At 36.4% G+C, this 288,358-nt stretch overlaps 1 protein-coding gene across 1 annotated transcript; it reads left to right on the top strand.

The window, feature by feature from the left end:
• Window positions 1–105,598: 105,598 nt before the first annotated feature.
• On the top strand, window positions 105,599–212,248 carry SEMA3E (semaphorin 3E). Its single transcript, XM_064289933.1, has 16 exons — window positions 105,599–106,076; window positions 120,299–120,358; window positions 123,311–123,430; window positions 155,233–155,326; window positions 167,206–167,325; window positions 171,043–171,185; window positions 172,986–173,100; window positions 173,536–173,605; window positions 176,780–176,924; window positions 179,148–179,370; window positions 184,870–184,961; window positions 186,314–186,355; window positions 187,380–187,546; window positions 193,673–193,740; window positions 195,252–195,391; window positions 211,127–212,248. The coding sequence occupies exons 1-16, from the start codon at window positions 105,981–105,983 to the stop codon at window positions 211,577–211,579; spliced, it is 2,148 nt and encodes a 715-aa protein (XP_064146003.1). The 5' UTR covers window positions 105,599–105,980; the 3' UTR covers window positions 211,580–212,248.
• The last annotated feature ends 76,110 nt before the right edge of the window (window positions 212,249–288,358 follow it).

Genomic DNA, 288,358 nt, shown 5'->3' with positions numbered 1-288,358 from the left:
CTGACTCATAGCGATCCTACAGGACAGAGTAGAACTGCCCCATAGAGTTTTCAAGGAGCACCTGGTGGATTAGAACTGCCTACCTTTTTGGTTGACAGCCATTGCACTCACCCACTATGCCACCAGGGTTTCCAGGTACTTAACAGCTCTTTCTAAACATCTCTTTAGGAGCCCTGGTGGTGCAGTGGTTAAGAGCTCAGCGGCTAACCAAAAGGTCAGCAGTTCGAAACCACCAGCTGCATCTTGGAAACCCTATGGGGTAGTTCTTCCCTGTCCTTAGGGTCACTATGAGTTGGAATTGACTCGACGACAAGGGAAAAAAGTCTAGAAGAGTACACAGTAAACCATGAGTAACTCTAGCGAACAGAATAGGAAGGAGGGGGGAGAATACTTCTACTTTTAATTTATATGCTTCTATAGGAGTCCTGGAAGCCTTGGTGGCGTAGTGGTTAAGTGCTACAGCTGCTAACCAAAGGGCTGGCAGTTTGAATCTGCCAGACGCTCCTTGGAAACTCAATGGGGCAGTTCCACTCTGTCCTATAGTGTCGCTGTGAGTCAGAATCGACTTGACCGCACTGGGTTTTTTTTTTTTTTTTTTGGTTATAGGAGTCCTGGTGGTGCATTGGTTAAGCACTTCAAACTAGTGAGCAGCAGTAAATGAGAGAAGTAAGAAAAGCATCATCTTTGAAAGGTCCAGAGGATATCACCACAGACATTCACGAGCCTTTCAGCCTCTATTGGGAGCATTTGAGGAGCGGGAGGCTGTAGTTGAAAGAGCCCCGAGGAGCTTCAGGAAGTAGCTGTAGGGATTTGGGGACCAGATTTCCAGAGATCACAGTACTGGGGCTGTTGCTAAGATTCTGTATTTTGTTATTTATTATTATGACTATTATTTACTTTTTATGCTAAGGTGATCTAATGCAAATGTGGACTACAATTTAGAACATTCAGGAACAAAAAAAAAAAATGCCATTTTAGGATGATTATGATAGAGGAAAAGGAGTCTAACAATTTTAAACTTTGTAAACTATTGGCAAATACATCTATGATAATGTATGACCTATGTGATCTGTTTCATTGGTTTGGCATACTGATCGGTGACACTGATTTAATATTAAAATTAGTCACTGGAAACTGTTCACATTAGGACGGCATCTGCTCTCTGTCCAAGCCTAAGATCACGAGCTGTCTCCATCCAGAGAGAGAAAAACGTCTGGCTGCTTTTAAATGGCAGTTTCTTAATGTCCACCTGCTTGGGCCTTCAACTACAGGGGTTTTCATGTCTTTTTATTTTTTAAGAAAGAGCTTTTTAATTTCTTTAAGCAAACAGGAGTCAGATATAATATATCTTGTATAGAAGCTGAGAGACTTTTAACATTAAAAATAAGCAAGTAAGGGACTATTAGGGCAAATAATCTAATTAAACTATATATAAAAAAACTAGTGACAACTGAAGTTTTAAAAGGTTATGAAAATATGGAAGTTATTGCTTAAGAGCAACATTTAAATATTGTACTTACACAAATAATTCTTGAATATCTATTTGGGATTAAAAAAAATCACTCAATACAAATGCACATTTTGTCTTTCAAATTTTTCCTCACTCTTTTAATATAGTCATTACTGTTATAGGTATACTCTGAAACATTTTTCTAAACAATTTCACATATTTATATGTATTCTATTTAAAATTATGTATACATTTACATATATTTATATAAGCATAAATGCATATTTTTTATATACAAAATGCCTTGCATTCTTCCCATGTCAGTGCACATAGATACACTTCATTCTTTTAAAGAGATGCTTAGGTTTTCATAGTATGGATAATCCATTGCTGTTGATTCGATTCTGATTCAGACTCATCGCGACCTTATAGAATGGAGTAGAACTGCCCCATAGGGTTTTCAAGAAGTGGCTTGTGGATTTGAACTGCTGCCTTTTTGGTTAGCAGCCAAGTTCTTAACCATTGTGCCACCAGGGTTCCAGTATGGATAAAACATAGTAAATATGTTTGAATAAAGTTGAGAAGAAAGATACTTCTGAGATAATACACTATATTTTGTCGTCTAGGGCGTTTTAGGGCATGCGAGGAAACCCTGGTGGTGTAGTGGTTAAGTGCTACAGCTGCTAACCAAAGGGTCGGCAGTTCGAATCCTCCAGGCGATCCTTGGAAACTCTATGGGGCAGTTCTACTCTGTCCTATAGGGTCGCTATAAGTCGGAATCGACTCGACGGTGCTGGGTTTGGTTTTGGTTTTGGTTAGAGCATGTGAGCTTCCATGGCTTTCAGATTGAAAGAGTGACCTGAATTATCATGTCCACATAACCTGTAGGAACACTGTGTCCAGAAAATATATAAATCTTACCTTTAGTTACACAGCAAGGTGCATGCAGTGTCTGACTGTATTTGGCAGCCTCCCATTTATGTCAGCAAGGTCAGTGTGAATATTACAGAATTAAAGATAGAAGGAAAGAACAAATTTTTAAATTGAATATGTAGTTCTGATAAAGCAGTATTTCAAATTGAGGAAAAAACACAAAGTAAATACCCGATAGATAGTATAGAATATAGATTTGTGATTGCTATTAAAATGAAACTGAGTCACAGACCCCTAGGTGACTATGACAGTGTGGCAGCAATTATCAAATGTACACACAGGGATACATTGCTTGGACTGATCGCCATTTTACTGGTACAAAATATATATGTTAAAAAATTTATTTACGTGATCTGGTTTCCATTTGCAAAGCTTTGAATGAAAAACTAAAGTATCTTTCCACTTAAATTTATTTATCTTATACAAATTTCTACTGAAAATGATAGAGTTCTCAATTCACCAGGATTAATATCCAAACACAGGAGCTATGAAGCCTAAAAAAAGAAGTAACATATATATATATTTACAGCCTCTCTGCCTCCTTGCCCACTGAAGAGAATTCTGCGCCTGCCAGCTTGGCTCCTGGTCCTTTGTTAAGCTTAATCGGGGCAATGGGTAGAAAAAAGCAGATGCCAGGAGTGCTTGCTTGCATTGGAAAGCACAGCGTTATTTCTGGAAAAGAAAAGTAATGAGCCCATAAAGGAAGGAAAAGGAAGACAGGTTTTAGACATTTGGAGAAAAGACAGATTTTGTGGGCAGCTTCTGTGGAAATGGGGTGAGAGGCCAAGGTGGAATTTTTGCTGTACATTATGAATGTAATGTCTTCTGTGCATTTAAACAGACTTCAGTAGAATTGGCAGTTCTGTTATGATGTTTTCAATAGAAAATTAAAGTGTTAGAAAAATAATTTGAAAAAATAGATTCAATTAAACAATATAATTAGCATTTATATAAAGGGCATTTTTAGGTGTATAGAATGGAATAAAACAACGCGACTGAATACGAAAAAAATTGGAAGGACAGAGATGGAAAGTACTGGAAAGAGAAACACATGTATATTGTATGGTAGTTCAGGAATCCTTGAAGTAAATACCTGCCTATGCCTGTAAAAGCAGCCCTGATGGCACAGTGGTCAAGAGCTTGGCTGCTAACCAAAAAGTCTGCAATTCGAATCTACCAGTCACTCCTTGGAAACCCTCTGAGGCAGTTCTACTCTGTCCCTTATGGTCGCTATGAGTCAGAATCAACTAGACAGCAAGGGGTTTGGGTTTTTTTTTTTTTTTTTGGTTTGCCTGTAAGTAAATTAGAAACAAAGTTTGCTTTAACTTTCAAGAGGCACTAGCCGATACTCCATAATAGATTTCTTACAAGTCTAAAATAACTTAAAATTCTATTAACTTGAAAATATTGGAGAACATACACGATTTCCTTACAAGAATACTTGACATACAGTTTATTTTATTGTACTGCTGGCATTTGTTGTATAAGATGTTATTCTGCAGAAACTCGTTAAGTTTATATTTGGTAAACTTGAGAAAGGGATAAAAGACAGTGAATTTTAAGAAGTTCATGTTATTCAACTCTTCTCAGCTATATCCACTCTTTGTTTGTTGTTGGTAGGTACTATCAAGTTGGTTCCAATGCATAGTGACCCTATTTACAATAGAACAAAACACGCCAATAGAAAAAAACATGTCCGGTCCTGTGCCATCCTCACAGTCGTGGCTAAGTTTGAGCCCATTGTTGCAGCCACTGTGCCAATCCTGAGGATGCTCCTCTTTTTCACCGACCCTCTGCAAGCATGATGTTCTCCTCCAGGGACTGGTCCCTCCAGATAACATGTCCAAGGTCCATGAGGCAAAGTCTCATCATCTTTGCTTCCGAAGGGTATCCTGGCTGTAATTCTTCCAAGACAGATTTGTTTGTATTCTGGCAGCCTATTTTTTTATGGTATATTCAGTATTCTTTGTCAACACCATAATTCAAAGGCATCAGTTCTTCTTCAATATACCTTATTCATTGTCCAGTTTTTGCATGTATATGAGACGACTGAAAATACCATGACTAGGGTCAGGAACACCTTAGTCCTCAAAGCGACATCTTTGCTTTTTAATACTTTGAAGAGGTCTTTTGCAGCCGATTTGCCCAATGCAGTGCATCATTTGATTTCTTGACTGCTACTTCCGTGTTGATTGTGGATCCAAGTAAAATGAAATCCTTGACAACTTCAGTATTTTCTCTGTTTATCATGATGTTGCTTGACTTCTTCCTTCAGTACCATCAGTTCTTGACCATATTTCCAGTTGCGAGGATTTTTGTTTTCTTTATGCTGACGTGTAATCTATAGTAAAGGCGGTAGTCTTAGATCTTCATCAGTAAGTGCTTCAAGTCCTTTTTGATTTCAGGAAGCAAGATTGTATCACCTGCATATTGCAGGCTGTCGATGAGTCTTCCTCCAATCCTGATGCCCCATTCTTCTTCATATAGTCCAGCTTCTTGGATTATTTGCTCAGCATACAGGTTGAAAGGTATGGTGAAAGAATACAACTCTGACACACACGTTGCTGATTTTGAACCTTGCAGTATCCCCTTGTTCTGTTCCAGTGACTGCCTCTTGGTCTATATAAAGGTTTCTCATTAGCACAATTAAGTGTTCTGGAATGCCCATTCTTCACAGTGTTATCCATAATTTGTTATGATCCACACAGTCGGATACCTTTGCAAGGTCAATAAAACACGGGTAAATCTCTTCCTGGTATTCTTTGCTTTCAGCCAAAATCCTCTGACATCAGCAGTGATAGCCCTCATTCTGAAGCTGGCTTGAATTACTGGCAGTTCCCTGTCAATGTACTGCTGTAACTGCTTTTGAATTATCTTCAACAAAATTTTACTCGTGTGATATTAATGATTCTGTCCAATAATTTCCACATTCTGTTGGATCACCTTTTTTGGAATGGGCACAAATATGGATCTCTTCCAGTTGGCTGGCCAGGTAGTTGTTTTCCAAATTTCTTGGCATAGACAAGGGAGCACTTCCAGTATTGTGTGTGTTTGCTGAAACATCTTAATTGATATTCTCTCAATTCTTGGAGCCTTGTTTTTCGCCAATGCGGTCAGTGCAGCTTGGATTTCTTCTTGCAGTGCCATCAGTTTTTGATCATATGCTACCTCCTAAAATGGTTGAAAGTTGACCACTTCTTTTTGGTACAGCAACTCTGTATTCATTCCTTCTGTTGATGTTTCCTGCATCATTCAATATTTTGCCAATAGAATCCTCCAATACTGCAACTTCAGGAGTGAATTTTTTTTTTTTTCAGTTCTTTCAGTTTGAGAAATGCTGAATGTGTTCTTCCCTTTTGGTTTTCTAACTCCAGGTCTTTGCACATGTCATTATAATGCTTTACTTTTTCTCCTCCAGCTGCCATTTCAATCTTCTGTTGAGCTTTTTTATATCATCATTTCTTTTGTTCGCTTTAGGCACTCGTTGTTCAAGGGCAAGTTTCAGAGTCTCTTCTGACACCCATTTTGATGTTTTCTTTCTTTCGTTTCTTCTTAATGACCACTTGCTTTCTCATGTATGATGTCCTTTCATAACTCATCTGGTCTTTGGTCGTTACTGTTCAATGTGTCAAATCTATTCTTGAGATAGCCTCTAAATTCAGGTGGCATATACCCAAGGTTGTACTTTGGCTCTCATAAACTTGCTCTAATTTTCTTCAGCTTCTACTTGAACTTGCATATGAGCCATTGATGGGCTGTTGTGCAGTCATCCCCTGGATTTGTTCTGACTGATGATATGGAGCTTCTCCTTCACCAATCCACAGATACAGTCGATTTGATTCCTGTGTGTTCCATCTGGTAAGGTCTACGTGTCTAGTCACCATTTATGTTGTTGAAAAAGGTATTTGCAGTAAATAAGTAGTTGGTTTGCAAAATTCTATCATTCAGTCTCTCATGTTGTTTCTTTCACCAAGGCCACATTTTAAAGGTACCCATCCTTGTTCTTTGTTTCCAACTTCCTCATTCCATTCCAGTCACCAGTAATTATCAATGCATCTTGATTTCATATTTGATCAAATTCAGACTGCAGAAGCTGGTAAAAATCTTCAATTACTTCATCTTTGGCATTAGTGGTTGGTACATAAATTTGAATAATAGTTGTATGTCATGGATTGATTTATGTCCCCCCAAAAATGTTATGTATCAATTTGGCTGGGCCATGATTCCCGGTATTGTGTGATTTTCCTATATGTTGTAAATCCTGCCTCTATGATGTTAATAAGGGAGGGTGGGCGGTAGTTGTGTTACTGAGGCAGGACTCAATCTACAAGATTGGATTGTGTCTTGAGGCCATCCCTTGAGATATAAAAGAAAGAAGCAAGCAGAGAGACAGGGGGACCTCATATCACCAAGAAAGCAGCACCAGGAGCAGAGCATGTCCTTTGGACCCAGGGTCCCTGCACCTGAGAAGCTCCTCAGCCAGGGGAAGATTGAGGACAAGGACCTTCCCCCAGAGCCAACAGAGAGAGAAAGCCTTCACCTGGAGATGATGCCCTGAATTTGGACTTCTAGGCTACTTTACTGTGAAGAAATAAACTTCTCTTTGTTAAAGCCATCCACTTGTGGTATTTCTCTTATAGCAGCACTAGATGACTAAGACATTGTATTAACAGGTCTTCCTTGTGTGAATGTTATCCTATCACTGACAGCACTGTACTTCAGGATAGACCTTGAAATGTTCTTTTTGAGGATGAACGTAACACCATTCCTTTTCAATTTGTCATTCCCAGCATATTAGAAAGGATTGTGTGATTCAAAATGACCAACACCAGTCATTTCAGCTTACTAATGCCTAGGGTATCGATCTTCACGTGTTCCATTTCATTTATGATGACTTCCAATTTTCCTAGATTCATACTTAGTACATTCCAGGTTTCGATTAATAATGGATGTTTGCAGCTGTCTCTTTTTTTTCAGTCATGCCACATCAGCAAATGAAGGTCCCGATAGCTTGACTCCATCCACATCATTAAGGTCGACTCTACTTGAGGAGACAGTACCTTCCAATCTGAAAGGCTCATCTTCCAGCACTGTATTAGATCATATTCCACTGCTATTCATAAGTTTTTCAGTGGCCAGTTTTTTTTAGTAGACTGCCAGGTACTTCTTCCTAGTTTATCTTAGTCTAGAAGTTCAGCTGAAACCTGTCCACCATGGGTGACCCTACTGTTTTTTTAAATACTGGTGGCATAGCTTCCAGCATCACAGCAACTTACAATCTTACCATAGCACAACAAACTGGCAAATGAGTGGTGGATATCCATTCTAACCTTTATTTTATAGACTTTGATATAGACAAAAAAAAAAATTTTTTTTTTATATAGAATGTACAGAAATAGGGTTGTTTCTATAAGCATGGCCTTGAAATCTTCTATGCTGAAATAACTAAACTATGTATTTATTTGCTTTCTTTTCTCTATCTTCATTCATTCTACGACCCTTTAACTTGAATGTAGCAATTTCCAAGCTCAAGGAAACCTGGAGTCTGTATTTATATTGTTGACTATAGAGATTATTTGCTTTGCTGGAGGATGGTGGGTAATGACAGACTGCACATAAGGAAACGGAAACCTGTAGATTTTTATTATAATGTTTGGAGGAAGACAAGTTTACTTAACAACCTCTATTATAGTCTCTTCTTTTGCTTGTTCTTGGTCTTCAAAGAAATGATCTTACTGTTTAAAATAGCATGCCAAATTTCTTTGGCTGCTTTAAACTGATACAAACCTGAAACACTGTATCAATATAAAAATTAGAAAGGACCTTTGAGATTCCCCACTCCTTTGGGGGTCCTAAATCCATTTGAAATCTGATGAAAGTTATGAATTCTGTCCCTAGAAAAGTTACATTTGATTTAGGTACAATATTTGCTTGATTGAAGGGGTTCAGGATACCATCAAGCGGCCTACAAGATCTACTAAAATAAGATTTACAATTCCTAATGTGGCTCAATGTTATTGTTTTGTGGATTAAAAAAAGAATAAAGATGGAGAGATGACATGGGGGTGTATGTCCAAATTACATGAAAACATTTATCCCTCTATTTGCATATACATGTGCAGTGATGTATTTATGCTTTATGTTGTTGCTGTTAGGTGCCATTGAGTCAATTCATGAGAGTGATCTCATGTGGCAGATTAGAATTGCCCCTTAGGGTTTTCTTAGCTGTAATCTTTATGGAAGGAAATCATCAGGTCTTTCCTCCTACAGCACACCTGGGTGGTTTCAACCACCAACTTTTCTGTTAACAGCCAAGCACTTAACTGTTGTAACACCAGGGCCCCTTTTTTTAAATCACCTGAAAGTGTAATGAAATATATAAAAACTTTGTTTCAGGAAGGATTGACACTATTTACTTGATTATTCTACCATATTTATATAATTATTAATATAATCATATTCCTAAGAGGGAATATTTTATTTTCTGCTGGGTAATTCTTAGAAAAGGAATGAGAGAGATTCTCTTATATGCTGAGAGGTAAAAGCACTTCATTTATAATTACGGTGGTAACTGTATTTCCTATGTCTGCCATAACAAATTATCACAAACCAAGTGGCTTAAAACAATAGAAATTTATGATCTCACAGTTTGGGAGGTCAGAACGATGAAATCAAGGTGTTAGCAGGGATGTGCTCCCTCTTGGAGAGAATCTTCCTTGCCCATTCCAGCTTCTGGTGGTTCTGGGCATTCCTTGATTTGTGCCTGCATAATACCAATCTGCCTCTTTCTTCACATGGCCTTCTCTTCTTCTTTTTGTGTGTCTCTTATGAGGACACTTGTCATTGGATTTAGGGCCCACCTGGATAAGCCTTCAGTTCTTTTCATCTTTAGATTTCTTAACCTAAGTACATCTCTTAAGGCTCTTTTTCTGAGTAGGTCATATTCACAGGTCCTAGGAGGTGGACATCTCTTTTTTGGGGTCACTATTCAACCCACTACAGTTATGATTTATTGATCATTTATCAGATGCAAGGCACAGGATATACTGTCTATATTGATCTTACCAAAATTCTGCAAAGCTGGTAGCATGTCCCCTTTTTAGATGAGGGATCTGAAACCCACAGAGGTTAGGTAACATCCCAGACTTCATGAAGTTTAGTCAGGGGTGGTGTTCTTGCTTAGCCTGTATTCTCGCTGTTGAGGTCTAATTTAGTATCACAAAATAAAACAAAGTTTTTAAAGTCTTCTTGGATTTTACAAAGTAGATTCTATATGAGCACAAATACCTGAGCTACAAGGTACAAACAGCAAAGAGAAATGCATGTAAATTGTTGAGGTAATTCAGAGGGAGATGAGTTATCTAACCAATTTTCAATCTATGGTGGCTTAATGCCCTAATAAAATGAGGCTGATTATAACTGCCTAATGTAACATTCTGTCTCATCACTTTAATATTCATATATGCAAACCTAGTGTCTGGCCTAATAGCCATTCAATCATTCACTTATTCAGCATTCATGGACTACCAGACAATTGTCGTACACACCAGGATATAATGGTAAAAAAAAAAAAAAAAAAGACTGATGCTTGCCCCATACTCATGGAATATACGTGCTAGTGGGAGAGACAGAAGACAAAGACAACAATATGTAAAATGATTGCTAATTTTAGTAAGTGCAATGAAAACAATGGAGCATTTGGTAGGAAATAGTGGAGGGGATCCCAATGTAGGGGGGATGGTCAGGAAATGCTTCTCCGGGAGTGGTGCACTGTTGCTGAGGTGTAAGCATAGAAAAGGACTTATCCTTGAGAAGAGCAGAGGAAGGGCATTGCAGAATGTGGGAACAGCATATGCAAAGTCCCTAAGGCCAGAGAAAATTTAGCATCTTCAGAGAATGGAGAACAGTGATTAGTATGGTAGGGTCACCCACTGTGAGATAGATAGGGGCAAAATGATGTAGACTCTTCACAACAAGAAAGTGAGGGTATTTCCCAGGTGTAATGGGAAAACACTCTAGGGCTTAAGCAGGGAAATGACATTAACTGAGTTCCTTTGTAGGACAGTTGCTTTTGCTGCTCTGTGGAGAATGGATTGCAGGATGAAAACAGGGAAGAGAACTTAAGTGTGAGCATGTGGCACTTTCTGGCCGATGAGATGTAAAGAAGATTCTACTTGTGACTTCTGTGAAAAGTTTTCTTGTTATTAAAATGAGCCAGACGACAAGAAATACATGTATTTTTGTGGTTTTTGAGAACTTAAAAAGCTTCCATCAATATTTAGACTTCATTTAAATGATGGCCTATCTCGGATATGTGTAGAGGGTACACTGAGCTTTTTAAAAATATGTAAACAAACAAAGTCAACAAATATTTATACACATACTTACTTTTTACTTTCATAAGAAGCTTTGCTTAGGACCTGATATTTTTCTGTATTGATAAATCGTACTTTTACATAATGGTGGAAATTTATCCTTTTCTGCTGTCTACCATCTGGTTTCTCTGTTCCCTATGGGTGAATCTTCCCAGTGGTGGACCAATACCCTTCCGGGACACAGCGGCTGGGAGAATCTTTTCTCCCCTTTCTCTGATAGAGCTGAAGCACATGACATAGACTGACAATCAAATACTTATCTGTGACTTTGAAATTGGGCTGAATGAAAGTAATGTTTCTTGAAGTTTGGCTCAGTGGTTTGAGCTGTGGAGCAGAATGGTGTTTTTTTTTTTTTTTTCTTTCTCCTTTTCTTTTCATGTTTGGAGAGGCAGAGATGATATGGCTCACTTCCTGGCATTTAAGTCTCCAGAGGCAACTATCTCCTGAGTCAATATCCAATCACTACTTCTAAAATTCCTTAGTATACAAACTTCTAGTCAAGATTGCTAGTATTCACTATTCATACATTCATATATGCTAGTGATATATTATCTTATTGTCTAGATTTTCATTTTTTTGGACCTGGGCAGTCTAAAAATAGAGTTGTAATTTTTACTCTCATGCAGCAAGTTTCAAATCCCATTGTTCATTATGAGTACAGCCTTCTAATCATGATTTTATCTTTTAAAACTGGGGTTATATTTTTTCTTCCTTTTATATATGAGAAAAATACTTGAATTTGTGAGCAATAGAAAGCAATGCTCTCTCCATGACTTGGCAATTCAAGGTTAGTGTGGAGTTATGACTCTGCATTAGACCTGTCTTAAACACTTTAGTATTCGTAAGATGTGTAGTGCTGGTAATGGGGAACCCAGAGTTGAGAAGGGAGAGTGTTGACATGTCGTAGTGCTATTAACCAATGTCATGGAGCAATGTGTATACTAACTGTTTGATGAGAAACTAGTTTGTTTTGTAAACCTTCAGCTAAAATACAATTAAAAAATTAAAATAATGTAGACCTTGGACAGCAAGTTTTTTTTTTTTTTCCCCTCAAAGCAAGAAGCAGAGAATTATGTAATTGGCAATTTCACTTCAGTGGCATAAATACTAGATAGAGAGGATTAAGGAAGAATAGAAAAGGAATTTATCAGATTTAAAGTTTGGTAAGAAGGCTTCCCAGAGAAAATTCATGAACTACTTTTGATGAACGAGTTGAAATTAGCTATATGAGGAAGAGCTTGGAAATGCAGTCCAGAGAAGTGGAATATCATCCAACTAGTAAAATATAACCAAGAAAAGAACAGAGCCTTCATGAAGGAAGGGACAGTGAGTATAATTAGGAAGAGATGCACATGATAGATATTGAGTGAATACAGCATACAGGATTTGATAAGAAATTGGAAATGAGGAAGATGATTGCAAAGAAGACATCTAGACTGCTTCTATTTGATTCTGGCATTTTAGTTAGGATGAAGGTGGTGATGAGGATAAATTCAGTTTAGGGTATGTTACTTAGCCTGCAAGGATTTTTATTGTATATCTGTGTGTGTGTTTAATGAAATTAGCTCAAAAAACTAAATCATTTGGCTGTTTAGGAAGAATGGAGTGTGCTTTGGTTAACTAAACTGAGCAAAGGCAAGAAGAACCTTCATCGGGTTCCTAAGAATGACTCACTTTGTCACTGAGTTTATTCATTGTCACTTAACAAGCTAGAATAATTGTTTAGTGCTAGCTAGTTTCCCACCTAGCCAGTCTTTAATTCACTATGGTAAACATGAATGAAGAAAGGAAAAGAACAGTTGTGGAAGATGGACCTTGATCCTAGAGTTTTCATTCAAGTCTACATGATCTCAATTAACTAAGAAATGGTACAAAATATTTTGTATTGACCCAGCAATTCTATTAATCCTGTTTTATTTTAATTTTTTTCATGTTGTTTTCCATTTATCCGTGGTAGTATTGCTACAAGTAATATGCAAAAATATCTGCAAATATCTATAACCAAAAAAACCAAACCCAGGGCCATTGAGTCTATTCTGACTCATAGCAACCCTGTAGGCCAGAGTAGAACTGCCCCATAGAGTTTCCAAGGAGCGCCTGGAGGATTTGAACTGCCAACCCTTTGGCTAGTAGCTATAGCACTTAACCACTATGCCACGGGGGTTTCTGCAAATACCTATAGGCCAAATTTAGTCATAATTTGATTTTGTCTATGTCAAAAATGTACTGGGCAGTTATGTGACCCTAAGTTTTATTTATATTACAAATAATAGACTAAACTTTCTTTAAAAATAACTTTTTATAAGATTTTCTAAAAAATTTCAGTATTTATGAGTTTAAAAATTGGGTTGTAATTTTTTTAAAGAATGCCCAAAATGGTTTTGCTAATCCAAACTGAGATTATTGTCCTAACTCAACTAAAATAGTCAAGTAGATTGCATTTTAAATAGTTTATTAAAAAATACATAGCTTCTGCATTATAAACAACCAATAGCTTGCAGTTAAAAAAATGTTCTCTATCCCAATAGGTTTAAGTACATTTAGATAGCATGTCATGCAACTATGAAAATTAAAATAAAAAATCTATCCAACATAGCTCTGCAAATAGTTAAATTTTATAATAGGATAAATTGTTTTTACCTTTTAGAATCTGTATATCTTAATAAAGGATTGCCAAACTTAATTCTTCATATATTAAAGGCTACAATATGAAAAGTTGTTAATTGATTTTCTATATATTTCTGCTTAATTCAAATAATGGTAGTAACTGATTCCACAACTTCTGTAACTTTTGTTACTTAAGGACTACAAAGCTCTGAAAGTCTGAATGGCCAATGTTTGAATAAGCTGTCTTTTGTTAGATCTACATTTAATCAAATTTAGACATGATATATTTCTATTCTGAACCCATCTGCTTTTTATTATAGTAAGCCCTTCATTTTTAGGGTTTCTCTTCTTAGTTACAACTGATTCTACTGAGGGGGTTTGTTTTAAAATAGCTGTGGAAGAAAATAAATATTCTTTACCTTCAATTTAATAACTAAGCTTTAATTTGTTTTATAAATGTCTATGAATGTTGAAAGCATTTTTTTTGTATTGATTGAGTCTTTTAATGTACCAAACTATGGGTTCTACTTTTAATTAGTACAACAGTAAAAAAGACATTGGCATAGCAATGTGAACACAATATAGTTATTAAACCAAATTAGATATTAGAAACCTAAGACAACCCCTTAGGGGTAAGTAAAATATTTTTATTATTTAATTTCAGTATTTTTTATCAGAAAACTGTCCAGTTATAACTGGATGCAATCAATTTTCTTTAACAACATCTTAGCAAGGTAAAAATTGTGAGGCAATATCTTTTTACTTATCTATGCAATCACTGTGACGTTTAGATATTTTTCAGAGTCTGGCAGCTATTTAGGTTATGCATGATTTTCAGAGTCAGTGTATTCTAGGTGTCTTTTTTTTATTTAAAAACAAAAAGTGATAAAGTGATAAAGTTGAGATAAAAATTATTTTTTCTATTACATTATGATTTATTAAAATATGAATGTTATAAAATTATTTATAGTTATGAATATAAAAGAATAACACAAATCATTGCATTGTTTTTGTCTGAATTGGGATATATTCCTATGACATATAATAATAATAAAAACATTCCATATTCTCTGCCTTAGAGCTGGTTTTCTTCTTGCTTTAAAACCTCTTTTATGTATCGCATACTTTATCTACAATTAAAATAAGTAGACAATTCGCCAACCCTCTATTCTCTCGTTGAATTTCATCTAGTTCATGTAGATTAGAAGATTATTAAGGTATTACTCATTTAGGGAAAGCATTGCATGCCTGTATGTGTACAGTGATTTCTGTTACCCATAAAAGTATTTGCAGTACTGAACAAACGGCTACTTGTAAGACATAGGTAACTTCCATGACTACTGGAGTATACCTTGGACATTGCATTATTCTCTACTATATTTAGAGTCCCCCATGCGTCTGTCAATTTGTCATAATGTGGGCGCTTGTGTGTTGCTGTGATGTTGGGAGTTATGCCACTGGTATTCAAATACCAGCAGGGTCACCCACACAGGTTTCAGCTGAGCTCCCAGACTAAGACAGACTAGGAAGAAGGACCCGGCGGGCTACTTCTGAGAAGAATTAGCCACTGAAAACCTTATGAATAGCAATGGAACATTGTCTGATATAGTGCCAGAAGATGAGCCTCTCAGGTTGGAAGGCACTCAGAATAAGACTGGGAAAGAGCTGCCTCCTCAAAGTAGAGTTGACCTTAATGATGTGGATGGAGTAAAGCTTTTGGAACCTTCATTTGCAGATTGGCATGACTCAAAATGAGAGACCACAGCTGCAAACATCCATTAATAATCAAAACCTGGAATGTATGAAGTGTGAATCTAGGAAAATTAGAAATTGTCCAGAATGAACTGGAATGCATAAACATCGATAGCCTAGGCCTTAGTGAGCTGAAATGGACTGGTATTGGTCATTTTGAATCAGACAATCCTATGGCCTACTATGCCGGGAATGACAACTTGAAGAGGAATGTCATTGCATTCATTATCAAAAAGAACATTTCAAAATCTATCCTCGAGTACAATGCTGTTAGTGATAGGATAATATCCATATGCCTACAAGGAAGACCAGTTAATACAGCCATTACTCAATTTTGCACACCAACTGCTACGGCCACAGATGAAGAAGTTAAAGATTTTTACCAACTTCTGCAGTCTGAAATTGATTGAACATGCCATCAGAATACGCTGACAATTACTGGTGATTGGAATGCAAAAGCTGGAAACAAAGAAGAAGGATCAGTCTCTGGAAAACATGGCTTTGTTGATAGAAATGATGCTGGAGATTGCATGATTGAATTTTACAAGACCAACAACTTCTTCACTGCAAATACCTTTTTCCATCAACGTAAACAGCAGCTATACACATGGACCTCTCCAGATGGAATGCACAAGAACCAAATCAACTACATCTGTGGAAAGACATGATGGAAAAGCTCAATATCATCAGCCAGGACAAGGCCAGGGGCCAAACTGTGGATCAGACCATCAATTACTCATATGCAAGTTCAAACTGAAACTGAAGAAAATTAGAACAACTCCACAAGAGCCGAAGTATGACCTTGATTATATCCCACCTGAATTTAGAGACCATCTCAAAAATAGACTTGATACATTGAACACTAATGACTGAAGACCAGATGAGTTCTGGAATGACATCAAGGACATCATACATGAAGAAAGCAAGAGGTCATTAAAAAGACAGGTGAGAAAGAAAAGACCTCAGTAAATGTCAGAAGAGACTCTGAAATTTGCTCTTGAACATCTAAAGTGAAAGGAAAAATGATGACGTAAAAGAGTTGAACAGAAGATTTCAAAGGGTGGCTCGAGAAGACAAAGTAAAGTATTATAATAACATGTGCAAAGACCTAGAACTGGAAAGCTAAAAGGGAAGAATACACTTGGCGTTTCTCAAGCTTAAAGAACTGAAGAAAATATTGAAGCTTTGAGTTGTAATACTGAAGGATTCTATGGGGAAAATATTTAACAACACAACCAAAAAGAATTGGTTGATGCTCAACCATTTCAGGAGGTGACATATGATCAGGAACCAATGGTACTGAAGGAAGAAGTCCAGGCTGCACTGAGGGCATTGGCCAAGAATGAGGCTTCAGGAATTGACAGAATATCAATTGAGATGTTTCAACAAACAGATGCAGTGCTGGAAGTGCTCACTTGCCTATGCCAAGAAATTTGGAAGACAGCTACCTGGTCAACTGACTGGAAGAGATCCATATTTAATGCCTATTCCCAAGAAAGGTGATTCAACTGAATGCAGAAATTATTGAACAATATCGTTAGTATCACATGCAAGCAAAATTTTGCTGAAAATCATTCAAAAGTGACTGCAGCAATATATCCACAGGGAACTGCCAGAAATTCACACCAGATTTAGAAGAGGACGTGGAACCAGAGATATCATTGCTGATGTCAGATGGATCCTGGCTGAAAGCAAAAAATACCAGAAAGATGTTTACCTATTTTTTAGTGACCATGCTAAGGCATTCGACTGTGTGGACCATAACAAATTATGGATAACATTGCAGTGAATGGGAATTCTGGAACACTTAATTGTGCTTATGAGGAATCTGTACATGGATCAAAAGGCAGCTGCTTGAACAGAACAAGGGGAAACTGCATGGTTTAAAGTAAGGAAAGGTGTGTGTCAGGGTTGTATCATTTCACCATACCTATTCAATCTGTATGCTGAACAATAATATGAGAAGCTGGACTATATGAAGAGGAACGGGCATCAGGATTGGAGGAAGACTCATTAACAACCTGCATTATGCTTGCAAAAAATGAAGAGGACTCGAAGCCCCTATTAATAAAGATCAAAGGCCATGGGCTTCAGTATGGATTATACCTCAACGTAAAGAAAACAAAAATCCTCACAACTGGACCAATAAGCAACATCATGATAAATGGAGAGAAGACTGATGTTGTCAAGGATTTCATTAATTGGATCCACAAGGAAACACCCTTTGAAGCAGCAGTCAGGAAATCAAACAATGCATTGCATTGCGCAAATCTGCTGCAAAAGACCTCTTAAAAGTGTTGAAAAGCAAAGGATGTCACCTTGCGGACTAAGGTGCTCCTGACTCGGTGTTTCAATCGCCTCATATGCTTGTGAAAGCTGAACAAGGAATAAGGAGTGAAGGAGAATCTATTCCTTTGAATTGTGGTGTTGGAGAAGAATATTGAATATACCAGGGACTGCCAAAAGAATGAACAAATTTGCCTTGGAAGAAGTACAACCAGAATGTTCCTTAGAAGAAAGGATGGCAAGACTGAGTCTCACATACATTGGACATGTTATCAGGAGGGATCAGTCCCTGGAGAAGGGCATCATGCTCGGTAAAGTAGAGGGTCAGCGAAAAAGAGGAAGACCCTCAATGAGATGGATTGACACAGTGGCTGCAACTGTGGACTCAAGCATAACAACGATTGTGAGGATGGCACAGGACCGGGCAGTGTTTGTTTCTGTTGTGCTTAGGGTCACAATGAGTTGGAACTGACTGGACGGAACCTAACAACAACAACAACAAACAACAACAACAACAACAGCATATTTAGAGTAATGTCTTGAGTCTACTTGTCATCCTATTGTGCAAATTCTAACTTAAGTTAAAATAAAAATGAGTAGGAAAAGGACAAACTAATCTACTAATCTATTGCATTTATTTTTGAAACATTCTTTGAAGTTTTAGTCCCGTTGGATAAAAAGAGCTGTATATTCCTCCAATGTTCATTAATAGATTTTGTTATCCTTCAGTTTTTTCGAGTTTTACATAAAATAAATCCCAGCCTTCTTATTACAGCTTAAGAGTGTAGTGCCATCTTTCTTTCTGTTATAATGTGATGATACATGTGTTTATATATAAATTCTAATATGAAATATTTATATTTAAATTAAGATTTAATTATTGAGTGGATCGGATAGTGATTAGGATAGTGATTATATGTGAGATGAATATAAAACATTGTGTGAGAAAAGGTAAAATCCAATTTATGGATCTAGAAATGATATAAAACAAACTTTATAAGTATCATGGAAATCAGTTGGAATTTTAGCTAATGATAAGAAATGATAAATCAGTCATGTTTTCTCAGCATAACGCATCTGGAATATTGAAAATTACACATTTTCGTAGAAAACTGACTTATAGAAAAAGACCACTTATTTAGAAATTCCTTTTTAAGTTGTAGCCTTTTCACATTGACCTATGGTGTGGCATTTTCCTTTTCCTTTTTAGGAACAGAACTCTAGCTTTTAGCTGAGCTTATTTTTTCACATCTTACCTCGTCTCTTATAGGTAGTATACCATTTGCTCAAATTTGCATATGTTTGAAATCTTCCATTAAAAAGCTTAAAAATATTAAATGGCATAACTCAATCAATAGATATTTTTGTAAAGAGCACTCAGGCATATTAAAGAATAAATGAACAAGGTATCTAGGTATGCAAATGAAATTTTTAAATTATTTTCACAAGATGCTAGCTATGAGAAGCAAATCATCAGTTGATTATCGTTTGTGTAATAATTCTTAAAGTTAAATGAGCTTTTATGCATATCTTTCCAATAGATTTGTATCCCCATATGTCACGATGTATTTTCCTTGATAGTAATATGACATTCTCCTGAAATTCTCTTTGCTTTGTAAACTAATGTAACTTATACATTGTTTGAAAACTGGAAACTATGCAATTGAATACATGCTTAATCAACCCAGTGTGTGAACTACATGGGGAAGAAAATGCACAGTGCTATAAATAGCTCAATTTGACTAGTTCTTTATGAGTTTGATAAAATTATACTTAAAGGTCATGACATATAACCCTGTTCTTCCATTAAGAAATTATAAATTGTTATTTTCTTCCTTAAAAGCAGGAAAAAGTAACAAAGTATACCTCTTTCTTGAACAATTCAAAGTTATCCGTTTATCCACTTATCTATCCGTAGAGTAGATAGGTAGAAAAATCAAGGGAAAGACATAGTAGAGAGTCTGACCTTCAGAAAGTGGTCCACAGCTACAATAACAGCATCAGCGAGAACAGACTTCGTTGCAGCTGTTCCAGCTAATTAGGAGCCCAAGGTCTGACATAAAAATAGAAGAAACCAAATAGTTTTGCCTGAGAGCTTCGCATCTTAAAACTCAAAAGTGGTAGAAAACATAAATATCATGAGGACAATGTTAGGCACACTGGAAATGACTTTTGATTCATATTTTATCAAATTTATCGTGAAACCAGGTAAAACTTGTATTAAATAGCATACTTAAAATTAATAAATAACACTTATATGATAAAAAATTAGTGCTTTTTATTTTGCCTCTGAAAGATATATTGTGCTTAAGCTATTATGGCCCATGTAACATAATGGCTTAATTCCATCTTAGGCACAGGTGATAATACTGCTTTTACCCAAAGAATAATTTTAAGAGGCTTCAACAACTGCCTCCCTCTCTTCTCCAACAAGTAGGGGGAAAGGGAGGCTAATATTTCTAGCCTCAAGGATATTTTTCAGAGTAAAAACTGACAGACCTATTCTATGATGAATTAGAATTATTAACAAATAAACATTTTGAAGGGAATTGAATGATACATTTATTAATCTATTTTTCACATTAGTTGTTGCCTTCAAAATGGGTTTGGTTTTAACTTACCTATTTATTTATTTATTATTTTGAAGGCAACAACTAATGTGAAAAATAGATAAATAAATGCATCTTGTTTTATTTCTGGTCGCAGTCAAGTGTCCCTCCATTGTGTTTATTGCTCCCTGTATCAGTTAGCTTTTGCTGTATATCAAAATACCCGAAAACTTTGTTACTTAAAACACCCCAGTTTCTTTAGGCCATGGTTCTGTGGGTTGGCTCGATGGTACTTCTAGTTTGTGGCAGCTCAGCTGGTCTCCTCTGAGCTCTCTCCGTTTCTGTGAGTAGCTGGCAGGTTGGCTGACTGCTGGCTCATCGAGAATGGCCTGTCACATGTCTGGCTGTTGGCCAGCAGTTAGTTGGTGAGAGGGCTGAGGCACCTCAATTCTCCATATGGCCCTCGTTCTCCAGCAGGTTAGCACAGGCTTGTTCATGGAGTATGTTCTAACGTTTAAAGCACACCAAGGGAGAGGAAGTCTCAATGAGCAAACATTTTTCAGGCTTCCACTTGTATATTGTTTGCTTTTGTGCCATTGCCCAAATAAAATCATATGGCTAACCCCAAAATTCATGGGGAGGGGGTCATCCAAAGTTTGGATATAGGGAAGAAAATTACTGTGGCCATTTTGCAAGCAATCTACCTCACTTGTTTTTTTGTTTATTTATTTTGTTTTTGTTTTTTAACCTCTGCTTGTTCCTCTTCCTCCATTTTTTCTGAGTTTGGCCAATCTTCTGATTGGCTTATCTTTCTCATGCATTTGTGTTTGAAATCTTATTTTCATGTTAGGGATTTCTTTCCTATGACCCTACAACTTTCTATTTTCTTTTACTCTTCCCTTTCTTAAGGGGGAATTTAAACTCAAATTTATTTTCCACTTCTAGTAAAGGCTTTTGACTAAAAAAAAAAAAAAAAAAACGGAACTATTTTCCTTTCTATAGCTTTGTTCTTAAATTCTAAATAGTGCTGGGAACAAATTTGAGGTGTCCTTCAGGCAGAAGCATACTTGAGTAATGAAAATTCTGCACTATAATTTTTTAGTGCAAACACTTGAGAATTTGGTTTTACACTTTTACTAAGTGAAGAACTGGGAGAAGTCAAGGTTAATTTTTGCAGATCAAGCTGCATTCTTGGTATTTGCATATAAAAATATTGAGCATTGATCAAAGAAAGGCTTTTAGCTTCAAAATTAATAATTTCAGTACTTATTTTAAAGCCTTTATCAAACCTTTACAATTCTTTTTTACCAGTTCATGGTAGCTAGTAATAAAGTTGATTAGAGCAATATATTTTTTTATTCTTTTACTTTGTAAAATGCTAATGGAAACAGAATCTTTATTTAACTTTATATTGATTCCTTAAATATCAAGCATGGCCATAATTAAAATATTTTTCTGAATAAAATAGGAACCCGAGAAGAGTGAAGTGTGTACTATATAATATGAATAATATAAGTTATTATTTTTATTATAATAAAACTAAAAAGGACACAGGATACCATGAATAATTTATATGTATACAATCTTCTATTTAGAAGCCAACACAATGGTTATTAAATAAGCTAAAACTTACTTGTTTTGATGATTATATTTATTTCCAAAGAGCAAATATAATTACAAATATGCTCATTATTTATACTTTAGTTAAAATGTTTTTATCCACCTGCTCATTTTATAACTTACTAGACAGTTTCAAAATAATGATAGAGACAAACTAGCCAGACAAAATCAATATTTCCTATGACAAATTTTTGTAAGAGAAATTAAACATTTGTGTATGCATACATTGATACAGGAAATCCTGGTGGTATAGTGGTTAAGTGCTATGGCTGCAAACCAAGAGGTTGGCAGTTCAAATCCGCCAGGCACTCCTTGGAAACTCTGTCGAACAGTTCTACTCTGCCCTATAGGGTCGCTATGAGTTGGAATCGACTCGACGGCACTGGGTTTTGGTGTTGGGTTAGCTGTTAATATGCTGAAAAACCAAAATAACATATAACATGATGTTTATGGAATGGGAGAAAAAGTAGTTCCTCAAAACATACTAAAATTTAGAAAGGGTAAGTATGTTGGGACAAACAGCCAACACAACTACTATAGACCTGGGTGTGTGTGTGTGAGAGGGGGGCATCAAGGCATAAGGATAAGGGCATGGAATTACCTTGGACCTGCAGGCTAAAAACAAAACAGTAATTCATTGCTCTTGGAAGCAAACAGGCTAATGCCACATTAAAAAATTAGGTCATATTAAAACTTGCATAAGATGATGGACCTAAGAGTTAATGGGTGTCAAGTACTCTGAAATAATAATTCCATATATGAAACAGAATTTGAAAACAAAAAAAGAGGCAGTCCAAAGAAGAGCAAATCATTGACTATCAAGCTACAAGTATAGCATATAAAAAAAATTAAATGAGTTCTGTGTTTTTACAACAAAAGAGTGAATACACTGGGTACGAAATGTATAAAGCATATACAATTTAAGATGTGTTAAAGAACGGAATGCTGGTAAGATTTAAAATTCTATGAAAAAGACTTTTAAAAGAAAATTAATTAATTCAAAGAAGCTATCTTGTGGGAGCAAAAGGAGGGACTTCCTGACTGTAATGGTAAAAGTTGGAAGTATTCCAAAGACGATCATAAAATTTCCACCTGTGGAAATTGAAGCACTGACAGTGGTTTCCTCTTGTTGATTTAGATAGTGTTTAGGCAAGGAACCTAGAGCAGATAATATCTCAAAGTCTTTTTTTTTTGAAAACTATATTAAAGTTTGAGTATCAAATGTGTATTTCTGATACTTATACATTTGCAAATCGATCATCATAAAGCACATTAAATCTTTGTGTCCTTGTGATTTACTCCCAAGCAAATAATTTGAGTTCATAATTTCCAAGCTCATCTTTACTTAATAGTTTTATTCCTTCTTGCCAATCATGTAATTGTCATCTTTCAGTTGCCTAATTCATACAAATATATATTGAGTGACGGATGTGAGCCAGGTACTAAGTCAGTTGCTGAGGTTACAACACGTACAAAGAAACTAGTTTCTACCTTTATGGGGCTGATAGTTAATTGAGGGTAAAGAGGATTCATTAAATTCAAAATTATGAAAAACAATAGTAATTAGAGGACAAAACCTTTTAATAAAAATGGATGATATATTAGTGGGAAACTTTGGAAAATATCCTATTAAAAAAAAAGTTTTTTTTTTCTTTTTTTAAAGTACAGTGAAGAGAATACTGACCCAGGGAGACCTGAATGTGGCATTCCAGGAATGAATGCAATTTTATGAATTCTTTTCTGTAGCATTTAAAGTTTTAAAAAAAGATGCCTTGCAAAAGAATTTTTCTCTTTTGCAAAATTATGGTTCTTTTAGAAAATAATATTATTTGCAAAATATATTTTGAAAAGCTATATAAAGCAATGATTTTTCCAAAATGTAGGCTCACTGCCCACTGAGAGAGAACAATTTTATGCTGTATTTTATTACCTGCTGCCATTGAGTAGTTTATGATTTATAGTGACCTTTTAGGACGGAGCAGACCCGCCCCATAGGGTTTCCAAGGAGCTGCTAGTGAATTCAAACTGCTGACCTTTTGGTTGGCAGCCACAGCTCACCATAGCTCTTAACCACTGTGCCACCAGGACTTCATTACTGGCTTCTAAGTAGAATTCTAGGAAATTTGGCAGCTCTTATTTGGTACTGTTTTTATACATGGTAAGTTGGACAATCAGATATAGCACCAGCTGCTTTTTAAGATGGAATTTCAGGTGATAGAATGCTTTTGCTTTTATTTTCTGCTAATACTAATATATGTATGTATGTGTATATGTGTATGAATATATATATGTATATATGAGCATATATACACAGATACATATATACACTCTTACATGTACACACACATATATTCTTTTTGCCAATATAGAGATGAGCGTAACATGAGGGGAGATATGGTCAAATTAGTTGAATTTTGGTCATCTAAATATAAAAATGATTGATTGCATTTCTTTTTGGTGATTTGAATTTCAGGCATCATTTCAGATTCCAAGTAGGAGTTGATTAAATGCTCTGACTCCTGTGGGCAAGAGGAAGAATAATTTGGAAGGATTTTGTTTAGCTTAGAGAAAAAAAGTGCCAAATGGGGGATAGAAGATTAATTTTAAACAGTTATATGTTTATATTTAGTATGACTCAAGCACTGTAGGCTAAATTAGAAAGAAAACTCACTGAAGTTACTCTGTAGCTGATAGAGTAAAGGTTCATTGTTATGTTTGGATTGAAGGCATAGAGCAGTGTGGCTCTTAAACTGTGCATCGCTACCACTGGAGGGCTTGTTGAAAAACAGCTTGCTGGGCCCCACCCCAAGTTTCTGATTCTGTAGCTCTGGGGTAGGACCCCAGAATTTTCTTTCCTAGTAGTCCCCAGGTAATGCTGATGGTGCTGGTTTGATGCACTGTGAGAACCACTGCCATAGATTATGTCTGGTTAAGAGTAGTAGTATTTCTGGTATAAAAAGGTAACAGCAAAAATAAAAGTAGCAACACAACAATAGTGGCAGAGGAAGAGCAATGAAAAAGTCAAAAGCTACAGGGAAGGTATGTTGTTGTTAGTTGCCCTTGCATTTGCTTTGACTCATGGTGACATTATTTATAACAGAACGAAATATTGCCAGGTCCTTTACCATCTTCATGATGGTTGGTACATTTGGGTCCATTGTTTTGGCTATTGTATAGTGCCTTCCAACCTACGAAACTCATCTTCCAGCATTGCATCAAACAACACTCTGTTGTGATCCATAAATTTTTCACTGGCTAATTTTTGGAAGTACATTGCCAGGCTTTCTTCCCAGTCTTAGTCTAGAAGCTCCACTGAAACCTGTCCACCATGGGTGACCTTGCTAGTATTTGAAATGCTGGTAGCTTCTAGCACCATAACAACGTGCAAGCCATCACAGAATGACAAACTGACAGATGTGTGGTGGTACAGGAACGTATACTAGAGATTTTTTTTTATTGCATGCTTTGTCTACAGTCAAAAATTGTCTTTCCTACAGCCCTGCTGCCTTTAAATGAATAGGTCCTATTACAAGTGATAATCATGAAAGTATAGCTCCATGAGGAGAAGGACTTTGCCTTCCTTGTTTGCCCCTTTATCTATAATATTGTATTTGACTACACAGCTTACTCAATCCACAGGCTGGCCGGTGACTGGAATCTGAATTCAGAAACAGAGTACCCACCCACAGTGGAGACACAGAAACTATAAAATCATGAGAGAGTAGAAGTCATGAATAAATAAGGAAGTAAGTTGGTAGAGAGGAGACTAGAGCTGAGAATACCGTCTTTGAGGGTAACTGGTCTGTTTCAGATGTCTTTTCCCTTCCACTGGTGTTGTACAGGAGTCTGATCCAACTCGTGGCCTATACGCCCCCTCCCTACCAGGGCTCCAAGTCAATAGTTAGCTTAGTGGAGATTTTCGTGTTATGTTTTTCTTTGAAAAGAAGTTCTATGGCTAAAAACTGTTTGGAAACCTAATCCTTAGATAGTAATTAGTATGCTTCCCCACTTATCTGAACAATACTATACCTGAGAATCTCACAATTTTGTTAGTATATTGATAAAATACTTATCCCAAATGAATACAGTAACTTTTAAAAGTCAGTTTGTTATAATGCAGCTACAGTAAGACTGACACACACTTTTCAGGGTAAATTGGAAATGCTGTCAGTTACTGTGAGAGCTCATGAGACTGTGTAATAGGGCTGTCTTAAAAAGGGCAAATTGAAAAAGTAAAGCAGCTTAATTTAAAGCATCAACTGATTCCTTGAGGGGCAAGGTGTTAAGAACAAAGTTGCCTGCTGGAAGAAAGAATATGATCAGGGATAAGAGGCAGGCAAAATTGCAAAACAGGAAAGAGAAAATTGAAATATTTGCAAAACCTAAAATTTCTACTGTGAAATTGTTTTAGAAGCTGAACAGGGAGTGAGAAATCTATGGGAGAACCCCACGCAAAATACTTTGTCACACATGAAAAATAAAGCCACGAGTAATTTTTTTTTTTTGTATAAACTCTTGGATTATTTTGTGGAAGATTAAAGATCACTTAAAATTAATTGTTATTTTGGAAATTAAGGTGAATTCTGTCACCAGTCATGTTGAAAAAATATGGATAATTCATTGTTTCCTATATTTTCACACTGGTAATCTTGCATACAGATTGAAGATATCAGATTCCTTAATAAGTTGTTGATTTTGGTTTTTGTGAGAAAATATGTACTTTCTTAGCACTATTAAGCACTTAAAAGGCTTAACCCTGGAAACCCTGGTGGCATAGTGGTCAAGAGCTACACCTGCTAACCAAAAGGGCAGCAGTTTGAATCCACCAGTCGCTCCTTGGAAACTCTATGGGGGCAGGTCAACTCTGTCCTACAGGGTTGCTATGAGTCAGAATCGACTTGACAGCAGCGGGTTTGCATTTGGTTTTATAACTCCTTTAGATAAACGATGGATAGATTGATAGATGCATACATACGTACATACACGAGTACATAGGTACCTAAATAGCTGCCATCAGGTCGACTCTGACTTGTGGTGACCGCATGTATGACAGAACAAACAGTGCCCAGCCCTGCATCATCCTCATGATCCCTGGCACTTCAAGTCCATTGTTGCAGTCATTGGTCAATCCATCTCACTGAGGGGCTCCCTTGCCCTTGCTGGCACTCTTCATCTCACCAAACATGATGCCTTCCTCCAGCAACTGATCCCTTCTGATGATGTGTCCAAAGTAAGTGAGTCAGACAATGTTCTGTTGTGAGTTTTGATCCATAAGGTTTTTATTGCCTAATTTTTTTTGGAAGTAGATCACCAGGCCTCTCTGTCTAGTCTGTCTTAGTCTGGAAACTACTGAAACTTGTCCACTACTCAGAAATACTGGTGGCATAGCTTTCAGCATCATAGCAACATGTAAACCACCACAGTTCACCAAACTGACAGAAGGGTGGTGGTATAACTCCCTTACCCAAAACCCAGTGCCGTCGAGTCGATTCCAACTCATAGTGACCCTATAGGACAGAGTAGAACTGCCCCGTAGAGTTTCCAAGGAGCGCCTGGCAGATTTGAACTGCTAAGCCTTGGGATTTCTAAATTAGAAAATCCTAGTAAATTAGATCACTTTTAAAACTATACTTTGGAAAGCGGTGTGATATAATTGGTAGGATTAGTTTACCTCGATCCATATATTTGAAACTCTGTACGTACTTCAAAAAGGATGATTTAGTGTGAAAGTTAAAAAGGTATATTAGGAACAAAAAACATGTTCGTAGCAGTCTTCTGAAAAGTTATTTCCTGATGCACAGATTCCATTGGTACAGAGATTATGCAATTCATTAAAAATGGAGAGTAGTTATAAAGAAAAAAAATTTTAAAGAGGTAAGTTCATGACTCTCATACAGACATTAAATGAACATGTGTCTAAGATTTATTTAACTCATTAATGAGAGAACTAGTAAGATGTTATAATCATAATGAGGAAATTCTAAGAACCATACATGAATAGGTCATAAGGAACTTTGAAATGAATTTGCAAATAGATGCAACAAAACATATCTATCCACAAGACAATTGTGAACGGCATTATGTCACATGCGATTAATTTGTATTTCCGTAAGAATGATTTGCACTGTTATCCGTTTTCTACAATTTTCAAAGTTTTAAAAACAGCTCAAAGACAGAGATAACCCAGTTAGGTGAACTGGATGAAAACACTATTTTTTCCCTCTAATTTTAAAGCCTTTCACATTTTTTTCTGAGAGCAATAGTACTTTGAATATTAAAACAAATACAGATATAACTACGTAATTAAAACTGAGTTTCCATTAATGAGTGCCTTTTACCTTGGCACAATGCTAGAAATATATATAAATATCATAAATATATATGATACATACTTATTGCCATCGATTCTGACTCATAGTGACCCTATAGGACAGAGTCAAACTTCCCCATACGGTTCCCAAGGAGCAGCTAGTGGATTTGAACTGCTGACCTTTTAGTGAGCAGTTGTAGCTCTTAACCACTGCACCATCAGGGTTCCTTGATTGCTATGAGTCAGAATTGACTCAACGGCAATGTGTTATATCTGTACCTACACATACAGTCAACTTCACAGCAACTAACAACAACAATGCGCACACACACATATATGTTCTATACATATATCATCTTCTCATAACCTTCCTGAAGTCCTACAGCTAGCAACTATCAGAAGATTTTGACTCTTTATCTTGCTCCAAGTTCAGTACTCTTTCAGCTACATCGAAATGGAAAATTAATCCAGTTAAAAAGAAGCAGTAATTATTGGTGCTTTAGCTATGACTATAACATCAAAGCCAGCTTCAATCATCAACTAACCGTGTAGCTGGATAAAGTCATACTTATTCAAAACTGTGACCTGAAAGAAGGTAGAATAAACATTACTTACAACTTCTGAGTTAACTGGAGTTAACTATTCAAGGAAAGCAAAAGGGGTACCGACTTTGGAAGCTTGCCTTCGATTTATGTTAGATTTCCTTTTTTTTTTTTTTTGATTTAAGAAAAATATTTTGTGCTCATTGAAAATTTGATTTTTTTTAGTGCTATGACATGTTATTAATCATTCTTAATAACAATGAAGATAAGAGTTTTAACCCTCCATTTTTAGTTTCTTAAAGTAGAAGGGTTATTATCTCATTTTATTGTGGTATGTCGTTGTAGGATTCATTCTCAACCATATTTTTATTAAAATTTATTAAAAATGTTTGGTTCAATTCTGAAATACAACCATCATTTAAAAACCTCATCTGGATTGCGTTTTTGTTCATGTCAGTGGCTTTACCTTTTTCCTGCTTCATAATTTGACGAGTGCACTTTTTAAAAAGTAGATAAAAATGTATTTCTATAACTTTCTCCTTCACCTCAAATGTCACATTTTAAATTTTAAGGGGAAATTACTAAAGAAATGCACTTTAAACCACCTCATATTTGTCTTTTGAAACCAAATACCGGTAGCACAGAAGACCACAAAATTATTCAGTAAAGTCTTGGTACCAGTCCCTGTAAATTAAAACACTATGAAAAAAAATACGTCATTTTGAAAAACCAAAGCTGGTGTTTTTCCACATCCATAATTATCTGAATTGTTATTGATGGTAGAATGGGGTACCTTAGGTGATTTCTTTGAATACTTGCCAATTTTTTTTTAGATGTCTGTAGTTATTTCAAGGGTTTTCTCCACCATTTATTGAAATTGTTTACTATCTATTTTTCCAGGTTTTTAAGTTACAAATATCATGAAGGCTCTTACAAGAATAAATTAAAAAAAAAAGTTAAATGGAGAACATAATTGGACAAGGACCTTAATTTAATTCCCTTCTATAACATAAAAAATGTTTATCCCTCTACACCAGGTTCAAGTGGAGAAACCACATTACTGGGTTTTACACCTTTGTTGGGCATCTGTGCAAATATGAAGCTAATTATTTCTGAAGCATATTGTGCACCTCTTGAACAATCTGTCTAGCTCTCCCTCCCAGAGTAAGTCTTAGTTGGGAACAATGGGGAATAGAGAAATGCCCATTTGAAACTCGCTAATGTTCCAGCCATACTAATTTCCTTTTTCAGATAAAGAGGAAGAAAATAACAACATGTTTCTTTTCTTTGTGTACCTTATCTTTATTGATACAAAGTATGGAATCAAAATCATTGCTTTAATTTATAAGAACTGGTAAGGGAATTTGAAAATATGTCCTTTTATGGATTAATATGAATACACTTATTTTTACATGTACAATTAAATACTAGTTAGGGTTTATTTTAACTTTCAAATGCACTTAATTGAAGAAACATTATAAATATGTTTGTTACATAAATGGAGTGTTAAAAACCAGATTGATTTTCAAATATATTGATATAAGACTTTATTGATCTTTAAATATTTATTTCTTATCTTTTCTTTATATTTACTCTGCAGTGTCTAAAATTTGTAATCTAATTCATAAATCAAGTTATAAATTTGCATCATATGATAACCCTTCCTAAGATCCCAGATGGTGTTCTATGCCATTATAATGCGCCTGTTACTTCTACCTAGAAATGTCTCCACTGCAAATACTTTCATTAAACAGTTATTAAAATTTACATTTTGTTCCTTGCTCCCTCAATGTCTAGGTCCTTTTCTAAACACAATTTTCTCATAAAATAGGGATAAAATATAAGCTCCGTGAGAGCAGGAATCATTGTCTTCTTTGTTCATTGATGTATCATAATGCTTAAAACATTTAGTAGATGACCCAATAACCGGTTGCCCTTGAGTTAATTCTGACTCGTGGCAACCCGTCATGTGCAGAGTAGAACTGCTCTCAAGGGTTTTCAAGGCTCTGGCCTTTTGGAAGTGGATCACCAGGCCTTTCTTTCCAGGCACCTTTGGGTAGGTTCAAACCACCAACCTTTTGGTTAGTAGTTGAGCACTTAGCATCCTGGAAAGCCCATTTCTCTGCAGATATATACAAAATTATTATCAGTAGTTAATTCAGGAAGAGAAGAGGATGTGAAAGGGAGGGAAAGGAAGTACAATCCCCCTCCCCTCCTTTTTAGTTTGTGTGTACTTAGTTATTTATTCATTTATTTTATTTTTATAAAAAGTTCTTGTTACCTAAGTGAACATTTTCTGTCATACTGGGAAAAGAACGAAGTGCACTTAGAGCTGCTTTACTCATTTATTAGAGTTTTGGTTGAGGGCAATCATAGAAAGCAAAACAGAAATGAAAAAGTCTATAGTTTAAAAGACAAAATGTCAAAGAAAATGTCAGATGCATGGTATTGACCCTCTTGGGGTAGCAATTCCTTGGCAAGGTCTCCACACTCGTAATTTCAGTCTATCCGTGGATACCTTGTCTATAATGAGCTGACCCATGCTACCAAACAAGGATTTGAAACAAGGATTAAAACAAATAGGATCTGATAATACTAAAGTAGGGGAAGTTAGTATATTCAAAACAGAGAGAGAGAGAAAGCAAGATGAAGGTGCAAAAAAGGAGTCCCAATTTTCTCATGCATACAAAAAGGTTAGGCCAAAGTATCTCTAGGGAACTTTACATTTCTAAATTCTATGTTATTTGATTCAGGTGTTTGCAGTGAGAAGTGGGCAAATCACAACTGTACCGTGCCTCAGTTTTCTTAGGTCTCATTTTACACACGGGAATCGTATTTTTCTGTAGTGGGAGAAAGGAGAAGGTGAATAGCAAAGATAATATGAATAATTCAGGATTTAGGCAATTTTAACCAATAAAACACATAATTTTATCCGTATAGTGAGAAAAATGCTGTAACATCCCCCATGTCCTTTGCTTATTTAAAACCATTTAAGTGGCAGAAAGAAAAAAGGCAAAAACAACATACTCATCCCTTCAACTTTTTGAAGCAAAAAGCCAACTCACAATAAATAGATTTACTTTCTGTACTTTATGTCAGAGAAAATATTATTCTGATAAAATATATTTTTGGTCTATAATAAATGACAATACAAAAAATAGTGCTTGTTTAACAAAATTAAAGGCTGCATCTCTTCTGTAGAAGCGTTATTCCTGCACCTACATTTAGATGGTTTCTGTTGAGTTGTCTCTATGAGAAGCCAAAGTCTTTAATGTGTCCTTAATCTTGTTAGAAAGTGAACGATCTGAAATTAAAGAATAATGCATGAGAGCTTTTCCCTTCTTTTCTCTTACTTGGCAACGTAATTGCACTTACATTACTGGATTTGTATACTTATGTATAGTTGGAAGTATTGGATTTGGAGATCATTGTCATACTAAGTTTGGTAGACTGGGTTAAAAAAAAAAAGAAAAAGGCCCCAATACCTTTATTTCCTCTTCAATTTTCTTGGCTATATCTACATTTCTAAAATGGCCAGCAAGATTGGCTCAGCTCTGTGTAGATTTGGGAAGCCTTATTAGTTGCACATATCTGTAGTCAACACCTAGAGAAGAATGGGGACTACCTTGTGTCGAGCAATTTGGTTTCATCTTTTCTATGTTCATTCATCTTTCCATTTCTTGCTAATTGGATGGCCTTGATTTTAGATTATGGCTAAATATTTTAATAATATGTATTTTCACTTCTATTTTAAAGTGAATAATAATTATATCATCATAAAATGTGAAAAATTGCTTTACATATACAATGTATATGATTTGAGTAAATTCATGCTGTTAAGAGGTTCACTATTTTTATTTCTCAATTTCTTTTTTGAAAATGTGACTATGAGAATAAATTATCGACACATTCAAGTGTTTTAGAGTTCCATTCTTCGTTAAGCAGAGGTGAAATATTTCTGCTATAAGGGAGTTTAAAATCATAACCCAACAAGGAAAAAATAAAAACAAAGAGGATTAGACATACCAAACAGAGCAAAATCATAGTAATCTTTAGATCTGATGATAGGTATATGGGCATTGTTGAGAAAATAGTATTACGAATTTCCGTACCCAACCCAAACCCGTTGCTGTTGAGTCGATTCCGACACATAGGGTTGCTATGAATCGAAATTGACTCAATGGTAACGGGTTTGGATATGGAAATTCATAATACTATTCCCTCAACACTTATGTATATTTGCAAATTTGCATAACAAAATTGAAAAATGCCTTATCCTAAAAAGAAATTATATAGTTCTTCAAAGATGATTCACCAGAGATTTTCTATTTGATTTATGGATTAGGATTGATAACTTTCTATGTAACTATACACTTACAAAAATATAAACAAAAAATTAAATAAAATGTTTAGAATTTTGATCAGAAATATTTCCAAAACTGCTTTGATTTATATTTTTAGTATTGAATTAGTGACAGAACTGATTGATTTAGTCAGCTGTTTTGAAGTAAACTGTTGCCCTCGCGTTGATTCCAACTGATAGTGACCCTATAGGACAGAGTAGAACTGCCCCATAGGGTTTCCAGGGAGCAGCTGGTAGATTCAAACCGCTGACCTTTTGGTTAACAGCAGATCTCTTAACCACTGAACCACCAGGGCTCCTGTTTTGGAGTAAGAAGGTCAAAAATTTAATTTATCATTCATATATATTTGACAGGTATATATTAATTACCTACTGAGTCCAGATATTAAGCTAAGTTTTGGTAACATAAAGATGAATAAAGCATGGTGCCAGACTTGAGGAAACTGTCTGGAGGAAGCTAAACTGACATATTTATAAATATAATAGTATGGATGAGTTTTACAATGGAAGTGATAGTTATGTGGACATGTGAAGGAGGAGACTAAGTCTGTTTTCTTGGGTCAGGATAGCAGTTACTTGGGCAGAGATGGAAAAGATATTTCCGGCAGATCAGATTAATATGGGCAAGTTCATAAAGGGGTAAAAAAGTACATATGTCCTTCAGGGTCAGAACTATGGTAGGGTATCAAAGTGCATGTGCTTTGCAGACTCTTTGAGACATTCTTCATTATATAATACAAGGATATTGCAACAATTTTAAAATAGTATGCCTAACAAAATATAATGTGTGTGTGTGAGAGAGAGAGAGAGTGTGTGTAATAGTGACAGCACCCGGGTTTTTAGTGTTCAACATTTGGTTGCAAGCAAATCTGGTCACTATAAGATAGTAGGTCTCAACTAGGATAAGTTTGCCCCCAGGGGGCATTTGGCAATGTCTGGAGACATTTTTGGTTGTCACAGCTGGGTGTTTGGTACTACCATCTAGTGAGTAGAGGCCATGGGTGCTGCTAAACAGTTAACAATGAGTAAGACAGCCCCCACAACAAATTACCCATCCCGATTGTCAATAGTGTTAAGGATGAAAAACCCTGCTCTGAGATTTCTGTCTACCGTGTTTTATAAGAAATCCAAGGACTACAAAACTGTGAGTACTCTGGTATTTATTCATGTATTTAAATGTTTTATAAGTTATATTATAAATTATTTAAAAAAATGTGTACCTATGAACCTACCACCCACTTCGGGAGTTAGAATACTCCCTGTTCTTTGGCATCTACTTGTGTACTCTTTTCCTATCTCATTCCTTTAATTCCTCTAGGATGTAACCACACTCCTAATTTTATTTTTACCTATAATTCCTATCCTTAAAAAAAAAAAAAAAATTATTCTTAAAAATAGTCCAGTTTTGCTTGGTCCTCCACTTTATAAAAACAATATCATAATCTACCTATTTGTTCTGGATTGAATTGTGTCCCCCCGCAAAAATGTGTGTCACCTTGGCTAGTCCATGATTCCCATTATTGTGTGATTGTCCGCCATTTTGTCATCTAATGTGATTTTCCTATGTGTTGTAAATCCTTCTTCTATGATGTTAATGAGGTGGGATTAGTGGCAGTTATGTCAATGAGGCAGGACTCAATCTACAAGATTAGATTGTGTTTTAAGTCAATGTCTTTTAAGATATAAAAAAGAGAACTGAGCAGAGAAACATGGGGACCTGGTACCACCAAGAAACAAGAACCAGAAGAATAGCGCATCCATCGGACTCAGGAGCACCGAAAAGCTCCTCAAGCAGGAAGATTGAGGACAAGGACCTTCCCCCAGAACTGACAGAGAGAGAAAGCCTTCCCCTGGAACTGGCACCCTGAATTTGGACCTCTAGCCTCCTAGACTGTGAGAGAGTAAACTCCTGTTTGTTAAAGCCATTCACTTGTAGTATTTCTATGATAGTAGCACTAGATAGCTAAGACATTTCTTCTGCTATGTGTTTTTATTTCACTCGATATTATGTTTCTAAGATTCATTGAATAAAAATACAACAAAATCTTTACAAGTGGACCAATAAGCAACATCATGATAAATGGAGAAAATATTGAAGTTGTCAAGAATTTCCTTTTACTTGGATCCACAATCAATGCCCATGGAAGCAGCAGTCAAGAAATCAAATGATGTATTGCATTGGACAAATTTGCTGCAAAAGACCTCTTTAAAGTGTTAAAAAAGCAAAGATGTCACCTTGAGGACTAAAGTTCACCTGACTCAAGCCATGGTCTTTTCAATTGCCTGATATGCATGGGAAAGCTGGAAAAAGAATAAGGAAGACAGGAATTGATGCATTTGAATTATGGTGTTGGCAAAGAATATTGACTGTACCATGGATTGCCAAAAGAATGAACAAATCTGTCTTAGAAAAAGTATAGCCAGAATACTCCTTGGAAGTGAGGATGGCGAGACTTCATCTCATTTACTAAGGACATATTATTAGGAGGAGCCAGAATCTGGAGATGTACATCATGCTTGGTAAAGTAAAGGATCAGCAAAAAAGCGGAAGACTGTCAACGAGATAGATTGACACAGTGGCTGGAAGGATGAGCTCACACATAGAAATGACTGTGAGAATGGTGTAGGACCTGGCTGTGTTTTCTTCTGTTGTACATAGGGTCACTATGAGTTGGAACTGACTCGACAGCATTTAACAACCTAACAAGATTCATTCACATTGTTGAGAGTTGCCATATTTCATCCATTTTCACTACTTCATGTTACGTCATGGTGAGTATACATTAAATTTATTTAGCCATTCTTCTTTCAATGGGCATTTGGGCTTTTTCCTGTATTTTTTGATATTATGGCCATGATGTTATAAACGGTATTTTATGTCCTCTGGTTGGAATTTCTTTAGGGTACCTACTTTAGAAGTAGAATTGCTGGGCCATACAGTATGTGAATGTTTAGATAAAGTTAGATTTTTCTAAAGGTTATGCCAATTTATAGTTCTACAGCCAGTTAGTGTATAAGTGTTTCCATTGATCTACATCTTCACCAACACTTAGTATTATCTGCCTTTAACTTTTCCAACCTAGGGCTAAAATGACATCGCATTGCAATGACAACAGGTATAATGAAATTGATAATTTTTTATGTCTATTACTTTTTATTTCTCCTTTTATGAAATGGCTAATTTTATCTCATGCCTATTTTTCTATTGGGATGTTTTTATTTTTCTTGCTGATTTGTAGGATTTTATATATATTCCAGTTTTCCTGTAAACTGTCAAAGATTAATGACCCTGGGAAATGGTTGAAATTTTTACTAGTCAGCTCATCAGAGTTACTTGATCTAGCAGTGAATTCCTTGATGGATAGAGGATAAAAGAATGTTAAACAAGGGAAGCCCATTTTAATATATTTCATTTCTACAGTCTTTAAGGTTTTACCTTTACTCTGTCACCATGTAATAATAGAGTGAACTACTGAAACTGGTAGTTATTCTATAACATGCAACATGAAAAAAATACATGAAAAAGCCATGTGTTTCCCTGGGCAATAAATAGAATGCAGATAGTAACTTCTCATTGACATTTAGAATATATTACTATGTTTACCTTTTGAAGATCATGTGGCACATTCTTTAAAATGTCCACAAAGGTGAAAAAGGGAGAGCAACAACTCTACTTTGCCCTGTTTGGGGAGGATAAGTATAAAATGCTGAAATGAAGTAATGCCCGATCATGCCTTTTTATGTGTGCAAGCATTCCACTGATATCGTTGGATATCATTCACATGCACAGGAATTCAGAAGTTAGCTTAGGGGGATTGAGTAGAAAAATCATTTTAAGATAAAAACAATTTGATATGTTCTTCAAATTAGGAATTTTGAACCAACACAAAATATCATCTGTCTTATATGATTGTGAATGTATTACTGCTTCTCCAAATGGTAGGTGAACTACATGTCCAATTCTATGTGTGTTTAACATTGAGAGAGGATTAGATGAATGAAAGCAGTTGATTTTTTTGGCTCTGAATATTTCTTTAACATAGTTTCTGTGATTGATTTGTGCAACCTCAAGCAGTGTAAATAAAACTGTGGTCTTTACTTTGAAAAAATAATGGGGTAGAGTAAACTTACTGTAGAATATGGGAAGAGTGTTCTGACATGCCAGTGTTAATAATGTAGATGATTGAGCTTGTTTGCTTTTCAACTAGAAAATCTCCTTCATTCTGAAAGTGAAAACCTCTAATTGCTGAGGTGAAATTGGTAAGTCAATGAAAATAGAGCATGAAAGGTAGAAGAGAATTTGGCCTCACATTGTTCATATTCTGGGAAAATGAGAAAACACTCATGTTGCTGAACTAAGGGGGACACATAGAATTTGGGGTCTAGCAGAAGATAGGAAAAAAGTAGGTAAACTTATTTTTTAATAATGGTTTATCTTTAATGGTGATTTTGGAGATATCTTGTGGATATAGGATTAAAGAAAGATTAGACATGAGATGTACATACTGAGAAAACGATTCAGTGGGAATTGATGAAATATTTAAATGAAAGCAGGACTTCCATTCATTTTTAACAGTAGGGGTGGGATAAAAATAAAACAAACTTAAAAAATTAATACAAATAAATCATTAAAGAATCTGTGGTAGAGTATCAAGGAATATAAATAGTGACAAATGTCAAATATAGAAAAATATTCATTCAATTTGATTATCAGAACACAAACCTCCTTAAAGCTGTGAATTACAAGGAGTCAGGTCACATTTGAAGATTTAAGCATTAAATAGAAGAATGAGGGAAGGAAGCTAGAAGGCTAGTACTAATCTAAAATTATAGTATTTATATCATTTCAGAAATATTAAAACATCAACAGTACAGGTAGAAGAAAGGGGAAAACTGGTGATTTAGCAGAGGAAGCCAATACTTGTTTTCAATCTGTGAAACATTAATACAGACTACCACTTTAATTGTCCATTACACATCAGCATAATTCCCACAAAACTCAAGAATATCATTATCATGTTTCCCACTTACAGATATACTTGTTGAGATTCAAAGTGGTTACACATTTTGTCTAAAGTAGCATGGCTCATAAGTGGTAGAGCCAGGATCTTAAGTCAGGTCCACTGACGGGCTAATTCCCTTTATACTAAACTGTACCTATCAGAGGATGTACTTGACTATTTAGTGATATTGAGAGTGTTACTGGTTTGTTGAGTGTTTAAATGATAAAACATATATTAAAATACTTTGTAAAGATATTTACAAGTATAAATTAGCATACAATGTTGATAAGAATATTTTCATTTGACATGAAAATTGAGTTTTATGTGGTAAGAGATAAATTTCTATTTGACAGGAAAAAATTGCAATATTTCTATTTTGTTCTTTCTATTTTCTTCCAAATTTTCAGAAAGTTCCAAGGTTTTCGAGTTCCTTTGTTTTGGGGCTTTTGTTTAGCTTGCTGAATCCGCAGGGGAAAGATGTAGCAGCCTACTTCCGTACAGATTACAGCCTTGGAACAGTTCTACTCTGTCCTACAGGGTCACTATGATTTAGAATTGACTGTATGGAAAAGGTTTTTTCTTTTGTCTTAGGGCATGCGTGTTGTTGGGCTGAAAGGAGAAGTTGCCCAAAGATGAGGCTTTTCCTGGCTTTTGTTTTCTCAAACCTGCAATGTTGAAGATTTATGCCTAGAAGGGGAGAGGTAGAAGTTGAACTGGTGTGTAAGAAAAGTCCTTAGATCAGAAGTGGCAAGAGATTCAGGGCATCCTGTAAATAATGGGAACCCTTACTTTCCTAATTTGCCTGCCTCAGAGAAATTATCAGATTTAATAGAAAAATGCTTAATGGTATACTTTGGTTGGATGGGCACTATTCACTAGGACTTTAAGTTTCAGAAAGAATCTCAGTGCCCAAAACCAAATCAAAGTTGTTTTGACTCATAGTGACCCTGTAGGACAGAGTAGAACTGCCCCATGGGATTTCCAGGGAGCAACTGGTGGATTCGAACTGCCAACCTTTTGGTTAGCAGCCAAGTTCTTAACCACTCTGCTACGAGGGCTCCTCTCAGTGCCCAACTTTGGGAAATGAGCCTGAAAAGGCACCAAAGCTGTCACTCATCAAGGGACTATGCAACCTGGAACCATAAACATTTTAGAGTTGATTAGTGTGGATAAAAGACTGGGGGATCAGTCCCCCAAATATTCTTCTGGGTATCAAAGAGCCTTAGAATCTTCTCAAGGTTCTGTAGGGAGGAAGGGAGCCTCAATAATGCACTAAATTGAAACTCTTTCTTTGTGATTAGTTGAGTCTCAGTGTCATGTACAACTTGATTTAGAAAAGAGATTTTTTTTTTTTTATCCATCTAGACTACTGTAATATTCATAACTCCTAAAGAAAAAGGTGAATCCTGGAGAAGAATCAAATCATAGCTACCTTGACTTGTTTGTAGGGAGCAAGGAAAGTGTCGAAGAAGTAAGGCTCTAAGGTGGCAAATACTTGAAGTCATTAAGGATTCTCAAATACCTGTAGAATTACAGCATCAATGTGGGTGTCAGAAGTGATCAAGTTCATTCCAGTTTTCTGTTCTCTTAAATCTCTTAAACATAGGTGTGAAGATGGAGAAAGGAAAAGCCTGGGGATAGACACAGTGAGCTAATAAAAGGAGAGCAGAGGAAGAGTAATCCTGGAACAAAGACAGGACATAAAGGAGACTAAAGCTCAGGTTTTCGCCTTGGACTCACTGGAGCCAGATATGGAAGAGGATAGTCTATTGATGGTAGCAAAGTTCACCCCTCTGGATCTGGCAGCCTGATCCAGACTGGGAAATGCTACCAATTCTTAATTCTTGTGTATTTTATTTTTCTAATGAAAGACTGATGATTACCATCACAGTGGGTGAACTTTTTCATATGTCTGCCTTGGTGAGCTTACTGGAGTCTGGCGGTTTGCCTCACCTGGCAGCTGAAAGGCAGGATATACCCCTCTGAAACTCTGTGGGTGGAAGAGAATTTGCCTTGCCTGTGTTTGCATTAGACAAGCCTATTAACCACCACCTCTAGCAGCAACCAAGAGGTTTTGGCAAGCAGCCAGTTTTCTAAGGTAAACAACTCTTTAAATGTGATGTGATAAGAATATAATCATATCATACATTTTTCATTTTGGGGGTATTTAAAGCAAGTGTGCCTGACCACAGCAGACCAGCCAAACCATACTACCATGAGTTGCCTTCCTTATTCAGGCAGTGCAAGTGGCAGATGAGTGATTCCATTGTGAAGAGAAATCATACTCATATTAAAAAAAAATTGGGGTTGATAGTATTTTTTACATGAAGTCTGGGCTTTCTGCTAAAATTTTAATAGCAGTTTTGCAAACTGGAGAAAAATGAAGGACAGGTTATAGAGCAGTGATTCTGCTGGTGGGTCATCTTGATGAACCGGTCTCAGAATGTAGTCTCTTATGTAGCGCTTATGGGTGAAAAACGTGCAGTTTCATAGATGGATTTTTAGCTCTGAGCCCTGGTGGTGCAGTGATTAAAAGCTTGGCTACTAACCAAAAGGTCAGCAGCTCAAATCCACCAGCTGCTCCTTGGAAACTGTATGGGGCAGTTCTACACTGTCCTATAGGGTCGCTAGAGTCGGGATTGACTCGAGGGCAAGGGGTTAAAGACTAGTTAATAATAATCTAAAGTTTGACTCATTAAATATTAGAAAAAGACGTTCTCATAATAAAATTATAATGTCCATTAAAATATACTTGGGATACTAATTCAATGTTCTATGAAAGAAAATCTGGCTACCAGTTAATATTTGGTAGTTTTCTAGAGTGCATATAAAAATTTCAATTTTTAGTTTTAGGAAGGACACTTTATGAGTTCATTCTTAACCTTGTTTTGAGTTGGTTGTAATTTTCAATTGCTGTTCTTGTTTTTTAATGAGACATTTATTTTGCTTGCTAAATTTTATTTTCAATTTATTTTGTCATGCACTTTTTGTTTAAACAGCTTGGAGTAAGATGAATATCACCATCAATAGTCTTAGAGGTTGAGAACATTTATTACAAGTATCTTGCTTTATATTTTTAACACAAGTCAGCCATGTGTTTATTGCTAAACAGAGATAGACACACATAACTTAAATGCACACTTCATTATTTCTCACTGATTTGTTCTTCTTTGGAATGTGAGAATTGGTAGGGTAGTGAACGTGAGATTTTTTTTGCTTGACCTTTGTGGGTAGCATCAAAAAGTTTGAGAGACACTGATGAAAAGTGATTTCAGAGCGTGTAACTGGATAAATCTAATCTTGACTTTGAGATGAAATCTGGATGAGTAAAGGAGAAAAAAAAAAATATAAGACTTGTCTTAAGTAAAATTGTAGGATAGGAAATGTTGGTCTTTAGCCCCTTTCTTAGTCTCCCCCATCCTTTGTAATTCTCCCTCTCCTGCTGCCAAGAGACTGGAGCCTGTTCCCTTGGCAGGCACTCCTTCCCCTAAACTCTCCACTGGCTCTAGAGCTTGTCCCAGCACTGATGACATTTCCCTTCCTTCCCAACATTCATTCATTCTCTCTCTCTCATGCACACACTCACACACACACACAGTTTTAGCCCAGAATGGCTGAAAAGGTTATGTCAAGGAAGAGTAGTACACTGGATATAAAACTACACGGTTATTAGAGGATAGAAGAGCTTTCAAGAAAAATCAGTAGGTGATTGAAGAAAGCCTTTTGTTGTTATGAGCCATGATCAACATTACTGCAGTCTGGGAGAACTGACTCAAAGTGAATGGGAATGGGAGCTGGGTGAAGCCATGGCTCTTGGAGTTTATCTTGGCTTCAGAGGTTTTGAAGACAAAGGAAAGAGGAATATTTGCCAGTTTAGCAAATGAACAGTTCCAGAAGACCATGCCAGAGTAGAGTTTTATTCAGTTATGGCTTCCATTTCTAAACATTCCTAGCACTGAATGGGGTATACAATGTACAATAAATTCACTTCATCAGATATTCATGTCAGGAGCAACAAGTGATAAGTAAGTTGTTGGATTTAGCAAGGTCAGCAGATACTGGGTTTCCTATTAATGTATTTATGCTGCTAGTTCATTAATTTTGTTAGCTGTTAACATTTATTAGCTGGCACCAAAGGTTTATTTGAGAATACTTTCATCCAGTAACCTAATGTTTTCTATGAATTTGGAGAAAAACATGTAACATTCTATTTTATCAGTAATCATCTGTTATCTAAGTCAAGGAAATGGTTAAATCATAACTTTAACAACACATAATATATCCCAAGGGGCTATAAAACAGACTGATGAAGTGTCCCACTCAGTGAGATACAAATGTTGTGTAACTTCAGGCTGAGAACTCTACTGGCTTAGTGGTTAAGAAAGCTACCTTCAAGATTTAGATTCAGAGACACTTGTCTTGAAATCCCAGATCTATCTGTTTGTAGGAAATATGTCCTTAGGGAAACTACTTCCACCTTGTATTTTCCCGTGAATAAAATGAAGAAAATTAATACCTACCCTATTGAGTTGTTGTGATGATTAAATCAGACAATGAATATAGAGTATTTAGGATAAAGTACAGCACACATAGGCACTTAGGACCTGGCATTATAAACTGGGACTTCTGAACACAGTACAGCAGAAAGCTTTCTCTTTCATTAATGGAACTCCCCTACACCCCTCCTACTGCAGGTGGGGCTCTGTAGTCTCTTACAAATCATGCTAGTAAATAATCATAACTTGGAGCTTAGAGCTGATTATTATTTATATGTGTAGTTGCTCAAATGAAAAATTAATACCACTTTTAAACAATATTATTATTTAATATAATACAAACTAGATTTGTTCAAGAACTACAGTGTGCAATTATCTGTAATTAGGGTTTTAAATAGTGAAGTAAGAAAGGAAACAGTATAAAGAATTTATAGACTCCGCTTAAACATATTTTAAGCAGCCTGCCATTAAGGGCCTGTAAAGCATTAGTATTGTCTACTAGGCAATTATGCAAGTGCCTATTTCTACGATGTCTTACAACGTCTTAGGAAATGATTTAATTGTTACTTTATAGAATTTTTTGTTAATACCTTCATTCTAATAGGAATCTGAAGGAGCCCTGGTTAAGTGCTTGAAACCACCTTCTGCTCCACAGGAGAAGGATGTGACAGTCTGCTTCTGTCTTACAGCCTTGGAAACCCTATGGGGCAGTTCTACCCTCTCCTTTAGGGTTGCTGTATGAGTTGGAATTGACTCAATGGCAAAAGAATAGGAATCCTCTACATGGAAGAAAAGAGAGAAAACAACAATTTAAAGAGAGTTATTAAAAAAGCAATAAAAGGGATGGTTTAGATGGAAAATATAATAACTAAAGAATATTAACCCAAATAATGTAATAAATGGAAACCCTGGTGGTGTAATAGTTAAGAGCTACAGCTGCTAACCGAAAGGTCAGCAGTTTGAATCTACCACAAGCGCTCCTTGGAAACTCTATGGGGCAGTTCTACTCTGTCCTACAGGGTTGCTATGAGTCGAAATGGACTTGACAGCAACGGGTTTGGTTTTATTTTGGGTGTGGGGTGGGCACTGTTTCAATGTTAAGGTAAATTGATTAGGAAGTGTGAAACTAGAGTGGTACAAGCATCAGACTGACACTGAGGTTCAGCTAATGTTTCCTCTTTTCCCTTTATCTTAGCAAAATGGGAGTGTGTTCTCAATTCTAAAGTCAACATTGTTTAGTGCATCATTTCTAGGCCTGCAGGACAAGTCCAGGGAAACAGGGTTATTCATCTGCTTAGGAAAAGAGCCATATTTAACCAATACCCCCACCTCTTTCCATCTATGTCTTCTGCCAGGAGAGACTCACTTTCCTGTTTTAGTTAAAACCGTACTGTCTTAGCTTGTTGGTTCCGTACAAGCATTTTTACATACATATATCAACTTAAATCTCTAAAGTCGTTAAATCACAAACTTCTCATTACAAAGGAGCTTGTTAAGAGTAACCAGAATCACAAGCTTGAGTTTACATGAGCCTGGACACATACGCAGTTTCTCTGGAATCACAGAAGAGGCATTTTAGTGCTTGCAACCCCTAAAGATTTGGCTTTTTTTTTTAAGAAACAAAGAGAAATTCATTGTTTTACTTTGTTGCTGCCTTTGGAGCAGTACATTCAGTAGTCGAGAGTGTCTGTGGAAATTAATTGCTTTTTCTGAGACTGAGGTTTGTGATTTTTTTTCCCCCTGACTTATCCTAACCACTTTACATCTGTTTGTCTGTTTCCCCAAGACTAAAAGTCAGTACATCCATGTGTTTTATAAGTACAAAACTATCAATAATACTAATCAAAAAAACCCAGAACCAAACCTGTTGCTGTTGAGTCCATTCTAACTCATAGAAACTCTACAGGACATAGTAGAACTACCCCATAGGGTTTCCAGCGGGTGGCTGGTAGATTCAAACTGATGACCTTTTGGTTAGTAGCCAAACTCTTAACCACCGAGCCACAAGGGCTCCAATAATAATAAGAACCACCATTTATTAAGTAAAGGAGCCTGTTGGCATCCTGGTTAAGTACTTGGTTGCCCACTGAAAGGTTGGCAGTTTGAATATATTAGCTACTCTGTAGGAGAAAACTGTGGTGGCCTTGGAAAGGTAAAGATTTACAGTTTGGGAAATTGTATAGGGCAGTTCTACTCTGTCCTGTAGGATCACAATGAGTCAGAATCGACTGGAAGGCAACAGGAATTTATTAAACACAGATTGTGTACAAGGAATTTATAGTCTCTTATACAAATCCTAGTTACATATAATTTTTTTGGTGCATAAAACTGCGGTCCATGGTAAGTACGACACAACCTTCCCAAAGTCACAGAACTAGTATTTTATAGTCTATACTTACATATAGTATGACTTTTTTCAAAAAAGATGTATAAGCTACAAAAAGGCTTTTATTCAAAATTCTCCACTATTTCTCTGATTATAATATGAATTTGTAACTTAATAACTTATTAAACATTTTTTAACATCTACTGTGTACCCAGTTTTGCTGGATTAGTGACAGAAATACACAAGAAAACCAGTAAATTATTTAATTATCAATTAAAGCCAGCCCTTTAAGAGTTTACAATCTAGTGAAAGAGTCAGGCATTTAATCTGATAAATGACAAGACCAACTAAGTATAATGAAAAGATAGGAGCACAGGCTACGACAGTAACAAAATTTCTCTACCTTTTGTCTGCTTTCTATGGTGAATTATGATACATTATTTGAAGTTATGATTTTGAAAACATCAGAATTTTCTCTATGCGTTTTATTTTGCTCATTCAGCTATTCAAACACTAAAGTCCTATCAAATAAAATTATATATAAAACAAAACACATTTTTGTGTTTTAAAATATTTTTAAATTTAAATTTTAAGACTTCGCTAATATAAAATGAGTTAAATTAAACAAAAATTAAATCTCAATGAATATGAACTCTAAAAATCTTCTAGATTCTCTGTTGGTTTATCTGACTGTGCTAATTAAGAGCTTTGCCTCACTTGGTTTTTGCTTGGCTGTTGCCAAGTTACTATACTTCAGGAGTTCTTAAAATCAAGGCCCTTCAGGGATGTGGCTGACTATAACAGCAAGTGAGGTTATGCCAGGCTCTTCAAACCTGCTCTCCACAGATTCTGTTTCCTTAAATCTGGCTTTTCTAGGGCTTCTCCTGGATTCTGTTTTCCCATGAAGTGGCCTATTGAGAGTACTCCGGGGAAGCATGAGGAAAGGTTATAGGTTACTTCTGACTCATAGAAATTTACCTTACTAGTCTGGGTGTTTCTACCACCATAACTGGAGAACTCACTCTCAGGTCTTACATGTTTAACATAATCCATAAACCAGTTATCAAATTCAAACAGGTAAGTTATCAAATCATCCAGTAAGCCTATGATTGTTCGGGTTTCAGAGACTGACAAATGTTGGTGCATTTGTGGAGCAACAAAAGATACTCTATAGTATATTCTGTCAGCTGAACATTGAACTTTTCTAACAAGACATGTATGTATTCAAGAAAATAAAATTTGTTTAATGTAGCAATAGGAGTCTGATACAACTGAGGAGTTCTAGAATATATTACTGGGGAAAAAAATATATTACTGGGAAGGACATAGAAAACCAAGGAAACAACAACAAAAAGACAACAATCCATAAAGAAAAGAATTTATCAAGAAATCACAATATGTTATATGCTCCAGCTGTCAATAATATTTACATAGTTATAATAATATTATAGTAATATAAATGCCAAATCTTGATCTAACAAAATTGAAATTGAAATATATTGGGAGAAGGCAAATGGGATGTGTGCATGTGGCTGATGGAAGTTGGTGGGACAGAATAGAGACAGATAAAACCTCATATTCTGTAGTAGGAGTCAATAGAAAATGCATAATATTGAAAAATTATGAAGTAGGAAAACAACCATGTTATTTAGAGGTTTGAGGGTAAACACTAAAAATATATGAAGTTAAAGTGGTTGCTTCTAGGGCAAGGGATCTAAACCTTGGCAGTGTTGACATTTTGGACTGGATCATTCTTTGTTATGGTCAGCTTTCCTGTGCATTATAGGATGTTTAGAAGGAACCCTGGCTTGTGCTCACTAGATGCTGATGGCACCTAATTCCTCCTCCCTCAGTTGTGACAACCAAAAATATGTCTATACATTGCCAAATGGCCCCTGGGGGAGAGAAATAAATTTCCGCCACTTGAGAACTACTGCTCTAGGGATTGGAAGATGGAGTGGAGAACAGCCGAGGTTAGAGACACAGATATTTTCCCATATTAAACACTGAGAAAGTATTTGACTATTTAAACTATGAACATGTTTAACTTTGAATAAAATAAAAATGAAATAGTGGATATTTTTATGGAAAACCTATGATTAAATTAGCCACAGAAATTATTCTTCTAAATCATTTAGGTGAAGGGAAGGACAGCACACAGTACAGGGGAAGTCAGCACAACTGGACTAAAGCAAAAGCTAAGAAGTTTCCTGAACACAACCAAATACTTTGAGGGACAGAGTAGCTGGGGCTGGTGTCTAGGGACCGTGGTTTCGGGGGACATCTAGGTCAACTGGCATAGCAAAGTTTATTAAGAAAATATTCTGCATCCCACTTTAGTGAGTGGCATCTGGGGTCTCAAAAGCTTGTGAGTCGCCATCTCAGATGCATCAATTGGTCCCAACCCACTTGAAGTAAAAGAGAGTGAAGAACACTAAAGACGCAAGAAAATATTAGCCCAAGAGGCAAAAGGGCCATATAAACCAGGGACTCCATTAGCCTGAGACCAGAAGACTAGATGGTGTCCGGCTACCATCAATGACCGCCCTAACAGTAACACAACAGAAAGTCCCTGATGGAATGAGAGAAAAGTGTGGATCAGAACTCAAATTCGCATAAAAAGACCAGGCTTAATGGTCCGACTGAGACTGGATGAACCCCCGAAGGCATGGCCCCTGGATTCTTTGTTAACCCAGAACTAAAACCCATTCCCAGATCCCACTCTTCAGACAAAGGTTAGACTAGACTATAAAACATAAAATAATACTCATGAAGAGTGTGTTTCTTAGTTCAAGCAGATACACGAGACCAGATGGGTGGCTCTGGTCGGGAGGCAGAACGAGAAGGCAAGAAGTGACAGGAACTGGTTGAGTGGACACAAGAAACCCGGGGTGAAAAGGGAGAGTATGCTGTCACATAGGGATTGCAATTAATGTCACATGACAATATGTGTATACATTTTTGTATGAGAAATTAACTTGAGCTGTAAGCTTTCACCTAAAGCACCACGAAAAAAAAAAAAATTATTCTTCTGACCAGGTTGCCAAGGTCACTGTCACTAGGGATGTAATTAACAGTATGGTGAATACAGTACGGTTAGTGCTTGCTTTTATTGCTCTTTTGTTTTGAACATTCACATTAATTGTACAATAATCCTCCAGAGTTTGTGGTGGGTCTAGATTTTTGTAACTATCTCAGTTTACCTGATTTTTAAAAAATCAAACAAGGCCGTGTTTATAGGCAAGAATTTTATGATTGTTCTTTACTTGTTTTGCCTTAGGTGGATACGGAGATGCGACTTTATTGTATTTTTCAAGTGATTCCAGGAAAAATATACCCTATATATGGAACACGAACCTAATCGTTTTTCAAGCCCTTTCATATCAAACATGAAATGTATAGACAATTACCCTATTAAGGGTTATCAACTATTCAAAATTCTAACATATAATATTGGTAAAGGACAATTGTTTTTAACAGTCTAAGATCTTCTCCTGGTAAGGAAAAATCACTGAGTTTTGAGGTTTTCCCTTGCATGTTCCACCTTGTAAACAGAGATTCAGTTTAAATCTTGTGTTTGGTCAATTCATTTATCAATAAATAAATAAATAAATAAAACTTCTTTGGCCAAAGTGATCAAAGCTTTATTTAGATTTTCAGCAGTTAATCTTAGTTTTACTACATACATTAATCAACATATAAAAGAAATAATAGAGTAGGTACTTTTGAAAGAAATACCCCATTTATCAAACTGACACTTTGGCTGCTTCACAAAAAAAGCAGAGATTCCATCATTGGTGTGTATAGTGGCAAATTCAAATCAAGTAATTTGTGCCACCTGGGGATGTTTGATTAATGAGACCATATTTGCTTGTATTAATCTTTCTACATTCTTCATTCTCAGTCTTGACACATAACCATTGTCTTTGGAGACCTTTATTTTCTTTATGCTTTAATGCAGATTTAATCATAATTTAAGTTTGGAATATCTTCCTTTGGCAACTTTTTTATAAATTTTTTATAGGACTTTTAATTTCTAAGCTAGATACATTTATCAATTCTAGTTCATATTGTGAAGAGTTTAATATTTTTCTAACTTTCTGGCAGATAAAACATTACAATAATTAATGGAGACCTTTTGCCTTATATTTTTCTTGCTATACTCTTTGGAATATAAAAGATAAAAATCTAACTTTAGATTGTAACATCAGAGCAATAATGGCTTCAGTTATAACTCTTTAGGTAAAAGGCAGGTTCAGTAATGTCTTTGAAGCAAGTGTGGATAGACTCTAAATTGCCATTAAGAACTCTGTCGCTGCCGTGGTTACTTAAAGCACAACATATTTGTAGATGAATAGTGCAAATGTTTGCCATGTCTACTTAATGAATGAATGAAGCATTACTCACTTTAAGGGGGAAAAAAGGGGGAGGGGAGTCCCTGGGTGGCATAAACAGTTAAGTGCCGTGGCTGTTAACCAAGTTTGGCTGTTCTAGTCCACTCAGAGAAGCCTTGAAAGAAGTCCTGACAATGTACTTCTGAAAAACCAGCCACTGACAACCCTGTGGAGCAAGCTGTACTCTGACACACATGGCGTTACCATACGTTAAAATCATCTCAACAGCGTTTTTTTTTTTGGAAAAAAAGTTGTAGCCTTATTTTTGCTGGTCTCTCTGGCCATCTTTAATTTAATGGTTTTTTCCTTATTTTATGTCAAAACCACAAGTTTAGACAGGAAGCCTGGCGAATCCCAAACACTGTCTATCCTTAGGTAGTAACGTGGAAAAGCCACCTATAGCTGAAGCCAGAGAATACATTGAATATAGTCCAAAGAGTTATGAAACCCTTATATAAGATTCAGGCAAGAGTCCTTATCTAAAATTAGGAAACCTCTTTGCCTTCGAGTTGATTCTGACTCATAGCCACCCTGTACGACAGAGGAACCACAGGGTTTCTAAGGAGCGGATGGTGGATTCCAACTGCTGTCCTTTTGGTTAGCAGCCAAGCTATTATTAATCACTGTACCACCAAGGCTCCAAAAATAGGAAGGAGGTTATAAATTCCAGAAGTTTCATGGTCAAAGACAGGGAAAGGCTAAGTTCACTTTTAGTGGATTCACAAGGAAAATCAGCCATTGGAGAGTGTGGAAGGCAGGACAATTTCATCCCCACCTAACAAGCTGTGTTTTCAGGGTTTCACAGACCAGCTGGAGACTGTTGATCAGAACAGCGCTTCACTCCTACCTGGGAATAGCCCATTATTGATCCCAGAATAAAATGCCAACCCAGCTTGGGATATAAAACCAGTCAAGATCTGGATCCTGATTCCTTTCTCCTGCCTCATTGCTTCTTACCTCAACCTTGTCCTTCCCAAAGTCGAATATGTATTTTAAACCAGGGGATCAGCAAACATTTTCTGTGAGGCCAGCTAATATGTAGTCTAGGCTTTGTGGGCCATACAGTCTCTGTCACTACTACTCAGCTCTGCCATTGTTGCAGGGAGGCAGCCATAGATAATACTTTAATGAATGGGCGTAGTTGTGCTCTGATACAACTTTACTTACAAAGTCAGGTGGCAGGCTTGATTTGGCCCATGGGCTATAGTCCTTTGCTGACCCCTGCTCTGCGTCAGTGATTTACAAACTGTGAGTTGTGTTAAAGAACTTATATAAAATTCAGTTGCTATAGCTTCACCTCACTGTAAAACTGCTCAGAGATTGGTGAATATCCTAATGATAATAATTATAACAAATATTTACTATTTGTAGGCAATGAGCACATGTAATTTCTAACCTTCACAATAATCTTTTCAATGGGTTTATTATCTCTGTTTCACAGATGAGAAAATTGGGGCTCAGAGATGTAAGTACATTGTTAAAAAAAAAAGAAAATATTCTTCTGCAGAATCACCAGGATTTCCTGGGTTCTAATCTCATCTCTGTCACTTCTCAGCTCTGTAAACTTAGGCAAGTTACCTTACCTCTCTGTGCCTTTGTTTCCTCATTTGTAAAATAGGAGTATTGAGAGTACCAATCTCATAAATTGTTGTAAAGAGTAAAAAGTTAATAATACATAAACCAAAAAAAACCAAACCCACTGCCGTCGAGTCGATCCCAACTCATAGTGACCCTATATACATACAAAACCCTTAAATTGTGCCCGACAAAGAGCAAGCTTTTACTACCTGTTAACCATCATCGTCATCATCATCATTATTCAAGATCATGCAAGTTGCAAAGGAGAGAGCCAGAATTTCACGTCAGGCCTTTGTGATTCTAGTGTCAGTGGTCTCCCACTGAGCTGATTTGATTTGTCATGGGCTAGGACATCGATGATTGGGGAATTAGAGTCACAGATTAGAAGTAAGTACCTAAGTGTGCCTTGGAATGGCTGAATCATTCCCCACCTGCATCACAGTAAAAAAAAAAAAAAAAAATTGCCATCGAGTCAATTCCGACTGATAGCAACCCTACAGGACAGAGGAAAACCACCCCATAGGGTTTCCAAGGAGTGACTGGTGGATTCAAAATACTGACCTTGTGGATAGCAGTCAAACGCTTAACCACTAAATAGTGTCCTTTGCTCCTTCATGGGTGGCTGAGCTGACTTTAACTAGTTCTGTCTCTAGGACACGATGAGTTTAAACTGCTAGTAGGAAAGAATTCAACAATACTAAAGTTTTTCTTTGCCACCTTCCCAATCAGGGACAGACTCTGAGAAAGAGATTAGAAGGAACAGCACACCCAGTGCCACCTGAAGAATATAAGACTAAGTGAAACTTTCGCCCTGCCAGAGACAGAAAAAAAAAAAAAAAACATTAGAAACCTCATTACGAGAATGCCGGTTGGGTAAAGAGGATAACCTGAGAGGCAAGAAGCCCTTCCAGTACAACCGTGGGTGTTAATAAGGAGAGAGAGCTCCTCTTCAGAACTGTGACCTGAAGCACAGCTGAAAAGGCAGTCAGGAAAGAACCTTCTCCATTAGCCCACAGATCTTGGTTCCTGCTCCTCCTCCTCCATTACTCAAATCTTGATTAAGCAGAGTAACAAAAAGAAAGGAAGTTTCAAATGGTGTTGTTAGGTACTGTCCAGTCAGTTTTCGACTCATCATGCCCCATAGGGTTTTCTCCGAAGGAGCCGCAAGGTGGGTTCAAACCAGCAACTTTCTGGTTAGCAGCTACACACTCTTAAGCACTGCACCACCAGAGCTCCCTTTTTCAGAGTCAAGTTCCCCTGCTTATAGGGTGGAATAACCCCGGTAGAGGCACAGGAGGGATCTGAACCCCTAAAGCTCCCTGTCTTATGTCCATGAAGGGTCTTTGGGGCGTTTAATTCTGTTTGTCTCTCTTTTCCTGCCTCAAGACCTTGTTGTTTTCTTTTCACGTGTGACTCAACGTAGATTGAGATGAGAATCTGGAGTTTCCCTTTTATGTTGTAAATTCTCGGACTCTACTTGATGACCTAAGGAAAACTTGTATTGTCAACTGGAAAGGTGGTGGAGGAAAAGGGAAAGATACAAAAGGAAGGGTTACAAAATGGCCTATTGAGATAGTTAAGTACTTCTATTTGGGGAACAGAAGAATCCTAGAGATTTGTAAGGAGTAAATGGAAAAACTACCTAATGATATGTTCAGGAGGTAGTGCTCAACTTCATTAAAGACACAGAACAGAAGCTCTTGTGAGAATTTCTTTCATTACAGATGACATGTTACTTCTTTAACAAATGAACAAAACAAGGCTGTATTCTCTTTTATTGTTTTTTTTTAAACAGGAAATAATTTCAACTAGCTTATACCTTAAAACTGGAAAAGACTTTAACATCATCTAAAATCATGTGTCCCACTTTTTGTTTATTTTTTTGCTAAGATAACCTATAGAGGGAGTAAGCCAGAGAGAATAAGGGTGGAGAAGAAACTAGATCCCAGCTTTCAAGATTCCTGATTTGATTGTTTCCACCGTACCAATACATTTGTCTTTTTTTTTTTATATAAAGAAAAGGTTATATCTTGTTTTATGTTATAATACAATCCATTTATTCATTTATTCATCCTCTCAACAACTATTTGTTAAATTCCTATTACATGACAATCGTGCTATTAATTGCTCATCTCTAAAAGTAGAACAAGACAGACTTGGTCTCTGCCCTCATGAAGTTTACGCTCCAGTTGTAGAAAGAGGCATTAAATCACTCTGAGAATATTCAGTTCTGGAAAGGAATGGTAGTTGAGCACAGGTTTCCTAAAGTCTTATATCTGTTGGTCTTATTCTCCAGAATGTGAGAACATCTTTTATCTCCATTTTAGATTCTCAAATTCCGAGAAAATAATAAGTGAATATAACAAGAAAAATAAAGATGTGATGAAATGAATAACCTTAAATTCTAAAGAGATTGCTGATTTGTTATTTTTGTCTTAAATTTTCATGGAAATATCTGCTTCAGATTCTTTAATTTGTACATGCTTTTATCCTGAAGAAATAACAGTCAGCAATACATGCTAATTTTAAAAAGTCACGTTTATCACGTGTTGGTTTCAGAGCCAAAAGCCAAATGTCCCATCTCCTGAGAATCCCCATATGGAGTAGTGAAATACAAATATTTATACTGAAACTATTTTCCTAGGTGCCAATCTTATGCCTTAAGGTGGTTCAAATTAATCAAAAAGAAAATATATAAATCTTTCCCCAATAATTTTTGTAATGAAAAAATGAAGTGAGATTTTTTTAAGTAAAATATTTTGATACTTAAAAATTTTGCATTTTTACACTTAGTAACTGTTCTAACTTAGAAAATAAATTTTAAATAACTTTAATAAATAAAATATCATGCAGATATGAAAAGAAAAATAAATATTTGAAGATGTCTGTATTAAGAATTTTCTAAGCAAGAGTACATTCAGAATAAAATGACATTATTTAAAAAAAAAACAAAAACGAAGATTTGGGAAGTTTCCTAAAGTGTCAGCTTATTTTTTTGTTTTCTTATAAAGTAGAAATAAATATTTATACTTAAACAGACAAAATTTTAACCTTAGGTACTTAGTTATAGGAGTTACAATATTCGGCAGATATTAGGGTAAGGTAATTTTATTTTATTAATGTATCTTATTAATAGTGTATGCCAAGGTAAAGATTTTTACACGATTGCAAATACCATACTTGCTGTCTTAAGAAAAGCCTCGGTATTTCAGGGGAGAACGTATGTGTGTGTATTTAGCTGTATAAATGTTTGTGTTTTGGTGTGTAATGTATATATACAGTTCATTTGTTTTTTCATGAGCACATTGGATTCATGCTGTATTGATGGTCTGTAGCTCTGGATTTTTTAAAAGAACGTAACTTGGAAATTGTTCTATGTCCATAGAATTTTCTCTTACTTTCGAACAGCTATGTAGTGTCCCATTGTATGACTATTCCATGATTTATTTAGCCAGGACCTTATTGAAAGATGGAGCCTTGTGGGGCAGTGGTTAAGAGCTCTACTGCTAACCAGAAGGTCAGCAGTTCCAATCCAACATCTACTGCTTGAAATCCCTGTGAGGCAGTTCTATTCTGTCCTATGAGCTCTCTGTGAGTTGGAATCAACTCGAAGGCCACGGGCTATTGAAAGATATAGCATCCACTTTAGAGACACAGGAAAGAAATAAGAACTAGAGTAGTTCATGTATAGCCAAGTACACCATGTCAATGAACTGGCAAAATGTAATGACCTATAGAAATTATGTTATTTCCCTGTTTGATGTCATAAAAACAAACTATTAAAGCAATGAAACTAAGGGAGCCTTTAAAGGAGGCAGATTTGAGCATCATCAGGCACACTCCCAAGTTCATTATGATATAATCTATATGATGTCAAATAATTTCTAGATGCATTTAAAATATTAGACTACTGGATAGCTCAGTTTTGTATGATATAGCCACCACATGACCCATCTTTCTCCTTTTCAATGGATGTTAATAGTAGTACATTGTAGTTACACGATGTTTTTTTAGTTTTTAATGGATTTTTGCATATTATTTGAATCCTCATAAAAATCCTGTGAGTTAGATAAAGAAGATTTCTGATGTCGCTGAAGAGATACTGAGGCTCGAAATGATGTGCCTAAGGCCACACAGATAAAAAGTGGTAGGACAAGGGCTAAATACCAAAGTTCACAAAGAAAACTTCAGCTCCCGTTGCCATACACTGCCTCTCTACCAATCAGTAAATTCTTTTAATTTAATTTATAGATATATTATACAACACTAATTTCTTCCACATTTATATCATGATCAATCTGAAAATTGGAAAAAGCACAAAAGAAATAAGGTAATATAAAATGATATTTTGATCTCTTTGAAAAATCATAATGCTCATTTAGTTTTTTAATAATGTTCATTTAGTTTTAGACTTAAATAGCAATATTTTTGTGGAAGCTCTAACCAAAACCAAATATCAAAAAATTATTATTTTTCTGATTACAGAAGTTGGTAACTATTAAAAACATTTATATTTAAAGCATTTTAAAGCACTTCTTAGATTATCTTGGGCGTTTCATTTGATGAAAACAGATAAGCTTAACGGTATGTTTCTTTGCTCATCTCTTGGGGAGAATTAAGAGAAAAAAATGGGGGTGGGGACAACTCCTATTCGTAAAACTATATTATAGAATAACTTTAGTGAAAAAAAAAATATAGAGATATGGAAAATCAATACTATAAAATTTAAAGTAATCTAAATAACTAGTATCTTTTTTTTTTTTTATTTTGTCATTAAAAAAAGAATGTGAATGCAGTTCTATGATGAAATATAGGACTGGACTCCACAGAATAAAAGAATGAGTCTTTACTTCTTTTAATCTCCCCGGTTGAGGTTTTATCCCATTTACCTTTGTCAAAGCCATAAATAGCCTATTTCTATTGCGTTTTTTTCCTTGACAGTGATCCATAATCCTACATGTTTTATGTCACCTGTAGGGGTTTCTTGACAAATGGAAATTTGACACCTTCAAACTAATGTTGGGGAGTGTTGCAGGTTGGGTTCCTGAAAAGCAGACACTAAGAAAGAGGTTAGCACATAGGAAGACCTTTGTGGAAGGAATGGGGAGAAAGTACGATTGGGCAGTAAGAAAAGGTAGAATTGGAATGCAGTCTGAACCGTGGCCTCAGATAATTGTAGGGGGATCTCTAAAGCTGGGATGATCCTTCAGAGTTGCCTCCACATTGGGCTTTTTACCCCCACGTGGATCAGGTATTGGCTATGGGCCTCCCTGTGAAGGAGCTTGACCTTAGGCAAGGTGCCTGTCTTTAGTTAAGACATTCCCTGAATGGGTTGATAGCTACACACTATTGGCAGCACTTTAAACGCCTGTGGGAATAAATTCCTTTATTCCTAAAGGAGAGTGTACACTGCACACCACAGTGCCTACCATCAGGACTGAAACAAAGAAGGAAGGAATAAGCTTAGGGGTTAACTTTGTTAAGCATGCTGCTGAACTTGATAATGGGGACGCCAGGCAGGAGAGGAGAGACATTTTCACAGAGCGCTGAAATTCAGTATTTATCTGCTCTAAACGGTGATACATACTTTTTGAAGAAACAAGAGTTATTATTTTTTTATGAGTAAGAGATTAATTATCTTCTATGTAAAAGATAACATTAAAAAAAGTTATTTCTGATATTCATTCATGGTGAGAGGCAGTACTGTATAGTGGTTAAGACTATAGGTTCTGAGTCAAAAATCCAGCTCTAACTCTGCTACTGTTTTCTAATCTATAAAATGGAGAAAATAATACCTATGCCATACAACTATTGTAAAGAATAAAAAAGTTGCTGCTTGTAAAGCACTGAAAATGGTGGCAGGGGCCATATAGTAAGCAATCAACAAGCATGAACTCTAGGACTTTGACCCTGTGTAAATCCATTAGAATAGGGATTTAATTTCATCTCTTTAGATTACTGCATTATTCCCAGGGCCCTTGAGTCGGTTCAGACTCATAGCAACCCTATAGGACAGGGTAGAATTGTCTCATAGGGTTTCTAAACCTGTAAATTTTTGTGGAAGGAGATTGCCACATCTTTCTCCCTCAGAGAGGTTGGTGGGTTTGAACCGCCAACCTTTTGATTAGCAGTCAAGTGTTTTCACCACTGCACCACCATGGCACATAATAGGTATGGATAATTAAAACCTGAAATCAAACCTAATAATGAGTTTATACCTATTGAAAAAAATACATATATTTAATGATATGAGTAATAATTTTGGGGGTATAAATAAGTATACTGACTCTATTTGAAAAATACATGACTGACACTTGAACATGATATCTTATTCCATCTTTTACAATCTCTTTAAAAAATTAAATAATGAAATTGGATACTAAAAATATATTCAAAGTGGCAAGTATTACAAATTATGCTAATTTATTTGAATTTTTTCACATGTTTTTATTCTGTTTAACGTGAAAAAAAATGTTAGAAAAGCATATGTAACATTTTATCTACACGATGCCTTTCTCCATTAAATCTGGTTTGCTGTTTTGGTTTTCATTCATTCTTACAATATAATTTATTGAGAACCAATTTGGAATTATCTCTCTTCCCTTACTTCTTGAAAACGTCTACCCAAAATAGAACACCTGATTATTTTATTTGCCAGATATCTACTGGGCTCCCCTTTCCACCAGGTATAAAATGTGGGGAATACAAAATACATATCTAACCCTGGCGGCTAGTGGTTAAGAGCTACGACTGCTAACCAAAAGGCCGGAAGTTCCCACCAACCAGGCGCTCCTTGGAAACCCTATGGGGCAGTTCTTCTCTGTCCTGTAGGGTTGCTATGACTCCAAATCAACTCCACGGCATTGAGTTTTGTTTTTTTTTTAAATCTGTTTAAGGGAGGTGGCAGACACTTAAGCAGACCAGTTAATTAATGAAGAAACTAGGGCTGGGTGTGCTAAGAGAGAGCTATTAAGTGTGGACTAATTTTTAATCATAAATTAGCCAACCTCAAGATTTTAAATTGCCACAGTGGAGCTAATGTGTAGTCACCTTGGAAAGTTGTTTCCCAGAGACAGCAAATTGATGGTAGAGGCTTCTACTGTAGTCACTAGTGGTAGGAAAACATTCTGGATATAAAGATCAAATCTTATCTTTTCCAAACCCCCTTTACTCAAGAATTTTCAAGCAGAATCACCTCCATCCAGCCCTTGGCCCAATCTGTAGTTGAGCAGATACCATAATAGTACCTTGAAATCACCAATTGGAAAATGTGGAATTCATCTTTCTTGTTATAGAGTCAAAAAAAGACTTGAGTATCTAAGTAATATCTAAATAACAACCTTTTCATTTTGCCCATTTTGTTTACCTGATTTCATAGTCTGAGCATATGAGAAGGTGGTAGTTGTTTTCCATTTCCCTTTTCTGTTAAGAATATCTCCTTTTCTTTGGAGAGCTACTCCCCAGTTCATGTAATTTTAGTGATGCTGAAAATCAAGATATCCAAAAATCACCCCCTTATTCTTTACATAGTGGAAAATCACATTACTGTATACCCCTGGACATAATAATAGACTCAAAGAGTGGACATGAAGCTCATGTCAGGATAATCAGTTATAACCCTTAATTCTCTGAATGAAAGTGGAGAAATAGTTGTTCCCAGACATTGAGTTGCAAGGAGTCTGTCCAGATACAGACCTGGCCTGTTCTTCTCCATTATATTAATGGGTCTGACTGCAGATGGAGAGAAAAAGAAATATTATCAAATATAAGGGGGAAAGGAGAGAGAAAGAGCCAGAATTGAGTCCCTAAACCCTGATTGCTTTGACTCCAAGAAACACCCCAATATATTTATCAGATACATGAATCCTCAAATTATTCTTTTTAAAATGCTTAGTCCGATTAGAGTTGAATTTCCATCATTTGCACTGAAATAATAATGATTTATACTTAATTTCTACTTCAGTATTCCTGTTTGCCACTTTTGTGGGGTCTCCATCTTCCTGCTTAGGTTTTGCTAGCCCTCTTTTCAAGTAAGAGAAGATACAGCTGGATTTACTAGCTAGAGGTTAGCAGTGCAAACGGCCTGATCGCCTGTAACTACAGTACAGCCATTCCATGTAACCAGCCTATTCAAGGATTTAAAAACCCTTTGTATGCCTAGACTACCTGGGTTTGTCACCCTTTAGAACTGATAAATACTGAATTATTGAAGGTAGGATTTATTTCTGTCGTGAGAAATTGAATCCCTTTACCATATATCCTTTTTTATTACTTCATAAAACATATTGCCTGCTTTTGACAGAGACAACTCAATTTTCCACTAATTACCTGGAGTCAAGTAGCGCTCGTGGCACAGTGGTTAACCATTCAGCTGCTAACCAAAAGGTCGGCAGTTCGAATCTACCAGCTGCTCTTTGGAAACCCTATGGGGCAGTACAGGTACAACTATGTTAATTTAGGTTCCATAACACGGTTACTGTCTTTCTGATCAGTCATCATTAGCCAGAAAGCAAGGTCATGGGCAAATGAAAGCAAATATATTGACACAGTTGTTAGAGCACAGAGTTTTAGGCCACGATGATATCCCTAAGGAGCATGTGAAATTACAGTGCTCTGTGGTAGAAGAGAAACAGCCTTTCTTCTCTTTATCAAGCATGTAATTTTCTAGTCATTTGGCCGTTTGAAGAGCTGCTTCTCTGGTAGCTACAAAATTTTCTAGTTACTATTTAAAATCCTTATGTTACATTCCAATGACTACTATGTGAATGATTTTAAATGCTCTACCAAAAAGATAACCCTTAATGAGGGTAGAATAGGCAACTTGAATAGTCTTCTAATCTCAGTTTTGTCTGGAAGAGTTTTGTAAAGGCATAAAACTTTATCTAAAAAGTATTTATTTCTCCACTTGAGCATATTTTTTCATGTATTTAAATTGTAGTATAGGTTACAAAAAAATCTGAAAGAAACTGTGCTAAAGAAGACTCATAAATTACTGTATTTTCATTTGAATATTATATTTTATAGTATAATAACACTATAATATTTTTCTAAAATATATTTCTTTTAGAATTTTTTTTTTTAAAGAAATCACTAATGATCAATGGTATGGAAAAAATCTCATTAAAAGTCCTCTGTTAATATTGAGAATATATCTGGTTCTGAGAAAAATTTATAATGAAAATGCTATCCTAGCTCAAGAAGTCATTGAAATTATTGACTTTTGCTATCAACCAAGATTGAACTGTCTCAAATTTGCGATGAAATATTTAAACCAAAAAGCAGCGATTACATCTCTGCCACCTGTAGCTTTTCAGTGTTTAAGTACATATATATTTGAATGTATATTTCTGACATTTTTGCACTAGAGTGCAGTTGTAAGGTAAATTCTTTAATAGATGCTGTAATTGGGAAGGTGTGGGCCTGTTTTAGGCTGGGTTCTCTAGAGGAGTAAAACCAGTGAAGCATATATAGAGAGAGGGGGAGCAGGCTAATAAGTCCCACATCTGCTGCTGGCTCACAGGGTTGCGGGAGTTGGTGAATTCAAAATCTGCAGCTCAGATGGCAGGCTGCAGACTTCTCACGTCCCAGGAACCGGAGGAAAAATGGGGCGAGTGCAGGATACAGAGACAGAGAGAGATTGACTCCAAACGAGAAATTCCAACTGATTGGCTGTTCAGATCAGATCACAAAATGGATGATATATAGTGTCTGCCAAACCACTGAGGTCTAGCCAAGTTACACATAATATAAATTAACACAAGGCAGAAGCGGGGACCTAAATATTTTACATTTTAATAAATATTTTATATACATTATACATATATTTTTGTAAATATAAAAATTTGTATATCTAGGATGACGGCTTAGTGATGACACTGTTAGATTAGTTCTGACCGCCCAGTCTTCCCTTGTCTCTCTTCTCCCGCCCCATACCAAAGGAAGAGCAAAGTGCAAGTCTTGGCAGTAGGTCATTGAGAACTTGGGGCTACCAGAGCTGATTCACTGGCAGGCGTGACATGAGGCAACACAGGATCCTGCCGTGCTTTACCTCTGAAAGGTTAATTAAAAGACCAGTTGAATAAAGATGGCTTTCTTATAAAGATGGCAGATTAAGTACATTAATTTAATTTCATAGTCTTCTAAATCTTTCTAAAACAACATAAAGGGACTTATAAAAGTCACAAACAACTACAAAAGAAGGAGGCAGAAAACAATAGCAACTTAATCGTGGTACCTGGATAACACATAGGTGAGGGTAAGTGATTTAACTGAAACACAGGGCCCAAACCCTAAGCCCACGAGGGGAAAACCAAGGAACAATCTGATTTATTCCATAGGAATCGCACCCCCCCCCAAAAAAAAACCAAAAAAATACTCTTCAGAAAGTGAAGAAATCAAATACGTATGGAAGTGAGGATGAATTAGTGAGTGAGCTGGTGTATTAGCTTCCTAAGGCTCCTGTAGTAAATTACTACAAACTGGGTGGTTTAAACAAGAGAAATTTATTCTATCAGAGTTCTGGAGGCAAAAGGTCCAAAACTGAGGTGTTGGAAGGGTTGATTCCTTTATAGGTTCTGAGGGAGGAGCAGCTCCACGCCTCTCTCCCAGATTCTGGTGATCGTTGACAATCCTTAATGTTTCTTGGCTTATAGATATATCACTTCAATCTCTGCCTTGTCTTCACATGGCCTCCCCTTCTGTGTGTCTCTGTGTGTCACATAACCTTCTCCTTTCTTGTATGAAGAGGAGCCTTGATGGTACAGTGGCTAAAGTGTTTGCCTGCTAACCAAAAGGTCAGTGGTTCAAACCCACTAGATGTGGCAGTTTGCTTCGGTAGAGATTTCAGCCTTGGAAACCCTATGGGGCAGTTCTGCTTTGTCCTATAGGTTCCTATAAGTCTGAATCAGCTCCACGGCAATGCATTTGGTTTTTTTTCTTTTCTTGTATGAAGACACCAATCATTTAATTTAGGTCTCACCCTAAATCCAAGATGATTTCATCTCAAGATCTATAACTTAATTACATCGGCAAAGACCCAGTTTCCAAATAAGGTCACATTCACAGGTACCACAGGTTAAGACTTAGACATATCTGTTCAATCCACTTCAGGTGGATACAAAACTTTGGTTAAAAGTCTGTTTAAGAAGATGGCCCAAATCTCCTACCTCATCCAGAATAATTCTGGTACTTCCCCTCCTTCACTCCTATAGAAGACTGAATTTGTTTGTTTTCCGGAATGAGTGAAACAGAGCATCTCTGGACTGACAGGGCTGGACTAAACACAGGACAATCCGGTGAAAGATTAAATATTGAGACTAGTGGTATGCTGACTTGGGAAGGTGAAGGGAGGTTGTGATTTGTAGCATTTGCTGATTTCTGAGGTACAAACGGCACCAATGTAGCTGATTGCAAGCTACCACTGTGATGTTTCTGAATGCAGAGTTAAGGAGAGAGACACACAATCAGGTCTTATGATTGTGTACAAACCAGCTCAGCCCATTACTGTTGAGAACCACCCAGCCTTCTTCCCCTAAACCTTCGGAATGTTGGCAGCCCTCCAGTGACACAATTGGAATAGTCTTCTCAGGAGTATCTGTCTAATCTAAAGAATTCTGCTGATGTTTGGCTTCCTCAAAGAAACAACGGACCAGCCCTCTGTCTAGCAAACCTCACCGTTGACAGGCCCTACCCATATGCTACCGCTTCCATTCTTACGCCCCCTCTTAAACAAACATATAACCAACGATCACAAGACAACCGATCATAAGCTTCTAATATGAAAAATAAAGACCAAATGAGGAAAAATACTTTAGGTACAGACCTTGGAGGAAATAGAAACTATTCCTTTATGACATGAATAGAAACTACTCCTTTATGAAAAATCTTCATAAAGACTAAAGGAGAAAGATATTACATCCGTGGAAGCAAGAAGAGGTTGTTATTTAAAAATAAGCAGAAAATAAAATAGCTCCTAGAATTTAAAAATAAAAGAACAGGAATAAAAATCACAAAAGAAGTTTTGAAAGTTAAAGTTGGGGAAATATTCCACAAGTAGAGTGAAAAAAAGGAAAAAAGGTGGAAAATTTGGGAGTCAACCAGAAGTTCAAAACATAAGCATTGCAGAAAGAGAGAAAGGAGAAAACGGAAGAGAAGTTATCGATAAAGCCTTTGAAGAACTTTCTTGGAATTAAAACAACTAATTTATTTCCAGATTGAACAGGCAAGGTACAATGGATTGAAACAAATCCATACCAAAACAGATCATCACAGCATTTTAAAACACTGAGAGGAAAGAGAAGTGTCTATTAGGTTCCAGAGAAAATAAACAGGTTACATGTTTTTCAGGGATTACATTGCTTTGTTCTCTGTAGTTTCAACCCTAAAAACCAGGAGGCCACAGAGAAATGCCTTCAAAGTTCAGAGGGACAATAATTTCCAATGCAGAATTCCACGGACAGTCAAAATATCAATTAACGTAGAGGGCTGAATAAACACATTTCAGACTTGCACACTTTCAAAAAGTTAGCCTCGATGCATCACTCCTTAGGAAGCTGCTAGAGAATGTCCAGCAAAACAAGAGAGTAAACTAAGAAAGAGATCCAGGAAGAAAGGATTGAAATAATGCCTAGAATGATTGGGAGTGATGGGAGGTTTCGGGATGAGAGTAAGCGCCAACAAAGGGCGACCCATCCATGATGCTGCTCGGCAGAGGCTCCAGGAGAGATTCCTCCAGGATAATGAAACTGAAGCACTACCTGATGCATCTGAAAATATTGAGAAGGGGTTTAGACATCTAGTGCTAATCTGGGAGCTGTATTATTGATAAGCACATAGAAAGCTAAGCCAATGGAAAAATAATAAAAGAGGGAAAGAGCTATTAAACCCAAGGATTACAAGGACAGCAAGAAAGAAAGCATTCACATTATGTTCGACTTTGCTCAAAGATAAGCTTTAAAAAAAATTCATGATATGTTAAAAACCCAAGAGCCCACAGTTCCATACAAGATACAGTGACTGGTTAAATTCATAAAACACACCACCTGCTTCTAGGAATGTGGTGTGGTCCCTGCAGGATTGTGCTCTTTGCATTCCTGAAAGTGCTAATTTAGAGAGTAGTGAAACAACTTAGAATTCTTTGTTGTTTGACTAAGATCTCAAAGATATATGAAAAATTTCTCAGCTTTTAAAACTTTAAATACAAGCTTCTTAGAGATAAGTTTGGTGCTTTCATTTTATTCTGCTGTGAAAATTTGGGGAATATGATGTCGTCTAATATACCTCAGGCAGATTCACAGAATATTACTGCATTCGGGATTTTGCAAAATTTTCTTTGATATTACTTCTCTATTAAAGGGGAAAGAGTACTATTCTTGCAAGTACTAAAAGGCAAACTTACTAGCAAAGCGTCAATCAAAAATGTAATTTTTGCTCCAAGCTGCACCCTATTTGTACTAGGATAATTTTGTTGATTTATACAGTTTATAAAGTATAGGGTCACTATGAGTTGGAATCGACTCAATGACACTGGGTTTGGGTTTTTTTTTTTTTTTTTAACTTTCAGATAATATTATTTTAATTAATACAGAAAATAAAATAGTTTCATCGTTCATTGTCATGATTAAGCAAATATAATGGTTCTCTTTTATGGAATTTTTTTGGATGAACTGTTATTTTCCCAAAAACTGTTCTTTTTTATTGTACTTATTATTTATTCATTCAATAATCAGTTACTAGTTGCCTTCTAGGTCTCAAGCAATGGGAATGCAAAGACAGAAATGGCCTTGTCCTGGTAATTAAGTACATAGTCTTAAAAAAGAAGTCCTGTTACCATAGTGGGTAAGTGCTGAGCTGGAAACTAAAAGGTTGGCAGTTCAAACCCACCAGCCACTGTGTGGGAGAAAGATGTGGCAGTCTGCTTCTTAAATATTACAGCATTGGGAACCCAATGAGGCAGTTCTACTCTGTCCTGTAGGGTTACTATAAGTTGGAATCAACTCACAGCAACAGGTTTGGTTTGGTTAGTCTTAAAAAATAAAAATATTATTATTTTTTCTAATTTGCTAAAATCATGGATATAATGTGGGGCCACAAAAAGAAACTACAACAAATGGAAAAGGCCTTAATAATACCATAATTTATGGGAAGCCTGAGGAAGAAAAATCTACAAAAGAGAGTGATTGGCCAGAGAGAGAGAAGAACACACAAGAAAATATCAGGAAATCCAAGGGAGGATAGAGTTCAAGATGGCAGAATGGCTAACAGCATCAAAAGATAAAAGACAATGACAGGAGAATTAGCAATGGATTTGACAGCAGAGAGTTGTTGGAGTACCTTCCTGAATGCAGCTTCCATGGGTTTGTGGGGTTGAAAGACAACTATGATGAATTTACCTTTTCATAATGGACCTTGTTACTTTAATATTACAGTAATACCTCAGACCACTTCCTTAAATACTATCTTCTTCACCTTGATTTAACTGAAAGTTGATTCTCCCTTAGGATCACTCCCTTGTTGGTGACAATCATAGGTAGAAACTGTTCAGCCTCTGAGTCAATGTAGAGGTGGGGCAGATGGAGGGCAGAGCTCTTAGTCTTAAACTACAAGGAATAATAAAGAACAAGAGGCAGAGCCACCACTAATGGAGTGAATAATGTGTCCTGGCACTGCACTGGAAAATTTGGGGCTCCTTCCCTCTGGCATACTGCCTCTCACCCTTTTTGTCACTACCATCTGCCAAACTTCTGTATATTTCCTTGAATTTGTCGTCTCTTTATGCTGGTGTTGCTTTACCCTGTGCTGTTCAAGTCTCTGTAGGAGTTCATAAAAATTTTATCACCTTCTGTACTTTCCCAAATGTATTTCTGTTGATCTTGAGAATTGCGCTTACAAACTCATTAAGGGTAACAGTAGCGCTAGAAAGAGTGGGAAGCCAGATGAGACTAAGTGTCTCAGGTAAGCTGAGCAAAGTGTAAGGGAAAAAAACAGCCCTGGGTGTGACAGTGAACCAAAGAGCGGGGGACTTCAAAAGTGGGAGCACTGTATTAAATTAAGAACAGAAGGATATCTAGAAGAATGTCATATTAAAGGATAATCACGTTTAACGTATGCTTATAAGTTTTTTTTTTTTTTTTTTATGTAAGGTTGCTATGAGTCGGAATCCACTCAACCGCAACAGGTTTTGTTTATTTATCCAAGTTTTATCTCCTCAATAATGTCAGACGTGTTACCTCAAGTGTAGTTTTAGGTTGGGTTCCCCTGAAGATTCTGAAACAAGTATGTTTGCAAATGATTTATTAAGTCTCCCATGGGAGACTGGCAAGGTTGGGGGCACGGAGAAGGGGAGAAGAAGGGTGGAGACAGGGAGGAAGCCAAACAAGGGAGTGATCTCAGTCTCATAGAGGGTAGTTTCAGCCTGATCCCACAGGTGACTCTGGATAAGTCGCCTTAAAAATAAGCCTTAGTGGTGCCCTGACTGAGACAAGGGATCTGGACTGTTAGGTATTGGCCAACAGCTGCCTTAAGACCAATTCCCAGGTACTTCTCATTTTCTGTTGTGTTGGCAAAACAGCTCCAGTAGCTGAGGGCAGTGGTCTGAAGCCAGCCACAGATATAAGCTGTTTTATGATAGAAATAAAAGCCTACCAAGTTGGAGGAACACACAGAAACAAACAAAAAAATGGAAAATGGGATTAGAGGGGATCTAAGTGGAAGACTGACAAGTCTCTTTGGCTAAAATTATTACTTTGAGTATCATTGAAATTTAGGAGAAACCTGATTTATAATCATCAAGACTCAACCATAATATACCTGTATGAAATATCTGTATAACCAACTTGAGTAGCACACCTTTATAGCGCTTTTGTACAAACATTTTTATAATACTCTCATGGAACATATTTGTCCAATTTTTTCTCTGCCCTGAGTACCCTCATAGCATTACTATATTTTATAACATATGGCTTCATTATAGTAAAGGGACCACGTGTTTGCACTCCTCTTTAAACAAGTCTTGTTTTCTTAGGTAAAAATAAAACTTAAAATTCCAGAAAGAGTGATTTTTTTTTTCCTTTTTAATGCTATCATATTCCCTAGCTAATGAACAATAATGTAATTTCTTAGTCATTGTATAAGTAATTTTCTTATATTCACTGTTATAGATTGTCCAGGATTGGAATAGGATCGTGTCCAAATTTGCTCTCTGACCATTCCAGGTTGAACCTAAATGTTGCCAATTTGTCTTGATAAAAGCGTACTTTCTATGCTTCCTAAGTTAGAAACTGCATCTTGGCAGAGACTGATTCCCAAGACACTGCAGGAAGGACTGCAATTTGAAAAGAAAATATTCATTGGCAAGAACTGCTGCAGAGCTCCTTATAAAACTTCCACTGACATTTTGTGCATCTATACTTGGGATCTTAAAAAAAAAAATCCTTAAAAGGTCCAGTTGCTCCCCAGATCAGGGACCAAAGTGTCTATTAACTGCAATGAAAACATTGTATTTACAGGCATACTGCAGAAACGGGAGTTAGCAGTGTGGCTGACATCTCCTTCACCTCACAACCCAGTGCCCTATGCCCATAGAGCCTGAGACTGCAAGGTGGGTTGGTATTGGGAGCCAGCCAGCAAGAGCTGGCCACATGCCACCTGATTCTCTAGGGTGGGTGTCTTTAATTGGTCAGCCACAAAGAATTCTAACCTGCCAATTTGTTGTAATTAACAGGGTAGCATTACGTTTGCCTTAAAATAGTCTTTGAGTGGTTGTGTCTTTAAATAGACTCAAAAATAATTTTTATCCTGTTTCTATAAGAAGTATCTGAATTGCTAAATTTGCATCTTTTTCTTGAATGAAATGGAGGTTGGACAATCTAATGCTGATGTTAGAAGTGAATTTTGTTCTTCACGCAGCTTTTTTACCCGACTGCTCAGACCCAGTTTTGAGTATGCCGTCACTGATCTTTGCCACCCTTCCTCTCTCCTCCACCCAAGCTCACCCTTCTAATTTCCCACGGATGGGATGGTAGTGGTGGTAGAGGTGTGAGGCATTGGGTAAATTGGGTGAACTTTTGAGCTGGAGAGAGGAAAGTATGGGGGAGAAAACGCACATTGATCCTGCTGCCAAACTATTCTTTCCAAGGTACTTTCATTGGTGAAGAAGCTTGGCAGTTGAGACAAGAGCAGCTGTCCAGCCAGACAGGTTCCTGAGATTCCCGTCTCCTTATGAATGTGCTCTTTAAGACATAACTTGAAAGAAGAGCTGTAAATTGTACTCATAAATACTCAAATGAATGTTTAAGTCTCTGGTGCACAATGGTTCCGGAGCTTACAGAGAAAGAGAGACCAAGAAATCACCTGAGAGAAGATAGCACTCTAGCAGTGCCAATAACAAATGAATATTGTAAACCTTCTTAAAATATAGCTTACACATTCCTTCATCATCACATATTTATTGAGCGTTGGTAGTGCAAACAGTTAATGTGCTTTGCTGCTAACCAAAAGGTTCGAGTCCGTCCAAAGGAAGAAAGACCTGGTGATCTGCTTCAAAAAAACCAGCCATTGAAAATCCTGTGGAGCACACTTCTACTCTGACACATATGGGGCTGCTAGGAGTCAGACTAGACTTCATGACAACTGGTTTCTTTGTGACAGGGTTTGGGATTGAGGGGCTAGTCTAACGCTTAGGAGGATTGACAAATCAGACAGCCTAGTTCATATCCTGGTCTAAACATTAATAGGCGTGAGGTCTTGGGCAAATTACTTTACCTTTTATACCTGATTTCTTCTTCTACAAAATAGTAATGATAAGAATGGTATCTAGCCCTTGGTGGTGGTGTGTGGAGTGTGTCTGCTAAATGATAGTAGGCCCTCAGTGTAAAAGCTGTTATTATTATTTGTGCCACGTTCTATGCACACAGAAATCAATAAGACAGAGCCTTCAAGAATCTGATAGGTTCTCATACCCAGTGTGATAAATGCTATTACAGGAGGTATGCAGAGCTATTGCTTTCAGAGCAGGCTGCTAATTCAGTCTGGGGAAAAGAGCACAGTGTTAGAGTGTGACAGGGGTCTCAAACAATTTTGCCAAAGAGAAAAGAAGAGGATGAGGACTCTAGAAAAGACACAGAGGCCCAAGAAATGTGGTGCTTTCTAGGAATGAATGTGAAATAATTTAGGATCTGGAGTACTAGAGGACCTCCCAGGAGTATGCTATAGCATGAAGTTGGAGTGACAGAGCTTCACTCCATTATGTAAAATGTGAACATTTTTGCGATCTAGTGAGGAGGATGTATTTGAACTGATAGGCCCTAGCAAGAGAGAAATTTATGATAAAATAATGAAGGGTTTCATTATGCTATGAAGCAGAGAAATAGACATATTCCAGTGGAAATAATGGCGAAATTTGGAGGGTGTGAAATAATAGAAAGAGGAAGTAAGGAACTTACCCAAGGGGGAGGGCTGTGCTAGGTTCTGGACCTATTGGAGGATCTCTGAGCATCACCAAGGAAAGGAAAGGAATGGAGCAGGACAGAGACGGGCTCACCATTGGAGTTCTCTGAGCTCTTATGTTGTATCTTTATCCCCTAATTTTCTAACGAAAGTAATATCTGACTATATTGTAGGTTTTATATACATCACTGAATTTAATTGTTTCAATAATCCTATCAGTTAAGCACTATTATTCTTATTTTATGGATAAGGAAATAGAAAAGAATGAGGATAAGCAATTTGCCTAAGATCAAATAACTAGTAAGAAGATGGGGTTAGACTTAAACCAAGGTCAGACAGAAACCAAACTCCATTTTTATGCAATCTAACAGCCTCTTTCTTGCTTTTATGTTCCTTTACCTCCCTCCAACCTCCAGTTTCAACCACCAGTTCTTCCCATCACTGTAAATTGCCTTATGCCTTTTCCTTTCATCTTCCATGCTTTATAAATACTCACCCATCTGCCATCTTTCTTACGTCTGGGATTGAGCACAACCAGTGAAAATCGCATTGTTAAGTTCGTGATCTCCAACTGTGGCTGAATCCTTAGTGTTCTCCAGCCAATTTTCCGCATTCGTCTTGTCCATTATTTGCTCTATTCCCCATAAATGCCAATGTCAAATTGAGACTCTGGCTGTTAAGTACAAAGCACAAATCTGCTCCCAATTTACGGCTGTCATCTTTTCCTCCTTTCTTGAAGAAAACCTAGGTCAACAGTGTATACTTGTTCAAATTTCTGTTCCTTTTGAAGACTCTGTCTGCCTCTTCCTTACAAATTCCACACATTTAATATTTGCCTCTGGAGAAAGCAATAGCTTTGGGGTTTCCAAGCCTCTAATGGAATCAACTCTGGTCATTTTCTCATGCTAATCCCCAAGTCATTCTTCTCTGCCATAGTCTTTATTCACTACCACTGAATAGACTCATCCTCACTTACTTCGGAAACCCTGGTGGCGCAGTGGTTAAGAGCTACGGCTGCTAACCAAAAGATCGGCAGTTTGAACCCACCGGGCGCTCCTTGGAAACTCTATGGGACAATTTTACTCTGTCATATAAGGTCAATGTGAGTTGGAATCGACTTGAGGGCAATGGGTTTGGTTTGCTTTTGGTTTTCATTTACCTCAGCCCCCCTAAAATCTTCCTGGAGTCTCTCCGTTCTCAAATTACTACTCCTGCCTCAGACTCCAATATTTTTTAAAAGCTGGGAAATCTCATTTTACATGCCTCAGAGCTGTAGGAGATATGATGCTAGCCTCTCAAGCTCGATCTCTGAAAGCACTTTTGCCTATTGTTGTAGTCAGGTTCTGTGCTTTAAGTTCTACAGGCTTTAAGGAGTTGCCATCACTGGCAATCTCTCATTTATAATGTTTCAATAGAAGAATGTACTCTTAAAAAAGAAAAAAAAATAAACTTTTAATCACAAGTTATTTGTATGCCGTTCATTTTTAGATTGTTTATATGCACATGTCATCTCCAGACTTGATTTGCTTCTATAAAATTTACATCCAAGAAAACCCCATGGGGCAGTTCTACTCTGTCACATGGGGTTGCTATGAGTTGAAAATTGACGAGATGACACCTTACAATAACAGCAACATGAATTATTCAGGATCTCTGTTTTCACCACTGTGTCTAGGTCCCCAAGACTAATCTCTGAATCTATGATTCATTAGGACTCACAGTACTCAGAAAAGCTATTATACTCACAGTTACAGTTTATTACATCAAAAGAATACTTATTAAATTCAGCAAAGGAAAAATGTAGATGGGACTAAGCCCAGGAGAAATCAAGCACAAGCTTCCAAATGTCCTCTCCTAGAGGAGTGACATGGACACACTTAATTCTCCTAGCAACAACGTGTGATAATACTTGTAAAATGTTGTCAGCCAGGGAAACTCACTCAAGGCTTTGTATACAGGGTTTTATTGGGGGTCAGTCATGTAGGCATGCAGTGCCTATATAATTGACCTCAGCTATTTTTTTTTTTTTTTTTTTACTCAGACTCCAGCCCTAAGACCAAAACAGGTGTCTACCATAAATCACATTGTTAGCCTAAACTGTCTGATGATACTGGTACCTCATGGCCCAAGGCCTCGGACATACAAAAACACTTTTATTAGACGGAATATTCCAAGGGATCGGAGTTCATCTCCCAGGAGCTATACAAGGGCTGAAGACAGTTCTTTCCGAGGAATGGGCAGAGTTTCAACAACCCAAGCCTGCTGAGTTAACCCTTTTCTACACAACTTCAAAATACCTATTTAAGTTTTAAGATCTTTCCCCCTTTTCCGTGCAGTCATATATTCAACTACTTTACTTATCCCATGTATATGTGAGAAAGGTTTTACCTTAAGGAAAAATCTAGCAAGAATCGATATTAGAGTTTTATTACACTAGTAATTTGAAAGTTAATCAATTTCCCTAAATAACATTTTACATATTTAATCAATAGATCAATGTTCTGTGACATTTTTCAAAAAGGTGAGTACCTGAGTAAATTTAGCCCAAGGATATGTAGGTGTTCTCTTAATCTCTATGCCATGCACAGCAGTGTGTATTTTAATAATAAAATTATATCTACTTGTTATACAAATATATTTGGCAGCCATGAGGCTGATCTCACTAGTATGAAAAAAAAATACTTACAACCATTGTTGTGGAGCGCATTCCGACTCATAGCAACCCTAGAGGACAGAATAGAGCTGCCTCATAGGGTTTCCAAGGCTGTAATCTTTACAGAAGCAGACTGCCACATCTTTCTCCCACAAAGCAGGTGGTGGGTTCGAACTGCCAACTTTTCAGTTAGCAGCCAAGCACTTAACTACTGTGCCTCTGGGGCTTCTGTCTCACTAGTATATGAAATCAGAAAGAGCCTCCACCAATCCAACCCTAAAGCACACAGAATAGTGATACAGATAAATTCTTGAGAGGTAGCAAAGGGGTATAGCATTGCATACACAGACAGGAAGAAAGATACCCTGAAAAACATCCTCTTTAAGTATCTTATTCACCAAAAGCCCACTGCTGCCTTTTTCAGCTTCTGCTTTCTTTTCCTTGAGAAATTCTAACTCAATTTCCTGATTCCCACCCCTTAATGGTACCCCACCACACTGTTGATTCTCTCTGTCTTTTTTTATATCCCCTCCCTTTCTTTTTCCTGTTTTCTATTTATGATAATTTTGCTGCTGTAGACTTCTGCTATCCCTCTCCTTAGCCCTCACTCCATTTTACACAAGAAAGGTAAGGTAAATAGCCAGGCAAGAAAATGTTCAGCTTCCCTAGTAGAGGATGAGGTGATGATAAAGAAGCTGATAGAGAGTGCACTGCAGATTCTTAGTAATTAATGAATTTTTTCCTTTATCCCTGTCACAATTCACAGGGAATATAGCGAAAAGTAGTATTTCTTAGAGCACACCTGCAATTCTATTCCAAAATATGAATACTTTTTCATTTCCTAGCCTTCGGAGTAAATAAAGAGTGCAAAGATGTCCACATTTATAGTACAGGTTCTTGAAAGTCACAGGGTCTCTTTCATTGCTTTCACTTCTGTAAAGCCAACTTGTTATTTAGGGAAAGACCATGGAGCGAAGTCTTTCATACTCCATCTAACATATGCAGCTACAAAAACACATGGCTTGGGGCGTCAAGGCCATTGCTGAAGTCTTTCCCCAGGAGTGCAGACGATCAACAACTTTAATGTATGTGTTGGTAGACTGAAAGTAATAAGGTTGATCTGTTACAGGAACACTAAAGGTGTGTAGTATTTCTTTCATTTTTTCGTCACAAGGGTATACTAACTTTAAAGCTGTATGCAAGGAAGTAAACAATTCTCAGAATGGATGATTACATTTATCATAGTAACCAATTCCCTTTATATAAAGTATATGCGCTATATATACTCTAGAGATGCATCTATGGTGTCTATGATTGGATGTCCTTATTTTATTACTAAAACTTATTATGGTTTCACTGGAAAGTACTGGTAAAAACCATACTCTCTCAAGCGTTCCTGGCTCCTGTGACGCATTTAAAAACATAATGTGGCAGGTGAAGAAGACACATGAATTCTCTACTGCCCCTTAAACGCCATATTTTGTGCCCACTGATGTTGAATGCTAAAATCACATTCCGGCTTTGGTAGTTGTAATAAATGTATTCTGTCTGTTCACTCTGCTCATATAATTTGTGATTATTAAGAGTCTATATAATATTGACTTATCTTCTTCAGTTACTTAAGCAAATATTATACCTGAGAAATGTCAAAATTACGTGATAGAAAATCCTCTTTGTATCAAGATTTGCACAGTATTATTTACATTCGGAAAGATTTCAAATTTGCATTATCCTTATTTGTAAATTAGGTATATTTTTTTCTATAATTAATTCAGCCTTACTGTGACTTTTTTCCCAGGTAAAATTAATAAGTTGAAGATATTAGGTCAAAATATCTCTGTCTATTTTGTGTCTTTGTCAAACAATATTTTAAAATCACTGCAGTTGTCTAAATGCCTGGTTAGAAAGAAAATATTTTCTCTTTAAAACAGAATAAAGGAGAAAATATGTTTCTCCTTAAAGGAGGAAGCCTCTCTGAAGTCAGGATCCATGATTGTTTTATACATTAGTATACCCAGAAATCAGTCCAGTGTTTAAAAACATTTGTCAAATTAATGAATGAAACTAAGTTTAAACAGAATTTAATTTATGTTTGATTGTGATGTGTTATATTAAAAAAATCAAACTGATAACGTAAAAGAATCACAGCCAACTTATTTTTCTCCATATATAATTAGTATTTGGGAAAAAATATATCAAATCCGTTTTTTTGTTTTTGTCTGGGGGCCTTGCCCAGTGCTAAGGAGAGCAGTCTATCCTAGAGGTCCCTGGCAGTAACTATTTCTGTAGTAAACTCTAAGGATTAACCAGAAGGCTTAACAATCATGTTGTTGTTAGGTTATTAGGTGGCCGTCCAGTCAGTTCGACTCATAGTGACCCTATGCACAACAGAACGAAACACTGCCCAGTTCTGCACCATCCCTACCATCATTGCTATGCTTGAGCCCATTGTTGCACCCTCTATGTCAGTCCATCTCATTGAGGGCCTTCCTCTTTTTTGCTGACCCTCTACTTTACCAAACATGATGTCCTTCTCCAGGGACTGATCCCTCCTGACAACATGTAGAAAGTATGTGAGATGCAGTCTTGCCATCCTTGCTTCCAAGGAGCATTCTGGTTGTACTTCTTCTGAGACAGATTTGTTCGTTGTTTGCAGTCCATGGTGTATTCAGTATTCTTCTCCAACACCGCAATTCAAAGTCATCAATTATTCTTTGCTCTTCTTTATTCGTTGTCCATCTTTTGCATGCATATGAGGTGATTAAAAACACCATGGCTTGGGTCAGGCACACCTTAGTTCTCAAGGTGACATCCTTGCTTTTTAACACTTTAAAGAGATCTTTCACAGCTGATTTGTTCAAAGCAATGCATCTTTTGATTTCTTGACTGCTGCTTTCATGGGGTTGATTGTGGACCCAAGTAAAATGAAATCCTTGACAACCCCAAGCTTTTGTCCATTTATCATGATGTTGCTTATTGGTCCAGTTGTGAGGATTTTTGTTTTCTTTTTTTGAGGTGTAACCCATAGTGAAGCCTGTGATCTTTGATCTTCCTCAGTAAGTGCTTCAAGTCCTCTTCACTTTCAGCAAGCAAGGTTGTGTTATCTGCATAACGCAGGTTGTTAATGAGTCTTCCCTCAATCCTGATGCCCCGTTCTTCTTCATATAGTCCAGCTTCTCAGAGTATTTGTTCAGCATACAGATTGAACAAGTATGGTGAAAGGATACAACCCTAACACACATCTGTCCTGACTTTAAACTACGCAGTATCCCCTTGTTCTTTTCAAACAACTGCCTCTTGATCCATGTACAGATTCCTCAGGTGCACAATTAAGTGTTCTGGAATTCCCATTCTCTGCAATGTTGTCCATAATTTGTTATGATCCGCACAGTCAAATGCCTGAGCATAGTCAGTAAAACACAGGTAAACATCTTTCTGGTATTTTCTGCTTTTAGCCAGGATCCATTTGACATCAGCGATAATATCCCTTGTTCCATGTCCTGTTCCAAACCCAGCTTGAATTTCTGGCAGCTCCTTGTTGATATACTGCTGCAGCTGCTTTTGAATCATCTTCAGCAAAATTTTACTTGCATGTGATATTAATGATATTGTTCGATAATTTCCACATTCAGTTTTATCACTTTTCTTGGGAATAGGCATAAATATGAATCTCTTCCAGTTAGTTGGCCAGGTAGCTATCTTCCAAATTTCTTGTCAGAGATGAGTGAGCACTTCCATTGCTACATCCATTTGTTGAAACATCTCAGGCATTTCATCAATTCCTGGAGCCTTGTTTTTCACCAATGCCTTCAGTGCAGCTTGGACTTCTTCCTTCAGTACCGCCGGTTCCTGATCATATGTTACCTCCTGAAATGGTTGAACATTGATCAGTTCTTTTGGTATAGTGACTCTGTGTATTCCTTCCATCTTCTTTGATGCTTCCTGTGTCGTTTAATGTTTTCCCTTTAGAATCCTTCTGTATTGCAACTCGAGGCTTGAATTTTTTTCAGCTTTAGAATTGCTAAGTGTGTTGTTCCCTTTTGGTTTTCTATCTCCAGGTCTCTGCACATGCCATCATAATACTTACTTTGTCTTCTTGAGCTGCCCTTGGAAATCTTCTATTCAGCTCTTTTACTTCCTCATTTTTTCCTTTTGCTTTAGCTATTCGACGTTCAAGAGCAAGTTTCAGAGTCTCTTCTGACATCCAGTTAGGTCTTTGCTTTCTCTCCTGTCTTTTTAATGACCTCTTGCTTTCTTCATGTGTGATGTCCTTGATGTCATTCCACAGCTCATCTGGTCTTCAGTCATTAGTGTTCAACGTATCGAATCTCTTCTTGAGATGGTCTCTAAGTTCAGGTGGGATATACTCAAGGTTGTACTTTGGCTCTCATAGACTTGTTCTAATTTTCTTCGGTTTCAATTTGAACTTGTATACGAATAACTGTGGTCTGATCTGCATTCGGCCCCTGGCCTTGTTCTGACTGATGATATTAAGCTTTTCCATTGTCTCTTTCCACAGATGTAGTCGATTTGATTCCTGGGTATTCCATCTGGTGAGGTCCATGCATATAGTCACTGTTTATGTTTTTGAACAAAGGTATTTGCAATGAAGAAGTTGTCGGTCTTGCAAAATTTAATTATTCCAGCTCCGGCATCGATTCTAACACCAAGACCATGTTTTCCAACTACACATTCTTCTTCTTTGTTTCCAACTTTCGCGTTCCAATCACCAGTAATTATCAGTGCTCTCTGATTGCATGTTCAGTCAATTTCAGACTGCAGAAGTTGGTAAAATCTTCAATTTCCTCATCTTTAGCATTAGTGGTTGGTGTGTAAATTTGAATAATAGTCATGTTAACTGGTCTTCCTTGTAGGCATATGGATATTATCTTATCACTGAGCCTTGTACTTCAGGATAGATGTTGAAATATCTTTTTGATGATGAATGCAATGCCATTCCTCTTCAAGTTGTCATTTCAGGAATAGTAGACCATATGATTGTCTAATTCAAAATGACCAATACTGGTCCAGTTCAGCTCACTGATGCCTAGGATATCGATCTTTATGGGTTCCATTTCATTTTTGACTGTTTCCAATTTTCCTAAATTCGTAATTCATACATTCCACGTTCTGATTATTAATGGATGTTTGCAGCTATTTCTTTGTATTTTGAGTCATGCCACGTCAGCAAATGAAGCTCCTGAAAGCTTGACTCCATCCATGTCATTAAGGTCAACTCTACTTTAAGGAGGCAGTTCTTCCCCAGTCATATCTTGAGTGTCTTCCTACCTGAAGGGCTCATCTTCTGCACTATATCAGACAGTGTTCTGCTGCTATTCATAAAGTTTTCACAGGCTAATTCTTTTCAGAAGTAGACTGCCAGCTCCTGCTTCCTAGTCTGTCTTAGTCTGGAAGCTCAGCTGAAACCTGTCTGCTATAGGTGACCCTGCTGGTATTTGAATAGCAGGGGCATAGCTCCCAGCATCACAGCAATACACAAGCCCCAACAGTATAACAAACTGACAGATGTGTGGGGGTACATACAATCATGGTACAGGCTAAACTTGGGCTTCTGGGAGTCTTTTGTGACTGGAAGATGGCACACATTAGGATTGTCTCAAACTCTGCCTTCCTCAGTATCATTTTCTCCTCGTTTCTTTGTAATTGGTACTAAAACTTCATATCATCCTTAATACAAAAGGAGAACAATTCATGCTTAACTACCCAAGCAATATTGACTTGGAATCAAGGGCATTTCTTCTTTTTAGAAGTCAGTTCCTTTATTGAGTTTAAAAAGGGCTTCACAAAGTAAAACAGCTCCAGGGCTGGAGGTTCCCTGGGAGGCGTCAGCTCCCCTGCCTGGAGTAGTGAATGGGAACAGAAAATGAGGCAGAATGGTGGGAGGAGGCACTGGGTGGTGGTCCTGTGGTGTGACCTGACTGAGTTTCCCAACTCTCCCCTGACCAAAGCTGTTGCTTAGTTTAATTTAATCTCTTATTTGCCCTGGCAGAGGCAAAGGACATTCAATTAGTTAAGCTTCTACTGGCAACAGTGGTTGCTGTTTCAAAAGGGAAAGAGAGAATAATCTGTAGGAAAATTCATTTTTCTTCATTTTTCCCTTACAATGTATATGCATATAGAAAAAAGTGTATGCCTTTAGGCAGGTGAAAGTCTGTAAGTAAATAGAATACGAAATTATTATCCAAAATAACATTCAATTTTTCTCTGTTCCTCTTTCTAGCTGTCCTGACTCTAAAAAAGAAAACTTAATAGATGCAGATGAAAGCAGCATGTTTCCATTCGATCATTTGCACTTTGTTACAGAATGTCTCGTTAATATTGGCCATGTAAATCTAACTTTAATGTATTAATTCCTCCCCCCTTAGAATATAAGAATAAGCATGTTTTTCTCCTTCTGCAGCTGGGTAGTTACCAATGAAAAAGGGAAACGGTATCCTAACTGCATTAAGGGTGATACTCCATCAACCAATGAAATGTATACTTTATATTTAAAGTAAAATTTGGTATGCAGTCATATTGAACAAAAAACAAAGTTTCCTTTTTCTTCATTTTAAAGAAAACAAAATCTTTAAAAAAAATTATAGGGATATTGGAAGCTTGTTGACATGATCCTAAATATGAACCCTTAGTACTTTTATACCAAAAAAGATTTTGACAGCTTGGCCTAAATTGTGTGGCATTTATTTAAAACATATGTAACTGGTTAATAATACTTGAAACCCCAATTTTTTCAGTTCTAAATTTACAATGAAATACTGGATTTCTAAAAGTCCATTCACCCAGCAAAATCGTTTCTCTTCTATTTGAACCTCTGTGCATGTGTGTTTGTCTATTTTTAAAGAAGATCCATAGATGATTTCACCAGTAATGATAAAAGATAAACTAAATATAGTCTCGTAGGCTTAATTTTGTGGCAAGTTTTTTTTTTTTTTTTTTTACCTCTGTACAATAATGGTGCGATTTATAAGATTTTAAAATATGTTTGTACAATCTGTGTAGGCATGATATAGCAACTACAATTATATTCATGAATATTCTGTTCTTAGAAGGTGTCTTTTTTTTTTTTTTTTTTTTTTGCTTCTGACTTAAAACATTTATGGGAGCACTGGCTGATTCCCCTGGGAACTCTGCACAGAGCCTTTGGAAGTGTTATGGGAAGGAGTAATTACCCTGTCCAGGGAATTTGTCAGGGTACAGAGCTGGGGGAGATTAAAGTGGACGTGATGGTCGCAGAGGTCACAGCTTTGATTTTGAGCCAAGACTCACTATCATTTTTTTAATTGAGTCTGAAGACTAGAAAGTTGTGATGTGGTAGCCGCCCATTACCGGGGAGGACACTTCTAATTGCGAATGAGTGAACACAGGGCTTAATGCCTCAAAAAACAAAGAACTAGAGCAACCAAATAGGAATGGCAATTCATCAAAACAAATACGCAGATACTTTCATATTATAATTGATGTGGCGCCCTCCCTTTTATGTTTCAAAAACATAAACTCCTTGCTATCCCTGTTGAAAAAATATGCATATTATTAGCCTCTAACCTACCATTACTCTTTATGTAAGAAATGGACAGACATGCTTTCCATTAGTAAAGAAGAAGCTGTGAAATCAGAGCATTTTGTTGTTACACATTAAATGAAATTCAGCTTTAAAAATCGATAGCATTAACACGTCATATTGTCTTTATTGCTGTATTGCACCAAGATTAAAAGACACAACTAATGTCATATTGTCATATTCAAAGTACAAAAATAGTTTGTCTTAGGATATTTAAACACAAATATTTATTTACCTCACTTAGGATAATTACTTTTATTACGGTCCAATTTGTTTTCAGCACACCCTCCCCCCCATATCCAAACCTCAGAATATAAGGTACTAATTTTGAATACCTTTTATTTTAATAAGATTTTGTTTTATAACTATAAAATAATTTGTACATGTGAAGAAATTTGACTTATATTTTAGGCCTTCTGTTTAGTTAAATTAAAATTTAAGCACAACTATCTCTAAAACATACTTCCCTGATTTTTCTGTTTCTTTCTTGGAGAAGTTACAGAGTATTGGAGCAAAACATTATAAGGTCTTTTTGGAAAGCAGCGCCCATTCCTTTGCCTTGTTTCTTCCAATATGTATGCACCCAGTCAAATAAACACAGCTAATGTGTTCTGTTGTCTTAATCTACAGCCTGTGTTTTAGCAGTTCTCTGGTGTGTGAATCCCTGTAGATAGAGACTAAGATCAAAAGTTTCAGTCATAAGTAATTTGACAGTGTACATACAGCATCTTCAGGTTGCTAGCCTGAAAATGCTGCTAATTATATATCCCCCTACAAAGACTCTTCCGACTTTATGTGAGACATGTTTGCTTCTTCCAAGAATGAAATTTCAAGAGGGTAATGTACGGACAGATTTGGGAGGGTGGAAGAAATCAGCCACCTGGATGACCATTTCAGCTAAATTAACCACGGGAAATAAAGGACGAAAATGTCAGTCCTATAGCAGATTTTTTAAAACAATTTGCCTCTATGGTCCTAAAATCCCTAGTATTCACTTTCCAGGAAACCCTGGTGGCACAGTGGTTAAGAGCTAGAGCTGCTAACCATAAGGTCGGCAGTTTGAATCCACCAGGTGCTCCTTGGAAACCCTATGGGGCAGTTCTGCTCTGTCCTATAGGGTCGCTATGAGTTGGAATCAACTCAGTGGCAACAGGTTTTATTCATGTTCCAATAAATCATACATACGTGTTTTCTTTTCATTAGGGTAAACAAATGAAATTGGCAAATTGTGCTGTGTATCTCTTGTACAGAGGTAACGTATCTGTGTGGTCCTTTCTCAGAAAATACTTCTCATATATTGTAACAATGAAACATGCAACAGTCTCTTGTTTTAATGTTGCTGTTAGAATAGAGAGGGACCTTCACCTTGAGCCCAGACTCAACTGAGAAATGGAAACCCTTACCCACTTAGAAGCATTCAGCTGCTGGTTGGCAGGGGCTAGATCTGCTCAGACCTTTTGAAAAAACTCATTCTCAGCACAGAACTGCAACCCTTGAGATTAACCCTGAATGTCATTTAATACTGTTTTGAGTAGTGAATTCAGGACATTAGAACCCTTTAACAGGTCTCTGTCTCTTGGTGTCCTAAAATGTCTGCTTTATTTCTCATTTTAAAATAAACATATTTAAGCTTAACCAAAGAAAGAATTCGCCTCTAATATGGGCTAGCACTTGAAATCAGACCACAATTAAATAAATTCTGAAGTCTTTTAGACTAGTTAGATTTTTTCATTCAATGCCTTAAGAAACTTACAGACAACAGGAGACATACACAGCTCATTAAGAAATTTGGAAAGTTAGCAGCCTTTCAAAATCAAACTTGCAGAACTCAAATCAGACATTTACTTGTAAGTTTATTCCTCTTTTAATTGTTATAACTCTAAATGAAGAAATGCCATCTTTTAAAAATAAACTTCTTGCCAGCTAGAACATTCAAGTTGCCGTTATAAAAAATATGTGATAATGAAATAAAATTATTTTCTTGAGCATAGTACAAAATATCTTCATCGTATGAGGGGTGTCTTATGGGGCAGATGAGGGACATTCCACAAAATGTCAACTAACCACAAATGGAAGATGTAGGTGAATACCTGAGAAAAGCTACATTTGTTTTGTAGCTTCTAGAGCTCAGTAGTACACATGCTGCAAAGAGCTGTATTGTTTCAATGAGTAAAGCAGAATAATGTTGATAATTTTGTATCTCTGCTTTTCTCACGTCAGAACCCTAGCTGTTAATGTGTAATAATTCTATTGGAAACATTTTCCTCTGAGGCAGGGAGAGATACACAAGAACTTTCCTTTGTGAGATGAGGAATACATTAATAACATCAGAAATCTTTTAGCATTTTTTCAGTTCAGTGTTTGAAGGAAAAGGTTTGGAAACTTACAAGTACATTATGTTGATGTCTGTATACTAGAATTACAAAGTGCTAGGTTGTTTGCCTCTTACTTTAAAGATGATATATCAAAACCCAATATGTGTGTAAAACCTCTACCTATATGAGGAATTTAAAATGTATAATTAAGTTAGAGTCCTCTTGTGAAAAGATGTTGTTGTTGTTAGGTAACGTTGAGCCGACTCCAACTCATAGTGACCCCATGTGACAGAGTAGAACTTCCCCATAGGGTTTTCTTAGCTGTAATATTTATAGAAGCAGAAAGCCAGGTCTTTCTCTCTCAGAACTTCTGGGTGGGTTCAAACTGCCAACTTTTCGGCTAGCAGCCAAGCGCGTGAAAAGGCAGAGACCTAAATGAATTGGTGAATACTAGATGTATTTGTCAGAATTGAACTTTTATTCCTGTATAAATTGAAGAAAATACCTATGTAAGAAATGTTCTGGTAATATTTTCTAATTTTGCTAACAAACATTTATGAGTGTGCTAAGTTAAACATGGGATGGGTTGGGCAGGATTGGATCTCATGAGTGACCTATCATCTATTTGTATTTTTATTAGGTGGCTTGATAGACATCCAGAGTACAGATATAGATAAGAATTGCTCATGAATCTCTCTCTCTTTTTTTTTTTTTGCTTCCATTATTACTATCTTGATATGCTATTCAATGGGGCCCTGGTGGCACAGTGGTTAAATGTTCAGCTGCTAACCAAAAAGTCGCCAAGTTGAATCTATCAGCTGCCCCTTAGAAGCCCTATGGGGCAATTGTACTCTGACCTATAGGGTCGCTATGACTCAGAATCAACTGGATGGCAACAGGTATGCTATTAAATAAAGATTTTTTTTTTCTCCCTGCTTCATGAAGTCCCTGGGTAGTACATATAGTTAACACTTGACTAGTAACTGAAAGAATGGAGGCTTGAGTCCTCTGGAGACACCTCAGAAGAAAGGCCTGGCAATCTACTTCCAAAAAAGCAGCCATTGAAAACTCTGTGGAGCACAGTTCTGCTCTGACACACATGAGGTCAACATGAGTTGGAGTTGACTTAATGGCAACTAGTTTTTTTTCTTGCTCTTTTCTGTAATGTGAGTGATTAGTTTTATTTTCCCCTATTATTGACCCAGAATTAGATAACGTCTGGAACATTTTGGCAAATTTGGCATCCTGGCAATTCTTTGTAACTGATCCATAAGATTATAAAGCTAATAATTATGTAGATACATTATTTGTGCTTTATTCAATAGTGGAACTTCAGCAGAATAATTCTACAGCAGAAGTTCTCAATCTTTGCTTTGTATTAGAATTATTTTGGGAGATTTTTAAGGTTCCCACTCTCAGACCAAATATACCACACTGTCTAGGTGAGGGACCCAGGCATTATTATTCTTAGAGCTTCTAGGGAATTCTACCATGGTAGGGCTAATCACTGTTGTAGGGGAAACAGAAACAATCATATTCAGCATGAGGAAAATCCCCCACAGAACATTGCATTTATCATTAAAAAAAAAAAAGTTTTTCTGCCAGGAAAACAGGTGCCAAAGTAAATTTTTGACCAAATTACTTAGAGTTTTGTGACACCTTATAAACACACTCTTATCTGTCATTGAGTGTGTCTGATTGCCTCCAGAAAACTGGGGCAGGATTGAATGATTTCGTTTGCTCTGGCATCCATATTTTGGCAACACGGCAAAGCTGTGTGCTGGGACTTAGCCCATTAGGGCAACTGTGAGGTTTATATTTATGTCAGCCTCTACCCCACCCCCCAACCTTGACTATTATCCCCTTCTGCCCACATGAAACCCCTCTTCTAGGTTCATCTAAAATTATACTAGACCCTGTTCAGTTGTTCAGACAAAGCTATTAGTGGATAAAGGTTTAAGGTATAATCTGTCCCAAGAGTGTGAAAATTTTAATAGGGTCTCTTGGAAGTCAGAAATATCAAGCTTGTAAAACTTTAATGATAGAAGTAACTGGCAGGGATTAGATAATTGGACTCAAGGGGGTCTCTACATTGCCCCTTTTCAAATTATACTATATAGGCTGCCTGGCTCATTAGATTAGCCACTCCTGAAAACATTAAGCTTCTGTTCAGAGTATGTTTAAGAATTCGCTATTACTTGATCAAAAATATATATGTATTTTTGTTCTTTCGGTACGTATGGTGTTTCTTTGGTCACATAAATAAGGTCATCAATTACACTGGAACTTAACTTATTATTATTTTATCCATGGTAATTTGCCTTTAATATATTTTTTAAAAATCTTTATTTACTAGGGGAAGTATGCTAATTGTCTTCCTAACAGCTTAATTTATTGTCGATAATTTATTATCATAAAATGCCTTAAAAGATGTTACACATACTATGTTACGTCAATAAGTATTAAAGACAAGAAAGAGATAACTACAGAATTATAAATATTGCTATTTACTTTATAGAAGTTATAGCTTCTGTTTGTAACCTTTCCTATGCCAAAGAAAATTATTTTACTACTCAAAAATTTTGTTATATTTTTAGTTATTTTTTTATTTTCTTGAATGTGCTCATTATGAATACCTTAGCAATTACAAAACATTGTCTATTCCATCTCATAGAGACCCTATAGGACAGAGTTGAACTGTCGCATAGTGTTTCCAAGGAATGGCTGGTGGTTTCAAACTGCCAGCCTTTTTTGGTTAATAGCCAATCTCTTAACCACTGTGCCACCAGGGGATCAGGAGGCTTTCTGAGAGCTGGAATTGATAAGCTTTATAAAAGCAGATTGGGATTTGATAGCTTTAAACACCTCAATATCATGTCTGATAATTTATATTATTTTTAGTAATAAAAAATTTTATATTATTTATATTATATTTTATATTATATTATATTAATTATATAGTATATAGTATATTATATTAATTTATATTATTTTTGGTAATATGAGCATAATGAAATGACAATTTTTCATATTATGTGCATTAGTTTTAATTACTGCCCTTCTTTCTTCCTCTTCCCAAGTGAGAGAAAATGTTTCTTCCTGTCCCTCCTTGCCCCCACCCCCATCATATTCTTCAATTGTTTGCACTCTCTCTCATACCCCCCCCATACATACACATTGTTCTAATTTTAGACTATAAATCCTGGCAAACATCCAAAGGAATTGTATCATCGCTTTGAAGGGTGGCTGCCAATCAAGGAGGTTAATACATTTGCTCACTTCCAGTGGCCCAGGCTCCCTATTCTTGGTCATGGCGGGAAAAGAATGACTTTGTGTTCCCAATTTCATATGGAATTCTTTTCCAGATAAAGGTCAATGACCTTGCCATAAGGATCCAAGTATTTGTAAAATCATATTTGATTTGACTATGGATGGCCAGTTACCTGGGTACAAGCATTTGTTCTGATAAAGTTGGGACTGGGGATAAGATAGCTACACATTAATGCATTTTACCTCCAGCTGGCAGGAATGATATTTCCAAAAATTCAGTTATTTCTCAAAGGAGATGATTGGCAGGCCTATCGTATGATATAGAATGTAAGAACCTAGTCTTGAATTTCATGACAGAAGTTAGGCTTCAGTCTATAAAATTGCTTTACAATAAAATACATGTCTAGAGCTAATTTTATAGTTTGAAATTTATCCAGTGAGTTCTACAGTGGATAGTTTAATTTGACCTATAAAAATGCCTTCCAAAGGGGAAAAATATGTCTTCCAAGTTTTCCGTGCTTTTTCTTCTTTGTCATCCATGCTCTTGTTCTAACATGTAGAAGGACATTCACATTTGCCTACTGACTTGTTTCCTGAGTAATAAGGTTTGGGTTTAGTTGAGCATTATGATTCATAAAGGTTTTGTAAATCTTTCTCATTTTTTTAATAATTGTGATATACAGGTATGGAGTTAGAATGTATTTGATTAATAGCTCATCTGCTATCTATAAAGCCTATCAAAATTATGGGAAAACAGACAAGTGGTATTTTTAATATCCATAGTGATGTACTTTTTCTGACAGCTTCACAAGAACTTAACAGATGGAAATTTGCAACTTCTGCACTAATTTTTTTTTTAATTGTGATTTAGGTGAAAGTTTAGAGAGCAAAATAGTTTCTCATTAAACATTTAATGCACAAACTGTTTTGTGACATTGGTTGCCAACCTCGTGATGTGTCAACACTCTCTCCTTTCTCACCTCAGTTTCCCTGTTTCCATTTGTCCAGTGTTCCTGTCCCTTCCTGCCTTCTCCTCTTTGCTTTTGGGCTGGTGTGCCCGTTAGTCTTGTACACATGATTGAACTCTGAAGCATGCCCCTCATGTGTGTTATTGTTGGTCCTATAGACCTGTCTGATCTTTGGCCGAAGGGTGAAATTATTATTATTATTTTTTAAGTACAATTTCCATTTTATTTTCTTTGATTAGCTTTTCTTCAGTCTTTAAGCTCTCGAATCCTTACATGGGCTTTGGTGGAGGTCGTGGGGTAGTAGCTACAGGCTTAATCGGGGTGGGGTGTTCGGTCCTTCGGGGCTTCACCAGAGCAGTTCCTGACACCTTGCTTTAAATGGCGCAGTTCTCACAAAAGGTAGTTTCATGTACAGCCTGAGAAGCACATATGCGTCTAAGGCATGACAGCTGCGGTCTCTGCTATGTTTCAAATGACGAACTTCTTCATGGTCTTGTCCTTGGGCACTCACCAGGCACAGTTCTTGCAGCAATAGGCTACCTGTAGCTATGGGCCTTTTTGGCATGACCTTTGTACCTCCTTTTCTTTGTCATCTTGGAAGCAAGGACCTGAGAAAGGTCTGCATTCATTCTTGCCCTTTCATAGAGCCAGCAATAAATCTACAAATCTCATGGTTTTCAAAAATTAACAAATAAAAAATAGTCTAGAGTGCATCCTTCGGACAATCGTCGTTTATTTTTTTCTGAGCTTGAGAGGATATAGTTCCTGATGGGATATGGTTTGTGAAGCCAGAAGGAAGGTTAGTAATGATCCATCTACTCTAATCCTACAAATAGGGAAGTTAGTACCTAAGAACAATAGTCCTCCTGGAAGTGGTATATTCAGTGACAAAGATGGGCACAAGACACAGGTCTCTTACTTAAAATTTTAAATTAACTTATTTTTAAGGTCACTACTTCTCTCTCTCTCTCTTTTTTTTTTTTTGATCTTCTCTTAGTGGAGAATAGCAAGAACAGATTTTTTATTTAATTTGTGGCTGATCCCTGTTTTTCCTGTTTGTTTTGATTGGATTATGCAGCATAAGCATGGCTTCCACGAAATAAACTTTAGGGTGAATGAGGCAAATTACAAGAAATAGACTGAGGTATAGAATGATTTTTTTTTTATAGACTGAGAAAATGCCTGCCTCCAAAGATATCTATGACCATTTATTAAGGGTAAATGTTATATGATAATTACATGAGACCTGGGAAACACCTAGGTAATGTAATTCCAAGAGATTTACCTTATTGGAAACCTATGCCTAATTTTAGTCCATGAAGAAATTATTATATCATTTATACAAACTCCTCTGTTACGGTCACTGGTGATAAGCAAAATAAAGTACTAGATCCAGAAATACTGACATTCAAAACATGTCTCCATTACTTACGTGTGTGACCTTTGGAAGTTTTTAAGTTTCTCTGTGAGCTTCAATTTCCTAATCTGTAAAATGGGAATCTTTATACCTCCATTGTTTGGGTGATATAAAAAGTAATGAAAATTGTATATACTGGATGTTTCTCACAGTACCTACTACCACACAAGAGCCTTTCTGTGAATGTGAATTCTCCTCCTTTCACAGTTTCCAGAGAAAACACGGGTGGTCTTTGTAGGTACTACTTGCCTTGTGACAGGTTATAAACAAAGGGTTTTCTGGGAAGTGAATCAATGTTAATTGAGGATTGCCAGAAAAGGAAAACAGAAGAACTTGTTAGTAGCTTAGTCACTAAGGCGACTGTTCTTGAAAGAAAGTCATCAGTCAATTGTACACATAGCATCGGGTTGTCTCCTCTCTTCACGTTATTCTTAGTTAACCACATCTGAAGACAGCCCTTCTACCTAGGGGGCCTATTACCTATTAAGAGGCATCCGGTCCACATGGCAGCAGCTACAGTAATTGAGGCATGTAATTTAAGAGCAAATGAGCTTTTAGTGGTTGTCTTTGCATTTCCAAACCTACCAGATGATGGTAAATAACCCACAACCTCATTTCTCTATCCAGATATACAGCTACCAAAGGTATAATTTTCTTTATCAACAAACGTGAATGAATAGGTTCCGTTTCCATTTAATCAATGGGATGTGAAAAGATTATAAAGTTGCCTTTCATTCCGCCTGGATTTAAAATTTAGTTATTATCCCATCAATTTTGGAACTATGAGAACAATTTGATGTTAACAGAGAAATTATCCAGTAGCCTTTACTTAATGGTAATATGCCAGTCTGGAAACAACACACTTTTTAAAGGTGCAAATGCCTGTTGTGTCAGATTGTCAGATTTCAAACTCGTGGTACATCTGGAAATCATTTTTCTTCGAAGAATGTTTTATGGGATTAAGTTATATGGGTTGAGGAAAGGTTTTATTTTTATAAAGATGAGACTGACGATTTTTATTAGAGGTCAAGAGGAGAGAATGCAAATGTTTAGCTGTGAGGGTATACCACTACCTCGTCAGACCATGCACCTGTCTAGAAGTTGACAACTCTGTTCCTACCCTTACAAAAACAGCTAGCAAATTAAATGCTGGCAAAGTCCCAAAAATCTAAGGTTTAATAATAATAAATAAAGTATGGTTAAAGATTTTTTTGCCCACTATTCTAGTACTTAGAATTCAAATTTGAAGGCTAGAATAGAGATAGTTTTGTGTAATTTATTTCAGGGTGAACTTATAAATAAATAGATGATAAAGAAACAGAGAAAATTTCCTGGGGAAATAAAGACAAATTTTCTTTTGCAAACTGGGATGAGAATGAATTAAAGCAAGGAAGAGAAAATCAATGTAATCTACTCTGTTCTGTAGGGTCGCTATGAGTCAGAATCAACTCAATGGCAATGGGTTTTTGTTTTTTTTCAGTAGTCCAGATGAAAGCTAAAGTTACTGGGATTAGGTGGTTGTCATGGAAATGTTGAGCATGGGTAATATAATATTCAGTGAAAAAGAATCAGGATAAATTCTAGACTTTTTTTTAAAGAACCACTGGAGCCAATAACTGAGGATGGAAGACTGAGAGAAGTGGGTGTGTGGGTGAGAATCAAGAGTTTATTCTTGCTTGCTAAATGTAAAAAGCCTATTAAGCTCTGAGAAGTCTTTGGTGGTGCAAATGGTTAAATGTTCATCTATTCACCGAAAGGTTCATGTCTCGCATCTACCCAGAGGCACCTTGGAAGAAAGTCCTGGCAGTCTTCTTCCTAAAGATTATAGCCATTGAAAACCCTCTGGAGTGCAGTTCTACTCTGAAACACATGGAGTCGCTATGAGTCGGAATTGACTGTATGGCAACTGGCTTGGCTTTGCATTAGGCTCGAACAGGAGATCCCAAGTAGGCACTTGACTAAAGTATGGATTTGACGATAAAGATTGGGGATAAAAAATTGAGAATCATATTACCTTTCAAAACTTCAGATATCAAAGAGTTGTCCCAGTATGTGATGAAGGAAAAAAATGTGATTCTAATTTTAGTTAGTTTGCTTCATTGTTATGTCATGGGTTATTTATTCGAGAAAACATTACACTATATATAGACCAAAGTTCAATAAAGTTGTTGTTAAAGGTACAGAATTTCAAGCAAAATGTAAAAATGTATACTGTGTATTAACAAGTTATATTACCCCCACACTAAAATAATCTAATAAAAAAATAGATACTAAAATGATTCAACTTGTTAATATGCTTTAAATTTAAAGTATAGATTGTAGAGAATATATTAGTTATAACATAGAACATCTCAGAGTTAAGAAAATATTGAAATTCATATATGATTTAATATCTAATTATTGCAATTATATATACATTAGCCAACTTTATTCATAAATCAGAAAGCATCTTAAAAAATGTGTTGTGTTTGATGAGTCACTGTCACATGTAGCTATGGAATTAGAAACTGATACAACCCTTGTGGAGGAAAATGTGGCAAAATCTATGAAGATGACAAATTCATATATATTTTGACATAGTAATTTTACCTCAAAAGCTTACCTTACAAATATACTTGCACATACGTGAATTAACTTGTGTTTCAGCATATCCATTATAGAGTACTTTTTGCAATAGCAAAAAAATTCAAACACCTTAAACTCAAATCTGATCATACGATTGCTTTTAAAACCTTTGAACCCTTTACCATTGCATTTACAATAGCATCCAGACCCCACCTCCTGGTTAACAAGGCCCTAAAGGAGTATTGAACAAAGACTCCCGGTGATCACAGTTCAACGTGCCCCTCAGCATGCAGATTCAGTTCAGGAAGCTACTCTTACTGGACTTGCACCATTCAGTACCAATGAAATAACATGGTAAAATAAATAATAAAGTAATTAATAATGTATTTAAATATTTAGGTGGCAATCAAAAGTAAAATTTTAAAGCATTGGATATTAGACAGTAGCACTTTATACCCGCCACACGTCTATCAACTACTGTGGTGGCTTGCATGTTACTGCAATGCTGGAAGCTATGCTGCTGGTATTTCCAATATCAGCAGAGTCACTCATGATGGACAGGTTTCAGCTGAGCTTCCAGATTAGGACAAACTAGAAAGAAGGACCTGGCGTTCTACTTTTGAAGAAATTGACCAGTGAAAACCTTCTGAATAGCAGCAGAACATCGTCTGATGTAGTGCCAGAAGATGAGCTTTTTGGGTTGGAAGGCATTAAAATAATACTGGGAAAGAACTGCCTCCTCAAAGTAGAGTCTACCTTAATGACGTGGATAGAGTCAAGCTTTTGGGACCTTCATCTGCTGATGTGGCACTACTCAAAATGAGAAGAAATAGCTTGAAATATCCATTAATAATCAGAATGTGAAATGTCCTAAGTATGAATCTAGGAAAATTGAAAGTAATCAATAATGAAAAGGAACATGTCAAAATCAATATCCTGCATTAGTGAGCTGAAATGGACTGGTATTGGTCGTTTTGAATCAATCATATGGTCTACTCTGCTGGGAGTGACAAATTGAAGAGGACTGGCATCCCATTCATTGTCAAAAAGAACATTTCAAGGTTTATCCTGAAGTACAGCACTGTCAGTGATAGGATAATATCTATACATCTACAAAGAAAATAAGTTAATATAACTATTGTTCAAATTTACACAACAACCACTAATGCCAAAGATGAGGAAATTGAAGATTTTTACCAACTTCTGTAGTCTGAATTAGATCAAACATGCAATCAAAATACATTGATAATTATTGGTGATTGAAATGTGAACATTGGAAATGAAGAAGGAGGATTGATAGTTGGAAAATATGGCCTTGGGATAAAAATGATGCAGTTCATATGATAGAATTTTGCAAGACCACAACTTATTCACTGTGCACGAATATCTTTTTTCAAGAACATAAATGGTGCAACAGTTAACGTGGAACTTACCGAATGGAAAACACAGGAATCACATTGACTACATCTGTGGAAAGAAACTATGGAAAAGCTCAATATCATCAGTCAGAACAAGGCCATGGGACAACTGTGGAACAGACCATCAGTTGCTCAAATGCAACTTCAGGTTGAAACTGAAGAAAATTGAAACAAGTCTACAAGAGCCAACATACAAACTTGAGTATATCCCACCTGAATTTGGAGACCATCTCAAGAATAGACTTGACTCATTGAACACTAATGACAGAAGACCAGACGAGTTGTGGGATGATTTCAAGGACATCATACATGAAAAAAGCAAGAGGTCATTAAAAAGAAAGGAAAGAAAGAGAAGACCAAAATGGATGTGAGAAAAGACTCTGAAACTTTCTCTTGAACGTAGAGTAGCTAAAGTGAATGGAAGAAATGACGAAGTAAAAGAACTGAACAGAAGATTTCAAAGGGTGGCTCAAGAAGACAAGTTAAGTATTAAAATGAAATGTGCAAAGACCTGGAGTTAGAAAACAAAAAGGGAAGAACACACCTGCCACTTCTGAAGCTGAAAGAGCTAAAGAAAAAAAATTCAAGCCTCCAGTTGCAATTTTGAAGGATTCTACAGGGGAAATATTAAAAAACACAGTAAGCATCAAAAGAAGATAGAAGGAATACACAGTCATTACACCAAAGAAGAGCTGGTCTACGTTCAGCCATTTCAGGAGTAGCATATAATCAAAAACTGATGATAATGAAGGAAGAAGTCCAAGCTGCACTGAAGGCATTGGCAAAAAACAAGGTGCCAGGATTTGAAGGAATACCAATCGATATTTTTCAACAAAAGGATGTAGGGCTGGAGATGCTCACTTGTCTATGCCAAGAAATTTGGAAGACAGCTACCAGCCAACTGGAAGAGATCCATATTTGTGTCCATTCCAAAGAAAGATGACACAAAAGAATGTGGAAATTATCAAACAATATCATTGATATCACACATAAGTAAAATTTTGCTGAAGATAGTTCAAAAACTGTTGCAGCAGTACATCAACAGGGAACTGCAAGGAATTCAAGCCAGATTTAGGATAGGACGTGAAACTAGGAATATCACTGCTGATGTCAGATGGATCTTGGCTGAAAGCAGAGAGTACCAGAAAGATCTTTACCTGTGTTTTATTGACTGTGCAGAGGCATTTGACTGTATAAAAAAAAAATTTTTTTATAGATCATAATAAATCATGGATAACATTTTGAAGAATGGGAATTCCAGAACACTTAATTATGCTTATAAGGAACCTGTACATAGACCAAGAGGCAATTGTTTGAACAGAACAAGGGGATATTGCATGATTTAAAATCAGGAAAAGTGTGCATCAGAGTTGTATTATTTCACTATGCATATTCAATCTGTATGCTGAGCAAATAATCTGAGAAAATGGATTATATGAAGAACAGGGCATCAGGATTGGAGGAAGACTCATTAACAACCTGTGATATGCAGGTGATGACACAACCTTGCTTACTGAAAGTGAGGAGGACTTGAAGCATTTACTGATGAAGATCAAAGACTACAACCTTCAGGATGGGTTACACCTCAAAATAAAGAAAATAAAAATCTTCACAACTGAACCAATAAGCAGCACCATGATAAACCGAAAAAATATTGAATTTGTCGAGAATTTCATTTTACTTGGATCCACAATCAATGCTCATGGAAACAGCAGTCAAGAAACAGAATGACATATTGCATTGGGCAAATTTGCTGCAAAAGACCTCTTTAAAATGTTAAAAAGCAAAGATGTCACTTTGAGTACTAAGGTGTGCCTAACCCAAGCCATGGTATTTTCAATCGTCTCATATGCATGGGAAAGCTGGACAATGAATAAGGAAGACTGAAGAATTGACACCTTTGAATTAAGGTGTTGGTGAAGAATATTGAACATACCATCTACTGTCAGAAGAATAAACAAGTCTGTCTTGGAAGAGGAAACCCTGCTGGCGTAGTGGTTAAGTGCTATGGCTGCTAACCGAAGCGTCGGCAATTGAAATCCACCAGGCGCTCCTTGGAAACTCTATGGGCCAGTTCTACTCTGTCCTATAAGGTTGCTATAGGGTCGCTATGAGTCAGAATCGACTCGACCGCACTGGGTTTTTGTTTTTTTTTTTTGTCTTGGAAGAAGTACAGCCAGAGTTTTCCTTGGAAGCGAGGATGGTGAGACTTGGTTGTACATACTTTGAACCTGTCATCAGAAGGGATCAGTCCCTGTAGAAGGATGTCACGCTTGGTAAGGCAGAGGGTTATCGAGAAAGAGGAAGACGCTTGACGAGGTAGATTGACAGTGGCTGCAGCAATGGGCTCAGACATAGCGATGATTGTGAGAATGGCACAGGACCGGGCAGTGTTTTGTTCTGTTGTACATAAGGTCGCTATGAATTGGAATGGACTCAATGGAACCCAACAACCACACTTTATATTCTCTGATTTTGTTCACAGTTAAAAATATACGTGCATATATAAAAACACATATATAGTACATGGATAGACAGTGATTCTATGCCGACTTGCCTCAAAGTGACCTCTTGTCTTGAGTTCAGAGACCTATACACCAGAATATCATGTATAATATTCAGTAATGCTCATTTAGATAAGATGGGAACACAAGGAATTTTGAAGTTCTAAAACGTACTATTTTTTCCTTGCTCTAGGGTTGCTATGAGTAGGAATTGATTTTGGTTTAGGTTTTAATGAAATAAAAGACTAAGTATAGTCTGTTCATGTGTATATTTGGACTCTTGTTTTCAAAGGAAGTGGTTTGTGATTGAAAAACTTGGAGCAGTACAATGCCTGTTGTGTGCTTTTGTGAGGGAGATAGAATGTAAAGCTTAAGAGGATGCGTGAAAATCAGCTGCTTCCTATTGCTAGAAAGGGCAATTAACCAATTAATGATCCATCCCCTGTATACACTTAAAAAAAAAAAAAAGCAATTGTTGATTTCTTTTCTGATCTGGTTCAGCATTACTACAAACCGTTAGTGACCATCAGTCATATCTATCAAAATCATCAAAGCATGCCCTAAGAGGTTGAAGAAATCTTCTAATGGTTATTTCTGTATTTCATAAGCAATGCTTACTATGTGTGCAGTTCAATGTTTTATTGTTGAATTATTTTTTTTTTTTCAGGACACACATTGAATAAATCAAAATAAAGAAAAGTTTCACTAAAGACCTGAGTCTCAGGAAGTCCCTACTTCGCAGGTGGCAGGGAACAAGAAGTGTACACTCAGGGAGAGAACACCCCTTCCTTGGAAATTTTTGTTTGGGAGCAGGAAAAAAAGTGTCCTTTCTCTGATCTTACACATGGGAGTGTGGAATTTAAATATATTCAGACAAAGTGATGAGAACTCTATAATATATTGATGTCAACGAGTTATTAAACTATTTCCCTTGCAGGTTAAAAAGAAAGACTGTGAGAGGAAATGACTAAATCCTCAACGTATATCTTCATTGACAGCTGATAATTAGCATGCAGCTTAGCCATAATAATTCGTTCCCTCTTTACAAGATTTCCGGATGAACTCAGTGTTGCTGCACATGAGTTTAGTCTTGTTTCTTTGTCCGCTTCTTCCTCAAGCAGTTCATGTTATTTTTAGGGTTAGGAAGAACTCAAGATGAGGCTGTACCTTTTAACTGAGTCAGCACCGTATTATCTGCACTGTGCTTTCTGGAGATTACCTGAGATTACAATTTCTTTTGTCCCCCTTTCCTGTATATTTTCTACTTCTTTCATCTAGCCAGCTTGAAGCAGTATAAAGGGTTAAAGAAGTTCACCAGTGCTCCCCGAGTCCCTGGTTTAGGATTTTGAGCTAAAGCTGTTAGTTTGTCTTAAAGTGCTAGTTCTAAAACAAAAAGGAGAAAAAATTCTTAAGATGTGAGGAAAGCTTTTTACTTGAGTTTCTTTTGCTTCTAATATATACCAAAAAAAACTTTCATACATTCGGAAACTCTATGGCAAATTACATAAAAATATTGCGATTTTCTTAAAAGGAAAAGACATATGAAACTAAAAATGTCATGTAATGATAAATCAAAGGAACATGAACAGTTCTGTAGTTATTTGAGACAGTTTCTTTGAGACAGTTCAGAACTGATGCCTTGGAATTATGGAGTTGGTGAAGAATATTGACAGACTGCCAGAAGAACAAACAAATCTATCTTGGAAGACGTACAGCCAGAATGCTCCTTAAAAGTGAGAATGGCGAGCCTTTGTCTCACTCATTTTGGACATGTTACCAGGAGAGACCAGCCCCTAGAGAAGGACATCATGCTTGGTAAAGTAGAGGATTAGCGAAGGAGAGGAAGACCCTCAATGAGATGGACTGACACTGTGGCTGCAACAATGGTTGTGAGTCTTGTGCTGTGATTGTGAGGATGGCACAGGATTGGGTAGTGCTTTGTTCTGTTGTACGTAGCGTCACTATGAGTCGGAACTGACTCAATGGCACCTAACAACAATAAAACCAGACTAAAGGTAATTAAAGTGAAAAACTGGTATTAACCTGAATTTTCCTGTTGATGTTGTACTCTTGTTTGTTGGCAAGACCCAAATTATTAAATATTATAGCAAAACCTTCAAATTCTATTAAATTAGGTTCTGCAAAAATGCATTTGGTTTCTGACACATTATAATTCTTTAATAAACTAGACTTTTCTTAGTTATTTTTGTAGGGAGTTTTATCTATAAAGGACTATGGGGCCCTTGAGGAGACTGGGTAGCACAATGGTTTGCAGACAGTGGTTAACCTAAAGGTTGGAGGTTTGGACTCATCCAGCAGCTCTGCAGAAAAAAGGCCTGGTGAAGTATTTCCCTGCTTTTGTAAAGATTCCAAAAAAATCCCAAACCTGTTACCATCAAGTTGATTTTGACTCATAGTGATCCTATATGACAGAACAGAGCTACCCCATAAAGTTTCCAAGGAGCAGCTTGTGAATTCAAACTGCTGACCTTTTGGTTAACAGCCAGGCTCTTAACCACTGTACCACCAAGGCTCCAACAGCCAAAAAACCCTCTGGGGCATTTCTACTCTGTAACACAGAGGGTCACCATGAGTTGGAATCAACTCAATGACAATGTTTGTGTGTTCGTTTAATGGAGCCATTACCAATAAGGAAATAAGCTTCTAGTAGTCTAACAATCTTTGCCCTTTGACTCTGGGGACCAGAACAGGGGAAAACTAAGCTGTGTGAGTTGACAGTGGAGATAGAAACTCTCATTCCATTTGCACTGTTAACAGCAAAGTTTTCAAGTCAATTTCTCTAGTTTAAATTTAGGCATCAAAAATAACCAAATAACTTTGGCTATATACCAAATCTCTGAAAATCTTTTTTTTTTTTTTTTTTTGCATTTAAAAGAGGGATAATAGTAGTTTCTACCTCATGGAGGTGTCACACTGATTAAATGAGTTGGTAAATAAAAAGCCCTAAACATACTGTGCAACATATAATAATTGTACAATAAATTGGCTTATTTATAATTTATAGTTATAAGAATTCTTAACTGTTGTTGCTACCGTGATAGCCAGGGCTGGGAGGAACATATGAGGAAATTTGGTCTGCATAAAACAAGGAGGCATTTCCCCACTTCTTTTATCTATAATATAAAATTTTATTTTTAATAAAGTAATATATGTTCACTGGAGAAAAAGTGGGTAATATGGGAATGTCACATAAGCCTTGAGAAGAGTCCCAATAATGATATCCTGAACCTCATTTTCACTGGCTATTGTAATTTTTAAAAATATCCTTTAGAAATATTTTCATGCTCATTTTTTAAATATTTAATGAAGTTGAATTATTTTTGTATTAGTTTTTTTGTGTCTCCTCTTATGACTTGTCTGTTTACAGAACAAAAATGATCATTTTTTTCTTCTTTCTTTATAATATTTTTAACATACTGAGAGTAATAATTTGTTTCCCAAGTAAATTAGTACTTTTTCAAGTTTTTTCCCTAACAATTATATTTCTGCTTTTTTTTTTTTTTTTCCTAAGCTCTGGAGTTCCATGATTTATCAAGCTGCTGTTGTGATCTTACTAATTGCTTTTGCGTTTACGATGTTCTTTAAAAAAAAAAAAAAAGTGTACTTCAATTCCTAGAAATTTCTTTTGAGCGAGAAAAATGCATGTTTCCCCACTCCCAAAGAGAACAGAAATGGAAATATTCTGTATGCAAACCATAAGGTTTATTCTCCAGTATTATGAGTGTTTATGGTAATCCAATTATTATTAGGAAGGATGGCTCAAGATTAATGAAAATCCCGAACTGTCATTTTTGGAAGATGCTGTCCAACACTTAACAGGATTATGGTGAACATATAAACAACAGGTTATTTTATTCAGTCTACTAGAAATACAGATTTTAACGTATTGAGTTATTGTAAATTTATTCATAAATATTTTTTTTTATAGACTGAATAGCTTTGGTTATAGAATTGATACATATGCTTCATGGTCACTACTCTAACCCGTATGATAATAGGGGCCTTCACATTTAACTGTGATTAGGCATTTGACTTAAAAGAAGCCAATCTAGAGATACAGGCAATATATGAATTGTGAATACTGTCTGAGCCAATTATTTTCTTTTCCTTGCGAATTTAAGTTTGAGAGATGTACAAACTATTGTTATGCAGTGATGGGGTTGTTGCCGTTGTTAGGCTCCCTCAAGTTAGTTGGCGATTCATAGCGACCCTATGTACTACAGAACAAGATACTGCCTGGTACTGCACCACGCTCACATTCGTTGTTATGCTTGAGCCCATTGTTGCAGCCACTGTGTCAATCCATCTTGTTGAGAGTCTTCCTCCTTTTTATCGACCTTGTACTTTACCAAGCATGATGTCCTTCTCCAGGGACTGATCTCTACTGATAACATGTCCAAAGTATATAAGACGTAGTCTCGCCATCCTGGCTTCTTAGGAGCATTCTGGTTGTATTTCTTCCAAGACAGATTTGTTCATTCTTTTGGCAGTTCATGGTATATTCAATATTCTTTGCCAACATCACGATGCAAAGACATCAATTCTTCTTTAGTCTTCCTTATTCATTGTCTAGCTTTTGCATGCGTATGATATGATTGAAAATACCATGGCTTGGGTCAGGTAACGTTCTTGCTTTTCAAGACTTTAAAGAGTCTTTTGCAACTGATTTGCCCAATGCAACGGGTCTTTTGATTTCTTGACTGCTGCTTCCATGGGTGTTGATTGTGGATCCAAGTAGAATGAAATCCTTGACAACTTCAGTCTTTTCTCCATTTATCAAGACACTGCCTATTGGTCCAGTTGTGAGGATTTTTGTTTTCTTTATGTTGAGGTGTAATCCAAAAGGCTGTGTTCTTTGATCTTAGTAAGTACTTCAAATCCTCTTCATTTTCAGCAAGCAAGGTTGTGTCATCTGCATTACACAGGTTGTTAATGAATCTTCCTCCAATCCTGATGCTCCATTCTTCTTCATATAGTCCAGGTTCTCAGATTATTTGCTCAGCATACAGATTGAATAGGTATGGTGAAAGGATACAATCCTGATGCACACCTTTCCTGACTTTTAACCGCACAGTATCCCCTTGTTCTATTCCAACAACTGCCTCTTGATCTATGTACAGGTTTCTGATGAGCACAATTAAGTGTTCTGGAATTCCCATTCTTTGCAGTGTATTCCATAATTTGGAATGATCCACACAGTCGAATGCCTTTGCATAGTCAATAAAACACAGGTAAATATCTTTCTGGTATTCTCTGCTTTCAGCCAGGATCCATCTGACATTAGCAATGATATCCCTGGTTCCACATCCGTTTCTGAATCCAGCCTGAATTTCTGGCAGTTCCCTGTCGATATACTGCTGCAGCTGGTTTTGAATGATCGTCAGTAAAATTTTACTTGCTTCTGATATTAATGATATTGCTTGATAATTTCTGTATTCGGTTGGATCACTTTTCTTGGGAATAGGCATAAATATGTATCTCTTCCACTCAGTTGGCCAGGTAGCTGTCTTTCCAATTTCTTGTCATAAGACGATTGAGTGCTTCCAGTGATGCATCCGTTTATTGAAACATCTCAATCGATAGTCCGTCAATTCCTTGGGTCTTGTTTTTCGCCAATGCCTTCTGTGCACCTGGAACCTCTTCCTCAGTACCATCAGTTCCTGATCATACGCTACCTCTTGAAATGGTTGAATGTAGACTAATTCTTTTTGGTATAATGACTCTGTGTATTTCTTCCATCTTCTTTTGATGCTTCCTCCATTGTTTAATATTTTACCCATGGAATCCTTCACTATTACAACTTGAGGCTTGAACTTTTTCTTCAGTTATTTCAGGTTGAGAAATTCTGAGCGTGTTCTTCCTTTTTGGTTTTCTATCTCCAGCTCTTTGCACATGTCATTATAATACTTTGTTAGTTCTTTTACGTTATCATTTCTTCTGTTTCCTTTAGCTACTCAACGTTCAAAAGCAAATTTCAGAGTCAGTAGTGGGATGGGAGATGGAATAGCATACAGAATTGGAGCTTGTATTGAGAGAAGTAATTATATTATATGGTATGGAATTTAATACCTTTATTCTTAATGATGTTGACTGTTTTTCATCATTCCCATTAATAGGACACAGGAGAAATTTCTCTTAGCCCTTAATGTAATGGTCCAAAGCAACTGGTATAGTTTTTTCTTATGAATATAGTGTCTTTTACTTTGGATTGTAGAAAGTTTTTTTTTTTTTTCTGATATTTATTTTTTTACTGAGCTTTAGGTGAAAGTTTAAAACTCATTATTTTCTCATACAAAAAATTTATACACGTATTGTTATATGACACTAGTTGCAATCCATATAATGTGACAGTATACTCCTTCTTTCCACCCTGGGTTTCCTATGCCCATCCAACCAGCTCCTCTACCTTTCTGCCTTCCTATCCTGCCTCCAGACAGGAGCTGCCCATTTAGCCTCGCATATTTTTTTTATCTGCTTGATCTGAGAAGCACACTCTTCATTGAGTATTCTTTTGTTTTATAGTGAAGTCTAATCTTTGTCTAAAGAGTTGCCTGCAAGAATGGTTATAGTTCAGGATTAACAGAGCGTCCGGGGGCCATGGCTTCGAGGGTTCCTCCAGCCTCACTCAGACCATTAAGTCTGGGCTTTTTACGTGAATTTAAGTTCTGCATCCCACTTTCCTCCTGCTCCATCAGGGACTCTCTATTATATCCCCTGTCAGAACCGTCATTAGTGGTAGCCAGACACCATCTAGTTCTTTTAGTCTCAGGCTGATGGAGTCTCTGGTTTATGTAGCCCTTTAGTCTCTTGGGCTAGTATTTTCCTTTTGTTTTTGGTGTTCTTCATTCTCCTTTGCTCCAACTGGTTTGGAACTAACTGACGTATCTTAAATGGCAGCTAGCAAGCTTATATGATCCCAGAAGCTGCTCACCAAAGTGGGATGCAGAACATTTTCTTAGTAAACTTTGTTATGCCAGCTGACGTAGATGTCACCTGAAACCATGGTTCCCAGACCCCATCCCCTGCTACTCTGTCCCTTGAAGTGTTTGGCTGTGTTCAGGCAACTTAGCTTTTGGTTTGTTCCAGTTGTGCTGACTTCCCCTGTATTGTGTGTTGTCCTTCCCTTCACCTATGATTCTTGTCTACTGTCTAGTTAGTCTGAGGTTAATTTTGGGATTCATCTTTAACAATATGTATGGTATTTTTTTTTTATGGTATCAAAAAGATGACTTTCAGTGAATCGTTTATTCCAGCCTTCTCATCTTTTTTTTCTTTCACCCTCACTTCTCTAGCAATGTATTTGTTTATTTAATTGAATATATTTGTATAAACCATCTCTGTTTTTGAAAAGAGAAGCATTAGATATAATCTAATAAATATAAGTAGAAAAATAGAATTAATATTAAAGCCTAAATATGCACAGCCTTTTTTTAAAATTATACAATGGCCTGTGTCCATTATTTGAGATCTATTTCTAAATCACAAGTATGTACCCATAATGGGTAAGTTTCACCTTCCCTCACTTAAAATCAAGGATAAAGAGAATTATAGCTAGTTAGGAGGGACAGTTTGTGTTCTAGGAAAATTAAGGACCACAATCAGGATTTATGCCTGTGGCAGGTAGACAAAAAAAAAAAAAAAAAAAAAATTGCAATGCTATGTTTTAATTAGTGCCATGATTCCAAAATAATATATTTACTGACAAGTCTGAACTTCTTAGGAATTCAGCCATTGGCACTGTTCCACTGTATGGTAATGATTAGGGTCACGAGTTGCAGAAACATTGAATGCATCTACCTTTTTCTTGTATTGCAAAAATGTTCAAAGAAAACCACTGTCTATTCCTTGGATTTTATAAGTTTAAAAAAAAATGACTCTAGAAATTGTTCTAGGAAATATCTTCATAAATGAAATGAAAACTTCTTGACATATTGTCTAAAGCATGTACACGATATTGAATTTTATATATCCAAACATACCTTGGTGTCAGTTTACTCTGAGGCAATATGAATGAGTCATGCTAAATAATATTCAAAATTCTGTATAACTTAAGGAAAATTCTGTTGTGACCCTATAATCATTTAAATATATGAAATTCATTTGCAAATTAATTTTTAATTTCCTTTAGGCAAGCTTCAATATGGAACATGTGATATCTAGGCTTGCTTATCAACCACTCCCTGTACTTTTTAAGCTTCCAAAATGTAGATACACACAAGGATCCTATAAAATATGTGTATTTTTGATTTACCTTTTTTTTTTTTTTTTTATGTTTTATCACCTGCATTTCAGAAACACAATCTAGTTAAAGACCTAAGAATTTTAAAGGTGGAAGGATAATTATCATAAGAAGAATCCAATCTAAAGATTAAAGAGGTTAAATGGTGGTTCGAGGCTGTTGTGTGCTGACAAATTGATTCCAGCGCCTCCGGGCCATATATGACAGGGTAGAACTTCCCCCCCAGGGTTCCCTAGGATGTCATCTTTACACCAACAGATTGCCAAGTCATTTTTTCCCGTGCAGCCAGTGGTGTGTTCAAACCGCCTACCTTTTGGTTAGCAGCAGAGGCTTAACCATTGTACCACCAAGGCTCTTTAGTTCAAGGTTATGTAGGTATTAACGTTAAAGCTAAGCCTTGAACCTGGCTCTCCAGATTTTCAATCTATGGGATATTCTGTATCCATACACATCTATTGTATTTTAATTCTCATGTTTTTCGTGGGTAATTTGAGTGATTTTTCATTGTAATAGTATGTTGATAGGATAGTCATTTAATCACATCTTTGCTTTTTAACACTTGAAAGAGGTCTTTTGCAACAGATTTGCCCAGTGCAATATGTTGTTTGATTTCTTGACTGCTGCTTCCATGGGCATTGATTGTGGATCCAAGCACAGTCATGCGTCCCTTAACGTCCACAATATGTTCTGTGAAATAGGATGTTACACGATCTGGATGTTGTGCGAGCAAGCTTCGTGCCTTAGTACCTGTTGCTGTCAAGTGGATTCTGATTCATCGCGACCCTAGAGGACAGACTAGAACTACCCCATAGAGTTTCCAAGGAGCAGCTGGGGGATTCAAACTGCCATCCTTTTGGTTAGCAGCCGAACGCTTGACCACTGTGCCACCAGCACTCCTTGTGCCTTAGTGATTGTCAAAGTGCTGAGAGATTCGCTTTTGTGTTTGGTCCTCAATCCATGTCATTAGCAATTTCTCCATACCTGATACAGGTCCCTCTCACATTTTCATTATCCTTGTAACTTTCAGTGCAGCCCATCCTTTAACAGCTTGGAAACTTTTTCTTTGTTTATGCAGATTATAGTGATTGTCGAGTGTGACATGCCTAAATCAGGAACAATAGCAATTCATTGATTTTCTACCTTCATGTTGATAAACTTTTGTTTCACTTCCAAGTTGATGCTTCTCCTTTGCCTCTTGCTGCTGCTATCACTAGCCCTGGTTTTGCTGCATTTGGGAGCCATGATGCACTTCACCTTAATATTTTCTAGAAAAAATTAAACAGAGAAATAACGATACAACAGTCAAGAGATGCGGGGACCACAGACATATATGTGGTGGGATGTTGCCTGAATGAACATTATGCGGTGCATGACTGTAAAATGAAATTCTTGATGACTTCAGTCTTTTCTCTATTTATCATCATGTTGCTTTATTGGTCCAGTTGTGAGGATTTTTATTTTCTTTATGTTGAGGTGTAATCCGTACTGAAGTCTGTAGTCTTTGATCTTCATCAGTGCTTCAAGTCCTCCTTACTTTAGCAGGCAAAGTTGTGTCATCTGCATATCATCTGCAGATTATTAATGAGTCTTCCTTCCTCCAATCCTGATATGGAGTTCATCTGCATATACTCCAGTTTCTCGTATTACTTGCTCTGTGTACAGATTGAATAACTGTGGTGAAAGGAATCAGCCCTGACAAACACCTTTCCTGATTTTAAACCAAGCAGTGTCCCCTTTGTTCTGTTTGAACAACTACTTCTTGGTCTGTATAAAGGTTCTTCATGAGCACAATTAAGTGTTCTGTAAAACTTGTTCTTTCAACATTATTCATAATTTTGTCATGATCCACACAGTTGAATGCCTTTGCATAGTCAATAAAACACAAGTAAACATTTTTCTGGTATTCTCTACTTTCAGCCAGGATCCATTTGATATCAGCAATGATTTCCCTCGTTCCATGTCCTCTTCTGAATCTGGCTTGAATTTCTGGCTGTTCCCTGTCATGTACTGGTGCAGCTGTTTTTTGAATTATCTTCGGGATAATTTTACTTGAATGTGATATTAATGATATTGTTAGACAATTTCCACATTCTGTTGGATCACTTTTCTTTGGAATAGGCACGTATATGGTTCTCTTCCTATTGGTTGGCCCGGTAGCTGTCTTCCAGATTTCTTGGCATAGACTAATGAGCACTTCCAGTATTGCATCAGTTTGCTGAAACATCTCCATTGGTATTCTGTCATTTCCTGGAAACTTTTTTTTTTTTTTGGCCAATGCCTTCAGTGCAGCTTGGGCTTCTTTCTTCAATACTGTCGCTTCTTGACCATATGCTACCTCCTAAAATGGATAAATGCCGACCGATACTTTTTGGTACAGTGAAGCTTTGTATTCCTTCCATCTTCTTTTGATGCTTCCTGCATTGTTCAATTTTTTGTCCATAGAGCCCTTCAATATTTCAACTCAAGACCTGAATTTTTCCTTCAGTTCTTTCAGCTTGAGAAATGCTGAGTGTGTTCTCCCTTTTTTGTTTTTCTAACTCCAGGTCTTTGCACATGTTGTTATAATACTTTGTCTTCTCAAGCTGCCCACTGAAATGTAGCCCTACTGTACAAAAATTTTGAGCATCAACAGTTTTAGAGTGGAGATACAGAGAAGGAATACACTGTTAAAAGAGGGGAACAGATACTTTATCTCTCTTTTTCTCAGAAATGGAGAGTCTGAGTGTTTATAAATATTCTAGATTTGTCATCCTTTATTTTGCTACCTGGGTTTTAGTGTCCTAATTACTGAGATTCTATATTCTCTGTCAAATGCATTAGACGTTGACCTTTGGACAATAAAGCTATCTTTTATCTTGTTTATATTTCTCATGGGGCCCATTTAGAAATTCTTCAGCCTTCAGGATTTAGACTTGGAAGTAATATTCTCTCTCAGAATCAAAATCTCTCATATATGATATTACCAATCTTAAGTACTAAAATGTATACAGTGAAATACATCAAACAAATTAACACACACACACACACACATATACACACACGAGGTTTGCCAAATTCTGACTTTTTAAAATGAAATGTGTGAACCCTAGCCCAAATCATCCTTTTTATCGGTGATCTCCCACTGTACTGAATGTTACCACGTGTTACCTCATTGTGTTATCAACAACCCTAATAGTTTCCAGACTTGGACAATTTGATTTTGGATGTGACTTTCAAAACCAATTGAAAGTAGAAACAGCTTTTTCTGACTCGGTGTTTATCTGGAATTAAATGGGCACACTTTTGGAGAATTCCATGTAGATTTAGGAGAGCTGTAAACTTACTTTTCCAAATAGAACTTTACATTAAAAATTGTGACTGGTATGTCATTTTCATCTGTAAAACATATCTCTAAAATCATAGAACAGCTATCTTACATACTTAAATACAGGATATTTCTTACATATAGATAGATACCACATCATCTTACATATCATATTTATCCTACATATCTTACATTCACAAGATAAATTACACATGTATCTTACATAAGTGAAGTGTTTAATTCTACAAACTTCTAAAAGATTTTAAATTGGAAACCCTGGTGGTCTAGTGGTTAAGTGCTACAGCTGCTAACCAAAGGGTCGGCAGTTTGAATCTGCCAGGCACTCCTTGGAAACTCTGTGGGGCAGTTCTACTCTGTCCAATAGGGCCGCTATGAGCTGGAATCAACTCGATGGCACTGGGTTTTTTGGGGGGGGGTTTACACTAAAATTTATTCCCAGTTGTACCTAAATTTTTAATCTTTTTGAAAAATAAATTTTAAAGTGTTTATATTCATGATAAGATGAATGTTTAATTATATAATTCCAATAAGAGTAAAAATTTAACTATAAAAATGTTATAAAGATATTTGCATTGTGTCTTGTGTTTAGTTTACGTTTCTCTTTGAATTTCAGAGCTCTTGGATCTAAACAGAACGTCAGTCTTTCATAGCCCTTTCGGATTTCTTAATCTCCATACAATGTTGCTGGATGAATATCAAGAGCGACTCTTCCTGGGAGGCAGGGACCTTGTATATTCTCTCAATTTGGAAAGAATCGCTGATGGCTACAGAGAGGTATGGAAACACCAAACTGTATTGTGGGGAAAGAAAAGGAAGATTTCTTTTTGCATGAGTGTAACTTGGCTTATTTTTTTCATTGTGTCGCCACTATAAAATTCTGAACTTGAATATTTTATTGAAGTAAAATATTCATTAAAAATGAAATCATTTTGAGAAAAGCTTGTAAATCATTGTGTATGAACTTTTCTGCCACACAACTGATCGCTGTATCTCCAGAAGACTTTTGACTGGTGCATCTGGCATTCCTCTTGCCTGATGGTCCTTGTCACCACACCCACTGTCCTGAGACCAGGGTTTGGAGCATGTTGAATCACCAGCAGACCCTCTGGGCTTTATTGACTCCAAAATCCAAGCTTGAAGAAATATGGATATGTGACCTTGACATAACTTAACTCATGTAGTTTTATGGGTAATATCACTAATTCAGGTGGATGCTCCATAAACTTGGCAGATTAAAGTATGATGTAGAATAGGCAAGTAACCAAAATCTTGGGGAAATGGTTAAATATAGACAGGTGAAAAATGGTTCTTATAGTCTATACTTACGCAGAGTTGAATTGAGCTAAAAATGTTTCAGGCCCATATCAGTTTTACACAGAATTTGCTGAAATATTTAGACCAAAGTATTTTTGGCATAAATGTATGTGTTATGTAGTTACTTCCTTTATAATTTATTATTATTATTGTCAAAATAATCATGTCTATATTTTTTAAAGACATTTTAAAAAAATATTTTGATGAAAAACAACATTCTTTTATCCTTGCCAGCTCCTAATTTCTGGAAAAAATCATTTTAAACTCTTATTGCGATTTCTTGTGGCTCTTTACTCTGTATTTTAACATAACGTTCATGCTGTTTTCTTCCTTGATATCTTTGATTTTAGACAATGTCTGTTGACTTTTTGTAAAAGGAATGAAGATTTCAACTTTCTTCTCTTGCAGTGCTACAGCCAAGACATCTGTGTACCATACTTATCTAGCAGTCCCCCAACCATGTCCCCCATGTGCGCAATATCATTAGACCACAATTCCTGGTTAAATAATAATTAAACATTTACATTTTTAATAGTTAGGAAAATAGTATTCACTGATGACCCACATAAGGTACATTTATCATATTTTTTCTCTTTAAAATTTTCTTTTTTTTCTTGAGATTACAAATCTCTAGATTTTTCCATTTATTTGCTTATTAGATTTTTATGTTACTTTCACTGATTTTTCACTAAACTCTACTGGAGTTCTGCTACTCCTCTCAATATAGTAAAACTCATTAGTTTCTAGTAGTTCCATGTTTTTTGGTTTTTAGTAAGAGATATTGTTCCTGGTCTTCTTGTCTTGGAGTTTAGCTTCACCATCATCCTGGAGCATTCGCTTGAGCACCCACTTGTATAGAATTTCAGCTTCCCAGGTCCCATAGCTTCTTCTCTTTCTGAGTTTAGTCTGCCATTTTGCTGAATTGTATCTTCTACTAGCTTATTGAAGACAGGTTCAAAGTAAAATTTCGAGTTTTGTAAATTTGAAAATATTATTAGCCAAACTTCATGCATAGTTGATGGGTGGTTATAATATTCTTGGTTGAAAATAATTTGCTTCAGAAATTTGAAGATGTTGCTTCGTTGTTTGCCAACTCCCAAAATAGATGCTGAGAAGTCTGGGGCCATTCTCATTTTAGTTTTGTACACAACCTGTTTTCCTAACACCCCACACCCTTACACCTGACCCCATGAATTTAGAATCCTCTCTTTAATTCCTGTGTTCAAAAATTTTCTCATATTTCTTTTAGCATGCATCTTTTTTTTTTTTTTTCATACACTGTGCTAGGAAACAACAGGCCTTTCAGTTCTAGAAAATGTTTTTGTATTATTTCTTTCATATTTTTTCTTCCCTTGTCTTTCTGGGACTCCTGTTATTCAAATTTGTACCATCAGGATTGATCTTCTGATGTTCTTGTTTGCTCTCTGGTTTTTGCTTCTCTTTGTCTTTTTGTTCCATATTTGGGAAGATTTTTTAACAAATGAATTCCATTGCCCAATGATTCTATCGTTTACTTTATATATCCAGTTTCCTTTAAGCTTTAACAAGAAATTTTCTTTCTTGTCTTTTTGTTCCATATTTGGGAAGATTTTTTAACAAATGAATTCCATTGCCCAATGATTCTATCATTTACTTTATATATCCAGTTTCCTTTAAGCTTTGAATTTTGTATAGCAGCTTGTGTTTTTTTCACCCATAAATATAGTACCATCCCTTATCATGTTTAGTATATTTATCACAGTTGTATTAGACTTTTTCTCTAATCCTTGTGATTTCTTTATTCTTGTTTGTTTTTTGCTTTGCATTATTTGTTGTTGCTATTTTTTGGACACTGTTTTACATTTTATAGGGTTTTTCTCAAGTTGTCTGGCCAAACTGCTAATTATACAGACCTTGAACCACTCCTCTTGATTTCACCCACACCCATGCTCATAGGTACCCTTAGCCTCTAATTCCCTGGAAATTTTGAAGTTCTACTGCCATGCTCATAGGTACCCTTAGCCTCTAATTCCCTGGAAATTTTGAAGTTCTGGTTCATGAATCAGCTTGTTTATTGACTCCCCTCACCTTGCAGGCAATTACTGATTTTATCTTTTTCTAGTGTGCAAAGCCAGTCAACAATTGTCCCTGTGATTTAAAACCTCTAAAATGTTGCTGATATTACTTTGGCGTCTCCACTCAAGTTCTACTTGTGCTTTTTGGATTATGCCTTTTTAATTCTTTTACTATCACTTTAGTAGTTGCAGGATGGAGTGGAAGAAAATATTATATTTCACCCTAAGTCTTCCCTTTCTAGCATCTTTAATTTTACTTTTCTCTATAGTTAGTTCTCTTTTGACTTTAAATATATGCAAATTGATCTCTCTTTTTATATATGTGTATATATGTATGCGGCATTGGGTTTTTTTATACACACATATGTATATATATGCAAACGCATATATAACATGCAAATGCATATTAATATATATGCATATGTATACATACGTGTGTGTAGGTATATATATACACACACACGTACACAAACACATAGTAATGTATATGTGTGCATTTGTATGTGTGTATTTATAAATCCTATCTGTCCCCACTCCTGATAAATGCCAGGACCCATTTAATGATTGTGATAATTGATGCTTCAACTGAAGGGCTATTTCTAAGACAGTCAATGAGTTTCTCTTTCATTTCTTGACTGATCTTTTTCCAACTTTAGCCCTAACTTTGGGTGTTCCACATGACTCTCTTTTTCTCTCAGTGAGCTTAATTCTGATTTTTCTGTGAAGAACTATCTAAGCTATGGGCTGTAAGTATGGGGGCCCTATATCGACCTCTTGGAGCCCAAGTGAATTCATAAATGCCAAGAAATTATATAAAAATTTTGAGTATATTGATATTAATAGATCCCCCAAAGGATCTGGCACCCAGAAAGATTAAGTGTCTTTGCACAAAGAAAATAGTTCTTAAATTTTCTTCCTTCGGCCAGGATCCCATGACTCTAATGGAGTAAAAAAAAAAAAAAAACCAAACCCAGTGCAGTCGAGTCGATCCCGACTCATAGTGACCCAATAGGACAGAGTAGAACTGCCCCATAGAGTTTCCAAGGAGCGCCTGGCGGATTCGAACTGCTGACCCTTTGGTTATCAGCTGTAGCACTTAACCACTATGCCACCAGGGTTTCCTCTAATGGAGTAAAAAAGGCCCAGGAATTCACATTTGTAACAAGCTTCCTAGGTGACTCTTATACACACCAAATCATAACAGTTTTCCTGAGCTCTTGATTCCTATGTGGAACTTGGAGCAGACAGCAGCTTCCCACTCTAACGTTGACTCCCTTTCAGAGCAGGGAAAATTGAATTTCTTACTTATTCTCATTTATTGTTTTGGCTTAATTGTACCCTCAGGCCTTTAATACTAGAAAAACTGGCTTTTATGGAGGAAATGACCTGTGAAAACTATATAAGGGCAGGAGACCTGGGGTGTGATGCTGTTTTATGAACTGCATCTTAGGGAACAAAATATAGTAGTATATGGCCATTGGAGCTTCAGGGTACCATCTAGCAAGGATGTCAAGGAAAGTAGCTATAAAAACTATTAAATTTAATAACTTTCCTGCACTCAAGGGTAAATCCTCATTTTTTGGGATCTGAAACTTATATTATTTGGGGGACCACCTCAAGAAATATAATTAATTCAAATTCATAAATTTCAAAATTGCTAAGGCACCTCCCAGGGCTATAGAAGGAAAAAAAAAAAAAAATAGAAGGGGCAGGTGCTAATGAAGAGCCCTGAGGCTTAAGCTTCATTAGCTCTGAGGCAACTTCACTCCACCTGCGTTTGTTATTTTGTACTTTTCTTGCCTGTTTCCACAGAATGGTTAGCAATAAAACTCTAAATAGTCCCTTTGTGTTTGTTTTCAGTAGCAGCAAGATTTAGAATGAGGTCTATTTCATAGACATTCTGTTTAAGAATGAAGGTCAATTCTCTCATACTAAGTTTTGAAAAGTGTTGTGTCTTCTCGTGGGCCAGGCTCTCCTTCTGTCTCATCTTGTACCTTGCTCCCTCAATTGTTTGCTCCCTCTTATATTTTTAATCTTTCCTGATTTGCTTTCCCTAACCCCAGGCTTCTTGATAGCTGCTATATTGAAATTTTGGATGATTCTTTGTTGGGAGTGGGGCTGTCCTGTGAATCGTAGGATATTTGGCAGCATTTTTGGTCTCTACTCAGTAGATGCCAGTAGCATCCCGCCTCTGACACTCCAATCATGACATCAAAAATGTCTCCAGACATTGGCAGATATCCCATTAGGGCAAAACCATCCCCTGTTGAACCACTAAGTCTAGTCCATAATTCCATAAATAGGATCCAGACCCTTCCATAATCAATGAATCCATGAATCCTCCCTTAACCATCTATCCACCTGGTGATACCACGTCCCTCTTGCCTTCTCATGGGATGAAATACCTTGAAAGAATAGCCAAAGCCTATTTTCTCCACTTTCTCATTTCCTATTTATTTCTTAGTTTTTAACATAATTTGAAATGTACTATCTTATACATAAAAGAATATAAAAATTAAAACATAAAGCATGATAATAAAAATAAAGACCTTTGAACCCACTACCCAACTTAACAATGAGAATATCACCAGTGAGGCTACTTTTGTCTCCTTTCTTTTTCTTTCCGCATGCCATCTCTTGCCCAGAGGCGATTTCTACCCTATTTTCCATGTTTATCCTTTCTTTGTTTTTATTTTCTAAAATTATTTGATCATATATGAATTTGTCCCTATAAAGCATATTGTTTAGTATTGCTTGTTTTGAGCTATGTAAAAGTGATATCCTATTTTATGCAGTCTTGTGAGACATGCCTTTTGAAAATTGTTCTATTCAATATTATTTCTTTAATTCAATCATTGTAACTACAGTTCATTTACTATAGAGATAAAATCGTGAATTAGGAGCATAAATCAGCCCTAGGTTCAAATCCTGGCTCTGCACTTATAACATTGGACAAGTTCCTTAACCTCTTTTTGCCTCCGTTTCCTCATTTGTAAGAGAGGATAATATTAGTTTTCCCTGAGAATAAAAATGTATAAATATATGTAAAGTGCCAAGAATAAGTAAGCACTATATATTCGCTCTTATTACTTTGACTTGTGTGTAATATGTTCCATGAATATAGCACAATTTACTTATCCATTTGCTGTTCATGGGTCAGTTAGATGGTTTTCAGTATTTTGCTTTGTCTGTGTTGCTGTGGTCATTTTAGTAAATATCTCTTGCTCTACATATGCAGGAATACCTTGAGGGCGTATATTCAGGAGTGGAATTACTGCTTATAGGCTGTGCTAATGTTCACCTGTGCAAGGTAATAACCAAATAGTGTTCTAACAGTGATTATACAAAGTTAGACTCCTTCCAGCAGTGTATGTGGAGAGTGGATACTCTCCAACAATTCTTCCATTGGCCTACTTGATCCACTTTCCTCACAGTCTTCCCTGATCTATTTGTTTATCCCTGTGCCAGTATCTCACTACCAGAGCAACTGTATTTATATTCATTTATTTTTAATTTTATTTATTTGATTATAATTTTAATAACATTATTATTTCACAATAGGACATATGCAATTATATAACATTAACAAATACTGCCAAAAATTCAATAATATGTATTCCTGGTGAAGTCACTTGGTGACACAAACAGTTTATATTTACTCTGGACTGCTAACCTAAAGGTTGGCAGTTAGAATCCACCCAGCAGAAGAAAAGGCCTGGTGATCTGCTTCTCAGAAACCCTGGTGGCCTAGTGGTTAAGTGCTACAGCTGCTAACCAAAGGGTCAGCAGTTTGAATCCACCAGGCGCTCCTTGGAAAGTCTATGGGGCAGTTCTACTCAGTCCTACAGGGTCACTATGAGTCGGAATCGACTTGATGACACTGGGTTTGGTTTTGGGTTTGGATCTGCTTCTATTAAGATTATAGCAAAGAAAACCTTATGGAGCAGTTCTACTCTGTAACACATGGGGTCACCATGAGTTGAAATTGACTCAGTGGCTACTAACAACAACATAATACCAAGTGGTGAAAAGTATTGTGAGGAAAAATAAAGCAGCATAAGAAGAGAGTAAAGAGGTTGCCGTACTAGTTAGAAAAAGCTATTATGTGAAGGTGATATTAGAGAAAACTTCCAAATAAAATGCTCCATTAGCCATGTTTCAAAGCTCAATAACCAACTGTGTCTCATGACCAACGTACTGGATAATGCAGGGCTAAAGCAGTAACATAAAGTGTGTGGCTGAGATTGATCTGAAGGACCAGATCACTGAAAGACAGGAGAACAGGGCATCGATTGGCCAGGGTGATGATGGATGAATCATCTTTGTGAAGAGAAAGACAGTAATCTAAGTGAAAAAAAAAAAAAAATCTTGAATTAGTGAGAAGGGAGTAGTAAAGGATGATGGTAGGTGGCTGCAAAAAGGAAGGGTAGCAGATATGATCACATGAGATTCAAAATAGCTAGGTTTTTATTTTTATTCTTTTGTCTTAAACCTTTATTAGATAAAGGAGTTCACAGAGAGGAAATTAGTTGGGAAGAGGCAAGAAGGATCCATAAAACATTTGCCTTACATGTGAGTTTAGAGAAAAATAGCCATCACCATTTGGGAAGGTTGTTAGGGAAACGGTAGTCTCAGGGGACAATCTGGTTTTAATTAGAGCAAGGAGGTAAAGGAACATTCAAAAAAGAGGTTGAAGTTACAGGGGATTTTCCTAATGAGAGATCAGTTGATCCAGAGGATTTAACGGAAGGATTTGAGAAGTTTGCGAAGGGTTGGGTCAGATTAGGGGCTGTACAGAGACTTACGGGGATATGAGTCCTGGTATAGATTGTTGACCTGGGGGACTGGGGCTTACCATGGGGACTATAGTAAACAGGGATATGTCGTGATGGATTAGTCCTGATGATCTCTCTAGGGAAGATGAATAACCTTGATATTTAACTTTATTTAGAAAATAGAAGCCATTGGACAGGTTGATCCTCACTCTCCCATTACCAAGTCCACTGTTTCTGCATGGGCTTTTTCTACCTCCCTCCTTGTTACAGTGGGGGCACTCTTTTTCCTTTTGTGGAAAGCTCCTTCTTCCACATGATTTGATATATGTTCTCTCTTCTATACTATCATTTGCCCTCTCTCTACAAAGTTAGCAACAAATGCAGTTTATCATAAGGTTTCTTAAATTTTTTGTGTATCATAGACATCTTTGGCAGTCTGGTGAAGCCTACAGGTCAGAGATTAGTTTATCTATGTTCTCTCTCTAAGTAGCACTTAGCCACTATGCCACCAGGGTTCCACCAGGGTTCTCTCTATAGCTAATTGCAATCTGCGTATTTGAGAATTACTAAGACATCCTGAAAAATATCAGTTTGATTCTTTGGAAAATACTAAATAGTATTTAGTATTTTAGGCATAACATTTTCTTTTTTCCATACTGTAAGAAATAAAAAATGGATATATTTAGTTATTTAAATTATATTTGATGGGAATTTTTAGAAAATTCAATATTTAGTGATAAACTTTCAGTTTAATCAGCTTTGTTTCATAGCTTCTAAGTTTCTGATTTCAGCTGTTTTTTCCCTAAAATTATTCTTATCATTCTTATTTTAAGTTAAAATTATACAACTTAATTTGGATGTCTGTAGATAATGATAACTCTGTTAGGTCACTCTGCTTATAAAAATATTTATACTTTTCACTATTAAACTATATTCTGTTAAAGGTGAAAAAATTCTTGATTTTAAAAATGAATTTAATTTTTTATTGAGCAGGAAAAAATCATTAAAATATAATTTGCATAAAATGTCAGATGACATCTCACATTAACGATAGCATTTGAGTAAATTTCACCCATAAAAAGAACATGCATCAAACCAATAAAGTTTATGTAGTTATAATATTGTTCTAGTTCAGACGCTTTGGGTCATAAGCCTTTCAAATATAAATCTTGTCTATAGGCCAAAAGATTATAATTCTAGCATATAAACTGTTTGAATAATGACAGTCATTATAATTAAGTATAAAGGCTTAAACACTAAGACAGACAACATATGTCAGGTTAAAGACTACCATTTACAGGCCATTAGGACTCCTTTAATGTGTTATATTCAAAATATATTTTCTTGCTTCTAATGATATTTATAGGATATATAATTGAAATAAACATTAATGGATACTGGTACTGGCTACAGGTATAAAATGTAAAAAAGAAAAGCCAAAATTTAAACAAACATTTGTCATTAGAATAATAGAATTAGGAAATGTATATTGGATGGAATTATAATAATGAGTCTTAGTCACATATCTCATGAAGATAGAATATTAACTGGATCCTTCCTTTTAATTTTTCAAAAAATTAAAAGGAATTGATCTTTTTTTTAGACAGTTAAATTACTCCATCTTCGTTCATTTGTTCTTGCTCCTTTAAATTTCTGAGTGTCATAATGTCTTGTAATAATAAGCTGTTAAATCCTTAATCCTGGTATAATTACGAGACTCAATAGGGAGTCCAGAAAAAATTGCTATGTAATTTATTTTTTATTTTATTTTTCTCCATTGAGATATGCAAGAATAGTAAATGGCCTGTTAATGTGCAGTGGGATGATTAAATTATATTGTAAGGGGTGTTGTGATGAATTGATGTGTATTTAGCCTCTTGCTTTTTGTCCCTTTTTTGATTCCAAGAATTTGGAGGTAACATTACACCCTGTTGTTTAACTGCTTTTAAAAATGTTTTGTGCAGAATAAGTAGCTTAATTTTATGGGTTTTAGTTGATACTGAACTCTGGAACAGAACCAAAAGATATCCTGACTGCCAAAACAAATGAGGAAAATCATTTCCCTTACTAGCTTGGCAGAACATTTATGCATTTGGCTTTAACAAAAAACTTTCCATTTCCATTTGGTTCTTTCTTTGTCATCTTTTCTCACCTAAGTGAAAATTTGGATGCAGTCCTGAACCTGTTAAACCATGTTTAAAAAAAAAAAAAAAAAAAAAACAGCAAAACGTTGTAAAACCTATAATTATTTTGTTCCCCTTGAAGCATTCCCATGTGTTGGACTTTACTATGGTGAGCATTTATAATTTAATCCTCTGCCTCTCTCCCTTGTATATCCCCAGAGTGATATGAGTAAGATCCTTTTCTCTCCCCTCAGAAATCCTCCCAGTCTTTCAAAGGCTATTGCTTTGGTTATTGCCAATATCCTTAAAGATTTCTTCCCTGATTAAACCAGAAATTATTACTTGTCTCATTTGCTTGACACTTGATGCAACATTTTCATGTGAATAAATCTTATCCCTTAAACTTTAGCATAAGCCCCTTTAGTTCATCAACTTACAAAGAATGTGATAAGTGTATGTTGATTAATACAAGTCAATCAACAGATATTGAATAAACAGGGACTGTGGTTAAGGCATGGTGCCAGGCAGGCATTGTTAGAGATGAAATAAGTCACTGCTTTGGCCTCTAATAAGAGCTCTAAAATTAAGTACACGGATCATTATAATCTTAGGTAGAGAAAGCGAGACGAACACTATGGAGAATCAAAGGAGGGAAAAATATTTTCTATTGAAAAAGATATCAGAGAAAGTTTTGTTGTGGAATACTTTGTGAAATGTATCTGAAAGAATAGTTTCAGTAATCCTAAACAATTGCCGTTATTAGGAATATACAATATTAGGAACAATGTATATTCCAAGAATCCTAGAAAAGCTTTTTCTTGTCTTCATCATCACAGACATATTTTTTTGTGTATCAAGAACTGTGAAGGTTCTAAGATTTTTACCTTGCATTCAAGTTAGTCTGGTAGAAGATATGAGACTCCTGGGTCAGAGACAAAGGTCTTATAACTCACATCACAGCAGACAGCTTGAGCTTCCTGTTTCCATCAGTTCCCTTGCCACCCAAGTTTCGTAGAGGGGCAATACAGAGTAGCCCAGGTAGATGCTGTGCACATAATGGATATGGGTCACAACTGAGAAACCCTGGGCTCAGGAACTAACCCCCTCTTCAATTTTATAAGGTGGCTGCTAGCAAGCCTCCCTAATCTTTGCCCCGGGGGAGACATTATTTTCCTGGACAGGAAACCATTGTGCCCTTTACCCTGGAAGGAAAGTCTATCTCTACCTTTCAAGCTTATTTGAAAAGATACGCACTGCCATCAAGTTGATTCTGACTAATAGTGACCCTATAAGACAGAGTAGAACTGTCCCATATGATTTCCAAGGCTGTAATCCTTATGGAAGCAGATTACCACATCTTTCTCCCACAGAGCAGCTGGTGAATTTGAATCACCAACCTCTTAGTTAGCAGCCAAGCGCTTTAACCACTGCACCACCAGGGCTGCCTTTTGAAAAGATAGCCTGGGACAAAAAGCTGTCACAAGATGTTTAGAAACACTATGGAGAATTTCCTCCCAAACCAACCAAACAAACAAAAAAAAAACCCAAACCCATTGCCGTTGAGTCGATTCTGACTCACAGTGACCCTATAAGGACAGAGTAGAACTGCCCCATATGGTTTCCAAGGAGAGCCTGGTGGATTTGAACTGCCGACCTTTTGGTTAGCAGCCATAGCTCTTAACCACTATGCTACCAGGGTTTCCTCCTCCCAAACAGGGTGTTTAAATAGTCCTGGAAATAAATGTTATGAAACAATGATTTAGAGGAATACAGGATAATATGTTGAGGTTTTTTTTCAATGACCTGGATACTATTTCAACATTAAAAAGCCGAACTTGGTAAATTTTTTCAAAGAACTAATTGAGTTGTGTAGTACTTAGGAACTATGGAAAGACAGTTTCAATAAGTCATCATTTTATATAAGGAAAAAAAACGAGTAAGGAAGGATACTAAGATTTGAAAAAAAGAGCCCTGCATGTCATAAGTTTGCTGAGAACATAAAGCATTATCCCGAATTATGGATGATGCGTCCTCTGATTTATTCATGTTGATAAGTGAATTAACCATGAAAATCTTTGCAAATGATAGATGATCCTTTATTTAATTTGTATTTTTGTGATGTCTTTCCTGCATTATACGTGATTCACTGGTGGATTTAGTGCTAAAATCAAGACCATCAGTTCTAGGATATTATGTACATGATTTTGGCCTTTGGGTTTGTTTTCTTTGATATTCCTACCTTTTTTTTTTTCTTTCTTTCTTCATCTTTTTTCTTGTGTTGCTACATACAAAAACTCACATGTTTCTATTCAAAAGTTTATATGCTACCCTATGAAAGCAAATGGACACCGAATGCTGAATATTATTAGTGAGAAACTCTTTGGGGGTCCATTAAACTAATAAGAAAATCAAAGTAATATTTTATATTTATAATTTAAATCATAGAATCCTTACTCCTGTGAAAAATCTAATCATATGAGGTTCATCATAGTATAATGATATTATCACAACCTTTATAAATTTCCAATATTTTTATGTACTAGGTACTGGCTTTGGCTACATAGTGTGTGAATTAAATGACAAGCTAGTTTCTTCCACTTCTGGCATATAAATGCCTTACCTGATATTTTATGACCACAGCTTGAAACACAATCATTAAATCATTACCATATTTGGGAGTCAAACATATCCAACAGATGTCAAAAACTAAAATGCCTATAGGAGCCAAGTAAGTGAAAGAAAATTCGAGCATATAAGAAAAGTGCCTACCCCATTGAAAGAAAATATCAAACTTTAAGTCTTATCACACAACAATGCATTCCCACTGTTGCTTGTCTTCAGATGTTTCTAGGGAAACCAGAAATCTGGATTTTTATGTGAAATTACACAATTTCGATTGTTGGCCACTAATTAAAAAAAATTAAACGATGTGTTCACTAGGGCATGAGGGTGGGTTGAGGGAGTGGAGAGATACCAAGGAAGGATAATAGGGCCCTTAAGGGGAAGATTTATAGGATTTTCATTGGCTAATTTTTGGAAGTAGATTGATAAATCTTTCTTCCTTCTATGTCTTAGTCTAGAAGCTCCTTTGAAAACTGTCCACCATGCATCACTCTGCTGGTATTTGAAATGCCAGTGGTGTTGTTTCCAGTATCATAGCAACCTGCAAAGCCATCACAGTGCAACAAACGGACAGAAAATGACATTATGTTTTGTAAAGTAAAACCTTTACTTTATTTTTTTGTAAAGGGCCAACAAAAATGAGGAAAACCCTCAATGAGATGGATTGACACAGTAGCTACAACAATGGCCTCAAACATACCAACAATCGTAAAGATGGTCCAGAGCCAGGCAATGTTTTACTCTGTTATATATAAGATCACCATGAGTTGCAGCACAAAAAGTTAGAGAACCAATAGTATTGTTGGTGAGGACATGAGGATATAGGATTACTGGTGGAATATAGACATGCTGCCATTCTGGAGAGCAGTTTTGTACCACATTCACAGATTCAATATATGCTGACACTATACAGGTACCAAAGGGACATGTACAAAGATGTAGCAATGGTTGATGTGGTATAGATTTGGAGGCAATCTAAGTTCCTATCACTGAGAGAGTACATAAGAAAATGTGAAGGATCCATATCGTGACTATTAAAAATGATTAGAGGCAGCAGACTGATGTATTCATAGGAATATGGAGAGATCTTAAAAACTCATTTCTTAGTGAAAAAGGTAAGAAACAGATGAGATATATAATCCAGTACCATTTACATCAATTAAAAATATATGCACAAAAAGCAGTAATGAGCACTTTATAGTAACACATACAAACAAGTATATATAAGATAGGCACCTTTCAAGACCACTTATGATAATGAGTTACAAACTGAGTAGTATAACAAACTCATACTTCTGCATATGAGTCTGTAAAACAAACAAAATGTCTTAGCACAATGTCTGGCTCATATTATGATTAACCACATAATTTAAGCAAAAAGAACAGAAGCAGCCTGGGGGAAAAATGATAAAGCAATTTCTTTCATAAAGAAAATAAATTCCACTGTTAGCATTTTGTGGAATCCGTCACCAGGTGTTTATTGATTTCTGCCTGCAGTCCCAGAAAAGAGCTAGATACTAGTAAAGATGGAAAAAAAAAATATATATATATATATATATATTCTCTCTTTTCAAGGAAGAAAACTTTTCAAACCAATTTGGAAGCTAGTAAAGTTAAATAATGTTATGAAAATAATCAAAGATGTAGTGTGATTTACTACTGGGTGATACATTTTAAATAAGAAATCAAAAAGTTGTTCATTCTTTAATCCTTTGATGCGGCAAACTTGACCAAGAGTCCACCACACACCAGGTTTTGTGCTAAGTGGTAAAGATGAGGAAGTGGTAAAGAATTCATTGAGGTGCCTGCACTGGAGGCACAAACAGGTTCAGGAGAAAGAGTAGAAGGCAGAGGTGACCACAGGGTAAGCAGAAGGAAAGGCTGGCTTAAGTGTGGTCAGGCACTGATGAGCTGAGACTTAACATGAGCCCTCAAAATGATATTAAAATAAGATTGAGCATGAAACAAAAGCTCAGAGGCAGGTTTCTTAATTATGCAAATAATGAGAAAATGAAAATTCCTGAGTTGTAGGATATGAACGAAATGGTTTTTCAGTTGGTTTGTTTTTATATGCAGTTGCCATAATAGTACATTATCTTTTGTTTCAGATACACTGGCCTAGTACAGCACTAAAAACAGAAGAATGCATAATGAAGGGAAAAGATGCAGTAAGTATTATTCCTTGTAAATCAAACAAATCAATTATATCCCTAGTTAACCACAAACAACTGCCTCACTAAAGTTTTATTTGCTCTTAAAAAAGCTACACGCAATTTAATTCATGAAGAAAAAAATTTCTGTAAATAATCTCAACGTAGAGCTAGAGTGTTTTATTATATTTTGTTCAACTCATGTCTATAAATTTCTTACACTAACATATATTTCTTGGGTATTTGGGAGAAAAATAATTGCAGGTAATTTTTTAATTTGAAGAAAAGCCGAGTGCTTTTTGTGAGGTTTTGCTTTGATATGCAAATCAGGAACTCTAGCAAAACAAATTAAGGGGGAAAAAAAAGAAAGAGAGTAAAAATTTAAGAGAAGTGGGCAAAGGCCGTGCATATGCTTTACTTACTCCAAAGGTTTTAGGCTCTCTGCTACTTAGAGAAGCAACATTCCATTTCTCTACAGCTTCCCTGCTTTGCGCACCTCAGCAGCATCCCTGACACAGTCCCTGACACACTCAAACATGTGTGAGTGTTGAAGAAGAAGGATGACTGACCCACCGTCCCATGCCAGGACACACTCAAACATGTGTGAGTGTTAAAGAAGAAGGATGACTGACCGACTGTCCCATGCCAGGATGAGCTGGCTGATCACAGAGCACACACCTGCAGAGAAAACATGCAGATCTCCTTTTGCAAGTGAACTTACCTTTTTCTCCAGTAAGAAAGAAAAAGACTATGTAGAAGACTAGCACACATAACACCAACTCCTCACTCCCTGTAGCAACTGGGTCAAAGCCAAGGAATGAGTCAACACATTCCTCGCTGCCTGAGTCCACAGCGTGATGCTGACTAATTGAACACACACTTAGCCCTTGTCAATCTGAGCTCCTGTGAGCCAAAATAGGTCTAATTGGCTCACATCAAGATGTGACAGTGTTTCAAGTGAGGCAAAGCAGGTGCTTATAGCAATAGGAGAGCAGGGTATTTTCACCATGCCTGAATGATCAAATTCTATTAACTAAGTGGGTCACCCACAGAATAAAATGCTATGTGAGCGAGAAACTGAAGAAGTAAGTGTGGGTGTCCTGGATAATCAGTTCAGTTGCTCACTCTCTGTTTTTGCCGAGGGCCTGCTATCATCTGAATCACTTATTGTGAAGTGGTTCTACGGCCTTTTCATCCTAATACAGTTGTATGAGAGACTTCAAAGTGCTGAAATCACAGTCTACCCTTACACACATTATATTTACTGATTATTGCATGCGTTGATCTCAGGGTAATAGTTGGCACTAAAAGGGCTGATCATTTCTCTCATAATATATATGAAATAGCAATGTCTAATTTGCCATCACCCATCTGTCAGTTTGCCATAGTATGGTGGCTTTCATGTTGCTATGATGCTAGAAGCTGTGCCACTGGCATTTCAGATACCAGCACAGTCACCCATGGTGCATAGGTGTCAGTGAGGCTTCCAGCCTAAGACAGACTAGGAGGAAAGGCCTGGCAATCTACTGCCAAAAACTAGCCTGTGAAACTTTATGGATCACAGCAAAATATTGTCTTGATACCTTGCTGGAAGATGAGCCCCTAAGCTGGAAGGCACTACACAATAGACTGAACAATGGATCATGAAGATGGCACAAGTCCAGGCAATGTTTTGTTCTGTTATATATAAGGCTGTTATGAGTTGGAGTTGGCTGGATGGCAACTAACAGCAACAGTTTGCTAGGAGTGTGTTAGCTAGAATTTATTTAGCCAAGTTGGTCTTGAAACAATTTAAATTCTTTTTTTTTTATTCAGCATACTCGTTATAGTACCCACCTAATGATTGATTTATTAAAACTCTATAAAGCATTTAGTACATATAAGGTATTGTGTTTGATTAACCAGGAAATTTAAAAAAGTGTAAAATAAAGATTCTGTTCTCTAGAATTTTGGTCCAGTCCAAGTGTCAGCAACCTAGAGCTCCTGATCCAAATGTGGCCTGCCATCTATTTTTGTAAATAAGTTTTATTGTAACACAGAAACACACATTCATTAACATATTATGTATGAGCACTTTCATGCTACAACTGCAGAATTTAGCAGTTGAGACAGAGACCAGATGGTCCCCAAAGCCAAATATCTGATCCTTTACAGAAAACTTTTTTTTATTATCCAGCCTTTTACAGAAAAAGTTTGCCATTCTTTGGACTGTAATCTAACAATTCCAGAAAACTAAACCAAACCCCTTGCTGTCGAGTCAATTCTGACTCTTAGCGACCCTATAGGACAGAGTAGAACTGCCTCATGGGGTTTCCAAGGAACAGCTGGTTGATTCAAACTGCTGACCCTTTGGTTAGCAGCCAAGCTCTTAACCACTGTGCCACCAGGGCCCCAATATAACAGTAATAGTTTTAAAATATTACTTCTATTGGTTTGCCTTCTATTTACTTGAAAATTGTCTATTAAAATGCCTTGTGTGAATCTGTAATTTTGAGGATATGACTTATTTTTCCAAATGTCAAAATTATGTAATGCCCTAAAAGTCTGCATGTATTTTCTTATAGGTACTGAAGCTTTTTTCTAATTATTTTTTTTCTGACTGGATGCTTACCATTGTTCATATTGTACTTACTTAAGAAAAAAATAGCAGCATTGGGAATAACTTAATTCCTCAGTGGAATATACTGTCATGCAAATCTTTACCCTTGAATAAAATTCTGAAGAGTGCTTTTTTTTCCCCCAAGTGTGTATTAGAAAAAATGAAAAACACTATGCTCCCATTATAAAATGTAATTCATACATTACTGCTAGCTAAAATATGCACGAGCCACCCCAGTCCCTTCTTCCACTAGACTTGTCCTCTTTTTAATTTACTCCTTTAGGGTTAGGAAAAACAAAAAAACAAAACAGGACTGAATATTTTTATTACAGTAACCAATTCCTTTCTTTCTTTCATTTTTCCTGCTTTAGAGTGAATGTGCAAATTACGTTCGGGTTTTGCATCACTATAATAGGACACATCTTCTGACCTGTGGGACTGGAGCATTTGACCCGCTTTGTGCTTTCATCAGAGTCGGATATCACTTGGAGGTAAGACAGTTCCATACGTTGCTATCAATAAAAGTTATGCTTGAGGCAACTTTGTTTTTAAGAGAAAATGTGTGGCATTTCTTCTCAGGAAAGATGAAAGTATTTGTGATGTCCTGATTCAGTTTGCTTGAGACAGAGAAGGTATCTTTGTGAACCGTCATTACAATCCTTGTCAGCTGTAACACCTATAAACCAATTGATTCTTTATAATTCATTCACTGAACAATTTTATTGACTTATTTTGTCAATTTAACAAATATTTCTTAATATCAAACCACTCTCTGTTGGGTTCTTATTTATGTTTTCATTAGTTTGGAGGTATATATTTGGGACATCTGGAAAACTTGTCTGCACAAGGGTGGGAAAATCAGATGGTCCTTGAGGGCATAAGAGTATAGACTGCTACCATGTTTTATCAGTGTAGTGTATATTTTCTCACTGTATTTATATCTAAAAGCATATGTCTATCGTTTCTTTACTATATGGACTAAATTAATCACACAAATGTGTTTTGCACCAGAGATAATCAATAATACACTATGATTTTCTATATGTAGTTTGCACACATAGTACAGTAACTAGCAGCTCATCTATTTGAGTTTGGATATTGTCTTCTTCAGAATCATAAGGGTTATACGTATACCCCTTAAGCTAGTACAGATGTCTTTGAAAATATGTTCAAAACTATACCCAGATAGTGTTGTTATCAGGGTAGTTCACATTTGAACTTTAGACTAGTAGTGATGCATTTTTCTAGTTGTTTATATTCTCTAGTTAAATGTTTTGTAATGTGCTAGAAAGAGATTACTATTTAGACATAACAGGATTCTTGTCTTATGGAGTCATATGTTTTACATATTATCTCACCAATCCTGTAGAGTTTTAAACCTTTATTTTCAATGAATATTGCAAAAATCTCTTCAGGTGGTAATACTCAAGTATCCAAAATAGATGGAAACATCCATGTTAATATATGGATTTTTGTGAGATGTATTTTCCTCACATGTGCTAAATTAATATTTGTTTCTTAGCTAAATAAATTTTGATTTCTGCTTATACTACAAAGTAAAAATTCCATTGAGATGGATTATCCAATAAGCAAGGCAAAGCAAAGATAATGTGGTGAAACTCATGTGCAATTGCTCACTAGAGATTAGTAAGTAAGCACAAGTAAACCCATGCTTACCTTGCTTATTGGATAATTCGCCCTGCTGGTGGGCATGATATTGGCACAATGCCTGAAAAACCGGTAGAATTTACTAAGGCTAGTATATGTATCCTCTATAACCAAGTAATTCCACTCCTAGACTATACTAATCAGAAATATGTGCACGTGTTTACCAAAAGACATGGTCAAGAATATTCACAGCAGCACAATAACAGTATAAGAGTTAGCAACTCTGATGACCAGCAAACATAGAATTGTAAATAAATTGAGGTATACTCAACGAATATTGAGTACACCATGGACTGCCAAAAGAATGAACAAATCTGTCTAGGAAGAAGTACAGCCAGAATGCTCCTTACAAGCAAGAATGGAGAGACTACGTCTCACATACTTTGAACATGTCCCTTGGAGAAGAGCATCATGCTTGGTAAAGTAGAGGGTCAGCAAAAACCCTCAACAAGATGGATTGACACATTGGCTGCAACAATGAGCTCAAGCCTAACGATGATTGTGAAGATGGTGCAGGACCGGGCAGGGTTTCCTCCTGTTATACATAGGGTCTCTATGACTTGGAACCAAGTGATGGCACCTAACAACAACAAAGAAATACTACACAGCAAGGAGAATACATAAACTACAACTACACACAATATAGATGAGTCTCACCCTATCATTGAGCAAAAGAAATTAACCAAATCAAACCAGTTGCCATCGAGTCAATTCCAACTCTTAGGGACCCTACAGGACAGGGTAGAGCTGCCCCACAAGGTTTCCAAGGAGCAGCTGGTGGATTCAAACTGTCAACTTTTTGGTTAGTAGCCATAGCTCTTAACCACTAAGGCACCAGGGCTCACAAAAAATACATGCTGTGCGATTTCATTTACATAAAAATTCCCAAAGAAGCCAAATAATCTATAGTAATAGAAGTCAGAATAGTTGTTATTTGGGTGGAGACAGTAACTGGAAAGGAGCACAGCCAAGATTCTGGGATGCTGGTGAACTTTTATTTCTTGATCTGGATGCTGGATACAAAAGTGTGTTTAATTTGTGAAAATTCAGCATGGGTACATTTTTTTTTTTTAATCTATACCCTTTCCTGTATTAAAAAAAAAAAAATAACAGAAGCTATCAAATAAAGAAAATATACCAATAGTTCTTTAAAAAGAAGACAATTTTTTTTTTTAATTAAGTAGGTAAAGAAAGCTATTTCAAATTTCATTTCACATTGTCTCGAGATTTATTATTAATTACTTAAGCGGTAGCCATATTTGAAAAACATTATGCATCTTGTTCACCAGGTTATCAGTCATCTTCTACCTCGTTTCTTCTGCTTTCTTTACTTCAAATTGACAGATATTTTTCAGTGCTGGTGATAGGAAAGGCACTATTATAATCCCTGAGCAATAAAAGACAAACATTAAATTTTCTCAAGGAGCTTGTAGCCTGTTATTTTTGTGATTTTTAAAATCCCCAAGGTTGTAGGAAAATGTCTTAGAATAGACGGTTGTTCCTTCAGGCTCTTCTCTCCTTTCAATTCTCCCAGGGAAAGCTGGTTAATTGATTTCCTGTAGGAAGGGAAACAGGACTTCTGTGCTAGTTTTATCTGAGAATGATTATACAAAAGCTGCCAGAATGGCACAGCCTTGACAAACCTCACTTATGCCTCATTGTTTCGCACCATCAATGCGTGCGAGGCACTTACAAGAAACCTCACTCTCCAGCACCATGTGAGAAGGTGCAGAGAGAAGTAGGGCTATGCTTTCGTTGCTGAGCAGCTTTCTGTTGGCCACTGGGGAATGAGGATGCTGGAGAGACTTGTCAGGCTAGAACTGTAAGTAATTAAAAACTACCAGGCCTAATCCACAGAGAACAGTGAGCTCTGCTATGAGATTTTTTTTTTTTTCCGCTTAAAAAAAAAGAATAGAAGAAATCTACAAAATAAAAAGTGAAAGTGCTCTGGTGCCAATTTTTGTCCATCTCTTCCTAGGCCCTCCTTTGTTAATAGTTTGATAGTTATTCTTCCAAACACATGTGTGCATGCATGTTTGTGTGTGCATGTGTGTTAACAAAAAATACCCAATTCTCTATGTAAAGTTCTGAGTATGTTTATTTTCACCCAAAATGTATCACTGACATTCTTATATATCTATATCTCTGTATATCTATATATATTGATATACAGAGATATATGTATGTTAGTTAGGACATAATTCTATTCACATTCATTTAAATGTCTGCCTAGTATTTCAGAGCAGGAAAGGATAATGTGTTTAATTAAGTGATTTAGTTTTAAACAGTTAATCCTGAGGCTATAGTGAACCAGCAGAAGTAGGAAGACAGTGGTGCTTTGAGTGATTGGGGACCTAAAGGCAAATGAGCTGCTCCTGGCTGTAGCCCAGCAAGTATTCAGGTCTCCTTAGTTTGATCAGACATTATAAACTGGCAGCCATATGCCCGATTCAGCTCACAGATGTGCTCTGTGTGTCACAGACAGTGTTTCTTGTTTGTTTTCTTTTAAAGAGCCTACATTTAAAAACCGGCAGGTTCACATAGTAAATTGTGATTTCCATTGGCTCCACATGAAAAGAGTCAGTTGGTGCTAAGTAGTTGCTGTCCAGTCCATCATCAGGGCATGTGCTTAACAATATTCTGCGGTTTCCATCACTCACACAATGTGCACTTCCATGCAGTCTCTCTGCCAGCTTGTCTCCTTCACCTGGCCCTGATGGGCGTTGCCATTTGTTACCTCAGCACTAGAAGAATTATGAGTTTACTTGAAACTTTTAAGCACTTAAAATCTAGTAGTTACCGTGAAAAAATGAATGAGTAAACGAATGGATGGGTTTGTGACATTCATAACTTCGCTTTTCTGGTCTCTAGAACATAAACAAAGCATGGTGTGAAGAACAGAGGCATTCTTTAAGTAGACTCTTGTTAAATTATAAAATGAATACAGGAAAGGGTATAGATTAAAAAGAAAATGTACCCATGCTGAATTTTCACAAATTAAACACACTTATGTATCCTGCATCCAGATCAAGAAATAAAACTTCACCAGCACCCCAGAATCTTGGCTGTGCTTCTTTCCAGTTACTGTCTCCACCCAAATAACAACTATTCTGACTTCTATTACTATAGATTATTTGGCTTCTTTGAGAATTTTTATGAAATGAAATCGCACAGCATGTATTTTTTGTGAGCCCTGGTGCCTTAGTGGTTAAGAGCTATGGCTACTAACCAAAAAGTTGACAGTTTGAATCCACCAGCTGCTCCTTGGAAACCTTGTGGGGCAGCTCTACCCTGTCCTGTAGGGTCCCTAAGAGTTGGAATTGACTCGATGGCAACTGGTTTGATTTGGTTAATTTCTTTTGCTCAATGATAGGGTGAGACTCATCTATATTGTGTGTAGTTGTAGTTTATGTATTCTCCTTGCTGTGTAGTATTTCTTTGTTGTTGTTAGGTGCCATCACTTGGTTCCAAGTCATAGAGACCCTATGTATAACAGGAGGAAACCCTGCCCGGTCCTGCACCATCTTCACAATCATCGTTAGGCTTGAGCTCATTGTTGCAGCCAATGTGTCAATCCATCTTGTTGAGGGTTTTTGCTGACCCTCTACTTTACCAAGCATGATGCTCTTCTCCAAGGGACATGTTCAAAGTATGTGAGACGTAGTCTCTCCATTCTTGCTTGTAAGGAGCATTCTGGTTGTACTTCTTCCTAGACAGATTTGTTCATTCTTTTGGCAGTCCATGGTGTACTCAATATTCGTTGAGTATACCTCAATTTATTTACAATTCTATGTTTGCTGGTCATCAGAGTTGCTAACTCTTGTACTGTTATTGTGCTGCTGTGAATATTCTTGACCATGTCTTTTGGTAAACACGTGCACATATTTCTGATTAGTATAGTCTAGGAGTGGAATTACTTGGTTATAGAGGATACATATACTAGCCTTAGTAAATTCTACCGGTTTTTCAGGCATTGTGCCAATATCATGCCCACCAGCAGGGCAAATTATCCAATAAGCAAGGTAAGTATGGGTTTACTTGTGCTTACTTACTAATCTCTACTGAACAATTGCACGTGAGTTTCACCACATCATCTTTGCTTTGCCTTGCTTATTGGATAATCCACCCCTGCCCACCAGCAGCAATATGAGTATTCCAGTTACTCCAAATTTCACAGACAATACATAGTATTGTCTTTTTTCCAGACATTTTTGGGAATGTGTCATGATACCAAACTGTGGTTTTAATTATCATTTTGCTGATGACTACCAAAGTTGAGTACCTTTTCATGTATTTATGAGTCACTTTTGTGTTAAAGCCTTGGGTTTGTTATTTAAGAAATGCATGAAGTTTACCAAGTAGGTGTATTGGAGAAGTTATGGAGGAACAAATGTGAAATATACAGTTCAGTGTTCAGCATAGAGAAAATACTCAGTAAGAGATAAATCCTATTATATATATTGTCTTTTAAAACAAATAGAAAATTTAAAAGAATGGTCAAAAGCAAAACTGGGGAGAAAATAGTAGAACAGTTGTATTATATCTAGAGCAGTGATGGAAAAAGAGGAATGGGGGGAGAATAAAATAGTGAGTATAATATTGAACTTCTTGGCAATCAAGGTAAGTTCAGAAAAAAGATGTTACAGAGTTCTCATTAGGAAGAAATGGCAAATATTAAAGGCATAAGTTCTGGACTCAGGGATATTTGGGATTTAATTTTAGCTCTAACTTATTGGGTATATTAAAGATATTTCAATACTATTATCTTCATAGAGTTGACAGTGAGAATTTTATATACGTATATAATTTGTATAAATATAAAATTATATATATATAGTTTGTATTTTTATATACTATATTTAGGAGCTCTGGTGGTGGAATAGTTAAGTGCCGGGCTGCTAACTGAAAGGTCGGGCGGTTCAAATGTACCCACCAGCTCTGCTGGAAAAAAGACCTGGTGACCTGGTCCCATAAGGAACCAACCCAACTGCATGCAACAGCAACAATAATACTATGTGTGTGTGTGTATATATATATATATACACATGTATATGTGCACATGTGTACATATATACACACAATTTAGCCCAGTAATAAAGTAAAAATAAAAATTAGCTGTTTTTATTAACTTTGAGATATAATTATGACGTGATGGCACAATTCTCTATATTAACGCAATGGACAGTGTCTAAAATAAGTCAGTTACAAAGAAAAAGTAGCCAAAAACTTAACATCGCATAGTTTATTATCACTTTCACGTTTATAATACTGTAGCAACTGGATGACTTCTTTGCCTTCTATGATGGCTATTGAGTAATGGTAGATGTAGTAGCTATGTTAGCCTGTTTTAGACTGGAAATAATATTAAATAGATTCAGTTTTAAAATATTTTCTTGAAAGTATCTGGAAAGTTTTTTGAAATTTTGTTGTTAAGTGCCGTCGAGTCGGTTCCAACTCAGTGACCCTATAGGACAGAGCAAAACTGCCCCATAGGGTTTCCAAGGAGCGGCTGGTGGATTTGAACTGCTGACCTTTTCGTTAGCAGCGGAGCTCTTAACCACTATGCCACAAGGGGTCCTTTTTTGAAATTATATACCTCGAAATGTTAATAATATTTTATAACTCAAAAGATACATTCAACATTCATTGAAATGTAATGACTATAAGGAGAAAACATGCAAGCCTGGTGAGACTTTGTTTTCAAGCATATTTTCACTAAGTAATTTGAGTAACATTAGGTGATTAAGTAATATATTGGCTCCTTACCACTAACTTGAATTTTATTAGTGTAGTCAAGTCAAATTAGTTATAAATTCAATCACATGCTATACTCCTAATTCATGGAAATGATATAGAACAGATGTACATGGAGTTAAATTTGGTAGCCTAATTATAATGTTGGCTTAATTGAAATGACTTGCATATTTCAGGCTGACAAACTGGGTTTTATCAGTTTTTACTTTCCAAATGGAAATTATAATGTATTTTAAATGTAAATAAACTCTAATGTGTTAACTTTCAAAATCCCACAGTGTTGTAGGTATACTTCTCTGGAAACCCATCTAGACCTTGCATAGATGAAGTAGCTGGGAGAGAAAAGTGGAGGAGTTGAATAGGAAACAGGATTTTTGACATGCTATATATCAGCAGCAAGGAGCCCTCATGGTGCAATCGTTAAGTGGTTGACTGCTGACTAAAAAGGCTGCAGTTCAAACCACCAGGTGCTCTGTGGGAGAAAGATGTGGCAATCTGCTTACATAAAGATTAAAGCCTTGGAAACCTTATGGGGCAGTTCTACCCTGTCGTATAGGGTTGCTGTGTGTCAGAATCGACTTGATGGCAACAGGTTTGGTTTTTTGGTTTTTATTTATCACCATCATTTTCCCACAATAAAATGAAGAAGAAAAAAAATAACATAAGAGCCTCGGGCTGAATGGAGCCCTTTTTACTATCCCGCTGTTGGGAAAATATTCTCTGGCAGGGCACTTACTACTTTGGTCACCGTGCCTTTCTTTATTGACCTCTCTATCTTCTTCAGCATTTCCTACACTAACTTCATCTTCAATGCCATTGGAGAGCATGTATGCGCCAGATTTTCTGTCCCTCTTCCTAAATATTTTTTCTATTTTGTGTTTTATTTTGTATGAAGAAGCTTCCAAGTTCATCTTTCTCTTCTTGAGCAACAACCTTCCATTTTCTAAAATTAAAATGAAACATATGTTCTTATGTATCCATCCACATTCTCATCTCTGAAACATTTGCCAGACTCTGGCAATACTGATTTCTTGATCTATATTTATAGTCTATATTGATTGCTTGATCAATATTTTGATTCATTTTAATTTCTGGAGTAGCAGTGGTAAAATTAACAAACTGGATTTTCATCCTGGCTTAACCAGGGAAGATTGTTTGTCTCTCTGATCCTCCATTTTCTCATTTGTATAATGAGGTAAGAGGACATCTTCTAAATCTAAATTATATGTAAATAGGTAGTATTGTCTACCCTACAGTCTTATTATAAGAACCACATTATTTCAATAATAATAATCTTAATAAATATAGCTGCCACATATGGAGTCCAAACCACAGCCAGGCCTCCTGTCAGATGTTTTTGTTCATCCAATTTAATAGTCATAACTTTCCACAAGGGAGAAATTATTATTCTCATTTAAGAAAAGAGGAAAGCAAGAAGAAGGGCATCTTTAATGCTCTACAGTAAGTGCCAGAACATGGGTTTCATGGTCCAAGGCCAAATTCTTTCTACTATACTATGCTGCTTTCCCAAATGACATGCAGTATTAAGGCATTTTGTAGAATTCTGAAGTGTCATATAAAGACTATAATGATGATGGTAGTAACTGGTCTAAGCAGGCATCTTCCACCTGAATCTCTGCCTTCCACTTGCCTTCCACTGTTTCTCCCTCTAAACCTGATCTTTGTCCTCAGCTGTTGATAGACACCTTCCTGTTCTCTTAGTCCTTCATCTCCTCCAGATTTTACTCCCTTCGTGACACAGTGGAGACCTCATTGCAGTGCTATCCACAAAACACCACTTTGTCTATCTACCTGACCTTTTATGTTTACTTTGCTTACCCTGGTTCAATTGAACCTTTTGCTTTCTCTGCTGCCACTCCCAAACAGCTGAATATCATTACAGACAATTATAGGATGTTGGTTGTCACCACTGTTATTCAAATGAACCCACGCATATGTGGCCAATCTTTCTTTAGACCTCAATTAACTCTCTTGGCATTTTCTAAGTTATTACTACACTGAAGATAGGGAGGGGTGTGATAATGTAGTGGAAAGAGTACAGGCGTTTAAAACAAAGAAAAAAAACCCGCTACTGTCAAGTGGATTCTGACTCGTAGCAACTCTACAGGACAGAGTAGAAGGGGCCCATAATGTTTCCAAGAGTGCCTGATGGATTCAAACTGCTGACCTTTGGGTTAGCAGCGGTAGCACTTAACTACTATGCCAACAGGGTTTCCGCACAGGCGTTAAAAAAAAAAAACCAAAACCCACTGCCATCCAGTCGATTCTGACTCATAGCGACTGACAGGACAGAGTAGAACTGCCCAATAGAGTTTCCAAGGAGCGCGTGGCAGATTCGAACTGCCGAGTTCTTGGTTAGCAGCGGTAGCACTTAACCACTAGGCCAGCAGGGTTTCCGTACAGTCCTTAGGACTAAACAAATGATATTTCAAATCTGGGTTCTACTATCCACTATCTGTGTGACCTTGGATCAGTAGCTGAACATCTTTGAGTTTTGTTTTTCCTTATCTGTAAACTTCTTAAAATTAAATTCCAAAATTGGTCCAATGGATAAATTGTCAAACATAAAAAGACTTACAAGAACATACTTGCGATTAATTTATCTGCTCCTTAGCAAGGGCAAAAAAAATCAATGAGAAAAAAAAGGAAAAGAAAAATATTGATATTTTTTAATTATACAGGATAATTAAAAAAAACTGAATTTAAAGAATTTAAAGATGTAGTAGAGGGCTAAAACACAAGTAACAGGATGGGAAATTTTTTGTAATACATGACAAACATTGATATCCTAAATTTGAAGAGCCCCTATAAAGCATTAAGAAATATATCAAGAACTTAATAAGTAGACAATGGGGATATCAGGATAACTTTGCAAAAGAGGGAGTACATATGCTATTAAATAAACAAAATGTGAAACCTTGTTATAATCAAATAAATACAAAATAACAAAGAGTTATTTTGGTTTATGAAAATAGCAAAATTTAAAATATTAGAATCAGTCGTGGATGCCTGGAGTCAGTAACTTTTGCACACTTGTTTTCTGGTGTGAACATACAAATATACACATATATACATTTTTGTTAGTCTTTTTCTTTTGCAGTATTATTATTAGTTTTGTATCTAGTATAATTCACTTATATTCTTTGCGTACAATCCTGTACATTTTAGCACATGCATAAATTCTGGTAACCACCATCACTAACAGGATAAAAAACAATTCCAGGACCCAAATAAATACTCTCACTCAACCTCTTTGAAGTTACTCTACTTCCACCCTTCTTCAATCCTTGGCAACTGTTGACCTGTTTTCCACCCCAATAATTTTGCCTTTTTGAAAATGCCATTTAAATGGAATCATGCAGCAAGCAAACATTTGAGACTGGCTTCTGTGACTTAGCATAAAACATTTGAAATGAATTCAAGTAACTATGTATATCAATACTTTGGCTCTTTTTATTGATCAGAAGTAATCTAGTACATGGATATATCACAATTTGTTTATCCACTCATCCGTTGATCGACATATGGGTCATTTCAGTTTTTTGGTGATTAGAAATAATGCTGCTTATGACAGGTTTCACACCCTTGTATAATTATCTCCCCTTGAGTGTGGTGGAACCTGCCAATTACATCTCACTGGTAAAATACGGCAAAGATAATGGGACACTCCCGTGATCAGATTAGATTATGTGGCAAAAGGGAAAGGATTTTGCAGATATAACTAAAGTCTTGGAGTCCTGTGTGGTGTAAATGGTAAACATGCTCACTGGTAACCAAAAGGTTCAGGTTCCAGTCCACCCAGAGATGCCTCAGAAGAAAAGCCTGGCAATCTAATTCTGAAGCCATTAAAAATCCTATGGAGCACTGTTCAACACAGACACACCTGGGGTCTCTATGAGTCAGCATCTGCTGGATGAAAACTGGTTGAACTAAAGTCCCTAATCAGTTGTCTGTAAGCCAGCTTGATGTTAAGCTTTATCAGTAGATGGTGCTGAGAGACATTCCAGTAAAAACGGGCTCATTACCAAGCTCCTGGAGAGTGCACTTTTATCATTAATGCTCAGCTCCTGTGGTTTTCTCCAATGTTAGGCGCCTGCTGAACACAGCCTTCTCCAGCATTTGGCCACAGCTCTCAACGGGGGCAGAAGTAGCATGGAGCTTCAGACAGTGTGGTTATGCCCCAACCAGTCAAGATTGCTGCTCCCCGAAACCTCTCTTCAGCTCTGTGCTCACACATTCCTTGGGTGCCTTGGACCTGGCAGTCTAATAAGCAACCCCCGCCCACACCTGATAGGGAACTGTGCTAGATTCCTGCAGAGGGAGGCCTTTTCAGGCAGAGTCTCCTCACATCCTCTGTGCATGTGACTTTCTCTGTGTATGTGCCTACAGCTTTGGTTTGTCCTACTTTGAATCAGTAGTAAAATCCTTTCAGCTGTATCTTTGAACTGCCTTTCCAATCCATCCACTTTCTCTCCCTTTTGCCAGGTCTCTTATTAAAAAAAAAAAAAAAATTTTTTTTTTTTCTTCTTATTACCCCTGACTATGCCCTGGTGGTGTAGTGGTTAAGAGCTATGGCTGCTAACCTAAAAGTCAGCCACTCAAATTCACCAGCGCTCCTTAGAAACTCAGTGGGGCAGTTCTGTTCTTTCCTATAGGGTCTCTGTGAGTTGGAATCCACTGGAGGGCAATTGGTTTGTCTTTTTTCTTTTTGGTATGCTTCCACTAGCTTCCTTACAGTTTCACTTGCTTTTGTATTTAGCTACAACTTTGCTGTCAAATTAACCTTGCCAAGGAAGGGAAAGATTAGTCCAAAGGACTAATGGGCCACATCTACCGCTGCCTCCACCAGACTGAGTCCAGTACAACTAGATGGTGCTTGGCTACCCCCACCTACTGCTCTGACAGGAATCACAATAGAGGATCCCAGACAGTGCTGGAGAAAAACGTAGAACAAAATTCTAACTCAGAAAGAAAGACCAGACTTGCTGGCCTGACAGAGACTGGAAAAACCCTGAGAGTATGGCCCCCAGACACCCTTTCAGGTCAGTAATGAGGTCACTCCTGAGGGTCACCTTCACCCAAAGATTGGAGGCCCGTAAAACAAAATAAGACTAAAGGAGCACACCAGCCCAGGGGCAAGGACTGAAGGCAGGAGGGGACAGAAAAGCTGGTAATAGGGAATCCAAGGTTGAGAAGGCAGAGTGCTGACATGTCATGGGCTTGTTAACCAGTGTCACAAAACAATATGTGTACTGTTTAATGAGAAACAAGTTTGTATCTAAAGTACAATAAATAAATAAATAATTAAAATTAACCTTGCTCAGGAATAAGTCCCTTCAAAAGTGTTCATGATTTACCATTGCACATACCACATGAAAGAAGTACAAATGCCTTATCATGGGTGGTCAGTGCCTTTCACAGTCTGGCACTTAGGACTGCCTTCTCTGTTTCCCTCTTATTAAATTTTCTGTACATGTTTGGTGATAGGGAATCAGGGCTACTTGCTACTTTCCCATCCACTTCTTCATCTAAGCCTTGAATGGATTTTTTCCTTTTTCTAATCTGGAATGCCTTCCCGTTATAGTATAGTGGTTAAGTGACTTTGGAATACAATAAGTATGCCTGTTACTAGCTATGTGATTTTGGATGAGTTACTTAATATCCCTGAGCCTTTGAATCTTTTTTTTTGTAAAATAAGGGCAAAAATATCCCTCATAAATTTGTAGTAACAATGAAATTAACGAATAAGCAATGTTCCTAGCAGAATGCCTGAGACAGAGTGTTCATGATATTAAATCTTAATCAGTTTATATTTTGTTTCTTCAGGGGAAAAAATTCCACAATATCACCACTTTCTCTCTCACAATCCTGACCACCCCAACCCCAGGGCTAGAATTACATTTTGATCTTCTCGTTCTCTGAACAGATTGTACCTCTTTATAGGACTTTTCACATTGAGGCACTCATTATACTATTTGTGATTCCCTATCTTGCTCCACAGAAGACACAATTCCTGTCCTGCGATATTCTGTAGGATATCTTTGTGGATTTAAATACCTAAAGATTTGTCGTAAGTATTAAAGGAGAACATTTAGATAAAAGCAGTTTGTGTTTTGTAAAGTGCTCTGCAGAGATGAATTGATATTATCATTTTCAGTGCCTAGCACCATGCTGTGGATATAGTAGGTCCTCAATACTGGCATAATGAAGAATGATGTCACGTGGGGTACATGTTAGGTGCTGTGTTTACTCTGCATTCTGTTACTACTGAACATGTGGTCCTAGTGAAACATGCTGGTTACCCGTTTCTAAATTTATTATATTTCCAATTACTATATTATTACATCTGGGGTATATATATATATATATATACCTTTTATATTTCTAGAGCAACAGACTCCCAAATAATTATACAAGAAAATAAAACATGCTAAGGATATTTATTGTGTCCCTTTTGCTTCTATAGTTTAAAGGCTAATTTTTGTGGTTTGGTAAAGAAAGGAACCAGAAACAAGAAGAAAGGTGGAAATTATCCTCTCACACTAAAGATGAATTCATGGAGCAGGGGTTCCCATTTCAAGTATATAATGGCTTTAAGGATATTTATTGTGTCCCTTTTGCTTCTATAGTTTAAAGGCTAATTTTTGTGGTTTGGTAAAGAAAGGAACCAGAAGCAAGAAGAAAGGTGGAAATTATCCTCTCACACTAAAGATGAATTCATGGAGCAGGGGTTCCCATTTCAAGTATATAATGGCTTAGACTATGTCCTTAAAAAATACAAAAACCTATTGCCATCAAGTCGATTCTGACTCATAGCAATCGTATATATAGGACAGAGTAGAACTGCTCCACAGTGTTTCCAAGAAGCAGCTGGTGGATTCGAACTGCTGATCTTTTGTTTAGCAGCTGAAGTCTTACCACTGTGCCACCTATGCTCCAGACTATGTCCTGGGAATCATAAAATCAGAAAGGGTTATTAGCTGTTAGCATTGAAAATAATTTTGGAATAATAGTTTCTCTTACTAGATAGATAGACAGACAGACAGACAGATAGACAGATAGATAGATGATAGATAGATAGGTAGGTAGAAAATACTAAAATATGGATATGCACGTTTTCTCATATACATATTTCCTCTGTCCCTAAGAAAAAGCCAGGAGGCCCTTAACCTAGATTCCTGTGATAACTATGAAAAAACGTTTCCCGTTAACCCTATTCTCCAAAATTTCGTTTGTTGAAACTATTAACTCCAAGAGCTGTATGGTTCCAGCCAGGGCCGAACGACAGATCAGCTGTTAAAGAAAGCACTCTTTCCCTTGCAGCTGTCCAGTTCTTACTGTGCAGATGGTGGATTTATTTTTTCATTTACCAGCAATTCTTTCATCTCCACACAGGACTGTGATCCTTTGTGATCATGTGTGACTCAGTAATAGAAACACTCATAGGATTGAGGAGCTTTCAAATGTGTTCAAGTGAAAGGGAACAAGAGATTCAGAACTGAGGAATTATTCCTAAGGCTGTCTGCATACTAAAAAGGGACTATGACTTCCTTCCCATGAAAAGTAGATATTCATGGTTTTTATAAAAAGCATCTTTGTCCTCAGAAAAGAATTTTGATTCTCGCTCCATTCTGTGTGGTCAGAATAACAGGGAAAGCAGTCAAACCCAGAGAAGGTGGACAGCAAAAGAGTGCAGAAGAGAAAAACCAGAACTAAAGCAAACTCCCAGTCAAGATGGTTCTTTTCCTGCCATGTGTAAATGTCTAAATAACTACCTAGTCTTCGGTTAAATATTTGATAGTATACATAAATGTTTCCTCAGGATTGGTTCTAGCATTGTCCTATATGATTTTACATATTAAATATATACATGCTTACTTTTATTAATATAATACCCGTTGCCATCAATTTCGACTTATAGCAATCCTATAGAACAGAGTAGAAACTGCCCCCATAGAGTTTTCAAGAAGTGGTGGTAGATTCGAACTGCTGACCTTGTGGTTAGCAGCTGTAGCTCATAACTACTATGCCACCAGGGCTTCCTTTTTTTAATATAGATAGTCATATATAAATTATTATAAAATTATCTTCAATCACATATTTTATCTAAGTTTTCCCCAATTGCATATTACGTAATACTTTGCCAGTTAATTTATGGCACGGTACATAGAAAATGTCAGAAGTTAAACATCTGGTTAGACTGAACAAATACCATTTTACTATCACTATTTTTTATATCAAATTTGCTCTAAATTGTTTATACAGTGATAATATGTCCATAACTGCTAAAAAAAAAATAAGCCAGTTAATCATTATCTCATTCATTAAAGTTCTTTGCATTTTAATGAGCTGAAATTATTAAATCTAGGCCATGATGCCAATTACTATAAAACTTTGTTTTCTACAGCCCTTTTACATACAAACCTGCTTTGAATATAGTATCATTTGTTTATGTAAAGAGATTCCAGGCAAGCTACTTGAAATACTTATTATGGAATGCTGCTTCAGCCTCTACATGGGTGGTAAATTTAAGGTGGGGTTAACCGGGTAGTACAGGCAGGGACTGACAAGCTGTATGTGATCAGATTTCTAGCACATTAAATTTGCCATTTTCCAGATTCAAAGACGACGATCATAAGATGAATAAAAATCAGACCAAAGCTATAATCGTAAGGAGACTGTGCTTATCTTTCAAATAATTAAAACACTGGGCTCCGTCTCTTAATCTCAGAACTACGTATTTAATTATACTATTTTCTAATGTAGCCTTAGGGAATATTTTCAGCAAATATTGCCAACATTCAGCCTTTTATAGTCTTAGGTTTTTTTCCAATACTACGCGTATTTTTATTATTTGTAGAGTTTGAAAATACTTTTAATTTATTCTCAATCTTGAGATTTAGTTTTTCCTCATATATGGGCAGTCTTTCCTCAATAAGCCAAAACCCAAACCCGCTGCTGTCGAGTTGATTACCGACTCATAGCGACCCTATAGGACGGAGTAGGACTGCCCCATAGAGTTTCCAAGGAGCGGCTGGTGGATTTGAACTGCCAACCTTTTGGTTAGCAGCCATAGCTCTTAACCACTATGCCACCAGGGTTCCCCTTTTCTCAATAAGTAGCATTAAATAAAAATTACTTTTTCAAGATTATCTCAGTTTGCAAAATTCTTTTCATGCATCTTTGTCATTATACTTATAAAATGGAATAATTTGTCATACTTGTCGTAATTATTATTTGTGTCACAAATTAGTTTGGATTCCAACGGCAATTGTAATCATTAAAAAAGAAAGATTGAACTGAAGGCAGGTGCCATTAATAAATGATTTATATCTGCTGAAGAGTAATTGCATAAGCATTTTCACTTTCATCTCTAACATTTTCCAAGTCATCAGGATTCAGTCACATTGGTACATTTTGAAGTAACTCATTATAATTAAAAAAAAAAAGGAGAAACAAATAGGGAAAACAGAGAGGGCAGAGAAAAGAAAACAATGACCCAGAGGAACAGTTAAAGTAAGATTTATCATTTGAACTTGCACACAGAGCCTAACACGTTTTTTTTAGTCCAGATAAAACCTATTGTAGCTATGAGTTGGAATCCACTCGACAGCAACGTTTTTTTTTTTTTTCTTTTTGGTAGCTTAACCCAGAGTTTCTAATACTTGTTTTTCAGGGTAAAAAATAATGAAAAGAGCAAATAAAAGGGCAAGTGTGTGCATGTGTGTGTGTGTCCATCAATATCACTACCTTTATGCCCAGTTTACTTTAACGCTTTTCTCAGGTGGCTGTCCATTTTGTACCCTGGAAGAGCCTTGTACTTGCCAAGAGCAGAATTAATGCATATGAAATCCTGAAAACAGTACCAGAGTAGTAAGAACCCAATCAGTGTTAGTAATCAATTAGAGTTGTTGCTAGTTAGTTTTGGATTTACAAATTTTCAGTATCAAACCCTGATATCTAGTTCATCATAGGGAAACAAGATTAGAAAGAGTAAAGAAGTGGTTATGAATATGCTTAAATATTCAGCTTCAAACTTGTTTTATAGTAGAGAGCATGTGTTGCACACATCATAATTTTTTTAAAAAAGAAGAGAATAAAACAAAAGAATTCAAAAATAACCTACCATGTCTCACAGTGTGTGTGTGTATGTACATATTATATAGTGGTTATTCCCATATATATTTGTTAATGATTTGAGTAGGTAATGCATATATCTAGTACAAATAATTCCTAAGGCACAAAATGATAAACAATGAACGGTAAATTTCCCGTTTCTTGCCATCATCTAGAAGTCCTCAGTTCTTTCCCTTCATTTTCTTTTAATCCTCTACAGAAATATTTTATCAATATGTCGTTGTTAGGTGCCGTGGAATCGATTCTGGCTCACAGTGACCCTGTGTACAACAGAACGAAACACCGCCCGATCTTGCACCATCCTCACAGTCACTGCTGTGTTTGAGACCATTGTTCCAAGCACTGGGTCAATCCATCTAATGGGGGGGGCTTCCTCTTTTTCACTGACTCTCTACCTTACCAAGCATGATGTCGTTCTCCAGAAACTGGTCCCTCCTGATAACATGTCCAAAGTACGTGAGACAGAGTCTCGCCATCCTTGCTTCTAAAGAACGTTGTCTGTACTTCTTCCACGACATATTTGTTCGTTCTTCTGGAAGTCCATAATTTATGCAATATTCTTCACCAACACCATAATTCAAAGGCATCAGTTCCTCTTTGGTCTTCCTTTTTCATTGTCCAGCTTTTGCCTGCATATGAGATTATTAAAAATACTCTGGCTTGGATCAGGCACACCTTAGTCCTCAAGGTGACATCTTTGCTGTTTAACACTTTAAGGAGGTCTTTTGCAAAGGATTTGCCCAATGCAATGTGTCATTTGATTTCTTGACCGTTGCTTCCATGGGGGTTAATTGTGGATCCAAGTACAATGAAACCTTTGACAACTTCAATCTTTTCACCATTTATCATGATGTTGCTTATTAGTCCAGTTGTGAGGATTTTTGTTGTTTTTATGTTGAGGTGTAATCCCAAACTGAAGGCTGTGGTCTTTGATCTTCATCAGTAAGTACTTCAAGTCCTTTTCACTTTCAGCAAGCAAGGTTGTGTCATCTGCCTAATGCAGGTCATTAATGAATCTTCCTTCAATTCTGACATCCCTTTCTTCTTCTTATAGTCCAGCTTCCTGGATTATTTGCTCAGCATACAGATTGAGTAAGTATGGTAAAACGATACAGCCAGGGGTGGATTATCCAGTGATCAAGGTAAGCACAGGCTTACTTGTGCTTACTTAGTAATGTGTAGTGAGAAAGTAAGCCTGTGATTACATTGCTTATTGTGTAATCCATCCCTGTCAGTGATTGGAAATTTGAAAATAGGCTTTGATTATGTAGGAAGTTGCTGTGGGGTTGGGAGAGACAGATGCCAGTCATATCTAGAAGCAAAATCTTTGATGTGGTGAAAAAATGTGAAATTGTTCACTACAGATGATCTGATAAGCAAGGTAAGCGCTATGCTTACCTTGTCTATTGGATAATCCACCCCTGGACTCAACCCTGATGCACATCTTTCCTGATTTTTAAACCACAAAGTATCCCCTTGTTCTGTTTGAATGATTGCCTCTTGTTTTATGTACAGGTTCCACATGAGCACAATTAAGTATACTAGAATTTCCATTCTTCGCAGTGTTATCCATAATTTGTTATGATCCACATAGTCAAATGCCTTTGCATAGTCAATAAAATAGAGGTAAATATCTTTCTGATATTCTCAGCTTTCAGGCAAAACCTATCTATATGCAAACATATAATTTATATGTATTTTTTTTTTAATTTACGCATGTTACACTTTCTCATGTATATCTTGTTTTTCATACTTAATCATATATCTTGGAAATCTCTTCATATATATACATAGAGAGCTGCCGCATTTCATAGAAATTTTCGTTTTTAAATAATTTCAGACTTACAAAATGTTGGAGGATAGTACAAAGAGTTCCAGCATATTCTTCACTCAGCTTAATCAAGTGTTAGACCTTACATAAACAGTATAATTATTGACCTTATGTACAACAAAGCAAAACGTTGCCCAGTTCTGTACCAGCCTCATAATTGTTGGTATGTCTGAGACCATTGTTATAGCTACTGTGTCATTCCATCTCATTAAGAGTTGCCTTCATTTTTGTTGGCCAAACAAGATACCCTTTTCTAGTGATTGGTCATTCCTGTTAATGCATCCACAGTGAGTGAGTTGAAGTTTCACCATCCTTGCTTCTAAGAAACATTCTGGTTGTATTTCTTCAAAGACTGATTTGTTCTATTATACATAAGGTTACCCTGAGTTGGAGTCAACCTGATGGCAACTAACAGCAACAACAACAGCACAATATTGAAATCAGGAAGTTAACATTGATACTATATTATTAACATATAAAAATTTATTCAAATTTTTTTAATTCTTAACTAATATCCATTTTTTTTGGCCTGGAACCCAACCTAAGAACTCATATTGCGTTCAATTGTCCTTCTCTTAGTCTTCTCCAACAGTTCCTCAGTCTTTGTCTTTCATGACCCTGACTCATTTGAAGAGTATTTTGTGGAAAGTATTTTGTAGATTGTCTCTCAGCATGGGCTTGTGAAATATTCCTTTTTTTCTGGCAAAAATACCACAGAATCGATGCCATACCCTTCTCAGTGCATTAAATTAGGAGATACATGATGTCACAGGCATCATCATCAGTGATGTTCATTGATCACTTAGTTATGGTGGTGCCTATTGGTTTTTCCTTTCAGATGAGCAGTTTTCTGTGGAGAGATACCTGGTATAAATATCCTACTTCTCATCATACTTTTGCCCACTGATTTTAGCAGCCATTGATGATTCTTGCCTGAAATAATTTTTTCGGCAGTGTCTACCAAACAGTGATTTTGTATTTCTACCATTCCTTCTAAATCTATTAATTGGAACTCTGCTGTAAGGAGGAGCTGTCACTGCTGCCTATTTAATTACTTATTTATATCAACATGTGTTCATGGATATTTATTTTATTCTAGGATTATAATCTGTTACTATTATTACTTTGTTTTTTGCTCAAAGAGTTACAAATTTGACCATTGCAAGTTCCTTCAGGATGGCTCCTGTGTCCTTTGCCATGCCCCCATCATTTTTGAACGCTTTGTTACTTTTTTGCGTGTTCCACGTTCATCATGTAATATTCCTGCTCAAGTCCTTGAAATTGGCCATTATTCCATGGACCCCTGACATTTTACTTGGACAATGGCATTTAGAAACCATGATCTGGGTGCTAAGTGTGTTCTTTGTTACTTGGGTCTTATTGTTTCTAGGTCCTCTCAGCGGATAAAGGTAGGAAATATACACACACATCTACATCTATTTCTGGAGCCCTGGTTTGCACTCAGTGGTTTAGCACTCAGCTGCTAACCAAAATGTTGGCGGGTTCAAATCCCACAGCCGCGCCTCATAGAAAAAGGTGGCAATCTGCTTCTGTAGAAATACACAGCCTTGGAAACCTTATGGAGCAGTTCTACTCTGTCCTACAAGGTCACTATGAGTCAGAATCAACTCGACAGCAAGGAGTTTGGTTTGGTTTGATTATATCTACCTGTGTCTATCTGTATTATATATTATTAAAAGCAATGAATTCATAGTTTTATACTTCTGATTCCAATCCAACAATACCAGGTTAATTCTATCCTTCTTCCTGCCCTTATTTTTAACTTTTTTCTCCTGCTGTGAGAAACCTGGCTCTCATTATCCACGATATATTTTTTATTGGCTCAAACCTAGAATACAAATCCTAGAACATGCTTGTTTCTATGAAAAACAAATTTACTAATTACAGCAAAGTATTTTTATATAGTTCTTTTTGCCTTTAGCATTACAGTTTTTATTTTCCACAAAGGTATTTAAGTTAGTTCTCCCACCCCCCACCCCAACCTATACTTCGGTGTGGTTATGTTAGTCATTTGTAATACAGTTAAGTTCATTTGTTACTATAACATTCCAATTTAGCCTTCCCCCGCCCCAACAACATCCAAGATGATTTTAATTTTTTATTTATTTTGAGGTATGTGAAATAATGCCCTGGTTCTAAAAGTTAGACCATAAAAAGGGCTGTACTGAATTATTGTATTAATCCAAACCTGTTGCCATTAAGTTGATTCCAGCTCACAGCAACCCTATAGGAGAGAGTAGAACTGCCCATAGGGTTTCCAAGGAGTGGCTGGTAGATTTGAACTGCCAGCCTTTTGGTTAGCAGCCAAGCTCTTAACCCCTGAGCCACCAGGGCTCCAATTATTTTACTTGAAGTCATAAAATTATAATATTCTACTACTGTTTCTTTTTGTTTATTACTCTTTCTTTATATATTGGCCTGAAAACTTCTATAAAAGTAAAATTCCCTCTTCTACTATTGGATTCCACAATAGTACAGTTTTTATAGGCTATGCATATAAATGCTTTATTCTTTTTTATTTATGTTCCAGTTTTCATGGATATGCATATAAATGCTTAATTCTTTTTCTTTGTTAGTTTTCAGAATCATGAGCTGATTCATCAGCATCCACCCAGTGATAATCAATTTTATTTTATTAGTAAACTACTTGGAAAGTTGATATAGAACTCTGGTAGAAACGTTAGTTGAACTTGACAGAAATGAAGATTACATGGCCCTTGAATCTAGAGTTCTCATTCAGTAGATCTGGGGTGTGTGCAAGAGTCAGCATTGTAACGCATAACATTGCATTACACTTGCATTAACTCATTGGCAAGTTTATAATATATGGAATGAATACTAACTTATTTTCTGAAAGTTTGTTTGCATAGCACATTTTTATGCTTTTACACTTTATTTTTTATGTTGCATTTGAAAGTGAACATATTAAATAAATATGTGTAGGTTAAAAACCAAAAACAACATAGCCTAATCCCACATAATTATGTCAGTAGTATCTTATCATGTTCCCTTTGCAAGAAAAAGATTTGTTGTTCAATTTACTTAGGTTGTTTTCCAAAGAACCATTTTACAATTTTTTATTAAGTGACAGCTATCTGCCAGAGGTTGGCGGGTTCACATCCCACAGCTGTACCTCAGAGAAAAAGGTGGCAATCTGCTTCTGTAGAGATACAGAGCCTTGGAAACCCTATGGGGCAGTTCTACTCTGTCCTATGAGGTCACTATGAGTCAGAATCAACTCGACAGCAAGGAGTTTGGTTTGGTTTGATTATATCTACCTGTCTCTATCTATATTATGTATTATTAAAAGCAGTGTTTTGTTCTGTTATACTTAAGACCATCATGAGTCAGAGCCACCTCAATGGCAGCTAACAACAACAATAATGTATTCCAGACACTTGGAAACTGCTACTACCAGTTTATTTTATTTTAGTCTTCATTTAAATGAAAGTTTACTCAAATGTATTCTTAGAATTTTAAAGTCCATATATATGTATACGAGAAATATATAACATTTTCTGAAGACTTTCTTAGAGAAAAACATTAAGTATATAAACAGGAAATCTATGAAATATTCAATTAAATTATAAATTCTCCCCAAAATGAGATTAAACTAGGATCATAGTATGTTTTATCAGTGAAATGTATTTAACTCTTTTCATATATTACTTTGATAAGTACTATAGACCCTATGAAGTAAAGGCTTTGGAGCTACTTTCTCAAATAAAATCTTGATTAGCTCCATACATTTTTTCACTTTTGGAATGGTTTTGTCTTGTCTCTTCCCTTAAAATTAACTATTCGCATTTAACACTTCACATGGGGTCACCATGAGCTGGAATAGACTTGATGGCAACTAACAACAGCAATGTTCTTGTAAAATTCTATCTTCAAAATTTTAGGATTTGGAAAAAATCTGAACAGTTTCTTATGGAAAATAAGAAAGCACTTATTCAATGAGCATTTTGAGATTTTTTTTTTATGGGATAAAATTTTTTGTGAGTGTCCAGAGTACAAAGATTTTTGTAATAATTAATCCCAAAGCTGTCAAAACTATTAGGCGTTACATCACATAGACTTAGGTAGTTAACTTGAAGAGAGGGACCTACTGGCCAAAGATGGACAGTGTGTTCTATCAATGAGGATAATAACTGTAACAGATTAAAGCACATCAAATATGTTTAAATCCATAAATTCATACTAAAAACTTCACAGGCTCATTTTGAGGATAAAACAAGGTAATGTATGCAGGAATACTTTTTAAAGTGTAAAGTATTATATAAATGTAACTTGTTTTAAAAGGAAAAAGGTTTAAAAAAGGCAATTAAAACATAAAACTAAAAAAAAAACTATTAGCCTTAAAATAAAAATTTTATCAACAACTCACATTCTTTTGTATTTTTTTATGCATCCTCATCAGTCTTTGGAAAAAGTTTCTAGTATTTTCAATTAGTACTTTTATTGCTTGACAGAAAAAAGAAAAAAATGGTATAGTAAATCACATTCAAAAGTCATTTGTGGTATACATTTTTAAATATCTACCATGTAAAGAGTTAAAGGGAAAATTATGGTTATTTATTCTAGACATTTATAAATCCAAACTGTGTCTTTGCTTATTTTTTATTATTGGCAAAAATACATGTAATGAGCCCTGTGTGTTTTACTATTTTTTCTCTAACCATTAGAAATAGCTAGTAAAATTATTGATGGTTTGATTTGCCCTATAGTACTTGTAATATTTTAGTTTTCTTCTGACATTTTTCAGAATATCCCAGTGGTGTTGAGGACAAGAATAATATTAGTTCATAAAACTCTCATTTCATTTAACTGGCATCACATTTAACACTTGATATGCAGTGACTCACACCTATTGAAAATAGCTTACAATTACAGCAGGCTGGATGGGTGCTGAGGGCTTCCCTCAGGGCCTAAAGTGAATACTCCCCTGGAAAGATCTACCATTTATACTTTGTAGACATTTTTCTGATGAGCATATGTATCTGCCCACGTTTGTAAAATAATGTCCTGCTTTCTCTCAAGCATGGAAGGATCCACTGAAAAACTTCTCCATGTTAAACTGAAAAAAGTGCAGCCTACATTGTTAATACTGGTTATGTCTTGTAAAATTGAACCACATTACTCAGGCAGAAATTCCAGCTGTTAAAACATAGATAAAGGAAAGCCAGTAAAGTAGTCCAGAACATTCTCAACAGGGTTAAACACCAACGTTGCATATTGCTTGAACCATAAACGCAATTGCTTTGGGGTCATTGACAATGTCATCATGCCTCAATTTTTTCTGGTTGGTTTGGCTGCTGAATTCCACTTCACAGAAGAAAATTATATTACTCACTTTTTAGTATTTTATTGGCTTGCACACTAAATTAAACACTATATTTAAGATCTACAATGAACTCTCAAAATAATGTGAGAAACTTGAATTCTTGAATTTATAGTTAATTTTGAAGTTTTTTGAAGTTAGCTTGATGTATGCAAAGCAAAGCAATAGAAGTTTGAAATTGCTTGCCTGTTTCCCATTATAAAATCAGCACTGTCATGTCTAAGGTAAACTTTTCTTCTTTTAAACTTTTTTCCATGTCTCAATTGTATAAAGTTGCAAAAATATCATATTGAGACCCGAGGAATTAAGATAAATTGGATCAATGTACCTTTCTGTCTTATGTAGCTTAACAAAGTAAATAGAGCCTATGCTTTAAAATCATGGAATATGAGATCAATTACGTTATTAAAAATGAAAAGTAGTATCCAGTCAGCAGTTTGATAAAAACTAAGAACTATTCAGTCTTTATTCTCAATTCAATATTGAAGTTTCATTACCAAGCATACTATCAAGAGAGTGCCTTTAACTCATTAAAAAAAAAAAAAGTGAGGCATGTGGAAGGAGGGAAGTCTTAAGTAACAAATGATTGAACCTCCCTATTACTTTAAATTGTATACTGTTATTAACAAAGCCTTTGGGGAAAAATACATCCACTTTATAATACTTCAATCTTTGATTTTTATTTTTAAACAACAAGCATGATATTGAATTATGGAATATTCATCTGAAACATTACAGTGGCAGAAGTCCATCATAAATTATAAAAGCGATATTTTATATAAAATGATATTACCATCTTTATTGAGTAGATGAGGAAATTAACGTATCTATTCTTTCTTTAGTTATTTTAGCAATCTAATGATTTTCACTAAAACCAATGGCAATTAAAAGCTATTAAAATATATGATGCTGCTATATAGGCAGCCCTAAGATAGAGCTCAGAGTACAGCACAACCATTTATACAGATTGTCTAGCTTTAAATCAGCATCTCTATCTACACCTATGTTTTGTAGTTGCTTTGAATATATAAGAAAATAGGCTAAGGTCACATACAAAAGGAGATAAGAAAACAGATTGTTTCTTGAAAAATTACATATATTCAAACAAAATAGTTATTTATTATTTAACAGGCTTTTTATTTGATACAGGAGATTCAAAGATAAATGTCACATAGAATGTTTCCTCAAGGAGTTCCCACAAACCATTAGGGAAGAGAGACGAATAAAATGTTTCCTCAAGGAGTTCCCACAAACCATTAGGGAAGAGAGACGAATAGATAATATTAATTCAGGATGGTAAATACTATAAAAGAAGGATTCATATGAGATACTATGGGAGGACAAAAAAGGTTGTACTAGTGTTGCAGAAGGGGTCAGGTAAGAATTCCTGGGGATGGTGAAGTCTTTGCTGAAATTTTGAGGTTTATATGGGCATCATTACCCTAAACACACCAGTGAGACCAAGCAAGGGATATTCAGAGACCTACAGTAATTCAGTAGTTCAGAATAGCTGGTGCATAGACTAGAAGAGCAGTGTTTTAGATGCAAAGAAGGAGCTTGATATAAAGTCCCTTGTACAAAATCTGAAGGACTTTAGACTTTATCCTGGAGGCCATGGGAAGTCAATGAAAGATTTTAGTGTGGGAGTGATGAGACGAAATTCACATTTTAGAAAGAATTCCTCAACAGAGTAGAGAACTGATGACTCGGGCCGGGAAGATGGCTCGGATGGCTGATGTTAAAACCAAGGTAATAAATGACAAAGGAGTGAACTGAAGAAGTGCCAGGGAGCAGGCAACAGTGTCAGATATTTCAGAAAGGAACTGTAAAGTAAGGAGAGAAAAGTCTATTGGGTAGTTTTATGAGAACAGTAGAGTGATGAGGCTTGGGACTTCATTTTGTTTACTATTGTGTTCCAATTCCTGGCTCAGGATGTGGCATACAGGCAAGACTGAATATTTATTATTTAAATAATTACATAATTGAACATCTCATTAAACATAAGATGTGTGATTGTCTGCTGGGTGCAATCAGAGAGGTTTGTAAATTAGAGTGCTTGAGTAAATATCAGCTCAAAGGAATTATAAAAAGAACTAACTAGAGAAACATAAATTACTTAGCAGTTTCGAGGAATGAGCAAACTCAGAGGTGGTCAGTGATTATTCTATATTTTCGAGTGATTTTCCTTTGCACTTATCGGCAGCCTAGGAATGGGGAAGGCAGACACATAGATGAGAGAATGATGGACAAAGAAGTTAAGGGCTGACTAAAGAAGGGGGAGTTGTGTTTTGTGTTGACCGTTGTGTTTTGAACAATATAAAAGGGTCTTAATTTTGGAGGCCTATAAGAAGCCAAAGGATATTTATGGTGGTATGTGTAATCACATAATGGAGCGGGAGGGGTGAGAGGCCCTGGCGAGTCAACAGAATAATCAGGCTTCTTATTTCACAGTTGAGTGGTTGCACTGGATGACAAAGTTCACAGGGTGGCATTTGTGTTGTGACTGAAGGGTAGTGGTCTTGAAGATCACTGCCACTGAGGTAATAGGAGCCACAAGGTTAGATTGTGGAATGGGCATATGGACATGGATGTGGGCACATACCTGGCATTAAAGGTAGATTTAGGATGTGGAAGAATTCTATGAAGCAGTGATTTTGACAGGGGATGATCTAGAACAAAGATACTTAAGGGATTGCATACACAGGTGACATGAGTCCTGATAAGAATGGTTTATGGTATAAAAAAATATATATATATATGGTATAGTGGTATGGAATTTGCTTTAGGGGGCCTGAATTACATTGGCATTGTCTCCCGGAATATAAGTGTGGACAAAAAGGGAGCCGCCACTTGAAAGGACTTAGGCAGGAAACAATATCCTCCTGGGAGCTGTATTTGTTTTCTTTGGCTGTGGTAAGATATTATCAAAAACCTAGCAGCTTAAAGTAATGCAAATTTATTATCTCAAAATTCTGTAGGTCAGAAGCCTGAAATGAGTTTCTCAGGTCTAAAATCAAGGCATCAGTAGGGCTATATTCTTCCTTGAGGTTCTGAAGAAGAATTCATTTCCTTGCTTTTTACAATTGCTAGAGGCCATCCACATTCCTTGGCTCATGGCCCTATTTTTCCTTCTTTAAAGCCACTAATCATGGGCTTGATTCTCCGCTTCCATAATCACATCTCCTTCTCTGACTCTTTCATTAGGCCCACCAGGGTAATCTAGGATAATCTCTCCATCTTAAGGCCTTAATCATATCTGCAAAGTCCCTTTTGCCACATAAGGTATTCCTAGGTTCCAGAGATTAGGACGTGAACATCTTGGGGAGTACCATTATTCTGCCTATCACAAGAGCTATGAATCAATTCAGGTAAAGAGGTGTTGGAAGCATCTTGCAAATTAAGTGTGGTTGTAGGGATTTATTTCCCACGGAGTAAAGATTTCAGAAGGCAGGATGGAAAGGCTTGGGAGGATGAATAAAACTGGGTGATAAATGTAGTTGTATTATTCATATTATTTCCGACAGAAATTACCTTTCTGAACTTTTTCATGTAGTGTGATTTAGCCAATGAAAGTCTTAACACTTGCTATTAGCAAAGATAAAAACTCACTGCCGTTGAGTCGATTCCGACGCATAGCGACCATATAGGACAGAGTAGAACTGCCCCATAGAGTTTCCAAGGAGCGCCTGGCGGATTTGAACTGCTGACCTCTTGGTTAGCAGCTGTAGCACTTAACCACTATACCACCAGGGTTACCAGATAAATGGGTTAAAAATGGATTTTTTAGTATGCTCATAAAAAAGGCAAATCACTTCTAGTTTTGATTAGCCTTAATCATTGACAGATTTTTTTTTTCACAATGTCATAAAACAGTAAGTGAAAGATAAATGCATGTTCTTAACTATGCTAGGATTGGCTTCTTTTGTTTAACTGCTATGAGGTGTCAAATAAATATGTTTTACATTTACTATTGTACATAATGTGCTTAGATTAAATTTATTGAGACCACTCATTTGTCACAGGGACCTGAACAGTTGTGATAAAGCTATGACTTTTATCAACAAATTAGGCTAAGCTCAAAAGAATAACTTGAGGTAAAATTGTGAATGATCGTAGCCTCCAAGCCACTCATGAAAAATGTCAGCCCTTCACTAGCTTTATCTATCAAATGTTATTTTAGTAATAACATCATAATAGTCCTTGTTATAAAAACTGAGCAATATTACTTTTTTAAGCCATACCATGATTCAAGTAAAAAATATGGACAGCTCCTATACTGCACTAATATGGAAAAACGTGACATTATTCTGCTTAATATAAAAAAATGGAACTTTCTGTGCTATATAAAAACATCCTAATGTAGCAATTAAAATGCCCAGCTAGTAACCAATCAAGGTTGGAAACATAGTCAAAGAGCTGTCCAAAGCGATACGATAAGGAAATTATAGAACTTTCTGATGTCGAATACAGCTATTCATTCTTTTGTTACAAATACTACAATTTTCAAAATATCCATTACAATTTACTTGTTCAAATTTAAGAAGTATCCCAATCTGCAATGTAATTTGACGTTGTCTACCATTTTTGTATTATTTGACTCTCAGAATATTAAACGAGTATTATCCTGTATGGATAAAACGAAAGTATTCTTTAAAAATTTGGAAGTAATTGGATCTTTATTCCCTTTATACACAAAGAGAATGGTACTTATCTAAAGCAGGGATATTCCATTATTTCATCTTTTTTAAATCAACAGTGGATTGAAAAATTAGAAACTTCAGAACATGTGCATTTTTTAAACAAAAATTATCTATATATGTATATATATATATCTTTTAAGATACTAAAAATGTGGATTTTTAGCAGTGATGCAAAAAGCAGATAAAAAATAAGCTCAATTTAACTCATTATTTGAAAAGGTTGGACTTGTTGACCCAGTTTTAGCTATTAATCAGATCAATGAGAGATAGGTATTTGAACCGTCCTGGTTAAAGGTGAGAAGCATTCAGTTAAGGTATAACTGAGCTTGGACCTGAGGCACATATCTCTCATGAGAATTTTCAGAGTCAAATTTGAGGTTTCGCAAAAGAGTATGTCCTTTCACAGACTCAAATAGATTTATATTGCACAGATTTGTGTCTTGTGCATAACTAAAAATTCTAAAATAATTCTGGGTTTTACCTAGTTGTTTTCAAAATGTCAGGGTTATAGGCTTCTTTGTGAATATAGTTTCCTCTGGAATCAATCAATTTCTCTTAAAATGAACACACTGATATATGTCAGACACTTCAAGCCTCAGGCACATGCTGAAGTTCACAAATCAACAATAGCCTTAAGAGCCTAGATTATGATCTGAGCTTATGAAAAGCTGTGACTTTTCTAAAAAAAAAAAAAAAAAGTTGACTTCATTTCCTTTCTCTAACTCTGGAGTTCTTCAAAACCTGAGATTCTCTTGATCTGAGAATTCCTTCAGTTTGTGTTCTCTGTTTCATCCACTTGAAAGACTAAGTGAATGTATCATACTTGCTCGAATAAATAAGCAATGCATTTTTCTTTTCCTGTAGCTTCAATTTGAGTATTTAAAGTGTCTAAGTGTACCTATTAAATGTCATCATTAGAAATCAAAAGTTGAGTCTCACAGAATTTTTGAGCTATAGAGATCATGAGATAAGAAAGGAGATAAGTATATCTCTTCACCAGCTTTCATGGCCCAGGCATTGACTGCATTAAAACAAGTATAATATAATACCCTACCTATTTTTTCTAAATGTTCTATAATGTGGCAATGACTAAAGGGACAAACAAGTACTACATTCATAGACTTGATTGCTTCCTCCTCCATGTAATGTTATGGGTATGTTTTGCAAATTTAGGTGAAGTTCCTTCAGCAGCTGGGCAGAACAATAATTCTAACTTGAATGAACTTATTCTCTTCATGCCACTGCAAATCTGTCATCTGTGGGAAGTGAACACAAAAATCTCTCCAATTATTTACTGGCATTCATGTCCTCTACTAATTAGTGTATAGTCTCTCAGTTTAGCCACACCTCTGGGTCAATAGGCCACATTTGTCCTATAGGCTATGATCCCATTCTAAGGATAAGACTGGAGGGTAGTAGGAGTCACCTGAACTCTGCATTTACAGGAAAGATTTTGTACTGGCAGTATCAGAATGGCAACTTTAGTATATCATAAGAGAGAAAAAAAAAAAAAAAGAGGGAAGTAAATTAAATAAGAATGACCAGACAGAGACACAGTAGATAATTTGGCGTAAATTCAGTGGCTAGAAAAGTCAAGATCAGGTTAAAGAGAAGGGTCACACTCATACACCACTCAGAGGATATTCAGAACTTTAAGACTGTTTATAGGTTCATTAGTCACAAATGGGCAGGGCTGCTCAGAGACACCGCCCAAACCAAACCAAACCAAACCCATTGCTGTCCAGTCGATTCTGACTTATAGTGACCCTATAGGACAGAGTAGAACTGCCCCATAGGGTTTCCAAGGTTGTAAATCTTTACGAAAGCAGACTGCTACATCTGGTGGGTTCCAGCCTCCACCTGTGGGTTAGCAGCCAAGAGCCTTAACTGCTGTGCCACCAGTGCTCCCTATAGATGCCATGGTGGGCTAAAAACAACATTTATCATCAATATTCTATTGCAAAGTAGTCTTTTCCACAAAATGTTCAATACTGATTTTTGTTGTCCTATTTCTAAACTATTTTACCCAAACCATTTATAGTGCACTTAATGGAGATTAATTGTAAAGAGATCATTTACTGAGAATTTTGAAAACTGGGAAAATTCAGAGAAAAGTTCTGTGGTTATATGCTATGCAATAGAAGCCAGTAAAATAATAATTTTTCATGGAAATATTTATTTTTAATATCTCATTTGTGTGAATCCAGACATTGACATATTGATCAGAATATCACTTTTATACACATATATTACAGTAATTATTTATACAATATTCATTTTTTAAACTGTTAAATGTTAGATATTTATACAAAGAGTATGTGATAAAGAGTAAAACTGATGGAAAATAAAATTTCCAAAATATTAATAGTAAGTTTTATTATCTTACATGTTACTCAAAAAAAATCATTAATGTCTTTTCTGTAATAAAAGCCCACTTCCATTTTTATCATTGAATTGCCTTTTTAGTAACCTTCCTTCAGCAGGTTTCGATTCCCTTGGGATATTTAACTGACATATCTCAGAATAGCTAATAGTATCTGATCAAGTGGTAAAAACTGCTGATTCCATTCATTTTTTTTTTGTTTTTTTTACTACCTATGTACTTTTTTGGAGGAATGATAGAACACCCAGAGGTCTGCAAAACCCATGTGCTTATTTATAAAACCTGTTTTATTCCTAGATAACTTAATGTTACTCACTGGTGTCCTATTTAAAATAAGTGTTTTTATAAATAATCAAAGTTTAGTACATTTTATCTGAGCAATCAAATTCTTATTAAAGTTGAGAGGTTCCTAATGGCTTTTCTGGTTTTCTTTCAAGGAGCCCCTGTTTCACCTGGAATCGCACAGATCTGAGAGAGGAAGGGGCAGATGTCCTTTTGACCCCAGCTCCTCCTTCATCTCCACTTTAATTGGTAATCATCATTGCCACTGTCATCAGGTTGCGGTCATATTGTTTTTGAAACTTATTTTTCAACTTCAGTTATGTTTTTTCAGTATTTCTTTGAATACTTTGCCTTGTCATATCAGTTTATTAGTGCTGGGGGCAAAAATATATTTCAAACCATGCTAATTTGAGCTGATATGACTCTAAAATAAGTGCAGATGCCATGAGGTATATATGTCTCATTCTGGAAAAGCGAATTGCCACTTACTACATGATACAGCACATTTTGCATTGAATAGATTACTCTTCAAGATGTGCAATTAAATGAATACTTTATAAAAATGTAGCTGGGGAAACTAAACTATTTTAACATGTGTTAGTTCTTTATCTTTGATTTACTCCATGACTTTAGTGGAACTTTTTATATTCTCTTCTTTGGTGCCTTTCTTTGAGTCACTAGAATTGAGTATGAAGTCTCTCATTTGAGAACTTCAATGCTTTTGATACAAATTCTTGTTAACCTGCAATGTAAACTACAAAGGTTGACCAGTTCAAACTACTGATTAATGCCCATATTTGAATAATAGAATAGGATGACCATGTCTGATTTAGATTTTTAATTTGACTCAATTTCTTTAAATGAGCACCAGAGAGCCTCACTCTTTCCTTCTCTTTAATACTGCTCGGGGCTGAAAACGGCACACTTGTCAAAGTACTCCAGCACTGTGATAGTAGTCAGATGGGCGTGTTCCCAGCTGTAAAGTTGAAGAGCGCAATCACTGACACCTAATAGAGGAGCTAAAAGGAATGATTCTGTTCTCTCAGTGTTTCAGAGGTTCTGATATAGATACGGCACAGCTCTAATAGGTTCTATTATTGCTCTGTGACCATTTAGAGTTATTTGTTAATATTAGATTAACATATTTGTTCAAATAAGGAAGTGTAAAAAGAAAATGTAGAGACTTCGTATTCTAAGTACAGGTTGTCCTTGACCTATGATGGGATTCCATTCTGACAACTCTGACGTAAGTCGGTTTTGATGTAAGTCGAGGACCTCTTTTTTTCGTTTTCGTTTTCATTGTTATTGCCTTTTATTGTCAGTATCTTTATAAGTCCAATCTTTGAACATCTGCGAGTGAATGTCTGAGAATGACCATATCAGCGAATTATGCACTGCAGCATTGTATGTAGTACATATTACTAATGATAAGATGCACCAAAAACAAACAAAAAAAGAAACAGTAAAAAGTGCAGTTCGTCATAACTCAAATGTGTCATAAGTCAGCGACTACCAGTAGATGGTTAAACTTCAAACTTCCAACTGATGATGGATGGAAATATGTTATGCTTGATTGTTTGATACGGATGTTACTGTGTATTCTCAAGACTATACAGTCCCTGTATTATTCTTGACAGTTGATTTTGATAGCCACTCCTACACTCCTCCATCTCAATACTGGCACTCAGCCCCCCAACAGTATCATTTAAAAAATTTATATAGGAAAATACTTATATTTGTTCTAATTAATAAGTAAGTTTGATGTACTTCAGCTTTACAATTTGGAAGGGCTGTGAAGTAAGAATTTCACATAGTAATTAAGTTTTAAGGGGCCCGAATAAAGAGCTGCAATGTTTTTAAAGAATAACATTTGAAAGAAAACATTACTTTAACATATTTTGGGTTGCTCTACCAAACCATTTGTGTTTGTGTGCGTGTGTGTATGCAAACAGAATATGAAGAAGGGAGACTAGAATATGAGGCTAGATTTGCCTAAATCTATTTAGACTTAGCAGGTGTCAAAACCTTAGGGATGACAGTTTTACTGAATGCCAGATCCATAAACCTTAGAAATTCCTAGGAATTTGGCAACATTTGAGTGAAAATATATAATTTGGTAGACTCATAATTTTTTTGGTAAAGTTTTTAGTGATTTGTGTAATTTCATAGATTAAAGGCTTGAATGAGGAGCCCTGGTGGCACAGTGGTTTAACACTGGGCTCCAAACCAAAAGGTTGGTGGTTCAAACCTACCAGCTGCTCCTCAGGGAGAAAGATATGGCAATCAGCTTGCATAAAGATTACAGATTTGGAAACCCTATGGGGAAGTTCTATTCTGAACTAGAGGGTTGCTGAAAGACGGAACTGACTTGATGGCAACAGGTTTTTTAAGGCTTGAATATCTTTGGAGGAGAAATACTTTATCTTTCTTTACCAGACAGTGCTTAGCACAGTGCCCTGCATAGAATGGAATACTCACATAGGTCCCTAAACAAACAAAAAATAAATTTGGGATATTGTTTATAAGAATAATACAAAGGGCACAGGAAGGTGCAAGTTATATAGTATACACGGTTTCCACAGTAAAATCCCAAGACCAATTATTTTTTAGCATTCCATTTAAAATGGTTAAAACTTATTTCTTTAGCCACCCTGCCACTTACCATTCAGTTTCCCTGGAGCTTGTTTATGCATGAAGCTGGGAATTTAAAACTGAAATTTTTAAGACAGGGAATATTACTGGAGGGACATTTCCAAGTAAGTTTCATTGAACTTCCAAATCAAATTACACTACGCTGTAATGTGAAGTGCTTGCCATCTGGGTGGCTGTTTCTCTTATTCAGAAAAGAAATCAAATCATAAGAGCCCTCCAAGCTAAACACGAAAGTTATAGAATAATCCCTCCAAAGAGAAGAAATAAAAATATAATTCTTCACATTTATCCACTCCCTTTCATCCCCAAGTACCTTTGAGAGATCATTCACTCACTGTGGAAATGCAGCAGCCACTGGGATGGAAACCTGATAACCTACGTGAGCCAGCAACTCTTTAAAAGACGGGAAGTAAAAATAATTCACCCAATTGAAAAAGCAGCAGGAATGTGGGCTGGAAAAATGGAGCTACCTGAGTTGGAATTTGGCAAGCTGGACGCAGCTTACTCTGACAGGGAAAGAATGCATTAATGTGCTGTTTTATGACCACACATGTTCTTTGCTGATGGGTCAGGACAAGACTCCAAAAAAAAAAAAAGGGGGGGGGGCCATGTTTAGACCATTGTTCCTTCTTTGTTTCTTTGTTAATTATATGCCACACTAACATTTAGTGCCCGTTCCCGTGAAGACATCCTCTAATGATGAAAACCCAAACTGGCAATAATAGTCATAAAACTATAAGGTCTCCAAGAAAAAAAAAATGTGCTTGCATCAGGGAAAATTTTCATGTAATAGCTTCTTATCTGTAGATACAATGTTAATTAAAAAAAAAAACAAAACTTAAATTCGGTTAACTTAGGATCACATGGAGTGAAAGGCTAGTGAAAACTGTGTGTTCAGAAACTAATCAAAATGAAATTATGTATTAATCAGGCTTGTTCTTCAGATGTCAATTCATGTTAACATAATTTAACTGGGAGGCATGTAAGTTCATGTCCCAGGTGCAATATTTCTACATGTTTAGCCAAGATTTTCCCAGTGTAATCACTGACAGGACTTTTAACATGGTGTTATGGAACTGAGTGATACAAGGAATTACAACCAGGTTATAAAAACAAGTTTGATGAAACAATGTGGACATTTTTTCAGCAAAATAAATTATTATATCACGTATTTATGCCTTTCAAGTCATCCAAAGATACTTAATACTTACCTTGTCAATAAATTATTAGTTTAGTGACTGGCTAAATCAAAATCTAGTAAATACTTTCGTGTCATATGTTATTTTAGCCAGGCAGGAAATGTATTAGCTGACTTTTTCAGCAGTCACATTTGATGTAATATTGCAATAATCTCCTTATTAAATTGATGATATCTTCAGTAATTTCAGACAAAAGCCTGAGCTATTTGCCAAAAAAACAAATGCATTTTTCCTTATACTTTGTCCTTTCAATTCTATTGCCTATTTATTTTTTAACACCCACAGTTGTATTTCCAGTTCCCGGTGTAATTTAATATCTGCCATACCTGAGGTGCCTCAGGTATGCTAAGATGCCTGTTACTAGTCTTTGGGAGGAAAACTGCTCGCTTTGTCATGCACATTTTGACAACTTTATTGTTGGGAAAATTTTAGGGATATTTTTCAAATTAAAAACTTACTAAATTTCAGTTCAATAAATAGCCACTTATAAGATATTTGTCCTGTAGGTTCCCTATGAGTCAGAATCAACTCGACGGCAATGAGTTTTTGTGTATATTTTACAGTCATTGAAATTTTCTTTGTATATTTTTTGTCCTATGTTATTTTTTTCAGCAAGTAGAACTACAGATGTGATAGCTACTGATATTTTCTTCCTGTACTTTGTGTCCTCTTAATGAGAACTTTGTGAACGTAGATCCACAATACAAACTCTGTGAATTAAAATAAAGGTCAACGTTGATTGAACGAAAGGGAGCTGGAATACATGCAGAAAACCTTTAATTATTTCAAGTTCTTAATAACAGCAAAACATACTTATATAATAACTATTAAAATACAGATATATAGTTTTTTTCTTTTTAGTGAACTATATACTCAGAGCAGGGTAGGGTTTAATGAATATTAGAAAAATAAATAAAAATTCTAAATCAAAGTAAAATATTTTTTTTAATTATAACTTCTACAAACATAACAAGTGAATGTGCTGGCTTGTTTCTTGAATTCATCCCAACTCTATAGTAACTTAAAGTCATTCCCTTACCACGTTGTTATCCCTAAAGAATATTCGTAATTTCTTATCCAAGTCTGCTGCTCGCTAACGCTTGGCAGAATGCCCATTGTTCACATGCTCACTGGAGCTTCTGGCTAAGGCTCCTAGTCCCTGAGGAACTGTTTGAATACTTTGCTAATGGTTTCCTCAAAACGGGAAGAAAAATCAAAAAAAAAAAAAAAAAAAAGAAAGAAAAAGGCCCAGTCTTCAATTCCTCGTAGACATTCTCTCCCTTAAGAATCTCGTTTGACCACAGCAGTATCCATGTCACTGGTTTTCACCAAGATAACTCAAAGAATGTACAGGCCAGTGCCAGCAAATGAACAGATTCAAAATGCATTTCTCTTCTATTTTCTTCACTCAGAAACCACCTTCTTAACATTGATACTATTGCTAGCCATCTGCCAAAGCAAAAACAAATAAGCTAAAGATCCAAACAACAACTAAACACCTAATAAAATGGCACGTTCTTCCCTTGGCATGTGAAACGGAATGTGAGTGTGAACTAAGATGTTGGAGTATATGGATCTTTCTTTTCCATCTTCATCCTTCCAAATGCATTGTTTTTCTTTGCAGTTATGCATGTATATCATAGGCATTTTGCAAAATAATTCATCCTAAGTAGAATAACTTTCTAACACAATTATTCAATTCACTTTTAAAGTGGAGCCCCTAAATCAGTTTTCAGCCATGTGCTGTTCCATGAAGCAAATGTGTTTCACATTATTTAGATTTGTAGAACATATATTTACAACATGAATAAGAGAAATGCTTCAGTGAAACTTAAGAAGAAGGTCATGAAAACTACTGTGAATTTTCCTACCTAAACAGTTAAGACCTGTATGTTCAACACAGTAAAGAAAAGCTCACGTATAGCATATGCAACCTAAGAGCAAAATTCTTGATAAATCCCTTTAAATATTAAGGCAATGCAATATGCATATTTAAAACTTTAATTAAAAACAAAACAAAACAAACCCATTTCCATCGAGTCAGTTCCGACTCAGAGGGACCCTGTAGCACAGAGAACTGCCCTATAGAGTTTCCAAGGAGAGCCTGGCGGATTCGAACTGCCGACCTTTTTTCCGTTAGCAGCCATAACGCTCTTAACCACTACACCATCACGGTCTCCCAAAACTTTAAATAGCATTTGCAATTTAAAAAAAGGAATTATGTAGAAAAAAATTTTAATTACACATTTTAACTTAGAATTATTTACAATGGATTTGTTTTTGTATACCTTGTTTTTAAATTATTTGCTTTGAGTATTACTTGCCCTATATCAGAAATGTAACTGTTCAAATTAAAATTAGCAAAGGCCCAATGAGAATATTTTTTCTGTTTGCTATTATTTCTACAGCATTTTCAAGATGAATATTAGAAATATGAATTAATATTAAAAAAAAAAGTTGCCGTTGAGTCAATTCTGACTCGTAGCAACCCTTTAGGACAGAGTAGCACTACTCGATGAAGTTTCCAAGGAGTGGCTGGTGGATCCGAACTCCCACCTTTTGGTTAGCATCCGAGACCTTAACTACTGAGCCCCTAGGCTCTAAGTTAATATTAATATATCTTAAAATAGATTAAAGATAAATGGGTAAGCTCTTTATTTTATAGATAAAAAAATAGATTGAGGAATTTTTCAGCATTTGGAGCTCCAACTTATGTCTTTGTTATTTTCAACTAACCTCCCAAAGGCAGCATTTGCCATATTTCATCATCTTTTACATGAACTCGATTAGTGTATCTTGGACAGTCTTGAATAAAACCAATGTTTAATCCTCAAAATACAAAACTAATTACAAGAACTTGTAGTGTTCATATATGTAAATAAATAAGCGAAAAGACAAGTGTTATGTTAAGAATATTATTTTACAGCAGATCTGTAAGAGAACAAACACGGATGTGAAAGGTGAAATGGTCAGTTATCCAGATGATAGAAATTATGTTGCCAAGATTCAAATGATTTTTCTTATTTTATTTTTTTCATATAAGCAGTTAGTTTAATATAGACACAGTCTTTCAACTACTAGGCATTGTACTTTTGGGCTGAAACTATTGGGAACAAATGTTAGAAGAAAGAGTCCTTGAGCTCATGAATAAAACTATTAAATAACATAAGCTCTTTGAGGAGCAAAAAAATCAAAACTTTCTATTGTTTATATAAAAGACTAATAACTTTTTCTGATTTTTTTTGGCCTGAAGCAAATTTGAAAAATCAGAATTTTATCTTGAGTGTTTCTTGCTGCATTTCATCCTTTTTTTAATTCATCATCTGAAATGAGTTTTAGATGTATTTGCTTACTAAGTTGTTATGTCATTCGTTCATCCAGTAAACGTTTATTGAACATCTTTTGTGTACCAGATACTGTGGTACTTATTGGAGACAAAAGAATACATAAGACATACCAAGAAGCTTACATTCTAGTGAGGCATAATATTAACACATAAGACAGTCAATTAAAATATAGTAGGATGAGCAGTGAGGGTCGCTGTGAGTCGGATTCGACTCAACGGCACCTAACAACAACAACAACAACAAGGATGAGCAGTGGAGCCCTGGTGGCACATTGGTTCAGATGAAAAGGTCAGCAGTTCAAACCCGCCAGCTGTTCCTTGGAAACTCTGTGAGGTAGTTCTACTCTGCCCTGTAGGGTCGCTATGAGACAAAATCAGCTCAATGGCAATGGGCAGGATGAGCAGTGTGACAAAAGCAGTCACAGAAGGCTGTGTTGGTACTAGGAAAAAAAGCTAGCCAAAATTTGGTCACTCAAGGCTTCATGGAGAAAGTGAAGATTATCCAGGAAAAACAGGAAGTGAGCTGGGAAGGAGGTGAGGAATTCTTGGCAAAGGGCAATGGAGAAAACAAAAGCGTGACAGGTTCATGAAATCACATGTGGGCATGTCTGCTTCTGCAGATAACAGAGATCGTGAGGTATTGCACGGCTTTGCCACTGTCAAACAGCAGATTTCAAGACAACAGTCTCTATGTACAAATAAAAGAATAGTGGAGTTAGCTCTTCTCTGGGAATTGCCAGATTCCCAAAGAAGAGCTAACTCCACTATTATTTGTACATAGAGACTATTGTAGATCATGCCAATGATAAGTTACATTCATCTATCAAAATACCCTGCAAATATGTGTTTTGTTTCTTAATTATAACATTTCGCCACTGAAAATCAGAGTAACATCAATTATTATCAGAAACCAGTGCAAAAAAAAGAAAAATATATGATATAAAAGTTAAGTAGGTTGTTTATGTTCATAATGACCCTATAGAACAGGGTAGAACTGCCCCTATAGGGTTTCCAAGGCTGTAATCTTGATGGGAGCAAATCGTCACATCTTTCTTCCTTGGATTGGATCATGGGTTCGAATCGCCAGCCGCTTGGTTAGCACCTGAGCCCTTAACCAGTAGGCCACCAGAGCTCCTTCAAAATAGATTAGATAATAGCTAAAGTTATGGCTAATACATTTATTATATGTTTCCATAGCTGTAGAAAACTAAGTCCTTAAGTAGATCTACTTTTATCACTCAAACCTTAAAAGATATTTTCCTGTTTATGTGATTTATTTAGTATATGAAAATATGATTTGTCTAGATGTTATTTTTGCACTCTGTAAAGTTTCAAAATATTGAAAAACAAACTATGTATTTACTGTAAGTCATTGCTATTGTTACAATGATGTTGAGTTTTTGTTTTTTTTCATTTAATTGCTATCAGGTAATATCTGTACCTAAGTTTTATTCTAATTTCTTATTTTTCATTAATGTGTTACCTTTTTCCGATTTTTTTGGAAAGTATTTGGCCAAATGTCATTATTATCTATTACTATGAATTTTTTTGTTCTTCACACTGATAACAAGATATGAAAGAAGAATCTTTCCCTTCTGAGGAAGATCTAACATTTCCAGATGAAACACATTTGGTTCAGTTTACATAGCTTATAGTTTTTAACACCTGTCTAGTGTCTTTGAAGTTTAAGTCATACAATTCATATTATGTTATTTGAATTGCTCACAACTATTTTCTTTTATCGGCGTACAAAAAGGGAAATTGGGGAAAATTGGTAATACATCATCTTTTCCTTTGTGCAGATAACCTGTCCTGAATATGGCATTATTTGATAACATAGGGTTGCCATCTAGTGGCAGCAAGGGGTACTTGTTTGTCAAATTTGCGGGGGAGGGGGGGAATACTCCCAAACAGTGTTTAGTGCATTAAAATTATTGTGAACGAATAGAAAGATAATTTTCTCACAGTAATATTTTCAGATGTCAAAGTTCTAAAAATATTTTAATAAATTAAATTAACTCAAATATTAAAAAATAGAAAACTGTTGTGATTTTTAAGAAATCTACAATTTATGCCAGTTATGCATTCCCTGGGTGGTGCGAACTTAACTACTAGTCGCAGAAGTTGACTGTTCAAACACACTCCGAGGTGCCTCGGAAGAGTGGCCTGACATCAGCTTCTGAAAAGTCGTACCCTTGAAAACCCTGTGGAACAGTTCTACTCTGCACACATGGAGTCGCCACGCGTCAGAATGGACTCCATAGCAGCTAACAGAAACGATAACTCTTTATTCAACATTAAGTCCAGCCCATATTAAATTACAAAAACCGCAAACCAAACCCAATGCAACTGAGTTGTTTCCAACTCATAGCAGCCCGAAAGAGCTGCCCCGTAAGGTTTCCACGGAGGGGCTGGTGGACTCGAACTGACCTTTTTGGTTAGCATCTGGGCTCTTAACTATTGTACCACCAGGGCTCCATGTTAGATTAGAAAGATAAATTATGTTTAGAACAATTTTCCAGAATGGCCTCTATATTTTAGATGGAGAATATAATTATAATGATTAAAAAACAAAAGTATTTCAGGAAAACCCTCATTCTGGAGTTTCGATTTTCAGGGAACTCTTACTTGTCATCTCAGTCATTTATACCTTAGAGCTGATGATCACCAAGTCCTTTTAATGATTCTGAAATGACTTTCTTCTATATATGTTTAAGTAGTGCAGACTGAATCCGGTAGTAATTCAGATCCCTAACCGCTGAGTGTGTTTTGTCTCAAAGTACTCTTTCTCCAAATATGGATATAAAATTGCTAGTGAAGAGAGCAGATATAAATAAAGTTGTTCCCCCTTTATATTACCAAGGACCGTGATATGCTTAAATCAGACTTCAGATACTTTTCTCGATCAAATCATAAACTTTTAAGTCAGACATAAATCATCTATGTTTTGTGTTGTTTTGATATTTTTTCCTATTACTACACATCTCACTTAGCCTAAGTTAAATATGTGGGACAAACTCAATAAATATGTCTCTTTTTTTAACTTGTTATCTTGAAAATTTTCAAATACAAAGGAGAGTTGAAAGAAGAATAAAATGAACACCTGCCTACCATTTACTTGTATTCACCAGTTGTTGGCATTCTGCCACATTTCTCTCCCCACACACACATGCATGTACACACACACACTTTCTTTTACTGAATCCTGAAAAAAAAAAAGTTGTAGACATAATGACATTTCAGCCCCAAGTACTTTAGCACATATTCTTCAAAATTTTGATGAGTTTTTTTTTTCTTTGTTCATTTTTGTTGTTTGAAATATAGGGCTTATTTAAATATGTCATTGTTCCAACTTTTCTCCTGGAATGATTAAAGTTAAAATGATTCTGTCTACAATGGCTACAATTTCTTGTAAAATAAAAGTATTTCTTTAATATTAAATACGACTGTAGGGTCACTATGAGTTGGAATCTATTCAACGGCAGCAGGTAGTATTAGTTAACTGGAGCCCTGGTGGCACAGTGGTTAAGAGCTCAGCTGCTAACCAAAAGTTCAGCAGTTGAATCCACCAGCAGCTTGGAAACCCTATGGAGCAGATCTTCTTTGTCCTATAGGGTTGCCATGAGTTGGAATCAAGTCGACAGCAATGGGTTTGGTTTGGTTTATTAGCTAATTAAAGGAGCCCTGGTGGTGCAATGGTTAAGCCCCCTCGGCTGCTTGGTGAAACAAAAGGTTGACAGTTAGAACCCATCCGTGGGAGAAGAGACCTGGGAATCTGCTGCCCTAAAGTTTACAGCCTAGGAAACCCTATGGGGTAGTTCTACTTTGTCATATAGAGTCACTATGTGTAGGAACTGACTCGAAGACACACAACAACAAGGCAGCCCTGGTGGCACAATGGTTAAGTGCTTGGCTTCTAACCTCAAGGTTGGCAGTACCACCCCACCCAGCAGCTCCTCAGGAGAAAGACCTGATGATCTGCTCCTGTAAAGATTTAAAAAAAAAAAAAAAAACCAAACCCAGTGCCATCAAGTCGATTCTGACTCATAGTGACCCTATAGGACAGAGTAGAACTGCCCGATAGAGTTTCCAAGGAGCGCCTGGTGGATTCGAACTGCCAACCTCTTGGTTAGCAGCTGTAGCACTTACCACTATGCCACCAGGGTTTAAAACCCTATGGGTAGTTCTACTCTGTCACTTGGGGTGGCTGTGAGTCAGAATGAAATCGATGGCACCTAACAACAGCATTAGCTAATCAGACATTTCAATTTGGAAAAAAAATGTGTTACATGATTTCAAACTAGAAAAATATGCTTATTTAACCTGTCATGTATTAAATCACTTTGATCAAAGAAGAATTCATCATATTAGGGGTTAGAAGTGGGATTGGAAATATAAATGCAAATGAAACTTATGATTCTTTTTTTTTTCATTCCTGCTGAGAATGTTAAATACACATGCATACACACAAACACATACTTACATAATAATAATGTACAAAGGGGAATTCATTTGCAGGAATCCTAGGTTTTAAAATAAAAAAATTATATTCAGTTAACTCAAGATGAAACCAACTTGTTTATTTATCAAACACATCTTAGGGCTTAAAATGTGCCAGCTACTCATTTGAGTGCTTTACTCATAACAATCTTATTGAGATAAATGCTATTCCTATTCCTATTAGCAAATGAGGAAACAGAGGCACAGAGAGGTTAAGCAACTTGCCTAAGTTTACACAGCTACTAAGTGGAAAAGACAAGATTCAAACCCTGGCAGTCTAGCTTTACCATATACCTGTAACCACTATATTTTAATTTATAATATAATATGCATAGTAAACCTGGATGTTGTTAATGTAATTCTGGTTTATACATTGTCTTCAGATCCAGAAACAAGTACTGACTTATTTTGTAACTGATACTTTCATGTAGGTAATGAATTGTTTGCTGGACTCTACAGTGACTACTGGGGCAGAGACGCTGCAATCTTCCGGAGCATGGGGCGACTGACCCATATCCGTACTGAGCATGATGATGAGCGCCTGTTGAAAGGTGAGGTTGAAGAAAAAAGTATGTAAATCAAAATCTATAACTCATCAGAAATTTTGCCATTTTTAATAGTAATAATGAAATAAATATAATTTGTATATTTTACAAATTTAGGATGTTTTTTATTGGCAATATTCTTCAATAAAACTATTATATATGCTATATTATGTCTTAATGTTTTGTCTTAGTTATAAAGCCAATTTAATTTTATAATAATGATTATGAACCAGGATTTATATGAAGAACACAAAGTAAATGTATGAAAAGTGAAAAACTATCATCCAATGAGTTGTTTTATTACACTTATCAATTGGTATAATTTTTTTTTTTAATGAGTTGATTGCTTTGCTTTGCTTGTTTGAATGGAGTCACAATCCACTTTAGAAACCAATAAAACTCTAGAAAAGTCACTAGCCTTTTATTGACATAGTATTCTTTGTAAGGTTCTTATCTTTTTTTTTTTTTAATTTTAGTTTAAATATTTTCACCACACTGGCATATCTAGGGACTACAGCATTTTATGGTGACTGTTTTCATCATTTTAAGCATTCTTAAAGCTTTAAAATACATAGTCATTAAGGTTGCCTATAAATTTCACAGACCATATCAACAAAAGGCATTCATTTAAATCTACATCCCCTATGAGTCAGAATTGATTCGATGGAAACAGGTTTTTGTTTTTTTAAATAATGTAAACTCGAAAACTTAAAATTAATTTTCCACTTTAAAACTAAACTGGTGTTTCATGACCAGTTTAGACTCTAAGAGAATGTATGAATTTTAAAAAAAGTAATGAGAGATTTCCTTACTAAAATATACTGTTTATATTTATAGTGATTTTATACATAAAGGAAAGAAATTTACTGAGATTATCACTTGATGCCCCAACATGTCCCTCTTTGATGCATTTAAAGTCTGAAATGTATGTTATCAATATGATTATTATTCAAATTTATGCACCAACCACTAAGGACAAAGATGAAGATTTTTACCAACTTCTGCAGTCAGAAACTGATTGAACATATAATCAGGATGCATTGATAATTACTGGTGATTGGAATGTGAAAGTTGGAAACAAAAAAAGAGGATCAGTAGTTGGAAAATATGGCCTTGGTGATAGAAATGATGCTAGAGAGCACGTGATAGAATTTTATAAGACCAATGACTTCTTCACTGCAAATACCTTTTTCACAAACATAAACAGCAACTATACAAATGGATCTCACCAGGTGGAATACACGGGAATCAAATCAACCACATGGAAAAGCTCAGCATTGTCAGTCCGAATAAGGCCGGGGCAGACTGCAGAACAGACGATCAATTGCTCATATGTCAGTTTAAGTGAAAACTGAAGAAAATTAAAACAAGTCCACCAGAGCCAAAGTATGACCTTGAGTGCATCCCACCTGAATTTAGAGACCGTCTCAAGAATAGATTTGATATGGCGAACACTAATTACTGAAGATCAGAAGAGTTGCAGAGTGACATCAAGGACATCATACATGAAGAAAGCAAGAGATCATTAAAAAGGCAGGAAAGAAAGAAAAGACCAAAATGGATGTCAGAAGAGACTCTGAAACTTGCTCTTGAGCATCGAGTAGCTAAAGCAAGAGGAAGAAATGATGAAGTCAAAGAGCTGAACAGAAGATTTCAAAGGGCAGCTCGAGAAGAAAAAGTATTATAATGAAATGTGCAAAGGCCTGGACATAGAAAACCAAAAGGAAGAACACGCTCTGCATTTCTCAACCTGAAAGAACTGAAGAAAAAATTCAAGCCCCAAGTCACAATATTGACGGATTCTACAGGGAAAATATCAAACAACTCAGGAGGCATCAAAATAAGATGGAAGGAATACACAGAATCACTATTTCAAAAAGAATTGGTTGGCATTCAAACTTTTCGGGAGGTAGCATATGATCAGGAACAGATGGTACTGAAGGGAGAAGTTCAAGCTGCATTGAAGGCATTGGCAAAAAACAAGGCTCCAGGAATTTACTGAAAACCAATTGAGACTTTTCAACAAAGGGATGAAGTGCTGGAAGTGCTCACTCGTCTATGCCAAGAAATTTGGAAGACAGCTTCCTGGCCAACTGACTGGAACAGATCCATATTTATGCCTATTCCCAAGAAAGGTGATCCAACCAAATGTGGAAAATATCGAACAATATCATTAATATCACATGCAAGCAAAATTTTGCTGAAGATCATTCAAACATGGCTGCAGCAGTATATCAACAGGGAACTGCCAAAAATTCAGCCAGATTCAGAAGAGGACATGGAATGAGAGATATCATTGCTGATGTCAGATGGATCTTGGCTGAAAGCAGAGAATACCAGAAAGATGTTTACCTGTGTTTATTGACTATGCTAAGGCATTCGACTGTGTGGATCATAACAATTATGGATAACACTGCAAAGAATGTGAATTCCAGAACACTTAATTGTGCTCTTGAGGAACCTGTACATAGATCAAGAGGCAGTCGTCTGAACAGAACAAGGGGATACTGCATGGTTTAAAGTCAGAAAAGGTGCGTGTCAGTGTTGTATCCTTTCACCGTACCTATTTGATACGTATGCTGAGCAAGTAATCCAAGAAGCTGGATTATATGAAGAAGAACATAGCATCAGGATTGGAGGAAGGCTTATTAACAACCTGTGTTATGCAGATGACACAACCTTGCTTGCTGAAAGTGAAGAGAACGTGAAGCAATTACTGATGAAGATCAAAGACCACAGTCTTCAGTATGGATTACACATCAACATAAAGGAAACAAAAATCCTCACAACTGGATCAGTGAGCAACATCGTGATAAACGGAGAAAAGATTGAAGTTGTCAAGGATTTCATTTAAATTGGATCCATAATCAACAGCTATGGAAGCAGCAGTCAAGAAATCAAAAGACACATTGCATTGGGTAAATCTGCTACAAAAGGACCTCTTTAAAGTGTTGAAAAGCAAAGATGTCCCCTTGAAGATGAAAGTGGGCCTGACCCAAGCCATGGTGTTTTCAGTTGCCTCATATGTATGTAAAAGCGTGACCATGAATAAGGAAGACCGAAGGAGAATTGATGCCTTTGAATTATGGAGTTGGCAAAGAATATTGAATATACCATGGACTACCAAAAGAATGAACAGATCTGTCTCAGAATAAGTATGACCAGAATGCTCCTCTGATTAGGATGGCCAGACTGTGTCTCACATACTTTGCACTTGTTATCAGGTGGAATCAGTCCCTGGAGAAGGGCATCACGCTTGGTAAATTAGAGGGTCAGCAAAAAAGGAAGAATCTCAATGAGATGGATTGACATGATGGCTGCAACAGTGGGCTTAAGCATAACGACAATGGTGAGGATGGTGCAGGACTGGGCAGCATTTCATTCTGTCATACATAGGGTGGCTAAGAGTAGGAATTGACTCGACAGCCCCTAACAACAACAGCAATACATGTTCTTTAAAATTGTTTTTTCCTCTCTGACTCCTTTATTTTTTAAGTAAATTTTCCTCTAATATTTTTAAAAAGACTCTTGATTCCCAAAGGAAAAGGAGGCCTGTACATGGTTTTTAGTGTTTGGTAAAACTTTTCAAGGACAGTATTTTATTTTATCATAAAATGACAAGAGTTAAACTTAAGTACTTGGGTGATTTATAATTTGTTAGAATAACTTGTTAACACTTTCTTATAATATCTTTCACTTCTTCTATTTTTTTACTTTGTATAGAACCAAAATTTGTAGGTTCATATATGATTCCTGACAATGAAGATCGAGATGACAACAAAGTGTATTTCTTTTTTACTGAGAAGGCCTTGGAGGCAGAAAACAATGCCCATGCAATTTACACCAGAGTGGGGCGACTTTGTGTGGTAAGGATTGAACTTCTCCTTCCTTAAGCTTGCTTAGTTCAAAATTTTTGGCCACACCTTTCTTAATTTTATAGTAGGTTTTCACTTTCAAATGTTTTCTAGCATTCTATCTAAAATTAGAATTTGCTAAACTAATATCCTTCATATCTAGTGAAAGTTTTATCTTAAAAGAGCCTTACATTTTGTATGATTTCCCTTATTTTGAAGCCATATTAAGAAGAAATAGTTTGGGGAAAAAAAAGAAGAAATAGTCTGTAAGTAGGCTTTCTCTATTTGCACACTGAAATTTAAGCTCTTTTTTTTTTTTAAATGAATTTATCTATTTTTTAAATTATTATTGCTTTAGTCCGCATTCTAAATTGTTCACATGAGTATGCTTGAATGATTCAGTTGATTTATTCTGATGTCATGGAGAAAAATATATGTAGTTTGGTATTCAGATAGATTGTTGGGAACATTCAAAACCAACTGAAATATCAACATATTTTGAAAAAACACAAACAATATCCAAATATAAAAAATATATATAGTTACTATGAAATCTAGGAAGATATCTACGAGACATATATATTCATACACATTGTTCACAAGGTTGCCATTAATTGGAGCCAACTTGATGGCAACTAAGAACAACAAAAACAACATATATGTATACATAGACAACAAATCTGTCTTAGAAGAAGTACAACCAGAATGCCCCTTCGAAGCAAGGATGGCGAGACTATGTCTCACATACTTTAGACATGTTATCAGGAGGGATCAGTCCCTAAAGAAGGACATCATTGTTGATAAAGTAGAGGGTCAGCGAAAAAGAGGAAGACCTTCAACGAGATGGACTGACACAATGGCTGCAACAACGGGCTCAAGCATAGCAACGATTGTGAGGATGGTGCAGGACCAGGCAGTGTTTCATTCTCTTCACATAGGGTCACTCTGAGTCAGAACCAATTCAAAGGCACCTAACATCAACACATATATATGTAAACCCACTGCCATGGAGTTGATTCCAATTCATAGCTACCCCATGGGGTTTCCAAGGCTGTAAATCTCTGTGGAAGCAGACTGCCACACCTTTCTCCCATGGAGCCACTGGTGGTTTCAAACCACTGACCTTTCGGTTAGCAGTCCAGTGCTTTAACCATTACGCCACCAGGGCTCCTTTTGTACATATCTATACTTATATATGTATACACATGTGTATGTATATGTATGTTGTAGGTGTGTGTGTGTATTTCAAGCTTCCTAAGAAAGGAAGGGAAACCCTGGTGGTGTAGTGGTTAAGTGCTATGGCTGCGAGCCAAAGAGTTGGCAGTTCGAATCTGCGAGGCACTCCTTGGAAACTCTATGAGGCAGTTCTACTCTGTCCTGTAGGGTCACTATGAGTCAGAATCGACTCAACAGCACTGGGTTTGGTTTTGGTTTAAGAAAGGAAAAAAGTAATAAGTGCTTACCTAAAATAGGTAGATTATTTATCAATAAAAGAACTTTAAAAGTTATTATATCATGCAGCCACTACTTTATTTAGGAGACAGACTGCTATATTAAAATTGTAATATCTGAAACACATATTTAATTGGCCAGAGTAAAGGTTCACTGATAAAACAGAATGCAATAACCTCAAAAAAAAAAAAAAGTTCTACAGGCATATAATCTATGATATTATTTGAAGATTATGCTAAAGTTCCAAATTCGATTAAAAAAAAAACAACTATAATTCCTGGCATTTGCACATATAATATTACAAACACTGTTGTTGGTAAGAGTTTTTAATACACATTACCTACCTTTTGTTTTTCACAGAATGATGTGGGAGGGCAGAGAATATTGGTGAATAAGTGGACCACTTTCCTAAAAGCAAGACTGGTTTGCTCAGTTCCAGGAATGAATGGAATCGATACATATTTTGATGAATTAGGTAAATATTATTGAAAAGTAAATATTCTTCTTTGATGTGTATGCCTCTCCATAACCCTCACTGCCTTTAGCACACATGGAAGACTTGTTTTCCACTGAATCTGACCTTGTAGAATTTACAGCAAGGTTTTGTTCCTTTCAGTTTAGCCAGGCTCAAGTGGTGGGGATAGAGGGGTTACAGGAACAAAAAGGAGTCTGTCTCATTAGCTTAGAGTCAGTGCCTCTGGTTTCTTCCTTGTGGCTCAGTTCAAAGCCACCAGAGGAGACAAGTTTTTCAGCCTGTTATAATTTGGTAATGGTTATATGTTTGCATGCGAAAATTTATGTTGTAAAACCTACAATGGTTTCTAAATTATTCTATACCAATAGGGTTTCTTTATATATAAAGGCTAAAAATACCAATTAATGCAATATTTTTTTTTTTTTAACTTTTCAGAGGATATTTTTCTGCTACATACCAGAGATCAGAAGAACCCAGTGATATTTGGACTTTTTAACACTACAAGGTGAGGAATTTATACAGTCAATAAAAACAGTATGAAACAAAAGGTGATTGGCAGCCTCCCCCTCCCCTGCGTCTGTAACGTGGGAATACCGTTGACCCGTTCGTCATTCTCAGGTTCTGTACTTCAGTCAGTCGCCGGTTTCTCTTCGTTCTCCTGTGTATGCAATTGTACTTTACTTTTCAAACCCATAATCTCTATCTAGACCCTTACTCATTTTTGTTAGTAGCACTCCAGCATCGTCTTATGCTCAGTATCCTAATCTCTTCTCTCTCTACAACAGCAGGTTTTTTTTTCCTTATATAGTTTATAAGTTCTTAGTTTTATGCTATAGAATATAGGACAATGTCCTTATTCATCATATGGTATTTTCTAAGTCAGGCTTTTAAGGCTGTTGGAAACCCTGGTGGTATAGCAGTTAAGTGTTACAGCTGCTGACCAAAAGATCAGCAGTTCAAATCCACCAGGTGGTCCTTGGAGACGCTATGGGGCAGTTCTACTCTGTCCTACAGGGTCTCGATGAGTTAGAATCGACTTGACAGCAATGGGTTTGGTTTTTGGTTTTTTGTTTATCAACCGTTAGATGTCTCTGGAAGGCACAAACGGTTAATCACTCAACTCCTAGCCTAAAGGTTGGTGGTTTAAACCCACTCAGAAATGCCTCAGAAGACAGGCCTGGTGATCTGCTTCCAAAAGGTCACAGCCTTGAAAACCCAGGGGAGCAGTTCTACTCTGCACACATGCGGTCATCATGAGTCAGAATTGACTCAATGGTAACTAACAACAATGAACTTTGAAATTTTTCCTCTAAGTTCTCTCATGCTCTATTTTTCAAGAATATAATGTCTTGACAAATCCCAGTGTGTATTTTGCTAGTTTCTCTCACTATATTTTTATTCATTCACTTCTTTCTCAAAATGACCTTCTCTTCCAAGGCTGATTTATATCAGTTCACCAGTATTTGTCAATTGCCATCTCCCCTAAACGCTCCTTGATTAGTAATCACAAAGGTCTCTGCTCGCTCCTTTACTCAGGGTTTATACTGATCCCATATTTGTGATTTGCCATGTCTGTTTTAAATTTAACTCACAAGGTTAGGGATTATATTCTATTATTTTCCACTTTATATTTTTGTATTTTGTATCTGTGGAAGAGTGCTATAAAATCAATAAAAATAAATAAAATGGTATTTCACGTGTGTTCATACATGAATGAAAAAATATTATTAAAATCAGTTTTGGTTGAAAGTTTACAGATGTAAAATCATGTCTTTTATATTTATTTCCATATTTCCTAAGTATCTTTCCTAATAAGGCAGAGTGGAGTTGAAATGACTGGAATGAGAAATACAAAAGAATAGTCCTTAATTCTCTTGACAGGGAAAGAATGATATTACTCAGCTCCTCTTTTGCATTTCATTGGATTGTTATATGGTCATTTATACTGTGCTTGCTTAGGGTCTCTCCACACAGCTTTTGTTTAGCTTTTCAGCAGGTGGTTTCTTCTGTCCATTTTGGAAAAAAAAAAAATGCTATTTGAACAAGTGTCCTACTATTACAAAGAGATCTTTTTTTCTTTTCAGTAGGGAAACCTGGAAATAATTTTTCCTTTCAATTATTACTTAATGCAGATAAAAATGGTTAATGTAAATTGATAGTTATTACAGCCCACAGAGAGACCCTAATTTTTGTTTTTTACTTCATCTTCTCCATTATGCCACTGAAGCATTTATACATTGGATGATAATTCAGTGACTTTATATGATAAATACAAGTTATGGGATAATATGTCCATTTTTCTATGAATTAGTATGATCAGTTTATAAGACATTTTCCTAAATTGTAGTATAATGAATCTGCCTGAGAATCCAAAGACAAGACATGATTTCAATTTTGACTGCACAATTTATAAATAAATCTGAGAAAAAGGTTTCCCAGCTGTTACCTGACATAGAGGTTGATATTTATAAAATGGTGATCAAAGGTTTACTGCCACTTTAGTTGGAGTACTATCTGGCTTTCCCCGTATCCTAGATACTTGAAATTGCTTAAAGGTGTGTTATAAAATGTGTGAATTGAAGTCCTAAGACAGTCACGTAACTGGTGTTCTGCAGGTGTCTCAGAGCGCGGGGAATTTTGTAAGCCACTTGGCTGGAGAAATGTTAGCAGTTCATTCAGATCGTGCCAAATTAAGAAATATGGCTGGATTTAAAAACAAATTATTAAAAAATGTCATTTGCAAAATATGATTACTAACACCCCCAATAAAACATGCCAACCTACTATCTTCATTCTCTGCAAGTAAAAAATTTTTACCAAGAAAATTATTTCAGTTGCCACTAGTTGTGGAGGTGAGGAATCTTACTTTTATATAATTTAAGCCATTATCCCAAGAGTAATTTAGTTCACACTAGTAATATTTTTATTATAAAACAGTATCCAGTGAGGTAGAGGAAGGAATAAACAGCAAATTTATTAATGTCTACATGACCCCAAGCAGAAGACTGGAACACATTTTCATTAGCCTTTGAGTCGTTCTTTAGATCGTATACACTAAATAGACTTTGTAGCAACATTGACAACACCGTCAGGGTGGATTAACCAGTAAGCAAGGTACGCGTGGGCTTACGGTAAGCAAGATACCACAGGCTTGTGTTTACGTACTAATCTGTGGTGCACAGTTTCACACTGTAAACTACAGACTAGTAAGTAAGTGCAGTTAAGCCCATGCATACCTTGCTTATTGGGTAATCTGTCCTGAAGAGCATGGTGATTAAGAGAACATTGTCATTCTGAAGATGAAGCAACAAAAAATGAGACAAAACCTTAAAATGAGTCATTCATCTTGGGAATGAATCTTTTTTACATGTTAAGGCCAGATAACCTTAATAAAAATATAAAAACACAATATAGGATTTAATAATAATAAAGTGAAATGAACGGTGGCTTCTGTGATTCTGACAATGTAATAATAAGTAGGCAATTAAGAAAACGGTAAATTCCAGAGTTTTGATACTTCAAGGATTGCAACAGTGAGCATTTCTTGAATATTCCATACCTGAAAGATTATAACATTTTACCCAAAGGACTTGATTCTCATCTCTGTAGGGTTGGGGGTTTGACTAGGTGAAGTCCTGGTCAGTTCCAAGATAGTAATTCTCTCTTTTGTATTTTTCAGTAACATATTTAGAGGGCATGCTATATGTGTCTATCATATGTCCAGTATCCGGGCAGCCTTTAATGGACCATATGCACATAAGGAAGGACCTGAGTACCACTGGTCACTCTATGAAGGAAAAGTCCCTTACCCAAGGCCTGGTTCTGTAAGTTCAGGAATTTTAAAAAGTATTCTTATTTTTAAAGTCTCTTTGTGTAATATTTTGCTCACTGTTTCACATGCTTTACAGAACTTTGCAGTTAAAGAATTAAGGAATTCTACACCTAAAAGTTTTGGGTACACCTAAAAGTGTGCTTGATTTCTGGCACGGTAAAGAAATATCACTTCTCATATCAAGTTGTTTAATGAACAGAATATAACCTATAATGGATATATCTTAGCATCATTATAAAGTATATATTAAAATTGGTATTGCAGCTGTCTAAGTAGTTCCAACTAAAATTTTATTTTTGAGGGTATTGATGAACATGGAAACAGCCAATAAAAAGAAGATCATATTCTTCCAAGCCTCTTCAAAAGAATTAAGCAAGGGAAAGTTACCAAATTTTTATATTCTAATATTTGGGTCAGTCTTTAAGTTTCCAAGGCCTAATTTTCTCATTACTTCTTACTCAGCAGATCTAAAAGAAGCTTTTTCTCTGCCCTCTCAGAATACTAGCACCTTATTTAACATCTTTGCTGGCCTCTTTAGAAGTAAAGTGCCAGTACAGAAGTGTTACAGAAAGTTCCACTGCTCGCTTCTGAACTGATGCTACTGAGATTCTCTCTAGCCATTCAAGCTTTTGTGCTATTAAAAAAAAATACTTGGCATAAAAGGCTAAAAATGGTTATTATTATTATTATTTTGTATCATGTATCCTGTGGGTAACTGCGTTAGAAAAATGTAGGATCATTGCATGTGCTATGTGGGCCATGGGGAGCAAACATTTAACTTGTCATGCAAGCCAACATCTACACTTTTATGAGCAGCTGGTGAAATCCCATCACTAGGTTGATTCCACAATTACTTGGAAGTCAAGTAGAACTTGTTTGTGCAGAGCCAAACCCAAAGTGTAAACAAACCTTACCTCGATTAACAGGTATAAGGCTTTACCATTTCAGTCACTCTCTCTCACTAGCTTAAAATTATTACTTCCAGTAGGACATAAAGTATATTTTATTTCACTCTATTGATTGAAATTGCAATTTCAATGGAGAAAGCCCACTCCCATGGCTTTGCTGGAAATGCTTCTTGAAACCGCATGGTCTTAAAGGAGATGTGGAGGAAGTGACTAGTCACTGAACCGCTTCCAGGCTGGTTCAAAATGTTTCCAATTATGTATCATGAAAGTACACTCCAGTGAAAAATTCATGCCAAATTAAGAAACACGGCCTGATATTAAAAAAAAAAAAAAACATTAAAAAATGCCCTCTTCAGAATCTGATTACTAAACTACTGTATTTATACTCCGAAGTGGACATTTTTTATCAAGATAAATGATTGCGATTCCTGGTAGTTCTGGAGGAAAATATGCTGAATGAGGGAGCACTTACTAACAAGCATGAGCAACACAGGCAAAGGTGTTCCAAGAAGTAGCTTAAGGTGCTGCTGAATGTCTCATTTTAGAGTCAGCGATTTAAGAATTGAGATAGATTATAGCACATATAGCTGTTTTTTTTTTGTTTTATGGTGTCTAACCAAAACCAAAAAACCAAACCCTTTGCCGTCAAGTCAATTCCTACTCATAGCGACCCTATCGTTAAATCCATACAAAAATAATACAGATTATAGTAGTAGAACACAGAGGGATTTTTTTTCTCAGTAATTAATAAAGGTGAAAATTGAATAGGTTTCTATCTTATAGAACTAAAATTCTATGATCCGTAAGCCAATTGGAACTATCACCTGTCATGTTTTTGTAGTCTCAGTAGTGGGAAAGCTATTTCGTGTAGTTGTAATCCTTATTTTGGGAGTAAGATTTAGCACAACAAAGAGATTCTTTGTTTTGATGTAAGCAATGTATTGTTCACGTCAAAAGTAATTTACAAGTTGAAAAAACAAATTACAGAAAAGAGGGAAAATAACATGAATATGATATACGTTACTGGCACCTCCGAAGTCTTCTGGTATTAAATATACTTCATTTTTCTAGGATTTCACTACTTTCCACATATATTTCTGGTGCTGTATGTGTGACATAATTTAGTGTCTCATTGCAATTTTTAATGTACCTTCCATTTCTGTAGTGAAGAATATATAGTTACTAAATATTTCTAAAGGCAATATTAATTGAACATATTCAATGTTCCTTATCCTTTCCATAACTGAGTACCAATTTGCTATTTAGGTTTAAGGCAAAAAGATTTATCTGATCCATTGTATTTCCAGTGTGCCAGCAAAGTGAATGGAGGGAGGTACGGATCCACCAAAGACTATCCTGATGATGCCATCCGATTTGCAAGAAGTCATCCACTAATGTACCAGACCATAAAACCTGCCCATAAAAAACCTATATTGGTAAAAACAGATGGAAAATATAACCTGAAACAAATAGCAGTGGATCGGGTGGAAGCTGAAGATGGCCAATATGATGTCTTGTTTATTGGGACAGGTAAAGAAATTAGTAAATACTCAGACAGTTAAATTTGACCCTTAAAATCCTAGCCTTAGTAGTCTTTTTTAAAGCACCTATCAATAGGTCTCCTGTTGATCTATTAGCCCATTGGTACAAAGTGAGAAAATTAAGGGAGAGTTCTGTCTGTGAGTTATAATTACAGTTACCACTTTCATTCTCAAAAGTGTCCCAGTGTGGACAATTAATTATGTGGTCACACTAGTTTCAGATCTGAGAAATATTACAACAATGGAGAATAAGATTTGGGGTTGCTAAAGCATACTATTCTAGTTGCAAATTAATAACTTGGGTTTTATCTTTGCTTTTTTGTCTGATATAATAATTGTGGGATATTTATTATGTGTGCTTGGTTTTCAAAATGGATAATTTTTGTTCCTTTTAGTTTACAACACAGTTAACACATTTGAATAGATGAATAGGCAAATGAACGAATAATTGGTGTTGATGAACAATGTTGGTTCCAGATAGTACTTCTCATAGCAGGGAAACTGTTTCTCCTTTCAGTCTCCCAGCGCTGTTGCAGCCTTTGGCTGTTCAGTGAGGTTTCAGGTTTTTTACAAACTACTTGGAACACCAACGTTGCCTACCTAAATCTATAATCACAGCAATGCCTATCAGGCCCCATCAGAATCAATCGTTTGTGTCAAACACAGCAAATGAATAAGGAAGACTGAAGAATTGATGCATTTGAATTATGGCGTTGGTGAAGAATATTGAGTATACCATGGACTGACAGAAGAATGAACAAATGTGTCTTGGAAGAAGTACAACCAGAATGCTCCCAAGAAGCAAGGATACTGAGACTTTGTCTCAAATTATTTGGACATGTTATCAGGAGGGACCAGTCCCTAGAGAAGGGCATCATGCTTGGTAAAGTAGACGGTTAGCAGAAAAGAGGGAGACCCTCAAAGAGATGGATTGAGACAGTGGCTGCAAAAATGGGCTCAAATATAGCAATGATTGTGAGGATGGCACACGACTGGGCAGTGTTTTCTTCTGCTGTATGTAGAGTCGCTGTGAGTCAGAACTGACTCAGTGGCACCTAACAACAACAACAGCACCACAAGATGTGACCCAGAATTTTTCAAGTTAGCTATTATAATTTCCACAAAACCACTGATTATTGAGAACAATCTCAAAAGGAGAAATAGTTTAAAGAAGCCTTGAACTGCTAGGCAAGAAATTACTCTGAGATAGGACCAATTTCCAGTCTCATTTAGCAGCCATCTATTTATTCTTGAGCTTAAATGTGATGTGAAAACAACTAAATATGTGCTTGTAAGGTTTATATGAATTATTAATTATTAATAAAAATAGTCAAAGAATCCTTTTAGAAATACTTTTTTGTCAGATTGACCAAAGCTATTTGAGAGAAATCCAGATACATCAGGTATATACTTGTGGTGTCGTATATGCCATATTTAACTCAAAGACAGCATATTGAATGACAGTTTTTCAGAACAAAATAATAAGAATTTTCTCTGTATTCTGACCTTAACCCAACCACTAAGCAGAAAGACTATTATTACAAATGTGTCTACTGCATTCGCCACCCATTGGCTTTTAATCTTATCTGATAGCTTCATTTGCTATAAAATAAATGGAAAGAGGTTTCCAAATCTGTACTATATTAACCAAAAACGTTATTAGACTATCTCTAATTAATTTTGCCAGGATTACCTCACAATGCAGTAGATTATATAGGTAAAGATGTACACCAAAGCTGGAATATCCTGCATTAACTAAACAAAGTGTAATGGATATGTTAAAAGCGACATTTCTCAAATAAATTTATAATTTTAATTTAATGCCATACATTATATGCACCCTGTGGAAGAGAACTCGGAGTCTTTTAGCATTCAGAATAATATGTAGCAAATTCTGTGAGGTACTTTAAAATTCTATCATCATTTAAAAGGCCATTAAAATGATCATTCGTTTCTTTTTTTCTTATGCAGGATAGAATTTATTATTGTTAGTTGCCATCAAGTTGATTCCAACTCATGGCAAGAATTTGCTGTTGTTGTTGTTGTCGTTAGGTGCCGTCGAGTTGGTTCCGACTCATAGGGACCCTATGCACAACAGAACGAAACACTGCCCAGTCCTGCGCCATCCTCACAATCGTTGTTATGCTTTAGCCCACTACCGCAGCCACTGTGTCAATCCACCTCGTTGAGGGTCTTCCTCTTTTCCGCTGACCCTGTACTCTGCCAAGCATGATGTCCTTCTCCAGGGACTCCTCCCTCCTGACAACATGTTCAAACCTCTTCACTTTCAGCAAGCAAGGCTGTGTCATCTGCATAACTCAGGTTGTTAATGAGTCTTCCTCCAATCCTGATGCCCCGTTCTTCATATAGTCCAGTTTCTCAGATTATTTGTTCAGCATACAGATTGAATAGGTATGGTGAAAGAATACAACCCGGACGCACACCTTTCCTGACTTTAAACCAATCAGCATCCCCTTGTTCTGTCTGAACAACTGCCTCTTTATCTATGTAAAGGCTCCTCATGAGCACAATTAAGTGTTCTGGAATTCCCATTCTTCGCAGTGTTATCCATAGTTTGTTATGATCCACACAGTCGAATGCCTTTGCATAGTCAATAAAACACAGGTAAACATCGTTCTGGTATTCTCTGCTTTCAGCCAGGATCCATCTGACATCAGCAATGTTATCCCTGGTTCCACATCCTCTTCTGAAACCAGCCTGAATTTTTGGCAGTTCCCTGTTGATACACTGCTGCAGCCATTTTTGAATGATCTTCAACAAAATTTTGCTTGCGTGTGATATTAACGATATTGTTCTATAATTTCCACATTCGGTTGGATCACCTTTCTTGGGAATAGGCATAAATATGGATCTCTTCCAGTCAGTTGGCCAGGAAGCCGTCTTCCATATTTCTTGGCACAGACGAGTGAGCACCTCCAGCGCTGCATCTGTTTGTTGAAACATCTCAATGGATATTCCATCAGTTCCTGGAGCCTTGTTTTTCACCAATGCCTTCAGAGCAGCTTGGACTTCTTCCTTCATTACCATCGGTTCCTGATCATATGCCACCTCTTGAAATGGTTGAATATCGACTAATTCTTTTTGGTATAATGACTCTGTGTATTCCTTCCATCTTCTTTTGATGCTTCCTGCATTATTTAATATTTTCCCCATGGAATCCTTCACTATTGCAACTCGAGGCTTGAATTTTTTCTTCAGTTCTTTCAGCTTGAGAAATGCCTAGCATGTTCTTCCCTTTTGATTTTCCATCGCCAGCTCTTTGCACATGTCATTATAATACTTTACTTTGTCTTCTTGAGAGGGCCTTTGAAATCTTCTGTTCAGTTCTTTTACTTCATTAATTCTTCCTTTTGCTTTAGCTGCTCGATGCTCAAGAGCTAGCTTCAGAGTCTCCTCTGACATCCATCTTGGTCTTTTCTTTCTTTCCTGTCTTTTTAGTTACCCCTTGCTTTCTTCATGGATGATGTCCTTGATGTCATTCCACAACTCGTCTGGTCTGCGGTTACTAGTGTTCAATGCATCAAATCTATTCTTGAGATGGTCTCTAAATTCAGGTGGGATATACTCAAGGAATTTGCTGTAGCAGCTGCTATTGAGAAGAGTGAGCATTCTACCCTACATACCTTGATTCATAAACATATAATTCTCAGGATTCTTTGACATATGCCCAGAACATGAATAAAGATGTAATATTAATATTGGCTCTTGGACTTCTCCAATAATACATTTAAAAAAAATGAAGATTTAAATAAGAAAACATCCATATGATTTCCAGAAATTGATTTACGTATAGTAGAGGCTATGTTTTACTCACTTTTCTTAGGAGGTTAAAGTTAATGATGTGCTCTGCATTGATGCATTTACCAAAGCGTCAGATTTCTTTAACAAACTTAAGGTTAACTTGCCCATGAGCTCACTGATTTCCATCAGAGTTAAAAAAATTACATAAGTAAGAGTAATCGTTGATAAAATTAATCATGGAAGAAAGTATGTTGTTTTAAAATACCCTGAAAAGTAGAAGTCATAAATAATAGTCAAAGAATCCTTTTGGAAATACTTTCTTGTCAGAATGGCCAAAGCTATTTGAGAGAAATCCAGATACATCAGGTATATACTTGTGGTGTCATATAAGCCATATTTAACTCAAAGATAGCATATTGAATGACAGTTTTGCAGAACAAAAAATATGTTTGATGACTAGGTGATGAAGACAATGTTGGAGACTGCCACAAATGATAGCTGTTTCTCCCAGTAGTTGCCAGACACATGCTTAATACATGTAGTCCTTACAGCAAAATGGTTGGTTGCAAATTAACAATCTGAATTTTACCTTTGCTTATTGCCTGATATAATTGTGGGGTATTTATTATTTTGCTTGGTTTTCAAAAAGGATGATAATTTTTGTTTTTTTAGTATACAGAATAGGTAATTGTTTTTAATTTAATTTTAGTCAGTTTTATTAACCCAACCACAATTTTTGAACAAACTGTTCAAATACCATAGACATTCTTGGATAAGCACTTCCAAACTCATTAAAGTTATATTTTCTGAGCTATTATTCCTAGCACTATATTAAATTATTCTTAGAGGCAAATTAAAGTTTTACTGAATTTTTCATTGGATGGAAGATTAGAATATCAAGTGATAATAAAAATAAGATAGAATTTGAAAATGTCAATATAAACTTATAAAACTGTTAATAATTATGGAGCTAAATGATAGGTACAGGAGAATTCATTATACTGTTCTCTCCATAGTATAGTGTATGCTTGAAAATTTCCTTAATAAAAGGTATATATGTATTTGAAGATTTCTACAGGGTGCTAATTTGAAAGGTTCAGTAAAATTAAATGTATAGCTTCTTAAGAGGAAAGCAGCTTTAGGTAAGAAATTTTCTTACGTCATACATGACAAAAGGAGCTAGAATAATCTAGCATTTGTCTTATATTTTGTTAATAAGGTTTTTTTTTTAATACTAATACTTTAATTTTTGGACCAAATATTTGACAAAATGTTATTGGGCCTCATTTTTTGGTCAGGCATACAAATTATTCTTTCTTTAAATTTTGCTGTTTGATGATATATGAATATATAAGTGGCCATAGGTTTTAATCAACTAATTATTATTTTTAATTGACAGTGAGTAAAATGCTTTATGCATTTAAATTCATAGTTTGTTCTTGGTTTTTAGGAGCCCTGGTGGCTCAGTGGTTAAGAGCTTGGCTGCTAATTGAAATGTCAGCAGTTCGAACCCACCAGCCACTCCACTAGAGAAAGATGTGGCAGTCTGCTTCCAAAAAGATTTACAGCCTTAGAAACACTGTGGTACAGTTCTACTCTGTCCTGTAGGGTTGCTATGAATCCAAATCGAATCGACAGCAAACAGAACGGGTACTTGTTTTTTAATTATTCGAAAATCAGATTGTAACATAGCTTCTAGTTGACCTCTTCTTTTACTTTCTTACAGACAATGGAATTGTGCTGAAAGTAATCACAATTTACAACCAAGAAACAGAATCAATGGAAGAAGTAATTTTAGAAGAACTTCAGATATTCAAGGTATTTTTAGTAAAAATTAAGCCAAAATATATGATTCACAGAAAGCTACAGGTGAAATGTAAACTATTAAGACATTATTATGTCATTTTTTTTTCTAACTTGTGTATTCTGAATTTAGAGGGAATTGAAGTGAGGAATGATTTAAAGTCCTAATGCATTTCTTTTAATTATCATAGACTATTCAAATGAAGAAGACAGTATTTACCTAGCATGAAAAGAATATCAACATATGATCTGTGATTATAAAGAAATAACACTTACGCCACATATAAAATCTGGAATCATTATTTTAAAGTTGCGTCCTGTGCACGCGTATTATCAGTGCAGGCAATTTTTAAAAATCATGTTATTTTCATATTGTGGACATTGTGGTGGGATAAGTATATTGTTTTTTATAACATCATTTCAATTACATAGAGAATTTACTAGAAATGAAAGAAATAGAGAATGATAATGGAACGATTAGACATGAAAAAACAATAATATATATATAAAATAATGCTGCTATAAAAAAATTAGCATAGAATGCTTACGAAATTACCTCGAGGGGGAAGGTCATGGAAGGTACGTGTTATTTGTGGAAAAATACGGTATATATAAAACAACGACATAGAGGATCGGTATTTTCTCTTACAAGAAACACCCCTTCAAAGGGTAACCATCCATAGAGTGATTCTACCTGCCTAGTATATCTCCACTTGCAGAACTGATTTGAGTTTATTGTGCTCCTTAGAGACACTGTAGTCTTAATGAACATCCTTAGCATTACCTTTAGGTTCTCCAAGCCAATCTATAGATTCTCCTTCTCCTGGAGCAATTTTAAGACAGATTATTCATTTTGTTCAAAGCATCCCGGGTTCATAGTGATTGACCACAAACACTCCAACAGAAAGGTATTTTGTTTAGGCTTGTGTTAAAATGATTAAAGACCACATAGATTATTAGCAATATAAACTTTTCAAGGATGTAACTATTTTACTTAAAATGCTACACTTTATAGGAAAGAACACTGTGACTTTATTATTTTATTTGAAAGTACTTGAGTTTTCAAAGTAATCATCAAATGCAAATACAAAAATTGCCTTCCAGAGTCGAATGGGAAGCTGGTCAGATTACCCACTGCTTTTCTCATCTACATAGCTGTTCTGCTCCATTAATAAAATAAAAAAGTAGCTATAATTTAATTTTATCTTATTTGCATATTGATTTATTAAAATTAAAGTTCTGGACTGCTTGGCACAGAGCCACCCACATTACACTAATATGATTGCAGGTGACTTATAACCATGTTTAAGTAGATGTCCCTACAGTTCCTTTGTTAAAAAGGAAAATCTTTTTTTTTTTTTTTTCAGGATCCGGTACCTATTATTTCTATGGAGATTTCTTCAAAGAGAGTAAGTTTTATGTGTATGTACAGTCTATACCTGAGTTACAGTCAAAGAATATGATAAAATTAATATATGTGCTTATATATGGACAGTTATAGTTTTATTGTGACAAAAATAAATAGTAATATGCATTTTATGGATTTCTTCTTGTCCTAGTTTTGGAAAGGAAGACACGAGTAGTTTACTTCTAAGTCACGATGGGACTTTATTCCCTAGCTACTTTTAGCTTGTTTTTGAACAAATAATGATAATAATGGTAATCCAAGAAGGTCCATTGAAACACAAGTCTCTCTTCTACTTTACTGTAAATGGTTTCTAGTGTAAAATTCTATACAAGCAGTCATTATATGTATGGCTTATGTTTATTTATAAATAACCTTTTTGTTCAGGGAAGTGGGAACACACTATATAAATTATTCTGCAACTTGTCCTTTTCACTGAATAATATAGCTTACAGTCCATTCCACATCGTTTTTTTTTTTGTTGTTGTTAGTTGTCATCGAGTTGATTCCTACTTATGGCGACCCCATGTACTCAGAGTAGAACTGCCTCATAGGGTTTTCCAGGCTGTGATCTTTTGGAAGCCAGGTCTTACTTCTAAGGTGCCTTGGGGTGGTTTTGAACTGTTAGTAGTTCAGTGCTTAACCCTTGCTCTACCCAAGGATCCCTGTGTATGTTGCATATCAGCATTTAAAAGACTATTGACTTATTCAGTCTCTTACTGGACATTCCTGAAGATCTTTAAAGGAAGACACACAGTGTAAGATGCTGAAAGAGACTTCTGCTTAGATAATGTGTAAAGAATAGACAACCTCTTGAGCTCTTGTCAAACTCAATATGGCCATTTTGGTACTCCTACATTTAAGTTCATAAAAGTGTTTAAATCTCAGAAAAATGAAAGTGTCAATAGTCTATCATCTACGCTAAGCAACTGCTGCAATTTAAATGAATATTCACTGTGGTGAATATAAACAAATCAATGAAGATTCTGCCCATTTATGATAGTGGTCTCTCTCTTTGGTTTCTATAGCAACAGCTGTATGTTGGATCTGATTCTGCCGTGGCCCAAGTCAGATTTCATCAGTGTGACATGTATGGAAGTGCTTGTGCTGACTGCTGCCTGGCTCGAGACCCGTACTGTGCCTGGGATGGCATATCCTGTTCCCGGTATTACCCAACGGGCACGCATGCGAAAAGGTGAGAGAGTACTTGACAGAATATTTCCATTATGCAGGAAAGCCCTATTTTTTTTTCCTTTTGCACCCAGTCCAGGAAAATAACCAAGTTAATTTTATTTCAATAAAGCATCAGAGTCATATTTTGCTTATAAAAACAAAAACCAAACTTGTTACCATCAAGTCGATTCTGACTCATAGCAACCCTGTAGTATAATGTTTTTCCACAAGTTCTTTCAATTAGTGATAAAGTCTGTTAGAAAATTAGTGAATTCCAAAAGAAAAAATCAATTTAATGTATTTTACCTAATGAAAATTTGATTTACTGCACTCTTAACTTTTCTGTCAATTAACTTGTAACCCTGCAAATGTATTATTAAATTCACTAAAGTAGCATGTAAGTATACCTGAGACTTTAAGTATTTTTATTTAGGAAAAAATAGCAAAAACTACTTAGAAACTTTTAGTAATCATATTTTTATTATTCTAGTCAAAAGGGCAAAATCCATTTAATTCTTTTAAATATTACAGAGAAAAATGACCAAGAAAAACTGTATAGGTCTAAAGATTATAAAATAGGTGGTAAGGAACAAGTATGGAAGATACTAACCACCTTGGGATTTTTTTTTTTAATGGCTAATTTAAAGAGTTTTCTTTTTTATTCACCCATCTCAACCCAACAATGTGATGTCATATTTTGTCCTAGAAAGAGGAGGAATAGGGCAATTTTTACTATTCTCAATTATTTAAATAATCAATTACCAGCAGACATTCATAAACAGGATGTGAATCCTTTCTTTTTTTTTTCTTTTCCTTTCCTTCCGAACTAGTTCCTGTCTTCCTATAACTGTACAAGGTTGTTGCAAACTAAGTCATTGATAATTTCATTCAGAACAATATGAATCTATAATTTTTTGGACCTGGATAGGAATAAAAGTGAGTAATTTTTTTTTTTTAAAGGTAATACAAAACAAAATAACCCTTTTGGGTAGACAGCAGATATATACTAGTCACAAGTGGGGTAGATAACGATTCAGATAAACAATTTTAAAGGAACCTACAAGAATTTTTTTTTTTTAATTGGAGGAAAAAAAAAACATTCAGTTGACATTCAAGGAACTTGTTTCTCAGTTCTTTCCATAGCAGACAATAACCATCTATGAAGTATCGTTCTGAGAAAGAGTACAGTCCTTTAGTATCAGATGATTCAATTATATCACTTTCTATGGGAAAATGAACAAAATTGTACTGAATTTTTGATAGAACAGTGTAGTTACAGGGATGTGGAGAGTATGTATGAAGCCAACCACTGTCTTCTAATAGTGGACTTTTTGATAATCCACTGGCCAGTCTGTTCATTAATGATGGGTATTTAAAGATGTGACTAAGTATATACTTTGTGTGTATGTGTGTATAGAAATGGTTATGCATGGATACCCCCATGAGGATACACCAGGAACAAATATTATCAGCAAAGAAATCTAATTTTAAGTACTTTACTTTCATAATGTAGCCTTCCATTGAACTACAACTGATACAAAGTTCAAACCCTGAAAACTTGATATTTACCTGAAAATAAGTTCACTAATTATTATATGCAGAGACTGGAGCTGAACATGCAATTGGGCTTTTATTTTTCCACCCAGGTTTGGACCAGCTGTTCCCCTTCAGAAACTTTTGCTGCAAGACATGAAATGAGTTTAGATAAACGTAAAATGTGGAAATGGCAAGCCACCACACATGAGGGATTCAAAGACTTAAAAAGAAAATAAATAAATAAACTCTAACATACATCCTGCATTTGCCCCTTGTCCTGTCTCCCAGCTGGTCTTCATTTATTTCATTTTGAAAGTGAATATTTTAACTCCTAGGCAAATGCATGACCTGTATAATTAATGAAATGTGTGATTTAATTCAACACAAATGAAAGACACTTAAAAGACCTCCAAAGTCCAATGTCTACAATCCAGAGGGGTCATTGCCATTTGTTAGAGAAGGTAAATCCCAAGATCCTTAGAACAGCAGATCTTGAGAGAAAGAAGGCATTTAAAGACTAAGATATTTCTCCATTCAAGTCTTACGAAGTTGTACATAGTTTAGAGGGATATATAAGGCAGAAATATTTTTACTCCTTATAGAACTAGCATTTATTTTCTTCTACTAATAAGGTGACCAAAACCAATATAAAGCAAAAAATGTAGAACTACACACATTTTTCCTACCAAAAAGCAATTTGTATTAATTTATTTTTCTTACTATTTCACTTTGGGCTACTTTAATTCTTTTTAGATTTGAATTTAAACCACTTCAGTGTACTTGTTTTTGTATACGTTCACATCTATAGTAGAAACTTGTTAAAAATAAAACAAAACTTTACTAATTCAAACTTTTGTTAATTTTGCCTGAACTGAATTGACATTACAATGAGAATTTATAAGATTTAATAAGCAGATAGTGAAATGATACTTTCAGAAGCCATGTCTGACCTAAATATTTTTCTGTTTTAAGGAACTGAACAAATTGTTACACAAATATTTGATATCTGAAAACAGTTCTTGAAGAAAATAGTAGTATTATAATTTAGAAATATTGTTTAATGATATATTCATCTATTAAGCCAGCTTCTATACTATGTAGAAGAGGCATGAAGAAACAGTCACAGCCCCTTGTCTATAAGAAATCAGAACCTAATGTGGAGGATGGAATTGTAAATAATGATAGCAATAGCTCACTACTGAGCACTTACTGTGTATAAGGTACTAAACTAAGTGCAGTACACGTAATGCATTATTTAATCCTCAAAATAACCCAGATTTTGAGTTCTATATTAAATGTAGAGGTAGAAGGAGATTCCAGTTAAAGAGAATTAATTGCCTGTTCAAAGGCATAGAATGTTCAGGAATGACCGTGCAGCTCCCTAGGTCAGGATTGAATTGGCAGGATCTGTGGGTGGAAAGGTAATTTTACCCAAAATAATAAAATTTGTTATTCTGTCATTATTATTAACAGTAATAACGGCCACAAGCCTTGCACCAAGCACTTACGGATAACAATGTTTTTTAATTAGGCATGCCTGGTCATGATGAGTTTTGACTGAGCAATTACCACAACTAAATATTTCATGGTACATGGTGCATCTTGTAAGAGTGGACTAACACAAGCCTGGTAATATATTTAAAAGGGGTGGATGAAAACAATTATTTGGAGGGAGTTAAATGAATGGGCAAGATTGTAGACAGGAAGGAGTGAAATGCTAGTGTCAGGAGCTGTGCTCGTAAATGAATTAGTTCAGTTCAGTGACATGTAATGGAGATCTTTCAGTGGCATCAAATTCTTTTGAACCATCACCACCCCTGGAGGAGAACTTTTTGGATAAGTTCCAGCACATGAAGGGAAAATAGTTTGCTTTTACAGCAGATCATTTTTGCTGCTGACCTGACTAGAGGCAGAAATTCAAAACTGGTCAGTAAAATAAATACTTTTCTGTTCACAGAGTGAAAATGAGTTAACGGGAAAAAATATTAATTCACAGCCCAAACCACTTGTTTAAAATGGTCTTCCAAAATACACTATCATTTATAGAACTAGGTCTTTTTCTTTCCCTTGCTCTTGTATTTTATCAATTTCCAGTGTTCTCTGAAAAAGTTTACCAGAAGCAAGAGATACAATAAAAATGTGTAACTTTGAAAGTGAAAGGCAACTTTGATCAGCCTTTTTCCAACTCTTGATCTTAATGCGTGTTATTTTTTTTAATGCTGAAATAAAGGATGACTATAAAAAAAAAATATATGGGTTTATATATGGACAGTGTAAAATGACTATATACCGATAGTATAAAACCTTGCTGGAGGAGATATTTTATTTCTTTTAAAATGCGTATTTTAATTTAAACAAAAGTATTGCATGTTTAACTTACTGTTCATATTCCTTATCTCTGAACTTGACAATTCTAGAATTATCTGACTTCAGTTCACTTTATTCTAACATTACTTGACTAGTAAACTTTCCACAGCAGCATCCTTACAAAGTGGAAACTATTTCCCATTTTGCTGATTTCGTTCCTGCTCCATTATTGTGTAATAGGTTTTAGATTCTCAATACCAAAGCAATTACTCAGCATAGCAAGGAATTGACAGCAGCAGTTTAATTCTCATCTAGATATGTTATTAGCTACACAAAGCTGTACATTCTAATATAAAATCATACGGAAACATAACACCGTCTACTTTTGCTTTTTATTTTTCTTTCCACAAATTCTAATTTTCAGTCTAGCTCAATAGAATGATTCATGTGACAACTTTAATATTAATTTTGTAAAGTCAGGTCTTTGGATAAAGTTTCCTAGTCAGCAATCTCTGTGTTAAAATAAATAAATAAAACAAAACCTGCTCCTGCACCTGGGTCATAATCCCAAAAATGTGATTAGGATGAGGTATCTGCCTTAGCTTTTCATATAAGGAGATATTTAAACACTTGTTGACTGAAATAGGATCTGAACTCACACATGAGAAAGCACTGCATCTCCTGAGATAACATTTCATTATCATTATTTGGAGATAGCAAGGAAAACCTATATTGAAAAAATTTGAGGTGAATAGATTTCAGGTGTCATTTGGGCCAACCTCCTTTTACAAAGGAGGATTCAAGAACCAGAAAAGGAAAAAGATTTGCATAAGGTCATACAGCGCATGAGTAATGGCATTGGGATTTGAATCTGTGTACTTTTCCTTAAGTTTTCAGCTAGAGAACTTGATATTAAAACCCGTTGCTATGCAGCCGATTCTGACTCATACCGACCCTATAGGACAGAGTAGAACTGCCCCATAGGGTTTCTAAGAAGCAGCTGGTGGATTCGAATTGCCAACCTTTTGGTTAGCAGCCGAGCTCATTATTTGGTCACTTTAGAAGCCTGACTGTCTCCTTCAAGGGTAAATCTACTGCTTTACTTTTTATCAAACAAACAAACAAACCAAGAAACCCATTGCCGTTGAGTCGATTCCAGCTCATAGCCACCCTACAAGACAGAGTTGAACTGCCCCATAGAGTTTCCAAGGAGAGCCTGGTGGATTCAAACTACCAACCTTTTGGTTAGCAGCTGAGGCACTTAACTACTGCACAACCAGGGTTTCCTTTTAACTATTAGTAAACTGTTTTTCTCTCAACCTTCAGGAAATTCTGTGAAAGAATGCTACGTTCTGCCTTTATTTAGTACCTCTGTTTTACCTCTAATTTGAATTAAGTATGCTGAAGGTCTTGATTTAAGAATTCCAGTCCTTATAACAATAATTTCCATTATTGTTGAATTCCTCAAAAAGTCACATAAAAATTTAAAATATAATATATAGTCTAGAATTATTTTTTCATGAATATAGAATATTGTATATTTCAATTATATATCTAGAAAAACTCAAAAATATATACATACACCTGGAAAGGATTCTAATTTAAATAGGCAGGCAGACTGAGGGGAAAAAAATCAACTAGTATTTCAAGAAATATTTCTTACCACCATATGCAAGACATTTATAAGCACTTATAACATACCATCACATTGAGTAAAAAAAAAATTTTTGAGTAGAGACATACTATTTCCAAATATTGCATCTGAAAAGTAGGATGAGTATATTATTAATTTGTCTCTCTTCATTAGCCACTATATTTGTGCTAATTGGTCATGATGGCTGTAGAATAATATATTTAAAGTACTTTTTTACACATGCATTTTATTATATATAAAAATTCTATGACAATTTAATTCAAATAAACGTTCTGCCTCAAATCTCACTGTTTTTATCAACACACCTCTCTTATTACACAAGATACTCATTTTAAATCATCTGACCTTCTTGATGAACCAAATTTTTAGCAAAATGTAAAGGGAACCTTCTTAAATGATCTTAAATCCAGAATTTGAACTTATATAACCATTTAAAGAACAGTTCTATATACCTATTAACCATTGAAAAACGCTTAATGGAAATATAGGAAACTATGAAACTTGGATTTTATCCTTGTTTGGTATGACTAATCAGTTTTTTTTAGTAGCAGTACACTACTTGAATCTCTGATGCAGCTGGCTATATTTTAAAGTCTGGAAAATCGAAATCTGAACATCTCCTAAATGCATTTACTTTTTTTTTTTCCCCAGGCGTTTCCGCAGACAAGATGTTCGGCATGGAAATGCAGCTCAGCAGTGCTTTGGACAGCAGTTTGTTGGTAATCCATAGAAAATCAATTGCTATGGGTTAGAGTGTACATTACTGACAAACTGCAAACTTTTCAAAAAGAGAGCCCTTGTTTTCTTTGTGATTGATATATACTAGAACAATGTTACTGAAATGGTTCTTTTTTTTCTTCCATGTAGTTAAAATCTCATGGATCTGGTGTATAATTTTTTATATAACTAGGAAAATATGTTTTCTATACCACCCACAAGATTTAATATTAGATCTCAAAACAGAAGAATCTTAGAATGAGTATGCTATATTATGCTTTAGGGAGCTAATGCCACAGTGATGGGTAAGACTCATCTTTCCATTCCATATCTGGGAATTTCTATACCATGTTATATAACTCATGGAGATTTTATCATGAGTGATATAACTTGTATCAAGTAATGTTTGGAGTAGAGTAAGCCTAGAGCTGGAGTCAGTGATGTAGATGTGGGTATGAGAGAAAGGGTTGTAGGTGATCTGATAGATAAAGGAGGAGGGGAAATAGCTTTAGGCAAATGGAAGGAAGTCAAAGCAGACAGAAAAACACAGTCCTGAATCTTCAGAGTATCATGGCAGTTGGTGGCAAACTGTGGTCAGAGTCACTGGGTTCTCCAAGGAAAAACAGGAGGCAGAGGCACTGTCATGGAGAGTGTGAGGGTGATTATGCCCAGATCCAGAGGCTGTGGTCCAGCATTAGTTTACTAAACCTCAGGCTGACTCAGGATTCAGTGTAGGACTCAAGCCTCTGGAGAATACTGGCATGAGAGGCAGGATCTTCATCTTAGGGAATCTTCGGAATCAGTTTTAAAGATGAGGAATCAGGCATGGGGAAAAAAATCCTGATATCTAGTTATTGAGTTTGATCCTGGTTAAGATAACAAAGAATGAATCCTCTTGCTTTTATCACCCACTGCAGTTAAATGAACTTGCTTGTATGCAAATTTGTGTTCAAGTCCAGTGAGAGTCTTTCTGGCCCAAGACATGAAGATCATGATTGAGAATATCTGCTTACAAAGTCTTTGGTTCAGTTTCATACTCTCTTAATGCGGGGGCCCAACATCTGGATAAATGCGATCCCTTATCAAGATATTGGTCACACTTGTGTTTGTGTCATATACCATACCCTCTAGCTTTCTGATTTCTGCTTTTGCTTGTGAGCATGAATTTGATCCTTTGCCTTGCCTGGACTTTTGGTGTTCCCCTTCTCTTCCTTGCTTTATCAGTGGATGTTGCCATTGATTTCCGATGTTTTTAACATTGATGTACTTTCTTTATGTCCCTGACTGTCCCATCCTTAGGTAGCCAGACTCCCAGTTACTTCTTTCTTGCCCATTCCATAGCCTGCCCACCTTCATCATACCCAGATTTTGATATGGTAATCTTTCTAAATAACCATAATTAATCTTAAGTAATAAAAGTTATTCACTTTGCTGCAAAGATCTGAATAAAACATTCTTTAAAAATTACCAGTAAAATCCAAGTCTGTGCTGATGTTAACATTTCATGTTGTAGGGGATGCTTTGGATAAGACTGAAGAGCGACTGGCCTATGGCATAGAGAACAATAGTACTTTGCTGGAATGTACCCCCCGATCTTTACAAGCAAAAGTCATCTGGTTTATACAGAAAGGACGTGAAACAAGAAAAGAGGAGGTAATTCATAGATGTATGTTCACACCTTGCTGTCTTCTATATACCCGTACCCGTTGCCTTCAGGTTGATTTTGACTCATAGCGACCCTATAGGACAGAGTAGAACCACCACATAGGGTTTCCAAGGAGAAGTTGGTGAATTCGAACTCCTGACTTTTTGGTTAGCAGCCTGAGCTCTTAACCACTACACCACTAGGGCTCCATCTTAAATATATAGTATGTGATTAATAAATGTATAATTATTTGGGTATTTAAAAATGAAAGTCTGTTGCACTAAACATGTTTCACTTAAAATCTAGGTTTATTTCTTATATCTATTTTTATATACATATATATTATACACATATATACATTTTATATGCAAATAAATTTTATGTATGTCAATAATTTGGATATTACAAATTGTATTTTTATTCAGAAGGTACTTGTAGCTTCATAATTCAGTGTGATGTTGTCAAAATGATAGGCTACATTGTGTTCCCCAAGGCAATATTCCAGTAAAATAGCAAACTTAAACACCATTAACACATATATATTGGAAAAATGAATAATAGAATTAAAGCAACAGCAGCATTCAATTGGTTGTATGATAAAGCTTTTAAATCTTCTATGAGACACTGACATGGGGATTCTTGTCCATTGGAAACAAAAGAAAGGTATCAGTTCTTTTGGCCTTTCAAGGTTTAGTGGTAGGTATTTATATTTCTGTAATCATCCAAGTGACGGAAGAGGAGTGACTTGGCCTACTTTAGAGAGATGGAAGAATAGGCAGCATTCAAAGCACATGGACAGAGTGGTCTGGAGGCAGTTACTGGATAAAAGAATGGAATGAGTCAAGGGAGCTAGCTGTATACAGAGCGAGGTCAAGGACGCGAAGCAGCCAGGAAGGCAGATAAAGCATTGCTGATGTTGATGTGGGCTTTGAACTCAATTTTCATAGAAGTAGAATTATAAAAGTAGCAAGTGGATGAAAATACAGTTATATTAGAGGGAGAGAGAAACATGGTCTTTATTAAATAGAAAGTTGTAAGTTGAATATGGGAAAGAAATTCTAGAACCCAGCCTTATGTCACAAAGATCTAACGAGTGCGTGTAGAATAGAGAGCAAATGAATGGAAGTCTTAACCTCATTTTGCACTGGAAACCAAACAAATGTGGAGCATTTAGCTTTTCATGTGTTTTTCTAGCTTATTGTAAAACTAAAAATCCAACATGTTTTAAGTTCAATCACTCCAGGATATGATAAATGTATAAATCCTAAATTCCTAAGATAGCTATGAGAGAGGACGGTACCGCAATTTAACAAAGACTACTAGAGGTAATATAAAAAATGTGATCAAGAATAAACATGTGTTCAAAAAATGTTGTAGCGTACTTCACTGAACTAAAATTGTTGGTTTTATATTAACACATTTTCCATTTCACAAATCTGAGGTGAAGAGGCTTTTTAAATTCCATTATAACTCTGTTGGCAGTGGAGGACGTGGGAATATTCCATAGTCCTCCAGGTGAATGGCTTCAGAAGACAGAGGAATAATTCTTTCATCAGTGGTGTTATTCACTCAGTATGTTCTGTTTCTAATTTGGAACTCACAGTAATCTGTCTCATTTGGAAATCTTTACCAAATCATTTTGACATGCTGCATCCATCAATGTTCAATTATGTTTCTTTCTCTATTGTTGACATAATCTACCTCTCCTTTCCCATACTTTTTAGTCCCTATTTTCGACTATCTCAAATTTCCCTGACTGATACATTTACTGATATTTAAATTTTTGAATTTATTCTGTGCATTAAAGGGCATGTCATAATCAGATAATACCTTGTTTCTCTAGACATAGCAATATACATATTGATTTAGGCACAATCTAAAACAAAAGTTGCTGACTTCATCAAAGGCTGAATATATATGCTGTGTACCCAAAGCAGATGACTCTGCATGTGAGTCCTGAGTTTTATTTAAAGACTGTTTTTTGCATTTACTATAGTTACTATGAGACGCACAAGGCAATCATTTTGTAATCAAATCTTGACCGTTGAAAAGAATGCTTTAGTACACACAGTCCAATTCTTACCCATGGGAATGCTTTTTAGAGTATCCCTGACAATGATGTGAAGGCTTATCATGGACACTGCAAGTCACAAGAATTCATTAAATTGCAGTCAGATAATAGCCTTTTGTATAAGGTCCAGTTGTCATATATGTATCTTCTTTTTATTAAACTGAAATTTTTATCCTTTTACCTGTAAATCCAAAGTCAGTTCTCTAAAGTGACCCAGAAACCACATTTTAATGTGGGTACAGTTTTTGCTTGAATGAATCATTAGAAGCACTAAAAAACTGAGTTACTAGAAACTGAGTTATCAAGAGTTTCTAAACTTTGAATTCTGCAATTCTTTGTAATATGCACATCATAGTCTCCTTTTCCTCAAATAGAACACAAGGAATACATACTCTCTTCATTTTATTAATTCCAGAAATGTTTATCAAAAGCCTATTTTTCTAGGTGCTTCATACTGATGTTGTTGTCAGGTGCCATCAAGTTGGTTCCAATTCATAGCAACCCTATTTACAACAGAATGAGATGCTGTTGGGTCCTGAGCCATCCCCACAATTGTTGCTATGCTTGAGCACATTGTTGCAGCAACTGTGTACATCCATCTCATTGAGGGTCTTCCTCTTTTTTGCTGACCCACTGCTTTACCAACATGATATCCTCCTCTAGGGACTGGTCCCTCTTGATAACATGTCCAAAGTGCATGAGACAAAGTCTCACCATCCTCGCTTCTAAGGACCATTCTGGGTGCACTTCTTCCAAGACTGACTTGTTCATTCTCTAGCAGTCCCTGGTATATTCAATATCTTCATCAACACTGTAATTCAAAGACATCAATTCTTCTTTGATCTTCCTTGTTCATATGAGGGCATCGAAAATACCACGGCTTGGGTCAGGCATACCTTAGTCCTCAAAGTGGCATCTTTGCTTTTCAACACTTTAAAGAGGTCTTTTTAGAAGATTTGCCCAATGCAGTGCCTTTGATTTTTTTGACTACTGCTTGCGTGGGAGTCCTGCTCTTGCAAGAACCTGTACATAGACCAAGGGGCAGTTGTTTGAACAGAACAAGGGGATACTGCATGGTTTAAAGTCAGGAAAAGTGTGTGTCAGGGTTGTGTCCTTTCTTCATACTTATTTAATCCATATACTGAGAAAATAACCTGAGAAGCTGGACTGTATGAAGAAGAATGGGGCATCAGGATTGGAGGAAGACTCTTGACAACCTGCAATATGCAGATGACACAACCTTGCTTCCTACAAGTGAAGAGGACTTGAAGCACTTACTTCAGTGCTTACCACAGCCTTCAGTATGGATCACACCTCAACATGAAGACAACAAAAATCCCCACAACTGGCCCAATAAGCAACATCATAATAAGCAGAGAAAAGATTGAAGTTGTCAAGGATTTCATTTTACTTGGATTCATAGCCAACACCCATCAAAGGTACTTCAGAAGAGATCAATTTCTCTTGACTTGATGACCTAGTTAATTATGATGTACATCAGTTATTGTGATATTGTGAGGAAAAAAAAAAGAAAGACAACAGAAGTAACTGCTCTTTAATGTGCATCTACCATACGCCAGGAACTATGATGAGTACACACCTTATTATTTCTAGATCCCACAGCAAGCATATTGGGTATAATTATTCTCATCTTGTAAATGCAAAAAATGGAACTCAGAAAGTTACAACTTATACACAAGGTTAGTGACAGAGTCAATATTTCAACTCAGGTATCCTTGACCCAAGACTGTGTTGCCTCGCATTTATTCATAGTCTGAGTACCAAGGACAGTGCTACATGTTTTTTTAACAGATTGTCATGGATTGAATTATGTCCTCCCAAAAATGTGTGTATCAACTTGGTTAGGCCATGATTCCCAGTATTGTGTGGTTGTCCTCCATTTTGTGACTGTAATTTTATGTTGACAGGAGTAGGGTGGGATGGTAACACCAGTCTTGCTCAAGTCACCTCCCTGATCCAAGGTAAAAGGAGTTTCCCTGGGGTATGGCCTGCATTTTATCTCTCAAGAGATGAAAGGTAAGGGAAGCAAGCATAGAGCTGGGAACCTCATACCACCAAGAAAACAGCACAAGGAGCAGAGCACGTCCTTTGGACCCAGGGTCGCTGCACCTGAGATGCTACCAAGGGACGACTGATGAAAATGACCTTCCTCCAGAGTGGACGAAGAGAAGGAAGCCTTCCCACTGAGTCAATGCCTTCAATTTGGACTTGTAACCTACTAGACTGTGAGGAAACAAGCTTCTCTTTGTTAAAGCCATCCACTTGCGGTATTTCTGTTATAGCAGCACTAGATGACTAAGACATAGATTATATCATTTGGTTCTGAAAACATTTTGATTGATAGGTAATTGAGACAGAATGTTTAATACCTCACCTGGTTTCTCACAGCCAGTGAAGTAGACTTTAAATCCAGGTTTCTCTGTTCTTTCTACTAAGCCACACACCTTCTGAAATCAGAATTCTAAATACAGTTTCAGATGTTCTGGGACATGGAACAAATAGAAAACTCTTCATAGCAGAAATTCTGGAATTTGATATCTGAAAAACACTCCTAATGTCAGTTTGATCCTTGTATATCTTCATTTTTCACCAGGGTTTAGTGAAGCATACTGCTGTACCCTTCGTTACAGGGTCACTACTCCTCATGTTTAGACATCTGACAACCTGTCTGATTAGAACAGTCCCCACTCTAAACACTGATAACATGAGCCATTGTTATACATTGTATTCCTTGTCTCAAATTGCCTTTTAAAGCTTTTACTCAATGATCTGTGGGTAGAAGAGTGTTTCTATATCACACTAAATATCCTCTATTATTTAAGCCTATGTAGATATAAAACTCAAAGGTCTGTACCTCATCTTCTTGAGTTTTTAACTAAAGGTATATTCAATTCATTCATTTGAAGCATATTTATTAAGCACCTACTATGTCCTGCTTTCATAGGATTTATATCTGGAGAACAGAGAAATACAATAATAATAAAAAGCTAAATAAGAACAACACTTAATATGTCAGTTAATGGTAGAAAATACAGGAGGTATTACTTGCAGGGAGAAGTTGCAGTTTAAAAAGGGGTGGTCATGGAAGGTCTCATTAAAAAGATCACCAAGAAAGTGACATTTGCAAAAATACTTAAAAGATGAGAGGGAATAAACCGTGTGACCATCTGGGAGAAGAACTTTCTGAGCAGAGAGAACAGCTGGTGCAAAGGCCCTGAGGTAGTTGTGTAGCTGGTGCAAAAGCCCTGAGATAGTTGTGCTCCTGACATATTCAAAGAGCACCAGAGAGGAGGGCAGTGTGGCTGGAAGGGGATGAGTAAATAAGACTGGTAGACTATGAGTCAGAGAGGTAAAGAGCCAGCTCATGCAGGGCCTTGAAGGTCATCGTAAAAGGCTTTGGTTTGCTCTGAATTAAATAGGAAACCGTTGAACAGTTTCCAGCAAAGCAGTGATATGATCAGCATTTGGGTTTTAAAACATTACACTGGCTATTGTATTAAAAACATTATATTAAAAAATATAGTGGAGATAAGTATGGAAGCAGATATTCATTCAGGTGACAGGGACACTGAAGTATAAATCTTATGTTCAAACACACAAAATTAACTCTTAATGTTCCCTATACCATCAAGGCTAAATGATGTCCAAGTGGCTGCCTCATACACAGAGTAGCAATGCGATTTGTGTATAAGCTATGGTCATTATTGCAAAACCTGAAAGCTGTTTAACATCTCAGACTGAATACTCCTTCAACCTTCTCCTCTCTTCTGCAGTGTTTGAGTATCTGCAGTTGGTGTTGTTCAACTCAAAAAATATCCACTGGGAGCCTGCTTTAATAGGTGATGACTAAACCAGAGTCCTAGCTCTTGTGAAGCTCACAGTCTTGTCGTAAAGACAGAAATGTAAATTGAGACTTATAATTTACTTTGTTCATTATAAGTTCTTTTGAAACCAAGGGAAAAGAAAACTATCCCGACCAAGAAGTTGGGTATGGAATTAGTGTGAAGGACAATAAGGAAAAGTTTGTGGCATTTCTGAAAGAATGAGTAGAAATTTACTAGCAGAGAGAATGGTATAAGCATGCGTGATGGAGGTGAGAAACAATATGGCCTGTGTAAATCCCTGGCAGGAAATGAGGATGGAAAGGTAGACAGTGGCTAGATCAAGAATGTTCGTTGAGTCCTGATTTAAAGGCTCAAATAAAAATGCATATACAAGTGAAGCCTTATTAAATGAGTATTATTGTGAAGAATATAGAGATATTGTGAAGAATATAGAGATGTGTTTTGAAAAAAAAAGATCATTTCATGAATAGCTAAGACTTCGCCTTAGGCTGGGCACTAAAATTTCATTGCAAATAATTTTCATTGTTCATTATTTTGGACATTGTTCTCTAGGTCTTTGCTGGAAAAAAAAAAAAATCTATATTCCAAAGGAACTGAAAGTAAGATTTTCTTCTGGGAATGAGTTGAATAAACATATATCATTCCCTTGGGATTGTGGGGAAACTGGGGGGCATTCCCAAAACATTAAACGCTGTCCATGATAATGCCCAGAGTGGTGTAAGGCAGGCAAGCACGCCACTACTCCATAAGCCCAGCATCGTAATTTAAAGATCCCATTGGAAAGCGTGAACAAATTATTTTCCTCTTGATGTTTGTTGACTTCCTCATTCAAATCCATTGTAAATTCTCTGTTTAAAGGAAAATAGTGTTTTGCGTCTTAAAAAAAAAAACTTTAAAATAGCTAATTGCACGTAATGTATAAAACCCATAGAATGTGTAAATAATGCACAAATGTGTAAGTTTATTATAGAAAATTCAAGGGAAAATATAAGTTGATATCAAAACTCCAAAATTTCAATTAGACTTCACTCTTTCAATTCTTTTTTTACCCTATGCCAAAAGTTGTCACTACTCAGTCCCATCTTCAGACCACCTACTGAGTAGGAGAAATAAATCAAAGTCAATAAATACTGGTGAGAAAGCTAAGAGACTGATGCATGGTTAACTTATCAATCAGCAGCTCCTTCACATAACTTAGGGTTGATTGAATCCATGCTGAATTTGTACCGTCTAAATAAAGAGTACTTTTATTGATGAATCAATGCATTATGAAGGAGACAGCTTCTTTTGTAAAAACAAAACAAAGAAAAATGGAGTAAACAAATTAAACCTTTTAATACTGCAGTTATATCATCAAAACTAGGAGAATTATGAAGAACCCATCCTTATTCTGTTGTCTGGTTTGCTGGATGACTCAGATTTTTCTGACCTTCACCAATGAAACCCATGACAGGAAGCCTAAGGAATCAATGACAGTCATAAGTTTACATTTTTGTGTTTATACACATGTACTCAAAGTATTGGCCTTTGTTCCACATGAATATTATATCTTTGTTTGTTTTGTTTTCATAACATAAAGTGCATGAACTCTGCCTCATTTGAAACAGCTGTTTAGTAGTTTTGATGTCTCTTTCAGTCTATTAAAAAATAAAGTGTTCATCATTTGTAAAATAACAGCTCCTTACAACAGATAAATATTCAGAATTTTGATTTTGTAATCTTGACAAGCATATTTTTATAATGTCATATATCCCAAACATTTTTAAATTTTAGGATAATTAACAGTATAGTCCATTAATTTCATTTTTTTGTTTCATTGCGATGGAATAAACAGTTCCTATTTTATTAATGGAAAATAAAAAGGGACTTTATGATCCTAAGAACAGAAATAGATCTAGATGTTGAGATGGAACCCTCTTCTATTAATTTTCTAAATAATAATGAATTTTTCTGAAAATTAAACATATCTTCTTAAATCTTGAAGAGTTATAGGATCAGATATGGATCTATTATCTCATCCTACTGAGATCACCCTGACTGTGGGCACCTGATTAAATGAGGGAATATTGCTTATGCATCAGGTACACAATATATGAGATGCCCCAAAATCCTGCCTCCCCTTGCTTCCCAATTTCTCTTGTTCTGGTGCAAATTATAATTCATATAATCTTCTGGGTAATAAAAAAGTGATACATCTGCCTAAAGATATACCAGCAAAGAACTGTGTATCTAAAAAGAAACCAAACCCATTGCCGTGAGTCAATTCTGACTCATAGCAACCCTATCAGACAGAGTAGAACCTGCCCATATGGTTTTCAAGGAGCAGCTGGTGGATTCAAACTGCCCTTTTGATTAACAGTGGAGTTCTTAACCACTGCACAACCAGGGCTCGCTCTCTCTCCTTCTCCCTAAGCTCCTCATAAAATAACTTATTTTGAACTGCATTTGGAAATCTTGTCCTCACCCAGTTGTTATTAGGTATCATCAAGTCCCTTCCGACTGATAGCAGCCCTACGTACAACAGAACGAAACACTGCCCAGTCCTGTGCCATGCTCATAATCCTTGTTATGCTTGAGCCCATTGTTGCAGCCATTGTGTCAATCCATCTCATCGAGGTTCTTCCTCTTTCTCAATGACCCTCTACTTTACCAAACATGATGTCCTTCTCCAGGGACTGGTTCCTCCTGATATTGTTGTTGTTAGGTACCATCAAGTCCATTCTGACTTGTAGCGACCCTATGTACAATAGAATGAAACACTGCCCGGTCCTGTGCTATCCTCACAATCTTGTTATGCTTAAGCCTATTGTTGCAGCCACTGTGTCAATCCACCTCCTTGAGGATCTTCCTCTTTTCCGCTGACCCTGTACTTTACCAAGCATGATGTTCTTCTCCAGGGACTGATCCCTCCTGATAGCATATTCAAAGTACCTGAGATGTAGTCTTGACATTCTTGCTTCTAAGGAGCATTCTGGTTGTACTTCTTCCAAGACAGATTTGTTCATTCTTTTGGCAGTCCGTTGTATATTCAATATTCTTTGCCATACTACCATTCAAAGGTGTCAATTCTTCTTTGGTCTTCCTTATTCATCATCCAGCTTTCACGTGCATATGAGGTGATTGAGAACACCATGGCTTGGGTCAGGAGCACCTTAGTCCTCGAGGTGACATCTTTGCTTTTTAACACTATTTAAAGAGATCTTTTGCAGCAGATTTGCCCAGTGCAGTACGTCGTTTGATTTCTTGACTCCTCCTTCCATGGGTGCTGATTGTAGATCCAAGTAAAATTCAATCCTTGACAACTTCAATCTTTTGTCCGTTTATCATGATCTTGCTTGTTGGTCCAGTTGTGAGGATTTTTGCTTTCTTTATGTTGAGGTGTAATCCATACTGAAGGCTGTGGTCTTTGATCTGCATCAGTAAGTGCTTCAAGTCCTCTTCACTTTCAGCAAGCAAGGTTGTGTCATCTGCATAACGCAGGTTGTTAATGAGTCTTCCTCCAATCGTGATGCCCCTTTCTTCTGCATATAGTCCAGCTTCAGATTATTTGCTCAGCAGATTGAATAGATATGGTGAAAGGATACAATCCTGATGCACACCTTTCCTGATTTTAAGCCACAGAGTATCCCTTTGTTCTGTTCGAACAACTGCCTCTTTGTCTATGCACAGCTTCCTCGTGAGCACAATTAAGTGTTATGGAATTCCCATTCTTTGCAACGTTATCCATAATTTGTTATGACCCACATAGTCAAATGCGTTTTCATAGTCAGTAAAACACAGGTAAACATCTTTCTGGTATTCTCTGCTTTCAGTTATGATCCATCTGACATCAGAAATGATATCCCTTGTTCCTCACCCTACACTGAGGATATTGCCTTAAGAAATGTTCTTCTTGGGTGGTATTGTTAGGATATCTCCCTCTCAGTTTATGAGATCACAGGAGAGAGGTTTCAGGTCTCAGTGCCAGGAAATGGTGTACTTTTCAAAGTAGTGCTTTTTTTTTCCTTTATATTTTCGAGACATTTTGAATCTTAGAAACAGTTTTTTATTTGGTCACTAGAAAATTTAGTGTTGAATTTGTATGCCAGTTATAGTAGTTTCTATACTACCTTATGGTATGCATTTTGTATTGAAACTTTTTAAACTCAACACTATGTTTTTAAGATTTATCTGTGTTGCTGTGTGTGTCTCTGTTTCATTGCTTCTGCATGCTACTTAGCATCCCATAGCATGCATCTTTGCACTTAATTTATTCCCGAAGAGTGGACATTTGGAGTGCCATTGTCTACCATTATCACATTTTTAATGATCACCTCTGCAAATAATTCTACAGATCTGAGAACAAATTTCTGGATTATCATCTGTCAGCATCCTTCATTTCTGCAGTTTTTGTCAACTTGTCCTCCAGAATTTCTGTACCACTTATACTCCCGAAGCAGTTCATGTGGGTTTCCGTTACCATGCATCCTCCCCAATATTTGGTTTTATCTAATTTTTGCCTTACTTCTGTGCATAAGGTGGTATCTTGTTTAAATTTGCTTTTCTAAGATTACTACTAAGGTTGAAAGTTAACTTGCATACTAATCAACCATTTGGGTTTCTCGTTCTCTAAATTGCCTAATTATATACTTTTCCCATTTTCTTGTCTTTTTGATTACTTGCAAGTGTATTTATTTCTTGAATTTAGATGTTTGAAATTTCTTCTTTGACATAGTTGATGTATTTGAATATGTAAGAAAAAAATTCACTTTATGGTTTTCAATTCTTATTTGTATTTTTCTCCCCAACATCTTCTATTACAAGTAATTTTTATTTTCTGCATTTAGATCTTTAATTCATCTGAGCTATAGATACAACTTTATTCATTCTCCATATAGTGTCATATGTTCTCTGAACCTAGCTATTAAGCAATTCATCCCGTCCCTACTGGGTTAACATCCCTGTTACATATCATGTGCTTATTGGAAAGTGTTTTTAATGAAAAGACTATTTCCATTTTTATGCTCTCATACTAGGTATTTTTCCTCTAAGTCAACCAAATATTTTTTCTATATAAAGTGGGCCAATTAAACAAAGTAACAAATAAATATATACTTTGTTGGTCTTCATTCTTAAATAGCAAAGCTGATTTCATAATTAAATATTTTATAAATTTCACCAATTCAAGGCCTGTGTCTATCCCTTTCCTATGAAAAGTATGGAGCCATATGGCTGATGCACATGGAAATCACTTCTTTCTGACCAGCTACCAGATGTGCAGCGTTCTTTGTTCAATTACTTTTTTTTTAATTTGACATTATGAAGCATACTGAACCAATCTTTGTAGCTAAGAATATTAAAAACATTTTCTGTTAGAAATTCTGTAGTTATGAAGATTGCCTATAAGAATATTTGATAGGAATGATGTATTATGTATCATCTTCTTGACCAACGAAATCTGGTCTGCAGACATAGAGAAAGCACAGCTGGATGAAAACAATTCTGTAATCAAGATGTGATGTTTGAGGTACCCATGTTAACTAAAGTAGAAAGATTAAATCGTGGAAGGACTTCAAATACAAACTTCCAAGTCATTTTTTATTTATGGTTTTTTATAGTCCATGGAAGATACATTTAACTTTCAAGGTGATTTAGCCTGCCATGGTATACAGCCCTCCAGACTGAGAGTTAAAACAGGTTTTATTCCTGACTTTATAATGTGGACTTGCTATAACCAGGAGGGAAAACCAAAGTCCTGAGATAGGCACTACTTCTAATATGTACAAATGTAGACCATTCCCATTGTAATTGTCCTGTTTCTACATCTTTGCATCAGTCTGGATTTTACATATTCATAATGCAGTGTTTCTCAAACTCAGGTTTTTGATTATGAAAGAAATACCTACTTTTTATGCCAGCTTTAAAATAAAAAAAAAGCACCTCGAATTCCAGTGACCAAGGATTTGTACTAATTTTTTTTTTATGTTTTCTTTTTGTTTCATTTTAAAACACTTTCATTAAGTGCTTTCTATATGCCAGAAACTTGGCGAAGTGACTTTCCTATGTATGTATATCTTTTATTTATGTCTTATCTACTGTCTCAGGAGAAATAGTAGAGGGAGAATGAACAATCATATTCAGTGAGGATGTTTGTGTGCAGATTCTTTTCAGGCGAAGGCAATGTCCTGGAATTGCTTTTCCTACGTGTATGTGTATCAGCTCTCCTTCATCAGTTGCTAACTGCTATGAAATCTCACCTCCTTGGATAGAGAAAAAAAAAAAAAAAGTTTTTTTTTTTTTCTCTATCCAAATCTTATTGGATCTACAGGGAAGAGAGTAAGTTGATTATATTGTGATTGGTATATCCCATTGCCTTGCATGTTTGTGCACTATGAGATATTAATATGCTTTTATTTTTCACTGTGTTCTGAGAACTCTACTCATTTGGGAATAGTCACAATAATTAGGCTATAGGTTTTTGCCCTAAGAAACTTATACGGTTAAAGAGATGAAACTTGCATGGAAAAATAATTAGAAGGCGAATAGAAATATCACATTTGTACTACAAATGTGAATGCTATTTAGCTACAAAAAGAAAACAAAAGATCCTTATGGGCTGGGTCTGTAAAGGTCTTCATAAAGGAAGTGAAAATTTAGCTAAGTCTTCAAGGAAATTTTTTAAAAAGTGAATTGGTGGACAGTAAGGTAAGGTAATAGGAAGTAGTTCACTAAGGAAAAAAGGAATAAAACCAGAGGCCCCAAAGTAGGAAACAGGATGGCAATACAAGAGACAGACAGCAGGGGGAGTTGTGAGGAGGAAGATTTGATTCTATTAATGGACTTGATTGTTAACTGAAAGGTTGGAATTTCAAGTCAATCCAGAGGCACCTCAGAAGAAAGGCCTGGCAGTCTACTTCCAAGCAGTCAGCCATTGATATCTCTGTGGAGCACAGTCCCATTCCGACATACATGTGGTCACCGTGAGTCAGAACTGACTTGATGTCCACTGTTTTTTTTTTAATGTACGGCATGCCCCCACTACCTGCCCTTGCAAGTAAAAGCTTTTCTTGGACTGCTAGCATAACATATATTAAAATGTTCATTAAAGTTTTACAATAATGAAACGAGAAATATATTCTTCATGCTTGTAGTTTTTACTCAACTCTAGTTTTACTCTACTCAAATTTACAAATAAAATGTTTTAAAATCTACAAATTGTTAAAATGTTTGTTTAATGTGATTATTTTCCCTGAGATATCTCCATGAATATGGGGCACAGACTGCTCTGTGTGTGTGTGTGTGTGTGTGCGCGCGCACGCTATAAAACTTCTGCTTATAGCACTGTGTGCCATGTGATGACTCAATCTTCCTAACACTTTATTCAAATGACTCCAGAACTTTTTATGTATATTACTACATAGGGATGTTGTTTGGTTTTCGTTTGGCTGGAACGTATCATTAACATATTAAATCCATCTTCTCAAACCATCTTCTCAGCAGCTGGAAACTATGAAGCCTTTGAAAGTGGTTCAAACTCTATGATAAACACAAATACTAACATTGAGGTTAGTACTGAGATCATTCCACATGATCTCAGATATAGTTTATTAATTTATGTTGATTATCATGAAAATAAGGAGCTCCAGTGGCACAGTGGTTAAAGCATTCAGTTGCCAACCAAAAAGTTGGCTGTTCAAATCCACCAGCTGCTCAGCAGGAGAAAGATGTGGCACTCTGCTTCCGTAAAGATTTACAGCTTTAGAAACCCTATGAGGCAGTTCTACTCATCCTATAGGATCACTATGAGTTGGAATTGACTTGATGGCAGTGGGTGGGATCATAAAAATAAACACTAAACTAATAATTCCTTCTAGAAAGCTTACTGATCTCTGGACGTGTTTCCATCCCCCAACCCCAGTTTGAGAAACACTACATGGAGCTGTTCCAGAGTTAAGGCTGCTAACCAAAAGGTCAGCAGTTTAAATCCCCTAGCCGCTCCTTGGAAACTCTGTGGGGCAGTTCTACTATATCCTGTAGGTCACTATGAGTAGGAATTGACTTGACGGCAATGGATTTTTTTTTTTTTTTAATCTGGATAATTGAGCAATTTTCATGGAAAGACACTGGATTGTAGGTAAGGAAAGACCATGTAAGTCCCAGTCAGTATTTTGTAATTAAGAGGAAATGCAAAACAATAGGTTATATGAGAGTCTGTTGCTTGGATCTGTATGTAAGAGGCACCATCAGTGTAAGTTGGTTGAAACAAGGAAACAGAAGCATGCGGGCAAATAAAATGAGATCAGTGAAAGATAGAGGATCGTGTCTTAGAAAGAACAAAACACCTGGAGAAGAAACCTAGAAGGAACCAAGATGAAAATCAGGACAGAAAAAATGTTTCCGGAGGTAGGGTCATCAGTGTCAAATGCAGAGACAAATTTAAAAAAGATGGAGGCCGTTCTTCAGAATCAGTATCATCAGTGGCATGGTGCTATCATAGCCATGATTCAGTAAATGGTGGCTTTATGGAGAAAGCAGTTAGTGGAAGAGAATACTGCAGAGGCCTGGCGTGGAGGCTTGCTGAAAATGAGCACAGTGACACAACGTCATTGTCATTAAGAGTTATAGTTAGCTATGACAGAAGCTAAGGATATATTTTCAACAAAATGTATCAATACATGTAAGAGTGTTTCTATCTAGTGAGGATGGTTTTGGGGGTCTTCCTGATTTCTTACTGGAGAACTTCTCAAATCAATGACTACACCATTCTGCATTTCAAGGTATGGTCCTGCCAGGTCAAGGGAAGTCCCAGAAAGCTTTTTTTTACCTTTTTATTATTATTATTATTTTAATCTCCCCAAGCATGTAACCCAGCAGCTACAGAGAACTAATTACCTAGCTTGCCTTTTGGAGGCCTTGTAATTAGAAGTAACACTCCTGTTTGGTATAAAATTTCTTACTCCACCACCAATGGCATTTTGTCACATTCTCCACAAACTATATAAATGACTACTTTTCACACATGAATAATTGCATTACAACTATGTAATGAGGCCTCATCAGTGGCCATGCCCAGTTTGATCAAGATCAGGAAGAATTGAGCCTGCAGGTCTGACCAGGGCCAACCCCTGGGACAAAAACACACTTGTAGCTAATGGCTTTTTCTTCTAAGATGGCTGTGGTTGTTTTCTCTATACTCCTTTTATATTGACAAAGATAAATATTGCTTTTCTTTTGTATTCTCACGGGAAAAGTGTTCCAGTATACTGTGAATTATTTTTATACCATTGTGATAAGGTCCCAAGCCACATGCAAAGACGTTTGTTTCTAGCTATAAGAATGAATATAGAAGTACCTGCTGTTTAGCATCTGCTATGTGATAAACCACATTGCCACTGAGTCAGTTTTATCTGGAAGATGTAAAAAGCCCTGAACTAACGTGGCAAATGGCACTTGCTCTATCCATTCAAAAAACAGGTGTCAAAAAATAAATTCAACAAATCTTAATTTCCCTCTAACTCTGAGTGCTATATGGAAAGGGATTTTTTTTCCCCTGATGATTCATTAAAATCATTAGGGCGAAAGCTCTCTCACTTTGTTATTAATAATGATGATATAAAATGACCTGAAACTTGTGTGGTGTAAGTTCAGGGACACACGCACACACTGCTTATTTAATTACTTAGCATCTTCATGTATATGACTTGCAGGTTTACATTATGTGAAAATGAAAATTAAAACAGTTGAGATACATGGTGAAAAGAGTTGTGTGTTAGTGTTTGGTTCCTTGCCTGGATAATACTCTAATACCATTTACTTTCTTGTTGCAGGTGAAGACAGATGACAGAGTGGTTAAGATGGACCTTGGGTTACTCTTCCTAAAGGTACGCAAAACAGATGCTGGGGTCTATTTTTGTCAGACAATCGAGCACAGCTTTGTCCATACTGTCCGTAAAATTACCTTGGAAGTAGTGGAAGAGGAGAGAGTAGAGGAAATGTTTAACAAAGACTATGAGGAGGACGGGCCTCACAAGATGCCTTGTCCTGCCCAGAGCAGCATCCCACAGGGAGTAAAACCATGGTACAAGGAATTCTTGCAGCTGATTGGTTATAGCAACTTCCAGAGAGTGGAAGAGTACTGTGAAAAGGTCTGGTGCACAGATAAGAAGAGGAAAAAGCTTAAAATGTCACACTCCAAGTGGAAGTATGCCAACCCACAGGAAAAGAAGCTCCGTTCCAAACCTGAGCACTATCGCCTGCCCAGGCACACACTGGACTCCTGATGGGGTGAAACCATCTGCTGGCTTTTGAAGAATTTCTATTTGGAACCTTTAAAAGTTATGAGAGATCATCTAACTTCTTAGCATTACTTAAAATAGGTTTCTGTAATACAGAAATGACTGTAAATGTGTTATAATAAATTATTCTACATATTCATTTGAATGGTAAGCTATCACATAAAATTGATTTTTAAAATAAGTGTGTTGCTTAAATGGTTTCATGTTATATTTATCAAAAAATTACCATAGCTGTAGTTTTGAGTACTTTAGCTGCTTTTCTATAGCTATTATTATTTTATACCTGGGTGAATTATGATTTTTGGAACATTGAAAAAAATAGGGAGTTTCACATTCATGGAAAAAAATATATAGACACTTTAATTTTTCCTTTCTACCATTACTTAAATTATGCAAAATATCAGATACTTTAACAGTCTCATGTGAACTGTCTGTACTTTTTAATAATTACTGTATTAGTGTGGTCTAAGCCATGATTTTTTATGAAGCAGGTGTGTTGTGATTGTTGTAAACCTGGGAGAAAAATGTGGTCACCCTGAGGGTTGTGTCCCTTTATAAAACAGTCACTAAACCACTTTCATAACATTTTTGTTTCACACATGAAAATATTCTTTTAAAATTTCACTCCAGTGTGAAAGACTGAAGCTAAGGTAACTTCCCAATAAGATATCAAAGAATGTCAAAACAGATGGAGCTATAATTAGAACTTGAACTAAAAATATTCTTGCTGCCCTCTTGTGGTAGAAAACATATATTCTCATGTCATCTTTTTTCCTCTAAAACAGCTTCATCTAGTGCATGTTCAGGAACAAACTAACGGAAATTAAATACATATATTAACTATATATATTATATATGTAAATGCTTATGTCATATTAAGACGGAGGTAATATGTTTATGGATGATTTATTATCTCACAGACCAACAATGAAGAGATTGTAGCACGGAAGCTGTACGGAAACTTAAACTTTTAAGCCTCCTAAATAATTTCCCAGAAAGCTAAAAGATATGCCATAAATATAATATTTTATTTTTGGAAAAAATATTAAACCACTTTACTCTCAGAAACTAATTTTTTCTCTCTCCGTTATATTAAAAATAAAACAGTTCCATGAGTGCAGTTAACTACAAAGATCTTTAGAGCATTTTTACTTTGCTCTTATGAATATTATCAGAAGTTTTTATTTTTGAGGGCGTTTATTTCCTGAATTTTTCCCTCTCATACTTTATTGAGCCACTGCCTTTCTAAGATATAAAATTTTGTTATGAGATGTTTTCACTTAAATTTAAAAAAACTAAGAGCATGTGGATTACCCATGACAACAATTATATTTATTTTAAATGTTAATTTTAAATAATATTTATTCTAGTTTTGAAAGTTAGCTTATAGGCTACATAATTAAGAAAGTTAAAGTGCTGATAACTCATAATGGCTTGCAATTTCATTCTAAAATCAACAGATACATAAATATTTTAAGAAGGTTTACAAAGTTCATTCAGATAAGCCCCCAAGTTCCAACAGATCTTTAGAATACAAATATTTTGAAAATTAACACCCTCTGCAAAACCCACTTGCTATTTACCTACAAATCTACCAGACATCATTGCTACCCACCAATATTAACTAAAATCAATCTCTATTGAAAGTTAGGTAAAAAAAAAAAAACCCTGCATTTAAGTAAAAATTTGTCCAAACTGAAGAAACAGAACCATAAACACAGATTACTGGGTCCTTAGCAAAGTTATATCAGAAATACTCAAAGTGAACAGATGCATCAATAAAACACAGCTTATTCAAAATATTCTTCAATGAACACGAGAGGGTAAAACAGGATTTTTTCCTTTATCAAAGTTCTTAAAAAGAGTAAGGCAGAGATGGTATAACTAGTTATCATTTTAATCTCAATAACACAAGCAGTTAATACAAATGTCACTTTTAAACTAAAATATTTGGTAACTGAAGTGATAAGGCTGAGGAAAAATAAAATTTTTATGACATGAGCCTTAAGGATTAAGCATAATACAGACTGATTAAAATGAGATGACTATTAACAAGAAAATAAATATTTTACATAAAATGCTAAAATTGATTTTGAAAAAATAAATCCAGCCTAAACAAAATTTTTTTCTTTAAAGAAGCTTATGAAAATGCTGTTTGGAAAGAAGCCTGATAAAATCTTGAGGAGTCATATCTACAATTCAGAAAGACAATTAAATTTTTTATATGTATTACTACCTTCCTGTTTATGGTAGTAGCTTAAAAGAACTGGGAAAGTCAAAAGAAAAGGGGAAAAGACAGAGAGAAGTCAGTTTCCATGGATATGTCTCACAGCTTTCGTTTTCATTCCCCCCACCAGACACACACAAGACAAATCCCATTGCCCTCTCAAAAAATAAGCAACCTATGTTGCTCTGCCCTTCTTGAGAATCTGAACACAAAGCATATTCCCAGTCTTGTTCTGGGTGGAATTAGAATTCAAATTTGGAATTTCCCTTAAGAAATGCCCGGACTTTGAAACTCACTTGTGAATTGAATGGATTGATCCCCTCCTCATTCAACTCAGGAGGAGTATGTAGTCACCTGCAAGATTTGGAGAAATTTAAGAGTTCACTTCTGCCTCAATCACATTTTCCTCAGACATTAACTCGATGAAGGAGAGAATACGTGTCTCCTAGCAACACACAGCTGAGAAAGAATCATAACCACTTGTATCTTATAGAGGCACCTCTGTATACTGCCTTCTTGTATGTTCTCTGTGGAGGGAGAGGACCTGTGACAAGAGTGAGCCTCTACATCAAACAATGTATGCCTCCTCTTCACCACAAAGTCGCTCTGTGAGCTGCTGAGGGAGACAGGGATTTGTCTGCAAGAAGGTTTACAACTGGAAGAAATTTTACTTGATAATTTGTGAGGCCTTTTCTATGTCTATCATTCAGCATTGCTAAGTTTCTCCTTTTGTGTCTATTACTGGGTATATCCGTGCAAAGCTATCCACTTGGAGAAACAGGGATTAAAAGTAGAAATGAACACTGATAAGCACACTAGCAAAAAGGGAACAAAAAGTCTTTGTCTGTTCAGTACAAGGCAATTCCATATATATTTTAGTTTTTTTCCTTTCTAAAATTAGTTAAATGTTTAGGGTGTTTTCATCGAGTGTTTAATATTTGCTATAGGGTATAGGATTTTGTAAATCTTCATAGTGATTATAAACATTTGTAAAAATTGTAAAGAAAAAGAAAAATTGTTTTGAGTGTTGGTGTTAAGCATGAAACAACACAGCAGCTGTTGTCCTTAAAAATGAATTGCCTTTTGACATAATTAACCTGACCAGTATATTGAGAAAAACACTCAGTATTGTATAGCTATTTGAGATCCCAGGAGAAAGCACCACAGTTAGGATGACAATTAGGAGTTGATTTTTTTTTTTCCCCTTGAGGCAGAATATCACACTGAGTTACTTTTCCCAAAGAAGTGCTTCACTTTTCAGGCCAACAACTGTTGCATTTGAATCAGTTATAAATAATAGATTTTCCACAAACACTCTTCTGATTGTAGCAGTGTTATTTAAGCTGGTATGTTTATTTTATTTTTTTCTTGGGTGGATAGCTTTATATTATTTTTCATTATGAATTGAATGTGTTATGTTTGTGTTTAAATGGCTTAGTAATAAGCTAGAGCACTATATTGGAGTATTCTTGTCTGTATGGCATCCTTTTATTTGCTTGGTTGGGTCCATATCAGCATGTGCATATTATTTCTTTGCACTGATTGTGAGCCATGAGACATTTTATCATCTGGTGGCAAGCTGCAAAGACCACTGACAATATGTCTCTTTGACTCTAACATGAATCTGCCAGTATGCGCTATATAAATTGTCTGTACTAGTACATACAATTTCTATTTAGATCAACTTAAATGAACAAGAAATAAATATTTGCTAAGCCCTTAAGTGCTGTCTGAGGAGTGTTTTCTAAGTTTTTGCCAGTCGAACTCACTTTTCATATGATGTCAATCCTCAAAGTAAACATATAATGCCAGCCCTCATGCTAATTTTTGTTTTTTAAGAAGTTAGGAAAGAATTCAATTTGCTTTCCAAGGAAATTTATGGATCAACTGTCCTAAGGAGGGTGAAGTCCATTCAGCTCATTTTCTTGCAGCAGTTGGGTTTACCTATGCCACATCAGGTTTCTAGGACCAGCAGCCAGAAATTCCTGTCAAACCTGTGTACCCCAGATAAGTGATACGGAAAATGAATGCCTTTAAAATTATAAATTCAATGTTTAGGGTTTTTCCAAGCCTCAAGTTCTATCTCAATGTATTTAAGTTGCTGCTTTCTCTTTTTTTATTACTATTTTTATTTTTTGTAAGACTTGGAAGAAGCCATTTAAATCAGATTTAGTGTTAAATGAACCTCTCTTTTGGAAGTTTTGTTTTCAAGGCAATTTTATTTTATTGGAAAATAATTTGTTGCAATTTTTTTTAAGGAAGAATTTGGCAGCAGTTCTAGGATAGTGTCTCTGAGAGGTTTATGATGTACTAATGCCATTAGTGATAACTGTTTGCCCATGTTTAAAATTTACATTCATTTATAATACAGTGCCTACTTTTAGGGTATTATTTGATAAATCAATAATATCTTTAGATACATATTCAGTCATTAGACAAGTGAAAGAAGAGAGACAGTTACAGTGACTAGAAATCTATCGTTCATAATTCAAAGGGAACAAATGTTTGTATTTATTCATTTAAAAACTATCTGTCAGGCCCCAGATCACATGCTACATAAAGTGTGGAAATATTAATAACCCTGCTAGTTATGTAGATGAGTAATGTTAAATTAACATTTTTCCTGAGAATGTTTACAGTGTTCATTGGAAAAAATCCAAATCTTTATTTCACTTTGTGTGACATGAAACACAACCAAAGTTTAACTTTTGAAATGTATTTCAAGTCTTTTTAAGGTTGTGAAAAGTACTTTTAATGATGAATCTTGAGGCTTCTGGTCAAAAAGTCAATGAAAGCCTTGTTTTGATTCAGAGGAGCTGCAACAATATAGCAATGATAGGTAATTTATAAAAGAGAAAATCATTTTATAAAATGAAAGATACAAACAAGGAAGACTTACATCTCCATGGACCAGAAATGGAACAGAAATACAGAGCAGTGACTGCTGCTGAAGCCACAGGTCCCCTGGACGCTGGTCTAGCAGAAGGCGATTCTAGTGCTGCTATAGCAGAAATACCACAAGTGGGTGGCTTTAATGAACAGAAATTTATTTTCTCACAGTTTAGAAGGCTAGAAGTCCAAATTTAGGGCACTGGTTCTAGAGAAAGGCTCTCTCTGTTGGCTGTGGGCGAAGGCCTTCAACTCTTTTACACTTCTGTTCTTAAGTTCTTTGATCATATGGCACGTATCTACCCCTCTGTTTATGCTTGCTTACTTGCTTGCTGGCTAATCTGCTCTTTATATCTCAAAAGAGATTAATTAAAAACACACCTACACTGATACTGCCTTATTAACATAACAAAAAGCCCATTCCCAAATGAGATTATAACCACTACCAATCCAAAAACCAAACCTGTTGCTGTCAAGTTGATTTCGACTCATAGTAACTCTATAGGACAGAGTAGAACCGTCCAGTAGGGTTTCCAAGGCTATAATCTTTAAGTAAGCAGACTTAAAGATTATGAAAAGCACATCTTTCTCCTGAGGAGTGGCTAGTGGGTTTGAAACACTGACCTTTGGGTTAACAGCTAAGTGCTTAACCACTGTGTCACCAGGGATCCTTCAATACAGGTATAGGTGTTAGGATTTACAACACATATTTTGGGAAGATGCAGTTCAATCCATAACAGCAATGGTAGCAGGGACCCCAGCTCCTGCATATGAAAGGAATTCATATGATATATGCCAAGTGGAGCATTTAGAGCTAGTTAACAGCTTGTAGAGCTGCAGAGGCATAAAATCCTGGTGCCTACCATTGCCTGGGACATTGACGTACAGAAGCTGCATGTCTCGTAAGGCCTAGTACACAGACCCATCTCACGTACCCAAACTGACATAGCCCCTTATTCCTCCTCATTTCCATCCCTTCCCTGGGATTGCCAAAAAGTGATAGTCCCAAGTCGCCTTAGTACTGGACACTATAATATCTAAAGAACTTGTCCTGGTTTAGTGGGCTTGGGTGGAGGTAGGGAGGTGAAGGCAAAAGTAAAACCTACAGGCAGGAGAAAGTACAGAGAAAGATGGAGAGATTAACAATGAACAAAAACACTCAAAATGAGCCTACACAAAATATTCCAACACAACTGAAGAAATTAACTATGTTAATTAAGTTTACTAAATATAGCTCTTTGGAACACGTGTGATGAAAAGTGGCCTCTTAGCTATGAGGACTGTTTGCTTACATCATTCAGGGGAAGGACATTCAGAGACAGCTTCAAAGTGTATGTGATCCTGTCTATGCAAGTCAGATTAGATATTTGGGGGGAGAGGAAAGCAAAATTATAAACTGAATTTTTAACAACAACAAAAAAATCTTCATTTGCATTTGCTGTAGCAACCTATAGCTCTCTTGGTTCATTGTCCCTCAAGTCCAAGGTGAAGATAGAAAGCTTGCTACTTTGGCTAAGTAAATGAATGAATGATGGATGAACAAATCAGTCAGAATAGTATTATTTAGGATCAAGGAACAAAATACTAACAAGAAGTTTCTTAAATCAAAAGGTTATTTATTCCTTCATGTGACTAGAAATCCACAGGAAGAGTTCCAGGGTTGATTTTTCCATGGTATGAAACACTATCAATGGTGTGAAACCTTATCAAAGGCTCACGTAGTTTCCCTCTTTCCCTTTTGCTGTCCGAGGTATTGGATTTGCCCTCAGGCAGATGTTTTTACACAAACAGGTAAAAAAGAGAGTACCTAAGGGCAGATTATCCTCTAATCACCTTCCAAAGCCTCCAGAAGATGTTTACACCAGCATTGAGTCAATAGCCATATCAGGGAAGCTAGGAGAGGTTATTTTCTAACCTATATTAGGAAACAAAATATGACAGTAAGAAAGAAAGATAAGAGAGGGACAGCTGTTGGGAAGAAAAACAGCGGGGTCTATCTGCTACCAACATCATCAGTTGAGATAACAAAAGCAGTATGAAAACTAAAATTTAAATTAAAACATCTTGGTAGGCAAGAATCTCATCTATCCTTCTGAAATGGTAACTTAAGAAATTATCTCACTAAGTAAAAATCCGTATTTTGGCAGAACATTATACTTAGGCCATGTAAAAAAAATTAGTTATTTTGTTGAAAAGTTCTACGTGTTTGAAATTCTGTTACAATAGTTTGTGAGAAAGTAATATTTGGGCAAGCTTTCTGAAAATAGGTCAACCATAGATAGAGGTTCTTTATACATAGTAGAAACAAAAGAGTGAGAATATTGAAAACAGAAAGAGTATTCAGAGCTTATATTTTATAAGAGATAAAAAGACAGCACATTTTTATCTTGTCATGCAATGCTTGAAGAACAGATGGCAGAAGCAGAGACACTTTTGGAGCAGTCTTAGAATGTCTGTTCCTAGTCAGTTTTGTCACTGTTCATATTGGAAAAACTAAACTCATGGACTGCATAGCAAAGACTCCAGAAGTCTTGGTGTTTTGTTTGGGGCCAGCAGATCAGAGCTCTACTTCTTATTTTGATAGTTAACTTCAGAAAACCACTTCATTTCTCTGGACTTCAGCTTCCATATATGTAAAATATGGGAGATGGACCAGGTAATCATTTTCTGATTCTGTAAACTGGGATTTCAATGAAAAGGCCATGTTCAAATATCTTCGGAAAAAAATCTAACTCTTTAGTATGATAAGGTGGCCAAACTACCTTTTATTAAACACTTTTTTTTTTTTGCAGCTTTATTGACATATAGTTGATGTAAAATAAATGCACATACTTAAAGTGTATAATTTGATGAGTTTTGATTTATGTATATAGCCGCTAATGGACCACAATGAAGATAATGGACAACATATCTATCAGTTCTAAAAGTTTCCTCAGGCCCTTTTTAAGTTAATTCTTCCTTCCCCTCCCCAGCCCTATGCCCAGGCAACCACTCTTCTGTTTTTTGACACTACAGTTTAATTTTCATTTTGTGGATAAATTAAACCATACACTATGCATGTACTTTGTCTAGTTTCTTCCACTTAGCATAATTACTTTCAGATACAACAAAGTTTTGTGTATCAGTAAATTGTTCATTTGTATTGCTGGCTAGTATTCCATGATAATGGGTGCACTATTTTTTTTTTTTTAATTCTTTTACCTGTTGATGAACATTTTGATTGCTTCCAATGGACTATTACAAATAAAACAGCTTCAAACATCCATGTACACATCTTTGTATGGACATATGCATTCACTTCTTCTAAGTATGTACTTAATAGTGGAATTTCTAAATTGTATAGCACCAAAAAGCCAAACCCATTGCCATCGAGTTGATTCTGATTTATAGTAACCCCAAAGTACAGAGTAGAACTTCCCCACGGGGTTTCCAAAGAGCACCTGGTGGATTCCAGCTCCCGACCTTTTGGTTAGCAGCTGTAGCTCACCGTAGTAGGTAGGTATATATTTAACATTTGAAAAAATCTGCCAAATTCTTTTCCAAAGTGGTTGTACCTGTTTACATCCGCATCAGCAGTCTGTGAGAGTTCAATTTCCTCCATCTCAATAACACTTGGTATGGTCTGTCTGTTTAACTTTAGCCACTCTAGAAGAAGTAATATTTCATTGTGGATTTAATTTATGTTTCTCTAATGACTAATGATGTTGAACATCTTTTCACGTGCTTATTTATTATTCTATGTCATCTTGAGGAAATGACTATTCAAATTATTTGGCCATTTTTATTGGTTTTTGTGTCTTATTATTAAATTATGAGTTCAAAGACCTTTGTCAGATATAGATTTTGCAAATATTTATGCTGACTTCTGGGCCTTTTCATTTTGGCAATAATATCTTTTGAAGAACAAACTCATTTTTAAATTATGTCCAGCTGTATTGATAATTCAAGCTCTTTGTATTGAATTTAAGAAATTTTGCCAAGCTGAAGGTCAACAGGCTTTTTTCTAATGCTTTCTTCTACAAGGTTTAGAGTTTTAGATCTTACTTTTAGATCTACTATACATTTTTAAATAAATTTTTGTATATGCTGCAAAGTGTCATGGTTTATTTCAGTGCATATGGCTATCCAATTATTCAGCACCATTTGTTGGAAAGATGATTCTCCCATTGAATTGCCTTGGCATGTTTTGATGAAGTAATAAACTATAAAATGCTTAGCTTGGTTGACCCAGGCAAATCCCCAGATTTAAATGGTGTGCCCTTGCCCCAAAATGTGAAACATTCTCTAAATATAAGTCTTTTATTTTAAAATTTCTGTGAAATAAAAATATTTTTGATTTATCAAAAAATCTTTTTTAAATGCTAATGATTCTAGTAGAATTGAGAGGGCTAAAATTCACACAAATGTTACTATCAAACAGATCTATCAGTTAACAGCCATCTGGGGTCACTCGATCTGTTAGAAAGGCATTTCTGATGCGGGAGAGGGTGGAAGAAGGTGAGGAAGGGGAAGGAGGTATTTTGGTTTTTTGGAAAGGAACACTTCAAGGAAAAGTTCAGGCCACAGTAGGGTGGCATAGAGTTACTAAGGAAAAATGTGTCCCCAGGTGTAGTAAAAAAAGACAATAGGAGATAAATTGCCTTTTTATGCAACATCTTCTGTATTTGTTTTGTTCTTTATGCAGGAAAAGGGATAAAACTTTAAAAATAGTGTCTATAATCCCCTTCATATATCTCATTGTCCACTCTCAAGGCTCTCATACGTAAATATCTTTTTTACCTTCCTTTCTACCCTGTGGCCTCAGATCTCAGAAAGCAAAACTCAGGCTTGTTAATATTGGTAAAATATTTCAGGGACGTATGAGTTTAAGAGATTCTTGTGGGCTCCCAAGGTAACCCAATAGCAGTTTACAACATCATTTTCTTAGAGATAGATATTTTGAAGTTATCAAACTGGTTTGCAAAGGAATGCAACCTATCTTTTAGGGGTATATTTGGGAGTTTTCTATAACATCATAAAATGTCACTAATTCCTCAAATATTTAATTATGTGTAAAACAATTTTAGTGCTTATATGTTTTATTGAAATATCTTTCAAAATCTAAAATGCTTTTAAGATTATCACACTCTTTAGTAATAAGACTATTAAATTATACTGGAATAATACGTAAAATATAAAATATTTCCAAACAATTGTATATAACTCGAAGTTTACCATATCATTTTTACTCTAGCAGGAGTGATATTGCAGGTATATTCTTGGTAGCAATCTGAAAATTAGCTTGGGGTTTATTTTTAAATGTGAAAATGTCACATTTCTTCAACTAATTAATTCCATTTAAAGAGGACATGCATAGGAAAACTGTGAATTTATTTATTCCGTTTTGCTATGTCTATATGTAGACTAGCAGTCAAAGCATTTCTAAATGGGAGACTTTAAAATTGCATTCATTTTACAACGTTTTATGTTATAGTTTATCAAAGCAGTAAAATTACTAGAGAATATTTTCAGATACTCCATAAGTGAAAGACTGAGACACTACTGAGGAAGTCACTGTTTTACAAGCTACGTGTATCTTTTCATCATCTACTGTTTGAGTGTGGTAGGTATTGTATTGGGTGCAGTGGTGGGCTCTCTCTGTATTATGTAAAAATATATGTCCACATTCCAGGGGACTGCCCCAGTTTAGGCTTTTAATACTAATCTTCTGTCTCATGTAATGCTTCCATTCCTTTAAATATATGCATTTGAATCTCTGCCTCTGTTGTCACATGGTGCTCTTACCAGTGTCTCTGTGTTTCTTCTCCTCTTCTTACAAGGACACCTGTCCGATTGGATTAGGACTTGACCTAATCCAATATGGCCTCATGTTAACTAATTACATCTGTAAAGACTGTTTCCAAATAAAGTCACAGGAACTAGGAGTTAGGACTTAGACGTATCTTTTGCAGAGACACAAATCAACCCATAACAGACTCCCAGGGTGTTCAGCAGAATTATGAGCCAATTAAAATGTTTCATGTTCTCTGAAGGCTGAGATAACCCAAACTTACCTCCAAATTCTCTAGCATTAAGTTACCCTGAGGTCTGGCTTTGCACTCACTCAATGCTCAGCCCAGGCATTCTACCTGTAGTACCACTTAGCTTCTTCTGGTAAGCTAACTAACCTTTTGCTTCTTTTCACAGGGAGTACAAGAACTTTTGGTTATTCTCTTCAACTCATGAAGACTAATGTATACTTTGGTAATTAATGTCTGAATCTCTGTCCACCTAACTTCCCTCTGTGCCACTAGATTTCTTTGACAAGATGTAGCACTAAGCTAGTATATGGGTCATGGTGTAAGATAGCTATAGGTCCTCTGGTTGCAAACTGCTTAAGTGCTACAGCTACTAACCAAGAGATTGGCAGTTCAAATCCACCAGGTGCTCCTTGGAAACTCTATGGGGCAGTTCTACTCTGTCCTATAGGGTTGCTATGAGTTGGAATTGACTTGACGGAAATGGGTTATGGGCCCATGGAGACCTCCTCTAATTATTCGTTTTTTCTATGTTTGAGGGCTTAAAAGCATCTGAGAGAGAAAAGTTGCCAAAGCTTAGGATTTTATCCTATTTATAAGCTGAAGAATTAGCCAATTATTGTTTCATGGATTCTGGTAGAAGACACAAGATTCCTGGGTCAGAGACAAAGGACTTTATTACTCATAACACAACAAACAACATGAATATCATGGGGATGTGTGTTCCCCCTATGCTTGAATTCCAACGGGATGACACAAAGTGGCCCATGTGAATACTGATCACACAGTGGGTTTGCTTTACAGCTAGGAAACACTGAACTTAGGAAACTTACTGCTTTTATGGTAAGCCTTGTTTTTGTCCCAGAAGGATGAGCTACACCATTCTTCCTCATTGGTTACTGCCGATACAACCCCGAGAAATGGTCCAGGTAAGCAAAGACAGGGCTTTGCACTCTTGCCGCACCCAGCAATATAATACAGAAATGATTATGTCCCATAGCATATTACCTCTCCCAACAGAAGGTTCACATACAGTCCTTGTACTCTGTCTCTCCTATGTCTACCTCCTGTCCACAATTTCCAGGCCAGAAGGGGTGAACTTTTCTTTTTGTTACTCTAAATCACATCCACCTTCTTTCCCAACAATACATCATGCTAAGACTTTCCATCTTTGTAGTGGATAGGAGTATCCTCCCTACACTATGAAAGAAGTACTTACTTAGATGATTCTCCATACCCAGCTTTTGAAAAGTACAATAGGAGCTATGTCAGTTAAAGTCCTCCAGGAAATAGACTCCAGGATGAAATTAGAAGAGTAAGAGAATTACTGGAGATAATGTCTGTGAAAGATAAATGGGAAAGGGAGCAGGAGTAGGCAGGGGAAAACCTTAAGACCATAATACAGGTCTGACACCTGTGAAAGGAAATAGGGAAAGGAAAGCGTATTGGGGAAGAAGAGCCTTAGGCTGAGATGTAGCTCTGAGAAAGTCTCAGGCAGTAATGGGAAGTGCAGTGTAGGGCCAGAATGGTATCTGACCTTAGTATCTCTGTCATGCCCAGACATGTTGCCCTAGGAGACCACTTCAGCTAGGGAGGCTGTCAGTTGACTGTACTATCTGCAGCAGATTCTCTCTTGCAGTAAGAACAATGCACTTTCTTGAATGTCATAGGAGCTAAATGAATTTCACATGACTTCTTCCTTTGCATAAAGCCTGGTTTTAAAACTGGTCATCAATCTAAAAAACTCAAATACACACTTCTTCTGCCCTGGAACCATAATTGATGTGATTTGCATCAGGAGGTGGGAGACTGCAATGAGGAAATTAGAACACATCCTTTAATATTTGAAAAATATTCCCATTCTCTTCCATTTTAGGATGTTGAAAACTTACCTCCTTCAAAGTCCTTTTCAAATCACACCTTCTCCATAAAGCTTTCCCAAAATCTATCCCTTAACTATGCAAAAAAAACCAAACCCATTGCCATCGAGTGGATTCCAACTCATAGCGACCCTATAGGACAGAGAAGAACTGCCCCATAGAGTTTCCAAGAAGTGCCTGGTGGATTCCAACTGCTGACATTTTGGTTAGCAGCTGTAGCACTTAATCACTACTCCACCAGGGTTTCCCCCTTAACTAGTAGCTCTACATTATCATTATAGTATGAATGGCCAAAATAAATGTTCAATCATGGGCCTAAAAAACCACTAACATCTATCTCATTTTCAAAAATCCCCTAGCTTTCTTAAGTAAGTTCCAATGGTGGCAACCATCTGAAGGTCCAGACCTGCCTCAGTCCATGAACAGGTCCTGCCAGAAGTAGGAATCATGCTAGCAGCTTCTGACCCACTTTCTTTTAGACTTAAAATCAGGTCACTTCCCCCAGTGTGTAATCTGTGACCCAGGAGCAGCCTCTGCACCTTCTTTTTTATCATCTTTACCTCTGGATCTCTTTTGCTTCCAGTCATACCAAAAATCCTCTGAGGTAGGACAGGGCCTAGTTGTCTATACAACAATATGAAAGAACTCATCCAGAACAACAGTGGCACAAGTTTTTATTTGAAAATGCCAAGCTTCAGAAGGCTCAGAGGAGTCTTCTGTAAGGGGAAAAGCATGAAAATTTACAGTGCTTTATCAGAAAGGATCAGCTGAAATTCAGTTACTTTCAAGATCTGTTCAAAACTGGTTCCCAAAAAAGGAAGTGATTGCTCTCATGCATTAGTTGCTATTGAGGTAGGGAAAAAGGGTTAGAGGCTGAGATCATGCGCAAAACACAGTTGGGAGGAAGACCTCTGAGGACCAAGGACATGAGAGGGGCTCTAGAACATTCTCAGACCTTCAGGTCCCTTACACCTTGAAGTTTCTGTCTGTTTTTCTCCAACTTATTTACATGTCCAGTCTAAACCCCTGGGCTTCTGATCCACTCCCACATCCTGGTTTTGCTCACTTATGCTGTTATGCCTCAGCCAGCTGCTGGGCCTGCTTAGCATATTGTGTGGGTACTTATACACATTTTATCTCTGTGTCATATCCTTTACCTCTACTAATATTTCAGGGCTCATTCTTTGAAGAAAATCTCATGATTTTGACAAATACTTTGATATATATGTATATATCTGTAATTTTGCATGTGTGTGGTAAAATACAGATCATAAAACATTTGCTGTTTCAACCAGTCTCAATAGTACAATTCAGTGGCCTTAATCACATTCACCACGCTGGGCAGCCATCACCACTATTCATTTTACCTTATTTTTTAACACGACTACAATGTCGGGCTCTCCTGTAGCGATGTCCCACTAATACAGATGATACTGAGAGTCATGTTTTTCACTGCTTTCACTGTGGCAAACCAGCTGTTTCCCTAGGAAGCAGGTCTCCATTTGGCTTCCTTCTCCGACCTCCTGTCTTAGTTATCTAATGCTGCTGTAATATCAGAAATACCACAGTGGATGGCTTTAACAAATAGAAATTTATTTTCTCACAGTTTAGGAGGCTAGAAGTCCAAATTCAGAGCATTGGCTCTAGGGGAAGGATTTCTGTCTCTGTCAACTCTGGAGGAAGGTCATTCATTGTCTCTTCAGTTTCTGCTTCTTGGTTTCTTGGAGATCTGTCCAAGTGTCTTGGCATCTATCTCACCCCATCTATATTTCTTTCCCTTGCTCATTTAATCTCTTTTATATTTCAAAAGAGATTGACTCAAGACACACCCTACACTAATCCTGCTTCATTAACATAACAAAGACAACCCACTCCCAAATGAGATTATAAACACAGCCCTGGTGGTGCTGTGGTTAAGAGCTTGGCTGCTAACCAAAAGGTTAACAGTTTGAATCCACCCAATGGGGTAGTTCTATTCTGTCCTATAGTGTCACTATGAATTGGAATCGACTTTAGAGCAACAGGTTGTATAGAGGTTAGGATTTGCAACATATATTTGGGGGGGACAATTCAATCCATGACACCTAACGTTTCCATTATTCCAAAGTCCTCTATTATTTCACACCTAGACATAAGCCTGGCCAGCTCACAGCAGAAAGATAGATACGATTTTGAGAAATAGAATAATATTAAAAAAAACACAAAAACAAAAAACCAAACCCACTGCCATCAAGTCAATTTCAACTCATAGTGACCCTATGGGACAGAGTAGAACTGCCCCACAGGATTTCCAAGGAGCAGCTGGTAGATTTGAACTGTCAACTTTTAGATTAGCAGCAAGACGCTTAACCACTATACCACCAGGGCCCCATAATATAGAGAAAAAAATACCAACAGTAAAAGTGCAAAGGTCAAAATGAGTTCACAGCTATAGTGGTTCATAGAGAGTTTATTAGGAAAGTAGGTGTGTGTTCAATGGAAACAAAACTATTGACTAGATTATGGAAGGAACCTCTGATAGTGATTGCTGATCCTCTCCAGTTTCCATCCTCCTTCTTCCTTATAGTAATAGAATCCCTCCCACTATAGCTAGACATATCGCCTCCAAGCTAGACTTCCTTGAAGCTAGATAGAGACCTGTGACTACACTCAGGCCAACTGATGTAAGTAGACGTGGTACACGTAATTCCTGGTACATTAAAAAAAAAAAAAAAAAAACTGTCCTTTCTTTCTCTTTTTTCTGCTAGCAAAAAGATGGTGAATATTGGATCTGCTGTCTTGGACCCCAAGCTAGAATTCATGTCAAGAATAACAAGGGTACTGCACCAATTCTGGACCATTTACCTTTGAATTGCTATATGAGAGGGAAATAAACTTTTATCTTTTTTAAGCCTCTATGTTTTGAGGTTCATTGTTGGTATTTTTTGAGGTTCATTGTTATACCAGGATAGGTTATGTCCTCATTAATAAAAAGCTTTTGAAGAGTTCTGAGGAGATGGTAAATGAGTAAATCAAGGCACCCGGACTCCTATGCCAAAAATAACTACACCAATCAAATGCAGGCAATTATGAAATATGTTCAAGCCCTAACTAACACTGATGCCAGGCTGCATCTCACATTTTCTCGGGTCCATTGCTTTCTCTGGTCAATATCATATTAACACAAATACACCCAGCAGAACCATTTCTGCCTCTTTCTCACTGAGCTTGACTGATGACATCTTTTAGAAAACAAATTGGCTCTGGAACAGCAATATTGTCTTTCAGCGTCAGCCCTCAGAAGCAGGGCAAGCAGGCAGCCATGTTTTTGATATGATATTCGGTCAAACAAAAATACCTCTTTTTCTGTTCCCACAAGATTACTTAGCTCTTATCCTTGACATTTTAATTAAAACATTACTAGTGTTCATGACGCCTAGAAGAAAGAGAAGACCAGAGTCTTCTAATATTTGCCCCATTTGCCCATGTAAATTGTTCCAGTAGAAGTTGTCACTTAGAAAATTTCTGATAAGTAATTGTTTTTAAATACAAAGTAATTCAATTTTTCTTGGGGTTTTGGTAGATGGGGCCTTCTTCCCAGCAAAAGGAGTTGTGTGAAGTTGTTTTCAGAAGCTCTTTGTCAATAGCTAATGCTTAAAATGGGCAAGGGCCTGTATGATCATTACCTCATGTAATGTCTCAGCCATCCCTTAAGGAAGGTCCCTTTACCATCTATTTTACAGATGGATACACTGTTTTACCAAGGCTCAGGGTTTTGCCCATGGTCATAGTGCTTGGTTCAAATTCAGGAAAACTAATTTCATAGCCCTGGGTGTAACCTCGAACATTTCACCATCCATGTGATGAGCTGAACAAAACTTATCCTTACCTCACAGTGTGGCATGGAGTCAGTCTTAGAGCCACTGGGTATAAATCCCTCATCTATAAGCAGTTGACATTATCTGGCAGAGGATTAATGCAATTTTACATAGATTGCTAGTATCCCTTACACTGAAAAAGCAATGATGAGAAAAATGCATCCACAATATAATCCAAGTCTGAGATAAAAAGCATGTGCAATTTCCAAAAACATCTGAGTCTAACCTATCATTCCATTAGTTGGTTATATTTCTTAATAAAAATCATGCAAAATACAGTTTTAGTATCATTTTTTCCTTTCCTTAGAAAAGTTGCTTTTTAAAAGTTTAAATAAATATTTCACAGACCCCTTCTAAAAATAGCATACCATTTTTATATAGAGAGATTGTTTGAATTTGAAATATAAAGCAAACGTAGAATGACCTGAGCACAGAACTGAGAGTAGCCCTCCTTTGGCTATGATGTAATCAGTAGGTTGGGCTGTGAATTTTTCCAGTGAGTGGGCTCTATAATGAGCTGCTTATTTTCCGTTATCATAATAGAAAGGGCATGAACCAGAAACTCGTTTCAGAGCGAGTGCCTCGTGACTGTCAGATAAGAGGAAAAGTTGCTTTGCAGAATGCGCCTGTGACTCAGCTCTGTGAAATTCACCAGCATCCTTCTCTTAGATAAAGACTAAGTGACAGAATGAGAAATCTGTTAAAGTCTATTAGTGGAGAAGGAGGAGTCTGAGTACTGAAACCTTTCTTTATATTGAAGGGATGCTGATTGCTCATAAAGATAAGGATGGGTTGTGGTCCTCATTTTTTCATGATACGAGGCCTAGCACCATTTATGGTTCTGTAGATTTCTTTGGTCTTTGGCGTCACATGTGGCTACTAGCCAAATGTGATTTCTCTCTCCTCTAAGCTATAGGAATTTGGTTTTGATTTCTTTATGAGGCTAACTATATATTGCCATAATGTGCCTGATAAGGTAATTTTTATACGTGTATTAATAATTTTTGTTCTCTATCAAATTAAGTATCCCAAAGATGCTTGTGTCATATTTATATTTGTGTATCCATTAGTTCAATGCTTTGCACATGGATATTAAAAAAATATTTATTGAATAATGAGGGGAATGTTTCCTCTCTTTCTTTTAAGTGTTCTGAATTTTCCTTTAGTTGGCCAATGTTATTCACCTGCTTCCTGGCTTCAGGCTGTTCATTTGTAATGAAATTGCCTATATTTGACTATTTGTGAACTACAAAAGCAACAAAATCTTATGGTTCAACTTAAAGTTTTCACAAATCAAGATATCCATTAACTATTAAATAGAAGTTATCCTGATGAATTTAATATAATCATATTTATATTTTAAATCTGTATTCGAATTTCTGTGATATTAACTTCAGAGCATAGGTCTCTGACTTTTTTTCCATATAAAATCTTTTCATGGCTTGACCATGTCCACAGTATAAGAAGGTATTACTTGCCACCTGGACTTAGTATTTATATAACTTTGAAAAATATATTAAAATCAATGTAGCTTGAATGAAATTTGAAATGGTAAGATTTTTTTGTTGTTAGTATATTGTATAAATATTAAAATCATAACTTCTGTGGCATCACAAAATATAAAATATTTACTTATTCATTTAACAAGCATTTCCCAAATGCCCACCATATGGGAGCCACTGACAGCGAGGATACAGACATGAATGAGATGCTCTATCTGCTCTCTAAGGGCTTACAAAGAAGATGAAAAGCTTCCACGGCTCGTGTATTTCTGTCCCTTATGCCTTAAGTTATGTAATGAATCATCTTCTAATGATGTAGCTCTAATTTTTTGGCTAAAAGATAGTTTTTTCATCTATTATTATAACTTTCCATCTAAATAATCATGACATATATTTGTGTAAGGCTTAGATTGCAGCATTATGTACAGATATGTTCATTTCTAAGCCTGTGTCTAAGAAAGAGAAATCATTTAGGAGTCAAATGCTGTTTTAACTTGAGGGGGGCTTTAAGAGATCAAAAATATAAGGCAAAAGAGTTCACAAAAAATACTAATTAGTGCTAACTCACTTTTTCTGCCTCCTCTTCAAAGCTATTTTTAAAAACTGTCAAGTAAACTTGTGAGCATTCCTACTTATAAGTAATGGGGGTAGGGAGGGGCGTTATCTCCTGCTCCTAAAGCCTGCAACAAGCCTAACGCATTTGCATGGGTAGCAAGTGAGCCTTTTACTAGGCAGATGAGAGTTTGTCCAAGCTCTTTGGTAGGCTTCTTCTGAAATGGCTCCCAATGATCCCTGCCTCCTGGTATCCATGCAGTCCCCTTGTTTAGTGCCTTCCTTCTAATGGAATAGAATACAACTAAAGTGATGGGATGTCACTTCCAAGATAAGGATATAAAGGACTGCTAGTACTCTCTCTTGCTTGCACACACTGATGAAACCAGCTGCCATGATGCAAAGTGCCTTTTGGCGAGGTCCAAATGGCAAGGGACTGAGGGGACCCTCCTGCTAATGGTCATTGAGGAACTGAGGTCCTCCTGTGCCATGCTGTAAGGGAACTGAATCCTGCCCTGCAACCACGTGAATGAGCTCGGAAGTGGATCCTGTCCCAGGGGAACCTTGAGATGACTGCCACCTTGGACAACAACTTGACTGCTAAGCTGCACTGGAATCCTGACTTACAGGAACCGTGAGATAATAAATATGTTATTTTAAACTGCTAAGTTTCAGGGTAATTTATTACGCAGCAATAGACAACTAATACATATTTCCATTCCCTAGGGTTGAAAGAGTTTAGTTATGAAGTGAAGTATTAGAGGAAAGTGTGGGGAAAATGTAGGACGGCTGAATTAAAGAGGAGCAGATTAGACTCATGACCATAGGGACCTGGTTCCTCAACCAAGCTTTTGAAAGTGAAGTAAAAGAAATGAGTACGTAAATAAATAAAAGCTCATAATAGATTCGTTAGCAAAACTCCAGAGATAAAGTTACTTACAGTGGGAAATCCCTTTCTGTTGTATGGTCAGATCATATTAATGAACATGATTGATTCTGATGGCCAGTGAAATTGACTTTAAAGACACTCAAAGACTTTTAAAATTACAAACATAACACAGACACATACACATATATTAGTGACTCACTAGGTGGGCGAACGTCGCAAAATGATTTTATCACCTTAGTCCTCAGTTACCACATCTATAAAACAAAGACTGTCCTAATGACCCTCTAAAAAAAAAAAAAAAAAAAAAAAATTTTTTTTTTTTGACCCTTTAACTAAAAAAAAATTAGAGTGGGATAAATGAGAAATGGGAAAAATGAGAAATGTATGCACACCATCCGGTGTAAAACTGATGCATGGAAGTTAGCTTCTACCCACATGGTCTCATTTCCCTTTTTCATTATCTAGATAGATTGTAAGGGTCTCCTTCAGTGATTAAGGCCATTCTGAATTTAACTTGAATAATGAACGACCATGTGCTGACAGGAGTTTTAACGGAGACTGTGGGAGAGGTTGGTCTGTCTGAGCACTGAGGCGTCACAATGCTGATTTTGTGGACAGGGATTTTTCTAAACACAGTCTGAAGATTGCTAATTTGCTTCCAAGTATGGAATTCAGAATTCATATTCCAGAAATAAAATCTGTTTTAACACCCACTCTTCAGCAACACATATTTAGTTCCAAGTCTGTGAAATGCTATCTTAGCTGAATTTCCTACTTAGGGCTACCTGAAACAGGATTATTATTTTCCAAATAACCATGTTGTTTCCTTTTTGTCTCTTTTTTTTTTTTTTTGGATGAGTTAGTGTCTGAAATATCAGCTGACTAATATCTGGTATTTTTTTTCACATTGATTTTTCTCTCATCTGGCATCATTTTGTTTAACCCAAATCAATCTTTCAAAATGATCACTAGGTGTTTTGAAGCAGTCAATATCAACAATTTAAGTAAGGGAAGACAGAGATATTAGCAAATGAAAAAAGGTTGCTTTTGTTGTTAGGTGTCATCTAGTCGGTTCTGACTCATAGCAACCCTATGTAAAACAGAACAAAACACAGCCTGGTCCTGAGCCATCCTCAAAATCATTGTTATGCTTAAAACTATTGTTGTAGCCACTGTGTCAATCCATCCCATTGAGGGTCTTCCTCTTTTTCACTGACCCTTTACCAAGCATGATGTCCTTCTCCAGGGACTGATCCTACTTGACAATATGTGCAAAGTATGTGAGATATGCTCTCACCATCCTTGCTTCTAAGGAGCATTCTGGTTGTACTTTTTCCAGGACAGATTTGTTCATTCTTTTGTCTGTGGTATATTCAATATTCATCTCCCATGTGTCTGTCAGTTTGTCATACTGTGGGAGCTCGTGTGTTGCTGTGATGCTGGAAGCTATGCCACCAGTATTCAAATACCAGCAGGGTCACCCATGGTGTAAAGGTTTCAGCTGAACTTCCCGACTAAGACAGACTAGGAAGAAGGACCCAGCAGTCTACTTCTGAAAAGATTGAGCCAGTGAAAGCCTTATGAATAGCAAATGAAAAATACTGCTTACTGAAAATGATAATCCTAGGTGTACATACAATACATAACAGTTGGAGAGCAACAGAAACCAACTCTGTGGATTTTAAATAGGAAGGGAATTTATTAAAAGGATATGAAGGCACTGCACAAGACTGAGGGAAAACTGAAAAACCAGGCTTGAAGGGAAAAACCTGATCATCTAGAGGTGTCCACACCAGAAACCACTGGATAGCTCACTCGGTCACCACTTCCGGAATGAGTGAATAAATGAATAGGTTTTGTTTTTCCTCCTCATTTTATGTTATCTAGTCAGATTTAAAAAAAAAAAAGTCAGATTTCAAAGTCCTGAGGGAAAATCTGATTGGGACCTTAGGTTAGCTCAGCATGTCTAGTCTATATCAATCAATAAAGGATCATGAAAGAAAAGAACTCCCGGTACCCCTCCGGTTTCTGAAGAGGAAGGTATTGTTATTGTTGTGAGCTGCCACTGAATTAGCCCTGACTCATGGCAATTCCCTGCACAAGGGAATGCAATGGTGCCCAGTTCTGCACTATCCCCATGGTCATTTGCACATCTGACTATGTGATCAATAGGATTTTTCATTGGCTGATTTTTGGAAGTAGATCATCATGTCTTTTTTCCTAGTCTGGAAGCTCCACTGAAACCTGTTTAACATCACAGTAACACATAAACCTCCACTGATAGACGGCTGGTGGCTATGAATGAGGCGCATTGGCTGGAAGGTGAGCCTGGGCCTCGCACATGAAAGGCAAGAATCTACCACTGAGCCACCGTTGCCTCAAAGGGAAGGGTAGAGCACCCTAGCGTACTTTCCTTCCAAGACTGTACATGCTGGGGAAGACACAGTATCCCAAGAAAGTCCCAGGGTGATAATGAGATATAGAAATGGATGCTACATGGCCCAAAATGACAAATATTTACCACATAATTTTTTTTAACACTCATTTGACAGAGTAAAATCCACTAGAAGTGTCTGTAAGATCCAGGCTGTGACACTTGTCCTGTCATCCTCAGGTCGGGTGAGAAGCTACATTTCATGGCGGTTTATAACACAGACTCTGGAGTCAGGCTGAATGGATTCAAGTCCCAGTTCTATGGCTTAGTAACTGTAAAATTTCAGCAAACTGTTTAGCCTTTCTCTGCCTCAGTTTCCTTATCTGTAAAAGGGAAGCAATACGAGTACCTACCTCAAAGGGAGGCTGTAAAGATTATTTGTGTTACTATATGCAAAGCACTTATTAAGCCCTCAGTTGGTGGTGTTATTACTGTGATAGTGTAAGGTTAGACACCTGGCATCATGAGATCCAGGACCATGCTTAACTTAGGCTGGCTGGTGGTCGTTAGCTAGGCTGTTATTCAGTGGGCTATACACATAAGAAATCAAATTGCAGGAGAGAGTGGTGTTTCCAAATCAAGGCTGTTAACAAAGCTCAGGCGCCATAGATAATGCCAGGGCCAGCTGTGAGAATACCACCAGGTGAGTAGGAACACGAGAATCAGGACATGTAAAGTGAAAGTAAAGGCAAACACTAGACCAGAAGGCATTGCAAATAGAAACCAAGTGGTTCCTAAAGCACTGGGGAAGGCAAAACAGATAAAACCGATGCATGGACTCAGCAATAAGAAAAATATTATTCTGAGTAATACTCCTGTATCTGCCAGAAGTTTCTCATAATTTCACTATTAAAGCTAATTAAAACCAGATTTTTAGGGAAGATGTGGTGGAACCAAGCCATGTAGAAATAGGAATTATAAGGATTAGGCTAAAGGCAGCAAATGGCACATTAGCATTATGGTATTCATGTCTATTAATTTCAAAATAATACTAATGATAACACTATAATTCATTATATTACTTAATTCTCACAATACATATTTATAATAATTACTAGAATACAAAATCCCCGAAGTGACTTAATTTGTCTGTCTTGTTTACCACTCTATCCATAACACTTAGAATTGGGCCTGGTACATAACAGGCGTTTCCAAAGTGTTGAATGGCCCCCGATGAAAAAATAAGACGAGAAGCTATTATTTCACCTAACTTGCTTAAATCAAATAATGGTAAATTATAGAACTGAGATTCAAAGTCAGGGAGCTTACATCCAGGCCCACAATTAAACTCTACCTAACACTACATTGTCTCTGAAGCATCACCTACTGTCAAATATTTTACTACTAACTCACTCACTGTTGATATTCCTATGTCACCAGCGTGAAATGAGCAATTGTAAAAAGTAAAAAGGAACACTTAATGGTGAACTTGTCATAAAATAGAATGATAAACATTAGTATTCTGGGCTAAAACAAGATTTTTGGTCCTGTGCAAACATGAGTATTTTGAACCAATTATGTTAAATGCATAGCACTAACCAAATAGAAAGAAAATAAGAGAAACACACGCTCTCTAAATTTAAAGGATTCACATTCTAATGTGGGAAACAAGGGTGTAAACAAACAAGGAAATAATCTGGTAAGTGTGGAATTAGAATTAGAGGTGTTAGCTTTTTAAAAAACACAGTTGGTTCCAGCAACAGTAAAACTTTCACTGTGTCTGTGGCACTGGGGAGATGGGGGCATGTACAGGAATAACAGGAGTGAGAGGAGAAAGGCAGTTGATAAAAAGAAGAAGGAAAAAGGATTTTAAGCATGCTGCCACAGGGACTGTTCTTCGTTTAGTCAAAAACGGAGAGACAATAAAGTTAATTTTTTAAGTAAGGAAACCCTGGCAGTTTGGTTGAAGTGAAGAAAGACTGGCAATAAGTGGCCCAGGCTGTAATGTAGGGCAGAGATGATTAGGGCCTGAAGTGAGGCTGCAGCAATGGGATCCAGGCAGAATCAACAGGATTTAGTGGCTGATTGAATTTCAGGTGATGGACAGCTAGAAGTCAAACATGACTCAGGTTTTCCATTAAGGAGACTGGGTAGATGGTAACACTATTAATTCCACGAACAGAAATAAATAGGAAAAGCAGATATCACTAGGCTAGGGAGATAAAGCCTAATGCATATATATACAACATCTAAAAAATTTTTTAAAATATGAAGGTGGCATTGAGGCACATATAATAATAGAAAAATATATTTTTTTGTTATATAATATTACACATGAGAAGTAATCCCATTATTTCAGTATCTGCCTTTTTAGTTGCTATTTTTCTAAGAATTTAGGTTCAGTGCTATAAGTAGATTTATTATAGTTTACAGGGAGATACTTCACTATAAAATCTGCTCTGGCTGCTATTTTTATCTTGCAGAGCTAATTGTAGTCCTGTTCATTATCTTTGGAGATAACTGGGGTTCACAATACTAAACATTAATGTTGGTGGTCAGGTTTCATTGTGATAAATCTTTGGGAAGATAATTTATTCGTTTAGAACTTCACTTGCAAAATCTTTTCTATAGCTCTTTTTAAATGGTCCCCTTTTCACTCTACTGAATCATAGGCCCAACTGTCTGACAGTGTTTTATGTCCTCAAAACATCTAGATTTCTTGCTCTTTTCCTACTGTTCCTACACTTAGATAAATTGTCCTTTGTTCTAGGGCTATTCTCTTTCAAGGTAAACCCACTGATAGTCAATTAATTCTTACACCTTACTAGTGGACTTACCCCACTGGGATATTTAAACTGTAAACCAAAAAAAAAAAAACAAATCCTCTGCCACAGAGGCAATTCTAACTCATGGCAACCCTATAGGACAGAGTAGAACTGTCCCATAGGGTTTCCAAGGAGCATCTGGTGGATTTGAACCACCAACCTTTTGGTAAGCAGCTGTAGCTACAGCACCAGGGTTTCCATTTAAACTGTAAGACACCACTTACTTATTTTGCTAAGTTGACAAGAGATTCTTTAAAGTTTAATATCTCTAGGACCAGAATTACATACTTTAAATTTTATAGAAATAAGGTATTTGATGGTATTTTCTTTCATAAGACGTAAGAAAAGGTCTAAGAAAAAAGGTACAAAAGAGAAATAGATGAACTCTCAGGTTGTAAAGGACAAATGAATAAGTCATTGATAATTAATTGCTTTTTTGGTCTCAATCTGAGAATTGGGTAAACATAGATTTTATTGTTTAAGTTTACATGCATGCATATGCCTATATTATATACATAATGTACTGTTTTATGTGGCTTCTGTCTTGGAAAGGTATGGTGGTATCTGAGTGACAACATGATGACAAGTGAGAGTACGCCAGCACAACTGGGGAAAAATAGGCAGAAGGAAAAGAAAGAGAAATGGAAGTTTATATTATATCCGTGGTTTTATAAAATTTACCCACTGCCGTCGAGTCGATTCCGGCTCGTAGCGACCCTATAGCACAGAGTAGAACTGCCCGATAGAGTTTCCAAAGAGCACCTGGAGGATTTGAACTGCGATCTCTTGGTTAGCAGCCGTAGCACTTAAGCACTACGCCACCAGGGTTTCCTTATAAAATTTACGATACACGTATCTGTATTGTGTAAACTAGAGTTGAGACTGAAAGGTCAGCTGGGATCAGGTGGGGAAGGGTACCACTTTATAGATAATAGGTGCTCCTGAAGGTTTCTAAACAAAGGCAAGGCCTGGTAATCGGACAGAATATTAAAAGCTAAACTTCTAAGAATGTTAGGGAGTAATTCTCTGGAAACAATTGCAAAAGAAATAAGATAATACAATAAGTGACAGGACTGTATAACAGCTTCACTATAGGAGAAAACCCATTTAAGCAGGTTCAGGTGGCCACACCGTAGGTGAGATTCCCAGTACGTGTCTAAGGGGCAGAAGTAGTTTTGGCTTCCCAAGTAGTGGACAGTCAACTAGCACTATTAAAAAGTCTACTATAAATAGGGGAAGAGCAAGTGGGAGAAGGGAGTAAGATGTATGTAAACCTACATGTGACAGACTGATTGGAATGGTAAAAGTTCACTTGAAGCTTAATAAAAAAAAAAAAAGAGACAATTAAAAAAAACTAAAAAAAAAAAAAGTCTACTATAAAACCCAGAGAGAAAGGTTTATATCTGATTCCTCATTTGAAGAAGATACAGATGGCTCAATGATCTCTAATCTATAGTACATTAAAGTACATTTAGACTTCTTATGATGTACATATAACCCAGAAATCAATTCATGGAATCCTTTTTAAAATCTCCTGTTCTCTCAGCAGTGGTTTCCAAGAATTTTCTCAACATTTCTCCCACCCACTTGCTCAATAACGTTGATGTGATTTACACTTTTTACAATTCTATATCTGTTTATATTTCAGATATAAATCAGATATTTTTATATCTGATTGTTATTGTAAGTGCCATTGTGCATATGTAAAACCAACAGGCACACTATCTCTCCAAGGATCTGATGCACTTAATCGTGACAAATCGTGATCAAGTATTTCATTTATTGCAGATACCTATTTCTGGCAAGTATTGAAAAATAAATTTGCACTTCAGTTAAAACTCAAAGTCATGCTTGCAAAGCGTTCATCCTGAGAGAGTGAAGTACCTCTCTCTGCCTGCACTGACTTACCGATTTTATCTACACTCATCACACAGGGAGAGAAAATGGCTAGGTGGGTGCCTGATGGGAGAGCTATTTCTAGCAGAGACAGCAACTTTGATATTGCAAATCTGCTTTTATAATAGCTGGGGCAGATTTTTGCTTCCTGGATAAGCAGCCATCTTCAAGTATTTTATGATACTTAGATCTGTTTTGTGGATTTGTGCTTCTTCACACTCTGATTACAGATTATAGCAGAGGGAATGGAATTAGAGACACTGTGCACTTCCAGTACATAATCAGTCATAGTTATTGGGTGGGATGTAGAAAATTATTCTAGCTTTTTGAACAAAAAATTAATTTATAATAAATATGATTAAGAAATAGTTACTCGTTAGAATTAAATATATTAAAACAAGCAAATGTATTTGGTGTTTTCATTCTAAAAACTTTTATCATCCTCATCAACAGGTAGAAGATCATGTTGAACCATTTCTTGTTTTCTACCACAACCAAGGCAGGCGTGGTTTACAACATAGTCTCAGAATATGTTAATTATCTGTGCTATGTTTGCTATAGGATACTAATTTTTATAAAAAATGGTTTGAATTCTTAAATTTTCTTTTTCTCTTGTCACTATTGGAATGTTTGTATTTTTTTTTTTAACCATATGTAGAAATGTTGGGAAATGGAAATCATACTTGAAGGAACTATCTCATCTTACATTTGAGATTATTAAGACATTTTTTAAGCTCACCATTTATCTTTAACTAAAGTAACATTTAACCATGTAAATATTTGAACCTATTATACCTTAAATTTCACATAGAACCAGAGGAAATTTAAGCTGTACCTACTTTTTATTCCTTCCTTCACTATGTGTTAGTTATTCTCTAACATAACCCGCTACCATCAGGTTGATTCTGACTCATGGTGACCCCACGGGGTTTCTGAACTGTAAATCTCCAGGGAAGCAGAATGCCAACCACTGTGCCACTAATACCTGAGCTTCCCTGTCCTGTTCAGCTTCTAACTGGGCTCAGACAATGGTGGGCCCCAAAATGAAATCAGAGGATGGCAGCTGGAAGATTGATGGCATTTATTTGGCTTGTTCCTGCCCACTTTGTTATGGTCTAGAAGTTCCTTTCAAGTGGCCCTTCTTCTACAGCTTCAGATCTCACCAAGCTCTGGTAACATTGCTTCCTCTCTTGACACTTCAGGTTTAGGAGTGGTAATGAATTCTAGTCTCTGGGTACCTTACCACTGCTGATGGTTCTTTTACCCTTGCCCACACATCTATAAATAACCTGTTAATCAAATTCTCTCCACCTAAACACATTTGAGTGTGCCTCTCTGTCCTCTAACTAGGATACCATCTAATACAGTTTCTGATTTCAGGAGTGCCCCCAGGAAACAGCTCCTATAATTGGAATTCTGGCATTGGATTGATCATCTATTTGATGAACACATCTATATGATGACAACCACATGCCAGAAAAGATGAGACACTGCTGGTAATCACTAATATTCAATGGGCATTACAATTACTTAATTTATCAAGGTGTGGAGTGCTCCCTCTGACAGGAAGAGGCTACAAGATCAAGGGATTGTGGCATTTAGTTGCCATTGCAAAAGTAGCGATTGCAAAGATAATGTTTCCTATTATGCTGGTAATATAAATATAAATATAAATATAAATATAAATATAAATATAAATATAAATATAAATATAAATATAAATATAAATATAAATATAAATATAAATATAAATATAAATATAAATATAAATATAAATATAAATATAAATATAAATATAAATATAAATATAAATATATGCTTAGGGTCTTAGACTCCCAACTCAAGGCATAGGTGAAAAATCAGAACTCTCATGGTGACTAGGAATACTGTATCTTGTATGAATCCAGGAATGATAAGTCTAAAGATTGTATGGGTTGTAGAGTACAATGTCAGTTAAATATGCAACCCTACCATGTCCCTTGTGCTAAAGCAGAAATTCACAAAGTGTGCTCTGGGGACTATTAGAATCCCTAAGAATCTTTCAGGGATAAGTGAGGTCAACATTATTTTCAAAATAAAACAAATACATTACTGCCTTTTTCACTTCCATTCTCTTCTAAGAATAATTTGCTGGAAGCTACATGAGGTGAGATAAAGTCATGGCTTTTACAACTAATGGGATGAGTACAAGTATTCTTATGTCTTAAGTGTTTCTTAGTTTTCTGAAATATAAAATATCAAAAGATATAGCCTATGAATAAAGCTTTTTTTTTTTTTTTAAAGTTTAAATGGGTAGAGGGACCTTGAGGCAGAGGTTGAAAACTACTGTGCTAGCATAAGAGCACTAGTTGGTGAGAATGGGACCCTAGGACATGCAATGAGGACATTTGGATATGTATAGATGATCTAAGAATTGGTAGGCTCAAATTTTTCTGACTATTCTTTGCTGGTAGAATCTGTTCCTCTCTAAGTAGTTGAGGAATGCCTTCTAATGCATACAAGCCTTTCATCTTTCATGACTACACCTGAAGAAGTTATTTCAAGAGGATAATTATTTTTAGCGGTTTCTCTCCCACTTACATAAACACACACTCTCTGTTTTAGGCTGAGTTCTCAAGAGAAGCAAAACCAGTGAAGTGTATAAATACATAGAGATTTATATCAATGAAACAGCTCACAGGATTATAGAGGTTGGATTGTTCCAAGTCCTTGGATCATGATAGAGGCCTTTCCCAATTCACAGAGCCACAGAAGCTGATGAACCTGAGGTGAGCAGGTTGGAGAGCAGAGCTCCCGCTCACACGCTGTGAAGGTCAAGGTATCCCCAAGGTCTGCAGGCTAAACTGCAAGGTTTCTGCTGATTCACATAGTTGCAGGAACTGGCAAACCCAAGATAGGCAGGTCGGGGAGCAGGACTCTTGCTCGCAGGTCATGAAGATCCACAAATCCCAAGATGGAAAGGTAAGCTGCTAACTCAAGTCCCAAGAACCAGAGATCAGACAAGAGACAGCTGCTGGATCCAGAACAAGCCAACAACATTTGCAAGAGGAGCAGGAAGGAAGTAGGAGGCAGAAGGTGGAGAGATGAAGGCTGAGCGGGCAGTGAGCCACCACAGGTCTCACCCCTACCAGTACCACTCTGCAGATTCCATCACGTGGGTGATCACATACCAAATTTCAACAGGGAAGTGATCACAACATTATACAACTGCAAAAACACTGAGAATCATGGCCCAGCCAAGCTGACACACAATCTTAACCATTATACTATCCTTATATTTGGAAAACCTGATGGTGTAGTTGTTAAGTGCTACAGCTGCTAACCAAAGGGTCAGCAGTTCAAATCCATCAGGCGCTCCTTGGAAACTCTGTGACGCAGTTCTACTCTGTCCTATAGGGTCACTATGAGTCGGAACGGACTCGATGGCAATTTTTTTTTTTTTTGTATATTCCCTAAGAATATTTCAAAAATTAGAATCTAACATAATCCAGAAATATAAGAGTGAGATTTACTTTATGAAAAGATAATGAGTACACTAATTCTAGTGCCTTGCCAAATTGCATCATTATAGTACTGAAGAACGTGTACAGGAATTTATTCTGAGGATACAAGACCAAGGAGAATGAAATGTAAGTTAATTCAGGCTAAACTTATTAATATGGATATATTCATTTATTGAAAATCCAAGATTTAATATAATGGGTAATTTGTCCAAGGCAAGGTTATGGAAGCTCCATAGCTATGTCCAAACTCCATGGGGAACCGAAAAACTGGGCTGAGAGATGTGGGGACTGTGTTGTTTTGTTGTCGTTAGGTGCTGTCGAGTCGGTTCCAACTCATAGCAACCCTATGCACAACAGGATGAAACACTGCTCAGTCCTGCGCCATCCTTAACAATCGTTGTTATGCTTGAGCTCATTGTTGCAGCCACTGTGTCAATCCACCTCGTTGAGGGTCTTCCTCTTTTCCACTGACCCTGTACTCTGCCAAGCATGATGTCCTTCTCCAGGGACTGATCCCTCCTGAAAACATGTCCAAAGTATGTAACATGCAGTCTCGCCATCCTTGCCGCTACGGAGCATTCTGGCTGTATGTCTTCCAAGACGAATTTGTTTGTTCTTTTGGCAGTCCATGGTATATTCAATATTTTTGCCAACACCACAATTCAAAGACGTCAACTCTTCTTCGGTCTTGCTTATTTATTGTCCAGCTTTCACATGCATATGATGTGGTTTAAAATACCATGGCTTGGGTCAGGGGCACCTTAGTCTTCGGGGTGACATCTTTGCTCTTCAACACTTTGAAGAAGTCCTTTGCAGCAGATTTGCCCGATGCAATGCATCTTTTGATTTCTTGACTGCTGCTTCCATGGCTGTTGATTGTGGATCCAAGTAAAATGAAATTCTTGACAACTTCAATCTTTTCTCCATTTATCATGATGTTGCTCATTGGCCCAGTTATGAAGATTTTTGTTTTCTTTATGTTGCGGCGTAATCCATACTGAAGGCTGTGGTCTTTGATCTTCATTAGTAAGTGCTTCAAGTCCTCTTCACTTTCAGCAAGCATAACGCAGGTTGTTAAAGAATCTTCCCCCAATCCTGATGCCCCATTCTTCTTCATATAGCCCAGCTTCTCGTATTATTTGTTCAGTATACAGACCATGGTCTCAGGGAACATCTAGCTCATTTGGCATAACATAGTTCATAAAGGAAATGTTCTACATTCTACTTTGGTGAGCAGTATCTGGGGTCTTAAAAGCTTGTGAGAGGCCACCTAAGATACTCCACTGGTCTCACACCATCTGGAGCAAGGGAGAATGAAGAAAACCAAAGACACAAGGGAAAGATTGGTCCAAAGGACTAATGGACCACAACTATCACAGCCTCTACCAGACGAAGTCCAACACAACTAGATGGTGCCCAGCTACCACCACCGACTGCTCTGACAGGGATCACAATGAAGGGTCCCGGATAGAGCTGGAGAAAATGTAGAACAAAATTCTAAATCACAAAAAAAAAAAAAAAAAAAGGCCAGACTTACTGGCCTGACAGAGACTAGAGAAACCCTGAGAATATGGCCCCCAGACATCCTTTTAGCTCAGTAATGAAATTACTCCTTAGGTTCACCCTTCAGCCAAAGATTAGACAGGCCCATAAAACAAAATGAGACTAAAGGGGCACACCAGCCCAGAGGCAAGTACTAGAAGGCAGGAGGGGACAGGAGAGCTGTTAATAGGGAACCCAAGGTGGAGAAGGGAGAGTGTTGACATGTGGTGGGGCTGGTAACCAATGTCACAAAACAGTATGTGTACTAATTGTTTAACGAGAAGCTAGTTTGTTCTGTAAACCTTCATCTAAAGTACAAAAAAAAAAAAAAAGATTATGCAAGTAAAACACCTGAGAGTGACCTTACATGTCTATTAGGTTAATTCATTGAAGCCTGAACTCATCAGTGACTATGGTCAATGAAATTGAAATGATGGAATTTCCCACATAAACTACAGAAAGAGTTCTCAGAGAATCTTCTCTTTACCAAAACATTTAGAAATTTATACAGTGAGTTCCAGCATCCAGGAAATATACTGGGTTGTCTGTCTTCTGTAAAGTGAAGATGATGGTAGAAGAAGCTGCCGTGAAATTAGTCTCCCTGGTTTCAATGAGAATAATGGACATGGAGGCAGGGATGAAGAATATGTTTGAGAGACACAAACAAGGACATGTTCCCTCACCAAGGTTCATCTGACTACTACTACTGCTGACTATCCAACCTTTTTTTTCCAGTCATGGCTGCAACCCCTGGACCCCTGATACCCTGATATGGCACCATTCCCCAGGCAGACAACAACTACCTGGTACCTGATTCGTTACATTGGCTCACTTCCAAAAGGAGAAAGTGGCAATTTAGTCTCATGGGAATATATATGCATCTGGATGCAGATTTGCTTTTCCTGTCTGAAACACTTTTGCCAGCACGATCATTTGAGGACTTACAGAATGCCTCATTCATCACCATGGTATCCCACACAACATATGCTCTGAACAAAGATCTTAGTTTACACTGAAAGAAGTACGGCAAAGAGGTCAGACTCCGTGAATCCCTGGTTTTATTATGTGTTTCATTACCTGAATAAATCAAACAGTGAAATTGGCTACTGGGGTCTCAGTAATGGCCCCAGGCATGGAATGAAATCCTGTGAGGTTGGGTTGCTGTTTTACCAGATATGGTTAAACCAGAAGGAAATATATGGTGCCATTTCTCTCATAACAAGAATAGTTGGACCTGGAAACCCATCATTATTAACCTTGATAACTCACTTACAGAATTTTTCTTTCTTTAGGAAACTGTGAAGACACCAGCCAGACAACCAAAGGCAGGAAGATAACACGAGTTTGGTGCATTATTCCTCTCCTTCCTCTTGCAGCCTCATTGAGAGTGTGGCAGTGGCTTTGTTCCTTTATGGAGACAGAGCAAATCAGGTGGCCCCTCTTCCAAGTCTCTAATTCTCTCTCACTAGTAATACTCTGGTAACACTAAGCCTTCCCTTTGCTGTTTCAAGACGAAAAATGGTAACAGCTCCCCCATTAGTAATCCTTGATAATCACCCTCCCTTGCTGATTCCCAGAGCTCTACCCACACCTCTGCAGATAATCCCTGAAATTAATCCTCTTTAGTTAAACCCTCTTGAGTGTGCCATCTGTGCCTCCTCACCCGCGACTCTAATTAATAGAATAAAGAACTATTTTAGGTATCCTGTGTTTGTAATTTGGAATCACATACATAACCCAACTATCATAGCAAAATTAAATATAACAGAAATAAGGCACTACATAAATCTATAATACAGTACTTAAAAACTCTTTAACAGAAATTCTTTAATAATTATGAATATTTAGATGGGGCAGAAATTATACTTTTTAGAATCACAGAAAACTCCAAAGATAACAGGCTTTTGAATAGGGCTTAGAAATACTGTCCCATTTTACACCGTGATGATGTAGGTGGGCAGGGTAGTGGAGGTGGGGGGAGATCATCCAGATGGAGGAGACGTGAGCAAAGGCTTGGAGACAGAAGTTCTAGTCACGCAGTAGTGCTGGCTGGACCACAGGAGGTTAAAAATTAGTGTGAAATGTATTGGAATTTAAATAGTATGGACTTTAATGTATGTTAAGGGGGAAAAAAACTGGATACTAAAATAATGGAAAGAATGGTATTTGGCGCTCTTTTTTGTCTTAATGTCAGGAAAGGAGACTGATGCGTTAATATCTGTTGCTCTTAAGAGTTCATTCTGTGAAACACAATTAAGAAAAATATATATATACAATTTTCCTTCACTTATTTACAAATTAGCAAAGCACTTTAGAAGGTATCTAGTCCAACAACACCATTTCATGCCATATGTTTTTATTGGAAGGATTGCTAAGGACAATGGAAATAGTGTTAGTTTATCCATTGGTACAAAAGAATGAGGAAATATTTTTAAATGATTATTTTTTCCATAATCCTATCAGATGATGTGAAAAATATTTAAATTATTTTCCTCTATAACCCAAGGCACCATAATATCAAATACAGAATTATTTTTATGATATATGAGGATTGGAAACCCTCGTGGCATAGTGGTTAAGTGCTATGGCTGCTAATCAAGAGGTCGGCAGTTCAAATCCACCAGGTGCTCCTTGGAAACTCTATGGGGCAGTTCTACTCTGTCCTATAGGGTCTCTATGAGTCGGAATTGACTCAACGGCAGTGGGTGGGGTTTTATATGAGGATTATTCTTTCCTAAGAAGAAAAAAAATTTTTTCTTTTTTTTAAGAAGAAAAAAAATACAAAATGTAGAATCACGCTACCCATAACAGCCAAATCCAAAATTATTTTTGCTGGGTGACTAATTGAGAACTTAATAGAGAAAGATAATTACTTCTCAGACAGTAATATAAAGCATTTCCTCCAGCTCTCTCTTCTTAGACAGTAGCTAGGTCTTTGTGTTCCTAAGGCCTTTGTATTCTGTACCTCAGGAAAAGGTCTTTCGTTCTTCCAGCGCCTGTGTCTGTCTTGTGTACCATTCAAATCAACATCCTTCAGAAAACCAGCAAGCTCCATTAGAAGGATCAGAAAATACAACCTTGTGCTTTAAAGGGTTGGGAAGGAAATCAATCTAACCTGTAGGTATTCTCAAGGACTAAAGAGAATTACACAAGTTATTGATGTAAATAATACACTAAAATTAATTACACTAGGGTGAGGTAGAGAAGTGTAGGCAGCTCAAATTCACTCAGCCCCTTCTGGAGAAAAGAGAGAATCTCAGAGGCAAGGGCAGGGCAATAAAAACCAAGACCTGGTGAGGATAGCCTATGGGCCTCAGGACTGAAGCTCAGTACAGGTAGTGGAGTCTCCATAAAACCACTGTAGAAGGGCCTAACAAATCTAGGCTAAGAAAACTGATAAGGAGTTTAAGCTCTCTTTATATATGTCCTCCCAAAAAACACACCTGTTGCCATCAAGCAGATTCTAATTCATAGCTACTCTATAGGACAGAGTAGAACTACCCCATAGGGTTTTCAAGGCCGTGATGGGTTCCAACCACTGACCTTTCAGTTAGTAGTCGAGCACTTAATCACTGTACCTTCAGGGCTCCAATATATGTCTTGGCCTCATATAACATTTCACATATCAAATTTTGTATCCCCTTCCTTGGACACAGTATTTTAATGAGACAATACAAATGAATAGTCAACATAAAACATTCAGAAACGTTGGAAAATAAAAGAAGAACATATTCTCACATGCACACCAGGTATTACACATTTCTAATATTTTCTTGATAAGGATCCCTAGTGACACAATGGTTAAACTCAGCTGCTAACCAAAAAGTCAGCAATTTTAACCCACCAGCTACTCCGTGGAAGAAAGTTGTGGCAGTCTGCTTCTGTAAAGATTACAGGCTTGGAAACCCTATGGGACAGTTCTACTTTGTCATATAAGGTCATCATAATTTGGAATTGACTTGATGGCAATGGTTTTTTTTTTAATACTTCTTGAGTATTAAAAGAGCCCTATATTAAATATTTATCAATAATATGCTAATTTAAACTTATTCTCAGATAGTAAATAATGGATCAGATATTTAAAAATCTCTTAAATTTACCAATAATTCGATAGCCTTGTAATGATTTTAAAAACCATACAATAATACAAATCTAAGTTCATACATGAAAGCAGGAAGCAAAGACTATGAATTTTCACATTCTGCATGCATAATACAGTTTCTGGAGGAAGTAAACAAGTCAAAAAGAGTTTGTGGGAAGCAAGAGATGAAGCCCCAAACAAAAGATGTCTCCGGTTCTTAAACGAAAATGAGTCAAACAACTTTAATATCAAGGTAAAATGTTAAAAGTAAAAAGAGCTCAATTTTGCAAAGCTTGGCAAGCAAAATTTCTATAACAGTTATTCTCAAATTTTAATGTGTATACGAATCACCAGAGAATTATAAAAAAAAAAAAGGCTGCAGTGGGGTCTGAGATTCTGCATTTCTAACAAGCTCCCAAGTGCTACCAATATGTCCAGTTTATGCAGTAACAAGAGTCTAGATAACAACATTCTGATTATATAACTATCAAAGGAGTAAGCTATAATCATATTAGCCCACTTCAACCAGTCAGGGATCTGCAAGAAGTGCTATTCTGCTGAAAACAAATTACCTCATAAATTGGTAATTTGTCTCAGATAATGGAGAAAGTCATATTAAGAGGGGCAGTTAGCTTTTACCACATCCATTTTTTATGCCATGCATTGATTTGAATGTGTTACCTTTATTAATTCATTTATCTCCATAACAACACTTTGTGGTAGGTAGGTAACAAGATTAAAAAAAAAAGGGGGGGGGGGCCTTCCACAGATAAATAAGTGAGATGAATTACATTCCTACATAAATAAAAAAAAAAAATTTATTTATGTAGGAATGTAATTCTGCACAAATATAAGGTTGAATCTTACTATCAGAAATCCAGGTAAGAAAGACATGATCATGCTAGTAGTTGAAATATTTAACATAAACTAATAGTATGAGGTCATTGTTAAACTAAAGCAAAAGCTGACAATGTGTTTTGATGCCTCCTCTTCACACCATTGGTAAAGGGGGGATTTCTACCCTAGCATTTTGCGGATGGTTAAATACATGTTGTTTGGCTAGCAGGACCCAGGAAGCAGCTTAAGGAGGGAGAACGTGTGGTTAAAAAAAAAAAAAAAATGTTAGGCCCTCCAAATTCCTCTTGATTTTACCAGCTGTCAAGGCAGCACATAATATTGAGCCTTAATTTTAGGCCTTAGGCCACATTATATGTGTTACAGAATATTAGATATAAAAATATAATGTTTAGATGAAGGATTGTAAATTTTCCATTGTGCTTTGTACTAGTTTGAGCATATCTATGGTATTAATCTTCATTCTGGCAGCCACAAATAAGAGGCATTCGCGAACTGGTGTGTACTCAGAAAATAACACAGGATTTGAAAGAAGCTGAAAAATGGATGGAGCCCAAGTGTCTCCAAGTCTGTCCACCTGTGGTATCACCCTTTGACACAACAATAAATTGACTCAAGCTTCAATTTCAGGAAGTGAAGAAAATGCATCAAACTTCCTGATATTTCTGAGTTTTCTTGAGGGGCCTTATATTTTTCTGGTTATCACTTACTGACAATTTCTGCTTTATTTCTGAACTATAAATTCTCATTTCTTGTTCTGTATTGTGAAGCTCTTATACCACTTCCACAACACTATTCCCCATGCCTGGTTACCAGCCCTGAACCTGAATTTAGGACAAATTCTCACCCCTACCTCTTGAAGTCTTGCCCATCCCACCTGAGCTCTCCCATCCCAAGCCCTTCAGGATGATAATTTAGGAGAAGGAATTATGAGTCAGAGAAAACATATGGCAGATTTCATGTACCGGGGGCTCTGGTAGCATGGTGGTTAAGAGCTTAGCCTGCTAACCAAAAGGTCAACAGTTCAAATCTACCAGTTGCTCCTTGGAAACCCCATGAGTGAGTTCTACTTAAGCGAATCTCCTCAACTCAGAGAGTAGCATGTGGGTCATATGTGGTCATAAAGGGTTAGCAGATTCTTTTTGTTAAATCCCAGGCCCTCTTCCCTTACCCTTCAGCCCCCTGCTGCCTGAATGAAGAGAGATTATCAACATAAATTCAGATGCACACATCCTAAGTAAAATATCACAGATGAATATCAGCAGTTTTTAGAGGAATAAAACTTAAATTATAAAATACTTTATCCCAGAATAATGTAAGGATAATATCTCAGTAAATGAATATTCAACAATAGGAATTTTATTAATGTAATTTACCATGTTAATAGATTAAAAGAGAGAAAAACATATAATCACCTTAAAGATTGCTAAATTGGTCATATTTGACATTCATTATTTATACAAGTCTTTTAGAAAGTTAAAGATGAAGAGATAATGCCTGAAAGTGGATTTTTCAAAAAAAGTGCCTACCAAAAATCAACATCAAAGTAATACCAATTAGAATAATTCCTTTAAAAATCAGGAATAAGACAAAGAAGCTGCTATCTTTGCACCAATTTAATATTATGAAGATCCAAGTCAACCCCATCAGTTAATAAGCAGAAGTGAGCTATATTTTTTTAAAAGAAAAAACATTTTTTTCATTTTTTAAATACATAGTTCAAATGTCCTGTGAAAAATTATTTAAACTACTATACCCTTTGCTGTTGAGGCCATTCCAACTCGTGGCAAGCCCACGTGTGCCAGAGTAGAACAGTGCTCCACAGGGTTTTCAAGGGCTGATTTTTTGGAAGTAGATCACCAGGCCTTTCTTCCAAAGTGTTTCTGGGTGGACTCAAACCTCCAACCTTTCAGTTAGTAACCGATTGTGTTAACCATTTATACCACCCAGTAAGACATCTGATGGTAAATTTTTCATCTAGAAAAAAAAAGGGGGGAACTTGCTGTTCTATGTAATAAAACACATATTAGAAATATAGAAATAAAGAGATTAATTTGTTTGGAACAGATGGTAATGGAATAGATAGAAAAGAAACAGGAATGTGTGTATATATGTATATATATATATATATATATATATACATAGTTATTATTGTTATATTGAGTTGATTCCCACTCATAGTAAGAGAAGAGAACTGCCTTATAGGGTTTCCTAGGCTGAAATCTTTATGGGGCAGCTGGTGGGTTCAAACTGCCAACCTTTCAGTTAGCAGCCAAGCACTTAAACATTGTGCCACTAGGGCTTCATATACACATATGCATATGCACACATGAATAATCACACATATCTAACATTTATTTATAATAAAATGGCTTTCAAACTAGTGGAGAACATTCAGGGGAATTATAAATTTAAATGTTAGAACAAATTAGACTATTTTCTGATACCCATAAAGGAAAGTAAGTTCTAGATGGAATTAAAGTATAAATATAGCCAAATGGAGGTGTGAAGTTCTAACAAACCAATTCCCTGCAAATAACAGCCCTAAATCTCTGTCCAAAATACATAAAACAACTACCCAAGGACTCTGGAGACTGACCAAAAGAAGGCAGTGTTTGAAGGGAAGATAAAACTTGGAGCAAGCAACCTGCATAGAGTAAGTTCATTGTATCTTTGTGACTATACCCTAGGGAGGTGGCTAATTATGTTTGACAAGTGAGTAACTCATTGATTCCTTTGTGATTAAGAGCTGGTCACATGTAATTTAGCACTTATCAATCCCCATCCCCAACCCCATCCCCACCCCCATTACCCTAGGCCTCTGCTTTACCACAGAATATATTTGTTCTCCTCTGCTTCTCTCTCTGAGTGTTGCAGGAATAGGTGCTAGACTTCCAAATGGAGGTACACAGTTGTTCAACTCTTCCAGAGGCTGGCTGGGCTGTCTCTCTATTCCATATGCTGTTTTGGGCTATTTTACCCTTTGTAAAAACCATTACACAAACTGCTACCAAGTCAGCAAAGCCTGATTGCAACTTGTTAGAAATCAAAAGTTCGGCATTTCACATGAGATGACTGCCGTGGTTCATTCTGATTCATTTCATATGCTCCTAAATTTTAATTTAATGTAGATTAAAATAAGTCAATTCAAATTAACTGTTAGATTTTAAATTTAATTTAAAGTCCTGACTTAGATGCTTTTCAATTTCAATCTACAATTCTAATTTATCTCAAATATAAACTAATTTAAATTCATACTGAAATTCAGATTTCTTTCAGAATCAATTTGAACTGGTCTGCTTTCATTTAAGGTCATAGAACCTACTGAATCATCTAAGAGCATGCAAAAGGAGGAAAGAATTTCAGGACAAACAACTGGGACTTCTCAACATTCACAGGTCTGGTAGAAAAGATGGAAACCTGAAAGAGGAAAGAATAATGTTTTAAGCAGATAGGAGTAGCTGTTCATTTCTTTAGTTCAAGGAAAACTGTGGGCCAGAGGAAAGTCAAGGCCTTTCTCAGCGACACATCTGTTAAGCGCTTCCTGACCTGTGGCAACTTGGAGGAACCTCAGGTTAGCTGCATTCCTCAAGTATAGAAGTCTTGAGATAGCCCAGAGCATCAGACTATTAAAGCTCTTTCAATAGGGAGTCTCTTTCCTTGGAGTTTGGGTGTGAATCAAGTGATCATGCAGAGATGGAAGACAGGTTCAGAAAGCAGCCTTTCTAGACACTTTGGGGGACAGATTGAAGAAGCAATTAAAGACATAGGGTTGACTGTTACCATACATGGATGTTCATATCAATATGTCATCAATTCGGCCATGGCGAAGGGTCTTACTACTTTATTAATTGGTATCCTTTGGGTCCAAGCTGTTTTTTCAATTAACCTTGTTTTCAGAATTGCTGACATTTGGGTGGCTATCTACGAAATATTGTCCATTAAATACTTCCGTTTGAAGTTTTCAGTAATAATTATCCACATACTTTTAGACTCTCATTTATTTCCATCTTGTTAATCATTAATCTATTGACATACAACTATTTCTAATTCATTTAAGCATAGTAATTATTGTGAATCATGGCATCTCAGATTATGATGATTAAACATATGACAGTATTACCAGTGCTTTGAGTCATTCATGACTACTTCAGTAATCATTAATTCCTATTAACTTTGTTGAACCTCAAAAAAATTATGTGAAAATATTTACTTTTGTGTGACATCTGTTGTTAGGTATCATTACAGCAACACCTCAAAAATATATATAATTAGATGAAATATACATAAGAGATATTTAATTTAATCCACATCTTCTCATTTAATTTTCTCCGCGTGAATGAAGAGAAAAAATTCTCCAGACATAAAGAAGAGCTTAGGAACTGTTATATTGAAAATGTTAAACTTTATATATTATACACATATTTGTTATGCAAATAATAACTTCATTTGAAAAGAACACATTCCACAAGAAACTTTAGATCAGAATAGCCACTACCCCTTCCTAGTATTAACATAGTTGTTATTTCTATTGGTAGAAGTGTTAAAATGGACATAATAAAAAATTTGTTATGTCTGTGAATAATTTTATACGTACCAGGCTCTCTGTGAGCTCGTAACAACTTCCTTCTAAGCTGATTCTTCTCTTCCCAAGGGAATAAACTAATATAGAAACATATCATAAGGAAATCAGCTTTACTGTGCACATGCATCCATGCCAACACGGCACTCTGTAAATGTTCAACAGCGTATGTATTTGCTCTGCTTGATACAGAGAAAAAAATTGCAATACTCTTGTATTTTATACTGTTGTTGTTGTGTGCTGTCGATTCCGACTCATAGCGACCCTATGGGACAGAGCTTTATAGGGTTTCCAAGGAGTGGCTGCTGACCTTTTGGTTAGCAGCCAAGCTCTTAACCACCGTGCCCCCAGAGCACCAAAATATTTTATATTATAGCATTTATTTTTCTCTATAATTTCAGCCTGTAAGAGTAGACTAAAATTATTCCCTTTCATAATATCGTCTCTCTTTTTTTCCTTCTCTCCCTCCCTCCAGTTGTATATCAAAGGCCAAGAGAAGGGCGGGGTCCAGTTAGGTTGTGTATGGTATTGTAAAATCAGTAATAAAACCAACCGAAACTCAGTCTGTTTCTTATGGTCACAATGCACCAGCAATTCTAGAAAATGTCAGTGATAAATTATTCCTCTCTGATAAAAGCTTTTGCTGCTCCAATTTCTATACAGTGCAGCAGTTGCTGTTCAGTTTTAATAACATAAATGGAAACTTCAAATTTGCACAATTTTATTCCTCATCATTTTAAAAATATTTTATATGGCAGCTAATTTGGAAATCTCCCAAGTACACATATGTGGCCTCAGCTGGACATGTTCATTTGGAGAGAAGGCTAATAATGGTTCAGAATCATTCAAAGTGGCTTTGGATACAGTTGCTATCTCCAATCCCTGCTGATATCATATATTCCTGCACTTAAACATTAAATTTAAAATAACCATTGACAGTAGAGTTGTTGTAAGGATGAAAAAACAACTTGAGTTACTTCAATTGTGTCATTCTATGTGATCACTATGAGTTTTTTTAATATATAATAAAAATAATGGAACAGAACAAAATGAAGGTGTAATTTTTTTTTTGGTAAGTGTAAATTTTAGTTCACACATGAAATATCATATTGAATTTGAATAATACCTTTAAAATGGAAAATTAACTTTTAAATCAAAATTTAAATTATTCTTATTTATTAATAAATTATAATGTTTTTATTCATCACAGCAACAGACCAATATATAGGTATTTTTTCCCCCATTTACAAAAAATGCATTAGTGTAATTAAAAGTATTAAACTAGTACCTCATATTTTCTTTTTCATATATAGGGTCACTTCTGAGTCGGAATCAACTTGCTGGCAACGTGTTTTTTTGTTTTTTTTAATTTTACTGAGATATTATTTGTTTCTTCATTTTTTATTACAGAATGATATGTGTGTGTAAGTGTATAAGTTTCAGTAAAAGAAAATTTTTATTGCCTGTATTTCTTTTCTAATCATTGTTTTTAAATTTCATTTCGTAATTATTATTGAAAATAATTTTGTTGTAAGGAAAAAACCAAACCAAACCCACTGCCATCGAGTTGATTCCAACCCATAGCGACCCTATAGAACAGAGTAGAAGTGCCCCATAGGGTTTCCAAGGAGCGCCTGGCGGATTCCAACTGCTGACCTCTTGGTTACCAGCCATAGCACTTAACCACTACGCCACCAGGGTTTCCGTTGTAAGGGAGGGGGTGTTAAAAAATCATCTGCCCTCATGTCAAATATGCTAGGAATGCTACTCTATTCCTCCATACTATCATTCCTCTATCTTTTTTTTTTCCCTAAACATATATCTCACACTCAGTGTGTACTAGGTAATGTACCAAGCATGAATGAAACAACGATAAACTTCAGATAATACACAGATATTAACTTTAGATTACTTATCATAAATGAACTGGTTTACCGATGTACTAAGATAAAAAAATACTAATTTTTGAAAAAATAAATTAATATTATCTCCATATTAGAAAAAATATATTGTTGAAGTTAATTAGTAAAAATAGAAATCTTAATAGTTTATTGCAACTTGGCAATACTTATCAGGCTAATAACAAGTAGCCGTATGTCCCAGTTTGCCCCAAACAGTCTAAGCTTGCTTGGGATAGTCTCAGTTTATGTCTTTGGTGCTGGTGTAATTATTAACAGTGCTTGCTTTCACTTTCAAAATTGTCCCACTTTGGGCAATAAAATAATAAATGACCTTCCAAGGCCCATCTCAAATATTTGTGAGGCTGGAACAAGAATGAACATGAAGGCGCATATGCCATATATACAAACATTTAAAGGTTAAAAATCAAGCTGTCGAGCGTTAAGTAAAATAACCATATCCTTTAATCTGAATAAATACATATTCATAATGAAAATTATCTAAAAGCATGTGTAAATCTCTATTTTTTTAGTATCATAGAAAGTCAGCAAAATATCAACAATTGAATTTAATTATTATTTTACGTGTCTGAGTTTTTTGTTGATGGCTCAATGATGTCTAGGACCATAAAATAAGTGTAATTCATAAATTATTGTATTTGAATTTTTAAATGATTCCATAACAAAATGTTCAGACAATGTTCCACTGCTATTCATAAGGTTTTCACTGGCTAATTTTTTTCAGAAGTAGACTGTCAGGTCCTTCTTCCTACTCTGTCCCAGTCTGGAAGCTCAGCTGAAACGTGTCCTCCATTGGTGTCCCTTCTGGGGTAGCTTCCAGCAACACAACAACATGCAAGCCCTCACAGTACCACAAACTGACAGACATGTGGGGGTGAAAAGACGCATTGCATTGGTCAAATTTGCAAAGATGTCACCTTGAAGACAAAGGTGTGCCTGACCCAGGCCATGGTATTTGCAATCAAATCATATGCATGTGAAAGCTGGGCAATGAATAAGGAAGCCTGAAGAAGAATTGATGCCTTTGAATTGTGGCACTGGCGAAGAATATTGGATATACAAGGGACTGCCAAAAGAATGAACAAATGTGTCTTAGAAGAAGTATAACCAGAATGCTCCCGAGAAGCAAGGATGGCGAGACTGCATCTTTTATACTTTGGACGTGTTGTCAGGAGGGATCAGTCCCTGGAGAAGGACATCATGCTTGGCAAAGTACAGGGTCAGCAGAAAAGAAGAAGACCCTCAACAAGGTAGACTGACGCGGTGGTTGCAACAATGGGCTCAAGCATAGCAACAATTGTAAAGATGGTGCAGGATCCAGCAGTGTTTTATTCTGCTGGGCATTGGGTCTCTATGAGTTGGAACCGATTCAACAGCACCTGACAACAACATAACAAAAACAAATTTGTTTGCTTTCCTTATTCAGAAATATCACGAACATACTTTTGCAATTAAACATGTGATTCTTAAATGGTTTTTTATTAGTTTTATGTTGTGAATCATTGCAACTGGAATTATTTTTTAAAAATTCTTATGACAATATTTAGACTTGAAAATAAAGCATTTTATGTGGTCTACCATAAAAAATATATAAAATTAGATTACAGGTATATATCTGTGGGAGATATTTACATGGGTTAAGCATTGTAATAAGATAAATCATTAATATGGCAAAAAAATTACAAAAAATTAAATTTTGTCTTATATATTAGTATTCATATCATAAAATGCAATGTCTCCTTAAGCAATATTTAGATCCAAACAGTAAGGTAAATATCAGCCACCTTCAGTTCATTTTACATCTAGAACTATATATAAACAACTTTATATATATTAACATATATATTAAAATATGGAATGTTTCTCAGCTGCCAGTTACAACTGTGGTGAATGTGGACTTAAAGGGCAAAGAACTGGAAGTTTAAGAGAAGTTAATAAAGAACACATCACTACTGGAAAATGTTAATTTGTTATGCAAGATAGTTTGCACTCATGCTTTCAGAGAGAAAAGATTTGTTAATTTGTCCCAAATCTTTCCAAATTGTTTCTGCCAGCAACTCAGACACTCCCTGCATCCTAGCTCAAAAAAGTGTCTTTCTCTAACATTGGCAGCAATATTCTACGTGAAGTAGCCCCGCCTACTTCTCCAACTTCATCTCCCATCCACTCTCCCACTCTTGCTGGCCTTTGTCTGATGCCTTCAACATGTCATGATGATTAGGTCACTCAGGACTTCACATTTGCTCTTTCTTTTTCAGAAACTCAATTCTCTTGATCTTGTGTGGATGCCTCATTTTCGTCATTTAGGGCTCAGCTCAAACATGACCTCCTCATAGGGACCTTCTGCCATTCTCTTGTCTCTTTCCCTGAAAATCACAATCTTATTTTAGTTGTTTATGTTCTTTGTTCCTTATAAATATGTAATATTCACTGCTTATTATTGTCATTTGTGTTATCCCTTTTTCCTACTAGAATGTGAGATTTGAGTGTGATATTTCTCTACACTCTAGAATAGCACCTGAAAAACCTATTGAGTTTTCCGTAAACATTCATTACTGAATAGCAGTCTGTCATCTCAATTTTTTTTGTTTGTTTGCCGGTTCATTTTATATTAGATTGTTTTGTTTAACGAGGATGGAAGAACAATTAAGTACCTATTCTACTACTATGTGTTATAGTATTTGGAATTTTAATTTTTTTTAAACAAGGAAAATGTAATCTTCACCCTTGAAGCACCAAAATCTATGAAATTATATTCAAATAATAAAATAGAACTGGTTAAACGGAAAAGAATATGGAGAGAAAGTGTTAGAAAAAAAAAAAAGCAAGCTCACTATTTCATTGTATTTATTTACTTCACTTCCAAGCTCCGGGAGAGCTTCAACAAATTTCCTAATACCATGATTATTAATATATTGGAGGAAGTGTTAACTTATAAATTAAAGTAAACTTTGTTATAGCTGAATCTGAAAAACTGGTTGGACATTTCTCTACACCTGCACCATACCCATAACTAGAAAGAAGTTACAAAGATGTGGCCCTTGCCCAGGAATTAGACAGAAGCACCTTTGAGACTTTTCATATGATGAGCTTCATTCTCCCGGAATATTTACAAGCAAGGTGACCAGATACAGACTACAGAAACAAAGAAATAAAACTCATTCATGAGAAATAAATGGATATTTGTAAAGTACTTAGAACAGTGTACAAGTACTTATTATTATGATGTCAGTAAATAAGACATCAGGAGCCCTGGTGGCACAGTGGTCAAAGCTACTAACCGAAAGTTCAGCAGTTTGAACCCACCAGCCACTAAGGGGGAGACAGATGTGGCAGTTTGCTTCTGTAAAGATTTACAGCCTTAGAAACCCTATGGACAGTTCTACTCTGTCCTATAGGGTTGCTGTGAGTCAGAATCAACTCCACAGCAGTAGGTTTTGGGTGTATAACTAAGACATCATTAATGCCTTGATCCTTTATATGTCTTCGATTATTTATCATTTACAAAAATCTTCCCTTTAACTTTATTTTGGGACCCCCTGGGTGGCATGAACAGTTTCGTGATAGATTACTAACTGGTTCAAATCCACACGGGGGGGACTCAGTAGTAAGGCCTGGTGACATGAGGTCACCACAAGTTGTAATCAACTCAAAGGCAACTAACAACAAAAATTTTATTTTAACCTGTGAAGTAAGACTAAGAATAGATGAATTTGTCCTAATTTTCTAAAATGGAAAACTGAATGTTGGAAAAGCGTGATTTTCTTAGGATCATAAATCAGTGACTGACTGGATCTTGAAACACATGTGTTCTGACACCCAGACTACTGTTCTTTCCTCTATAATAAACACCTCTTTTACATCTATGCAGAAAGCACAACGTAGTCAAAAAAAAAAATTTAACTCTTTCACATATTTTAGTCTAACTGATCCATTTAGGGTTTTTTTTTTAATATTAATAAATACTTTTACTTAGTTCTTCTTTTCCAAAATCATTTATATAACCTCCATTTGCCAGTATTTTTCTTGTCATAATTGTGTGATTCATGGAGGATGTAAACAAGTGTTATGGTAAAAATGGGTTGTTTCCCAACATGGTAATTGCTGTGATTTTAATATTCCTAAGAGAATCTCTGCATGTGAAAGCCGGACAAGGAATAAGGAAGACCGAAGAAGAGTTGACGCCTTTGAATTGTGGTGTTGGCGAAGAATATTGGATATACCACGGACTGCCAAAAGAATGAACAAATCTGTCTTAGAAGAGGTACAGCCAGAATGCTCCTTAGAGGCAAGGATGGCGAGACTGCGTCTTTTATACTTTGGACATGTTGTCAGGAGGGATCAGTCACAGGAGAAGGACATCATGCTTGGCAAAGAACAGGGTCAGCGGAAAAGAGGAAGACCCTCAACAAGGTGGATTGACACAGTGGCTGCAACAATGAGCTCAAGCATAACAACGATTGTAAGGATGGCTCAGGACCGGGCAGTGTTTCATTCTGTTGTGCATAGGGTCGCTATGAGTCGGAACTGACTCGACGGCACCTAACAACAACAACAACAAGAGAATCACAATAATTGCAAAAGAACAAAGACAATGTCAACAGAACATAATGTTTTTAAAGAACATACCCAAAGCCAAAACCCAAGTGTAAAATGACTATCTCCTGAATAACTTCTGTTTTCTTACCAATAATATCCCCAGTAGCTCTTCATTCTTTCTACCTCAAAAACATAAGTTACTAAGAAGCCTAATTGTTGAACTACCCCGAATTCTTGATAGCTGTTGCTGTTGTTCTCAGGTGTTGTCGAGTTGGTAACAACTCATAGCGACCCTACGCACCACAGAATGAAACACTGTCCAGTCCGGAGCCATCCTCACTATCATTTCTAAGTTTGAGCCCATTGTTGCAGCCACTGTGTCGATCCATCTCTTCAAGGGCCTTCCTCTTTTTCACTGACTCTCTACTTTCCCAGAAATGATGCCTTCTCCAGGGACTGGTCCCTTGAATAACATGTCCAAAATACAAAGTCTCCCATCTTCATTTCAAAGGAGCATTCTGCCCATACTTCTTCCCAGGGATTTGTTCATTCTTCTAGCTAACTCGAATCTAACCCACTGTGGTCAAGTCAATTCCGACTCATAGCGACCCTATAGGATAGAGTAGAACCACCCCATAAAGTCTCCAAGGAGTGGCTGGTGGATTCGAACTGCCAAACTTCTGGTTAGCAGCCAAACTCTTAACCACTGTGTCACCAGGGCTCCATTCTTCTAGCAGGACATGGTAGATTCACTATTCTTTGCCAACACCATAATTCAAAAGCATCAATTCTTGTTTGGTCTCCCTTTTTCGTTGTCCAACTTTCACATACATATGAAGCAATTGTAAATACCATGGCTTGGGTCAGATATACCTTAGTCCTAGGAAACCCTGGTGGCGCAGTGGTTAAGTGCTACGTTTGCAAACCAAAAGGTTGGCAGTTCAAGTCCGCTACGCACTCCTTGGAAACCCTATGGGGCAGTTCTACCCTGTCCTATAGGGTCACTATGAGTCGGAATCGACTTGACGGCACTGGGCTTGGTTTGGGTTTGGTTTTTAAAGTGACATCTTTGCTTTTTAATCCTTTAAAGAAGCCTTTTCATACGCGTGTCCATGTTCACCATAGCATTATTCACAATAGCAAAAAGATGGAAACAACCTAGATTCCCATCAACAGATGAATGGATAAACAAACTACGGTACATACCCACAATGGAGTATTATGCAACAATAAAGAACAACGATGAATCTGCAAAGCATCTCACAACTTGGATGAATCTAGAGGGCATTATACTGAGTGAAATAAGTCAATCACAAAAGAACAAATATTATATGAGACCCCTACCGTAAAAACTCATGAAAAGGTTTACACAAAAAAAGAAACAATCTTTGATGGTTACGAGGGAGGGGAGGGATGGGGATGGAAAAACACTGAATAGACAATGGATAACTGGAAACTTTCGTGAAGGGCAAGACAGTACACAATACTGGGGAAGCCAGAACAACTTGTCCAAGGCAAGGTCATGGAAGCTCCACAGACACATCCAAACTCCCTGAGGGACCAAATTACTGGGCTGAGGGCTGTGAGGATCACGGTCTTGGGGAACATCTAGCTCAAATGGCATAACATAGTTTATAAAGAAAATGTTCTACATTCTACTTTGGGATCTTAAAAGCTCGTGAGCAGCCATCTAGGATACTCCATTGGTCTCACTTTGTCTGGAGCAAGGGAGAATGAAGAAAACCAAAGACACCACGGAAAGATTAGTCCGAAGGACTAATGGACCACAACTACCACAGCCTCCACCAGACTGAGTCCAGCACAACCAGATGGTGCCCAGCTACCACCACTGACTGCTCTGACAGGGATCACAATAGAGGATCTCAGAGTTAGAAAATTCTAACTCATGAAAAAAAGGTTAGACTTACTGGCCTGACAAAGACTAGAGAAACCCCAAAAGTATGGCCCCCAAACACTCTTTTTGCTCAGTAATGAAGCCGCTCCTCAGGTTCACCATTCAGGCAAAGATTAGACAGACCCGTAAACAAAATGAAACTAAAGGGGCACAACACCCCAAGGGCAAGCACTAGAAGGCAAGAGGGGACAGGAAAGCTGGTAATAGAGAACCCAAGGTCGAGAAGGGAAAGTATTGACATGTGGTAGGGTTGGTAACCAATATCATATGTGTACTAACTGTTTAATGAGAAGCTAGTTTGCTTGTTCTGTAAACCTTCATCTAAAGTATTATAATAAAAAAGAAATAAACAAAAAATAATGTAATAAAGAAATCTTTTGCAGTAGATTTCCCCAATATGTTGTTTGACTTCTTGACTACTGCTTCCAGTGGTGTTGATAGCTGATCCCAGTAAAATGAAATCCTTGACAATTTTAATCTTTTCTCCATTTATCATGATGTGGCTTATTGGTCATATGTACAAATTTTTATATTCTTTATGTTGAGCTGTAATCCACACTGAAGGTTGTAGTCATTGATCTTCAGCAGTAAGTGCTTCAAGTTCTCTTCACTTTCAGAAAGCAAGGCGTATCATCTACATAACACAGGTTGTTAACGAGTCTTCCTCCAATCCTGATGCCACATTCTTCTTCATGTAGTCCAGCTTCTTGGATTATTTGTTCAGCATACAGATTGAATAAGTACGGTGAAATATACAACTCTGATACACACCTTTCCTGATTTTAAACCATGCAGTATCCCCTTGTTCTGTTCAAACGACTGCCTCTTCATCTTTGTACAGTTTCCTTATAAGCATAATTAAGTGTTTTGGAATTCCCATTCTTTGCAACGTTATCCATAATATGTTATGATCCACACAGTCGAATGTCTTTCCATAGTCAATAAAACAGAGGTAAACATAGTTCTTGTATTCTCTGCTTTCAGCCAAGATCCATCTGATATCAGCAATGATATCCTTCGTTCCAAATCCTTTTCTGAATCTGGTTGAATTTCTGGCAGTTCTCTGTCAATATACTGTTGCATCTATTTTTGAATGATCTTCAACAAAATTTTACCTGTATGTGGTATTAATGATATTGTTCGATGATTTCCACATTCTGTTGGATCATCTTTCTTTGAAATGAGCACAAATATGGATCTCTTCCGTCTGTTAGTTGGCCACGTACCTGTCTTCCAAATTTCTTGGCATAGATGAGTGCACACCTTCAGCACTGCATCTCTTTTTTGAAACATCTCAATTGGTATTTCATCAATTCCTGGAGCATTGTTTTTCACTAATGCCTTCAGTGAAGCTTGGACTTCTTTCTTCAGTACTATTGGTTCTTGATCATATGCTCACCTCCTGAAATGGCTGAACGTTGACCAGTTCTTTTTGGTACAGTGACTGTGTATTCCTTCCATCTTCTTTTGATGTTTTCTGAGTCATTGAATATTTTCTCCATAACCAAACCCCAAACCAAACCCACTGCCGTCGAGTCAATTCCGACCTGTAGCGACCCTATAGGACAGAGTAGAACTGGCCCATAGAGTTCCCAAGGAGCACCTGGTGGATTCAAACTGTCGACCTCTTGGTTAGCAGCCATAGTGCTTAACCACTACGTCACCAGGATTTCCATTTTCTCCATAGAATCCTTCAATATTCCAACTTTAGATTTGTATTTTTTTTCTCAGTTCTTTCAGCTTGAGAAATGTCAAGTGTGTTCTTCCCTTCTGGTTTTCAAACTTCAGGTCTTTGCAGATGTTTACTTTGTCTTCTCGAGCCACCCTTTTAAATCTTCTGTTCAGCCCTTTCGCATCATCATTTCTTCCGTTTGCTTTAGTTACTGGACGTTCAAGAGTGAGTTTCAGTATCTCTTCTGCCATCCATTTTGCTTGGTCTTTTCTTTCCTGTTTTTTTAATGACCTTTTGATTTCTTCATGTATGATATCCTGGATGTCATTTCATAACTTGTCTGATGTTTGGTCATTAGTATTCAATGTGTCAAATCTCTTCTTGAGCTAGTCTCCAAATTCAGGTGAGATATACTCAAGGTCATACTTTGACTCTTGTGGACTTCTTTTGATTTTCTTCAGCTTCCACTTGAACTTGTATATGAGGAATTGATGGTCTGTTCTGCAGTCAGCTCCTGCCCTTGTTCTGACTGATGACATTGAGCTTTTCCATTGTCTCTTTCCAAGGATGTAGTCACTTTAAGTCCTGTGTATTCTGCCTGGCAAGGTCCACGTGTATAATCACCATTTATGTAGCAGAAAAAAAGTTATGAGCAATGAAGAAGTCACTGGTCTTGAAAAATTCTGTTATGCAATCTCTAGTATCATTTTTTTTTTTTTTTTTACCAAGGTCATATTTTTCAACTACTGGTCCTTTTTCTTTGCTTCCAACTTTTGCATTCCAATTATCAATAATTATCAATGCATCTTGATTGCATGTCTGATCAATTTAAGACTTCAGAAGTTGGCGAAAAACTTTAATTTCTTCATCTTTGGCCTTGTGATTGGTGCGTAAGTATGAATAATAGCTCTATTAACTGGTCTTCCTTATAATTCCTTATAGGCGTATGTATATTATCCTATCACTGGCAGTGTTGTACTTCAGGATAGATCTTGAAATGTTCTTTTTGACAATGAATGCAATGCCATTCCTCTTCAAGTTGTCAATCCCAGCATAGTAGACCATATGATTATCTGATTCAAAATGGCCAATAACTGTCCATTTCAGCTCATTAATGCCTGGGATATCAATGTTTATGTGTTCTCTTTCATTTTTGATGACTTCCAATTTTCCTAGATTCATACCTTGTACTTTCCACATTCCTTTTATTGATGGATGTTTGCAGCTGTTTCTTCTCATTTTTAGTAGTGCCATAACAGCAAATGAAGATCCTGAAAGCTTGACTCCATCCACGTCATTAAGGTGGACTACATTGAGGAGGCAGCTCTTCCCAAGTCATGCTTTGAGTGACTTTCAACCTGAGGGGCTCATATGCCAGCACCATATCAGACAATGTTTCACTGCTATCCATAAGGTTTTCACTGGCTAATTCTTTTTAGAAATATACCTCCAGATCCTTCTTTCTAGTCTGTCTTAGTTTAGAAGCTCCACTGAAGCCTCTCCACCATGGGCGGCCCTGCTGGTATTTGAATAAGAGTGGCATAGCTTCCAGCATCACAGCAACAAGCATAGTTCAATCATACATACGAGACCAAATGGGCAACACTTGCCAAAAAGCAATGATGAGAAGACAGGAAGGGACAGGAAAAATGGATGGATGGAGACAGGGAACACAGGGTGGGGAAGGAGAGAGTGTTGACACATCAAGGGGATTGTAACTGATGTCACAAAACAATTTGTGTATAAATTGTTGAATGAGAAACTAATTTGTTCTGTAAACCTTCACCTAAAGTACAATTTAAAAAACAATCACTGCTAAATCAGCAATCCATGGATAAATGTGGATATTAAAATGAGACTGTAAAATTACTGTATATGCAACTATTTTTTTTTTTAAGCAGACTAGGAGTATATGATATTATCTAGGAATGTATAAATTCATATTTTATGAAATTAGCTAATTTTATAACCTATAGTCTTTGCATCGGGGAGGTTGCTGCCAATGTTCATCCCCTCCTCCTCTTTCCTTTGTGTTTCTGCTTGATACTAACCAAAAAAACTATAGCAAACTATTTCCATTGAATCAATACCAACTTCTAGCAATTGTATAGGACAGAGTAGAACTACTCCATAGGGTTTTCAAGGCTGCAAATCTTTATGGAAGCAGATGGCCACATCTTTCTCCCACAGGGGTGGCTGATTCAAACTGCTGACCTTTAGGGTAGTAGTGGAGCACTTTAACCACTGTGTCACCAGGGCTGCGAGGACACTGCACTCACAGGTAATATCCTTTATTGTGTGTGTGCCTCTGATATTTGGCTAAAAAGTGATCTCAGGGGATAGTTTTGGTTGAAGGTTTAAAGAGTATCTCAGGGTGATAGTCTCAGGGAGTCCTCTGGTCCCAACTGGTACAGTAAGTCTGGATTTTTCAGAATGAGTTCTGTTCTTCATTTTTATTCCCTTCTATCAGGATCCATGTATTGCCGTCCTGGTCAGGAATGGTTGGTAGTGGTAGCCAGGCACCTTCTAGTTCTTCTGGTCTCAGGAGAAATGAGGCCGTGGCTCATGTAGGCTATTAGCTCTGTAGACTAGTTTTTCCTCTGAGACTTTGATTTCCTTCTTACTCTTCTGCTCCATGCCAATTCCAGGAAGTCCTGCCAACAAGATAGCTCTTCCAGCCATTTTCTTGCTTTTGATTAATTCTACTATCATGCCAGATGCTTCTTGTGTGTTCTCCTGGCCCACCAGCCTCGAGGCCACCTACTCGGCCAGGCTCCTCTCATTCAACCTCCGCCCCTTCCCATGGCTGTGGGAGGCAATGCATTGTATCTTTGGTACTATTTGCTTCTGCAGTCTTGATTTTGCAGATGTTGGGAGTCAAAAAACAGCAGTCTTCTTAATAATAATAATGTGCTATTGGCAAGCACGGCTTTAGTATTAAAAAAAATTCAGTCATTGTTCAACGATTTAAATGATATATCTGGGTAAGAGTAGCATCTTCTTGTTCAGTCACTCTACCCTTTTTTTTTCTATGTTTTCCTTGTTTCTAGTTTGTTTTTGATTATAAGCCTTATTAGAGATTCATAGTAAACCATACAATTAACTCTTCTACATCCTTATTACCTTATGAAAATCACATTGATCTAGAAAACTTCAAGAATAAAGAGATAATTTTGGGCATAACAGACTAAATAATCACAAAGCAGACTAATCCCTCTAACCTGCTACTTTTTCTAAACCCTCTTGGTTTTTCCAATCTAACACTTTTATTAGTATTTTTTTCCTGTATTTGATGATGGGGGAAGTGAAGAGCAGTGGCAGTTTTGGGGTGTCAGATTATACTATACTGTGAAACTAAGCTCCAATAAATGCTAATACCTCCATTAGAGGGATCTTTTTTTTTCAGAGGTAATTGAGTTTGTAATTCTATTACGAGTAGTGCTCAGATTATTACCCTAGGTAGATGAAAAACAATTTACTTTAGGCGTATTGAATTTTTACTCTGCTTCTTTACTTCCAGCTGTTAAAAGGACTTGCACAATAAGCCTACATTTTTCATTGGGAAATGCCGAAAAATAGAAAAAAAAAAAACCATCCACTAGCAACAGGAAGGCCAAGGACCCATTATTTTTAGATGTTGGCATTAAAGCTGAGCCTGAAGACCCTCATCGCTTTCATTTATGTCAGAAGCTGAGTGAGCAACATTTCTAAACCTCAGTGATTTATCATCAGTCTACATCCTAGAACTTGGACCAGACAACACAAGAGAGGGTAGACTGGGTGTGGGGTGGTGGTAGAGGTGTAACCTAGCAGACTGAGCATCTAATTTTTCTCCCAGCAGAAAACATTTGTATGAAACTAATTTTATAAATACTATTGGACTATATTTTATGTTTTAAAACAAATATCCCCTGGTAGCATTCAAAAAAACAGCATTTCTGATTAGGCAGACTGGAATTCATAAAAGAGAGGGCATATCATTAGGGAACATTGTGTCTTTCCTTGAGAGGGAATATTTGAAATGTAAGATCAAAAGAGGAATAGAATTCAGTTTGGAGAATAATAATAAAGCACAAATGTAGAGAAAGAACTTAAAATAACTACAGAAGATAAAATAATTCTGTGAGACCATTATTTCAAATATCTCTACATTTTAGATTAATTTGAGGGTGGAACACAGGCGCTAATTTAAATTTTTTTGTCCTTTTTTCTTATAGATTCATTATCTTTTCTCTAATTGTGAAGGGCTTGGAAGCGATGTGCTTACAAATGTAAAGCACTCTTAATTTATTCAATACATGTCATCAAAAGCCTACTGTGTGCCAGGAACTCTTCTATTTGGGAGGACAGAGGGATGCCCTGTAGAAGCATGTCTCAAATACAGATGTGCTCCTTCCTCCCTTTTGACAAAGCTATACTCTACAAATGTCCTAGAGAGCTTCTTAATTATAGTGTGACCATGCACTTCACATTTCTGCTAAAAAGTATCTTCCCAGAGAGGCCCCCTGTTCATCCTACATAAATTAGAACTCCACTGTTTTTATCATCACAGTCGTCTTTCTTTCCTTCAGAGCCATTATCAACATTTTCAAGTATTCATGTATTTTCGTGTTAGCCTTTCATTTTGTGTCTACCCCACTATATTATAAACTTTTTGAGAGTAGGGACCAAAAATCCGTGCTGTTTACCACTCTAACTCCTGCACTGGGTACTGTGCCTGCCCAGAGCTGGGCTTAATAAACATCTGAAAAGATGAATGAAGTCAAGTTTACTTTGTCTTCAACTACTGTCCCAACAAAATTGATAATATCATGTTGGTTGGTTTAATTAACTTTTTATTTTACTTGTGCTAAGTCATAACCAGAGTAGGAAGTAGGGAAAGAAGGAAATATCTGTCAAACATGCTATTTCTTTTTTTTTAATAATAAAATAGATGAAACTGTATTCCTTATGACCGAAGTACTAACTACAGACAAATTGAAACTATAGAAAAAAATTTAAACTTTTTATTTTGAAATAATTACAGAATCACAGAAAGGTCCCTTGTATCTTTCACTCAGTTTCCCCCAAGGTTTACTTCTTACAAATGATGGTACAATATTAAACTCAGAAAATTGACATTGGTACAATGTTTATGTATAAGTTATGTCATTTTGCCACATGTGTAGTGTCTTAGTCATCTAGTACTGCTATAACAGAAATACCACAAGTGGATGGCTTTAACAAAGAGAAATTTATTCTCTCACAGTCTAGTAGGTTACAAATCCAATTTCAGGGTGTCAGCTCCAGGGGAAGGCTTTCTCTCTTTGTCGGCTCTGGAGGAAGATCCTTGTCTTCAATCTTCCCCTGATCAAGGAGCTTCTCATGTGCAGGAACCCTGGGTCCAAAGAAAGCGCTCTGCTCCTGGTGCTGCTTTCTTGGTGGTATAAGGTCCCCATCTCTCTGCTTGCTTTTCTTTCCTTTTATCTCTTAAGATAAAAGGTGGTACAGGCCATGCCCCAGGGAAACTCCCTTTATATTGGATCAGGCAAGTGATCTGAGTAAGGGTGGTGTTACAATCCCACCCTAATCCTCTTAGCATAAAATTACCATCACAGAATGGAGGACAACCATGCAATACTGGGAATCATGGCCTAAACAAGTTCATAACACATATTTTGGGGGGACATAATTCAATCCATGACATGTAGTTACATTCATGTGAGTACCATGCAATCAAGATACAGAACTACCCCGTCACCACAAAGCTCTCTCTGGTGCTACTCTTTTATAGTCACACTCACTCCTCTACCCCTCATGTCCCTAGCCTCTAGTGACCAGAATCGCACTCTATCTCTATAATTTTGTCATTTCAAGAACATTATATAAATGGAATAGTACATTATATAACATTCTACTATGGGCTTTTTCACTTGGCATAATGACCTTGAGATGAAATGAGGTTGTTACACATACTAATAGTTTGTTCCTTTTTATTACAGAGTAGTATTCTACCATATGGGTTTAACACAGTTTGTTTAAATATTCACCCCCTGCAGGACATATAGGCTGTTTCCAATTTTTAGCTATTGTCAATAAAGTTTCTGTGAACAAAGTGCATACAGGTTTCAGTGTGGTCATAGTTTTCTATATTTGTCGACATAAATTTTCATTTTTATTTTTTATTTCTATTAATAAAATAAAACTTGTGTGAAAGAAATACACACTCTAGAAAATTTGAAACTACATTTAAAGGGAGGAAAACCAATCACTAGCATTCCCTCAATTGAATGCCAGTTATTATTTCTGTGTTGGCATTTTTCCTTCTAGTTTTTTCTATGCACTGAAGTTTTAGTGCTGTTTATAAATACATAATACATAAATACAATCCTGCATTTTAATAATTTTTATTTTATTATGCAATAATTGTTAATTACAAAAGACTACAGGAAACATATACACACATGTGTATAAACACAGGTCTGATGTGCTTGAAATAAGTCATAATAGTAAATAAATATCCCCAAGTCCATCAACCATCATAGGAAATAGTACACACTATTACCACTAACACTCCTTTTGAGTCTCTTTATGTTTTATCTGAAACCTTGGTGGCTCAGTGGTTAAGAGCTTGGCTGCTAACCAAAAGGTCTGCAGTTCAAATTCGTCAGTTTTTCCTTGGAAACCCTATGGGGTAGTTTTACTCTATTCTATAGGGTCACTATGAGTTGAAATTGACCTGACAGCAATGAGTTTGATTCGGTTTCTTTATATGTTTTATCCATTCTTTTTGCTTGTATTCAGATGATCTTTTCAACCATACTGCTGAAAACAGCTGTCCTATTTTAAAAGTGAAACTTTAAATGAGGAGAGGTAGGAGGACTAGGGATTTTGTTCTTAATTTACTGTGGCAGTTAACTCACTTCTCCTTTGCTTCCTCTCAATGCTATTTAAAAAAAAAAAATTACTGGAAGCATCAAAAATGTCTTCATTCAAGAACTCTATGATTTAAGTTTCTTCTAAACAAAGGGTCAGTTAGTTCTAGACTGTAGTAAGTAGACTTTTACAAAACCAATGGAATTTCAAACCTTACCTGTGAGCATTTTCTATTGTTTATGTGTGCTGTGTAGCTAATAGAACTAGTCAGTCTTTTTCCTACATTATTATTGAGATGGACGTTCACTCCTAAATTGTGAATATCGATTTTCTGGGTATGAGTCAGTTTTATTCTGTGGCCTGCATCAGAAAGCTATTTTTTTTTATCATAATAATGCATTGTGAGCATATGATGTTTGTTTTGTTCCATGTACTTTAGCTCTGCTAAATATTGTTAAGGGTTGTATACTCAAAAATATAATTCTTCCCAAATCCTAAGAGGATACAAAATTTAAATTTATACATATCTTTCTTTTAAATTTGTTGTCACTGTCAGGCTCTCTTTTCCCCAGAAAAATGCCACTGTTACGCTCTTAATTTAGAGTGTATTAATATTTTTAAAAAGACTCAAATTACTCTTGACATAGTTGGAAATACTACTAAATCAGATACGGGAAGCTAGATAGAGATTCTAATGATTTTCTATCTGTTATTATCTGCTAGATAGTCAGAATTTTTAACATGAAAAAATGCTTCTATTGAGATCTGTGTCCAAAGTAGGAGAAAGGCAATGATCTATAGAAAAAGGAAAGCTTCCTAACAGTGATACTTTAGTGAGAGATAGGTATACGTAACAAATACTGCAGTTCAAACAATTCTGCTTTTGACTGGTCCTTGGCCTGGTGATAACCTTAGAATAGTCCTTCCTAGAAAAAGTGATACTGAAATAGTGATCCACTGATCTTCAAGGAAACCGATGGCACAACACACACTAGAAAATGGCAAAGAAAACAGTCATGTCACTCCAAGGTGAAAATCATTCCTCAGGTATGATTCTAACTAGTGTATCCCAGATGTCCTAGACTTTCCACTCTGAAACTGTCAGAAAATTCTTATTTCATATTTAATTTTAATGAACAAGTTACGGCAACTTTAGCCCTTACCAATCTGATTGTTAGGTAATAGCTCCTACCAAAAGAGTCATCCCATTGTTCCTAACAGATGCTTAAAGGGTTTCTCACATACATTCAGAATCAGCCTCTCAACTGTGATCACTCTGCAATATGCACCCCATTTTTTTTTTTTTTTTTCCTATTTAGTCTCTCACTTACTCATTTCTACACAACTATGCTTTGACTTCAGGGCCTTAAAGTGCTTTTTTTTATTTCTAGAGTCTCATAAATATTTTCTTCCAGTCTCTGGTCTTCATTTATTGTCTCGATGCTTCTCAAGATTTTCATGAAAAATAAACAAATGAATAAACAAAAACAGGACCAAAAATTAACTCCAGTTTTGATTGTTTCTGGACTTCTTGCCCAGGTCATGAGATGAGAGTGGGAAGAAAAATCACAGCTGTATAAATTTCACCATTTAGTTGTAAATGAGACTCCTTTCTGTTGCCCCAGTATCATATGCACATGACATATACATTAGTTTATATAAACAGATATTAAATATGCATTGAGGTAACTCCTATGTCGTACACACTATGTAACTGATGGAGCTCCATGAACAAGACAGAAGAGAACCTTACCATCAAAGAGCTTATATTCTAGAAGGGAAGACATAAACATAAACAAATGCATAATATTGAGAGTTGAAGTCTCTATTAATGGAAGGGAAAGAATGTAAGCAGATAACTGGAGTGAGGAGGGCAATCTGTTTATATAGTTTGTTCAAGGACAGACAATCTCTAAGAAACTGTCTTAACGATGAGACTTTGGAAACAGCTGCAGAAAGAACATTCTAGGGAGAGGGTGAATGTCCTAAGGGAGAAACAGTTTGGTCGAATTCAAGAACAGAAAGAAAACAGGAGTTGCTGAAATGTACTCTTCCTGGAAGAACAGTGAAACTAGATGAGGTCAGAGAATAAGGCTAAATCCTGTGTTTTGCTGTAAAAGGAAGAAGAAAAAAAATGGGTAATTACTAGATGTGGGGGTCAATGTAGGGTCAGTGGTTTTTTTGGTTTCTGTAAACTCTTTAAAAATGGTAGTATGTTGATGGGCTAATCCAATGAAGAGGAAGAGTCTGATGATAGAGGACAGAGGAGATAACAGAGGAAGTAGAGAAATTGAGTTGGAAAGGATCCAGCAGCATCTGGAGAGAGTCACATTTGATAGGGGTGAGAATATTTTTCTGGTTGCAACAGAAGATGAATATTGGCTCAGGTAGATTTGATGAAGGGAATAAGAGGGATTTCTGCTCTGTGCTAGCTAAACTTCGTTAGATGAGGAGACATAAATAGATACAGACAGGTATGACAGGCATTTACAATAATATTTGAGTACATGCCAGATTTTTATTTAACCAAAGTCTCGTGTCTTTTTTTTTTCTAAGTTTTCTTGCCATTATTTTGAAATTTAATGTATTATTTTAAAAAAAGATGAATATAAATTTACTCTTCAGGCATGACTGTAGGATCATTTAGTGTGTATTAGGGAAAAAGAGATGTTTAGGTTTCTAGCCAGGTAGACATCTTAAATTCTTTGTATGATACATTAGAATATTTTGGGTTTATTTCACTAACACAAAAACACTTCAGTCTTTTCAATGGTAAAATGGCTCAGGTTAATTGATGTATTCATATATTGCTAGCTCCAAAAAGGCTTATCAATAGGAAGCAAAGACAATTTGATTTAGAACTTAAATAAAGATATTATTCAGAATTTCAATTTTTAATTAGCTTAAACAAGAAATCCTCCGCACGTCTATTAGTGTGTTGTACTGTGAGGGCTTTGTTGTGATGCTGGAAGCTATGTCACTTGTATTCAAATACCAAAAGGGTCACCCATGGTAACCAGGTTCCAGTTGAGCTTCCAGACTAAGACAGACTAGGAAGAAGGACCCAGTGGTCTACTTCTGAAAAGAATTAGCCAGTGAAAACCTCATGAATAGCGTCAGAACATTGTCTGATATAGTGCCGGAAAATGAGCCCCTCAGGTTGGAAGGCTCTCAAAAAATGACTATGAAAGAGCTGCCTCCTTGGAGTAGAGTCAACCTAAATGACGTGGATGTAGTCAAACTTTCGGGACCTTCATTTGCTGACGTGGCACGACTCAAAATAAGAAGAAACAGCTTCAGACATCCATTAATAATCAGAACATGGAATGTATGAAGTATGAATCTAAGAAAATTGGAAATCGTCAAAAATGAAAAGAAATGCATAAACATCAATATCATAGGCATTAATGAGCTGAAATTGGCTGGTATTGGCCATTTTGAATTTAATAATCATATGGTCTACTATGCTTGGAATGACAACCTGAAGAGGAATGGTGTTGCATTCATCATCAAAAAGAACATTCAAGGTCCATCCTGAAGCACAACGCTGTCAGTAATATGGTAATATTCATACGCCTATAAGAAAGACCATATTTTGGTCATGTTATCAGGACGAACCAGCCCCTCGAGAAAGACATCATGCTTGGTAAAATAGAGGGTCAGAGAAAAAGAGGAAGACCCTCAGTAAGATGGACTAACACAGTGGCTGCAACAAGAGGCTCAAGCATAACAATTGTGAGGATGGTGCAAGACCGTGCAGTGTTTTGTTCTGTTGTACACAGTATTGCCCTGAGTTGGAATGAACTCAACGGCACTTAACAACACAGAAAGAATTCCCTTAAATTTGAGCACTCCTGTCAAAGATCTTCAGTGAGTCAGAGAAAGTTAGAAAGATGTATTCTCACCATCTAAGTTCTATTGGACCATCAATTCAATTAATTTTATGGCTTAATATTTCTCTATATCAGTTTTTAAGAAATTGCTCAATTTTGACAGAAGAATAAGTTGATTTTAAAATGATGCATAAGATTCAGAAAGGAGCTGTGGTAGAGCAATGGTTAAGAGCTTGGCTGCTAACCGAAAGGTTGATGGTTTGAATTCACCAGCTGTTCCTTGGGAAAAAAAACCTGGCTATCTGATCCCATAAAGATTACAGCCTAGGAAATGCCATGCTGCAATTCTACTCTGTCATATAGGGTCACTAAGAGTCAGAATCAACTCGATGGCACACAACAACAAGATTCAGAACAATATACACAACCATTTGTATAATAAAAACTATATACATATGTATTTTTATTTATATTTTTATATATTTCCTACAAAAAATAAAATAATATAAACACATAAAGTGTATCTGTATATGTAAAGTGTATTAAAAAAAATCCATTGGGGCTGAGTCGATTCTGACTCATAGTGATCCTATACGACAGAGTAGAACCGTCCCATAGGGTTTCTAAGGAGCAGCTGGTAGATTTGAACCATTGACCTTTTGGTTAGCAGCTGAACTCTTAACCACTGATCCACTAGGGCTCAAAAGTGTATTTATACATATATATATGTATTTTTTTTTATAGTCTCCTCCAGAGAGTAGGACTGAGTGACAGGGTGAGAGAAAGATTTCACTATTGCATTTTGTATATTTCTTGATTATTGATCCATTTGAAAGTATTATTTGAGTATAAAATTTAAAAATATAAAATTCTGAATATAAAAGAAGAGAAAAACAGAGAGAAAGAAGAAAGAAGATAATGTTGTTCTTGTTAACTGCCATCTAGTTGGTCCCCAACTCATGGGAACTCCACGTGTAGCACAGTAGAACTGTCCCCTAGGCCACAGTGTTTTCTTGGCTGTAATCTTTTATGAAAGCTCTTTGCCAGGCTTTTCTTCCATGGAGCCACTGGGTGGGTTTGAACCTTTTGATGTGTATGACTGAATAAGCAATTTCTGTTTACATACACAGCTGTGTTTAGAATCTATGTTTTTTGCTGTTGTTGTTGTCACTGTCGTGGTTGTAAAAACCTTCCAAGAAGTAAATATAATGAGCATTATAAACTAGATAGTAAGCCCTTTAGTTTTCATGGTCTGGTTAGCTCTTAATTAAAATTTAGCTTTAAAACAGAACAATATTACCATGCTCTCTGAAATCAGGGAAGTGCCAAGTGTCACTCCCTCCCCCACAAAAAATCACATTTTTATTTCACAAACATTTTCTTCAATAGATAAGCTTAATATTGGTGACACAGTTTAATGGGATAAAAAGGCTTCACCATCTTTCTGAAGATAGACGTTCCAAGAGTAACATGCACTGAAGATGACAGATTAGTCGATCTTCAGGTTTATTCGAATTGGTTTGGCAATTTAACACAATGGATAGAGCTCGTTAAGTTAAACTTACAGTGTGAGAATGACTACTAGTGAGGAATTAGCCAAAGTAATTAGTACCTTGATATTTAGGCCTTCAAAAGGATACCATACTCTTCAAAAAAAAAAAAAAAAATTATCCTGCAGCAATTGTAATTTTTAAATGCATGTTTTATATTATATATTTCAGTCTATCTAATTATTTCTCAAAATAATTTTGGAAAACTATCAAAACAAAAGGATTAATTTCACAAAGAGGGACATACAGTGACAAAAACCATAAGACTTCTTAGAGTCACCATTGCTTATTCACATAAATTTCTTCATCGCACTGTCAAATCTCTACACTTTTGCCCCAGGGGAAACAGGAAAAATGTGATTTCCACAACCAATTCCTTGGAATTCTGGCTTTTTTTTTTCCTAAATTATAGTACTTCTCTTACCCCTATTTAACATCCCCTGCATCCCCCTCACCCCCCACACACACTTCATTACAAATGGTTATATATTAAGTTACCTTACAGGATTTAAAATCTTCTACTCTATTATGAAGTATCTCTTTAAAAAAAAAGTAAAACCAAACAAAACCCATTGCCATAAAGTCAATTCCGACTCATAATGACCCTATAGGACACAGTAGAACTGTCCCATATGGTTTCCAAGGAGTGCCTGGTAGATTCAAACTGCCATCCTTTTCGGTTAGCAGCCATGGCTCTTAACCACTACGCTACCAGGGTTTCCTTCAGATACCTTAGTGAACATAAGGTCACATGGAGGGCTTGTCGTTACTGAATATTATCGTACGTACTCTCAGAGCTTTTAATTTAGAGGATATAGGTGAAGAACTGGAAGTTTTCAAAAAGTTCCCCAGGTAATCTTCTTGCAGGTAGTCTTAGAATCATGCTTTTAGAAACTCAGGTGTAAAGGAATCTTAATTGCAAAATATGGTAAATTAAAGTTCCACATATCTAAAGGCTTCAATTTCATTCATCCCCAGTGGTTTGCTCCATATCCAAGAGGGAGTTACTTATTTGAGATCTTTTACTCACTGGAGATATAACATCCTAGTCTCAGCTTGACTGCTAGGCTTCAGGTTGAAACTATTTTCCTCAAAGTCATGAAGATCCCATCTAAGTGGAATTCCCTACATTAAGTGTTCTGTGTGTGCTGGTGCTCCTTCCTTTAGCTTTCCTGTGCTTGTCTAGATCAAAAGATTCTGTATACAAGCCCATTCCCATTTTGTTCGTAGTGTTAGCACCCCAGGATTATTAACAGGAAATTTCCAGCTTTTTATGCCATGTACTCACGTGCCTTCACAGCTGAGAACAAACTGCCTATTTCCCAGCCTTGGGGCCATTGTTTCCATAACAAAGAACATTTTCCAATTAAAAAACAAAACAAACAAAAAACAGCTGAAATGATTTTTTGAAGCAAAATAAAGCAAAATACCATTCCTGATCAAATACTCTAGATATATTGCACACTAGAACACGGCCTCTCTACACCCACACATTCACGCTCACATCAGCTTCAAAGTGCACATCCACATTTTAGGCTAAGAAACCTTTCATTTTTTTTTTTTCCAAGTGTTTAATTTTTTCTTAGCCCAAGTTTATTTAACCTATCTGACAATTTAACCTTTTTCCCTTCAAGTATTATTCTGTGAATCATTTATGAAACCTGCTGCAACAGCATTCTCACAGCTGAGTAATACCTCAGTTCCTTTGTCCTCAGTCAGATGATGATATTAAATTTAAATATGAATATGATATTTAGAAAATTCTATGATGATAAATTCAAGCCTTAAAACTAAAGGTTTGGCTGAATTTGATGGTTTTGAAGTCATTATTGAGCTTAACTTAGGGAGCTGGTTTGTGGACAGTAAATCTAATTCCTTAATTCAGCAACATATAAAATCAATCAGACCAAACTGAACCTTTTTTTCTTCTAAATATTGGCTTGTTCTATAAAATGGTTATCTACTTTGTGTGAGTCAGAATAGAGCCAAAAATAGGTGAGTCAGTAATATTTATAATATTATGCCATATGATATATACTGTATTTTATGTAAATAACATGTGCATTGAAAGTTTTTTGCCAGCTGCTCAACACCCTCTGTGTGTTATTTTTGTAAGTGCGCTACGCCAAACTTTTTTTTTTTTTTAACATATTGCTGACTTCGATTTTTATTTCTGATCACATGGAAATTTCACTTAAGGTAGATATCTATTTTACTTGATTGTTTATTTTCCAATCACTGGGGGACTACCAAACTCAATCCATAACTTCTTGACTATAGCTTATAACTTCATTATACAATTATGATCAAAAGTAACATTTTTGGACTATTTTTTATACACATAAGCAGTAGATTAAAGAAAATGAACAGAATGATAGGATTTACCTGTACTATGAGAGGACAGGTGAATGACACCAAAATTCACTTCTGCAAAGGTCATGAGACATGTACAATATATGTATGGGCATGCTATGGCAGAACTATCTTACTTAATTTCAAGTTATTTGCAAAAAAACATGGTAATATATTTGCATTGTGGAAGAAAAGGTTGCTGAGCTCATATCTGAGTGCCTGGAAATACTATGCATTGAGGTTCAGAGGTGAAAGATGAAGTTGCTGCTGCCATGTTTATTAGTGCCAGTCAGAGACGAGAAAGAAATAGAAAGAATATAGTGCTCTAAGTTCTATGGTGGATGTCAACACAGGACGCCGTGGAATCACGGATCATTAGAAGTCACATAAAACTCTTCATGCGGGTTTATATAATCAAATTAAATCACCTTTCTTTCCCACCATTCTTTTTTGAGGGGTTGTGGAGGAAACTAAAGTGTTTATTCATATTTACATTTATTACCAGTTACGTACTGGACTGATAGTAAATGCAACTTATAATCAGGATTTCGGGTGAGATATATTAAAGTAAAAACAGCTGACATTGAAGTAGAAATAATGGAAATCGTGTTCATGGGCTGCAACGTTAAGATGTGTGCCACCAGAAATGGACTCAATTTATTTATGGTATCTTTAGGAAATCACTGGCAATTCGGTGATGCAATTTTATATGGTCATTGTGACAGAACTATATTTTTTTAAAGATTAAAAAAATAACTGGCAATGTTTCATGGATTATGCTATTAAGTCAAAAATATTTGAGACCTTTAAGGTATCCTGTGGGGTTTAAAAGTAACTTTACTCAAAGAATTTTGTCTTTGTCCTTGGTTCCTGAGAGAGAACTTCTAAAACCTTGGAATTTCCTCAGTGATTGAAATGTCTTTGACGAGGCCTTCAAACTAAACTTGAGGGTTTATGCTAATGAGGGGGCTCAGGTAGGGGCTGACCAGGCCAGAAAGACCCACGGAGTGATATCAGCTGACCTTAGGGAGGAGGAGGAGCATGATTCGATCAATCATGCCTATGCAATGAAAAACCCACTGCAATGCAATGAGTCCCAAATAAATGCTCTTGACAAAGAAGCTCCCTGGGCTTCCTGGTTGGTGAAAGACATCAGTGAATGTGGGAGCATAGCCTGTTCTTTTTGGGGACTAATCATAAATATAGTACTTCCTTTGAGTTCTGTGAATCATTCTAGTGAATTATTAAATCCAGAGAATTAGTGGGATCAAGCAGGTCAGAAGTGAAGGGGGCTGGGAAACCCTGAGCATATGGCTGGTATTCTGAGGTGGTAGAATGAATCCCTGAGTTTGTGGCCAGAAGGTCAGAAGTGAGGGAGCCCTGGTGGTTACCAAGCATGTGGCAGGCGTCCCAAAGAAGTAATGAGAAAATCCCAAATTTGTAGCCAGCAGGTCAGAAGTGAGGTGCTGTGGGGAATCCTGAGCTTGTGGGTGGTGTCTGACATCTTAGGCAGATGTGGCAGTCTGGAGGACTGTATCCTTTAATTTATGAAGTCTGACCTAGCTCTGGGTGGGTTAGAGGAAGAAGGGCTGTATGTGCAGCTGGTGTCAGAACAAAAGTGAAACAGAATTGATAACTGATTGATATTGAATTTGATTTTTCCCAGCAGTTTGGTGTCAGAGATGTGAGAAGTGAGAATTTGAGTTTTCTACTTACATCCTAAATCAGGCAGAGTAGGAAAAAAATCTTGGCATTTGAAACAATGACAGGAAATGATTTAGCAACATGGTAGATTAACTTCCTCAAGGAAAAGGATAATTTGATAAGCTATCCTGTCATGAGGTCATGCTGAGCATATGACTTCGAGGTTTTTAATTAATTAAAAGTAGTGAAAAAGAGAGGAAATGGTCATTTTCTGCTTATAATGAGAGGGGATTAGACCAGAAACATCCAGGAGCCTGTAGCCAATCTTCAGAGATTTAGCTAAACAAGGATGGCTGAGTCTCTGTGATGAGGCACATTAGCTAATCATGAGCAAGGTGTAAGCAGTAAAAACCACTGCAGGGGCTGCCTAACGAATGGGATGGGATTAGAAGAAACACGCATCTGGAGGTTTCAGCAACTTGGGACATAGGTAAAAAATCAAGATGAATGATTTGGGGGTTAATAATACTTATTAGTATGGAATATTTCTCAAAGCATGGGCCAAGGACAAACCACCACCTGCTTCTTGTTAAATATGCAAATTCTTCAGTTCCACCCTGGTACATTTCAGACTGGGACAATTAACATGTACCCCAAGAAACACAAGTTTGTATAGGCTGAGAGACTCACTACAGTGTATGTACGATTACTTTAAATACTGCTTCTTCTTTTATTTTTATATACCGCAGAAAATTGTTTACTCATTTTATATGATTTGGTTATTAAATATCTGTATTTTGGACAAAGAACTACTGCCCCGAATTCTAGCTGCCTCCTGAACACTATTTTCAACCACCTTAGTTCTTTGCTGGCAGGGTTCACTACACTGTACACTGTATAAGGTCTGAAAATGTCAGACACTCCTTTTCTCCATCTTTTAAACATGATTTAGATAAGGGAAATTGAGAAGAATTCTTCTGGGAGTTTCTTCCCGCTACGAAGACATACATAAGGAGAATCCCTTTTTCCTTTCTTTTAAAAATGTTTTTTACTTAAGTTATGGCACTTGGTGCTTTGGTATTCATCTGGTGGTAACCAGGGGAATGTTATTAGGACCCAACCCAGACACTTGACATCACTGAGACATGACCTGAACCATCTAAGTTTATCATTATGCCAGCTAATAAACTTCCATAGTTTAAGCCACTCTTAATATATATATCCCCCAGGTGTCTGTCAGTTTATCGTACTGTGAGGGCTTGCGTGTTGCTGTGACGCTGGAAGCTATGCTACCAGTATTCAGATACCAGCAGGGTCAACCATGGAGGACAGGTTTCAGCTTAGCTTCCAGACTAAGACAGAAGGACCTGGGAAGAAGGACCTGGCAGTCTACTTCCGAAAAGAATTACCCAGTGAAAACCTTATAAATAGCAGCGGAACACTGTCTGATAAGGTGCCAGAATATGAGCCCCCAGATTGGAAGGCACTAAAAAGACAATTGGGGAAGAGCTGCCTGCTCAAACTAGCTCAAACTAGAGTCGACCTTAATGACGTGGATGGAATAAAGCTTTCAGGACCTTCATTTGCTGATGTGGCACAACTCAAAATGAGAAGAAACACCTACAAACATACATTAATAACTGGAACCTAGAATGTAGGAAGTATGAATCCAGAAAAATTGGAAATTATCAAAAATTAAATGGAACACACAATCATAGATATTCTAGACATTGATGAGCTGAAATGGACTGGTATTGGCCATTTTGAATTGGACAATCATATAGTCTACTATGCCGCGAATGATAACTTGAAGAGGAATGGTGTTGCATTCATTGTCAAAAAGAACATTTCAAGATCTATCCTGAAGTACAACACTCTCAGTGACAGGACACTATCCATACGCCGACAAGGAAAGCCAGTTAATACAGCTATTATCCAAGTTTATGCACCAACCACTAAGGCAAAAGATGAAGAAAGTGAAGATTTTTATCAGCTTCTGCAGTCTGAAATTGATCAAACATGCAATAAAGATGCATTGATAATTACTGGTGATTGTAATGTGAAAGTCGGAAACAAAGAAGAAGGATCAGTAGTGGGAAAATACGGCCTTGGTGACAGAAACAATGTCGGAGATCGAACGATAGAATTTTACAAGACCGATGACTTCTTCATTGCAAATACATTTTTTTACCAACATAAATGGCAACTATACACATGGATCTCACCAGATGGAACACACAGGCATCAAATTGACTACATCTGTGGAAAGAGACGATGGAAAAGCTCAATATCATCAGTTATAACAAGGCCAGCAACCGACTGTGGAACAGACCTCAATTTATTACATGCAAGTTCAAGTTGAAACTGAAGAAAATCAGAGCAAGCCCACGAGAACCGAAATATGATTTTGAGTATATCTCATTTGAATTTAGAGACCATCTCAGAATAGATTTGACATGTTGTACATTAACGACTAAAGACCAGACAAGTTGTGCAATGACATTAAAGATATCATACATGAAGAAAGAAAGAGGTCATTGAAATGACAGGTAGAAAGAAAAGGTCTAAATGGATGCCAGAAGAGACTCTGAAACTTGTTCTTTAACATCCAATAGCTAAAGCATAAGGAAAAAATGATGAAGTAAAAGAGTTGAACAGAAGATTTCAAAGGGCAGCTCAAGAGACAACGTATTATAACGACATGTGCAAAGAGCTGGAGATGGAAAAGTAAAAGGGAAGAACATTCTCAAGCTGAAAGAACTAAAGAAAAAAAATTCAAGCCTCGAGTTGCAATAGTGAAAAATTCTATGGGGAAGATATTAAATGACTCACGAAGCATCAAAAGAAGATGGAAGGAATACATAGCCATTATACCAAAAAGAATCAGTCAACATTCAACCATTTCAAAAGATTGCGTATGAGCAGGAACCAATGGTACTGAAGGAAGAATTCCGAGCTGCCCTGAAGGCACTGGTGAAAAACAAGTCTCCAGGAACTGACAGAATATCAATTGAGATGTTTCAACAAACGGGTGCAGTGCTAGAAGTGCTCACTCATCTATGCCAAGAAATATGGAAAAAGCTTCCTGGGCAACTGACTGGAAGAGATCCATATTTATGCCTGTTCCCAAGAAAGGTGATCCAACCGAATGTGGAAATTATAGACCAATATCATTAATATCACAGGCAAGCAAAATTTTGGTGAAGGTCATTCAAAAGTGGCTGCAGCAGTATACCAACAGGGAACTGCCGGAAATTCAGGCCGGTTTTAGAAAAGGATGTGGAGCCAGGGATATCATTGCTGATGTCAGATGGATCCTGGCTGAAAGCAGAGAATAGCAGAAGGATGTTTACCTGTGTTTTACTGACTATGCAAAGGTATTCAACTCTGTAGGTAATAACAAATTATGGATAACATTGCAAAGAATGGGAATTCCAGAACACTTAATGGTGCTCATGAGAAACATGTACATAGATCAAGAGGCAGTTGTTCAGACAGAACAAAGGGATACTGAGTGGTTTAAAGTCACGAAAGGCATGTGTCAGGGCTGTATCCTTTCGCCATACCTATTCAATCTATACGTTGAGCAAATAATCTGAGAAGCTGGGCCATATGAAGAACAGGCCATCAGGATTTGGAAGAAGGCTCATTAACAACCTACATTATGCAGATGACACAATCTTGCTTGCTGAAAGTGAAGAGGACTTGAAGCACTTACTAATGAAGATCAAAGACCATAGCCTTCAATATGGATTACACCTCAACACAAAGAAAACAAAAATCAAGTGGGGCCAAGATGGCAAAGTCGTGAGATGCTTCCAGTGATCCCTCTTACAACAAATACTCGAAAAACAAGTGAATTGATTATATACATGACAAGCTAGGAACCCAGAGCATCAAAGGCAAAGTTAAGGAATCAGGCTGAGAGACAGGGGAGGGAGAGATGGTGCATAAGCAGCGATGAGTTGCCAACCCCCCAGCATCACCTCAGCTCTGATTCCTTGGCGTGTTCCCTGGCTCAACTGCGGTGGGACTGATGGTAGTTTCCCGGGACATAGCAGCTTCACCAAAAAAAGGCAAGCAGAGTGGTGCACCCCTGACCCTGTGGCGTGTCTACAGCGGGGCTGGCTGTGGGGTTTAGGAAGCAGTTGCTTCAGCGCCAGAAGACAACTGGAGCTTTGGCACCCCAACCCCCTGGTGTGACGGCTGCAGGACTGGCAGTGGAGTTTAGGACACTGTTGCTTCAGCGAAAGAAGGCAAGTGAAGGATGCAGCCCTAACCCCCTGGGGCAATTGTGGCAGGGACTTAGCCAGCACACACAGGCTACATATGCCTCTGGAATCTGAGATAAAACAGCACTCACAGCACAAGATAAGTGATTTTGCCTAATCTGGTTAAACGTTTTTTTTTAACCATTTACCACATGGATCTAACAGCTCCTTCTTTTAAAAGAACTCTCTCCTATCTATCTGATCCCTTCTGCCTCTGCCCCAGCCAGCTTCATTAACAGTTGATTTCCCTGGGCCTGAGATAGGTCCTATTGTGCTTCCTGAGCCATTCTCCTGGCCTTGGAGAAGGAACAAATTAACAAATGGGGGAAAAATACTCTGCCGAGTCCCCTAATCTGGAAGCTCAGAGCAGAAGCGGCTCCAGTCCATGTACGAGCAATCCACAGACTTTTCTTTCACCAGTGCATGGATCCAGGTGGCTCAGCTACATCAGATAGGATCTGGCTGTTTTATTGCAAGGGCAAATCTGTTTGAGGATTCACTGTAACTGTTTCAGCTGTGCAGTGGAGAGGCAGGTTTTGGAGGTTTGATATCGCTCTGCCTTTCAACAAGGCCTTCACCTACCCACAGCAGGGGCCTGAGGACTGGAGGCTCCATTCATGCCACCTAGCCATCCGCAAAAGACTTCCAAGGATAGTGGTGCCTACCAGTCCTTACAAGAATAAGCATTGGGTGCCTAAGGTACAGCTGCAGAGCCCACCCACCAGAGCACTCCAGAGAACAGAGACGCTCTTTCCTCACTGACACTTGGCTTCAGTCCCCTTCCTTCCTCAGAGTGTGAGCCCCTGCTGCTACCAGAAACCTATGCATACACCCATCACCACTGCTCCTCTAAGATAGTAGATGAGAGCCTACACCACACACTAGGTGACTGGCTATAAGGACACCTTAGCTGAATCTATACAAGAATAGTGAATGGACTCCTAAGCTCATATACCTTTTAACAGTTCTAAGCCATCTGGAAATAGGACATTAGTGCTTTAAAGTCTCCAATAATCAAGTTAGCTCACTCTAGTAGCCTATTTGGCTATATCAAAACAAAACAAAGCAAACATAAAATAAGTTAATACAATAACTATAGATGGCTGGAGACAAGAGTCACTATCAAATCACATAAAAAAGCAGACCATGATTGCTTCAACAAACTCTCAAAATAAAGAATCAAGGGCTCTCCTGGATAAAGATGTATTCCTGTAATTACCAGATGTACAATACAAAAGATTAATATACAGAATTCTTCAAGACATCAGGAATGAGATCAGGCAACACACAGAAAAAGCCAAGGAACATACAGATAAAGCAGTCAAAGAAATTAAAAAGATTATTCAAGAACATAATGAAAAATTTAATAAACTGCAAGAATCCATAGAGAGACAGCAATCAGAAATTAAGAAGATTAGCAATAAAATTACAGAATTAGACAACTCGAGAGAAAGTCAGAGGAGCAGAATTGAGGAAGTGGAAGGCAGAATTAGTGAGATTGAAAATAAAACACTTGGCAACAATATATTTGAAGAAAAATCAGATAAAAGAATTAAAAAAAAAAGAACCCTAAGTATCATGTGGGACTCTATCAAGAAGAATAAGTTGCGAGTGATTGGAATACCAGAATAGGGACGGATGACAGAAAATGTAGAGAGAATTCTTGAAGATTTGTTTGCAGAAAACTTCCCTGACATGGTGAAAGATGAAAGGATATCTATCCAAGATGCTCATCAAACCCCATACAAGGTAGATCCCAAAAGAAAGTCACCAAGACATATTATAATCAAGCTTGCCAAAGCCAAAGATAAAGAGAAAATTTTAAGAGCAGCCAGGGATAAGCAAAAAGTCACCTCCAAAGGAGAATCAATAAGAAAAAGTTTGGACTACTCGGCAGAAACCATGCAGACAAGAAGGCAATGGGATGACATATATAAAGCACTGAAGGAGAAAAACTGCCAGCCAAGAATCATATATCCAGCAAAACTGTCTCTAAAATATGAAGGTGAAATTAAGACATTTACAGATAAACAGAAGCTTAGGAACTTTGCAAAAACCAAACCAAAACTACAAGAAATACTAAAGCAAATTCTCTGGTTAGAAAATCAAGAACATCAGATATCAACCCAACACTAGAACACAGGACAGAGCAACCAGATATGAACTCAGATAGGGAAATCACAAAAATAAATCAAGATAAAAAGACACTCAAAACAGGGAATCATTGAGGTCATTATGTAAAAGATGACAGCATTAAATCTATAAAAAAGGACGAAATAAAGTAGGCATAGAGCTTCCATATGGAGAGGAAATCAAGGCAATATAGGAAGATATAAGTTAGGTTTAAGCTTAGAAAAATAGGGGTAAGTATTAAGGCAGCCACGAAGAAGACTAACACTCCTACACTTTGAAATAAAAAAACAAGAAAAACATAAAAACTCAGGAAAAACAAATTCATCTACATTGAAAAAGAGGAACACACAATTTACAAAGAAAAACTTCTCAGCACAAAAAAAGTAAATGGAAAAAATGAAACTGTCAACAACACACAATAAAAGGCATCAAAATGACAGTACTAAATTCATACCTATCTATAATCATGCTGAATGTAAATGGACTAAATGCACCAATAAAGAGACAGAAAGCTGAAGAATGGATAAAAAAAAAAAAAAAAACACGATCCATCTCTATGCTGCCTACAAGAGACACACCTTAGGCTTAAAGCACAAACTAAAACTCAAAGAATGGAAAAAAAATATATCAAACTAACAACGACCAAAAAGGAGCAAGAGTAGCTATACTAGTTTCTGACAAACAGACTTGAAACTTAAATTTACCACAAAGGATAAGGAAGGACACTATATAGAGATTAAAGAGACAATATACCTAGAGGGTATTATCATATTAAATATTAATGCACCCAATGACAGAACTTCAAGACATAAAAAACAAACTCTAACAGCAAGGAAAAGTGAGATAGATAGCTCCACAATAATAGCAGGAGACTTCAACACACCACTTTTAGTGAAGGACAGAACATCCAGAAAGAAGCTCAATAAAGACACGGAAGAGCTAAATGCCACAATTCAACAACCTGACCTCAGATACCTACACAGAACACTCCACCCAACAGCATCCAAGTATGCTTTCTTTTCCAGTGCACATGGAACATCTTCTAGAATAGACCGTAAAGCAAGCCTTAAGAGAATTCAAAACATCAGAGTATTACAATGCATCTTCTCTGACCATAAAGCCATAAAACTAGAAGTCAATAACAGAAAAATCAGGGAAAGAAATCAAACATATGGAAACTGAATAACACTTTGCTCAAACATGATTGGATTGCTGTTGTTGTTGTTGTTAGGTGCCGTCGAGTCGGTTCCGACTCATAGCGACCCTATGCACAACAGAAGGAAACACTGCCCGGTCCGGCGCCATCCTTACAATCATCGTTATGCTTGAGCTTATTGTTTCAGCCACTGTGTCAATCCACCTCGTTGAGGGTCTTCCTCTTTTCTGCTGACCCTGTACTCTGCCAAGCATGATGTCCTTCTCAAGGGACTCATCCCTCCTGACAACATGTCCAAAGTATGTAAGATGCAGTCTCGCCATCCTTGCTTCTAAGGAGCATTCTGGCCACACTTCTTCCAAGACAGATTTGTTCGTTCTTTTGGCAGTCCATGGTATATTCAATATTCTTCGCCAACGCCACAATTCAAAGGCATCAATTCTTTTTCAGTCTTCCTTATTCATTGCCCAGCTTTCACATGCATATTATTTTATTAAAAATACCATGGCTTGGGTCATGTACGCTTTTGTCTTCAAGGTGACATCTTTGCTCTTCAAAACTTTAAAGAGGTCCTTTGCAGCAGATTTACCCAGTGCAATGTGTCTTTTGATTTCTTGACTGCTGCTTCCATGGCTGTTGATTGTGGATCCAAGTAAAACGAAATCCTTGACAACTTCAATCTTTTCTCCATTTATCATGATGTTGTTCATTGGTCCAGTTGTGAGGATTTTTGTTTTCTTTAGGTTGAGGTGCAATCCAAACTGAAGGCTGTAGTCTTTGATCTTCATTAGTAAGTACTTCAAATCCTCTTCACTTTCAGCAAGCAAGGTTGTGTCATCTGCATAGCGCAGGTTGTTAATGAGTCTATCTCCAAACCTGATGCCCCGTTCTTCTTCATATAGTCCAGTTTCTCGGATTATTTGTTCAGCATACAGATTGAACAAGTATGGTGAAAGAATACAACCCCAACGCACACCTTTCCTGACTTTAAACCAATCAGTATCCCCTTGTTCTGTCTGAACAACCACCTCTTGATCTATGTAAAGGTTCCTCATGAGCACAATTAAGTGTTCTGGAATTCCCATTCTTTGCAATGTTATCCACAGTTTGTTATGATCCACACAGTTGAATGCCTTTGCATAATCAATAAAACACAGGTAAACATCGTTCTGGTATTCTCTGCTTTCAGCCAGGATCCATCTGACATCAGCAATGATATCCCTGGTTCCACATCATCCTCTGAAATTGGCCTGGGTTTCTGGCAGTTCCCTGTCAATATACTGCTGCAGCTGCTTTTGAATGATCTTCAGCAACGTTTTGCTTGTGTGCGATATTAATGATATTGGTCTATAATTTCCACATTCGGTTGGATCACCTTTCTTGGGAATAGGCATAAATATGGATCTCTTCCAGTCAGCTGGCCAGGAAGCCGTCTTCCATATTTCTTGGCATAG

This window comes from Loxodonta africana, chromosome 8, assembly GCF_030014295.1.
Source record: "Loxodonta africana isolate mLoxAfr1 chromosome 8, mLoxAfr1.hap2, whole genome shotgun sequence".
Taxonomy (NCBI): Eukaryota; Metazoa; Chordata; class Mammalia; order Proboscidea; family Elephantidae; genus Loxodonta; species Loxodonta africana.
The sequence above is the reverse complement of the archived record's forward strand: the minus strand, read 5'-3'. Positions and strand labels throughout refer to the sequence as shown.

Excerpts from the sequence above, each read along its gene's own strand:
- SEMA3E (XM_064289933.1), top strand. The coding sequence starts at position 105,981 with ATGTTGCTGGATGAATATCAAGAGCGACTCTTCCTGGGAGGCAGGGAC. Across the intron at positions 173,606-176,779 it reads GGACTTTTTAACACTACAAG|TAACATATTTAGAGGGCATG; the intron begins GTGAGGAATTTA and ends TGTATTTTTCAG. Across the intron at positions 179,371-184,869 it reads TGTCTTGTTTATTGGGACAG|ACAATGGAATTGTGCTGAAA; the intron begins GTAAAGAAATTA and ends ACTTTCTTACAG.